This window comes from Staurois parvus, unplaced genomic scaffold (assembly GCF_062004578.1).
Source record: "Staurois parvus isolate SC_StPar_1 unplaced genomic scaffold, SC_StPar_1.0 ptg000230l, whole genome shotgun sequence".
NCBI lineage: Eukaryota > Metazoa > Chordata > Amphibia > Anura > Ranidae > Staurois > Staurois parvus.
The window spans coordinates 5,080,466-5,324,258 of record NW_028318026.1 but is presented as its reverse complement, the minus strand read 5'-3'; the positions used below and the strand labels follow the sequence as shown (position 1 = coordinate 5,324,258).

Here is a 243,793-nt window from a genome sequence, read left to right as displayed (position 1 = left end):
AAATGCCCAGAATGCACTGGAAAACAGTAAAAATTAACTATTTCAAACATTTTGAGAGAAATAGAGAGAGCAGAAGCAGAGAGAGTAGTATGTGTTGAGATTAGCTGCCTTTTTTTTTTTGTGTGTGTTTTTTTTTTTTTTGTTTGGATGTGTTCCAGCTCATTTCTGTGCAGAGATTATTGCAGCAGTGTCTAACATATTTGCTTTCATGCAAAACCTCAAAGTATGGTGTACCAGGTCCATTTGAGTAGCGGGAAAACGCTTTGCATGCTTTGTTCATGATGAAATTAGGCTCTGGACAGCATCTGGAAATGGAAGAGTTAAAAAAATGTTTCCAAATGCTTATAAACGTGGTTAGCTGCATTTACAAGAGTTTGGCGTTTGAAACGCTGATAATATCTGCTCCTGAACACAAGTTTGTTGCGTTCAAAAAAACGACTATAAACTCAACTGCCTGTAAATGAATAAATGACATAGTGTACATGGACACATAGGAAAACATTACGGGGAGCTCAGGGGCTGCTGAAATAAATGCAGAAAAGCTCCTGAATGTCAGTTTATCAGCTACAGAGTACATGAAGCCTAAGTCTTAGCCAAGACTGCATTTGGGGGCTTATTCACTGGGATTCTCATAGATTTATTCTGTACATCTGCTCTGAACTGAAAATGTATGAATTGTTTCCTTTTCTTTAGATCTGCGAAAGATTGCTTGGATAATAGGGCACTCTTGTGTTCAGGGCCCATAAGTGAGTCCAGCAAAGAGTTTATTCTGAAAATCTCTATTTACAGGTGATTAAAATGGAACTAAACTCTCTCAATCATCATTAACTATTCTTAATCCTTATGCTGCTAGCATTAGTAAATTGAAGGAAGGTAAATTGTTTTAAACTTTTTTTTCATTCAGTTTCTTCCTGGTTTCTGGTCTAGACCAAAATGACATCCTACATCCCAGGAGTCTTCATGGCCATTTTCTGCTTACACTCAGAGGAGGGGCTTTCTCAGCTAAGCACATCCTCCTGCCTGCATGCCCGGGCTAAGGGAAGATGGATTTCATGAAGTAAATGCTACATAAATCATCTGGCTTTACTCAAGATGCCTGCAGCTAGAAATGCTAAGGGGGTATTTTTCAAAGTAATTTCTGAACAAATTAAAGCATTGAGACATGGATGGATGGGTGAGTTTTGCGTTGAATATTAAAAATGAATTTATTTGTGTATTCAGTTTATGGCGCTCAGATACAGTTAAGTTCCACTTTAACTTATATTCAACTTTTGCACTCTGTACTTTACTTACTTTACTTACTCCTGACCTCTGCACTTTGTGAGTGTGTGTGATTATGCCTGACATTGGTACTCTGTGAATTTCACACTCCTGACTCCTGCACTCTGTGAGTTACTCACTCCTGACTCCGTCAGAGGGTTCCGACGGAGGGTTTGTGACGTCACTTCCTGTGAGTGAAATGCACACTGGTGCGGCGTTCCGCTGCCATTTTTGTCTTCAGAGGAGAGTTCATCTCCAGAAACTGCTGCTAGTTTATCTTCTCAGATGTTGATGTGATTTGCTTTTTTTCATCCATGAAAGGATTTGTTATCTGCCTAAGAAGTTTTCATGGCAATAAGGCTTGGTTTTAACTTTTAATATGTGAGCGCAATATGTGCATCATTTTATATTATTAAAAGGGTTTATACAGTATCAGACTATTGGTTTTCCTGTCATTTCTATGCATTGCCCTCCATCCATGAGCGAGCACGTGGAGGTTGTCAAGGAAGGTTTTGTGGAGTTGGAATATATTTGGTACCCACCTGAATGACTCTCATGATCATAAAGCTGGTTATATGTTCATCAAATGTGACTGCAATTATGGGCAATACTTCTAATTACTGAAAGGTTTATACAGTATCACATTATTGGTGTTTATCTCTTTTTGCATTTGTATCCATCCATGAGTGATCGTTGCGAAGTTGTCTAAGAAAGATTTCCAGAGTGAGATGCATCTGTGGAAGTTACACCTCACCCATAAGCCTGTTTTACTCTTTAGCCTTAAAGTGGAGCTCCACCCAAAAGGGGAAGTTCCACTTTAAGGACTGCTCCCTGCTCCCCATTAAGGATTGGCAGCTTTGGGGAGCCAGGGGGGGGGGGGAATGGGTACTCAAATATGACAGGTACCCGCTCCCACTGGGACACGTGACAGGTCCCAGAAGACTACAGGACCATTCCCGAAGTGCAGCACTACTCGCGCATGTGCAGTGGGTACCCGGCTGTGAAGCCGCAAGCTATCACAGCCGGGTGCCCATACTGAAGATGCTGGCCTCCTGGAATGCAGGACGGCTGGTGAAACGAGCTGCGGGGAACACACCACGGAACCGAGGGACAGGTAAGTGGCTGTTTTTTAAAAGTCAGCAGCTACAGTTTTTGTAGCTGCTGACTTTTTTTTTTTTTTTGTGATAGGTTGAGTGGAACTCCGCTTTAACAGCTAGGGGTCTACTTCATCTGGTGAGTGCGGGTTTAGTTGGAAATCACAAATGGTTTGGGCACGTTGGAAAATGTATTATATTCAAGCCCTTCTTCTTTGATTGGAGCACAAAAACCTTTTTTTGGGACTTAATTACTTTTCATCAATTATTATTTTTTATTTACATTATATGTTTATTAATTTTTCTTGTGCTGCGGTTCTGCACTCTGTGTGTTGCTTACTTTTGACCCCTGCCTCTGGCTCTGCCCCGCCCCGCCCCCTTTAATAAGTTGACATGGTCTGTAGGTTGCCCTGAGATTTCATTTTCAAAATCTGGTCACCTATGCTTAAAGCAAACAAAAGCCTGCTGGCACAATCCCTAAGGGCACACTGTGTGGTGACAGATGTTTTACAGTGCAGTAAAATGTCTGTCACCGCAAAGACATACAGGGAAAAATTGTTTCCTATGTGTCCCATTCACACTACAATGTAGCCTATGGATGTGCTGCAGCATGCTGTGATAAGATGCAGACATGCTGCATTTTATCTCCGTGCCCTGTGCCAGCATTGCGCTTCTGTATGTTGCCTCGAATGTACAATTTGCACACTTCACATAAAGTTTGCAAAAAACAAAAAAATGACCGGTGTGATGCACTGAATCGTGCAACTCACTGCCCCCTACTGCAGCCAGAAATGGAAAACAGTTCTCTGTTCCCATTTGAATTCAGCTTCATTCTCCTGATCTGTGACACCTATAAAATGGGATTGCACTTTCTCCCTTTTCTGCATTTGGCCTTTTCATTGAGATATAAATAAATACACTTTATAATGTGTCCCATGTGATATAGTGATGAATAATGTTACAAATGGAAACACCTAGACAGAAAATAAAGATCAATCTTACACACACATGTATTTCAAATGACCTTCTGTAAATAGCGACATTATTTTGGCATGGAGCAGTAAGTGTTATTTAACCAAAGAACACTTTAGCTGTTTAATTCTAGATACATTTATTAATAAAAACGTGTCCATTGTAGGAAGGTTGTGTGAGTGACAATGATAATGCAGTAGAATAGATACATGTGTGCAGAATTTAAAAAGAGAATGCTTGGAACTTAGACAAAGACAGCCAGGAATTATGTCTGTGGTCAGAGCTAATTTAAAGGGGATGTCCAACTTATACCAGTTTTCTGACAACTACCAGTTTTAACGCATATAACGCAGGGGGAATCAATGGTGGAGAAGGATCTGGGAGTTCTGGTAGATCACAAGCTTAATAATGGCATGCAATGCCAAGCTGCAGCTTCTAAAGCGAACAAAATCATCTCCTGTATTAAAAGAGGTATAGACTCCAGAGAGAGAGATATCATATTACCCCTGTACAAATCATTAGTAAGACCTCATCTGGAATATGCAGTTCAGTTTTGGGCACCAATTCACAAAAAGAACATTGGGGAACTGGAGAAAGTACAGAGAAGGGCAACCAAACTAATAATAGGCATGGAGGAGCTCAGCTATGAGGAAAGATTAGAGGAACTGAATTAATTCTCTCTTGAGAAGAGGAGATTAAGGTGGGATATGATGAACATGTATAAATACATCAGTGGTTCATATAGTGAACTCGGTGTACAGCTATTTACTCTGAGGTCATCACAGAGGACAAGGGGGCACTCTTTACGTCTGGAGTAAAAGAAATTTAACCAAACATGGAAAAGTTTCTTCACAGTGAGAGCTGTGAGAATCTGGAATAGACTCCCTCAAGAGTTGATTCTGGCCAGCTCAGTGGATTGCTGTAAAAAAGGCCTGGATTCTTTTTTTAGATACACAGAATATAACTGGATACGAACATTTATAGGTAAAGTTGATCCAGGGAATATCCGATTGCCTCTTGGGGGATCAGGAAGGAATTTTTTTCCCTGCAGGAGCAAATTGGATCATGCTTTGCTGGGTTTGTTTGCTTTCCTCTGGATCAACTGTGGGTGTAGGATTATAACTTTTTTTTTTTTTTTTTTAATGGTTGAACTGGATGGACTTTTGTATTTTTTAAGCCAGACTATGTATCTCTCTCTCTCTCTCTCTGTGTATATGTGTATATGTGTGTATATATATATAGAGGTCTTTTATAGCACCATCAGTTTACACAGTGCTTTACATACTATTCATTCACTTCAATCCTTGCCCTTGAAAAGCTTACAGTCTAAGGCAGGGCTCAACATTTCAAGTTCTGAGCTGCTAGCGTTACTAGAGTTACTCATCACCAGTTACCCCACCCAACCCCTAACCTGTCCCGCCCCAACCCCACCCCTAATTAAGCCTCTAAACACTCCCTCGTAAATTATCTCATGAAAACTGTTAATTGTTTTCTGCAGAATTAAGTTACAAAAATAAATATTAACACAACTTTAACAATATTAAGCCCACTGGCCATCCCAATGAGTCGTTCAGTGCACCCATCTTTATTTTAACACTCTTACAACTTAATATATCCTCCATCACATATCCTCTCCTCCCATTTCCTCCATCCCATGTCCTCCTGCATACAATGATGAACATAGAACATACAATGATCTCTGAGACACACACATACACACATATTAATATGTGAGATGCAAGCAATCATACATCAGAAGGAAACATTATATCTGAGCTGTATGCAATGATAAATTGGTGACATATAATGATATCTAAGACACCCCAAATAATGTATGTGACCCTTGCTACAATATCCGAAAAATATGCAGTAATCAGTCAGGACCAAGCAATATTACCTGAGACACGTTCAATCATGTCTGTGATACATGCTATGATATCTGCAATGACCAAAGATCAGGACCTTGTAATAATATCAGAGATCTTGCAGTGATCAATCCGGCATCAGTGTGACACACACAGGCTTACCTCGAACAGGTTGGCAGTGACAGCCATGGTGACACACAGTTATCATTGTCAGGCTTTCCTGTCTGCTCTGGGCCCTATGGGCTGCTCAGGTGGGCATCACAGTGATGCCATTCCCGCTGGAAGTGGACAGGAAGGGACAGGAAGCAGAGCGCATACAGCTGCTGACCTCTGACCTTCCTAAACTGAAGCATCTGCAGAGTTGGAGAGGGCGTGGCAAGAGGCGGCAAGCGGTTTTACATTTCTAAGGGTAATGTATGATAGAATCATTGTTTCTGTAGCAACCAATCCGCAGCCAGCACATAGCGACACCATTGCTGGGAGAGAAGATGCTCTTCTGGAAGCTCTACACACACAGTCTGCATCCTTCTCCTCCTCCAGCTTCCTCTGATGGAGGCCCTGCCTGGGACACACTCGCCCCCACGTTATTTCCACTTGCCAAATGTGACGAGGCAAAAAGGAAATTATAAGGACTGATCTCACATACACTTACTAGGGCGAATTTAGACAGGAGCTAATTAACCTACCAGGGAAGACACTAGAGTGCTCAGAGAAAACCTCTCACACAGGGAGCAAATTCCATGCAGATGGTGTCCTAACCAGGATATGAACTGGCAATCCTACTGCTGTAATGCAGAAGTGCTAACCACTGTGCTGTCCCACCATCCTTTTGCAGATTCAGCAAGGTATACTCGCCAATCCACCATGTGACACCATTGGAACACTGTTACGTGAAAGGGGGTTGCAGTGACCATCATCCAGGGTAGACTCCTGCGGTGGTGAGGAGGAAGGGGAGTGTGGATTGGTTAATATACCTGGTTGGGGGAAAGGCTAATGGGAAGCACTGTTGTTTTGTTGTGAATGGGCAAAGGGACAGTGTTTGTTTTAAACCTTTTTATACTTTCCTACTTACACCTTGTGTTTTTCACCTGCATAAGTTGTGCGTTGATCATGTACTGTATTTTTTGCTCCATAAGACGCACCTACGTTTTAGAGGAGAAAAACAAGAAAAAAAATATTCTGAATCAATGGACTACAGACATAGTACAGGAGATGACCAGAGACTGCGGACACAGTACAGGAGATGACCAGAGACTGCGGACACAGTACAGGAGATGACCAGAGACTGCGGACACAGTACAGGAGATGACTAGAGACTGCGGACACAGTACAGGAGATGACCAGAGACTGCGGACACAGTACAGGAGATGACCAGAGACTGCGGACACAGTACAGGAGATGACCAGAGACTGCGGACACAGTACAGGAGATGACCAGAGACTGCGGACACAGTACAGGAGATGAGCAGAGACTGCGGACACCGTACAGGAGATGACCAGAGACTGTGACAGCCGGATGCCCACTGCGCATGCGCAAGAAGCGCTACGCTTTGTGAACCGAGGATCAGGTAAGGTCCTGCTGCAGAAAAAAGCTGAGTGGCCGGCCCGATATTCTGACATGGGTCTAAGGTTGTTCAGGTTGTGACAGCCGGATGCCCACTGCGCATGCGCAAGAAGCGCTACGCTTTGTGAACCGAGGATCAGGTAAGGTCCTGCTGCAGAAAAAAGCTGAGTGGCCGGCCCGGTATTCTGACATGGTGTCGGCGGCGGAAATACCGGACCGGCTGCTCCATATTCGCTCCATAAGATGCACTGACATTTTCCCCCCTTTTTTGGGGGGAAAAAAAGTGCGTCTTATGGAGCGAAAAATACTGTAGTTTAATGGTGTCATTTGATGTCCTGTACACACAACCCATAAACTTCACATTCTGACACAATTTGTAGGGACATTACCACCACACAAACACCCACCCCACCTAGCATCCCTCACACCATACCTCCCTCAACACTGTCCTCCTTTGACCTCGCTACTACCGAAGAGGTCCTTAAGGTCTTCTTAGAAGCCCGCCTCACCACCTGCCCCCTGGACCCTGTCCTTTCAACTCCTTCGGTCACCCTCCTCTTCCATCCTATGCTCCCTCACTCACATCTTCAATCTCTCCCTCTCTACAGGTGCATTCCACTCCCCTCTAAATCACGCGCACTTCACTCCCATACTTAAGAAACCCTCTCTAGACCCCACCAACCTGAACAACCTTAGACCCATCTCCCTGCTGCCATTTACCTCTAAACTCCTGGAACACTTAATCTACAATCGTCTGAGCTCCCACCTAACTGACAACAACCTTCTCGACCCTTTACAGTCTGGCTTTCACCCCCTACACTCCACTGAAACTGCCCTACTAAAACTCTCTAATGACCTACTGACTGCCAAAACCAACGGCCAATATTCAATACTCCTACTACTCGACCTCTCCGCGGCTTTTGTCACTGTTGACCATCCACTCCTCTTCAAAAAACTAAACTCTCTTGGCCTCAGAGACGCCTCTCTTGTGGTTCTCCTATCTATCGCAGCACTCCTTCAGTGTTACCTATAACGCTGCCACCTCTTCTTTACTCCCTCTTCCTGTAGGGGTCCCTTAAGGTTCTGTCCTTGGACCCCTTCTCTTCTCCATCTACACCTCCTCCCTTGGTCACTTAATAAACTCCCACGGCTTCAACTACCATCTCTATGCTGATGACATGCAAATCTATCTGTCTACCCCTCACCTCACCCCTTCAGTTTCCACCCGCATCGCTAGCCTACTAAGCGACATATTGACTTGGATGTCACTCCACTTCCTCAAACTCAACCTCTCCAAAACTGAGCTCCTAGTATTCCCCCCTGCCCACGCCACCCCCACTGACTTCACCAAAAATATCGCTAACACCATCCTCAGTCCATCCCCTCATGCCAGGGTACTAGGTGTAATCCTAGACTCCCATCTGTCCTTCCAGCCCAGATCCAATCGCTGACAAAATCATGAAGACTTCACCTCTGCAACATCTCCAAGATACGACCATTCCTAACCCCGGAAACCACTAAGCAACTTATTGACTCCCTTGTCATATCACACCTCGACTACTGTAACTCCCTCCTCATTGGCCTACCTCATCATAGACTATCCCCCCTCCAGTCTATCATGAACGCTGCTGCCAGACTCCTCCACCTCACTAACCGTTCCGTATCCGCCTCCCCTCTCTGCCATACTGGCTCCCAGTTGCCCAACGGATAAAATTCAAAACTCTAACTATGACATATAAAGCCATCCACAACACTGCCCCAACTTACATAACCGATCTTATCTCTAAATATCACCCAAACTGTACACTCTGCTCCTCGCAAGACCTCTTACTCTCTAGCTCCCTCATCTCCTCCTCCCATGCTCGTCTCCAAGACTTCTCCAGGGCGTCACCCATCCTCTAGAACTTTGTATCCCAATCTATCAGATTATCACCTACTCTACTTGCCTTTCGTCGATCACTGAAAACCTTTCTCTTCATGGAAGCCTATCCCGCCCTCTGCTAATTCTGGTATCCTCTACTCTTCCAACCACTCCATCCCCCACAGTGACTACCTACTGTACCATTCACCCCGCCCTCCTAGATTGTAAGCTCCAAGGAGCAGAGCCCTCCATTCCCTCTTGTATCGAATTGTATTGTTACTGTATTGTCTCCCACTATAATGTAAAGCGCTGAGCAAACCGTTGGCGCTATATAAATCCTGTATAATATAATAATGGTGTCAGAAGTTTCAGTTTGTATTCAAATATGAGGCATGCCTCATGTCATGGGGAAAGTTAATGCATGATCTCTGTCTGTAATGTGAGAACTCACAGTTCCTGTGAAGAAACTAAGTATCCCACAAGCTCAGGCTAGTGCTTTGCAAATAAGAACTACACAGTAATTGGATCTGACACAAACAAACAAGTAGAGCAATTAACAGAGAGATCATCATGCAGTTTAATAACATCAGCACTCCCACATTTGTGATGTAACACAGAGTAGATGGTGAGTCCTGCATGGGATGCTGTGTGACACGGAAGTTACTGGTCTCTTTAGTAAATAGGGACAAGCTAGCTGCAGCAATAAATGGACATAGGGGAATTGATCAGTGCTGACATAACAAACTGTAGCTGCAACATGTAAACCCATCATTACAAGGTAAGGCAAACAAAAATACATAACTACACTAATACCTAGTGAAAATACTTAAAAGTGCACAATGCCTTTAAAAAATAAAGTGTGAAGATCTAAAAGGTGAATTCCAAACTAGATTCTCATTTGTTATTTGCATGCAATAGGGGACAGAGTGAGCATGTAGGCAGGTGCAGTTTGTTTGCTTCACTGTGAGTGGTACCACAGCCTGGCGAGGAAATCCAAGGGAAACATAGTCTCTCTGTGTTTTCCTGGGTCAATGGAGGTTCTTGATGAGGATGGAAAGGCTAGGGCTTCGTTAACCTGGGAAAAAGTTTCCCCTCTTGGGACTGGACCGGCCAGGCCGTACTTCACCCTCTAAGCAGACGCTGTTGGCATCTCTCCTCAGCCACATCTTTGACTACATTGAACTGTGAGTTATTTTCCTAAGCAGTGCTCTCATGCTAGGGTGTTTGTAACGTTGACATTCTGCTTAAAACAAGTTTACAGTTTTGCTATAACTAGACATTGTGTATGTACTGCCCGCACAATGCTGCACCTCCCCACAGTCACTCAACTCCAACTGTGAGGCACAGCTGTGTCATTCATTCACAGCGATCTTTGAATAAATAAACTATAAGTTCCATCTGCCAACCTGGCAGATAGACTTGTAGTTTTAATGGACTGCAAGAGTGCTGATCAGCATGTAGGGCATGCAGTTGGTACCTCCTCCATGTTTTCGTCCTCGTTGACTGCCAAATGTGGGTCACATAGGAGACCTACCCTGGGGTGGGTTCTCCTGGGCTATGCCTCAAACAGGGTCACTCTATGTCACACATGGGGTACCTTTAATCTGTGCTGTTTCATCATTGCCCTGGGACAAGGCTGAGGTTGCTGTCAGGGAATGATGACCTACGACCGATACACAACTGTTCTCCATATATTCTTGGGTCCCCGTGTGCATGTACATCTTCCCACTGTAGCTTGCCATTAGGTGGGCCATGCAGAACGCTGAACACAGCCACCTGCCTAATGTTTCCCACTACCAGTTCCAGTAGCAGCATGGAACCCCTATAGCGCACATAGTGCTGGCTCCAACGTGCACTTGACTTTAACTCTTGAACTTCCATACTTCTGTAGAGGATGGGGACATCTGCAGTGCAGTTCCGCTCCGGTTGCTATGGGGGACAGAATGCGGCTTAGGGAGTCCTGACAACACTTCCCTCCTAGCTAGAGGCATTTTCGCCTATAACAGGTACATGGTTATGACAGACTGCTTGCTGACTGTACCTTCCATTGCTCATGGCAACCACATGTGTAACTTGTATTAAGTTGACTCCTAATATGTTAACTTTTGAAACCCCATGTGCTAGTGACCCAAGCTGTAGACTAAGTGTGAAATAGTGCTGGTTACTTGCAGTGCACCCTTTTCAAAAAAGGTAGGCAGGCAGAAAGCAAAGTTTAATGCTTCAGTTAAAGTGCAACATTGCAATAGATTCCAAAGCAGACAAGACAATCCAGCAGAACTTCAATAAAAAAATCAATATCCTTAAGTCCCTACTTCTAACCAGAATATGCGCTGCCCTGGCCAGGGGCAGACTGACAACTAATGGGGCCCCCGGGCAATAGGGGATCATGGGGCCCCTGTGTCCTTGCCCACACTCAAAAACAGCCTATAAAAAAGGTACCAGGCGCATTTCATGGGGCCCCCTACTGACCCTGGGCCCTCGGGCAGTGCCCGAGTTCTCGAATGGTCAGTCCGCCCCTGGCCCTGGCCTACCTGCAGATGTAGAGTCCATGTAAAGCATGGTCCAATATTGGCATCCTCCAGTGGCTTGTATCTTCAGGGCAAGCCCTAAGTTGGTCTCCTCATAGGCTGGATCCCTCACAGAACACTATGGATAGAGCAGCTGTAGTTCTCTCAAACACCTATTGGGTGGCACAGGGAAAGAGGCAAGAGAAGGCCCTTGGACTGGGCCCATTGTCCTTGTTTATAGCCACAGGAGAAGTGGGTTGGACCCAAGGATCCCACCAAAAGCCAAAGAAGTGGGAAAGGCATTAACCCCTACCCTCCTGTCTGGAGCAGTATCTATCTAGCTAATTTTAACCTGCTTACAAGCAAACTTGAAGTCCATTCACAAATCCTCTAGCTTTCTAACAGAAAGCCTGTACAGAGGTATGAGTAGGAAGCTCGAAGACTTGTCTGCAGGAGCCTGACATTGCACCCACGATCCACTGATAATGAGCGCAATGCTTTTCAGGCTCCTGGAGGAAAAAAATAATAAATGCACATTTTTATACCTGAAAAAATATGTGCATTTATTATTTTTTCATTAAAGGTGAACTTATCCTTTAATAATGTGAGTCTTTAAGGGTGGATTCAAGAGGCGACTGGAAACACTTATAGGTAATCTATAAAAACAATAAATAAAAGTATTTGATCATTTATATGCTGCCTGAAGTTTTCATGTTCTTCCTGTGCCTGCATGGCTTTCCTCCAGGTACTCTGGTTTCTTCTACCACTCCAAAGACATGCTGGTAGGTTAATTGGCTCCTGTCTAAATTGGCCCTAGTATGTGTATGTATGAATGTGAGTTAGGGACCTGAGATCATAAGCTCCTTGAGGGTTAGGGACTGATCTGAATGTACAATATAAGTACCTATAATAAATAAACATTAAAATGGGGTGTAATTTACTCTAATTTACTTTTTCTTCACAGTGTCTCTGATTTCCACAGTAAGCAGTTCTCCTTCTCCAGCCTTGGCTGAAGGTGACATCTTTATAATGTAGGACTTGTCTTTGGTGTCCACTCTATCTGTCTTTTCCTTATCTTGCTGAACATTTGTTGCTTGCTTGGAAGGAACCTTTTCCTCCTTCTTCTTGTCCTGTTCTCCTTGATCTACAGGCTTCTCACTTGTATTGGTATTTTTTCCTGAACTGTTAAATCCTTGGTTTTCCTGTACAGAACCAGAGAAAATGCATTTATTTGTATTTAAATGGGTAACAAATAATGTGTGTTGTCACTGCTATAGATCTATGTGTTATACCACAGTCACACATCACAAGAAATGGGTCATATTTACTAGCTGTAAGCCGCAGTCTGGGCATAGTCGATCAGGGCAGAGGTGGTAATTGTACCAGTCAATGCTGGAGTAATAAGCCAGTGAAACGCACACCTTCTATTTCTGTTACATCAAAGTCACAATCTGGTTTCTAGCACAAATAAATCAGAGCCATTATGTTGAAATCTGTCATAAATTGAACTGCAAGAAGGCAGAGACTCATGTTGGAAACATTTCAGCACAGAGAAATCTTTGTACAGAATTTGCAGTAACCAGAAATGCAGATAGGCAAATTGTATTTTTTAAGAACATTTTATTTGAACAAAATACGCATTTTTTGGGTTGGTTCTTTGCTAGTGACCCAAGCTGATGAAAAAATCTGATGCAGAAAAACATTGTATGTAAACTTTGCAACAACTTTTTTTGGGTAAATTATTTCTCTGATGCAGCTTTGGTTTAGATGAACAAACTTACTTCAAATGTGGTATAACCTACAATAGTTGGGGGGGGGGGGGGGGCAAAACTTAGAATAGACTTAGAACAAGGGTGTAAAAAGTGACTGTGGCCAGATAGCTACTGTTTAGAACAAATAAAATATAGTTTAACCTATTACCCTCCCCCTTGATTTTATATGAACTATATTCATAGATTTGTTTTATGTTTTATTTACCATTCTCATTGCTTTGTTAGCTGCCTGTTTCTCTGTTTTCTGCAGGCATGCTTCCTCACAAATCAAAAAACCCCTAAAGTGGTTGTAAACTTCAGACATGAAATATGAACAAAGTATATTGCTTTCTAGTAATCAATATAAAAAATTGCAGCGCAACTAAAATTATGTGTGCAACTCAATACAAATATGCAAAAAATATATAAGTCGATATGCAATAAATGTATAACCCGAAGGACTCCAATCGAATCAATGTAAATTATAAAACAAAGTCCTATGGGGAAGTCCCTGATCATGTGCAAAAATGTTTCAGAAGGCAGGGCCACCTGACGTCATCACGCATGGAAGTTTGAGTTCGGCCATCTTAGACATTACTCCAGGGATATTCATCCTTAAGGGGGCAATGTTATTGTTGGACTTTAAACAAGCAGTCTATCAGGTAGCCTGGATGTTACAAGTGCAATGCTGTCAGGGCTCCGGGTATGACCAGAGGTATGTGACTGACGCAGGGAAACGCAGACTTCAGATATGTTATAAACAATATAATTTATTAACAATAACAATACAAACATAAACACAGTGCAATACTAAAACATAACACAGTGCAAACAAACCAAACCACCCACAGATAACAATACATACAATGCAAGCGTCGTCAGGCAGGCCGGGTCAATATCAATCGGGCAGGTAGGTACAGGGGGAGCAAGCGGAGAATGGTCGGGGTCACAGGCCAGGTTCAGCAGGTAGCGGGCAGCGTGGTACAGAGGGTCAGGCAGAGGGATGGTCAGGGTCACAAGCCAGGGATCAGAACAGGAGAAGTCAGCAGAGGTCAGAATCAAGCAGGGTCAGCAACAAGACAGGAACAGGAACAGGAACGCAGGTTTACAAGATACAGGGCCCAGGAAAAACACACACCAAGGCCGAGTCTGCAGGTCTGAATGTCCCTTAAATACACCAGTATAATTAGTTCCAGGTGTTTGACTGGCTGCAAGGTTGAGTCTCTGATTGCTGGGAGCACCCGCTGGCCAGCCCTGGTACTGCAGCTCATAAGGCAGGTGAGTCCCACTATTGCTGGCCAGTCCATTCCTGACAGTACCCCCCCCCTCAAGGAGCGGCCTCAGGACGCTCCAAACAGTCCTAGCTGGGCAAAATGTTCCACCTCCCGGGTCTGGTAACTGGCGGGATATCAAAGACTGGCACACCAGGCAGGACTCCGGGCAGCAGCACACCGGGCAGGACTCCAGGCAGCGGCACACCGGGAAGGGGCACACCGGGCAGAGGCACACCGGGCAGAGGCACATCGGGCTGGACTCCGGGCAGAGGCACATCGGGCTGGACTCCGGGCAGAGGCACATCGGGCTGGACTCCGGGCCGAGGCACATCGGGCTGGACTCCGGGCAGAGGCACATCGGGCTGGACTCCGGGCAGAGGCACTCCGGGCAGCGGCACACCGGGCAGAGGCACTCCGGGCAGAGGCACATCGGGCTGGACTCCGGGCAGAGGCACATCGGGCTGGACTCCGGGCAGAGGCACATCGGGCTGGACTCCGGGCAGAGGCACCGGGCCCCCAGGCGTGGCGACAGGCATCGGGCCCCCAGGCGGGGCGACAGGCACCGGGCCCCCCGGCGGGGCAGCAGGCATCGGGCCCCCAAGCGGAGCGGTGGGCGCCGGGCCCCCAGGAGGGGCGACGGGCATCGGGCCCCCAGGCGGGGCGACAGGCATCGGGCCCCCCGGCGGGGCGACAGGCATCGGGCCCCCAAGCGGAGCGGCAGGCGCCGGGCCCCCAGGAGGGACGACAGGCATCGGGCCCCCAGGAGGGGCGACAGGCATCGGGCCCCCAGGCGGGGCGACAGGCATCGGGCCCCCAGGCGGGGCGACAGGCATCGGGCCCCCAGGCGGAGCGGCGGGCGCCAGACCCCCAGGCGGAGCGACAGGTCTTGGGCCCCCAGGCGGAGCGGCGGGCGTTGGACCCCCAGGCGGAGCGACAGGTCTCGGGCCCCCAGGCGGAGCGGCGGGCGCCGGACCCCCAGGCGGAGCAACAGGTCTCGGGCCCCCAGGCGGAGCGGCGGGCGCCGGACCCCCAGGCGGAGCGGCGGGTGCCGGACCCCCAGGCGGAGCGACAGGTCTCGGGCCCCCAGGCAGAGCGGCGGGCACCGAATCACCAGGCACGACAGTGGGCTCCGAGTCAACTGGCAAGACTGCGGGCACCGAGTCAACTGGCAAGACTGCGGGCACCGAGCCAACTGGCGGAACAGCGGGCTTCGAGTCGTCTGGCAAGACTGCGGGCACAGAGTCGTCTGGCAAGACTGCGGGCACCGAGTCGTCTGGCGGAACAGCGGGCATCGAGTCAACTGGCGGAACAGCGGGCTTCGAGTCGTCTGGCAAGACTGCGGGCACCGAGTCGTCTGGCAAGACTGCGGGCACCGAGTCGTCTGGCAAGACTGCGGGCACCGAGTCGTCTGGTGGAACAGCAGGCATCGAGTCAACTGGCGGAACAGCGGGCACCGAGTCGTCTGGCAAGACTGCGGGCACCGAGTCGTCTGGCAAGACTGCGGGCACCGAGTCATCTGGCAAGACTGCGGGCACCGAGTAGTCTGGCAAGACTGCGGGCACCGAGTCGTCTGGTAAGACTGTGGGCATCGGATCACCAGGTATGACAGCGGGCACTGGGTCACCAGGCATCAGGTCATTTGGCTCGCCAGCGGGCACCGCGTCATCTGGCAAGGCAGTGGGCACCGGGTCACCAGGTACGACAGCGGGCTCTGAGTCAATTGGCAAGACAGCGGGCACCGGATCAGGTACCGGATCATCTGGATCAACAGCGGGCATCGAGTCAACTGGCCTAATAGGATCATCAGGCTGGATCAGTTCATTATGCTGGGTAGAGGCTTCCGGCCGAGTAGAGGCTTCCGGCCGAGTAGAGGCTTCCGGCCGAGTAGAGGCTTCAGGCCGAGTAGAGGCTTCAGGCCGAGTACAGGCTTCAGGCCGAAGAGAGGCATCAGGCTGAAGAGAGGCATCAGGCTGAACCACGGAAGGCAGGTTCTCAGACGGCAGGCTCACCGGTTTGGATACTGGCAGGATGGTACTGGTTGGAAAGAATTTTCACTTTTTTCTGGTTTTAACTACTGGAGCACTGCAAGTAAACGCAGGTTTGTAAACGGATGGAGCAGCTGGAGACAGAGAAGAGCTGGAGGATGGAACAGAGGAGGGAGCAGTTGCTACAGAGGGCTTTTTTACAGGGTTAAAGGCAGGATAGGTGCAGCGAGTGGGAACAGGGTACTGACATGAGGTAGATAGCAGGGCAGGAAGAGCTGTTGGGAATGCAGGAATAGAGCTTTGAGGAAATAGATTAGAAGCAGGACTGGGTTTTTGTAGGCTGACTGAGGCTGGGTGCAACAAATCTGTCCATGTCTGCAGTATGGGTTGAACAAAGCTGAGCTTACACAAAGCCTGTCTGACCAAAGACTGCACTGCGTTTATACAATCTCTTAGTGTCTGTGGTGAACATGCAGCATAATGCTCCAAGAAGCAATCCACATCATCCTCTAATAACCATACCAGGGACTCTACCTGGTCAGCACTAAATGGCGGCAAAAATTCATCCCTGCATTCGGGGGTACCAGATGAAACCAACTCAGCACAAACCTGCATCAATGGCTGCACCTCAGAGAATTCTGTGCCCTGATCTACTAGAACATGAGCGATCCGTATACATTCTAGCAGTTCATCCCGGGGATACTCCTTCAGAGTTTGATAAGCGTATTCTCTGTCATCAAACACTAGCAGATATAAATACACAACCTCATCCAGATCCATCCTTCCCATCAACAAACCAAGATGGCTTCCCTGTGCAGCCACTCCTGGTCAGGATTGGCCTTGGTGTAATGTCAGGGCTCTGGGTATGACCAGAGGTATGTGACTGACGCAGGGAAACGCAGACTTCAGATATGTTATAAACAATATAATTTATTAACACTAACAATACAAACATAAACGCAGTGCAATACTAAAACATAACACAGTGCAAACAAACCAAACCACCCACAGATGACAGTACATACAATGCAAGCGTCGTCAGGCAGGCCGGGTCAATATCAATCGGGCAGGTAGGTACAGGGGGAGCAAGCGGAGAATGGTCGGGGTCACAGGCCAGGTTCAGCAGGTAGCGGGCAGCGTGGTACAGAGGGTCAGGCAGAGGGATGGTCAGGGTCACAAGTCAGGGATCAGAACAGGAGAAGTCAGCAGAGGTCAGAATCAAGCAGGGTCAGCAACAAGACAGGAACAGGAACGCAGGTTTACAAGATACAGGGCCCAGGAAAAACACACACCAAGGCAGAGTCTGCAGGTCTGAATGTCCCTTAAATACACCAGTATAATTAGTTCCAGGTGTTTGACTGGCTGCAAGGTTGAGTCTCTGATTGCTGGAAGCACCCGCTGGCCAGCCCTGGTACTGCAGCTCATAAGGCAGGTGAGTCCCACTATTGCTGGCCAGTCCATTCCTGACAAATGCTTTTGTGAGTGTTCTTAATCTCTTTTAATAAAAGCAAATTAGTTACTCTGATACTGCACCATGAGGTCCTTTTTGCTTTATATTTTACATTGAGTTGAGTCCTGTTGTCTTATCTTGATACTTACCTGTTACAAGTTGATCGGAGGAATATTGCCATTTACTATACCCAGAGTGTTGGGAAAGTGTGTTTAACCTTACGTTTGTGTGGGTCAAACCTTGAGGTAAGTGGCAGCATTGAGAGGTGTTGGTTCATTGTGGTGGAGCACATCAGAAAGTTTGTATGGAGCACGAATGTCACCAAGCACAATTAGTTTTGAGGAACGGAATTTGCACATAAAATTCTGGGACTGTAGCATTTTTTCACATATTTATGAGCCTCCAAGAACTGGTCTCTCCCCTCCCCTTTCCTTAGTGCTTTCCATTGACTAAAACAAAACACCTGAAGCCTGATTCCTGCAGCTGTTTTAGCTACCTCTGAGCAGCTAACTGTGGCCACCGATCCCTGTACACTTCAATGACAGGTCAGCAGTGGCTTCAGCTATGCATGGCTGTCTATCCTGCCATTGATTACCTGCAGTGATTGCTGCTGGAAGCACACAAAGTGTGTCCAGCAGCAATCATCGCAGTTTAAGTTGGGTGGTCAGCCACAGAGAGCTGTGGCCACCTTTTACCTGTCATTAGAGTGTACAGGTACTCACAGGTGCCTGAAACAGATGCAGAAATCAGCAGTTCCTGCCGCTGTCATTCGCACCTGCCCTAGTTGCCCATGTGAACGTAGTCTAAAACACTCACAAAAGAAAGTATGTAAGTAGCTTATCTGTGGACCATGGTAGTGCACCAGTGTCCAGTCCAGAGGGTCCCTCCAACCATAGCTAGCTGTGCGGGTAGGAGCTTAGAACAGAAAAAAAGATGTGCTGCTACAACCTAAATACCATAGAACATATAGAACAGCCACATGTGTGCCCAGACTACAGTCTCTCCAAACTGACAAGGAAACTTCCAAATGCAAAATGCAAAAAGCATTACTGTTTATAAACTCTAAAGTCTTCTTTATTGCGATCCACAGGAGATAAAAATTGAGCCACAGAGATTCATAACTAGTTTACTCATAACTAAAGCCCACCCATGTTGAAATGCATCAACATTCCCGGTGTGTGGTTTTTTTTATCTTTTGTGCATCACAATAAAGAAGATTTTAGAGCTTACACATGATGATGCTGACTTAATTTTGCTTTTAGGAGCCTAAGACAGTCCTAGAAGATGTCATTGACTTGGTGGACCCACCCAACCAAACTGCAGAGTGCAGCATTCAGAGGTAGAAAGAATTCTTCCCAATAGCAGGTCAGCATAGTAATGGTTGGATGACGATGCATTTTGTCAGGTAGACCCCCTTTGTTAAGCCTAGGTCAGTGCATTATGTTTTAAAAATCTCCTCGGCGAATCAACACAAAAACTCACTAAGACTGCACATCTGAAACCTACAGGATTTGCATCAAATCCATGACAGCAGCAAACCCGAACCTCATCCATAACCCCTAAGAAAGACCACTGGGCAAGTGACTTCTGTACAGCCATGCACTATGTGCTTGTAATAGTTTTCCTTTAATTCTTCCCAATAAACACTCCATGCCTCAGAAAAAGCTGTTCCCATTTATTTAGCTTTACATTTTCTAAAGGATCAGTTTAATTGAAACATATCTAACCCCCCTCCCCCCCAACAAAATATGCATTTCAGATTCCAGTCCTTAGATGTGGTGGCTGCATTAGGTTTCCTTTTTCTCTTTATTTTTAACCTGGTGATCTGGCCAGAAACACACTCCCTGTGTTAGGGTGTCTCCACTCTGGATGGAGGAGCAACGAAGACACCTTTGGACAGCAATATTGCCAATCTGTGGAGAGGCTAGCAGATTTAGATTGGTTTGACTGACAAATGAAATATGAACTTCAGCTATCACTTACAGCAACAGCTATTTTGTTTCCTTTTGGAATTAAAGCAGAACTAAAGGAGGAATACTTGTCCAACAGTCCCTCACTGGCACCGTTATCTTCTTCTGTGTGCCGGTCTTCAGGTTCCTTCATTGGCCAGCGGGGGGGTGACATCACTCCATGCAGAGGAGCTAGTCATCTTTGCACTCAGAGACCGGCCTGGCACTGTAAGCTGAGCTGTGCATGCACAGCTCAGTTTGCAGTACCGAAGAGGACAGTGAGCAGGCAGGTAGGGGCATTTTATTGCTAAAGAGATGTGCATATCACTTTAATAAAAGCTTGCCACTATAAGCACCCGTCAGTGGTAAATGATTTGTTTCAACCCTCTAACTGTCAATTTTGCTGGACAGCTTGGTCTGTTAAAGGAAGTTGAAAAATAACAAATTTACTGGCTCGATAACCAGGTGAACATAAAGGAAAAAGGTCTAAAAAGAAAACTAATGCAGCTGTCACACCTAAGTACTGGTAAGCTGCAATAGATTACATTTTTGCTATTAGGTTTAGATACGCTTTAATTTATATGACTGCGTGATGCATAGGTCCATTTTTTGACTCCCTTTTAGTTATTTGGTGTCACATTGTATCTTGCATATCTGTTATGGCTATGATGAATTTGTGTTTGTTTTATATTAATATTCTAGCAGACAGAGTTCTTTGAACCGTCTGTCTTACGGAGGAGTCTGCCTTGGGAAAGTTCTAGATGACTTGTCAGCTGAAGTCTGTGAGGTGATATTAGGCATGCTGTGTGTGTTCGGCCCCCGGCTAAGGATAAGAACTCCAGGAAACTGGCAGCGTTAGCATTAAAAATGTGAAACCAGTCACTGGCCCAGAGGAGTCCAGGAGAAAACAAAATGACAAAGCATTTTCTTTCCCACAAGTGTACTTTTCTGAAGGTTCCAGGCATTTTTGTGTTAAACTGAAGGTAGTGATGCATCTGATTGAATACACACACATTACTTTAACTGTCAGGATCCTTATGGTCCTCCGGGACCCCTTCAGGAAACAGTAATGATGTGAATAAACCATAATTGAAAAGTCCTTTTGAAAAGCAACTAATCACGCATGGGTGGGCTGTCCCCTGTACCGCTATGGCTTTTACAGTTCAAGGCTCACACTAAGGCAAAGTGTGTCATCAAGCATTAAGTGTTATCAAGCAAATAAACTGATATCACTGGCCCATATGAAAACAGTCAAAAGATTCTATTATAGTTTTGCCTCGTGCATGCACGTGAGAGTTCTTCAGTTGCACAGTGTGTTTCTGGTTATCTCATGTGTACTCCCTGAGAAGAAAGAAATGAATACATAAACAGATTCAGCCATACCATTATGATCTCCCACCATAACATTATGACCACCCACCTAATATTGAGTAAGACTCCTTTTTGCTGCCCCCTGACATGTTGAGACATGGACTCCTCTGAAGGTATGCTGTGGTATCTGGCACCAAGCTTTCAGTAGCAGATCCTTTAAGTAATAAGTGCTTGCATGTTGTGATCAAACAGAAGTGTAGTCAAGGAACAAGCCAAAGGTTGGTAACGAGTGGTAGTGAAGATAAGGACAGCTGCAGGTATGCAAAGGAGCAATATATCGGCTGCAGAGAGCACAATGATTTGGCAAACAGTGCAAAGGCATGGCTTAAATAGAGAGTTCATAGATGGAACAAGGAGTTCAAGATTCACAAGAAACATGGTACAAGGCAAGATTATCCAAAGGTTCAGACAGGATGCTATCCTGCATCTCAGGTGGCTCAGCAAGGAGAGCTACTGCCATGCACAGCGGAGGTCATGCCAGGGGTGTATCCTGAAATCAGTGGGCCCGTTTGCAAGATCAAAAGTGAACCCTAGGCATAGAGAAAAAGAGAAATGTGGCAAAAACTGGCCATGGTTTCAATTGCACTAAATATTGGGAATGGCTTAAAGAGGGTGTGGTGCCCCAGGTCAGGTGCATTGCTTTGGCCAATCACAATGCACTGTCAGGGTGCTGTGCATTGTGGGGCACGGCGGGCAAACAACCCGTTGAACGCCTTTACTGCTCGTGTGTTCGCCGAACACACAAACAGCCAATGTTCGACTCGAACATCAGATCCAACTCTACTCTGCACCTATAACACCCCCACAATCCACTGCTCACCCCTCTGCACCTAGAACACCCCCCCCTGATCCACAGCTCACCCCGCTGCACCTAGAACACCCTCCCATCCACAGCTTACCCCTCTGCACCTAAAACACCCCCCCATCCACAGCTCACCCCTCTGCACCTAGAACATCACCCATCCAAAGCTCACCCCTCTGCACCTAGAACACCCTCCCATCTACAGCTCACCCCTCTGCACCTAACCCCCCCCCATCCACAGCTCACCCCTCTGCACATAGAACACTCCCCCATCCACAGCTCACCCCTCTGCACCTAGAACACCCTCCCATTCACAGCTTACCGCTCTGCACCTAAAACACCCCCCCCCCATCCACAGCTCACCCCTCTGCACATAGAACATCACCCATCCACAGCTCACCCCTCTGCACCTAGAACACTCTTCCATCCACAGCTCACCCCTCTGCACCTAAAACACCCCCCCCCCCATCCACAGCTCACCCCTCTGCACCTAAAACACCCCCCCCCATCCACAGCTCACCCCTCTGCACCTAGATTATCACCCATCCACAGCTTACCCCTCTGCACCTAGAACACCCTCCCATCCACAGCTCACCCCTCTGCACCTAGAACATCACACATCCCCCACCACAGATCTCACTGCTCAGCCAATCCGCTCCCCTCACTGCTTTTGCACATAGAATTTCTCCCTCCTCCCATCCACTCCTCTCACCCCTTAGCACCCAGCAGTCTCCTTCCTTCTTCTCCATAGAATCGCCTACAGTGCTGGATGTTCCAAAGCCCTTCTCAGGGACCTGCTTCTCCTCCACACAGAAGCCGATAAGGCTCTATTTGAAGGGTTTTTTTTTTTCTCCAAACAGATAGAAGCAGACTCCCTGCATTGCCTTCTGATAGATACAGGACCCAGATACAGCCTTGGTACCCACAGCAGCTGTCAGGAATGCAGCGCTGCAGGAGGGGGCCAGGTACACGTGGGAGATCAGGGCTCACAGATATCAGCAGAGGGAGATTGGTGCAGACACTGTGGAGGGAGGGGGGAAATGACAGAATGATGCCTTGTGTCTGTGTCTCTCCATTCAGCTAAAAGACGGTGGGGGGGGGGAAAGAAACCGTCTTTATATCGGCTTCAGGGAGAGACACAGATACAGGAGGACCAGTGGTACCCCCTATCAGCCCTGCTGGTAGATCCAACACTGCCCTTGATATGTATCATCCATGGGTGCAGTGTCTGTGGGAGTGCAGTGGGACCCTCCTCCCCGGGGCTTGTGAGCACCCTGTACTCATGGATGATACGCCACTGGGTCGTGGGATCAAATTCCGGCCCTGACAGTACTTCCCTCCTTCCAGGATGTTCCAGGTTCATGGCGAAACCTCGAGTTGAATTCTTTTGTTATTCTATGGCCATTAATGTTCTCAGTTTCCCAAAAATTCTCTTCCGGCCCATATCCTTCCCTTGGAACCAGATACTGTAATTTGTTCCTAAAAATCCTGGACTCTAGAATTTTCCCATACACTAACTCTGCTACATCTTGCACCTCAACAGGTGGAGAGGGTGGGGAAATGCTCCCAGAGAAGGGGTTTCCATGAACTGGTTTGAGGAAAGATACATGAAACATGGGGTGAATCTTCATACTGTCAGGAAGTTTTAAGTGAAAAGTGACTGGGTTAATTTGAGCTGAAATCTGGAAAGGTCTTACAACCTTTTGACCCAGTGTTGCAGATGAAATGTATTCCTTTCCATTTTTAGTTGATAGCTAAACTTTGTCACAAACATTAATGGTAGGAAGTGATCTGCAATGTCATCAGCCTTTTTTTTAACATTCCTGAGCCTCCTTTAAAGCCTCGGCCAGTTTCTCCTGAATGTCCTGCAATGTAGTTAATCTGTTGGTAACAGCAGGAATTGGAGCTGAGATATTGAGATCAGGAATAAAAACTTGTTGATTCCAGGTGTTTAGAAAATAGGACTTTGAGCAGTGGAGCTATGTTTAGAATTGTTATAAGCAAATTCTGAAGTTCACCCAGTCATCCTGACAAAACATTGAAGGTACTGCTCCAGAGTTTGATTTATAAACGATAACTCTGCTGCAAAAAATGTATATACAGAAAGTACTACCAATAATTAAAAAAAACAATTAGAAAAGTGTGTTATAAATACATAAAATTTTCAAACTCATCAACTAAGGTGTCACTGTGTTATATACAAATACATTTTTAAAATAAAGAAAGTCCCCAACAAAGTGAAAAAAATAAGTCCTTTAAATATTGTGCAAAACTGTTTCTCTTCCAAAAAAAGGTGCCAAATGGATCCATAACCAGGGCCGGTGCTCCCACTAGGCAAACTAGTCAGCTGCCTAGGACCCACTGCCTTTTATGTTAAAATTTGAAACACGAAATCATAAATGATAATTTAATAAATAATTATAAAAAATAATATAATAAATTTAATTCAATAATATAATCAAACCAAAAACACTGAAATCTGAAATAGAGCGCCAGTTCGCACATCACTGAGCAAAGTCGCAAAATCGTTTTCAGTGTCTGATGACGAATTTCCCCACGAATCATCACTCAATTCTGCAAGTGGTTCTGATTTACTATCGCTGTTCTCTAGCTGGTCTAAAACCGCTTTTGACCTAAAGGGACGTTTTTTGGACGCCATGGACTTTTCTCAGTTTCAAGGCAGTAAAAATGCAGGCAGGGCGCAGGAGAAAGCACTAGGGACAAAATGTATGTGAAATGTTTTGATACAGTAATGTTTTACTATGTGATTTTAGTGATTGTCACTTTTTAAATTTCCCACCGTTCCTTCCCCCGTACGTCCTGACGTCGCAGGGAACAGAACCCGTAGGACAGATGCCGGCATCGGCCGGAGGACATTGCCGGGGACACTGCAGGGGGGACATCGTGGGAGCGCAGGACATGGTAAGTGAAGAAGAGATCCCGGAGCAACGCTGCAAGGTATTCCCGAGTGTAGCTCAGGGTTACCGCTTGTGGTGCTGAAACTTTACCCCGAGCTACACTCGGGAATACCGCCAGGGAGGTTAATATTGGTGCTGGTGGCAACTTATGGCACTTATGTTTGCAAATTGAAAGGAATGTAGCAGTTTCATGTTTTGTTGAATTAATAGTTTCTACTTTTTTTTTCATTGTTCTTTTTTTTTGGAGGGGGGGGGGTGATGTGTGTGTGTTTGCAAGTAGCTGGTCTTGCCTAGGGCACGAAATAGTCTAGCACCGGTCCTCTCCACAACCTTCACCAAAAGAGAGTGCTAAGATGTAAGCTTACTAAATGTGTATGGCCCCTTAATTAAAGAGAAGTCATAGATAGAATGCCCATTGCCTAATATGGTTAGGTGCCACCGATGTACTTCTTTCTCCTTCACAGGACCGTCTCACCCCACTTACATTTAGGCTGCCACCTCCAGTCTTCAATGATAAAGGCTCAGTGGAAAGAGAGAACAAACAGCGCCCAACATAGTGTAGAAAATCATTTCATAGCCTTTATTGATCAGAATATTGCCCTTATATCTACCATAAAATGACTGCGCATTAAGAAAAACTCTCTAGCTGGCAAACAGTAATTACTTCTGGGTAGATTTTCCAGTGCGATGACATCAGCAAAATGGCTCCTTCCTATGCATGTTATGTTACAAAACATCTTCTGGGGCATGGACCTTTTTTTTTTAAAAAAAGTAACATGGTGAAATTTTATATTTTACATTTTTGTGTGTTATTTCTTATTGTGTTTGCAGCTAATTTCACTTTTTAAGTTACATTTTTCTTTGTATTATATAAAGAATTTTATTGGTCCTCTCAGTCTGACCATTAGACTGGGGATGAAAGGCTGATGACAGATTCATTGCAACATCTAACTCTCCAATTTCCAGAATTTTTAAGTAAACTGCACTTCTCTGTCTGAGAGCACATGATTGGGTTGTGATCTCAGCCCGGGGTACCTGGATCACAAGACTGCTTACCCAGAGTTTAACTTTAAAATTTCTGTAATGGATAGATAATATTTTGTGACGTCAATATAGGGTCAATGCAATCTCTAGTTCTAATAAGATAGGTCTGCTTTTCTCCATACAGCGTCATCTACCCACTTTACATCCAGTCTCAAATTGTAATTCTGCTGTTTACACAATGTGTCTTTACTCCTGCTGGATTTGTGAATGGCTATCCATCATCTTGGCTGAATGATGCATCTATCGACCTTTCTGAAGGAATGTATCACTAACAGCAAAATTATAATTTCCTTTTCATATAAAGCCTGTTTCCATGACCTTCCCCACAAGCCTGGTGACCTTGGGAGCTTACACTTTACAAAGTGTTAGTTACTTTGTGTCTCATGATGATAGCTTTTAAAAGGTGAGAAACAGAAATGTGAGCCGCAGCTTATGGTAGAGCTGTGGGTGGCCAAACACAACCTGTCTTGTTTGTCCTTTACAATACTATCAATTCTATTGAAAATCCTGCTGCTGTTATAAGATAACAATGCATATAATACATCAACGTCCATAAGTCACAAATGACTTTGTAGCTAATATGTAAAAGCAAAAATCTGTCCTGCATGGCCTTGTGCACATCTTTTAAAGTGTAGTGTCAATCACTGACAAGGAAAAAGGGGTCACAGCAGTCCAAACTGTGAAAAGACCCAGTAGAGGCCCAGAACCTATTCCACCCCCTGTCCTCCTACCCACCCACAAACATATTTATTGGCAACTAATGAAACTCAGCTATACAGAGATTAGAGACATGCTGTCTGAAGATGATTCATAATGAAGCTATATAGCATAGTTCCCAAATGCTCCCCATTTGGGGTACTGTATTGCTTTTGGAGCCAAATCTTTCTGTTCTTTTCCACTTGGTTCTCCCTATATTTGGCATAATGTACAGATGTCTTCCAAAAGTGTTAGACAAATGTAGAGTTTGCATGAAATGTATTGTATTGTATTTCTTAAGGAAGTGGAGAGTTAAAAAAGCCCACATCAGTTTACCCAAGCAATTTGTGCATAACAATTCCTCGTGGTCCATGTAATCTGAAGCACTGCAAGCAGCACTACAGGGGGTACACCCTTTTCCTAAATATTTTGTGCTGAAATGTGCTCCTCATTTCCATTTCAGGTGGTTAGGAGGTGTGATATAGGAAAGTACAGGAATGATTCTCCGTGCCTCTTGTAGGTTTAAAACCTTTTTCTTTGTGCAAAATTAAACATTTAGGGTGGATGGGTGCTTTGCCCAGCCATGGTTGAGGGAGTGAGGAATAAAATATGTGTGAATAAACCTATGGGTTTAGTAATAACGAGTTTGGAGAAATATAGTCAGATTACAGCACCAGTACTTTAACCACTCTGTAGGGTGGTTACACCAGAAATTAATATCAACGACAGAGTACCAATAATAACACCAGCAGTACAAACAATTAAGACACGTGTGTGAACTGAAGAATTAAAGTAATATGTAAAATGGATATCTGAGTATTGGCAAATAAAAGTGATCTGGATTGAATATTGATCTGTGCAACTTGGTGTATTCATCCTTAGATGAGAATCTCCCTTATGTTACACTTCCTTTAATACATAATCACTTGTATAATGATGTTCCATAGTTATGACCTTACCAGTCCCTCTCGTTGATTCTTCACTTTCTGTAGAAGACGTAATCCAGGTCTGTTAGCTGCAGCTGACAATATGGTTTTAAACAGTTTAGGTGTGTCTTGTTTTGGGGGTATGAGGAGAGCAAAGCCCCTGTTTACAACGGCTGGTTGTGTTGGTTTTCCCTTCTCCTTCAGCAGTTTCCTGCATATAAAAAAACGGCAAATTAAAATAAAGTAAGCAATTAAGTGATCTATATCCGAAGCAAGTATACAGAATCTAAAAAGTATATTGCACCAATATGATGAGAATTACTAAGTAGGATTAATAGGGTAATGATACAGGGGACACAATTGTTTCATTAGAATAAGCACAGTGGAAAAAAGTCAGCACTGATATATCTATGTAGCTTCTTCCTAAAAACGTACTGTAAGGTTAAGTGGCTTCTACCCAAACTGGCCCAGGAATGTGTATTTGTGTGCTTGTATGACTGCACTATGGAAGTTAGAGTGTAAGCTTCTCTGGTACAGAAATAACTTTCAATGATCTGCTCTATAAATCACTTCATAATAATTATATGAAACAAATGCAGTCCAGGGAGTCCAAGGAGTCTTGAGTTTCCACGAGTTCCAAAATACAGAGCTTCAGATAACTTTAAACTTACTTCTACTCCAATGTTAACTTAAAGGGTACGTGCGGCCTAACAATGAAATTCGATTTTTGTTCCATTTTGGTCTGTTAAATATATAATTCAAAGTATTTTGCTATATCTGTTTTGCATGTACAAAAAATATGTCTTGATCTTGTCAGAATTTCAGAGCTGCCCTGTGCACACTTCCTGTGCTATCTCATAGAGTCTATTTAGGTGTACCAATTGTTATTTTGGGGCTGCAAGTCATTTAGTGACCATGCATCGGAGATGAATACGTTTTGGGATGAATTGAGTAGTTTAGCAAAAGAAAACCGTCCACAGCATTGCTTCTGTGTTGTCAGTCCACAATAGGAAACTAGGAGCTGAATGCACTTATGTTTGACTAAGAGATCTTTAAAGGGTAAAAACATAGAGAAATGTGCATGTATTGCAGCGATGTACTGAGTATGTGTTTTTTTTTTTTTTAACCACCTTTTGACCGCAATACAGTATATTGCCGGCAGGCAACAGGTACAGGTATAGTTGCATACATGTACATGACCGGCCTTCTTCTGGGTTTGCTCACCCCCCTGCCAACCTGTGCTGTGATTGGGCACAGCATGAGTTTGGCAGCAGATTGCAGCCAATGATTTTGGCAGAAACATGCTGATTGTCTGTGTCCAATCATACACAGAACTCTGTGTACATAGGAACAGTGATCTGGCTGTTTCTTCTTGCATGAAAAGCAGGGAGAAAAAACAGCCAGATTAGTATATAAAAGCAGCACACATTACACTTGTTAGGCACACAGTTAACCCCTTGATTGTCCTTAGATGTTAACCCCTTCCCGATCTCTGTATTAATGTCATTAGCAACGTCAGTGCAAGTTAGTGACCCTCCCAGCCAGATTGCCCGCCACCCTATAACAGTCCCACTATAAGTCGCTAATCACCAGTATTACAGTATAGCTGCGTCAGAATATATACCACAGTTTGTAGACACTATAACTTTCATACAAACCAATTAAAATACACTTATTGGGATTTTTTTTATCAAAGACATGTAGCAGAATACATTTTGGCGTTCATTTATGAAGAAAATAGATTTTTAAATTATTTAAAATGATATGTTTTACACCGAAAGTTGAAAATATTGTTTATTTTTTCAAAGTTTTCTGTCATTTTTCATTTATATAATAAAAAACCCAGTTCTGATTAATACCACCACAAGAAAGCCCTATTTGTGTAAAAAAATGATTTAAATTTAATTTGCGTACAGTGTTGCATGACTGAGCAATTGCCAGTTAAAGTAGCACAGTGCTGAATAGCATAAAAAAATCCCTGGTCATGAAGGAGGTAAGTTGTTAAATTTTGCCTTGACATAGATTTATAGCAGGGCAAATCAGTGCAAAGCAACATATGCTGGCCTGAAAAGCTACGTATACTTACCTTTCCTTTGCTCCCTTGACTCAGCAGCCAGGAGAAGAGTGGAAGCTCTAACATTGTTCTTTCACAAGGTAACCTCCAACTCCTGAGTAGAAGGCTCTTTTCCACCCAGATTTGACGACTCTTGGTACATGAGCAATGCCAATTGACAAACACCAGAGGTGGTATGTGATTGAAAGGAGAGAGAGTCACATGTTCCCCCCCATACCTGGAGATTCTAATCATGTTTCTTTGCTCCTGGGGAAGGTGAGAAGGTGCTGCCAGTGGGGCTGGCAATAAAGTAAACCTATCGTTTTGCCCCGGATTGCCACACAGGAATATTTAAACCCAATATTTTATATTCCTGATTTGTGACTGGATGAAAACGTATCCTGTTCTCTTTGTAATGCTTCCTTTGTGTGAAATCCTTGGTGTTCCTGTCAGTCCCAGTTTTGGATCTATACACAAATGTTTTGCTTTTCGTTTCTATTTTAAACTGAATAGGTTGTTTACATAGGTGAGGGTTTACATATATTTTCACCGCTTCCGCCCCACCCTATAGTTATACTGCTATAGGGCAGCACGGGTGCGCAAAATCACATATATATACACGTGATTTAGCAGTTCCGAGTAGAGGGCGCGAACCCTACCTGCACCGTCAATTGCAATTTGTCAATCACCGGGTCCTGGCAGGCGATTTCTCGCCGACACCTGGTGAACTCCGAGTATCTCTGATGGGGAGGAGAGACCTGTGTATAGACAATACAGATCTCTCCTGTTAGCTCCTGCACACTGTTTTGTATGGCTCTGCATAGCCATACAAAGAAGTGTGCTTATAGTGAAACACATACACAGTAAAACAGCACACAGTTAACCCTTTGACCAACCCACATGTTAGCCCCTTCCAGCCCAGTGCCATTAGTACAGTGTCAGTGCTTTTTTATTAGCATTGATCACTGTATTGTCACTCGGAATGTCAGTGACAGAAAATCAGTTCCCCCCGTGTCAGAATGCCTGCCGCAGTCCCGCTATAAGTCACTGATCGCCTCCATTACTAGTAAAAAAAAAAAATTCCAGTATATTTACTGCCATTTGTAAACGCTATAACTTTCACATAAACAATTAATTTACACGTATTGGGATTTTTTTTTAGCAAAGACATGTAGCAGAATACATTTTGGCCTAAATTTATGACAACATATGATTTTTTTTTTTTACTTAACAAAAAGTAAAAGACAGTTTTTTTTCCTCAAAATTGTCAGTCTTTTTTTGTCTATAGCACAAAAAATAAAAAACCCGCACAGGCGATCAAATATCACCAAAATAAAGCTCTGTTTGTGGAAATAAAAAGGACGTAAATTTCATTTGGGTGCAGCGTTGCATGACCGTGCAATTGTCAGTTAAAGTAATGCAGCACCATATCGCAAAAAATGACCTGGTCAGGAAGGGGGGAGGGGAATCTTCTGGAGCTCAAGTGGTTAAAGCTGCGTTAACAGTATTGATGGAATGGAAGAACAAAGGGTAACAAAACTGCATTAGAACCCTTTGAATCTGGCTATATGTTACAATTCATCTGTTATTACCCATGGTATCTGGATTCTCCTGCATAAGTTTCCTTGGTGATTACAGTTCTTTCTCTAGTAGCAATACAACGTAAAACCTTATAATGTAAATGAATGAAACTTCCAATAGGATAGGACTCCCTTGAAATAGGATGTAATTGGGGGAACCTGGGAACTTCAGCAAATGTATTTTTCCATAGAAGAGAAATAAATAGGAACCAATAAGTGTTCAACCCACATTAATGGACTGACATTTTAATTTTTCAGCATGAGCATTAATGTAAGTGGATGTCAAATTTATGCTATGTTTAAATGCCTTTGGCCCTTAAAAGCCTAGGACTAGCATCTTAAGAGTCATGTTTAAATGCATAGCGTAACGTCACTATGTGGGCCTTTGAAACTTTTTCTCTGTCTTTCTGTATTCTTTGTACACAGGATTCCTAATGCCATTGAACTGGCATTCAAGGTGCAGTGAGATTGAAGGTGAGATTACAAATATTGATCTAAGCTTACTGAAGAAGATGGTGTGTGAAAGATTCAATCCATTCCCTTCCAACAAAAGGGAGCAGTTTATGGGAGATCATTGGTACATGTCCACATCAAAATAAAAGACCTGTACTTCCTATGATACAAATACACTATAAATGACAGTAGCATCAATTCACAACGTTGAATGAGCTATTTTACTTGCATTCATTATTTGCATGATATATTTCATATTAAAATAATCAATTCACAAAAATAAATATTGGATTGCTTGGAATTGTTATTTTTAATGAGTATTTTACTCCTGAAAGTGTCTATTTCTCATTAATTTGTATTTTTAAAAACTTTATTTTGCTTCCAATGATAAAGCCTAACTGTGCATTTTTAAAGAAAGGTGCTTCAGCCTGTGTTCCACCACTTTACTGCTGCCATACATCTAAAAGTGATGATTAATGGTTGTTTATCGAGTGTCATTTAAAAATAGCACTGTATTAAGCACGTTTGGACAGCCATTCTGCCAAATAATGCCTGTGAACCGAGCCATCCAAGTATGATTTGGATCATAGACTCTGTGTACAGAGCTGATCCAAAGGGCTCTATACCTTGGGATTGTTGGATTGGTCATAGAAAGACCATGGCAGCAGAAACTGACAAAGTTTAAGCCTTTCATCTTTTTTCTCTCATACACTTTTGATTTCCACCCTTCCTCTATGTGATCTACATCTCCCTTTTCCTGCACATCTGCATATTAACCACTTCATCTCCATCCTGCCACTGTATATGACCTGTACATTAACCCCTTCACCACCGCCTCCTGCTGTATATGACATGTATTCTTCACAAAGGGGGACATTTTGGAGGTGTTCATACTGTCCTGGCATTTTTATTTTACAGAAAATAAGGGAAAGGTTTTTTTCCCAAAATGTTTGGTCCCTTTTGCTTTATATTGTGAAAAATAAAAAAAAAAACTCAGTGATTGCTTAATACTACCAAACCAAAACTCTATCTGTAAAAAAAAAAAATTATGTAAACTTTAGTTTGGTACATTGTTGTCATTTGTCAGTCAAGGTATCACAGCACTGGAAACTGAAAAATGGCCTATTGTATTTTTTTATATTGTGTTAAAAGCTGGTAGAAATATAAAAGCAGCTCTGGCTGCAACACTCACATCCTCTCTGGTGTATTCCAGAGTATCTCTTCTCTGCCACAAGATGCCCTCAGTCTTCTGAGAGGCATCATTCAACCCATTAGATTGAGGACATAATGTGAGTGAAGGGTGTCATGGACCGACCACCCGAGGAAGCATCAGCATAGCACTTTGTGTTAACTGTGTGATGCAGTGATGCTCTTTGAATTATTAAAGCGACACTTATCTCTAGTTTTATCAAAAAATTATATTAAATATAAGTGCATATTCTTAACTCAAAAAATGACCTTTTATTGCTCTCAGACTCCTGCAGATCTCCAATTTCCTTTATCTTTTTGCTGCTGTGATCTGACTTTCTGTTAGACATAAGGGTGTCAAACTGTGGTCCTCCAGCTGTCACGAAACTACAAATCCCATGAGGCATTCCAAGGCTGACAGTTACAAGCATGACTTTCAAAGATAGAATCATGATGGAATTTGTAGTTCCTCAACAGCTGAAGGGCTGCAGTTTGACTCCTGTGTTTTAGAGGGTGGATACGATTTTTCTCCAAGGTCCCACAGTTTGAACGTAGCCACCCTCTTTTTCTTGCTCCCAAAATGAACTAGGGAGTATGGAATATAGACTACGGGAAGGTGCATAGAGCGTACTGAATTCTGCAGAATATGGTAATATAATTTATGATATATGTAGCAAATCTGTGCAATAATACCAAAACATATTTTAATAGTTAACATGCAAATGATGCATGTAACAATTATACCCTCAACTTCACCCTGTGCAGAGATTTTCTAGTTGGCAGGACAATAATCTAAGCACCAAAAGACTGAGAGTAATTGTCACTGGAGCAGGTTAATTGAGCCATTAACCCTTTATGCGCACAGAGGGTAGCTGCCAGCATGTGTGTTACCAAAAACATACATCTTTCACAGCGTCCACTGTTGCAATTCTGACCAATAAAATGTCTCTATCATTCACTGCAATGCCCAGACATGAATATAACAGAGTTGTATACTATAAAAGCTCCTTCAAAGAGGCAAAATTCTTCATTTCTAGACAGAGCATTCAGAGATTCAGCTTAGCATATTTAAATACCGTATGTCAAACAAGGGTGCGGAGCTGCTAATACAACTACTTTTTCCTGTCCCTCAAGAGGGTGTTGAAGATCTAACTTCATCCAATCAAATGGTCCAAAGGGGTGTGTTGGAGAGTATTTTATTACGCTCACCAGACACTTAAAGTTGTTTTAAAGGCTGAGGTTTTTTATCTTCATGCATTCTATGCATGAACGTAAAAAACCTTCTGTGTGCAGTTCCCCTTCCCCAGCCCCTGCTAATGCTTACCTGTGTCTTATTATCCTTCTAAGCATTGTAAATTAGACATTTTTGGTGTCTGACATCTTCTTCTGCATTAGTGTAGACACTTTTTAAGAAGGTAACTCGTTTCAGTAAGAGTTATGGAATATAAATTAGAGATGGCCTCTGAGAAATTTTTTTTTTTTTTTTTAGAAAATGTTTTATTATTGGGCTCTGGAAGTTTAGTTCTAGGTTGAAAACCAGACATACATGCTGTATGTGTACTACAAAAGCTGCTCTCTAAACTGTTTATGACTTGACCTTTTATGACAGGGCCCCATCAGCAGTCCTTGAGCCTGGCTGGTAGTGGTTAATGATACTTCTGCATTCTGTATAGCCTCTTTGCTTTTTGTCAAGAATATCTTAAACTGGCTTAAGCAAGGCCTTTCAAACATAGACATGAGATTCAAATCCAACTCTTTTTGTTACTGACTTTTGAGGAAAATAAAGTTGGCACGCTGTTTAGTACTACTCCCCCACTCTATTCACATTGCCAGATGTCACTATTGTCACAATGCATAATAATGAAAATTCTACTGGATTTGTGGAATAGACTCCAGTGTATAATATGCACCACTCGTGAAAAAATAAAAACACTTTGCACTAATGGTATACTGTACATTCAGGTGTAATGACACTGAATAGATTGTTTGCAATATAAGTTTTCCCCTAGGTTGGAACAGTGCATGGACAATGATTACAGCACCTAGTGTCTCCTGCAGGGGTGCAGGGTTCCTTCTCAATTGTGGCACTGCCAACTTTACTGAATTATTTACATATACATTTATTACAGGAGCCAATGCTTGGTGATTTGCCGGTGTATAGCCCTTTCTATATCATAAAAGCAGTAACAGTCACTTTTTTTTAGGTAATTAATTAGTAGATAAAACATTCAAGATAACTAATTCCATATATGCAATATTTGCAAAAATACTATCAGTTCCTTCTTTTGAGATTAAATGCATGACATTATCTAACTTTTAATGCTCAATTTCAAGTAAAAACCAATGAATATTTGCAGATTTAGATTCACTTTAGAGAAGAACTTGTGGATTTGTGAAAATCTAAACCAAGTCCTTTATGGCTTTTAATTATAGATACAAAATAGTCACTGTGGACTGTATACTGTATGAATAGAAAAAATTAGGGGTACTTTGAAATGCAATGCTCATGTGACAGAAAGGAGCTAAGAATCAGGGGACATCCTTTTATATCTCATTTTTAACAAATTATACATTATTATATTATTATTATACAGGATTTATATGGCGCCAACAGTTTGCTCAGCGCTTTACAATATAAAGGGAGACAATAAAGCAACAATACAGTTCAATACAAAAGGGATAGGAGGGCCCTGCTCCTTGGAGCTTACAATCTAGGACAATAGATGTCATAGAATAAAAATGTGCAGTATCTGAAGATATTTAAAATATAGCAAGGCAAAAGCAAAATACTGAATGGATGCATTAGATATAAAAGGTGAAAAGCAAGCAAGTTCAGCTAAATGGCCTTAAATAGGTTAGAACCTTTGTCAGGTTTTTGTTGCTGTTCCTGTTGTATCACACTTTCTATTTTTTCTGGTACAGTTGCCACCAGAAAAATAGGTAAGGAAAATCTTCCAATTGGATTCTAGTGACAGCTGTCTAAGACGTCCTTTCCATTTGATTTGTAAAATGTCCTCTTACTTTTTGTTGTTTCTGGTAAAGGAAGCTTAGGTAAAATTCCAAAACAGGGCAGAGACAGCATAAAAATGGACAGAAATTCCAATCCTCTACTTCTTCTTGTAGCTCTACAAGGGCCATCATTAAAATCCTGCAGTGCCAGTGACACAGTGCTCTCTTTGTAGATGGCATGTGCTCTATCTCTGATGTAAAATGGTTAATGTCAGTCAGTGACTTGCTACTAATGTATAATGTATATAGTCGATCATTCTGTTTTTATTTAGCATGGCAAAGCTTGGGGAAAGGTTAGAACCTTTGGCAAATTTTTATTGTTTTTATTTTTATTCTGCTAGGGAAATTAACCCTCTTGATTTGTCCTGTAACCATTCTAACTGAGAGTCAAAGTGAAAGAAAATCCAAAATAATTTTTTTTCCCATAACAGAGATAAAGAGGGGAATCTTCTAATGGGGACACTTATTCCAGGCACAAAAGGGAACATTCACAGCGGCTGGTATGCAGTGGGGTGTAGTGGGATGACAGCAGTGCCAATGTGCTAATCATGGTGCACTGTTCATTTTTTTTTTTATAATAAACTTTATTGAAATGTCACACAGTAACATTTCATTAGGTTTTATTGGTTGACACACGATTCAAAGTGGTGGATTTCCTCACACTATACTAATCTGGAAAAAAGTATAGCTTTTTTCAGCACATACTACTGCACAGTGGTGGTGTGAACCGGCCAGGTAGGAGACAAGGCATTCTGCCTTCTCCCGTGGTAGGGCTATGGTGAGACTGTGGTACCAACTGCACCTGGTGTGAATGTACCCTGAAACTAGGTTCAAATTATTGCAGGTTTGTGGACCACATTTGCGTGGGCACGGCAGTCCATTTATTTGGCTCCTGCTGTATTTTTAATATGCAGTGGCTGGGAAATCGCATGGTGCTTTTGTAGTAGACCTATGTTTTCATTATTCAGATGCTGTGAGACTACTGACATGCTACTGAGACATATGGATGATTGATACATATGCTACAGTGTCCTCCTTTTCTCGATCTCAGGGTTGGGTGGTATTGAGTATTGTACATTTGGTGGTCTGGTGGTGTTGCTCTTTCTTTTATAATGATTTTAATATTGATTCATAAATAAAGTATATGATCTTATGTAAATTGCCTCCTGCCGATAACGTCTGCCTTTTTTGGTAACAATTTTTTGTTCTGAATAATTTGTATACATATTCTTAACAAACAGTAAATACACTTTACAATAATCTCTCATTGACTTCTGCAGTAAAAGGCACTGTAGAGCAATTCATCTTCAAATTTCACAATAGAAGCAGTGAAGTCAGGTCCTAGCCCTACTATCTCTCCCCTCTTCCTGTGCACCTGCTCTTTGTTTATCATAGAGATTGAAAGGCTGGCAGGATGCCAGTACACAGAAAAAGTGAAAGCCCTAAAATTGTAGTAATTGGCTGAAAAAAGTTTAATAAAGAAAAATGAGAAAATGAAGGTAGTGGAGAACTCACGTCTACTGAGGTTGTGGATGATCACAGATGTGGTGTGTACGACCTAAGAACAATCACTTGTGGAGGCTACGTTTTTCTCCACACAGGACTTAGGAGGTTGCTCTTGATGCTCTGAGGAGACCCACATCAGGTAGTTCTTGTAGAACTTTGAAATGATCACATAGTGAGAGATGTAAAAAACTGTGGTGGAACAGGGGTGCCTGAATGGTACATAATAATAAATTAGGAAAGACATGGATTTCTTGATAAATTGAATTTTACTGAACACCAAAAAGAGCATTAGTTATGGCTAGTTGTATCCAAATGGTGTGGACACAGACAAGATATGCAGAGGACTTAAATCTTAGGATGAATTACTTCACTTAGAAGCTTTATGATGAATTCCTCCACAGTGGCTGCAGCTACAGAGTTTAATAAGAGCTTAATTTGCAATTTATTTATTGCCTGTTAAAAATATTTGAATATCCACAGCCTAGCCACAATTCTACTTTATGACAATATCAGTGAGCTGTGTGCAGCATTATATCAAGTGAATTGGATCTGTTCACCATCTAATTTTAATAATTGCTGATTTCACAATTACTTTTAATTACTTTAAATTTTTACCTACTGTACATAATGTATTCTCATTGTTTTGCATATACAGCTATACAATGATAAGCTAAAGGTAATAAAATGATACAAGCAAATAATGGATTGCTCTAATTTTCCTGTGATCTGAAATACAAAATCACACGCTGGCTGCCACAGGGGTGCATCCTTTTAATAAACTTGGTAATAGTAGTTTTATTACAGTGTAAAATTTCATTAATTGTATATTAATAGCAGATAAGCAATGAATGGTTTATGTCATCAGCAGACAATTTACTTATACACGTTTCCTATGGATAATGCACAAAAAGCTTTTACAAATAATTATTTAATAATTATATAATTATACATAACTTGATGTTATTGAATCAAAGCTCCCCTGCAGACTGGACTAACATAATTACTACACATCTGAAAATGTAGAGATAAGTAATAATACACATGGATCAGGAATCCTGGAAAACAGTGCTTAGGACATTAGGAGAAGAGGGCTCTATTTGAATAACGTAATGAGGTAACAAGTAATACAACTCAACCACTCAATGAACTGCTAATCAGATCAAGTGAAACAATGCAGCAGTGCTAAAGTCAAAAACTTCACTTAGTTTTCTTTAACCTTAGTTATCTGTAATCCACTGTAGACAGAATTCAGAGCATACCTCACATGTGTAGTGGGAGGGTTTCTTCCTAAAGACACTATTCTACAGTTTCCTTTCTTGTATCACCATTCAGATTTAAGCCCTGGTTCACACTCTGCAGGCTGGTTGCAGGTGTTCCCACACCCGCAGCCAAATTGCACTGCTCTTACGAGATGCATGGGGGCTTCCATTTATTCTTAATGCACCCCAGTGCATCATAACCTGCAGCACATTTGCAGGTGCAGGACCTGCAGGTAAATTGTATGGTCAAAATCAGCATTTTTAAAAAGGTGCATGCACCTTAAATATCACATGTTAGTATCTCAGTATCACATCTGAGCATCACCTAGGGTGTTCTGCAAGCAAATGCACTATGCGTGGGAACTCCCACTCCTCCAGTCTAACAACCACTCATCAAGACATTTTGATATTTGCATAACTACTCCCAAGAGTTAAATATAATAAGTGGAAAAAAGTTATGAATGTATGCGCTACCTAAATAATGGCTTTCACCACATAAACACACACACCATGACTCCGACTGACTTCTAATAATGTTAACAAAATTCCAGGCAACAAGTGAATGCTATCATTGAGCTACTAATGCTGTCCTTGAAGGATAGTTCACTCAAATAGCCTTAACCTGAATTCCCTACAATTTACAATCAACTCTATAATCTCTGACATTGTGCTCACTGTTGCATATACTATGTAACTATCCCTGCCCCATCTTGTAAAGCACCAATTACATTCAAACCTGCAAGGCAGGGTTAAATCTGACAAGCAGCTCTGAGACATGTCTTTGTTCTGGCATTTTTACATTACGTTTTTTGTATAGAAAGATAGCCAAGAGCCTGGTAACGGTGTGTTTGAGAAGTCCTCTCCTGCATTACAAACAGGGTACCTAAAAGCGTTTTCAGATAACCAGATGACCAATGGAATGGAGTGGAGTGAACTGCTATGCAGCGGTAATTGCTGGATGAAATGCTAAAGCTGGCCATATACTAGAAAAATGTTGTTAGAAAATCTTCGTTTTAAGAACGTTCGTTTGATTTTCCAGTCGTTAGTGGGGTAAAATCCATGGTAATTTTTGACTACAGTGAGAAGAAAACTCAAAGGAGCCGGATGAAACATTTTTCCCCGAACAAATTTCTAACAGTAAATGTGGTTTTTGTATGTGAAATTCCATTCACTCCAAAATCAAATGTTAAAAGCAAACAATTTTGTTAAGAAACTTTGAAAGACAATGGTCAAACGATCAAATGTACAGATGAGAATTTTCGTATGAATGTTCGTTCGAAAATCTACTAGCGCTAAAGCTCTGAGCAGATAGGATGTTCTACTCCCTGTATGCATATCAACTTTTTATTTTCACTGGAATATACTTTTTAAGCCAAGCAGACATAAAGCAAGTCAGCGTGTCTGGTTTAGGAGAACAACTAATTTGCACATTATTATTATTATTATACAGGATTTATATCGCGCCAACCGTTTGCTCAGAGCTTTACAATATAAAGGGAGATAATAAAGCAACAATACAGTTCAATACAAGAGGGTTAGGAGGGCCCTGCCTCTGGAGCTTACAATCTAACATCAGCTGCACTTCCAGCATCAGCAAATTTAAGAAACAAGTTATTATGTTATATTTAAAGATTTGAATATCAATACCTTTAGAAATTGCTGCAACATTTAGTTTAGACAGGTATTATTTTAATAAGGACTTCCAGACCTACATCATGATAAAGAACCACTTATTGAGAGCTTGAGGGGTTTCCTATTATTTTTAGAAAACAGTTAAAATCTTACTTGGCTTTCTTTGTCAGCAGTTTGTTCGACTCTGGATAGTGGACCAGAATTTCATTGAGACTTTTCTTATCTAAAATGAAGAGGTTAGCAAACCCATGTGCCGCCACGTTTGCCGTTCGCCTATTTCCTCCTCCAGCAGCCAGCAGGCTGAAATAGATTCAAGTTTATGGTTAACCTCAAATTTGTTTTAAAAAATGTGGGACAGGAGGGTACTGCTAGTCGTTCTAAGTAATACGACTGACAACATGTCCTACCAGAGTTCCCTATTGCCAATGCTTTAAAATTTTTCTCTGACAACAAGAAATGTTGTTCTCACCAGTCACAGGAAGGGACATTTTAGCAAGCATGATAAAAAGTACTCTATTATACTCTATGTATAACACTTCTTACTGCTCTACACCTGAAGAGTCAAAAGTACATGGGGAGAGCAACTGCTCCTGAGACAACAAGGCTTGGTGGTGGCACTACAGTTGATGCTCACCAAGCACCAGTAAATGAATAGGGGGCTTTCACATGATATTTGTGAGTATTAGAAGACTTCAACTTTTGCCACTTCTTAACACTCAAGAATTACAACTGAAGGTCCCACAAATAAAACATTCTAGGCTTAGTGGCATCTAAATTGTTCCATAGATGATTACACGCAAATAATAAAGGCCAGAAAACCACATTCCCAGATCTTTCTCATGGCTGCCTCTGGGAATTGGCTGAAGATGTAATTTGACTAAAAGGCATTGGCAATGGGTAGACAAAATATATATAACATCTTATACTGCCCAATGTTTCACGCTACTAAGATCTCTATTGAGAACCTGAGAATGATCCTAGTAAAGCTGTGCTGTAAAGATGCATCCATGCCTAGCTATTTGAAAGCAACAGACGTATAAACTTTGTCAAGCTGTTGGCAAGTTGAACCATACTGACACCTCAGGGGCTCTGTTGGTAAGATATCTTGTCTCCTGTCTCATCCACTTACTGTGGCCATTAAAAAACAAAATGATAGTCTCACACCCAGTCAAAGCTGAAATATTAGGATCTGTCTTTCAAGGAGTGAGTTGCAATGTATCATACAGAGTAATTATATTTTTAAAGTCTATAAAGTGTTTACTATGAAATTAAACTAAACCTGATTTCTCCAAACACAGCTCCAGCTTTCAGTGTAACCAGAACTTTCTTGTCATCGGGTCCACCTAGAACTTGCACAGCACCTTGCTTGATTATGTACATCTCTCTTCCAATTTCTCCCTGCATTAGAAAAAAAACAGTTCAGATACATTTCTGTATATTAACACAGAAGAATAACAGAAAGACTACTAGCTAGAGACTACTATAGAATTGTAAAATTGTGACTAGCTATGAAACAGTGGCTTGCAACCAGTTAGACTTCAGGATCCTGAAATGTGGTATCTGAAATCAATTGGGTAAGTAGATTTCAATGCTGTAACTCAGCCACCGGAGTTTTTGGAATCAGTGATTTGGCACATTCTCTTCTGTCATTTTATTTAAGAATAGTGTATTTTTGGTCACAATAATTAATATGTGATGGAGTAGGGTTATGGAGGTAGCCTCCCTGACGGTATTCCCGAGTGTAGCTCGGGGTAAAGTTTCAGTACCAAAAGCGGTAACCCCGAGCTACACTCGGGTTTACCATGCAGTGCTGCTCCGGCATCTGTTCTTCACTTACCTTGTCCTGCGCTCCCGCGATGTCCCTCCTGCAGTGTCCAAGGCAATGTAATCTGGTGGATGCCGGCATTTGTCATCTGGGTTCCATCCCCTGCGACGTCGGGGACGGAACTGGCGGGAAATTTGAAAATGACAAAAAGTGACATTCACTAAATACACTAAAATCACATAGTAAAACATTACTGTATTAAACCATTTCACATACATTTTGTCCCTAGTGCTTTGTCCTGTGCCCTGCCTGTATTTTTACTGTTCTTTCTGCCTGGAAACTGAGAAATGTCCATGGCGTCCAAAAAGCGTCCCTTTAGGTCAAAATCGGTTTTAGACCGGCAAGAGAACAGCGATAGTAAATCAGAACCACTTGCAGAATTGAGTGATAATGATTTGTGGGGAAATTCGTCATCAGACACTAAAAACGATTTTGCGACTTTGCTCGGTGATGTGCAAACTTGGTGCTATATTTAAAATTTCTGTGTTTTTGGTTTGATTATATTATTGAATTAAATTTATTATTATTATTATTATTATTATATTATTATTTTTTATGATTATTTATTAAATTATAATTTATGATTTCGTGTTTCAAATTTTATCATACCCGGGATGTTTACTAGACTCTTGTTCGGACAGATTTCAGTGAGTTATTCCTAAAATTACAGGCCTACAATAAAAAAAAAATACATATTTCCATGCAAAAATATGTACAGCTTTGAGCACAGAAATATGGACATAATCAGACCATTAGGGAGGTTAAAGCGGAGTTCCAGTTGATTTAAAAAAAGCATAAAAGTCAGCAGCTACAAAAACTGTAGCTGTTGATTTTTAAACTACAGACATTCACCTGTCCCATGATCCAGTAGTGTCCTCACCATGGCTGGTTTCACCAGCCGTCTTCTTTCCCCGGTGCCGGCATGTTCAGTGTGGGCATCTGGCTGTGACAGCTTGCAGGTTCACATCCGGGTGCCCACTGCGCATGCACGAGTAGTGCTGCGCTTTGTAAATGGTCCCATAGTCTTCTGGGACCTGTCACATATCCCAGAAGACTACGGGGAAGGGGGGGAGGACAACTTCCACTTCCGATCGCCTTAGGTGATTACAGCGGACTTGGGAGCTGGTACCTGTCAAATTCGTGTACCCGCTCCCCAAAGGTGCCAATCCTTAATGGGGAGCGGGGGACAATGCATTAAAGTGGAACTTCCTCTTTTGGGTGCAGCTCAGCTTTAAGTTAAAGTGGTTGTAAACCTCAGGCATTAAATATGAGCAAAGCATATCCCTTTATAGTGTGTACTTGTCTCAATTCAGAGCACTATGTGTCATTTCTGTCTGCTGCTTTCTTCCTCTGCTATCAGCACAAATCACTTCTGACTAGTTTTCCTGACACCAAGAGAAAAATGGTGATGGGGAGGGACCTCCAGCAGACTGATAGCCTCAGCTCTATTTCTGTGAGCCATGTGGAGGGGGTGTGCTTCCTCCCTCCAGTTAGCTCTCAGAGCTGTCCTCACTGAGCTCTGCACAGTGTAATTTCAGCTCTCCGCCTCCTTTCTTCTGAACTCTGACAAGCTTTGTAAATTCTGCACTTTGAACAGATATAGAGAAAAGAAGACTGCAGATAAACTGGTACAGCTTATGTAGGAGGATTTGTTTCATCTCTGTGTATCACCTGAGGCCAGTCACTTCATTTGGTATTTGTGAGGGTTCACAACCACATTAGGTTTTAGAGCTAGATTCAGATTCAGGAAAATGGTTTGTTTCATCCTAAAGATTAATTTTTACCACCCAAAATAACTACTGTATGTGAATGAACAATGAAGCTGAAACAAGGCTTTTCTTGCTCTGGTATCTTTTCAAATGAAACGTGGAAAAACTAATACCTGCCACTGAGGCAGCACAGCCATCCAGGACTGTAAGAACACCTGATATGAGCCTGGTTGTTCTGGGTCAGTAACTCAAAGCAGCAAAACAAAGACAGGGAACAGAATAAAGCCTGAATGATAAAGTCCCAGAACATACATCTGCAAAAACAGATCAGCAATGGCAGGATTTATCTGTAGGCATTACATTATTATTCAGTGCTTGTCACCTTGATGCATACATACTTTATGTTGAAATTTGAATGTCTTTCTCACTTGTACTGTATATTTGCTATTGTTGTAGGTTGTGCATCACCCTTTCATTTCTTTACCTCTTCTTTGTGTTTATTCTTATAATAGTTTTTATAATATGGAAATTAAGGGAGATGTATGGGGTATATAAAAAACAAACATATATACTCACCCCCCAGCAGGCTCTAAGCCCAAGAACTGAATGATCACAAGACCACTGATGATCAGTCATAACGAAGAGCAGTGACTGTTAGTCATCACTCTCTGCTGTGCCCCTCCAGGGCTCACTGGAGTGTGGGGCAGGCACAGCTGGCTTTGTTTCTCACTCGTGCTGAGAGCCTGAGCCAGCTGTTAATTAGGCAGGTGGGTGGATCCTGACAATAAGGTCAGGCTTCCAGAGCCTGGAGCAACTCTGTGACAACAGCCAACAGTAGGCTTTACATAGTTAGTCTGGCTGAAAAAAGACAAAAGTCCATCCAGTTTAACCATTAAAAAAAAAGTTATAATCCTATATCCATAGTTGATGCAGAGTAAGGAAAAAAAAAAACAGCAAAGCATGATCCAATTTGCTCCTGCAGGGAAAAACATTCCTTCCTGATCCCCCGAGAGGCAATCGGATATTCCCTGGATCAACTTTACCTATAAATGTTGGTATCCAGTTATATTCTGTGTATCCAACAAAGAATCCAGGCATTTTTTGAAACAATCCACTGAGCTGGCCAGAACCAACTCTTCAGGGAGTCTATTCCACATTCTCACAGCTCTCACTGTGAAGAAACCTTTCTGTGTTTGGAGACTAAATTTCTTTTTCTCCAGATGTAAAGAGTGCCCCCTTGTCCTCTGTGATGACCTCAGGGTGAATAGCTCTACTTCGAGTTCAGTTTTTTTGTGAATTGGTGCCCAAAATTGAACTGCATATTCCAGATGAGGTCTTAATAATGATGTGTACAGGGGTAATATGATATCTCTCTCTATGGAGTCTATACCTCTTTTAATACAAGAGAGGATTTTGCTCGCTTTAGAAACCGCAGTTTGGCATTACATGCCATTATTAAGCTTGTGATCTACCAGAACTCCCAGATCCTTCTCCACCATTGATTCCCCCAGTTGTACTCCCCCTAGTATGTATGATGCATGCATATTCTTAGCCCCCAAGTGCATAACCTTACATTTATCAACATTAAACCTCATTTGCCACATAGTTGCCCAATTAAACAGTGCATTGAGGTCGGCTTGTAAATTGAAGACATCCAGTAAAGACGTTATTCCACTGCACAGCTTGGTGTCTGCAAAGACTGAAATGGGATTTTTAATCCCAGACCCTATATCGTTTATAAATATAAACAGAGGGCTTTAGCCCACTGTTGGCTAATTCTGGGTCACAGGAGAGCAAAAGCAAAACACGTAGTTTTACTGACAATATATTACTGTTCTTTATTCTCTTATGTACTGGATGTTATTGCAGGTAAAATAGCAAAATGAATCGTAGTGAATACAGTGAAGCTGTGTTCCCTTTGAACACCCAATCATGTTATAGCAAAATTCCAATGCCTAAAAAATTTCCCACATGTGATTGTGCATTTAAACTGAACATACTGTACAATTTTACATTTCTAGCTGAGCAGCCTGTTTTCCATTGAATATTCCACTGACTTCCCATTACTCAAGGGTATGAACAGAAAGATCTCTGCACCTGAAATCTTTGATCTTCTCCGCCCCCTCCCCCACCTGTAAAAATTACAAGGTGGCCACAGTCTTTCTGATAATAATAAACTTTATTTCATATAATGCCTTTAAAGGAACCTTCTCAAAGTGCTTTACAAAGAAAACACAAGAAATACACAGCATGAAACAAAGGAAAAAAGGGCAATTAAGTGAAAGTTTGTGTAAAGAAAGACATTTTTAGATTTGGTTTGATTGAGTTTAGAGAAGATGACTCTGATGTTCCGTGGAAGTGAATTCCACAGTTTTGGAGCATAGCAGGAGAAGGCTCTGTCTACCATCAAGTGTAGGAGAACAGGGGAGACACACAGGAGACCAGAATTTGAGAAAAGGAGGTTACGGGGGGGGGGGGGGGTAGATAAAAGTTAAAAAATGAAAAAGTCCATCAGATAAAAGTTCTGATGGACTTTTTCATTTCACTTTCATTCCAGAGAATTCAACACAGAAATGAGACTACTTTTCCTTAATTAGTTATGGGTGATGCATTCGGTTAAACCGATACATTCAGACAGAAAAAAAAAACTTTTAACAAAAAAAAGATAAATGTTCAGGCAATTTTGTAGTTTAGCTTTGTGGCAAATACAGTAGAAAAAATGGGAAAAGAGTGATGATTAAACAAGGGAGCAGTGTGAAAGGCACATAATCAGTTAGGTCAGGAATGTCATGCCTTCTCTGTGCGGGTCCTCTAGATGTCAGATAACCATTTCATACACTTTTCATTTTTCAAATAATGATGGAATTGCTGCCTCGGTCTTGAGCTGGTAAATTGTGTTTACTTATTGTTAGATAATATATACTGTTAGAATTCCAGAGTGGTTTTCTTCTGTATATCTAAATCATAGCTGCTATGGCTCTTAAATGATTATATCTTGTCTCCTAAATGAAGACATTTGCAGTTGGTATTCATGTTGTTTTGAAGGTTAAAGCTTTCATTTGTTAAATGCACTTTCCAAAGCTGTCAAAGCAGAAAACAGATGTCTGCATAAAAGCCTTTATTTTGGTGTTTCCCATATTTTTGAAGGAGTAATTTTAACAAATTGTTTTAGAGTGCACACCTAATTCATACAGCACAAGGAGTCATTATTCAAAATAGAAAATAAATAAAATGCAATATTTATATAGCAAAAAAGTTACGCTACCATGACTGGATATTTCTTTTATGTAAACCTTGACATAGTTGTCCTATAAACTAAAATGGAGGTGGCATTAATGACCAGTGTGCAAATTTAGCACAACATATCACACATTACCATTTTTTTAAATTTTTTTTACATGAAACAATAATGTGTATGTTCACCTTTTCACAAAAAAGAAATGGTGAAAATATACAGTGTGTGTATGTATATATATGTACACACTATCTATATTATGTGCACACTCTTAAGAATGTGGACATAATGTGCCAATATGGGACAAAAAGACAGAGCCACAGGCCAAAATCCAGTGAGGCACATCCACAATGGGAAAAGACACAAAGCTTGAAAGGATGGATAGCACCAGCAAGTAAAAACTATTATCTATGCAGGTAACCAGGTGTCCCCCCAAAAAAATCTCTAACTGTGTCTGAAAAAAGACCACAGAAGACACATCAGTGTAAAATTGGCCAGCACGTAGGCAGGTTTAATGCTGCAGTGTGTTTGCCAACTTATAGGTGGCACTGTGTTGTATCTTCCGGCTGGCTGGAGCTCATAAGGGACTAAGTAGTCCCCTGTTATGGCCTTCAGGTGTCCATCTTGGGGAAGGAAGTGCCTGTTATCAGCACTGAAATACCTTTAGATTTGGGTGGCCATTTTGGCACGCAATGATATACAAGTGAAACTCGAAAAATTAGAATATCGTACACAAGTTCATTTATTTTAGTAATGCAACTTAAAAGGTAAAACTAATATATGAGATAGACTCATTACATGCAAAGCATAGTTCAATCCGTAATTTGTCATAATTGTGATGATTATGGCTCACAGCTCATGAAAACCCCAAATCCACAATCTCAGAAAATTTGAATATTACATGCAATCAATAAAACAAGGATTGTACATAGAACAATATTGGACCTCTGAAAAGTATAAGCATGCATATGTACTCAGTACTTGGTTAGGGCCCCTTTTGCAGTAATTACTGCCTCAATGTGGTGTGGCATGGAAGCTATCATCATGTGGCACTGCCGAGGTGTTATGGAAGACCAGGATGCTTCAATAGCGGCCTTCAGCTCTTCTGCATTGTTCGGTCTCATGTCTCTCATCTTTCTCTTGGCAATGCCCCATATATTCTCAGGTCAGGCAAGTTTGCTGGCCAATCAAGCACAGTAATCCCACGGTCATTGAACCAGGTTTTAATGCTTTTGGCAGTGTGGGCAGGTGCCAAGTCCTGCTGGAAAATGAAGTCAGCATCCCTATAAAGCTCGTCTGCGGAAGGAAGCATGAAGTGCTCCAAAATCTCCTGGTAGATGGCTGCATTGACCCTGGACTTAATGAACCACAGTGGACCAAAAACAGCAGATGACATGGCTCAATTTTTGGTGCCCAAAATTGAACTGCATATTCCAGATGAGGTCTTAATAATGATGTGTACAGGGGTAATATGATATCTCTCTCTATGGAGTCTATACCTCTTTTAATACAAGAGAGGATTTTGCTCGCTTTAGAAACCGCAGTTTGGCATTACATGCCATTATTAAGCTTGTGATCTACCAGAACTCCCAGATCCTTCTCCACCATTGATTCCCCCAGTTGTACTCCCCCTAGTATGTATGATGCATGCATATTCTTAGCCCCCAAGTGCATAACCTTACATTTATCAACATTAAACCTCATTTGCCACATAGTTGCCCAATTAAACAGTGCATTGAGGTCGGCTTGTAAATTGAAGACATCCAGTAAAGACGTTATTCCACTGCACAGCTTGGTGTCTGCAAAGACTGAAATGGGATTTTTAATCCCAGACCCTATATCGTTTATAAATATAAACAGAGGGCTTTAGCCCACTGTTGGCTAATTCTGGGTCACAGGAGAGCAAAAGCAAAACACGTAGTTCTGGCTCCCCCAAATCAACACAGACTGGAAACTTCACACTGGACTTCAAGCATCTTGCAGTGTGTGCCTCTCCATTCTTCCTCCATACTCTGGGTCCTTGGTTTCCAAATGAGATGCAAAACTTGCTCTCATCAGAAAAGAGGACTTTGGACCACTGAGCAACAGACCAGGTCTGTTTTTCTTTAGCCCATGTAAGATGTTTCTGACGTTGTTTGTTGTTCAGGAGTGGGTTGACAAGAGGAATACATTTGAAGCCCATGTCCAGGATCGGTCTGTGTGTGGTGGCTCTTGATGCACTGACTCCAGCCTCAGTCCACTCCTTGTGAAAGTTCCCAACACTTTTGAATATCCTTTTCCTGACAATCCTCTCCAGGCTGCGGTCATCCCTGCTGCTTGTGCAACCTTTTTCTTCCACACTTTTCCCTTCCACATAACTTTCTATTAATGTGCTTTAATACAGCACTTTGGGAACATCCAACTTCTTTTGCAATTACCTTTTGAGGCTTTCCCTCCTAATGGAGGGTGTCAATGATGGTTTTCTGCACAACTGTCAGGTCAGCAGTCTTTCCCATGATTGTGATTCCTACTGAACCAGACTGAGAGACCATTTAAAGGCTCAGGAACCCTTTGCAGGTGGTATGGCTTAATTAGCTGATTAGAGTGGGACACTTTGAGCCTAGAAAATTGCACCTTTTCACAATATTCTAATTTTCTGAGATTGTGGATTTGGGGTTTTCATGAGCTGTAAGCCATAATCATCACAATTATGACAAATCACGGCTTGAACTATCTTGCTTTGCATGTAATGAGTCTATCTCATATATTAGTTTAACCTTTTAAGTTGCATTACTGAAATAAATGAACTTTTGCACGATATTCTAATTTTTCGAGTTTCACCTGTATGTATCACGAGCCCACCATTTTATAGGGAATCCTGCAACGGAGATGAAGGGGGCAGTAGCCACTATTTATATTGGCAGCTAGTGTCATGTAGTTCCCCCATGTCCTGAGAGTGGTTTTGGTCCCCAGAAGAAGTGAAAATCCAGCATGTAGCACTGTCTGCAAGTTGTCCTTCTCTCTGGCTAGGCATAACATTACAAGGACCTGGAGGAGTCTATGACAGATGTGCAGCAGATGAGATGTACAGCAGCCGAGCAAGTGCCACAGCACCCACTTTGTTGCATATGAACTGTACTACAACATAAGTTACCTACAGTATGTCATAGACTGGATCAATTACCACCAATTATATGTGTAGCGCTACCCTCATAGGAGCCTCTTGTATTTTTGCCCAGGTCTCCCCTAGCTTCGCTGCACATCCAGGCACATGACATTTTCTATAGTCAGGTTAACATACTTTTGCTCACTATCTTCAATGACCATTCTAGGAGATGTTGTTTTGTATTTTTATTGTAGAACTGGGGATAGAGAATTTAGTAGGATACTCCAGAATTAGAAATAATTACATTTGAGGACTCTATCTGTCTTTGGTTGAGCTTTAAGTGAATTTCTGGCTGAAGCAGGTAAAAAGACTTCTTGGCAGTAACAGTAACTTCAGGTTAGAGCAAAGTCCCTTGCAGTAAAGAGTAAATTGGCAGAGCTCTTCAGAACACTATCCACTGTCCCTTTTTCTTAGACCCATGCTGACTATAAAGCACCAGAGGGGTAGCAAAGCACACAGAGTCCCCAAGATCTCTCAGTGTCTGTACTCACAAAGCCCAAGAACAGAATGGTAGCCTCCTTACAATCTTCCAAGCAACACCCTCCAGTGATACTAGACAGATCTTTGGCAGACAGCTACCCTCAGTCACCGTATTGAAGATCCAAGGGTAACCCCCTCTCCAACTTTATGCCCGCATGGCAGCAGTTGTCAGGTGGGGCAAGCCTGCCTCCGGCCTGGCTTGGTGTGATCCTCTCCAGGAAAGACCCCGAGCCCACGTGCTAACAGAACATAGATACCAGCTGCCAACGTGCAATTGCAATGGGGCCACCTTTCCCTGTAATTGGCCAGGGCAGTATCCATATTCATGCTGTTAATTTGCCTACCTCATGCCTATGTTCTGGAAGGCTCCTGTGGCTTCCAGAAGGCTGGGGGAGCTTAATATAAACTCAAACAGCACCAGAACATCATGAGCAGTCCTGACTAATCAATTGCAACACTCTGTTAAGTAGAATGCCAAACTGAATTTACCTGACAGTCTCTCTGTTAAGCGGAGAAACTCAGTTATGCTATCCTAATTGTACAAATCCTAGATCCTATCTAGGAGGATGTGACATATGAAACTGTTATTTCCAATCATACGGACTGTATTGGACACTATATCTTAATGTGTCTGTGGGCCTTTTAAGTACAGTTCAGTAAAGTTCACAAACGCTGCTGCAATGCCTCTTTACTGACTATACACATAGGAATTATGTGCCTTTAGGAGACTGAAGGCACAACTAAGTTAATGAGTAACGAGTAGACATGTCCATTTAGTTTAGTTATTTTTTTAGGACAAAAATTCATTTTCGGAGATTTGGATGTCTCATACTCCCCATTCGTGGACATGAGTAGACACTGGAGGGCTGTATGGGCTTCGGGCAGTTACAGTGTAGAAATGATGGTCTCTGGATCACCCTGTATTTTTGAAGGGTCCAGCCATGTGTTGCAGCTACAGGAGCCTACTAACACCAGGACAATACTAAATAGTAAGGTTAGGCCCAAATTTAGGAGCACATGCGCAGCTTTAAAGAATATGTCAATCCAACATTTCATATTCCAGATACAGTATGTGCTTGCTGTGCCATGTACTTGTATGAAAAAGTATTCTGTTCTCTTTGTATTACTTCTATTGTGTGAAATCCAGAGGCAAAGATTGAAGCTTGTGAGCCCTGATGCAAAAGTTGACCCCCCCCCCCAAATACCACCCGTTGCTTCCACTGCATGCTTGCCCCATCACCCTGTGTAGGTGAAATAGGAAACTCAGAGGTCCCGGGACAGGCCTGGGTTGCCCTTCAGTTTAGTGAAATACCTACATCGGGTGATGCGGCAAGCGCTTTTCCCCAGTGACACAGTGTAAAAGAGGGATATGCAACCTTTGAGAGGTGGAGATCTACAGTAGCTAAACAACATGAAAGAGATCAAAGACCACCGGGGTTCAACGCCACTTTTAAAAGAAAAAAAAAGAAATTAGCAAGCCTAGCAAGGCCTAACTAAATAGTAAGGAAAACTCAGAAACATATAATACAACAAATGTCACTGTAAAAATATAAACTAGCCTATCTTAAAAGTGGACAGTGTCAGTAGGGCAGAGTACACCATCCCTACAGTCAAGCATGGAGATGGAAACATTATACTGTTTCTCTGCTAAAGGTACAGGCTGACTTTGCCGCATTGAGGAGCTAATGGACGGATCCATGTATTGTAAAATCTTGGATGGGAACCTTCTTCCCTTAGTCAGAACACTGGAGATGGCTCGTAGATGGTTTTTCCAGCATGACAGTGACCCAAAACATACCGCCAAGGCAACAAAGGAGTGGCTTAAGAAGAAGCACATTAAGGTCATGGAGTGGCCTAGCCAGTCTCCAGACCTTAATCCTATAGAAAATTTATGAAGGGAGTGAAAACCTTGAGTTGCCAAGCAACAGCCAAAAAATCTTAAGAATTTAGAGGATATCTGTAAAGAAGAGTGGACCAAAGTCCCTCCTGAAATGTTTGCAAACTTAGTAACCAACTTCAAGAAACATCCTACCTCTGTGCTTGCCAACAAGGGTTTCTCCACCAAATACTAAGCCATGTTTTGCTTGGGGATCAAACACTTATTTTACTCACTGAACTTGTATCATGTTTTTTCAGGATTTTTGGTTGATATTCTGTCTTTTAAATACACCTATGATAAAAAATTATAGACCCTTCATTTCTTTGTAAGTGGGCAAACTTACAAAAACCACAGGGAATCAAATAATTATTTCCCCCGCTGTATGAGAGTTTTATGTGCTTGAAAAACAACTCCTACAAACCAGTTTGCAGGAGTGTAAAAAGAAGTTAATTTTTCCCCCTTTTCCTTTCTCTCTCCCTCGGACCTCCTACCAGTGATCAGATAAATCCCTGGGTCAACCTACTGAATTTAAGAATTCATATTGGCCTGTACATTATGCTGACCAAGGAAGATCTAAAAGTTTTTCGAATTTCAATCAACTCTCTTAGCTAATAAAAATTCCTGGAGGAGAAATTTCCACACTTTTACTTCTCTGACAGTAAACGTCTCAGTTTAAAGCTTTGTTTTCTTTTTTTGTTCTTTTTTTGGGATACAGCACCATATACATTAGTTATGTGTAATGGTGTGTATCCCATTACCTGCAGGCTGATGTTTCTGCTAGAAATCCTGCCTTCTTGCGGCCCCCAGATACTATCCTAAGCAGCTGTCTTCTTGAGAGTTAACAGCAGTCACTGCTACAGAATTGGTGACCAAAACATCCCCACATATTCAAGATGAGGTAGAACCAGTATTTTATAAAGGAGCATCATTATGTTTTATCTTTAAATATGTATCCTTTTTAATAGTAGAAAGTATTTTGCTAGTTTGTTACTTGCAGTTTAGCATTGTAAACTGTTGCTTAGGCTGGCCATATACTCTATCTGGTTAAATCGTATGATTGTAAAATCTCTGTACATCTCCATTAAGGTTACCAAAACTGTAAAATGAGGACAAAGGGATGGGGAGACTTTTGACACCATTGATCTAACATGGCCATCTTGGATCAATGACATTGCCCTAACATGGTCATGTGACCATATTTAGTCAATAAAGCCATAAACATCTGCACCCCTTTGTGTATGTGAAGCTGCAGGATGGGGAATCCCCACCCACAGCTCATTGGCCTGGCATTCGGCCATAAATATGTTAAAAATAAATTTAGAGCCAAACCCAAGATCCTCCTATCACTTAACACAGTATTGCACTTTATACATTGAACCTCGCATAGCCAAGGTTATAAGTTATGCCAAAATAATGCAGTGGCACGCTGCAAACAAGAGGCAGCTCCAGGAACAGCTGGTCAGTAACAAGTGATGCTACACTTTGCTCACCCCAAATCTAAAAGTGGTCCAGATAATATGAAAAAAAATTAAACCCTCAAAATACTGTCTCTTAAACAAAAGGAACCAACAGTTAACAATAACTGCTGACATAAATCCAACCACAAAATAAACTAAAGATAACAAAGATTATACCAAAGAGCTGTCATGCTTACCCCTAATGCAGGTGGTCAGGCATTATAGCTTGCTTCTGTGTTCTTCACCAATAGCAGCCCTCTTTCCCTTAAAGCAAATACAGTTGTGTCCAAAATTATTCAACCCCCAATGCTGTAAAGGGGTTTAGGGACTATAGTGTACATTTGGAATTGTATTCAGAATCAAATCCTACAAGGACGTTGTAACTACCCAAATGCAACTAAAATGACATCAATTGTTTATGTAATACAGTAGTAAATGGTTCTTATGTGGTTTCTTCATTGCCACAATTATTCAACCCCTTAAAGACTACCACTCTGAAGAACAGAGGTTCATACAGGTGCTTTCCATCAGGTATTGAAAACACCTGTGGATGTCACCGAGCAGCAATCAAGCATAATAAGCACCAATTAGGCAGCTTTAAAATGACTGTGATACTCAGCTCCTTCTAGACATTTACTGGTGTGGTTACAAACATGGTGAAGGCAAGAGAATGGTCCAGGAAGACAAGAGAAGAGGTGATTTCTCTTCACAGGAAGGGCAATGGCTATAAGAAGATTGCAAAGATGTTAAACATACCAAGAGACACCTTAGGAAGCATCATTCGCAAATTCAAGGCAAAGGGCACTGTTGAAACGCTACCTGGTCGTGGCAGAAAGAAGATGCTGACTTCAACTGCTGTGCGCTACCTGAAGCGTAGAGTGGAGAGAAGTCCCCGTGTGACTGCTGAGGAACTGAGAAAAGATTTGTCAGATGTGGGTACAGAAGTTTCAGCCCAGACAATAAGACGCACACTGCGTAATGAAGGCCTCCGTGCCAGAACTCCCAGGCGTACCCCCTTGCTGTCTCCAAAGAATAAGAAGAGTCGACTGCAGTATGCCAAAAGCCATGTGGACAAACCACAAAAGTTGTGGGATAGTGTTCTGTGGACTGATGAAACAAAATTAGAACTGTTTGGGCCCATGGATCAACGCTATGTTTGGAGGAGGAAGAACAAGGCCTATGATGAAAAGAACACCTTGCCTACTGTGAAGCATGGTGGAGGGTCAATCATGCTTTGGGGCTGTTTTGCTTCTGCAGGTACAGGGAAGCTTCAGCGTGTGCAAGGTACCATGAATTCTCTTCAGTACCAGGAGATATTGGATGGAAACGTGATGCAGTCCGTCACACACCTGAGGCTTGGGAGACGTTGGACCTTTCAACAGGACAATGATCCCAAGCATACCTCCAAGTCCACTAGAGCATGGTTGCAGAGGAAAGGCTGGAACATTTTGGAGTGGCCATCGCAGTCACCAGACTTAAATCCGATTGAGAACCTCTGGTGGGACTTAAAGAAAGCAGTTGCAGTGCGCAAGCCTAAGAATGTGACTGAACTGGAGGCCTTTGCCCATGAAGAATGGGCGAAGATACCCGTAGATCGCTGCAAGACACTTGTGTCAAGCTATGCTTCACGTTTAAAAGCTGTTATAACTGTAAAAGGATGCTGTACTAAGTACTAAGATTGAATGTCACTTGGGGGTTGAATAAAACTGATAATGCTGTGAGCACAGAAAAGACATTTGTGGTTATTTCATTATAACTGTTATGTTATATTTGTCTGACCTACAAGTGCCTCTTTAATGTAAATGTAAGCAAGATGACTGAATGATCAAAAGCAATGTCAAACTGGCCAAAACACTCAATTTCAGTGGGGGTTGAATAATTTTGGACACAACTGTAGGCTTTCCAATACTCGGTTGCCCCAGGACTTATACACAATGCTATAGTGCTTGGCTACCACACCAAACAGGCAAGAACTGAGCATTAAAAATGAGTACTTGCGGTTGGCAGACAGGCAGAGTGGCTCAATGACAGTCAAGGTACAAGGCAGGCAAGGTTCAGGATAGTCAGAGTCACATCTGTAGTCAAAAGGCAGGCAGAGTTCAGAGAATAATCAATATACAATCCGAGGTCATACACAGGGAAATCCAAGCAGCATGGCAGAAAAACAGGGAGCTTGAGCATGTGTTACAAAAATTATCACAAGCATCAGGCTGCAGGCTTGGCTAGCTTAACCACTTGCGGACCACCCACAGTACTTGTACAGGCAAAACAACATACCTTTACATTGCTTTGACAGTACTGACAAGGGGGGGGGGGGCACTGCATGGTACCATTGAACTACTCTGATGAAAGTATTTAAAAAAAATAGTAAGCAGTAAAACATAATGTTACCAAATAAAATTAAATATTGATTAAAAAATATTTTTTTTATTTTTTTATTTTTTAACATGCTGTCACCAGTCCCTGATCACTGCCACAGCAGTCATATCATGATGTTGTACTGTGCTGGTGACGGTAAAACAAATGTGAAAAAATGTACATTGTGGGCGAGTGGCAGCTCTGGGCAAAGCAATGTACCCATACGTCATGATCTATTTCTGGGTGTGAGCATGACCCCCTTCTCATTCGCTGAGCAGTTCATCAGCTGTCCCAGCCAATGATTTTTGGCTGGGACTCTGCTGATCTCCTGCAGCAAATGGAGAAGCTGCTCTTCTCTTCCTGGACCTTTTTTAGTTAAAGTAAAGAAAATAGAACAACATACTGTGAGTAAAAGCAACACATTTTACTCACGTTACATTAGCACATTTAACTTTTTGATCGCCCCTATTAACTCTTCGATCACCACGTCACCCAGGCAGTGCCATTAGTATAGTGTCGGTATATAGAATTTTTCAATGATCACTGTATTACTGCCACTAGCAACGTCAGATAGCATCAGGGTAAGTTAGCCCCCCTCCCAGCCAGGGTCAGCTAGCGTTAGATTGCCCACACACCATCACACTCATGCTATAGGTCGCTGATCACCGCCATTACCAGTATATTGTGTGTACAGATCAATATATTGATCATGAACAGAACTCTACTAGTGCATCCTTAGTATAGTGTCCCCAAAAATGAAGTGTTAGCAGAATCAGCCCCGTTTTCTACCAGCACTAGCATTTAGCACCTCACCCCCCCCAACAAGAAGTGCAGAGTCACTGTCACTTGATACATTGCACACAAAACCACAGCATTAGCAGAATCAGGCCTCATCTCTGCTTGCACTAGCAGGTGCTAAGATCAGGTGTACTCAACCCCATGTAACTTAAGTGCTAGGAATGCATGACTTGTCTCATATGCAACAGGGTCCACGTACTAGTGCCACACTATCTTTTGGTGAACTGGTGAGTACCAGTGGCCTAGTACATCCTGGAATTTTACATACCAGCACTGCAGTATTACTTGGTGACATGGTGAATCCAGGGGCGGACTGACCATTTGGAAACTCGGGCACTGCCTGAGGGCCCGGGGTCAGTAGGGGGCCCCATGAGATGTCCCTGGTACCTTTTTCATAGGCTTTTTTTAGTTTGGGCAAGGACACAGGGGCCCCATGATCCCCTATTGCCCGAGGGCCCCATGAGTTGTCAGTCCGCCCCTGAGCGAATCCCATTAGTGCAGTCCAAGCTGGTGCGGTGGCTAGCACTAGTAGAGTCTCACTGCCACCAAGAATTCAAACACAGGCCCATAGAGCCCTTTGCAGGAATGCCATTCAGCTGTAGCACTGATCTGTTTATTTTGGCAGCAGCAGGGTGTGCTTTCAGAATATATACGTCAGTGCATGCAGTGCTGCTGGAGCAGATTTCTCATCCCCAGTTAAAGAAGAATGTATATATCCAAGCATGAGGGTCTGGGGTGGTCAGTGGGGGAATCAGTCCTATGCTTCAGCATCTCTTTTTTTCAGTTTCTTTGGCAGAGAGTTATTAATCCAGATCAATTAATGTGAATGGAGGAATCTGTTGGATTCGTTTTATTTTGTTCAGCCCACAGGCTGCATGAAAAAAAAAACCATTACATATATGCCCAACAAGGACCAGCGATGTAATGGTACGTAGCTGCATTTGATGCCTTCAAGAAAAAGCAATCCTAACTGCTAATAAGCTGCTGGATTTCTTTTACAGGCAGGGGGAGGGGAGGGGACTCCCCCCCCCCCTCCTGCTTCCCTCCACAGCTTTTTCTGGCTCTCCTGTCCCACCGGGGAACCCGAGAATGCAGCCGGAAGTTCTGCATGCTGACCATAGAGCTGAACAGCTCCAATCATCTATATGGTCTAAGAATCAACAAGAAACAAGCATTTCATCAATTCAGTTTCGCTGAATATAAACAGTCCATTTTTAAATTGGTCAAGCATCTGATCACACTGATCTTGGTGTGATCAGATGCCTAAAGGGCAGAGGAGAGATCTGGAGTCTAATAGACCCCAGAATTCTCAGAAAAGAGTACCTGTCACTGCCTATTGCTATCAGAGGGAATATTTACATTCCCTGTGTGAATACAATAAAAGTGATTAAAAAATTAAAGGGACAGTGTAAAAAATAAAAAAGCAAAATAACTAATAATAAAAAAAATTAAAGCACCTCCACCCTCCCCATGCAAAGGCGAATGCACATGTCGGTCCTGTGGTGGTATGTAAACAGTGAATTCATTTTTTCTTCTCTCTTTTTATTTTTCAAAACCTTGTGACAAAAATTATATCTGCAAAATATTCACCATGCCACTTATCAAATTCCTTGGGGTGTCTACTTTCCAAAAAGGGGTCATTTGGGGGGGGGTTGTTTGGAATATCCTGGCATTTCAGGGTCTCAGAAACTGTGATGGATAGTGAGGAGGTGACATGAGGAAATATACCCTTTGAAAGCCTCCAGGTCATTTGATTTTGGGGGTCTGTATGTGGCTGGGCTGCCAAAAAGTCTTCTACATGTGGAGAAGTATCGGAATGAGTTTTGGGGTTTAATTCCACATATACCCATGGCATGTGTGAGCAATATATAATTTAAGTGACAACTTTGTGTCATTTTCCAAAAATTTAAAAAGAGAAAAAAAAAATCTTCCATTGACTCAACATGCCTCTCAACAAATAGCTTGGGGTGTCTACTTTCTGAAAGGGGTCATTTGGGGGGGGGGGGAGTTGTGCTCTCCTAGCATTTTAGGGCCCCTGAAACTATGATAGATAGTAAGGAAGCCTGAAGGTGGTCATTGCTTTTCGGTCCCCGTACACAGCTAGGCTTTCAAAAAGTCTCACACATGTGGTATCCGCATACTTAGGAGAGGCAGCAGAATGTATTTTGGGGTGTAATTCCACATATACCCATGGAATGTGTGACCAATATATGATTTAAATGACAACGTTGTGTAAAAAATTTTAGCATTTTAGATATTTTGTTTTTAGCAAAGACATGTAGCAAATTACATTTTGCCCTACATTTGTGAAAAAATTTAGTTTATTGGAAAATTTTATAACAGAAAGTAGAAAATATTTTTTTTTTCATAATTTTTGTTCTTTTTTCATTTAAAAGTACTGTGTTCAGGTGGCAAGTGGCTAAAAAAAAATCCCAAGACAATATACTTATAAATTCACCAAGACCATGAATCTTGAACATGCAGGATTTACCTTAAACTTGTGTTAGCAACAAGCCCCTAACGGTAACCTCACATTTTTCTTAAAGGGAAATGCAGAAAACAAATGTCAACCCATTATGACTTACAGTGGTTATGGTAAAAAATCCCACCCCCCTTAAAAATATCATTTTGTTGCTGCTTTGCAGCCTGAAATGAAGACAGGCACAGTTTTTGTTTAATCCAGCTATATTTACTCAGTGCAACTTATAACATCAAAGTGAAAGATATAACACCAACATGTCAGACAAAAAAAAAAAAAAAACAGATTCAGTGAGTTGGAAAAAGGATCACCCCTTTCTGTTAATATTTTGTTGAACCACCTTTTGCTTTAGTTACAGCCTTTAGTCTACTGGGATAAATCTCTACTAGCTTTGCACATCTAGATTTTGCAATATTTGCTCACTCCTCTTTGCAAAACTGCTTGAGTTCAGTTAAATTTGATGATGATCGTTTGTGGACTGCAGTCTTCAAGTCATTCCACAGGTTTTCAATGGGGTTTAAGTCTGGGCTCTGATTAGGCCATGCAAGGACATTCACCTTTTTCTCTTTTAACCACTGTGTGGTAATTTTTGTTGTGTGCTTTGGGTCATAGTTATGTTAGAAGGTAAAGAAGAAGGTTTTTCCCATTGCCAACTTTCTGTCAGAGGGCAGATTTTCCTCAAGAATTTGACAGTATTTTGCCCCATCGATTTTTCGTTTTATCCTGACGCGAGCTCCAATCCCTGCTACAGAGAAACCCCCATAACAGGATATTACTAGCTCCACGCTTTACTGTAGGAATGGTGTTATTTGGATGGTGAGCTGTATTGGATTTCTTCCAGACATATCGATTAGTGTTGAGGCCAAATAATTAAATTTTAGTTTCATCTGGCCATAACAACTTTTTCCATGTGGCCTCAGAATCTTCAAGGTGTGTTTTGGCAAAGCTCAATTGTGACTGCATGTGGCCTTTCTTGAGGAGTGGCTTTTTTCTTAAAAACCCTCCCATACAAGACACATTTGTGGAGTTATTTGTGATATTGTCACATGCACACAATGACCACTCTTTGTCATAAATTCATGCAACTGCTTCAAAGTTGCTGTAGGCCTCTTGGTAGCCTCTTTGACCAGTTTACTCCTGGCTCTTTCATCCAGTTTGGAGGGATGTCCTGATCCAGGGAGGGTCTGTATTGTACCAAATACCTTCCACTTCTTAACAATAGACTTCACTGTGCTTCTAGGCATTGATAAAGTCTTTTATTTTTTTTTGTCTCCATCTCCTGACTTGTGCCTGTCCAAAATTTTATCCCAGAGATCTTTTGACAGTGACTTGCGACCCATAGTTGATTGTTTTCTTCAATTGCACTACCAGGGACTAAATGCTCAAGGAAAGCTCTTTTCATGCTAAGCTATTTAAAATGACCACAGCTGATCACAGTTGAAAGTTAAATGGGTTTGTGTGCCATTGGGAAGGTGATTTGCTACAACTGATTGAGTTTACAAGTCATCTTTAGTAGGGGGTGATCCTTTTTCCAACTCAGTCATTCTGTTTTTGAATTTTTTCTATTTTTGTCTGACATGTTGGTGTTATATCTTTCACTTGGATGTTATAAGTTGTTATATAGTTGAGTAAATACAGCTTTATAAAACAAAAACAGTGTCTGTATTCATTCCAGGCTGCAAAGCAACAAAATGAGAATATTTTAAAGAGGGTGATACTTTTCTATACCCACTGTATAAAAATAGAATTAAACCAGGGTATATACTTCCCTTCAAAATATATATCTATCCAGTTTCTAAACATAGCAAATCTCTCTCGCTTCCAGATGTAACAGATCCAGAACATAAACAAACAGATCCTTTCTGGTCACATACAGTTAGGTCCATATATATTTGGACATAGGCACAATTTTAGTTTTTTCAGGTATTGACCAAAACATATTCAAGCTATAGTTATATAATGGACATAGGCTGAAAGTGCACACTCTCAGGTTTAATTTGAGGGTATGTACAACCAAATTGGAGGAAGGGTTTAGGAATTACAGCCATCCCCACTTTTTCAAGGGACCAAAAGTAAATGGACAATTGAATATAATCATAAATAAAATGTTCATTTGTTGAGAATTCTTTACTAGCAATGACTGCCTGAAGTCTGGAACCCATGGACATTACCAAAGACTGGGTTTCCTCCTCTCTGAATCTTTGCCAGGCTCTAACTGCAGCTGTCTTTAGTTGTTCTTTGTTTGTGGGTCTTTCTGCTTGTAATTTTGCCTTCAGCAAGTGAAATGCATGCTCGGTTGGGTTGAGGTCAGGTGATTGGCTTGGCCATTGCAGAATATTCCACTTCTTTTTCTTCAAAAGCTCCTGGGTTGCTTTTGCAGTGTGTTTTGGATCATTGTCCATCTGTACTGTGAAGCGCCGTCCAATCAACTTTGCTGCATTTGGCTGAATCTGGGCTGACAGTATATCTCTAAACACTGCAGAATTGATCCGACTGCTTCTGTCTTCTGTCACATCATCAATAAACACCAATGACCCAGTGCCACTGAAAGCCATGCGTGCCCATGCCATCACACTGCCTCCACCATGTTTTACAGATGACGTTGTGTGCTTTGGATCATGAACTAGTCCAAGCTTTCGCCACACTTTTTCTTCCCATCATTCTGGTGCAGATTAATCTTAGTTTCATCCATCCAAAGAATGCTTTGCCAGAACTGGTCTGGCTTTTTAAATGTTTTTTGGCAAAGTCTAATCTGGCTTTTGTATTCTTCAGGCTTATGAATGTTTTGCACCTTGTGGTGAACCCTCTGTATTTGCCCTCATGAAGTCTTCTCTTGATTGTAGACTTTGACAATGATACGCCCACCTCCTGGAGAGTGTCCTTCACTTGTCTGGATGTTGTGAATGGGTTTTTATTTACCATAAAGGGGATCCTGCAACCATCCACCACTGTTGTCTTCCATGGACGTCCATGTCTTTTTATGTTGCTGAGCTCACCAGTGCGTTCTTCTTTCCTCAGAATGTACCAAACTGTTGATCTGGCCACTCCTAATGTTGCTGCTATCTCTCTGATGGATTTGTTTCATTTTTGAAACCTTACAATGGCCTGTTTCACTTGCATGGACAGTTCCTTTGAACGCATGATGTAGGTTCACAACAATAGATTCCAAATGCAAATACCACATTTAGAATCAACTCCAGACCTTTTACCTGCTTAAATGATAAAGAAATAATGAAGAAGTAGCCCACACCTGGCCATGAAACAGCTTTTGATTCAATTGTCCAATTACTTTTGGTCCCTTGAAAACGGGGGGATGGCTACTCTTAAGAGCTGTAATTCCTAAACCCTTCCTCAAATTTGGATGTACATACCCTCCAATTATACCTGAGAGTGTGCAATTTCAGGCCATATGCATTATATAACTATAGCTTGAACATGTTTTGGTCAATATCTGAAAAAACTAAAATTTTACCTGTATCCAAATATATATGGACCTAACTGTATGTTCATATAATCTGTTCGTGAATGGTCTGATAGTCTTTACATATTACATATTTCACACCCATTACAGCAAGTTAAAAAAACTCTGTACAGCAATTAACCTAATGATTTAAACTCTTTCCTCTTGTTAATACAATTTAATTTCCTTCTTTGATGTATTTACAATAATCACATTCTTACATTTAGATGTCCCTTTTCTAACACGTGGATCTTTTTGTCTCTAAAATGACTTTTTTTTAACAAAAGTATTTTTCAAAGATTTGGTCCTTGTATATATCACCTTTGGTCTTTCTCCTACCAACCCACAAAGTTTTATGTAACTAAAAAACTTGTGACAATGTTTGTTTAAAACCCTGTTTATTTCATCCCCCTGTTCAATATATGATGTTAGGAATTCAATTACGATTGACTTTGTCCTTCCTCTTTTACCCATCTAATAATTCTGACCTTTCACTCAATTTGGCTTTATAATAAACTCCCTTTAAAACTCCTTTTTCATTTTGGTTAAAATAAAGGAGGACTTTACAGGACTGAGCTTGAGCTCTGCAGTCACTTTTGCAGCAGTTGTTTTCTTATTCTGGCCACAATCCTGCGCAGTGTCCTTTTGTCTCTTTCAGTCAGTTGACCATATTGACTGTGCTTTTATATATATATATATATATATATATATATATATATATATATATATTACCTTAATACAATGGCATTTGAAATTGGGTGGGGTATACTAAGCAGCAAGTGAACATGCTGTCCCTGAAGTTGATAGCAGAAAAAATTGGCAAGTATGCTGATTCCAATAGAAAGGTGTCATAAAAAACAGTGCATCACAATTTGATGTAAATGGGGTAGCGGTCAGGGTACCCATGCTGACCTGGATGCACACTCAAAAGAGCCTACAATGGGTAAGTGAGCTTCAGAACTGGACCACAGAGCAATGGAAGAAGGTGACCTGGTCTGATGAATCATGTGTTCTTTTACATCATGTGGATGGCTGGTTATGTGCGAGTTGCTTACCTGCGGAAGAGATGGCATCAGGAATAAGGTAAGCGAGTGGTGGCAGTGTGACTTACAGGACCTAAAGAATCTACTACTGATGGTTTGGTGCCAGACACCATAGCACACCTTCAGAGATCTACTGGAGTCCATGCCTTCATAGATCAGGGCCGTTTTGACAGCAAAAGAAGGACCTGCTCAATATTAAGTAGGTGGTCATAATGTCATGGCTGAATAGAGTATATATAAAACAGGCTGCCCAAATGACAGGTCCTACCAAAGTAGCTTCCCAAGCGAAAAGAAGGGAATAAGTATCATTAAGTTGTGAGACTGTCCTCCCTTTGAAACAAAGAAGAGTTGCTTTGTGGCAAGAAAAGTCTGCAGAGCCTTTGTGATGTGAAATACCAAGCACATGACATTTTTTTGTTCAGAATAAATATGAGTTTTAGCTCAAGGTAGACAAACAGCTTAGTGATGGAATTAATCTTTAATGATGCAGCATAAAAAATGACCTCTGCTAAACACACAGAGTGGGCTGAATACTTCAGCAAAACCAACATTTTTAAATCATTCAGCTGGAGAAAAAGAGAGTTGTAATCAGGAAGATTAGCCTTTGCGACACCAGTCAGATCTGGGCGAGAAGGACTTTACTGCAAGTGTCATACACTGCTATAGAAAATAAGAGGTAAAATGTTATTTCCCAGGTTGGGAGTGATCTCAACAGCTTTAAGAGCAGCTGCTAATGTGTTTCATTTTCTAACACATCATTTTATCACTGGTAAGTGCTGTTCAGCCATGTCATGTACAAATGTCGATAAAAACTGAGACAAAAACAAACTACTATCTACAGAAAGGCCAACACATTTTGATAGAATTGCAGAAGCCAATGTTAGCTGCACAAAAAATAATTTTGACTGATCATTTTGGATAAAAGCAACCCAAACACATGCTGGTCAATATTTAATGGCATGGTTTATTTCCTTTTGATAAATTGATGTTTAATAAAATGCTTACATCAATGATATAAAATATTCATTTTAAAAATCTACATTTATCACAGGGTGCATCTATACTGTGTTTGAAAAACATGCTGGGCTTTCTCATAGGAAAGCCCAACACTATGTACTCTTCAGCTAATTTTCTAGACTGAGTGAAAAAAATATTTTCATCTTTACTAGGAGAGAAGCAGGAGGGTATTGCAGGCCATAGATGGGGAGAAAACCAGCCGATTTTTCTTTAAAAATTTCAATCGGTCGACGTTACTAGGAACGGTAAAAAAATCGGCCGATTTTCATCCCGTCTACAGCCGGTAAAAAGTGTCTCTGCAGAGAGCTCTGCTGTTTCTTTGACAGTTCTTTGACATTTATAGCGGCTGCAACATTGTATCTATTTGTATCCATTTCGGATACAGATGTTTTTATTCGGAAATAGATACAATGTTGCAGCCGCTATAAATGTCAAAGAACTGTAAGAGAAATAGCGGAGCTCTCTGCAGGAACACTTTTTGCTGGACTGGAATTCTTCTTTTTCATCCTCTTCTTCATCTTCTTCTTCATCATCATAATCTTCTTAATCTTCTTCATCCTCTTCTTCTTCATCCTCTTCTTCTTCTTCTTCATCCTCTTCTTCATCCTCTTCTACTTCTTCATCTACTTCTTCATCCTCTTCTACTTCTTCATCCTCTTCTTCTTCTTCTTCTTCTTCATCCTCTTCTTCATCATCATCTTCATCATCTTCTTCTTCTTCTTCTTCTTCTTCTTCCTCTTCTTCTTCTTCTTCTTCTTCTTCTTCTGCATCCTCTTCTTCTTCTTCTTCATCCTCTTCTTCTTCTTCTTCATCCTCTTCTTCTTCTTCTTCATCCTCTTCTTCTTCTTTTTGTCTTCCTCTTGCAGGTCACTGCTCATGTGCAGATTTTTTATCGGTAAAAAGATTGGCCGATTTGCCCATCATTGCCGTGAAAAGCGGCCGATCGGCAAAATCGGACGATTTTTTTCCAACTTTACCGATAAAAAAAATCTGCCAAAATACAGAAAAACGGCCAACCTATTAACCCACTAACGATCCGAAAATCGGCCGATTTTATTTTCGGCTGAAAAATCGGCCGATTTTCAACCCATCTATGGCCTGCATTAGTCTGCTATTCAGGATTATTTTTAACAGCTGCAGAGATGTGCATAATTAAGTTTCAAAATAAAGCTGCAAGAGGTAAAAATCTAATATTCCCAGGCCCAGACTGTCCATAGGGCACAACGGGCATTTGCAGGATGGGTAGGGGGGAACCCAGAAGTGCTGGGGGGGGGCTGGGGGAGAGCACATATAGAGCAACCAATCTGTCTATTTCCCTCCTGCCACTGCTGAATGCCCGCTTCTCCTCCTCTCCCTCCTGCAGGCATTCAGTGGATGCAGGAGAGAAATAGATGGATCGGTTGCTCTATATGCCACTCCACCACCCTTCCTATTCATCTTCTTTCTGCTGCCCCCAGGCCCCTGTCCTCTCTCCTGGTCCCCTTGTGCTCTTTCTGGGCCACTGTGTGCTCTGCCCCAGCCCCAGCCCCCCCCCCCCCCAGCACTGCTGGGTTCCCCCCTCCCCTCTCCCACCTGGATCTGTCAGGATGAAGAGCGTATGTTATAAATATGTAATATGACAATCAGTGATCGGTACCAATCAGTTGACTTTGTCCATTCATAACTGGGGCATAGTAAACTGTGTTTACTATACATCAGATTATAAATGAATGAGAAGCTCTGTACAGAGCTATTCCTGTCCACTCATTCTGTGCTGCTGAGGCTGCAGAGATGGAGATGACATAACTTACCAAATTCCTGCCAAATCAGTCGAACAGCTCAACAAATCGGGCTTCAAAATTGAAGGAACTTGGTGGAAAATTATCAGTCAAACAGTGACTGCATCCAGTCAGATGTATCATAGAATCAGATGCAGTCACTGTCTGGGTATTTAGACAGCCATGGCTGCCGCTGTCTAAATACAATACCCACCAGAGGAGATTCCCTCATATGTTATGTGTGGATGGGGGTAAGAGGGGACCCCACACTGGCCCCCAATGTAACTGGGACATTTACACTGACCTCAACACAACAGGAGTATTTACACCAACTACCAAAGTAATTGTGACATATACACTGGCCAGCAATGTAACAGGTGTATTCACAATGACCTTCCACATCTCTCTGCTCACCTCTGCATTATTATCTCACTCCCAGTACACCTTTGCATCCCAAATCCCCCTGCTACCTTCAGCACCCCAGCCCTCCACTCTAATAATAACCTCTGCACCCCAACTGCCCCCCCAATCTTGGTTAACCTCTGCACTCCAAACCCCTTTCTGTTCAAATCTGCTCCCAAACTCCTCTACTAACCTATGCCCCCCAAAACCCTCCTCTACTAACCTCTGCACCCCAAATCCCACCTCTTCTATCCTCTGCCCCCCAAACCCCTCCTCTACTAAGCTCTGCCCCCCAAACCCCTCCTCTACTAGGCTCTGCCCCTCAAACCCCTCCTCTACTATCCTCTGCACAACAAATGCCACCTCTACCCCCAAACCCCTCCTCTACTAATCTTTGCACCCCAAATCCCACCTCTTCTAATTTCTGCCCCCCAAACCCTTACTCTACTAACCTCTGCACCCCAAATACCACCTCTGCCCCCCAAACCCCTCCTCTATTAACCTCTGCAACCAAAATCCCACCTCTGCTAACCTTTGCACTCCAACCTTTCCCCCCCCCGCTTATCTCTACATGCGCCATATGCTTACCTTGGCATACTAACCTCTCCTCTGCTTGCCTTTGTACCCTAAATGATGATCCCTTCACTGTATACCTCTGCACCCTACGTGTTCACCTAGGCATCCCAAGCAATAACCCTCTTAACTTTACTCATCTCTGCTGCAGTACTGAAACCACCTATTTACATCCTCTAGGTGGGCAGCATGCAGAGGAGGTGTGTGATTTGCATATGATTCCTGGCAGGTGTTGAAATGCCAACCTAATTTACATACAAATACCCACGTGATTTACATATACGTTACATTTCAATGCCCACCCTGGGATTTAATTCCAGAACTGTGTCCTGTGTTTCTCTGTCTCCAGCAGCTGAAAGCTGGTGGGAAGGGGAAAAGGAGAAACTGGCTTTCAGCTTCTGCAGAGAGCCGCACAGGGCATGGTTCGTCCTGTTATTAACCCCACTCCACCGCATCAATAATCCTCCCTGCCTGGGCACCCTCTGTATGCCAAGCCCCCTACAGGAGGGCCAGAGGTACCCCCCTATCAGTGGCTCTGGGGCCCCCGGGCTACAAGAGAAGGACTACAGGGCTCTGGACTGCCTGTTTTCTTTTTTGTCCCAGTTCGGGCCTGAATATTCCTATTTAATTTATGATTAAAAAAAAAAAGTTTAAGACACCTTTTTTTGTTACTGTACATGACAAACAGCATATACCCACGGGTCCTTAAAGAATTGAGCTCAGTAATTTCAAAGCCATTGTTTCTCATTTTTAAGGACACTTTAGTGACTGGCATCGTACCCCTTGATTGGTGTAAGGCCAATGTGGTGCTAATATTTAAAAAGGGGTCAAAATCGGTACCACGTCATTATAGACCTGTTAGTTTAACTTCCATAGTTGGGAAGATACTGGAGAGTTTAAAAAAAGACCACATAGATGAGTTCTTGCTGGAAAAAAAATATTTTAAGCAACAGACGGCATGGATTCATGAAAGACAGAAGATGTCAAACAAATCTGATTTCTTTTTATGAGGAGGTGAGCAAAACCTTGGACAGAGGGGTGGCGGTGGTTGTGGTATACTTGGATTTTGCAAAAGCGTTTGACACAGTTCCCCACACACGGCTAATGTGTAAGGTAAAGTCTACAGACTTGGAAAAATCCGTATGTAAATGGATAGAAAACTGGCTAAAAGATCGTATTCAGAAAGTAGTGGTTAATGATTCATACTCTGAATGGTCTAGGGCAGCAATGGGCAAACTACGGCCCGGCGGACCTTTTAATCCGGCCCGCGGAGCTAGGCTCCCGCTAGGCTCCTCTCACAGTCCGCCCTGAAGACCGGTGTTGCATGAAAATCTGTCTCCTATGAGGATATGTCCCCCTCGACGTATGTGCGCATGTACCGGAGATCACCGATCGGCTGCTATTGCCTGAAACTGGCACATGCGCAGATACGTCGAGGAGGACAGATCCTCATAGGAGACAGATTTTCATGCTACACCGGAACGGCGCGGGAATACGGCGAGAGGAACGCGCGGAGCAAAGGTAAGTGAATTGACACAGGGGGGACTTAATATGGGGGATGAATTAATATGGGGAATGAATTACTATAGGGGGGATGAATTACTATAGGGGGGATGAATTACTATATGGGGGATGAATTACTATGGGGGATGAATTACTATATGGGGGATTAATTACTATGGGGGATAAATTACTATATGGGGGATGAATTAATATGGGGAATGAATTACTATGGGGGATGAATTACTATGGGGGATGAATTACTATATGGGGGATGAATTACTATATGGGGGATGAATTACTACAGGGGGGATGAATTACTACATGGGGGATGAATTACTACATGGGGGATGAATTACTACATGGGGGATGAATTACTATGGGGGATGAATTACTATATGGGGGATGAATTACTATATGGGGGATGAATTACTATATGGGGGATTAATTACTATGCTTACTATGGGGGAATATTACTATACTTACTATGGATGACACATACACATCGTTCATCTACTCTTGGTCCGGCCCCCGGGTCCAATATATGAACCCATTGCGGCCCTCAAGTCAAAAAGTTTGCCCACCCCTGGTCTAGGGTCATCAGTGGTGTACCCCAAGGTTCAGTGTTGGGACCCTTACTTTTTAATACATTTATAAAAGATATAGGGTCTGGTATTAAGAATCCCATTTCAGTCTTTGCAGATGACACCAAGCTGTGCAGTGGAATAACGTCCTTACAGGATGTCTTCAACTTACAAGCCGACCTCAATGCACTGTGTAATTGGGCAACTATGTGGCAAATGAGGTTTAATGTTGATAAATGTAAGGTTATGCACTTGGAGGCTAAGAATATGCATGCATCATACATACTAGGGGGGGGGTACAACTGGGGGATTCAGTGGTGGAGAAGGATCTGGGAGTTCTGGTAGATCACAAGCTTAATAATGGCATGCAATGCCAAGCTGCGGTTTCTAAAGCAAGCAAAATCATCTTTTGTATTAAAAAAGGTATAGACTTCAGATAGAGAGATATTATATTACCCCTGTACAAATCATTAGTAACACCTCATCTGGAATATGCAGTTCAGTTTTGGGCACCAATTCATAAAAAGAACATTGGGGAACTGGAGAAAGTACAGAGAAGGGCAACAAAACTGATACGAGGCATGGAGGAGCTCAGCTATGAGGAAAGATTAGAGGAACTGAATGTATTCTCTCTTGAGAAGAGGAGATTAAGGAGGGATATGATCAACATGTATAAATACATCAGTGGTTCATATAGGGAACTCGGTGTAGAGTTAGTCACCCTGAGGTCATCACAGAGGACAAGGGGGCACTCTTTATATCTGGAGGAAAAGAGATTTAATCTCCAAACACAGAAAGGTTTCTTCACAGTGAGAGCTGTGAAAATGTGGAATAGACTCCCTCAAGAGTTGGTTCTGGCCAGCTCAGTGGATTGCTTTAAAAAAGGCCTGGATTCTTTCTTAGATACACAGAATATAATTGGATGCTAACATTTATAGGTAAAGTTGATCCAGGGAATATTCAATTACCTCTCGGGGGGATCAGGAAGGAATTTTTTTCCCTGCAGGAGCAAATTGGATCATGCTTTGCTGGGCTTTTTTTGCCTTCCTCTGGATCAACTGTGGGTATAAGATTATAACTATTTTTTTTTTTTAATGGTTGAACTGGATGGATTTTTGTCTTTTTTCAGCCAGACTAACTATGTAACTATGTAACAAAGAAAATGTATATAAAGAGTATATATAGAATATATTATATATAAAGAATATATATATAAACCTAAGAGTCTCTGTACTATTACTGTGGGACCAGCTTATTATTACCATAAAAGAATAAATTGAAAGAATCAGTTACCTTTTTGCATACAAAGTCACCTGGTAAGTAGACAATGGACTTCAACCTCAACAGCAAGTCATGAATCATCTGGGCATCACAACCCTGGAAGATAAATGAGGGAAAAGTCAATACCATCTAGTATACAAATCTCTATGATTGTTAAGTATTGATTAAAACAAATATCATATATATATATATATATATATATATATATATATATATAATGTATGTAAGCCTCTCAATTAGCTGGAAAACAGATTCTTTTAAGTACAGGTAACTGTCTATTATATTCTCATATACCTGACCTTCCGAAACCCATGGAACAAGTGATTCATACTCTCTGTGTTGCAATGCATTGGGTTATCGCCAGCTACTGAAAGTATTCAAAAATCCCAAGTGTTTTTTAGAACAGATGTCAATAATGTTGATGGACCAAATTTTCCATTTTTTACATACTTCTAAAGCAAATTCGATGCAAAGTGGAACCCTTGGTATCTATATCGTTTACCATCTCCAGACTGAAAATTGTGTTACATCTATTTTGAACACAAGTGTCTACAAGATACTTTTGTTCTTTTTCTTTATGACTTTATGTTCGACTTTGACGGAACCCATGAATGTTTTTTTCCTTTTTATATATACGAATTTGTATTTGCTACAGTTTTTTGGACCTTTTCCTAATATGTACTTCCCTATACTTTTCAATTGCTCCCATTTTGTATATTTTGATCATTGGTTAACTACAAGGCCAAAACTCTTTGTATTGTAAACTTAAAAAAAAAAAACCAATCACTAAACAGTAAACAAAAATATATACATTCATGGCCAAAAATATTGGCACCCCTGCATTTCTGTCAGAAAATGCACCACGTCGGCCAGAAAATTGTTGCAATTACAAAATATGTTTAGGCATTCTTATGTTTATTTCTTTTGGTATGACATTAAAAAGTAGAGAAACAAAAAGCCAAATCTGACACATTCCATGCAAAACCTCAAAAATGGACTGGACAAAATTATTGGCACCCACAATTTAATATTTTGTAGCACACCTTTTGGAAAAATTAACTGAAATCAATCGCTTCCTGTAACCATCATTCAGTTTCTTACATCTCTCTGCTGCAATTTCGGACCACTCTTCTTTTGCCAACTGCTCCAGGTCTCTCAGATTGGAAGGTTTCCTTTTCCCAACTGCTGTTTTGAGATCTCTCCATGAATGCTCTATGGGATTGAGATCTGGACTAATTGCTGGCCAGTTCAGTACTCTCCAGTGCTTTGTCTGAAACCATTTCTGGATGCTTTCTGATGTGCTTTTGGTCATTGTCCTGCTGTAAGACCCATGACCTCTGATGGAGACCCAACTTTCTGACATTGGGCCTTACATTGCACCCCAGAATTCTTTGGTAGTCTTCAGATTTCATAATGCCATGCACATGGTCAAGACATCCAGTGCCTGAAGCAGCAAAGCAATCCCAAAACATCAGTGACCCTCTACCATGTTTGACCATAGGTACTGTATTATTTTCTTTAAAGGCCTCATTTCTTTTTCTGAAAACAGTAGAATGATGGGCTTTACCAAAAAGCAGTAATTTTATTTCGTCTGTCCACAGCACATTCTCCCACAAGGATTTTGGTTAACTCAGGTAAGTTTTGGCAAACTCGATTGTTGCAATCTTTGATCAAGTTTTTCTCTTTTGTCCACATCCAGTGAGATTAGCATCCAGGGATGTAAACTTCTTGACAATGTTGCGCACAGTGGACACAGGAACATTAGGATCTGTTAATTTATACAGGTGAGTTTAATTATAAATGACAGGAGCATCACAAACTTGGAATGCAATTATTTCTTACAATTTTGAGAAGGTGCCAATAATTTTGTCCAGTCCATTTTTGGGGTTTTGCGTGGAATGTGTCAGATTTGGCTTTTTGTTTTTCCACTTTTTTGTGTCATACTAATGCAAACAGAAGAAATAAACATGAGAATGCCTAAACATTTTTAATTGCAACAATTTTCTGGGTGAAGTGGTACATCTTCTGACAGAAATGCAGGGGTGCCAATATTTTTGGCCATGACTGTATGTATATGTAGCCAGGTGCTTAGCTGGCAAGAAAAAAACTACTACAGAGACACCATGCTGCAGCTTCTCTATGTGTTCACACAGGACTTCTACGCTGATCTTTTCAGTGCTGTTCCACTTACATCCAGTAGAGGGAGCCTGTGGGACACGATGTGTGGACAGATGTGGGACACAAGACTCTGATGGATTGGATTGTGGGACAGTGAGTTCACTGGAGGCACTTGGCTATTGTAGCAGATGGGGGCGTGACTTCGGTTCCCAAGAGTGGGGATAACAAGGGAGGAGCCAGAAATAGTTTTCCTGGGCAGAGTAAGGAAGGACAGCCCTATTCTGTGGGAGGACTGAGACAGTGCACACTTTAACCTGGTCATGTGCAATAAAAGCAGATGGCCATCATCCTTGAGTCTGAAACTGTGACCTAGACTGCTGGGAGCTTGTTATTCAGAGAGGGGAACTACGCTGAGGAAGAGGAGTTTCTGGTTGCCAAACATCTGGAGCAACATTTGCTGTGCACATAGGACTGTTGAACGACCGCTGGTTGGCTTTACACTACCGCTAGCAGACTGAGATTAACTGCCTCAAGAGTTGGTTCTGGCCAGCTCAGTGGATTGCTTTAAAAAAGTCTTGGATTGTTTCTTAGCAGGGGCAGACTGACCATTTGGAAACTCGGGCACTGCCCAAGGGCCCAGGGTCAGTAGGGGGCCCCATGAGATGCCCCTGGTACCTTTTTCATAGGCTTTTTTGAGTTTGGGCAAGGACACAGGGGCCCCATGATCCCCTATTGCCCGGGGGCCCCATGAGTTGTCAGTCCACCCCTGTTTCTTAGATACACAGAATATAACTGGTTACTAACATTTATAGGTAAAGTTGATCCAGGGAATATCCGATTGCCTCTCGGGAGATCAGGAAGGAATTTCTGCTCCTGCAGGAGCAAATTGGATCATGCTTTGCTGGTTTTTTGCCTTCCTCTGGATCAACTGTGTGTGTAGGATTATAACTTTTCTTTTATGGTTGAACTGGATGGACTTTTGACTAACTATGTAATTTAGGAACATTATTATTATTATACATTATTATATTATTATACATGATTTCTATAGCGCCACTGCATGCAGAATCCTTAAAGGGACAGTATTTCCAACATAAAGTTTGGGCGACACCAAACAGCCGTCAGAAGGTTGAGAGCAAGCAGTCTATTAATTACTGACTGCTGTCTACAGGTCTTTCCCTAGCCAAGGGCACCCTTTATAGGTTAAATAAAAAGGTGTAGCTTTTAAACATTTTCTGATTGCTGCCAAACAGGTCAAATGTTCAGTCATTGTCTTGTCATTTGATGCTGTTTATTGCTACTGTTATTCTTTATCTGATGTACTTGTATGGTATAACTGCCAAATATGAGTTAAGCTGGACACACATTATCAGGTTTTTTTTTTGTAGAATCCAGCAGGCTGAATGAAAAAACTGAAGAGCTCAGGAGGAGCTTGCTGTACTAACTATCCGATGTTAGTACAGCGATCTTCCCACTGAACTGCTGTGTTCTGAAAAAGGGACTGCCCCCTGCCAGAACACACCATTCAGTGCTCGCAGCCAGTGGCTGCCAGCACTGATCAGATGCTGGTTTTCCAGTATACCAGTTCGACAGAAGCCGGCTTCTGTCGGATAGGCTGTTGTACACACGGGTCAAATGTCTTCTGGTTTCTATTGATATTCGGCCTGTGTGTACAGGGCTTTATTATAGCCTGATGCTTTCTAACTGTTAATCAGCTTAGAGCAAAAACGTACCCACTGTTTCATTCATCATTTCTCACCCTTAACCCGTGACAACCAACCAGTTTGGTGTCTTGATGTCAGTTTCTGGTGCCTTTGCATAACTGTGGGGATACTTGTCTTTGTGTGTGCATGGGTGTCTGAAGTTATCTTCTACCCAGCCAGGCGTTAGAGAGTATAGAGCTGTTCACAGGGTCGTGGCACAAGAACAGAGAACCCAATACATTCAGTAGCTCCTCCAGGGTAAGCACTACATATACATATTTCAACAAGGAGTATTGATGCCCACAAATGGTGTGCTGTGTCCCACTGAATTGTCAGGTGGGTATTTAAAAGCGGTAAAAATCCTCCTGCGCTCAAAATGGGGTCCTAACTCCCAAGCTGCTAGCACTAACCTCTTTGACAAAATGAGCGTAGTGACTAAATATATATACAAATTGTGCAGCGCTACAAATCAATAAATAAAACACAAATAAATGCAAAACCCCCCAGTGCACACAGTGAGTACAATATACACAGTACAAAACGTGTAATCAAGTGTACATGTGACCAGTGTCCAATCCAACACTTGTGAGAATCACAGTAATATATATATCCACACAAAATTATGTATAAAAATGTCCAATAGTGGTGCTCATCACAATAATATCCACACAACATTATATAAAAAGTCCAATCTTGGTGCTCAGAAAAAATGCTCATGCAGGTGCTGACGTGATCACTCTTGTGCAAATCCTTAATGGCTGAAGTGCCCCCTCACCTCCTTGTATCGACCCTACCGGGTCAGCTTGCTCAGAGATATAAACTCTCAGGATGGTAACAGGATTATTGGCCAAGTCCACTTCAACGTATTCCAATCTTCCCATATACAGCCCTGTCAATGATGTCCTCTCCAGGCCATATATAAACAAAAAACTTCCACAGTGTAAAACCTTTTCATTGGGGTATAAACAAATAAAAATGCCAACTCACATATTCCTTCGCCTCTGACACTGCAGATCTATAACATGCTGGAATTGTACTGCATGGGTATACAATACAGGATTTTCAAATATGGCTCCCACGCCAGAAGTGACGTCACCGTGCACCCGGAAATGCCTCCTCGCGAGGTATTTCAGCCATTAAGGATTTGCACAAGAGTGATCACATGTCAGCACCTGCATGAGCATTTTTTCTGAGCACCAAGATTGGACTTTTTATTTAATGTTGTGTGGATATTATTGTGATGAGCACCACTATTGGACATTTTTATATATAATTTTGTGTGGATATATATTATTGTGATTCTCACGAGTGTTGGATTGGACACTGGTCACATGTACACTTGATTACACGTTTTGCACTGTGTATATTTTACTCCCTGTGTGCACTGGGGGGTTTTGCATTTATTTGTGTTTTATTTATTGATTTGTAGCGCTGCACTATTTGGGTATTTAAAAGTGTTTTTTCTCATTGATGCAGTTTATTTTCTGTGAAGTGTAACAATTTTTAAACCACTATTTTTCAAATCCTGTAAGAGACTCACTTTAAATAATTCCACATTGTTAACAATAGCCAGGTTGACATCAACTGCAATAGCCAGCTGCATTCTTGTCGGCATTTCCTCCAAAAGCTCTGACTCATCTGTTAGTGTATTATAAATAAATAATAAGGTTAGATAATATTTATATGAAATACAGGTAATACTTCATTAATGCAAATTGGATTCTAGTTTAGATAATAATTGTTAAAGTAATGAATGGGCAGTAGACCGTGGCTAATGTTCAATAAACTATTGTGAGCTGGGGATAGGTAGCAGGTACAAATGTTCCTTGGGGTGAGCCCACTTTTAGGTACAAGAACTAGTCTAGTGAGGTAGTGACAATCAGTGCAGTGTTTCCTCTGTCCAAGCGTTTACATTATCTCTGCCAAGGTCTTAGGGTCAGTTTCTGCAGCAGTCACTAACTTTTCAAACAGCATCTGTGTCTGTTACTGGACAGCCTTGATCTGCTGTTGATTCTCCTGAATCAGCACCCGCATTTGCTCCTGTACTGCACTGACTTGTTGTAGTACAGTATTTGTTTGCTGTTGTGCAGCATTAGACAACATCAACTGTTTTCGGAAATCCTCCATGTTCAGTCACTTCGGGTATTGGCCCTTTAAGTAGTAGCTTCTTGCTAACAAAATAAACTGCCTGCATCCTCCACCATATGTGAGCTGGGAATAGGTAGCAGGTCCAAAATCCCCCTGGGGTGAGCCCACTTTTAGGTACAGGAACCAGTCCAGTGAAGTAGTGACAATCAGTGCAGTGTATATTGGTGCTATTTACAGTCTATTTACAAGTGTTGTACAGTGTTCCACAAAATAAACAAGGCAAAAACAACAATATAGAATCCTATCCTTGAGCCAATACAAATTCTGACTAACAGGTTGATCATGCCTAATGCTTGTCAGTCTCCACTAATGCAGTTTTGCAGCTTACACCAACCTTGCAGTTCTCCCAGACTGGACTTGTCTGTTACACAGGAGTGAGAGCTCTGACTGCAGGTTCCAGGAGAAGAGTGAAACCCGAACTTGGCCGAGGATCAGCGATCCCTAAATGTAAATGAAAGGAGCCTGGGAGATATATAAACCCCCGAACAGGACTTTTCCCAGCTCCCTTAGAGACACTCTGCTACACTATATATCATAAAAATAAAGCAATTGCATATTGGAAAGCTATATCCCATTAACAAACAAAACATGCTATAAGTTCATTACATACCAAGCATTCCTTGTGAATCCCATGTATACTCATACCAGCTCCGCACACGATTCTGAACATGTTTAGGGATTTTGTTTGTGTTCATGTATGAGATGGTTTTGTCAACACAAGAACGGTAATAGCTCTGTCCTGAAGTTGCTGCCCCAATCACATCACGCATCTATAAAAATACATTTGAAGAACATATTGTTAGAAATTAACTTATTTTAGGGGTAAGAAATTGTATAAACAAAGTTTCCTTACCCTTTGGGCAAAAGCTAGATTGACATCAAAGGGATTTTTACAGTGTTAAAAGTAGGTCTGGTGTGGCAGCATGGACACCTCAGCATTACCACTGCTTGTTAGGACCTGGATAATATGCTGCTAGCACTGTTTCCCAGAAAGAAAGGTTGTAGTTCTGGTGTCCACCAGTGCGTGTCTTCCAGCAGACCTCAGTAATCAGTCACCACCTGATGCTGGCTTGTGGGAAGGTATTTAGTTCCTCTATTATTACCTTGTGCTTCAGTGTTTTGCCCTGCTATCCAGACACTGTTTGCTATTGATCCTGAGCTTGATTCCTGCACAAGCTTGCTCTTGCATTGCACCTTTATACTGTGCCCTGCTGCCTTGTACCTGCTACTCTGTTCCTGATCCAATTCTTGGTTCCCCCTTCCTAACTGTTCCTTATATCTTTGGTTTTACCCTGTTTATCCATGTTCCCCATTGTGTATATATTGTATATAGTTAGTTTGTTAGGCTTTCTGTTACATAGGTTGCTTGATAAGCATTTTGTCATTTGGTATATGTTGTAAACTTAAGATACTTGTATCTTTATGTTTGCTGTGTATCCTGCTTGCTGCTGTTTGGATGGGTTATGTTTCACTGTAAATAAATCTTTCTTAAAGCAAACACAGTCTGGTTTTTGAGTTCCCTTAGTGCAGTGATGCAGATTTGGCCATCCCTGTTGCTTGTCCCTGACACTGATGGAAGTTTCTGTAGTCTAGTTCTAAGGGATGCTAAGCCTTGGTTAGCCATATTTGTAACATTTTCCTTCCAATATCCTTCAATCTTTCTTTCTGGTAGCATGTAGAGCCTCCAATCTAAATGATGTATTAGTAAAATCAGAATTTAAGAAACCTTCAATAAATAAGTGGTTAACTGAAAAATCCACAATGACAGGTATGTTCCCAAGTGGGCATTGTCAAATATGCCCCTATGTGGACAAAAACGAAAAGTTTTCAAATACAAATAGAAATAAATCCTATGAAATTCGCAATTTTAACAACTGTTCCACCTCTAAGATTATCTATATGATTGAGTGTCCCTGTAAAAAGTTTTATATAGGGAAAACCAAAAGACAGCTAAGAACTCGTATAGGTGAACACCTTAGAGATATAAGAAATAAACAGAAGATTAAAGAAAATGGTAGAGAAAATCCCTGGGCCCAACACTTTAGGGAAACTCGCAATGGAAGAACAGAAGATCTAAAAGTTAAAGGAATTTTTGCTCTTAATATTTCTCCAAGGAGAGTAGATTTTGATAAATTGTTATTACAGAAAGAACAATTTGGGATATACACTTTAGAAACACTTATTCCAAAAGGTTTAAATATAGAACTTAACTTCAAGGTCTTCTTAGAATAATCAAAACTGATGGCCATGTCTGCACTAGTATTGCTCTATCTACAAAGTGGATAGATCACTACTACTACCACGGTATTAATTTTAACATTTTATATATAGCACTAGGAGGCGCTGTTTTCAGCATTGGTACATGCCTTTAAGAAGGATAAGGTATGGGGAATTCCTAGTACAGTCAGAAGGGGAGAGCCATAATTTACTAGGTGCTATTTTGTTTTTTAGATTGGGTGCTCTCCTGCAAGTTATTTTGGGTTTATTGTTAATGGTGTCCTGCAAATGGGAGTCCTGTAGAAGGATTGCCCAGTTTTCTTAAAAGGTATTCCATTTTTTGGTGTTGGTCTATTCACCTTCCTTTCTGTAGGCACTGAGTGGTTTGCCATTGAGAGACGTGGAATAAGCTGTGTCCACTAACCCATCTGGACACTCCTTATCAGAAAATTAGTTTTTTAGGAGGACACTTTGGGTGATGTAATCTGAATCCCTAGCAGAGTTCTGTCTTAATTAACAAAACTGTCCCTAGGATACCCCTAGGGTGATGACAACTTTTGCAGTATACGAAAGAATTACCAGCAGTTGGTTTGGTGTAATTCCTCACAAAGATGGTATGCCATTCATGGTACATTTCCCAATCTTAAAATGCTAGAGTATTATTTATTTATTTCAGGTACTTATATAGTGCCATCAATTTACTCAGCGCTTTACACATATATAATGTACATTCACATCAGTCCCTAACCCTCAAGGGGTGTACAATCTAAGGTCCCTAACTTACATTCATATATACACATATTAGGGCCAATTTAGACAGGATCCAAGTAACCTACCAGCATGTCTTTGAAGTGTGGAAGGAAACCCACGCAGGCACATGGAGAAATTGCAAACTCCAGGCAGGGGGTGCTGTGGCTGGGATTCGAACCAACGACCCTAGTACTGCCAGGCAGAAGTGCTAACCATTTAGCCACTGTGCTGCCCATCTCTATCTCTGACTGAGGTGAATGAAAGACCAAGTATATTCTTATTACAGCAGGGGACAAATTCATCAACTGAGGCAGGAGACCGCTCCCAGATGATTAGAATAACAGCAATGAAGCATTTATAAAAGATGATATTGGCTGCAAAGGGTTAGTGCAGCAGATGTTTTTATCTTCCCAAAAAACCCATGGTTAAGTTTATATATGAAGGTGCAACATTAGCACCCATAGCAGTACCATGGGTTTGTAGGTAATACTCCCCATCAAAAGTGAAATAATTATGTATCAGGCAAAATAAAGTAGCATCTGTAATGAGGTGGCTTGTTTGCGGTTGTGCCTATATTATGGGGAATAGATGTATATAGAGCAGGGGTATTGAATTAAAATTCAAGAAGGTCCGGTCACTAAAATTTTCTTCCTGCTGAGGTCTGACTCTCAAGTTTGGGCTATGACATCAGAGTGCCCCCTTACATCAGGTGTCTCCATCACATCACTTGTCTCCATCACATCAGGTGTGCCCACCAGAGTGCTCCTTTACATCAGGTGCACCCATCAGAGTGCCCCTTTACATTATTTGTCTCCATCAGAGTGTCCCTTTACATCAGATGTCCCCATAACAGTGCCACCTCACATCAGTTATCTCCACCAGAGTGCATAACAGAGTGCATTACATCAGGTGTCCCCATCACATCAGGTGTGCCCATCAGAGTGCCCCTTTACCTTAGATGTCCCAATCAGAGTGCCCCTTTACATCAGGTGTCCCCATCAGAGTGTCCCTTTACATCAGATGTCCTCATCAAAGTTCCCAATCAAAGTGCCCTTTTTCATCATATTCCCTCATCAGAGAGCTCCTTTCCATCACATGTGCTCACCAGAGTGCCCCTTTTCAACAATATGCGCCCATCAGAGTGCCCCCTTAACATAGAATGTGCTCATCAGAGTGCTCCTTATTTTATGTTAAGGGGAACTCTGATGTGCACATTTTATGTTAAGAGGCATGCTGATGGGCATATTTTATGGTAAAGGGTACTCTGATAGGCGCAACATAAAATGTGCTCATCAGAGTGCCCCCTAACAAAAAATGCACCCAACTGCTGAAATTCTAGACTTGCGGGCTGGATGAAAGCATTGCTTGGTCCGTTTTAGGACAGTGGTCCGCCATTTAATGATGGCTGATATAGAGAGTTAACATCTAATGAAACCCAGAGGTAGTTTTGCTCCAAAGTATAAGGTGCAAGGAATTCTAATGAATGAGTCCCATTTCTGATATATGATTGTAGATTCTGTGCGAGGGGCTGTAAAAATAATCTACATATTCTGAGAAGCTGCTCGAAATACTCTCCGTAGCGATGACTACCAGTCTGCCTGGGGGATTATGCTGGTTTTTATGTATCTTGGGTATATGATAAAAATAGGAATCTTGTAGAACTCCTTACACAAAAAGAGGCCTCAGACTTATATTTTATAACTTCTATTTTAAACTCAGGTAATGGATCCTTAATCAACTTTTTATAAATGTGAGTGTCAGATAATAGTCTGCGGGCTTCAGATGTAAAGTTGGACCTATTTTGAAGGACAATCCCTACCACCTTGTCAGTTGATTTTGTCAGGTTCCTCATTAGAGTTTTCAGAGCAATAGTTTCATAGGGTTTCAAATTACTAGAGATGTGCTTTTTATTTTTATGGGCATTGTGACACAGCTTAATAAATCAGAATAAACTATTCTGTAAAAGGCTTCCAGATAAGTACCCATTACTTGTGAAGGACAAAAAATAGATTTGGGTTTGAGGGATATATGGGTAATTGGTGGAGAGGTACCCATTCAACCTCACTCTCTCTTTTTATGGGGTGTTCTTGTTGGTATTACACCAATAGTAAAGTAAGCACCAACACATAACATATATTAATAATACACATAGTGCTGCATTTTTTTGTTGTATATTGCTGTCACGGTTCATCCACATGCCACTCCCACAGCGACTAGCTAACCGAGGCGCGCACGTGTGGCCCTGACTTGGGGTAAGAGGGAATAAGGGGGACTTAACTTCTAATATATAAAACCGGCCATGATATACTTTCACAGCCCGCACTACCTCTTGGCCACCACTAGAGGGAGACTCCACTCCAATCCAGGCGGCTGACTACACACTGGCACATACAAATCTTACATACAATCTGGTTCACTAATTAGGGTTGAGGAGCGGCCCAGCATTCACACACCCTTCTAGGATTCCTCCAACTATCCTACAAGCTACAACCCCGGTGTTATACACTCTTCCACTGTCCACACACCCCCACACCAGACACACCACAAATGGTAGCTTGCCACCACGAAAACAGTTTATCCGCAGAACGGTCTGTTGGGACACCACACACACACACAGATCTCTGTCTAGCAGATCTGCTACCTTTACAATCTGCATGCAATCCGCCTACACACAGTGCAACTGCATACAGATAGGCAATGAACTTGCCCGAGCATTTATAGACACTAAAATACAATATAAACTAATCTCTCCGAAGATATGAGCACGTGCTTAAATACCCAGAAGTCACTTATTAATTTTATGATTTAATATCCCAAAGTGGACAGCGCATAAAATATGTACAAAGTATAAAAAGTTACAGAAAATACAAAAAATACAAGAAAACACACAATTGACTATTCACTATAAAATAAAACAGAAATACAACTTTTACCAAGATTTATCCTGTAACTGGAGCTGACTGACTTGAGAACGTCCGCGATCCATCAGTCAAATAGAACGGGCTACATGCGAATCACAACATCCATACCTCAGGGTCCTCAATTTATGGGAATATGGACGTGGGTTGGAATGAGTCCTTGGCCAATCAACCCTGGGGGGTGTTCCCGTACCAGCCAACAGGATGTTCTGGGTACTGAAATGCCCAAAGTCGATTGGTCCAGGAACAGTTTGAATCACCAAGTAAGGGATTGAATTTCCGACACCAGCGAATCAGTCCGATCGCGACAGTACCAATCACTGTTCAGCTGTCGCGATCCGGCTCCACATGACCATTTCCTGCATTTTTCTGGCATTCTACATAGGCCACAAATACAGTTTTTATATGCAGATGTAGCCCACAGAGTGCTCAATCAGAAGGAAGTAATTTCATCTCTCTGCAACTAATATTTTAGCTTTTATGAGAGATGAAACATATTCCTTTGATCCACTGATATACTTCAAAGCTCTGGTCTCCCGCTGTGTCATGAAACCAAGCTGTCTCAAGCCGTTTCCTTCCAGGGTTCCCCAAAGGTGACAAATCTTATTGGTACTTAGGTGTCACTTCCAGCCTGAGGAAGCTGCTCTGTCTTTTCAGATGCTAATAAGTGAGCACATGTCCCTGAATACCTATAAATAAATATATGACCGAATACATCTTTAATAACAAGGAATGAAACTATATTTACGATTGTATATTGCTACAGGTCACATCTCAGCTACTCAAATCTGTACATTTATGTCACAATTGCTTGTAATCACTTATTTATTTATGTAACATGATCACACCTTCATATATGGAGAATCATACCACTGGCTTTTGACAGAGGAACTCTCTCATTAAATAGGATCCAATTTTTATTTAATTTTTTTTATTATATTAGCATTATGTAATTTTATTTTCATTTTCAATTTGAATATTTCCATCACTTGATTATTATTCCTTTATCATAATTAATTCAATGCCGATTGTTCCTTTTATGTATGTTTTTTATATTTATTATGAAAATTGTAGATGTTAAGTTGTAGTTCCTACTCATAAAGGTAAAATGGAGAAAATATTAGAATCTTAGAAATTAAAAAGAAAAAAAAAGAGGAGCAAAAGCGCATGTAAGGACAATATTGCTTACATTGTTCAGAGACTTCTCATTTAGACAGTGTTTATATACTCTTTATATTTTCTTGACTACTAGGGCTTGAACCATAATGACAATATTTTATCTGATGCTAATAGAGATGTAAAAATGAATAACACAATAATCAATATATATTGTTAAAAGCCAGTTCTAGGTTTGGCAACCTTAGTCCTCTGACAACTTATCCCACCCCACCACCATTACGTACATATTTTTAAAAATTGTTTCATATACATACCTTTATCAGCTTTTTCTGCTGTCTAGTCATAAGACGTTATGGGATCCTCTTCATATTTTTGGCCTTCTGTGGCTAAGGTTTGTCATGGATGATGCAGAGAATGATGCTTATGTATTAAAGTGTGTTACATTCTTTGCAGCACCAACCCTCTTGTGAGCAGATCCTAGGCTCATGGAAAGTGGGTCACTTGTTAGAGATGTGCAAGACAAAAAAATCGTTTTTTTTTGCAGTTTGGATTATTTAGTTAAGTCAATCATTTTGTTTTGTCATATTCGTTATGTTAAAATGATTCATTTTTGGAATTTATTTTGCATATTCAGATTTGTTTCATATATTCATTGTTCCAAATAGATTCATATTTGCGGAAGTTATTTTGAAAGATTCGGATTCAGTCATTATGTTTATGGTGCAACTTTGCATTGTGACTTGCTTGTGACTTCAATGAGACTTGCTTGCAACTTTGTTGCAACTTGCTTGAGACTTTGATGTGCTTGCATGATAGCTGTGACTTATCATAGCAATACAGAGTGTGACACATATTATTTAACTCACAAAAGCCTCTGAGGCCACAAACCAATGAAACAAATGAATACGCATTCATTTGTTGTTTTCCTTATAATTTATTTTGAATTTGTTGAAATTCTTTACTATTTTGATTAGCAGATTTGGATACAACTGAATCTCGGAATAATGAAAATTTTGTCCGATTTGTAATTAAATGAATTGCACATATCTATTGAATGACTCTGGGTGCAATTTTCCTGGAAAAAGAGAGCTAACTGCAGGACTGAGCCTTGAGCCAGAGGGCCATTGCTGAAGAGTATTGCAGCCAGAGCTGCCTTTGTATTTTAACAACATTTGGACAATTAACTTTTTTTAGAGTTAGGTTTTAAGTTATATCAGTATGAAGACTGGATATTGTCTGCTCAGAAATGTAGATAAATTGACTATTTCATAAAATCCTCAGACTTTTGACTGCTATCAGAACCAATCTCTTTGTACTGCTGACATACAAATAATTCTTATCTTCTTTCTCATTTTTGTTTGTGATTGTCTGGGAAACAAAGACTCACCGCTTATGACAGAAGCCACTGCTTTAGCACACCGCAGCTGACCAATTCAGGCTGCAGTAAAGGGAGAGTTTCTAAATCTTTACAGTTGTTGGGATGTGAGGTTATTCTCTCACCAATGGGGGATGTCATTTTTAAAGCCAGTTTGAGTTCCCTGAACGGGAGACAAATATGAATTTATGCTATGATCATATTAACTACTACTGGTGGTTTAAGCAAATCAGTGTGTACCACTTCCCACAAACGATACCAAAGTTACGAAGTGATGGTTTATGTGTTTGACTCTAAGTAGCACATTGAAAGTCAGAATTTTTTCCCCCTTTTTTTCATAACTTTTTTTATACTATTATCATATGGTGGATGACAGCATATTTTGTTTCCATACAGCTAATATAATTGCTATCCTGTTACACTGTTTAACATCTTGAACTGCTTCAATTACTTTTTAGTACAGACTTTGCCACCAAGTTTCAACTTAATTTATGGATTTACATTGTGTGATCTTCTGAGAGGGGTCTGTAAGACTTCTAAGTCTATGTGAGTTTGCTATGTCTAGTTTTCTAACCTGAATGGGTGGACAGAAAAAAATGGAGGCCAATAAAGGCAAATTAGCCAGCAAACTTGATTTTTTTCCCTGCCATTTGCCTACTGATTTTTTTCTCTTTTCATATTTTAATCTGTCTATAAGATTAGAAATCACCTCTAACTATAGGCGATATTGTGGTCTATAAAGCACAGGAAATACATGGAATCCTCCAAGAGGCAATCTGGTTTTTAAAATATACAATGTACAAGGATAACAACAACCATGTCTACGCAAATCAAACATATTGGGGTTGATTTATTAAAGGTAAATAGAATGAACTTTTCAAAGAGAAGGTGTACTTCGCACAGGAATTTTCCTCAGAGCTTAGTGAATAAGGTGTAGCCCTGCTGACTTCCATCATTCAATCATGTGAAAGAAAAAACACTTTTTTTATTTTCCTTGCACATGATTGTGTATTTTTGTGCAACGTGAAACTTCACAGCATTGACTAAGCTCTGGAGAAAATTCCCTTGCAAAGTGAACAGCCTAAATGTCTTTAGTAAATCAACCCCTAAGTTTCTACCCTCCTGACTCATGACCCCTCCTTCCATATTGTGACCAGCCCTCCTCCAAGGTCATGCTTGGCACATATAGGAAGAGAGTCATGTTCTACAGTACATATGTTTCTCTACCTGGACACAACTTGCTGCAGTCGGAGGGCCATGTTATGTTATTTTTGTATCTATACCATTACGTACCATCAAGGCTTTATGCTGAAGGACAGTGTCATGCTAGTACCAGTACTTTTCTTAACGGACAGTTATTAATTAAAGTAGGTCTTGTGAACAGTACATTACACAGATACAAAAAAAAATATAAGGGATCGGTTTTACTTGCTACAAATTCGTATTTATGTTCATCTAGTCATCATGATTTATACAGCCCTGCCAGGGTTCTTTCTTCACTGAAGTTAAGGAGATTCAGTGGCATCCTCTCCTGACTCCCACTTTGCAAACTGAACAGTAAAAGAGCTGTAGCAGAGTGATGAGGTCATCCTTCTACTCACTCCTCCTATCATTATGTTCTAGGTCAGCACATTTGTATACAACTCAGCTGAGTGAATGTCTGTGTTCCACTTAAATCTGAGGATAAGCTTTAAACGTGCTAAACTAGGGAATAAAAAAAAAAGCACTGCGCTAGAAGAGAAACGTAACAAGTGATTTTTGAGTTGATTTGAATGTAATAAATAGTCTAATCTGATAAGCGGGTTAGATTAAGTTATATACAGTACGGATAAAAGTGTGCTGGAATACAGAAGTCAGTTGAATGTTCAAGATATTAAATTCTTTTTTGAAGGGTGAAAATCATGTTAGCAAAGCTATTACCTTGTATAATATACAACAATAAGCCCATGATTTCTGGGAGGCAATTGACAGTAAGATATAAACTGAGAATGTTAAAAAAATAATAAATATATCTGCTTAATATGATAAATAAAATGTGTGGTTGCATAGACGGTGCTGAGTACTTTATTGTGTTTTAAAACTGAAGTCTGAGAAGGAGCGAGGGGTTTCAGCCCATCTCCCCGATTCAGATGTGCGAGTCAAAGGAATCTTGGATGCTTTTTAAGATCAGCTAAATAAAAATGATTTCAAAGCGAGGGCATATACCAGTTAATAAATAGACTGCTGCAAAATAATATGGTTAAATGGTTGAAGTGACACTAAACGATATCCCTATTCTCAAAAATAACCTATGCACATCCACTACTTAATGACCCTCAAATCTATTTTTCAAGTTGTTTCTTCTTTTTTTTGCCTCTCCCTTTCCCCTTCACTTCCAATCATCTGGAATAAGCAGTGCATGTTAAGGTGTACGTTTAATAAACTGTGTTAATTCTTGCATGCGGTGATATAGTATATGGTCCATAGTCCACATTCCATCTCGGGAACAAGCAAGAGGGAGTGGTTATGGTTTTCTATACAGGGGGACCATGGAGAATAAATGCAGCCACTCTCTCACAAGAAGTCAGATCACAGCCGCAAGAAAAAAAGGTATTTAGAGATTTGAAGCAGGCTGAGAGCAATAGGAGATTTGTTTTTTGTTAAAGTACAACTAAAGGCAAATTGCTTTTAGTTTTTGATAGGGTAAGGTCGGGTTATTACCCCTTCAAGTTTTTTTGCCATCTGTGTCCCATTGGGGAAATTTCCCTTCACTTCCTGTCCCATAGCTAAAACATAGATAATCCATCCAAAGAGGAAATCCCTGGTTGTCACTAGGGTCATCAGAACTAGTGTTCTCATTGGAAAATTTCCTCTCTACAACTGTCATGTGGACAACCCAAAATTGGGGTTTTCTTTTACTTTCAATAATAACAGTAAGCATGAAAAATGGAGAGGGGGAATCTCTAATGGGGGCACAGACAGCAATAAAAACCTGACAGGTATTCTAATCCTTCTCAAGTTCAAGTACTATCTAGGGTCAACATGTACTTCCTGGTTTAAGACACTTGTAGGCAGGTGCTGTCTGTTTTCTCCACTGTAGGTGGCACTCGATCTGAGTGGTACCACAGTCTGGAGAGGAAGTCCAAGGGAAACAGTGTTTTTCTACGGCTTCCAGGGTCAATGGAGCAGCGTTTTGGTTGGCTGCACTGGTAGGGAGAGATTCCGGATGAAGAGGGACAGGCTAGGGACTTGCTATCCTGCAGGGAGCTTTCCGTCTTGGGAACCGGCCAGGCTGCACTTTACCTTCTGAAACAGATGCTGTCGGCACGTCTCCTCAGCCACATCTGACTACATTGAACCATGAGTTATTTCCCTCACGACACTCTACTGCCATGATGTTTGTAACATTGGCATCCTGTTAAATATAAGTTCCAAGTTTTACTGCAACTGAACTGTGTGTATTGCCCGAACCACTCTGCACCTCCCCACATTCAGAGATTAACCACTCATGTGAATCCAAGTGTGTTCAGTTCTTGGCATTGTTCACAAATGTGTAATATAGATTGATCCCAGGATCAGCTTTTTGTCGGGATCCAATTACCAGTTATACAGGAAGCATTTCCTCCTCTATTTATGACAGCTTCATATTGGTTGCTAATAAGCTCATCTTGCTCTGTAGATCTGGAATAGAGGAGGTCACCTTCAATATTATCACCTTATGACATGACAACATTGAGTCCTGGACCTGTCTGCCCCTTAACCCCATATAGGAGTACCCAATAGCTATTTCCTTGTGGAGATGAATGTAGCTTTAGTTTGACATAACCATATGATGCCATAAACCAATTGTGAGCATTATATTGAGATCAATGGAAATGCATGGATACATGGATGTCTTATAACCCTTTCACTGCTACTCTTTATGAAGTGGAACTATTTACAAAACTCATTGACTGCAACCTGCTATCTGTGAAATGAGAAACTCAGCATAGTGCAAGTATACAGTATATGTGGTCTTTGTAGTTGGGAAAAAAAAACATTGTATTGAGCATCATATGTGGGCCTAAAGGTTTTTTATCTTAATGCATTCTATCCATTAAGGTAGAAAAAACCTTTTGTGTAACAAAATCAAATATATATGTTTTGAATTTAAAATCTATCCTAAAACATCTCTATCTTTAAGGTTGTTGTTTTCATGCAGACTTGTAAATTTACTATAATTTAACTTTAATCACTTGACCTCCAGAAGTAGTTTTCCTACAAAAAGAGCTTTCACTTTTAGGCCAAAATGTAGTCTACTACATTTCTTTGGTAAAAATAACCCAAATCAGTGTATATTATTTAATCAGTGAAAATTTTAAAGTCTACAAACTATTATTATTATACAGTGTTTATATAGCGCCAAAGGGTTTGTTCAGCGCTGTACAATAGCAAGGGGGACAGAACATGAGACAAGACAGAAACAATACACTACATGAGGGGTTCGAGGGCCCTGCTCTTTCGAGCTTACAATCTAGGAGTATATGGTATATATTTGAAAATTGATCAATCCTGAGGTGCTGATAGCATTTCTTCAGGCCCTAAAATGCCAGAACAGTGCAAATACCTCTCAAATTACCCTGCTTTGGAAATTCGACAGTCAAAGGTATTTAATAAGAGGTATGGCAAGTTTTTTTAAGCTGTAACTTTTATCACAATTTTTTGGAAAATGAAGAAATTAAATACATTTTGTTTTCATTTTTTATTATTTATTTTTAGATACAGTCACCAATGCAGTACAGTGTCACCCTAAGACTGGTGTGGTGGTGAGCAGCGATACTGATTGGTGACAGTATGTAAAAAAAAATTAATAATTTTTATTCAACTTTTTGAACACGTTTTCTTAATTTTTCTTTTACTTTTTTTTCCATACTATCATTAGAAGAATTTTTTTTATTGCTTTGTTAACATTGAGCTGTCATGAATGGCTTTCATTCATGGCTCAATATTTACTACTGTGATACTGTGATTGGCCACAGCTATCACAAGGTACAGGGTGATGTGATTGACCTAGGTACCTTGTGGGCACTGGTGACTAATCACAGATCCCACACAGTAGAAAACAATAATGTCATGCATGGATTCCATTCATGGTTGTTGGTTACTAGTTTCCATGTGATCGCACAGCAATCACATGGTATCTGAGCCAATCACAGTGGCCCAATACTGATCACCACAATCCGCTATGTCCCCAAGAGGTGCGTGCAGTACGCATGATCAGGGCAACGTAATGGTACATGACAGTGCCTGCTCAAGCTGCTGGCCAGCAGTAAAATATTGTTAGCCATTAGGCAAGTGGATAAAGTATGCCCAAATATGAGTTAGTAAATAAAGTTATTGAAGATTTAACACCAAATCAAACATTTAATGTAAATCAGTTAAATACATTCCAGGTGTGTTCATTCTTCTACTATCAGCAAAGGCTAGCCATACACTATACAATGTTCTGTCCAATTTCTACCCAATTTCCTTTAGATTTACCTTCAACTATGTAGTGCAAGAGTCTGCCTAATTAGATACTATTGAAAGTGTTGTTAGGTTTGACCTCCTATTATATGGTTTTTGGTAAATCTAAACAAAAAATCTCAAGAAAATTGTGTAATGTATAGCCAGCCAAAGTTTATGCTCCCTGCTGTTTGGTGCGTGATAGCTCTGACTTAGCATGAGGTATGTTGGACCTCTGCAGCGAGACCATTGCTTTTACACAGAAAGCCAAGGTAATCCTTGGAAAACACACATCCTTCAGTGATTATCCTCACTCCTTTACTGTATCTTTAGAGGGAGTCATGGTTGTTACGCAGGCTAGACGCTACCTTTGCTCATGACATGGCATGGGTGGAGAGATTAATAGTTTACAGAGGGAAGATAACATTGTTTTATGCTTCCAGCTCAGGCCACAGGAAGTGACAAGGACATTGCATTTCTGGCAACAGATATTTTCTGTACTTGGTAAAAATGTTCTCAGTCTAAAATAATTAGAAATAAATTGCAGCCACTTTGTTCAAGCATGGGTAAGCTCAGCGGCGGACTGACAGCTCATGAAGCCCCCAGGCAATAGGGGATCATGGGGCCCCTGTGCCATTGCCCAAACTCAAAAAAGCCTATGAAAAAGGTACCAGGGGCATCTCATGGGGCCCCCTACTGACCCCGGGCCCTCGGGCAGTGCCCGAGTTTCCAAATGGTCAGTCCGCCCCTGGGTAAGCTGCAATATATTCAAATTTTGTTCTTGGGTTTTGTTATTCTTTGACTTGAGGTTTGATTGTGCTTATTTTTATGCTGTATAGGGATTTTGAAAATTTTCATCTTTTGCAGAATTTAACTATGCATGAGAACAAGGTGTACTTTTGTCAAGCAAAAATGCTGTATTTGTATAGTGTTATCTCACATGACCAGGTACAACTTAGCTCAGTTGGAATACAAACAATGCTACAGGCACTTCTACCAACACTAAATCACTGTTCTGCTATTCTTTTGGTTTAACACTTTACTGTAGACAATGAGGCCCTTCTTAATTGCAATGAATTTAGTTCAGACAATGACCCACCACAATGACCAACCTAATCTATTATTCTGGGATGAAATATTGGAGTCTGAGTTTGGCCAGATTAAATAACTATTTGCTTCTGCACACACACAAATCAATGGAGACATACACAAATCACTGTTCATAAATCTAAATGTTAATGAATCTAACTGAGATTGTACAATCAGATTGTAATATGCATGACCAGTGTGAGAGTAGAAGAATTTCCCCTATCTTCTATAACAGAGCCTGTGGAAAGTTTGAAAAATAGCACCTTCAGTTTGACAGGTTTTCCTACACTTCAGCTGCTGGGATAGATATTTGATCTTTTATTTAACCACTTGCCCTCCAGAGGATTTACCCTCCTTCCTGACCAGGCTTTTTTTGCGATACTGTGCTGCATTACTTTAACTGACAATTGTGCGATCATGCAACACTGCACCCAAATAATAATAATAATTTATGTCCTTTTTTTCCCACAAGTGGAGCTTTCTTTCTGTGATATTTGATCACCTCTGCCTTTTTTATTTTTTTGCGCTATAAACAAAAAAATACCGACAATTTTGAGAAAAAAACAATATTTTTTTACTTTTTGCTATTAAAGTGTTACTAAACCCAGGACCCTGCATCCACTATATCTGATCTCCCACAGTACACACAACATGGAAATGCTAATATTTTAGTAAATATAAACTGCTAAATACCTTTTCTCATCAGCAGTTAGAACAGTCTTGTGACTTCAGCAGGGCACTGGTTAAAGCTTGTAGGAGGAGTTTTCTTTCTGCTCTAGGAGGATACAAAACCACTGACCTCTCTCTGGACAGTGCTGATTGGCCCTGTGCTGATCAGATGCACTCTCCAAAGAAAAAAAAAAACCTCTCTAGTAATACACACTAAACTGAGCATGTGCATGCAACTACGGGTTCAGTCTGTCTTTTCAGGTGGACATTTGAACAAGATGAGGAGCAGAGAAAACAGGACCAAACAGCCTTTTTATACAATGCAGAGGATTAACCCCTTAGTTTCCACAGTGAGTATAACAAGCATACTTTACTGCATACACAGCCTGATTTTACTATTGTGGGTTTAGTAACACTTTAAACATGTCCAGTTAAAAAATTTAAAAAATCAAATTTCATCATAAGTTTAGGCCAAAATGTATTCTGCTACATGTCTTTGCTAAAAAAAATTCCAATATGTGTAAATGAATCAGTTTATGTGAACGTTACAGTGTCTACAAATGGCAATATATACAGTGGAATTTTTTTATACTAGTAATGGCGGCGATCAGCGACATACAGTGGGACTGCGGTGGACATTCTGACACTGGGGGGGAACAGACTAACTGTCACTGACATCCCCAGTGACACTAATACAGTGATCAATGATAATAAAAAGCACTGACACTGTACTAATGGCACTGGGCAGGAAGGGGTTAACATCTGGGGCGATCAAAGAGTTAACTGTGTGCTATTTTACTGTGTGCTGTGTGTGTGTTTTACAGTGTAAGCACACTGCTTTGCCTCTGCTATGCAAAGGATTACAAAGCAGTGTGCTGGAGCTGACGGGAGAGATCTATATTGTTTACATACAGATCTCTCCCCCATCAGTGATGCTTGGTGATCACCAATGGCGGTGCAGGTAGGGCGCAGAAATGCAAAATCACATATATATACGTTATCTTGTACAGCCCTGCCACCCTGTAGCCGTATTTCTGCTATAGGGCGGCGGGCACTTTAACAAGTGGAATTCTGGGATAAACCTATCTAATCTTAAAATTGTTCCCTCTTTGTTTTTGCATTGACTTCACTCTGTGCAAGCCCCCTTATGTTGTTTGTCTACATTTATACCGTGTTATTTCGTTTTTCTTTTTTACATTGAATAAAACTAATAAACATATTGAAATGAAAAATACTTCCTCCTCCCTCATAACATTTATACCGACTAACCAGTGTAAAACAGATGTATATATTTACCTATTTTCAGGCTGCTCTACTCTGATCAACTGATTCGTCTCCCCTGTGTCAGCATGATGGCGCTGCCACCACCATGCTTCACTGTTGTGATGGTATTGGGCAGTTGATGAGCGGTGCCCGGTTTCCTGCGGACATAACGTTTAGAACTGAGGCCAAATAGTTCAATCCTGGTTTTATCAGACCAGAGAGTCTTGTATTGTTACCGTTTGAGAGTCCTTAAGGTGCTTTTTTTTTAGCAAACTCCAAGCGTGATTTCATGTGTTTTGCACTGAGGAGAGGCTTCTGTCTAGCCACTCTGCCATAAAGCCCAGATCCGTGGAGGGCTGAAGTGATGGTTGTCCTTCTGGAACTTTGTCCCATCTCCACACAGGATCTCTGGAGCTCAGTCAGAGTGACCATCGGGTTCTTGGTCACCTCTCTTACTAAGGCTCCTCTCCCTCTACTACTCAGTTTGGCCAGGCAAACAACCCTTGGAAGAGTCCTGTCCGTGCCAAACTTCTTACATTCTACTGTGCTCTTGGGAACCTTCAGTAAGGCAGAAATCTGTCTGTCTTGCAATAATCCTGTCTCTGAGTTCTGTAGGCATTTCTTCTGACCTCATGGATTTTGCTCTGATACAGTATGCATTGTCAGCTGTGAGGCTTTTTCCAAAATCATATCCATCAATTTAATTTACCATTGGTAGACTCCAATCAAAGTGTAGAAACATCTCAGCAATGATCAAGAGAAATGGGAGCTCCTGAGCTAAATTTCAAGTGTTGTTGCAAAGGGTCGGCATACTTATTCGATTGTGATATTTTAGTTTTTCCTTTCTCATACATTTGCATACACTTCTAAATATCTGTTTTCATTTTCACTTAATGGAGTACTGACTGTAGATTAATGAGTAAAAAAATAAATTTAAACAAACATAACAATATTGAAAAAAGTGAAGGGGGACTGATTACTTTATGAATGCACTGCAGGTGTTAGGAAGCAGGAGGGAGCCTTTTTAAGATTAGTCAGGGCTTACCCTGGAAATACACTTAAATATTAAAGATAAGTTCCAGGATGAGCTTAAAGTGGAACTAAGCCCACTAAAATACTCACCTCCACCTTCCAGCGAAGTGTTTATTACATCCCTCGCTGGCCGCAGTAATATTCACCCTAGCTACTTCTGGGTGGCAGGTGTTTGGCCTCTAGATTGGCTGGTGGGTGAATAACATCGTCCCACACATGTGCAACTCAATTTTCTAACTAAACGGTATTTTGACAAATCATTTTGTAAGATATTTCTTGAATGGTAGGAAAAGCCATTTTGGCAACTCTGTTTAGGAAACTTAGGGAAAACATTGGGGTTGATTTACAAAAGACAAAAAACTATTCACTTTCCACGGGAAGCTACACTTTGCCAAAGAACTCTCCCCAGAGCTTAGTGAAAGAGGTGAAATTTAATTTTGCAAAGAATACCCAATTATGTGCAAGGAAAAAAAACTGTACTTTTGCTTCCACATGAATGGGTAATGGAAGTCAACAAAGCTTTGCCTCAGTCACTAAGCTCTGGGGAAAGTTCCCTTTCAAATTGCAACTTGCCCTGATAAGTGAACAGCCCATTTGCCTTTAGTAAATCAACCCAATTGTGTACCTGCTCAACTATTTATAGGAGCCTCTGTTGATAAGCTTTAGTTTGATTCAAGTAGGGTTTGCATTCTCCTGCAAGTCTATGGGAATGCAAAACCCACTTGAAGCAGTTCAAATGCACCTGTCAATGAATTCTGAATGATTTCAGAAGCATCTCAAACTGATGTCAAACTGATGCAATTGACTTGAAGCCCAGAGATCATCAACACAGACCTTTAAAGCCCTACAATATTAGAAATAAAAGGGCAAACTGCAATTGTTAAAGAATCTAATATAAGATGTGTAGAGTATTTATTCCCAGCATCTAGCTGTGAAAGAGATAGAATGTGAAAAAATTGGTCTGACATTTTATATACAGTACACACATACCAATTTTCTCTGGAATTCTTTCTAAACTGTGCTGATTATTTTTAAATAATATTAAACCTAGCCAAGTCATAAGAATGTATTTATAAAATATAACAGCAATGCTTACATATTGGGCAGCTACATGAGTTTAAAGCTGGCAATAGATGGATCTTTTTTTTTTGCCAGCCATCTGATCAAAAAAAAAGATCCCCCCCTGATTAGATGGATGGGAAGATCCTCCAGTTTTGCTATTGTATACTGGCAGTGGGGCTCCTTCGCTGCCAGAATACACTGATCAGCTTTGCAGCTAATTGGCTGCAAGCTCTGATCGGGTGAAAATATGCCAACAGTCCTGTTTGGGAGGAGTTGCTTACTAGATCAAAGATTAGCCTCTTTAGCTCTGTATTAAACTCATCCTCACCTTATTTCCTTTTCCTTCTTTCTTTGCCTGTCAGGATTCTGATTCTTTTCTTCCACTTCCTGTTCTTAAGATACAGCAGGAAATTAGAAGAACTCTACACATAGTAAGAATAAATTCTAATTTTCAACAGCTGCCACCACAACAGATGTCTGTATTGAAATATACCCCTTTCACTACTAAACTTGTGACCACAGTAAGATTTTAGATCCTTCTTTACTTTCTCTCATGGTGACAGTTGACACTAGAACATACACTATATTGCCAAAAGCTTCTACAAACATTTGTGAAAGAATGGGTCGCTCTCAAGAGCTCTGTGAATTCAAGTGTGGTACCTTGATAGGTTACTACCTGTGCAATAAGTCCATCCCTAAACTTTACTTGCTACTAAATATTCCATGCTCAACTGTTAGTGGTATTATAACAAAGTAGAAGCAACTGGGAACAACAGCAACTCAGCCACAAAGTGGTAGGTCACGTAAAATGACAGAGCGGGGTCAGCGCATGCTGAATTGCACAGTGCGCAGAAGTCGCCAACTGTATGCAGAGTCAATAGCTAAAGACCTCCAAATTTCATGTGGCCTTCAGATTAGCACAACAACAGTGCCTATAGAAGTTCATGGAATGGGTTTCCATGGCAGTGCAATTGCATTCAAGCCTTACATCACCAAGAGCAATGCAAAGCGCCGGATGCAATGGTATAAAGCTCGCAGCCACTGGACTCTAAAGCAGTAGAGATGTGTTCTCTGGCATAGCGTATCACGCTTCTCTGGCAGTCTGATGGACATGTCTGGGTTTGCCGGTTGCCAGGAGAGCAGTGCTTGCCTGACTGCATTGTGTCAAGTATAAAGTTTGGTGGAGGGGGGATTATGGTGTGGGGTTTTTTTTTCAAGGGTTGGGCTTGGCCCCTTAGTGCCAGTGAAGGGAACTCTTACGGCATCAGCATACCAAGACATTTTTGACAATTTCATGCTCCCAACTTTAAGGGAACAGTTTGGGGATGGCCCCTTCCTGTTCCAACATGACTGCGCACCAGTGCATAAAGCAAGGTCCATAAAGACATGGATGAGCAAGTTTGGGGTGGAGGAATATGATTGGCCTGCACAGAGTTCTGAGCTTAACCCAATAGAACACTTTTGGGATGAATTAGAGAGGAGACTGAGAGCCAGGCCTACATCAGTGCCTCAGCTCACAAATGCGCTTCTGGAAGAATAGTTGAACATGCTGCTTTAGTGGTGCTTCAAATTATCTTCAAAGCCTCCATAGAAGTCTATGACAAAGTTCACTTACAGCACCTGAAGCTTTTGAGAGGCTTTTATTAAGCTTTAGCTTCGCTTTGTTTTGGAGGTATGAGGTATCAACACACACACAGGGCATCTGCCAAGCTTCATTAAAGCTTCAAAAAAGCACCACCGAAGCACCACTGACACATCATCAAAGCACCACCGAAGCACCACTGACGCATCATCAAAGCACCACCAAAGAACCACTAAAGCATCATAAAAGCATTGCAAAAGCATCAAAACACAGAAAAAAGCATGTTGAAGCAGTAGGTGCTTTAATGTGTGTTGAAGTTGACACAAGTGTAAACGAGCCCTTACATTCTCTTTTAATTTTTCCTAATCGATACAAATGCTGTAACTGTGGGTAGAGGACCCACAAAGTGAAAAAAGAACAGGAAGAAAAGAAGTCAAGATTTACACAAAATTAACTAATCTCTATATTTCCAAGCATCGTAATTCCATAGATAGAAGGATCCATTCAAAAATGACATCCCCTTCTGGCAATATATCAGAAAAAATAAATTTTCTTTCAGTTTAGTCCTGAAATTTGACAACTGCCAAAACAAATTTATTACCTGGAATTTAAATTGTTATATCCACTAAGGTGTTCTAAACAGCTCTCCTTGAATCCTGGGTAACATCTATATACAGGAACATGTATTCAACTGTCAAATGTCAAAACTTCAGTGGTCAATAGAGGCTTTGCAATTTTACAGTTCAATGAGAAAAGTAAAGCTAAACCAAGAAAGGGCAGTTACAGGCCCAAGCTGAACCTAACACCTAATTATGCACCATCTTGTGTATACTTTGTCTTAGTGTAGCATGTTCATCTTCTCTGCTTTGTTGCTATCATCTACTGGAGATTTTTGCACGCTGCAAGCACAAGCTCCAGGAAATGGATGTGTACTTTACAAAAGCTGATATTACTCCAGTTCTCAAGAGAGTTCATTCCTGAACCTGTTTGTTGCAATCTCCTCATACATTTAGCAAGTTTCTACCAGCTCTGCACTTACATAAGTCCATCCTGAATCAACAGTCACCAGTGGAACCCCTACCTGAAGATCATTCTATTATCGTCTGGTGGCATTGTTACACAGCCTTTCCAGGTAAACCAAACACCTCTTCCTGATATTACATATATTCATAGTTGGTAAGGTTGAATAAAGACACCAGTCCATCCAGTTTAACCTGTGTGGGTGTGTTATGTCAATAATAATTCCCATATCGCTGTATATTGTGTTTGCTAAGATGCCCATCTAATAATTTTTTGCAACTATCGATACTCCTTGCTGACACCACTGCTTGTGGCAAGGAGTTTAACATCGTTACCGCTCTGACAGTAAAGAACCCTTACACATTTTAAGGTTAAACCACTTCTCCAATTTGAATGAGTGACTGTGTTTTTTCTTAAGCTCTCTGAAACTGAATAGTTTTTTTCCTGTGCTAGAATCACCATTAAGATATTTGTATATCACTATCATATCTCCTCTCAAGTGTCTCTTCTTCAGGGAGAATAAGTGTAATGCTTATAGCCATTAGTAGTCCTCCAGTCCCCTTATGAGCTTGGTTGCCCTTCGCTGGACTCTCTCCAGTTCCAGCACATCCTTCTTGAGGACTGGTGACCAAAACTGGATGGCATACTCAAAATGCAGCTGGACCAGAATGGCAGAATTATAGTTTTATCCCTTGAGTAAATCCCCTTTTTATGCATGATAATATTCTGCTTTCTGTGCTTGCTGCAGCTTGGCATTGCATGCCATTGCTGAGCCTGTGATCTATTAAGACTATTAAGACTCCCAAGATCTTTTTCCATCCCAGATTCCCCCAGAGGTTCTCTCCATAGCGAGTAACTTGAGTTCATATTTTTAGCCCCCAAATTCACTGCTTTACATTTTTCAAAATTAAACCTCATTTACCATGTAGTTTTCCACCCCTTTATTTTATTGAGGTTCTCCTGTAATGTTTCTATATCCTGTTGTGAAGTTATTACCCTGCTTAGCTTTGTATCATCAGCAAACACTGAGATTGAGCTATTTATGCCAACCTATATATTATTTATGCGTAAACAGTTGGTCCCAGAACAGAACCTTGGGGTACCCCACTTACCACTCCAGACCTGAGTATTTGCTATTTATCACCACCCTTTGGACACGCTCCTGCAGCCCTATGGTCCATGCCAACAGACCTCAATTTCTAAATTAAACCTTTATGGGAGATTGTATTGAATGCTTCTGCAAAATCCAGCTACACCACATCCACAGGCCTTCCTAGATGGCAGCTCACATCCTCGTAGAATGTTTACAGATTGGTCCAGCAAGAATGATCTTTCATAAATCCATGCTGATTACTACTAATGATACTATTTTCATCAGCAAATTCTTGAATATAGTACCCTATCCCCTCTTCTAGTTTACATACTCCCTGAATGTGACAGCAGGACTTTAACAATTTAGAAAATAATAATTTATGTGTATAGAATGAGCATAAAGTACCATAGTGCTTTTAGTGCTTCAGCATATGCTGAAGACTTTTTTTTCCAGGACTGGTAAAAAAAAAAAACCTATAAACTCTCTTCTTCACCTGTCCTGGTACCTTTACAATAAAAAAAATAGCATTTTCTTTTACCTGTCCAATTAAACTTGAAAAGACAAAGACTCCAGTAAAATAATTTAGCAGTTGGAAGAGTATTTCGAAGATTGTCACGGGTTCAGCAAGTCCCCCTATGGTGATTAAAGTTCGAACTGCAAAGTAGTAACATCTCAGATACCTGTGGATAAAAGAACCAAGAACACAGATTAGGAACATGGTTGCCAAGTAATTTGCGGTTGTCAACTGCTGCAAAAAATTATATATAGCTGAAAATCTGAACAGACATAACAAGACTGAAATATATTTTGAACACAGCTCCTGAAAACACCATTGCTTTAGTATGCACTGATATAGAATAAAGAAAATGCTGCACAAGAAAGCCTGAAAAACTTACTTTTAATGCTGTGGCTTCTCTCTAGTGTTGGTCAAATGATTTAATGCCTAGGCTTTTGGTCTTATATCAACACTGGAAGGATCTTGGAAATGTAAGTATTTAAAGGATAGGTTCACCTTTTATAACATGCTACATGTTACACCCAAATTCAGGGTGTAACATGTTATGAATAGACCGGCCTCCGCTCCCCCATTTTGACAGCTAGTAAGGAATCTTCTCCTCCCACTTGCTGTCTAAATGTATAAAAAACCACGACAGTCCTCTGTGAATGAGAAACTAAAAGTCCTAACAGCCTTAGCAGCTGTCAGTTTGTAGTTCTTAATGAACTACCACGGTGCTTTTGAGCGCTGTGGTAGTTCATTGATTCTTCTAGTCGGTATATCTGCTTGCCTATACATCCTGTACGGGAAAGCAGATACAGTGGATATAAACATTCTACACACTCCGGTTAAAATGTCAGGTTTCTGTGATGTAAAAAAATTAGACAAAGATAAATCATTTCAGAACTTTTTCCACCTTCAATGTAACCTATATTATTATTATTATTATTATTATTATACAGTATTTATAAAGCGCCAATAGTTCGCTCAGCGCTGTACATTACAAAGGGGGACAGAACATGTGACAGAACAATACCAATGCAATGCAAAACATGAGGGGATCGAGGGCCCTGCTCTTTCAAGCTTACAATCTAGGAGGGAGGGGGTGGTGGCACAGGAGGAGATAGCTGTGGGGGATGGAGTGGTAGGAAGAGTGGAGGAGGTCGGCAAGTTAGCAGGGGGTGGGGTAGGCTTCCCTGAAGAGATGGGTTTTCAGGGTGCGCCTAAAGGAGAAGAGAGTAGGTGATAATCTGATGGGTTGGGGCAGGGAGTTCCAGAGGATGGGTGACACCCTGGAGAAGTCCTGGAGGCGGGCATGGGAGGAGGAGACCAGGGAACTAGAGAGAAGGAGGTCTTGTGAGGAGCGGAGTGTGCGTGCTGGGCGGTACTTGGATATTAGGTCAGTTATGTAGTTCGGGGCAGTATGGTGGACAGCTTTGTACGTCAGCGTTAGGATTTTGAATTTGATCCGTTGCGCAATCGGAAGCCAGTGGAGGGATTGGCAGAGGGGGGTGGCAGAGACAGAGCGGTTGGATAGGTGAATGAGTCTGGCAGCCGTATTCAGGATCGACTGAAGCGGGGATAGCCAGCGGCGAGGCAGGCCAGTGAGGAGGGAGTTGCAGTAGTCGAGTCGTGATATGATGAGGGAGTGGATGAGCTGTTTAGTGGTTTCTGGGGTTAGGAACGTGCGGATTTTGGCGATGTTGCGGAGGTGGAGTCTGCACTAGTTTGTTAAAGATTGGACTTGGGGCTGGAAGGATTGGTTGGAGTCCAGAATGACACCCAGTACTCTGGCCTGCAGGGCAGGTTTGATGGTAGCGTTGTTGGACGTGACGGAGAAATCAATGGGGGGTGGTGTCCGGGCTGGGGGGAAGACAAGAAACTCGGTTTTGGAGAGGTTCAATTTAAGGAAATGGAGCGACATCCAGTCTGATATGTTGCTCAGTAGGTGTGTGATTCGGGCTGAGACCAAGGGGGTGAGGTGGGGGGTTGAGAGATAGATTTGTGTGTCGTCGGAATGGAGGTGGTAGTTGAAGCCGTGAGAGTGTATGAGTTGGCCAAGGGAGGAGGTATAGATGGAGAAGAGAAGGGGCCCGAGGACAGAGCCTTGAGGGACCCCAACAGAGAGGGGGAGTGAGGAGGAGGTGGTAGCATTGTAGGTAACGCTGAAGGAGCGTTGTGACAGGTAGGATGAGAGCCAGGAGAGAGCAGAATCTCTGAGGCCGAGGGAGTGTAGTTTTTTGAGGAGGAGGGGGTGGTCGACTGTGTCGAAGGCCGCAGAGAGGTCAAGGAGTAGGAGCACTGAATAGTGGCCATTAGCTTTGGCGGTTAGCAGGTCGTTGGAGAGTTTGAGTAAGACAGTTTCGGTGGAGTGTAGGGGACGGAAGCCGGACTTTAGGGGATCGAGGAGGTTGTTGTCATTGAGGTGAGAGCATAGGCGGGTGTAGACTAGGCGCTCGAGGAGTTTAGATGTAAATGGGAGCAGGGAGATGGGTCTGAGGTTGTTCGGGTCATTGGGGTCCAGGGAGGGCTTTTTAAGTATGGGGGTGATGTGTGCATGTTTCAGAGGGGAGGGGAAAGTGCCTGAGGAGAGGGAGAGATTGAAGATGTGGGTGAGGGAGCATAGGATGGAGGAGGAGGAAGGTCGTAGGAGTTGTGTGGGGATAGGGTCGAGGGGGCAGGTGGTGAGGCGGGCATCAGAGAGGATCTTGGAGACTTCCTCGATGGTAGTAAGGTCAAAGGTGCGGAGTGTGGGGGGAGCTTCAGTATGAGGAATGTAGGGTGGGGTGGAAGAGGAGGTCAGAGCAGTGGTGGGGCCGTGGGTGAGGGGTGATGAGGGGGTAGCTGAGTGAGGGTGAAGGGGGTTGGAGAGAGTTTGAGCAGCGACGAAGTCCCTGCGGGTTATGTCGAGGGGGAGGGGGGATAAGGGGGTAGCTGTGTGAGAGGGGACGGGTTGAGAGGGCATGTGAGTTGCGGCAATGTCCTTGCGAATTGTGTCAATCTTGTTTTTGAAGTGATTGGCAATCTCAAGGGCAGTGAGTGAGGTGCTGGGTGGAGGTGGGGGTGGAGAGAGTAGAGAGCTGAAGGCAGAGAAGAGTCGGCGAGGATTGGAGGAGAGGGCCTTGATGAGGGTCAAGAAGTAGGCCTGTTTGGCAGCATGGAGGGAGGAGGTGTAGGTGCGGAAGGCAGATTTATAGCGGGTGAAGGCTTGTTGGGATTTGGTTTTGCGCCATAGTCGCTCCAGGGCACTACTTTGTCGTTTGAGGGTTTTGGTGTGATCAGTCTGCCAGGGCTGGAGCGGTCGGGGCCGGATGTTGCGTGTGGTTAAAGGCGCTAGTGAGTCAAGGGCTGTTGAGAGCGCATTGTTGTAGGCGGTCAAAGCCAAGTCGGGGCAGGACAGGGGGAGGATGCGGTCGTGGAGTTGATCAGCTGCAGAGTGGAGGGAGGCAGGGTTAAGGTTGCGGAGGTTACGGCTGGTAGTAGTGTGACATTTGGAGGGGTAGGCATTGGGGGACGAGGAGATAGAGAAGGTGATCAGGTTGTGGTCAGAGAGAGGGAAGGGGGTGTTAGTAAGGTTGTGGGGAGCGCAGCGGTTGGAGAAGACAAGGTCCAGGATATTTCCGTCGGAGTGGGTGGTGGATTGTATGCACTGTGCAAGTGCAAAGGAGGAGGTTAGGTGGAGGAGACGGGCTGTGTCTGGGTTGTCGAGGTTGACAGGGATGTTGAAATCCCCAAGGATGATGGTGGGTAGCTCAGAGGAGAGGAAGAAGGGTAGCCAGGAGGAGAAGTCATCCAGGAAGCGGGGTATGGATCCAGGAGGCCGGTATATCACAGCAATCTTCAGGGGGGTTGGGGAGAATAGTCGGACGCAGTGGGCCTCGAAGGAGGAGAAGGATAGGGAGGGGGGGTTTGGGAGGACTCGGAAGGTGCTCTGCGGTGACAGGAGCAGACCAACCCCACCACCTTTACGACCGTTAGGCCTGGGTGAGTGGGTCCAGGTGAGACCTCCGTAGGAGAGTGCAGCAGGGGAGGTAGAGTCAGTGGGCTGGATCCAGGTTTCCGTGATCGCTAGGAGGTTGAGGGAGCGGGAAACAAAGAGGTCGTGGATGGCGGTAATTTTGTTGCACACCGAACGGGCGTTCAGGAGTGCACATGAAAATGGGGGGGAGATTTTAGGGAGCAGGGGGACAGATACTAAGTTGTGGGGGTTGCAGTAGGACGTGGAGGTGGGAGGGTGTTGAGCGGGTGAGGGAGGTGGAGGGCCAGGATTCGGGGAGATGTCCCCCACGGTTAGGAGGAGGAGAAGGGTGAGAAAGGTGGCATGGGAGCGGGATGTGCAACCTATAAACTGTACAACTCAGTTGAACAACAAAATGAAATCTTTTAGGTGGAGAGAAGTCAAAATAAAAAACACAAATAATATGGTTGCATAAGTGTGCACACCCTTAAACAAATACTTTGTTGAAACACCTTCTGATTTATTACAGCATTCCGTCTTTTTGGGTACAAGTCTATCAGTATGGCACATCTTGACTTGGCAATATTTGCCCACTCTTCCTTACAAAAACACTCCAAATCTATCAGATTGTGAGGACATCTCCTGTGCACAGCCCTCTTCGGATCACCCCACAGATTTTCGATTGTATTCAGGTCTGGGCTCTGGCTGGGAAATTCCAAAACTTTAATCTTCTTCTGGTGAAGCCATTCTTTTGTTGATTTGGATGTATACTTTGGGTCATTGTTATGCTGAAAGATGAAGTTCCTCTTCATGTTCAGCTTTCTAGCAGAAGTCTGAAGGTTTTGTGCCAATATTGACTGGTATTTGGAACTGTTCATAATTCCCTCTACCTTGACTAAGGCCCCAGTTGCAGCTGAAGAAAAACAGCCCCAAAGCATGATATTGTCACCACCATGCTTCACTGTCGGTATGGTGCTCTTTGGTGGCATGCAGTGTTGTTTTTGCGCCAAACATATCTTTTGGAATTATGGCCAAAAGGTTCAACCTTGGTTTCATCAGACCATAATACATTTTCCACATGCTTTTGGGAGACTTCAGATGTGTTTTTGCAAAATTTAGCCGGGCTTGGATATTTTTCTTCATAAGAAAAGGCTTCCGTCTTGCCACTCCACCCCATAGCCCAGACATATGAAGAATACGGGAGATTGTCACATGTACCACACAGCCAGTACTTGCCAGAGATTCCTGTAGCTCCTTTAATGTTGTTATAGGCCTCTTGGCAGCCTCCCTGACCAGTTTTCTTCTCGTCTTTTCATCAATTTTGGAGGGACGTCCAGTTCTTGGGGGGAGCTGTCTAGGACCTGGCTTTAAAGGTTGTATCAGAATTTGTGTGTGCTATTGAAGAATTGGTGTCTAAATTTTATATTGTTATTATATTCTCGAAAATATTTTGTGTCATCATGTATTATTTATGATGTTTAGGTGATTGTAAAAGTTTCAATTTTTTTAATGTAGCACTACCTCTGCAGAAGCCACTTGTTTGTTGCCCCAGTTTCCCCTTACTTCGCCCGCAGCCAGGCACAGTGTATTTCTTCAGCCAAATACACACACACACTTCTGCTTGTTGTCTTCAATGACCATTCTTGGGGATGTTTGCTTTTGGAGTTTATTGTAGAACTGGGGATAGGACTGGGGAATTGTAGTAGGATACTCCAAAATCAGAACTATTCACACTGAGGACATCTATCTGATCTCTTTGTGATTTCCTGCTTGTCAATAGAAGACTTCCCTTTGTTACATATAGCAGCAAGTAGTTTAGAAGTAAGTAAAGTCCCTTTAGCAGTAGTAGTAGTTACAGGCCTGAGCTCCTCAAGTATAAGCCAGTTACGACAGACTGCGGCAGCCCAAAAGGTAACATAGCTAAGCAAAGTCCTTTGCAGTAGCAGCACTTGGACAATCTCTTTGGAACACTGGCCAGTGTTCCCTTTTTCCAGACCCACACTGATTATCAAACCCCAGGGGTGGTAGCAAGACACAGTGTTTACAAATTCCTCAATATCAGTACTCACAAGTCCGGAGAATAGAATGGTTGTGAACCCCTCTAGTGATACCAGACAGAGCCTTGGCAGACAATTCCACTCAGTCAGCTTCCTGCACTGTCTCTAACTTCAGGCCCTCAGGTCAACCCACCTGAGGCCACAAGGCAAAAAGTGCCAGGCGAGGCAGCCTGTCTCCAGCCTGGCTGGTGAAATCCACTCCCAGGAATAGACTCTGAACCAATGTGCTCTCAGAATACAAATACCACTCCCAGCATGGAATAGGACTGCCTTCCCCTGCATATGGCCAGGGCTGTATCCATATTCATGCTGTGAATTTTAATAGCCCCTATCCATGTTCTGTAAGGCTCTCATAGCTTCCTGGTGATGGGCAGAACTCAGACAAACTTCAACAGTACCAAAGCAGCATGAGCAGACCTAACTCATCAATCACAGCACTCTGTTAAGCAGAATAGCACACTGAATTTACCTGACAGCCTCTCTGGTAAGCATAGAAACACAACTATGCTTACTATGCTTAACCTAACTATACACATCCTATCACCTGTCCAGGAGGCTGCTACATTTAAAATAACAAACATGTTATACTTACTTGCTCTATGCAATGGAATTGTGCAGAGTGGCCCTAATCCTCCACCTCTGGGGTTCTCTGCAGGTGCTCTAGGCTCCTCCCTATTTGGTGCGCCACCATAGGAAACTGCTTCCTATGGGGGAACTCCTGTATGCACATCTATAGATACACTCAACCTGGCTTGGCCTCACCCCCGGTTCCCTTCTCATAGGATTTGATTGACAACAGCAGGAGCTAATGGCTCCTGCTCTTGCCTTTGTGCCTGTGTGGAAAGGGAGAGAATGCAGGCCTGGCTGCAGACTCAGATAAGAAAAAAAGGGAAGTGAGGGTATGATTCACTTGCTGAGACATTTTTCACCTGAATGCAGTTATTTTTGAGCTCCTTCTCAACTTGACCCCACACTGAAAGCTCAAACCCTGCTGACACCACCATACACATCTGGCCAGAGTAAACACTCCCAATATTACCAGAAAATAGACTCACACACACGTTAGAGTGAACTGATATTTTGTTTATATTATAGTTAAATGTGAGCACGGTAAGGCAGCACAAAATAATAGGCGTGCAAATAATAACAGGTATCATTCTTAGTAACTTTAAGCAAAAGTCAACACATACAGCAAACATCTCAGTCAGTTCTGGACGTCCTGCAATTCAGAATTTAACCAAGGGCCTCAATTTTGAGATATTTCTGTCCCCAGTAAGCTAAGGAAAACTACTAAAGAGTAAGGCTAGTTCACTTTGGGCCCTTAGGAGCTGTGGACAAGGTTCATGTCTGAGGTAAAGAAAGAACTCTTTTACAAGGAAGGCTAATGTCCCTTTAACTGCAGTGGAAAATCTTCTGCACGCTCGTTGGGGCCAAGTTGGTGCACTACAAGAATTCAGATCTCCTTGGTTGCAATGGGTGGAAATCCCTCAAAAGGATGTATGCAAGCACAGGCACTACCCCTTTAATACACAAGATGAAAAGTAAGTTTTAAGCAAGAGGTTTAGGAGGCGGGCAAAAGCACTTATTGGTGAAGGGTTAATTCCTCTCTTGGCCACAGTAGCAAATGGCAGCAATGACAAGTGTCTCTTGATGAATGGGAGGCAATTGCAGGAGGAGCAGTGGTGTGGCTTGGCCATCAAAGGGCACACACTGCGGTAGGCTCTGGCGACTGGACTATGCTGGAGATGTCTTCACTAATAGGCCGGGTGAACTAGGCCTCAACTTGTGTAACTTGTGAACAATTGTCAGTAACTAGATAAAGGATGACTGATTCAAAAGAATATCAGTGACAACTTAATTGGCTGGAGAATGGGACTCTCTCACCCAATCTGTGGAATCTTCCCAGTCACTGGTGGTCTCTCTATAGATGGGGTCCCCCAATGGACCTGCGGTTCCTCCTGCAGAGTTCATTCGTGACTGCAGTGCTCTGGGTCACCTGCTGACAGGTTAGTTCTCCAGACTCTTTGGCGATGTCAGCAGTCAGCTACTCCTCCCTTTCTCTCCACTCTGTCACTTTCTGCAGCCTGGTCTAGTCCTCCAGCGTTCCACACAGCTCTCTCCTCACACCTTCCTTCCAGCTCTCTTTCGGCTCACTTCCTGCCTCTGGTTCTGCTCTTCTACCTTTATATGCCTCTGCCCATATGCCAGCTCCTCTGGGAAATGTAGTCCCCTAATTTGCTGCCTTCTAACAGTTCTGCGGTTCAGCCTACAAAATCCATAAAGCTTTTCACCAGAGAATGTGCCACTGAGTTGCAGGATACTACCCTTTTGTGTCTCTTTTAACATCCTGCAGTCTGAATAATAGCATGGTGTTACAGCAGGGAATGTTTTGCTTTGAGAACCACTTATGTTTGGTTCTGATGTTCAATATCAGTCCACCCTCTCAGCTCCACCTGACTTGTGACACTTGACACTATTAAATGGCAAATAAATTGATACATTTTTCATAATGTTCAATTTCAGATATACATTATATGTGTATGATATAATACCTTTTCTTTTTCTCAAAGGGGATACAATAAACAGCATTTTCTCCTTTCAAATATCCAGTTTGTGGTTGCTTTCTCCCACTTGCAGGTCAAGCAATTTTACAGCTCATGTGATAATGGTTAAAGCAATCAGCTATGTCTGCCCTTAGCATTTAAAAAAAGAGCAAGAATAGTTTGTCTATTTAATACATGTATCTCTGAAACAGACATCAGATAGATCCATGGAGGGAAGAGCAGCTCAAATGGTCCAAAAATCTAGAAACATATGTGAAAATTGTGTAAAATGATTGACAAAGCATAACCATTCTGCAGTAATAGACAGGAGCTGTTCAGCAATGACAATACAAAGAGCATGCATTTTATTCTGAAAGTTCCTCTGAAATAACAATGTTTTGGACACAGGGATGCCAGGCTGTTCTGCAACACATCGATACCCATTCCAGAGCCCCTGGCGTTGAATTAAACAAATACTATTATAGACTGGCATGCTATTGTGTAAACAGCTAGAGAAAAATGTAGCAGACCGAGCATAAATAATGACAGAGGCATAGGCTGGATCAGACTTTAATGTGCTGAGGCTCTGCCTCAAGTGCATGCAGCAAATGTTTCAGAAAATATTGGAATTTTTTTATTCTGCACATTTGTCTATCTGGAAAGTGAAAAAAAATGAAACGTAAATTTCTATTGTCATTTAACAGCAAGGTATGCAAATATCAGTATGCTGGATGCATTGAAAGCCATTGAAAACTAAAGTTTTTTTTTTTTGTTTTGGACGATGTGGAAAAAAAATTTACATTTCTCTCAGATTTTAATTTTTTTCCTTTTTTCCTGTGACCCCACTTGGAGGGGGGGGGGGTTGATTCAAATGAAACCTTTCTTATGAGAAATATGGAATTATCTTGAGTTTAATAGAGGCTGCCATTACTGAGCCATTCTTTGAGAATGCCAATTTCCTAGATGTCATTGTGATGTTTGATTTCAATGCTATCTTAGTCGCTGACCCAAAATAAATATAGATATAAGGAATTTCGAAAATGTTTTGATTCATTTACAGAATATGTGTTCCAGAACTTTGACTGTACCATACTAAAGTCAAACACAACTAGACATCTAGTGTTTTAAGGAGAAGGACTGCAATAACAGCCTCCATACCTCTCTCATGGCACGAGTCATGCCAAAAGATTAAGTCACTTCCCAGAAGTACATACTGTAGATAAGAACTTATAAAGCTGGACATAGATGGAGTGATTTAAAATCACTCAATTCCCCTACCAACATATTCAGTGTTGATTGAGGAATCCCTCCCACAGAGCCATTATGTTCCCCCATCCGGGGACGGAGGGAGCCGTGCTTACGGCTAGCTGCTATAATAGCTGCTAGCAATAATAACATGTAAAATCCGGCAGGCTGGTTGTACTCAAGTTGATCGATCCTTCAACTTGGTTTCATTCAGCCTGCCCATACATGGTTCGAATCTCAGCTGGTCCCCGCTGAACTGACCCAGATTTGAACCGTCTTTGGCTAGGTTAAGTTTGTTTTGACTTTCCCCATCTGTAAACTGGTTTCATGTCTGTAACTCACATAATACTGAAGCAAGAGGGTCAGTATAATAGCCACACAGCTAGCATTTTCAGAAGGAGGTCATGAATGGCAGCTTCCTTATCTCTAAAAAGTTTACATACACTAATGCAGGCCATAGACAGGCCGTTTATCGGCCGATAAACAAAAAATCGGTCGGGCCCATTGCCGATGCTGCCACCAATGTCCACAAAAAACGTCCGTTTTTCGTGGATTTTCCAGCATAACCAATAAAAATAAATGAGAAGAAAAACCGGCCGATGGGCTGCCCCCGCTAACGGCGTGAATATCGGGCGATTTTTCGTGCGGACGAAATTCGGCCGATAAATGACCCATCTATGGCCTGCATTAGAGTAGAGAGGTCTGATACAGCAAAAGGTATCACTTTTTGGGAAGAACAAAGAGTCTACTGTTCAAAAAATCTAAACCTGCTGTTAAGTTATCCACACCCATGTGATTTTACAATTGATTTTCATTTTCAATTTTTGTTTGTTTCTTTATACCTGGTAATACTCTGCAAGTGTACTTAGCTTGTTTATTCAATTGCTCTCTTTTTAAAAAAATATCAGATGCAAATGTGACCCTCTATACACTAGTAAATTAACATGAAGTTCATTATGCTTGAGAGTTGAAAACAATTTTGTCAGCACACCAAATGCTTTACATTAAACCAAAAATGCTCTGCCTTATCCAAAGCTATTCAAAGATATGAGCCCTGATCAGACATTCTGAATGCACCTGAAAATACCATATCACTCAGAGCAGCCATTGATCATACAGTACAACTGAATTGTAATTTGTGTGGGTTCCCTTAGCAGATCAATGTAGTGTGGGTGTATGTTGATCAGCCACCTGACCTCAGATGGTTTTATTTATGATTTATGTTCTCTTCTAAATACACCTCATAGAACCTCATTGATACCTCCGGCTAGAAGCTAGGAATATTTTAATGAACAATGACCTGTGTGGCTTTGCAAACTAACCATGTAGGCACTTGCATAAGTTTAAGATGAACTTAATTTAAAATGCTGCTTCCTCCTGCACATACTCATCTTCTGTTCATTCTATTTCTACTCCATTTGGCTGCTTGCTGTGAAGAGAAATACCTAGTTCTTCTGGGCAGGGGTGGACTGACAACTCATGGGGCCCCCGGGCAATAGGGGATCATGGGGCCCCTGTGTCTTTGCCCAAACTCAAAAAAGCCTATGAAAAAGGTACCAGGGGCATCTCATGGGACCCCCTACTGACCCCGGGCCCTCGGGCAGTGCCCGAGTTTCCAAATGGTCAGTCCGCCCCTGCTTCTGGGTATGTTGGGGCATGTGACTCTTTCCCCTTTTTCCAGAACATTCTGTCATCGATATTGCATGTTTCTTGACTCATCTGCTCACCTGTTCCCTTTGTCGTTTAAAGCCTATTTCTGACCATCATTCTTGCCTTCCATCCTGGTGCTTTATTGCACATATATGTTTGACCCACCTGTTCCTGAATGTGACTCTGCTGTAAATTTGGTACTTTTCCTTCTGATTGTTGGTAACCTGAACCTCTTCCTTGACTTGTCTGTGACCTGCAATTCCCTTGCATCTCCAGCTAGCCAGATGACATTGCTCTCCAGCACCAATGAGATTGACACCTCACTACAAATGTTTGGATTGGAGCAGTAAGGGAGGTCACCCTTGTCATCCTGGGGTCAACTACACTAAGAGTTTGCACAGGGCTTCTTTTCCTTACCATGGGCAAATGAAGCAACACTGGAACATAGGGAAGGTAAAGCACAGACCTATTAGGATGCTCAAGTAGACTTGTGTTGATGCTCTTTGTTGAGATTTGATTGGGGCCTGCTGACAGGGCACTTGCTTTTTACATAAGTGATGCTAAACACAGGTTGGTGCAAATGAAAAGAACAAGTGCTAATCACTTCTATGGGCAGTCCAATGAAATCTATAAAGTGCCAGTGTAGCTCCATGTAAGCAGAGTTACATAAAGAGAAATGCTGTCAGGCTTGGGTGTTCTACGGGTTCTTTTATACATTAACCCTAACATACATAGTGCTAATTAGATATATTTCTTCTATAAAGTCTGTCTAACCTTCTATATTTTCTGTCTGTACTCTGTACTCAGCAATCTCCTGGAGTTGTTTCATTACTGATTGACAGACACGGTGAAGTGACACTGGACCTTGTTATCTTTTTGACAATCATTATAGAGTTCACTGGCAGCACAACCAAGGCTTTCTATATTGTACTAAAGTTGAATGCCACTACGTCTGTTAAAAAGAATGAGACATGATTGGGCTTAAGAACATACAGTCCTAAAATATAATAAATGTGCAGGCTTTCCTAGGAAAGGTTTGTGTTTGCCTGCTGATTGAGCTTTACATAGGCTGTGTGAGGATAAACAACTACAGGACATTATACTGTTATGTTCACTGTAGGAGCTGGAAAACACCATGTGCTATCACTATGCATTCAGGCAGTTGATAAGGTAGCAGCTTCTCATCCTTGAAACATAGCATCAAGGGTCATTGCCAGACATACAGGTGCATGGGGTCTGGGGTCTCGAAACTGTGGCTCGAGGGTCGGATGTGGCTTATTGATAGCCTTTATCCAGCCCATGGGGCACTATTCTCCCAATGATATGAGGCACTATTCCTCCCACTGACACCAACAATGGGACACTATTTCTTCTACTGATACCAATGATGGGGTACTATTCCATCCAATGATGGTATTAACTACTCTTCCTCCTATTGACAACAAACCCTGAGGCCATGTATATTTTCATTAATGCTGGGCTCGGGGCATTTTCTACCCTCACTGGCCACAATCCAACCCTCCAAAAGTCTGAAGAACAGTAAACTGGCCCTTTGTTTGAAGGTTTTGGAAACCCCCTGATATAAATCTATTACAGGTAGACATGCAAAATTATAGAAATTTAGGACTAAGGCTGGCTACAGACAGAAGCTTGGCCAGTTAAGCAGGAACTGGCCGAGATTCAAACGGTGTGTGGGCAGTTGATCAACTTGGTTACAGCTAGCCTGCTGGATTTACTTACAATTATCGCTAGTGACTACTATAGCCGCTAGCATTAATCTTTGTATTCTCCCAGTGGAGACAGCTTCCGCCACCTGGAGAAGACAATAGCGTAGCAGGAGGGATTCCCCTGTCAGCACTGTTTGTGTTGATGAGGGAATCATGCAAATTTCTTTCCTGTAACCCATGGTTGCAGGAAAAAAAATTTACACTGTCTATAGTCTGCCTAAGTGTTCAGATTTGTATATAGGCCTAGGTGAAACTGCTAGTAATTAAACAATGTCAAGCAATCCTGTACAATTTCTTATGATTTGAGCAGCATTCAGTGCTATGGACGGCAGCAGAGATAATTATTCAGTCTCCTCTTTACAAGTACATGCTTGGCTGAGAGGGTTTAAGTAGCACTCCCCTGTTCTCCACAGGTGTATGAGGGACCTTCAGTAGCAAAGTGGCCTAGCATTTACCCCAGAGCTTAGAATGCCCATACATGGATAATTTTTTCCTATCAGCTGGAGGGCTGGCCAAAAAAAAAAAAAGCTAATTCCTCCATACACACAAGAGAGGAGCATGGGGGAATCCTTCCGACTGAGCTATTGTATTCTAACAGTGGGGCTGTCTCCACTGGAAGAATGAAATGATCAGAGCTGCAGCAGATTGGCTGCAGGAGTTGATCAAATGAAATGTTTCAACAGTTCAAGAAAAGTCAATCATTGGATCAAATTCTTTTGAGTAGAAATGGTCATATATGGATTGAAATTTGGTCAGTTGAGCATTAGTCCATGGGTAGTGATGGAGGATTGTAAACCACTGGGCGCAAACCAGTTTTTTGACTTTACAAGATCTTATTGCTTCACATTCACAGGAAGAGATGTTTGCTGCTCTAGTTGCCCATAGTAACACTTATAGAATCTAGATCCACTTCCAGCTTATAGAGTGTAAATGTCCTTCAACACAATATCATTTTTTTTTCTATAGAAAACTTTTGATGGTTAGCAGACTTCCATGTGAATTCTCCCAAAAGAGTCACAAGGCCCCTGAAAGGGACCAGCTTCTTCTCAGGACCTCCCTCCAGCAGGGCCTCTCCTCGTGACTCTTCATTTTGGTTCTTTTCAAACTCTGCCAGGCAGGACAGCTTCTGAGGATCACAAATGGTTCCAATCCAAGCCTCAACACCAAGCACATGTTAGACCTATTCAGGCAGTGGGCCTTTTAAGACAATCTGTTGGCAGCACTCCTCCCCAGGCCTAAGCCTGGTGGGAATGGAACTCTTCTCAAAGTTGTCCCAAATATTTATGCCCTTCCCCAGCATACACCACTGGCAACAAAACTCTAAGTGATTGGCCAGAGAAGGACACACATATTCATACTCCAGCCCTATTTCCTCTCCCTTCTCTATTAACAAAGACAATCCCTGAAAACAAGCAGGTACAAACAACTAGGCTGGAATTTAAAAAAAACAAGAGAAACAGCAACATCCATCAATCAAGCATTGGCTGGATAAAGCAAAGCAGGATTAATTTAACAGGCACTTCTGCTTAAGGCAGGGTGGCTACATTTAAATATGTGACACATCACATTAAGTTGTGGAGAAACTGTTATCATAGTTATGTAAAATGGGGTAACTCTCTAAGTAGTATTTCATGACCTAAGGCTAAAAATGTCTCCTGTGCTTTGAAGTCATAGAGCTTCTGCAGCGCTGGCAGTTTCATGGCTGGATGACATATTCAAAACTGAAATATGTACTGTGAAAGAATATCTTCTGGTTATATTTACTACATATCATAGGCTGTCAGAGCTATCCATATATAAAGCACTACAGGAGCTGCTTGTCTCATCCCCATAGATGATTGAAGCAAGAAACTTTTCTGCAGCTGCTAGTAAAGTTTTTCAATGTAATATAAGGATGAATTAGAGCAGATCGAAGTAGAATGTCTTATAAAATGACCTTAGATGATTAAACAGGAACCCTTTAGAAAAAGACACAGAAAAGTCTCATCATGCTTAATTACATGTGAGTTTCCTTTAAGACATTTTAAGCGCAACAAGAGGTTATGTCACTCTTGATCTTCCTGCTGCTGAGATTGGCAACGGTTTGGATGCATAAATAATACCCTTCATTCTGCATCTCTCCATCATTTCTATTGTCTTTGTGTCATTTGTAGAGCAAATGAAATAACAAGCTGTCAGTTTTGTCAAATGACAGATAGTTATACTGGTGGCTGCTGAATTTGACCTTTCATGATAACATATTAGCATTAACTGAGCCTTATGTCAAACACATACCCTAATACTAAAATGATCCTTTGAGCATCTTAAAGGTTATTGCTCAATAACACAGAGTTCAAGTTAATACAATTCTTGCTTACTTTTTAACTATTGCAAGCACCAATCATATCACTTAGTAGCAAGTCTTTAAATACTGTAAGTCACAAAAATGGCACTTACATATTCCCATTTCCATCATAGACCCATTTGGTGCTACCAATGCCTTCGTAGTTGGAGGCCCAATAGTAAATGCATGCATTAATATGAAGAATAAATAGCAGATAGCCTGTTGTTCGGATGACTCTGTGAAAGAAAATGAAGAGTTTTGTAGAATCTACCATATTATTTTTTCCAGGTTAGAAAATGAAAATGCTCTGTGTAGCTATGTGTGAATATAAAGTAGAACTGGAAAGTATAAGAGAGAGTTATAACCCCTTTCAGGTTTTTTTGTGTCCCATTGAGGAGATTTTCCTTCATTTCCTTTCCCTTAGCCACAGCAGGAAGTAAGATGAAATCCCTCTGAAGTTGTGGAAATCCCTGAAAGTCATGAGAGTCACCAAACCTACAGTAGCATCCCAATTTGAAAATATCCCCTTTATTCCTGTTCTAGAGACCACTCAAAATGTGAGATTTTCCTTCACTTTCAATAGTCAGGGTGAATTCACACTAGGACAGAAAGCTGCTGGAGAGATGAGATACAAATATGGAGTTTTAGTTCCTGAGCTTAAACCAGAACCTGTATATGAACACCACAAACTGAAAAAGCTATTTAATCATTTTTAACCACTTTAAGACCAGGCCTCTTCTGGCACTTTTGGGGGGCCCCACTACAAGGGTGGATTTTTAAATTATTCCTGGAGTTGGGCTTTATTGGTCTATTTTGCAAGCAGAATATTGAAGGGAGCGTGTGCATAATGAGTTCATATACAACCATTCTCCGCGTTACGAAAATCTAAAAGAATGACTGGAGTTGGATTTTTAAAGTGCATTTAAACTCATAAACAAAAATGCAATATATTGCAACTTGCTAGTTCTTCAATGTGGTCAGGTTAGTTTATTTTTTTGTTCCTTTATTTTTACCTGGTGATACTGCCAATAACAAATTTCTTGGCCTCGGATGACAATGCTCACCCTATTTTATCAGGACAAGAGAAAGAGAAACTAAATGATTCTGCCCCCTCCTCCATAAGATAGGGAGGTGTAGTTCTCATAGATTTTGCCCATATTCTCTACCCAATAATATAGAGGGGTGTGATTCTCATAGATAGGTGAGGACAATGTAACTGACAACAGACAGAGAGGAAGAGAAGTTATTAGCTCAAGATTTCTAGCAATATCAACAGGTATATATCAAACAGATATTAAAAAAAACTCTTTGAAGGGTATATTTACCAGTCCAAAAGGAACCAAAAAAGAGAAGTTCATTGTTAGAGTTTACATACCCTTTAACCATTTCCACCGGCTGTATGCATATATGCAGCTGATGGGCTTTAGCACCGAATAGCTGCACATATGGGTCCCTACAGTAAACAATTTACTGTGCTGAGTGCACTCCCAGCACAGTAACCGGAAGGTACGGGAAAATTCCCGATGCATACTTGTGGTTGGGAGCTTTCCAATAATATGACCACTGTGATTGCTAATTACAGTTATCACATGATCGGAATGCCCACCACCTGGCATTTAGAACCTGTTAAAGTTGTCGACAGGTGGTGGTGGGAAGGGGTTAAGGGTTATTATAGTTTACAAGTTACTCTTTTTTTGCAAAAATATACACAAACCTTTAGCTGAGTGTGGAATTCTACTTTTTTTCATTCTCCTTGACAAGTTTTCAGTCAATTTTGTACGATAGAATTTCATGCTATTCAGTGTGGTAGATTTCAAATCTCTCCACGTGATAAGGAGTCAAATTAAACAAATTCAACTCGGTTTACACATAGGTGATATTGCAGCTTCTTTTTTTCCATTTCCAAACAAATTATGGTTTTCTAGCAAGTTCTCACAGTTGGGAGCTCACCTGTAAATATAAGCTCTTTTGAGGACTGCTTCCAGTCGATCATTAAATTCAAAGAATGTACCGTACTGAAAAACATTGTTAAAGGAAACAATTAGACCCACACAAGTAATAACAGGGCACTAAGAAAAGTCCTAACCACTTACTGCTGTAAAAGTTAGGTGAAATTAAAAACGTCACTAAAGACAAAATAGATTTTGTTTAGGATTCGTCTTACTTAAACAAATCAAAGTAAAACAATTCAGTCAAAAGACAGCAATGTTTTTTTAAAAGAAGTCTTTTTCTATGAAAGGGTTTGCATATATTGTGCAAAGTGGATTTTCCTGTGGAACTAAAAAAAATCAGCCAGCCAGTAGATATGCCTTTTGTGTGCTCTGCGTTGGAGAGGATTTATTCTTGTACTTTATTCCTGTATGGGTTGTACCTTACTATTATATTTTATATTTATTACACTATCAATTTATTCAGTTCTTTACATATATATATATATATGTAGCACTCTCCTAGATAGTGAAGGAGAGCTAGTGTCCAATTGTTAGACAGAGGCTGAGTAGCAGCCAGTGGTAATAGTCAGAGGAAGGTCAAATTCAGGTTAGAGCTAAAGGGCTCTGCAGACCATCTCTCTGGAACTTCCCCCTGCTCTAGAATTTTGGAGAAGTATCTAGAAGCAGTGGGAGGGAGTGAGGTGTGTCTGGTCTGCACTCTCAAGGGATCCTGGCCAATCCCCAACAGGAGGCTTGGCATGGACCCGGGACAGCCCTTAAGTGTGAGAGAGACTGCTCAGCAGCAGGAGAGTTTGGGTGGAAGATGGAGAAGTAAGAGCCTGGAGAGCAGGAGCCCGGGAGGGAGCCCAGATGGGAAAGGGCTCACCTACAGGCAGGAAAGCTGTAAAGGAGGAAAGCTCAGAACCCCATTGGCCCCCTGAGTGAGGACCACCTATGCAACAGGGAAGGAGTAGCCCAACAGAAGGCCTGAGAGCAGCCACCAACCCATCAGCTCATAGGGGGAGGACTGAGTGAGTAGACGTGCACCCCCCGGGCCAATATGGGAAAAGAGCACTTTAGTGGGAAACTGGATTAGCTGCTATCTGGGACTGTATAATCTCTTAAAGCGACAGGCACTGGATCCTCTGCCCAGGGATTCACCCAAGACAGCTGGGTAGAGGAGTAACTGGGGTTGGGGGTGGTACAACAGGATATGCTGGCTAGCTCTCCAGAAGGGAATTTGTGATGTAAAGAGACTTGTACATAGTTCCAGGAAGTTTGTCCTCAGTTGCCATTTCCCTTAGGCATCCCATACTCCCCCCTTGCCCAATACAAGTTTGAATTCCCCTAATAAAATCCAAAAACAAGCTCAAGGACTGGTTACTGTCTCCTGGATGCAAATCTGAATGGTAAAATGTGTGTTGCCTGGCTGTGTGGGACTATTGGGGGGGGGGGTTCAGCAGCTTCTAACTGGGTAGTGCTACATATATATATATATATATATATATACACAAACACACACACACACACACACACACACACACTATACAGTACATTCACATCAGTCCCAGCCCTCAGGAAGCTTATAGTCTAAATTTCCTAACTCACATTTATACTTACACATACTAAGGCCAATTAACACAGAAGCCAATTAGCCTAACAACATGTCTTTGGAGTGTAGGAGTAAACCCAGAAAGAAAAAAGGTATGACCGCACACTGGAGGTTTGATGAAAAAATATGAAAAATATTTATTGGTCCATAAAAAGACACAAAGCATGTAGCACCAGGCTGTGCTGACTGTTAATGTGTTTCACACGTGCTTAGTCATAACAAGGAGAGAATTACAATGTTACAAAATATAAATGAACATTTTATCAAAGGAAACGCAAAGAAACAAAACAGAGGCAAGAAATAAATCAAATACACAATGAATACATATCGTCTAAATAAAATCATAAAGTCCATGCACATTCAGACAGACTTGGGTCGAATTTCTTCCAATCAAAATAGAATAAAACATCCAATACAGGGAAAAAGAGGTCCTACGAGGGAAAAGAAGCATGTTATGAGGAGAACACATCCTCCAACAGTCAGAAACTTACTGCAAGGAACAGCATATAAGTATGTGTGTGTATACAATATATATAAATATATATATATATATATATATATATATATATATACACAGTTGTGTTCAAAATGTGTTTCAATGCTATAAAGATGTTCATAAAAACGATCCCTCAACCATCTAGTTGTACGTCCCACATACTGGACTTGACAAAGTTTGCAGGTAATCAAATAGATTACATAAGTGCTTTTACAGTTAAAAAATGATTTAATTTTATTTAGACGATATGTATACATTGTGTTCATGTTTATATTTATGTTCACACTTAATGTGTGTAATTTTTGTATATATCTTTTTGGGGTTATGGATATATATGTATTCAATTTTTTTCTTGTCTCTATTTTCTTTCTTTGTTTTTCCTTTGATACAATGTTCATATATATTTTGTAACATTGTAATTGGCATGTTTATCTTTGGAACTCAGGAGTGCTGATTGATGCAGGTGTTTTCTAATAGGTTGATGACTATAAGAGACAGCACTTCTGATTCTTTCCTTGTTATGACTAAGCACGTGACAATGTGAAATATGTTAACAGTCAGTACAGTCCTGGTGCTATATGCTTTGTGTCTTTTTATGGACCAACATTTTTCATATTTTTTTCATCAAACCTCTGGTGTGTGGCCATACCTTTTTTCTTCCTTCATGTCAGTGTTGTGGTGAGCCAGGGTCTGCACCTGTGTGGGGTCTTATACTAATTGTTTTACCTGAGTGGTACTCTCTTTCTTCATAGGAGTAAACCCACACAGATACAGGGAGAACATACAAACGCCATGCAGGTAGTGCTGTGGTTGGAATTTGCTGACAGGCAGACGTACTAACCACTTAGCCACTGTACTGCCCAAATTTATTTTATTTCATTATACAATCTACCTTTAGGATTCTTTGTCTAGATCAGGGGTCTCCAAACTATAGCCCGTGGGTCAAATCCAGCTTGCTGTAATATTCCAGCCCTCTTAAATATATGGAGACCATGATGTAAGGGGGTTCTAATGGGGACTATGATGGGCTTAAATTAATTTGGAATTTCTTTGCATTGTTTTACTGAAGTTTCTTTTCTGTTCTAAATCGTATTTTATACTGTAAATCATATCATATAAAAAAACTCCAAGAACAATGTATTAATTCATTTAAGTTTGATTCATTCATTTTTAAAACTGATTTTTTTTTGATCCCATGAATATTTGTAAAATATATGATGTGGCCCTGTGTTCAAAGGGTTGGAGACCCCTGATCTAGTTGATAGTCTGGGATAAAATAAGGGCGATGTTGTATTTATTCTTGTAAAAAGAATGTAAAGAATCATCGGGGAACACATATGTACTAGAATACCTACCTTCTGTTGTCAGGAAGACCATTAGCACAGTCCCTATGCTATATAGAATGTTGGGAGAGCTCTGTGCACTAACATCCAGAGATTGTAGAAAAACATAGGTCATTCTCTGGAAAGTAACAGCCTCAACAGCTGAGGAACATATTGGCATTCAGTCCTGTTATCTAAATTGGAATTAGGTTACAGTGGCACAGGATCACCAAACCCTGGTGACGAAAGATTAGAAGACCTTCACCTGGTCTGATTTATTTTGATTCTGCTGTAACAGGCAGATGCTAAGATCAGAATTTTGGCTCACACATCATGAATCCATCAAAACTCCACCATCGTTGTAGAGATCATGATTTCAAGTCAGCATAACAAAATCTGTAATGAATATTTATTTTGATTACCTTTTTAAACTCATGCCACAAATAATTCATGCTTTTCTCAGTTCAAAGGGGCCCTACTTGGTATATATGTACCTAATAAAGTAGTCCCTGAATGCAAATACTGAGCTTACTTACTGTAACTATCCCCTTGCAGAAGTGGCTGAAGGAGAGAATCTCAACCGGTCCGTATCCTTGTTGCCTACGGGTCCAGTAGTAGGCTCATGGGCTTGAGAGGCTGCTACGGACATAGTTGTGCCACTGATGCCTAACATTTTATACATTTATAAGCTTATTTAGTGAGTGCAAAGAGCTGTAGTTGCACATAGCAAACAATCTTTTTTTATATTTCAACTACTTAGAATACTTGGAAACATAAAGGGTGTTTTGCAGAATATTTTTAGGTTGAGCGGAGATTGGTTAAAACACTTGTGAGGTTTCTTTTTTAACTGCTGTTTGTGACTTCCTGTTCCATTCCCCCCCCCCCCCCCCCATTCTCTTCATATCCATCATTTGAAGCTTGCAATTTTCTTTCCCTGCAGAAACACCTGTTTAGTGGAATTAGACCATAACTATGTGATTATATAGCCATAAAAACAGAAAACTTCCACTGACCCTCATCAAAACCAGTGTAGCAATAAATAAAATATCCAAGTCTGTAAATCACTTGCATGTGAATGATTTACTGGATAACATCTGAAAGCAACCTGTCAAACCAAGAAGACCCTGCCCAAGGTCATTTTTTACAAGTTACAGATTTCCCTCGCCATCTCCTGTAACTGAACGCATCACCAAGACAATTCCATCTACCTGATACCGATGTAACTTGTCACATCTTATCATTCAAGAGCATTTTGCTTAATAGAGTTTTAAGCACCAATGAACATGACTTATCGGCTTTGATTATTACCAAATGTTTTCGCCTAGATATTGAGAAAAGCATTTACTTTAGCATGCAACACTACGCTCCTTAATTATTTGCATGGTTATATATTCAGTTAAAAGGTCATTTGATATGGGCAGTTTTTTAATAGGTGTATATGACTAAAAAACTTAAAAGAAGAAATTTAGTCTGGTACAATTTACCAGAAAGTTCACATAATTTTAGCTCAATATGTGCTGTTTATTGATGACTGTAAGCTGTAGAAGTACATGTACACTCAAGGTTGCAATTTACAAATCCTTTGCTTACACCAGAGCGAGCAGAGCTGGCATCATGGGGGACACATTAGGCTACTCTGCTTTATAAAAGTAAATCCTGAGTCCCAAAACATATCCTACGCTTTGTACAGAATTTTTAATGTTATTTCTTTGGTAAGGAGTCTGACTCTTTAAAGCAGAACTATAGGAAAAACTTTTTTTTCACTTTGGATAGAGTAAGGGAAGGTTATAACCTGTGTCAATATTTTTTTTCCATCTGTGTCCCACTGGGGAGATTTACCTTCATTTCCTGTCCTGTAGCCAAAACAAGAATTAAGGAAATCTCCAGGGGACCCCCAGGGCACCAGAAATAGTGTCCCTATTAGAACTCTATTACTCTATTACTGTTCTGGGGACAACACAAAGTTTGGGATTTTCTTTTGCTTTCACTTCGGATGATAACTGTAAACAGGACAAATAGAGAGGGTGAATCTCCATAATGGGGATAGAGGTAGCAATAAAAAACCTGACAATGATTCTAATCAATCTCCACTCTTTAAAAAAAAAAAGGTTTTGCCTTTAGTTATTGTCACAGTGGGCGCTCTCCCCCCTTCACGGGCCCGCATTTGAGGTGACCCCCTGCTCTCTCGTCCTGCCATGGCTCTGTGAAGCCGAGCCGTGCAGGACGTGAGGCGCGGCCCCTCTCACCTCTGCCACTATCTTATCCCCATCCGGAGGGGACAAGATAGCGAGGTTCACACCTCTCTGCGGAGAGGTGCGAACCTCCTGCAGAGATGTTCCGGATCGCGGCATCAGGCTGACACCGCACGAGGAGTTCCCACGCTTGCGGATGCCTCCGGACAAAGGCCGCGCTCATGAGAGCGGGGCCCGTGTCCAGGGTGCGTGCCTCATTGCCGGGCAATGAGGCACACCGCCCCCGGTTGCCAGGATGACCAGAGAACGTCCTGCAACAGCTTAAGAAGGCTGATGCCGGGCTTCCCGATCATCCTTTCCGCTGTGCAGCCATCAAGGGATCCCAGCTGCGGCGGGACCCTCGTGGCTAACTCTCCAAGGCTACGGGGGGACACCACATGCCAGCCTACTAAAACCCCCAGCCAAAGGGGGGAGACCGCACACACCTGAGACCCCCAGCTCAAGGGGGGAGACCGTACACGCCAGCAGGCCTGAGACCCCAGCCAAAGGGGGGAGACCGCACACGCCAGTCTGCCTGAAACCCACAGCCAAAGGGGGGAGAGACCGCACACGCCAGCCTGCCTGAGACCCCAGCCAAAGGGGGGAGACCACACATGCCAGCCTGCCTGAGACCCCCAGCTAAAGGAGGGAGACCGCACACGCCAGCCTGCCTGAGACCCCCAGTCAAAGGGGGGGATACCGCACACACCAACCTGCCTGAGACCCCAGCCAAAGGGGGGAGACCGCACATGCCAGCCTGCCTGAGGCCCAGCTAAGGGGGAGACCACACGCCTACTCCGGACCCCAACAGGTACCTGTGTCATACTACCTTACTCCCTGGGAGACCGGGCACCCTGTGAGCGCACGCTTACCCTGTCTTGTCTGAACTGTTCCTGTGCTGCCCCTCTACCCCTCTGTTGGATTACAATCTGCTGCAGAGACTTTACCTTTGCCCCTTTGGGATGGACTACAAGAGGTTTGGTCCTCTCCTTGCTGTTCCCCTATTGGCGAGGTCACTCTCCCTGCAATTCCCCCATTGAGTGACTGTCATTTGTGTCTCAATAAAGCTTTGTGTGTTTGCCATCTGCTCTGTGTGTTCTGTCTTGCCTACCCTCCGTCACAGTTATACTTTACAGTTGCCCATAAACATAACATTGCCCCTCCTATGATTAGTGTTTGATTCTGGGCCTAGGCCTAGGGGGGCAGGGGTAAATTCTGAATGCCATCGCTTGTGTGCAGTGGTTACTTTGCTGTCTATAACAAATGGAAGGAGGATGTTTTCTTCACATGAAAGGCCCCCCTATATGGGACTTTAATGCAGCAACCATAGTAAATATACTAATAAAAACATTTTTAAAAAAGATACATGCTATATTCCATAAACATACAAAAATGTATATTTTTTGGAAAACATTGACTCTGATAATACTACAAAGTATTTCCTTCACAACATGAAAAGAAACTCCCAAAGAAAGGGAGACTACATTGACTCATTTTGATCATTCCATTTATTGATCTTCTTCAGGGCGCATGGATACAAGAGGAATTTAAAAGGATTAAACAGGCATTAATTTCAGCAATTATAAAATAATGGTGTCCAGGATGAGACTGCATATTCCAAGGCCTCAATGGCATGGATCCTCAAGAAGAGCAAGGGTGGTCAGATATCCATCTTATGGCTGACAGCAACTTGGGGAACACCAAATCACCCTCAATATTCCTTGAGGTGTAGAGAAATAGAAATATTCCAAATCTCAGAAGACAAAAGCTGTGTCCAGGTTCTTTGGCAAACCATCAAAATCACACCGGGAACCACCCTTAAGCACAGCAATTTGGACTTTTTTAAAGCTAAAATTTGATAGGGCTACACAGCTATCCTTGCCCCCATGTAACAGAGCTTAAGCCTGGTGACTGGCTTCTTAGGCACAATCTCTGGTTTATGAAAGGTGGGGGATGCAAGTGTTAGGATATTGGGAGAGATGTCAGCAGGTGAACAGGACAGTTAGGTGCATGGCAAGGCTAAAGCAGAATCCTTATAGTGCCTGCTACAAACCCTGCTACTTAAATAATACTCTTGTAAAGGAAAATGACTGAATTACTGTGCACTGTTGTTTTAAATCTGCTGTTGGAGGGAATCTTTTATGAAAATAAATAAAAATTGCTACAGGTAGGAAGTACACATGTCTGCAGCAGCTTTTAAAAGCTTAGTTATGGTCAAATACTTCCAAGCTACCTGCTGCTCCCACAAATGACTCTTGGCGCATTACTGTGATACATTACCTTAGTCACTGGCCAATAGGAACAGGGAGGAGGCAGCAAGGAAACTTTGGCACTATGTGGGAGCTTAACTTGTCAGAACACTCAGTAATTGTCCATAATTGTGGGTTTTTTGTGTTTTACCTGACAGATTCTTTAATTAAATATCACACAGGGCCATTCACAGCATGATTGGTTTATAAAAAAATCTTTCCAGATCTCATTTTCTAAAGAAGCTTAGCATCTGGCCAGCTGTAGTGGGCACTTTTTTTTCAATTAATTTCTATACTTTCTCGGGTTTATTTTTTGCCAAAGCATACATAGAAAAGTATAGATATTCTGAATTCTGAATATGTCTTACCTTTAGAATTCGGTTCACTCTCAGCACTGGTTTGAATCCAAACACGACATACAGAAGATCAAATGGCACCGCAGATGCTGCATCAAGCTGTGGAACAACACCACGCTGTTTAGTGTTCCAATTAAACGAAACAGATGACATTATGTTTATGTACGTCTGATGTTCACACCAGGAGTCAGAGCAGTTTAACCTAAGTCAGTCTACATTAGGTTCAAATGTTTGGCTTGATGGCCCTAGAAGCTCTTTACCAACTCTCTACCAGTAAAAATACTTCCATTCATAAAGTGTCATATCAGTCCATTCTGAGGTTTATGTCTACAGATCAACAAAGTCAAGTTTATTCTATAAATAATGAAATTTTTGATGAAGGTGTGTTACCACTAGGCTTGATTAATAGGACAAATACAGAATAGTGAGGGTGTGAGCAGAAACCGGAGCAGTCATTCAGATCAGACATATTTAGCCTTTATTCAGTTTATAGTAGTCAAAATTATGGAATGATTGCTAATTGTTTGCTATGGGTTTCTTGCTTTATGAAATAAACCTTTGTGACTTGTTCTAGGGTTACTAGACAATTATTCTGTGTTCTACTCTACTGCAAAAATTGTAGCGAGTACTTGAATCCCATAGTGAATATAAAACAGAAACAAAGGAAGCACTGGGCTCTGGAGGTAAAGCTCCAGATGAATCTTTATTTCTTACTCCCCTACAGTGCATCCCCAGTTTCCCCAAAAAGCCTCCCTAGCCCACAGTGTACCCCCTTTTAAATGCCCTTACTCGCACTGCTTACCTTGACCATGCCCACTCAAACCTATATACTGAAACATTCCATGGTTTAAGTTTTTCTCCATGTTCATCCGTTTATTTTCAACAGGCATCTTTAATCAATGGCACCTTTGTCATCTCAATATTGTAGTGAACGTTTGGTGGTGACCTTCAGTGGAAAGATTTCACTAAAATCTGCCATAATTTGAGTAAAGTGTTTTTAAATTTACATGGCAATATTACAGCTGGGAATGCTTGCAGTGAAATAAGTGAACAGCACTGTGAAATTCATTTGTTCCATCAGTCCAATCCACTATATTGTTGAACACCAAAATTGATAGCTACAGATGATGTGACAATTATTCAAGTGGACAACAGGTAATGACAGCTGATTGTGGGAAAGCAAAACTTACAGCTATGTTTCAGTGCAGCCCAGGGTAGTGATAGTAGGTGGGGTGAGTAGGTGAGAGTATAGGCAAGCAAAATGGGAGATATCAGCATGAACATTTAACCAGTGGATATATTCGAAGTTTGAGGGTTTGCATTGTGAATGGGTGATTACTTTGACCTGAAGGCAGTTAAGCTCTAAAAGGGGGTGGAAATGGGATATCAGCTTTGCATCAAAAACCCTTTCCATCAGGCATTTATAATATATATTAACTATTAAATATTATTACTGCTTTTATTTTAGTTTTATATACACATTTTACATTGTATAAATAGTGGGGCCTCAATGCTTGAAATGAAATAAATTACATAACTGTAAATGCAGGAGCATTGTTAGATCCCAGCAACCAAGGCAACTAATGTAGGTCTTCTACTGAATAGCCTAAATCCACTTTGCAATAATTGTTGCCATAATCCCAAATCTTATCCTATTTGCACAGCCCGCACAAAGCCACCAGTCCGCACATCACGCACTGGCATATTTACTAGTAGACATTATTAGGTGGCGATATAGCCACCCAAATCACTTTTGTACTTATAAAGACTGCATGCATGATTAAAATAAAACAAACCAATGGCTGTAATAGCTATTTTATGGCAGTGCAAGGGTTAATCCTATCCTTGATTTGGTCAGTGACCACACACTGTGGTTACCCAATTAAATCATCCATGCCCTCCACAGCAGTCCGCAGCACCTCATGAATCAGAGACATCTCCAAGGGGTGCTGCAGCTGCCAACAATAAAAACGATCAAATGTTCTCCCTGCGCTGGGGACTTGCCAGGAAAACTTTTATATAGATGGTGGGTGGGAAGAGGTTAATCAATATCATACAATTTATGTTCAACAAATTTACGAAATTACAGATTTGATCATGGCAGTATTTTTTTAATATAAGTAAAACAGTGGAAGAAAAACAGCTTCATTCACCTTTTAACATGGTATACAGCAAAGCTAAGTACATGCCATTCTAGGTGCCTGTGGTTGGTCTGTTAGGACCCTAGTCATGCGCCTAAGTTCATGTTTCCAATAATAATTTCTTGTATTAACATCTTTCAACTCAAATACAGTCATATTTTAACACCATTTTGATATGAACGTTACCTTAAACTTTGTGGATTCATAATAGTGTTTACGTGTTTGTTTTTGCTCGACCTAGAAATAAAAGTAAGTTGTTATCAAGCCGCTGCACTTTACATATATAAGCACATTGACATTTCACAGCCAATAAAGTCAGTTTGCAAAATAATGAAGCCTAGTGCAATTACTTGGAGACAGAAAATGTAGCATGACACATCCGCTCTCATGATATCAGCCTTTATTACTGATTGCTTTTGACATTCGTTTAAGCTCGCCCACATATCCAACCTTATTCATTAAGGTTCTGCAGTGTATTAAGGTGGTTTTCTCAGAATAGTGTTCTTTCAATGTTACGCACCATCTGTTTACAAATTCTGGGCTTACTAAAATTTTAGTGTGCAATAGTGATACCCACCTAGCCATGCTGCCACAGCTATAGACACTTGCTAGCACAAGTTAACACTTAGAACATAACATATAGTGGTATAGTAGTATTCACCAAGTCAGTTTTGTAAGATTACACTCACAAGTCACAGGTGGTACTAAAAGCTGTATGCACACACTATGTGCGAAAAGCAGCAGTGGCTGTCAGATTTGCACTCTGTACAAATAAATTGATGGCACTGCTGTTTTTCACATGTAAGCACTCATCTGAGCGATAATATGTGAATAAAGCCTCCAACCCACTCTGGATGTAGACAGAGTGCGTCCAGGGTCACCATTTCTGTTGCGATCCACCCACACGCAACTGCAGTAATTACACCTGTGATCGCTTTAACACATGCTAGTGATTCAAACACAGAGCTCCACTTGACTGAAAGTTTGACAAGAACATAGGCTCATTTTATTGTAACCAGTGCCCCATTTAAAAAGGCACAGTTAAAGTTGTACATATAAATCTGTTAGAAAACATTTAGTAATTTGCAGATTACCACTCCTTGGGTGAGGTGACTACATTAGCTTTTTTTTTTCAGGGTAAGTACATTTTCTGCAAGTACAAACAACAATGTTCTGACCTTGCAAGAATTCTAGTATCTTTGTAACTTCTAGTATATATCTGTCCCCATAACATAGGAAGCATACACCAGTAGAATATTAGAAAATTTTCATTTTTCTGAATGTTTGTTTGATTTTGTAATGGTTAGTGGGGTAAGTTGATGCTTGTTTTCAACCATAGTGACAAGAAGATTTGAAGGATCAGGATGGAAAATATTTTCAGCATGAATTAAATTCTAACTATAAATGCAAAGCACAAAAGAATCCTGTTTAATACATCTGGGATTTAATTCAAGGAGTAAGTCTGGATGAAACTTTAAGGGCTTTCAAATTAAATGAGTTGACTTGATGATGTTAAAATTTAATGTTTTGAAGAATAATTTTTTGTTATTTCCATACAAACATTCAAACAAATTCTACTGGTGTATGGCTTCCTGATACAGCTAGCACATCTAAGGACTTGTAAGCTGCAATATATTATATTTTTGTTTTGGGGTTTAAATATGTAGTACTAGCCCTGCAGGAACCACTTGGTAAATTGGGTTCTCTGTTCTTCTGCCTCCACTCTGAGAACAACCTCAGGCCCGCTGACATGCCAGACTAAGCAAAGGGATACTGCACTGTTACTGGGAGCACAAATATACACTCACCAGCCACTTTATTAAGTATACCTGTTCAATTATGTGGTAATACAAATTGCGAATCAGCCAATCACATGGCAGTAACTCAGTGCATTTAGGCATCTAGATGACTTGCTGAAGTTCAAACTGAGCATCAGTATGGGGAATAAAGGGTATGTAAGTGACTTTGAACATGGCATACAAAATAGGACGGGAGCTGGAGAGACATATAATCTCACCTTTCCTTGTATATTGGTTTTATAGGTGCCACACCCCTATTTAATCAGAAAGATATAAAAACCCTAACAGAGAAAAAACTAATTGGGCTTTTAAAGCACCATACCATATGAAAGTATAAAGATGCACAACATGAAAACACTAAATAAAATAAAACATGTTATATTGTAATTTTATAAAAAAAACACGTGGTAAGAGAGACCAATTGGTCAGCCAAAATAGACACATGCATAATCAAGCAGAAAAAACATAGTATAAATCTATAGGTAACAAAAGGGGGGGAAAGGCTCTGGCCCGGGATGCAAAGGTGTCACGAGCAAGAGTCGAAGAGCCCCAACAATACCATCAGATATATAGATCGTCAATAGGCAAATGTATTTCTATAAAGTTGAATTATTGATCCAGAAATCCGACGTGAGATAAGACCCACTTCCTCAGGGAATTTAGGAAAACAAAATAACAGTACTGATGATAATGCTCTGTACAATACTAACACCTGATGTAGATGAAGATCAATATTGGTAGAAAATACAAAAAAGCCTCACACTACACTGGGGCTCTTGTTTTGGCAGATTTTGCCCTCTTTTTGTCCATTGCCGGAACTTCTGCTCTTTTACCATCTGAATATTGCTAAGCTTGGGTTTCATCATTGAATTTTGATGATTGGTTACTGCAGCGTTGCACAATTGGAACGAACATTGGTTTGGCTTTCTGCTGTTTATCTGACCAGAAGTATCTGACCAGAGGTACTCTTGGACTAATGGTTCCCTAATAGGACCAGAGGTACTCCTGGACTGTTGGTTACCCCCCCCCCCCCCGATTTCTGTTGAATAAGGCCTTTTTGTAATTTTCTACCAATATTGATCTTCATCTACATCAGGTGTTACAATTGTACAGAGCATCATCATCGGCACTGTTTCCTGCACTGATTCCTGCATCCCCACTGGCTGAACAAAAATAAACTGACAGTGTGTACCCAGATTAGGATTCATAGACTGAAATGTTCACATGATTTATGATTACCAGATGCTAAAAATACCTGGAGAAATCACCAGGCAGTCAGACAGTACTGGCCTACATAAATCTGAAGGCACCAGTCCTTATTAATTTAAAGCAACCAACCGGAATTAACTTTATTGAGTGGAGACCAATACAGGATGAATTCTGACTGGTTGCTTTGGGTAAAGTTCCTAGCTGAATAAGGTAGCTGGATTGAGTTAGAAAAAGTGTCTAAAAAATTATAGCAACAGTCAGGTGAAAATAGTGACTCTTGTAGTGCAGTTAAAAAATACCTTTTGCGCCCGTCAAGGCTGCCCTTCATCACCTTTAATTTTTGCACTGGCGATTAAACCTCCTGCTATTGCCATACGCTCTCATTCGGATATCAGGGGGATTCTTTGTGGTCAGCAGGAGCACAAATTTGCTTTTTTGCTGATGTACTTTTATATGTCTCGGCCCCTCATATAATCTTACCGAACCTTTATTATGTAAGTTTTCATGCCTTTTTGGTCTCATCTTAAATTCTCATAAAAGAACAGCCTTTAATATTAATTTAGCCAAATCAAAGTGAGTACTATTCGGGCTAACTTTGACTTCCAATGGGACACTTTACCAGGCAAATTATCTATCACTTTTCAAAAAACCTAAAGAAGATCTTCATAGATGGATCAAGTACCCATTATCTTGGTTTGGAAGAATCAACTCAGTCAAAATAACTTTATTGCCCAGGCTACTTTATTATTTTAGGACCCTACCAGTGGCAGTTCCTAGAAAAGATCTACCTAATTTACAATCTGAGGTTCTATGATTTGTGTGGGGCAACAAACGCAGTTGGATAAATAAACTAACACTGTATTCCCCAACCCCAAGTGGTGGTTTGGGCCTCCCCAACCTTCAGGCCTATTTCAATGCTGCTCAAATACCCAATTGGCTTATACTTCTGCCAAAGGACCCACACCTTTGTGGGTTTCTATTGAAGCCCCTTCCTGCCATCTTATTGTTATTGGATCTCTAATGTGGCTTCCCAATCGACTGCGTCCCCCTATCCTTTGTCCCACTGTATCATATTCTTTGGCCGTCTGGGGCAAACATCAGACCCACAAATCTCTATCTTCACCCCACACTCCCTTAGCTCCTGTCTTATGCCACCCAGAGGTCACCCCTGGACTTTTACCGAAACAGTTCCAGTGGTGAATCATCAAAGGCCTCCTAGGAATAGGGGACTTTCTTAATAGTGATAAACCATACACATTGCAATACTACCGTGAAAAATTGCAATTACCCTCCACTGAAATGTTTAATTGAAACCAAATAATATCTTTTGTGCAAGCCAAACTTAAAGCGATTATGGGACCACTAACTCTTACCACCTTTGAAATATCCTGTCAAACAAGAGATTTGATGAAAGGACGTATATCTACATTATATGCTTCCCACACTGACCCAAGCTGTAAATTCCAATATATGTTTCTTTGGGAAAAAGATATGAATCTCTCCCTTGAATTAGATGAATGGCAGGACACTGCCAATGCTTTATCTAAAATATCTATTAATACTGCATTAATAGAATCCAATTACAAAACGTTACTGAGATGGTACATGGTTCCCACAAGAATTGCAAAAATGCATCCCTCTGCTTCTGGCACTGTGGCCATCTGGATACAATGTACCATATCAGGTGGCAATGTCCTAAAGTATCTAGATTGCGGATCAGAGTGTTTAACCGTATTTGTTCAGTGACAGAAGTGCATGTACATAGGTCCCCTGAGCTAGTTTTATTCAAAAAATGACCTCCAGTAGTCGTAAAGAAATCCGGAAAGCTAATCCTATACAGTATATGGTCTTAGCAGCTAGGATCACCATTGTGAAGCATTGGAAGCAGCATGTGATACCACTTGACTATGTCAAATATACATTGAATTGGATTATGGTAAATGACAGGCTCACCTGTACCCTCCAAAACATCACAAAATTTGAAAAGATGTGGGATCCATGGATTAAATGCCAGTCCATAGACTATTATAGATATTTTTTTCTTTCTTTCTTTCTATTACTTTTACTTACTCTATACTCACACTTGTTCTCTCTCATTCCTTAATGAAGTTATACTCTCAGGTATTTAGAATGGGCCTATTAGGCTGTTATATTTATTGTTTGTGCTTAAGGTAAGTTCGCCTTATGATACAACACTCCCATTATACCCAGTTTTAATTGTCAAATCCATAGGTATATATGTTTTTCACCTGTTCTACTTGAGGTTTGATCTCTACTATATTCACTGTGGAGAATTCATGTATCTCATTCTCTCACGTACCTAAGAAATGTTCCTACCTTTATACTGTTACTTTTGTCTATCTGACAACATTTATTAAAAAACAATTGAATGTAAAAAATTGCTTTTGGAATCAGCTTGACTGCTACAGGTCACATTGAACCTAGCACTACTTTCTTCCAAATATATAAATCTTCAGTCTCTACATATTTGTGCTTTTTAGTTTAAATTAATTAGTAGAGAACACATTGTTCTCTTTTTTTTGTGTCCCATGTATTCTTAAACTGGAAAAGCGTATTCTTAGACCAGAAAAACAGCCTCCATGGCAAACTAATCTAAGTAATATTGAGTTGTATTCAACATCTGTGTCATATTAAAGAGTTATGCTGCCTGATGGTGCCAGGTCAGCAAGTGGCCATACTGCCTGCACAGACTGAGTCTAAGGAGGTATTTCATTATTAGGATCAGCTTTAAAAACAGAGTGCTTGATTGATACTTACCACTATGTCCCCTCCTTTTATATATTGTAGACGTGGCTGAAATACAAGTATATCCAGAAGGTAACACACATCACATGTGTAATCAACAAGCATCCAGTAAAAGATGTTGTCAGAAGTTTGAAGAGGAAACACAATTCGCAATGGAATGAACCAGCAGTTCCAGTTGAAGGCAATAGAAACAACAAGTAGCCAAAACAGATAGAAGGGATCTAAAAGAAAGACGATATATAAAGGTAGTACACGATTTACTATTAAGGTATAACGTCACCCACAAAAGCTTTCTCACCCACCTCTGAGGAGTAAAATGATGGTCTTCCAGCAAAAGTCTCGGTATACATACATTTTTACATTTTGTATTTTATACTAAGCATTTGCAAAACATATACTAACACATACTGTACTTACCTTAAAGTGCTTGTAAACCTCAATACATGAAATAATGAACAAAGCATATCCCTCTATAGTGTGTGCTTGTCTCAATCCAGAGCACTAAGTGTAATTTCTGTCTGCTGTCTCATTTCTCTACTATCAGCATCAGTGGTGTATTTTGTTTTTGTGCTGACCTAGGTAACACAAAAATTGAGGAGAGAGAGAGAGAGAGAGAGAGAGAGAGAGAGAGAGAGAGAAAGAGAGAGATTCCACCAGTACTCACCTTCAGGATAGAAGCAGCCAGCCATCCCCGAAGACATGGTCAGGAAAGCCCAGTGTCTTCCTTGTGTGGGAATGAGAGCCAGCCTCTACCTACACCCTCTAGCAGCCTGCAGCCTCTCTCGGATCCAATCGCAGAGCTCAGGCAGTTCCTCACCTGGTCCCCATTCTCTGTCACCTGCCACATGCGTCCCTCCCTCCGAGGGCAGTGCCTCCCCCCTGAAAAATGCCTTGTTTGCCTCAGGATAAATCAGGGGCCGACTGACAACTCATGGGGCCCCTGGGCAATAGGGGATCATGGGGCCCCTGTGTCTTTGCCCAAACTCCAAAAAGCCTATGAAAAAGGTACCAGGGACATCTCATGGGGCCCCCTACTGACCCTTGGCCCTCGGGAAGTGCCCGAGTTTCCAAATGGTCAGTCTGCCCCTGCGGTAAATACACCCCTGAGTAGCATGAGTCACTTCTGACAAGTTTCCCTGACACCAAGAAGCACCAAGAGAATAATTGTGACAGAGGAGGGAGCTGCAGCAGATTGACAGCTTCAGCTCGGTTCCTGTGTGCTGTGTGAAGGGGGGGTGGTCCCTTCCCTTCCCTCCAATCAGCTTTCAGAGCTCTCCTATCTGATGTAACTTTAGCAACCTGTCCCCTACTTTTCAGAGCTGGGAGATCCTGTGCAAATTTTGCACTTTGAATGGCTGTAGGGGAAATATGGCTTTAGATATACAAGTACAACTTATGTAGGAGGATTTGTTTCATCTCTGCTTTTCACCCAAGGCCAGTCACTTCCCTGGGTATATGTGAGGGTTTACAACCACTTTATTTCAAATCTGTGTTTTTTTTCAAGCAGAACAATGCAACACATTTGTCTTAATTAATCCGTTTCCAGCAGCACATATTCACTTTTCCTTTGCTCCCCCACTGCTCTGACCAGCTGCTGGGAGTGAGGAAAAGTAGTCATGTCTATGCTCTCAGTTGATTTAGTAGGACATTCCACAGCAATGGGCGTTGTCCAGTACCAATGCAATTACCCCCACTCTACAACTTCTCTTTAAGACCCACCAAGAAAATGATTATCAATGCCTTGAACTCATTTTCAATTTTTTTTTTAATTAGCACATGTAAAAAGCATATTTATAATAATCATTTTAAGTAAAATACCAGTTTTGTAGCCTGTGAATATCAGTGTACCTGTATAGCCATCGATGGACTCCGGTATCTTGAACTTATTAAGAATTTTTTTTAATGGCCGCTTCTTGAACTTGCAGCAGAGCATGTCACAATAATGTTCCTCTTCTGTTTCTGGTTTGGGTTCTTTCTCAACATCTTTTTCTTTCTCTCCTTTGTCGTCTTCTTTGGGTGGTGGTGGTGGTGGTGGAGGCGGCGGTGGAGGGGGTTTCTTCTTCTCTGGAGCTATATATAATATAAACATCATGACTGTACATGTCAACAATATAACAGGCAGACATATTTTGGGTTAGGCTTTGCTTGACCACTTATGGTTCAAAGCTGCTTGTACCTTTAAACGTTCACATTTCTTTTATTCTCAGACTTTTACAAACAATATTTATAACTGCTAACATGTTTAAAGATTTCGTTTTTGTAGTAGTTTGAAATAAGGACCAACATTGATTGTATATTTGGAGCTGGCGGTAACAGGCTTTGGAAATACTGGAGTGGTTGTCTTATAAGGTACTCACCAGCCACTTTATTAGGTATACCTAATATACTAAAGGGGGATGGCTACTCTTAAGAGCTGTATTTCCTAAACCCTCCCTCCAATGTGGATGTGTATACCCTCAAATTAAACCTGAGAGTGTGTACTTTCAGCCCATATCCTTTGTATAATTATAGATTTAATATGTTTTGGTAAATACCTGAAAAAAATCTAAAATTGTGCCTGTGTCCAAATACTATATATATCGACCTAAGTGTAAGTACTGGGGACTTTAGCTCCAATTTAAAGGATAAGTTTACCTTTGTGAACATGTTACACCCATATTTAGAGTGTGACATTTAACATGTTCAGCATCTGCCTCTTTTCCCCCTGACCCCCCCCCCCTCCCGATGACAGTGGTCCGGTGATACTTTTCCTGCACCCGCTGTCACAATTCAAATAGAACATGGCCATGCTCCACTCACACAGCCTCATCATTCATTCACAGAGTTTTGTGAATGATCAGACTACAAGTATGTGATCCATTGCGGCTGACTGCTTGCAGATATCAATTAACTACCAGGGCGTTGATAGGCATTTTGGTAGTTTATTGATCTTTGTGTCATTCAGTAACTGTCTGCCCATATCAGAGGTAGGGGCAGACAGCTGCACTGACAGTCTGCAGGAGCCTGACACTGCACCTGTAACAGCAGAAAAATGTGCATTGATGCTTGCAGTGCCGTATTTTCTTAATCTCTTTTCACCAAAGGTATGCGCATATGCAGTCTTTTGGTGGGTGGGCTTTAAGGCCGAGAAAGTGCTCCCTGTGTGCTCCCAGCTCAGTTACTGGTGGGGATCGGAAAGCTCCTGATGCATACTTCTGATTGGGAGCTTTTCGATCATGTGACAGCTGTGACAGCCACTCACAATGGTCACATGACCAGAAGGCCCATCTCCACCACCTGGCATTAAGAAGCTCTTAAAGGGCCATGAGGTGGTGACGGAAAGGAGTCAACGGCACCCCAATGCATCCTACAAACACAGATGCATTGCAGTGCACCACAACACATAGTAATGCACTAATGCAGTGCATGAATATTCAGATAGATACATTTTAATGCACAGCATTACATTCGTTAAAGCACATGTCTTAACATGTCACAAACATGTAAATACAGATTAATGGGTTGTTCATTTCTCAAAATACAAACTATGGTTTATAAATCCAATTCCCAGGGTTCAATACACATTAAGAGTTGGGAAGTGGGATTATCTCAGACACCCATAATCTAATTCCCTAGCAGTAAAATAATCATATGACATTAACTAATCACATAGAAGTGGAATGGATTTGGTTAAATACATTGCACTGTGTAGAAGTGAAACAGGTATTTATTGGGGGTTAGTTACTAAAGCTAGAGAATGCACAGTCTGATGCAACTTCCAGGTTTTATTGCCAAAGCTTAATTGAACATGCTGAAGGTAGAATCTGCACCAGATTAGTTTTGCACCAGCCTTAGTAAATCCCCCCCCACCCCCCAATTACGTACTGTCTGTGGAGTACTCATTAAAGATCTTTTGTACAATACTTTCTATGGAAAATACCATAGATAAGAATGTATTATATATTTTTCTTTGCGTTTTTACCATATACTAGTCTTACAACCACAGTCAAATACAAGATTGAACCATATAGGTCTTTAATATAGATGTTGCATAGGACTGCAGTTGTAGCAGACTGTCCATTTACTCACCATGCTCAGATGTAGAAACAAGCCCCTTAAACTTATTCCTGTTCCAATGACAACTCCAAATTTTCCTCACTGGGACAAATAGGTAATATCTAGTGTGTGTATTATTAAAGTGCAAATAGTTAGTTAATAATAAAATGCAGCACCTCATAGCAACCAATTGTTTCTACAATAAACTGAAATTTGATAGGATGTTATGAACTTTTGCTTTTTGTACTGGTCTATTATCATTAAACTCATAACTGTACGTTCAGACAGTCTAGAACCAAGATCTCTAGACTTACTTGTGGTGGGGCTTCCTTCAGCTGAAGAGATGTCTCCCTCGGCCAGCTTCTCCTTGTAATGACTGGTTCTCTCTCGCATGCGTTTAATGAGCTCATGAATGTGGGCTTCAGCATTTTCATTGTTTATGATGGAGTCCTCTTGTCTCAAACCTCTGTTGAATTAAAATGATAGATACAATGCTGAACAAACTTTTTTAAAATGATGCTTAGAGGGTAACAGTCTTACCGGTACATATGTGCCTTGATATCATAAGGAAAGAGACAACAGTCTGACAAGGGTATACCAGAGGGAAGCTTGGACCAATGTAAGTATGCACAGTATTTTCCATACCATGTGGGATCCCTTCAGAAGTTGGAAATCCCTGTAGTAGGCACAGTTTCTACAGTGATCTCTACTATCGTCTGGGTCCTGTATCACAAATAAACACCATGCAGGTAACATTTTACAGTTTCTCAAATAATGCAAACCATTATATGATTGGAAGAGGTGAAAAGGCAGGGTGATGAGATTACGATCTCCATCCTTTCCAGTCAGAAAACACACTGTGAAAATGCAAAGTGTTACCAGAATGGCACTTGTGCTGAGCGGGCAACCTCCTGTGTTTACTACACAGCAGTGCAGCCACTCAGCACTGGACCCTGAAGCTACTGGAAATCATTGTAGTAGTGGTGCCTACTACAGTGACTTCCAGCTTCTAGAGGGATCCCGCAGATATGGAACATACATACTTACATTGGTCTAAACTGGACCAATGTAACTATTCAAAAATTGCCATACCTGTAATTCAGATTTTTGGAAGAAAGTATATTTTTTAGCAAGCTACAAACTATTGATGTGATGGTTTGTCAGATCTATATAAATGATTTACTATGCATACTTTATGTAGGGTATTTATAATGTTGTATAATAATATTTTAAAGTAATTGCAGGAAGATATAAAATAGACCCATCTAATCCACTTATCCTAAAGGCTGAACAAATACAATACATAAATTTGAGATTTTTGGGAAATGCACTAAAGTCAATAGGTATGGCAACTTAAGGTAGTGTTTGCTAGTTTTTTGGGGCACAATAGACATTATATGGCTTCTGAGGGTTCAGCTGTCAAAGGTTCAACTGTCATTCTGTTCTACCCCTTGGAGAGAAGAGGGACAATATGCAGCACACAGTTGAAAAACTACCAGGGCTAGGGCTTACTTTGCACAGGTTGCAAACATTGCTTCAGCAACAGAGAGAAGGGAAAGTATGCATAGCAAACACAGATTGAGCCAATAAAGTAAGAGCTGAGATGGGACCTCAGAAGCTGTGGCCAATGAAGCAGTGCTCCATCATGGCAACTGTTTGCATTGCACAGGCTTAGCCATAGACCACTATGCACTCTGCACACCGGCAATAGTATTCAGAGAATACAGACATGGGCTACCAGGTAGAAAGCAAAAAAATCTTTTATACAATGTATTTAGAAAGCTGATAACCCATGCATTTAAAATAGCATGACATGTTCTTTGCAAAGGTGAATTTGTCCTTTTATATAATTTATAAATAAATAAACTTTCTATGCTTTGTACCAGAAACATAATTTTGGTGTCATGATAAAGGAGACACATACAAAAGGAATTAGCCCTTTATGTTTTTAGTAACATTTGTTGTTTTAAAATAACTTGAGAAAATAGAAAAAAGATTTACAATTTCTAAATTAACTCTTTTTTTGCCTTTAACATATATAGAGAATTAAATAGCTTTGGAAGACAAGACCACCAAAAAATGAGTCCTGTTTTAACAAAGATGCAGAAAAGACCACTTAGGTTTGCCTTAATTAGAAATGCCTAGAGTTTGCCTGTTTTCGTGGTGAAGCTGTATTTGAGGAGTGCTAACAGATTTTGAGCCCCTTTCCTCCCATCATAATGCCTAACTGAGGTCCATAATTGAGCATAAATCATACTCCAAGTAGGTAAGTAACAATAAGTTGCTGGGAGGAAAATTTGTTCTGTGGAGGCTGTGAAGGAGAGACTGTGAAAGACGTTGAGGCTACCATGTGAGTGTCAGCCCTTCCTGGAGGTGACATAGTCTAACACTTTTGACATCCAGAGAAAGTATTTATTAAAGACTTTGTTAAGAACCAATGCCATATTGCTACACATGATGAAACCAGACACTAGCAACATTGTGACTATTCAAGGTTGGGCTTAGTCCAGTGATCATGGCCCTTTACGCTGCATTGAAAAGTCGTTAGTACAATTTCTACAGAAAGAACATAAAGAAAGGAATCAGATGACTGTGTCATATTACAATAAAATGGTTAATTTCCTACATTGAGAAAAAAGATGATGTTCCTCTCCCCTCGGATGGTGGGGAAGAGAGCGTTATGGCTCAGAACTCAAAGAAGAAGAGAAAGTATGGCTGAGAATTCCAGGAAAAAGATGATGTATGGCTGAGAATTCTAAGAAGAAGATGAGATAGGAGATCTCTGGAACTATGCAGAGGCCAGTAAGTAATGCTACTGATGTCTGCAGAAATTGGGGTATAGTCTCTGACATCCCCATTTCTATAAAACCATACCAAATCCAGTTATAGATAAAACATAATTGTACCATTATCAATGAAGAAAATGTGATTACATTAAATGGATAAAACTGATTTTTCAAACATCTGCTCAAGTACAGTGGATGGAAATATAATGTATTTTTTAATACAGGAGTGACCTCAGTAACAATATACTCTTGTAACAAATAAAGTGTGAATAATGTTCACCATAAATGTCAGCTTGGGATAAAATAATGTAATAATAACCATTTGTACAGATGCACAGATGTTACCACACCAATTTCCGTAAGTGTTGCGTACTGCATTTCTTGCTCCAGCTTGTCATTTTACCAGTTACAAATCATAGTGAACGGCAATTGTTCCCTTTGTGAATATCTGACGAATTGGCTGTGACTAGATGTCTGTCATTGTTATAGCTTTACAATGAGAGTGGGACACACACTGTACTGGAGCTGAAAAGAAATACAGCCACTGTGAAGGACTTTATACATGTAGAATAATAACAGCATTCTAAATGCTCCAAAGGAATAATGTCTGTTCGGGTTGATAGAAATCACAGTCATTTTTGTACGTGCCATAGAAAAGTTGCCTGCTGGCTTCGATTTTTGTGATGTCACAAGCCTATTCCTCTCATAGGCCAAGTTACCAGATTGCTCAAGGGCTTAAAAGACCACCATGACAAAAACTATGCAAAAAATATAATTTACAAATATTAATTTGAGAGTTGCTCACACATGTGAAAAATTTAAGTATTTAACATCTTTTACAGATGTTTAATGTACATCTCTTTAAAAACTTCCCCCATACACCACTCTACTACACCTATTTTGTTTTTTTTATATACAGGTAAAACTCAAAAAATTAGAATATTGTGCAAAAGTTCATTTATTTCAGTAATGCAACTTAAAAGGTGAAACTAATATATGAGATAGACTCATTACATGCAAAGCAAGATAGTTCAAGTCATGATTTGTCATAATTGTGATGATTATGGCTTACAGCTCATGAAAACCCCAAATCCACAATCTCAGAAAATTAGAATATTATATGCAATCAATAAAACAAGGATTGTACATAGAACAATATCGGACCTCTGAAAAGTATAAGCATGCATATGTACTCAGTACTTGGTTTGGGCCCCTTTTGCAGCAATTACTGCCTCAATGCAGCGTGGCATGGAAGCTATCAGCCTGTGGCACTGCTGAGGTGTTATGGAAGACCAGGATGCTTCAATAGCGGCCTTCAGCTCTTCTGCATTGATCGGTCTAATGTCTCTCAACTTTCTCTTGGCAATACCCAATAGATTCTCTTTGGGGTTCAGGTCAGGCAAGTTTTCTGGCCAGTCAAGCACAGTAATCCCACGGTCATTGAACCAGGTTTTGGTGCTTTTGGCGGTATGGGCAGGTGCCAAGTCCTGCTGGAAAATGAAGTCAGCATCCCCATAAAGCTCGTCTGCGGAAGGAAGCATGAAGTGCTCCAAAATCTCCTGGTAGACGGCTGCGTTGACCCTGGACTTAATGAAGCACAGCGGACCAACAGCAGCAGATGACATGGCTCCCCAAATCAGCACAGACTATGGAAACTTCACACTGGACTTCAAGCATCTTGCAGTGTGTGCCACTCCATTCTTCCTCCATACTCTGGGTCCTTGGTTTCCAAATGAGATGCAAAAGTTGCTCTCATCAGAAAAGAGGACTTTGGACCACTGAGCAACAGACCAGGTCTGTTTTTCTTTAGCCCAGGTAAGACGTTTCTGACGTTGTTTGTTTTTCAGGAACTGCTTGACAAGAGGAATACGACATTTGAAGCCCATGTCCAGGATCGGGCTGTGTGTGGTGGCTCTTGATGCACTGACTCCAGCCTCAGTCCACTCCTTGTGAAAGTCCCCAACACTTTTGAATGGCCTTTTCCTGACAATCCTCTCCAGGCTGCGGTCATCCCTGCTGCTTGTGCACCTTTTTCTTCCACACTTTTCCCTTCCACATAACTTTCTATTAATGTGCTTTGATACAGCACTTTGGGAACATCCAACTTCTTTTGCAATTACCTTTTGAGGCTTTCCCTCCTTATGGAGGGTGTCAATGATGGTTTTCTGCACAACTGTCAGGTCAGCAGTCTTTCCCATGATTGTGATTCCTACTGAACCAGACTGAGAGACCATTTGAAGGCTCAGGAATCCTTTGCAGGTGTTATGGCTTAATTAGCTGATTAGAGTGGGACACTTTGAGCCGAGAATATTGCACCTTTTCACAATATTCTAATTTTCTGAGATTGTGGATTTGGGGTTTTTATGAGCTGTAAGCCATAATCATCACAATTATGGCAAATCACAGCTTGAACTATCTTGCTTTGCATGTAATGAGTCTATATCATATATTAGTTTTACATTTTAAGTTGCATTACTGAAATAAATGAACTTTTGCACGATATTCAAATTTTTTGAGTTTCACCTGTATATATATATATATATATATATATATATATATATATATATATATATTCTGCTTATACATATCTTGAATCCAGCAGTCTCCAGGCTGGTTCTGTGCTGTTTTAAGGTCTTTCCTATCCTGTGATAGGCAGTCTTCAAGACTACAGAGAACAACACCGAAGTTATGATGCCAGTGCTGCTTTCTGCAGTATAGTTCTGTGATCCCAGGCCAACATGGTGATAGTTTTCATTAATTTTATGTCTTGAGTAAGGGGAAGTTTCTCCAATGGGTAAAAAGACTGCAAATTAAAACATTTTATTCCTTCTCAACTCCAAGTTCAAAAACAATTTGGCAGGAGCTGCACTTACAACTTTTTTTAAATCTGTGGGGTCCATTTAGAAAGCAGAAACATTTACTACAGGTGAATATTCCCAATGCATGTTTTTAAAATGACAGTGATTTATTCCCCACCAATGAAATTTGAAGAAAATCAAAATGATTTTCAAAAAACATTGTCCATAAATTATAACAAAAAAATGCAGCTTTTATAGAAATACTTATCTTCTCCTTAGCACTGTCCCGTAGCAACTAATTGTGAAAATTTAAAAATTGATCTGGTTCATTTGGAGTAAGTAACTTCAATCTGGTTGCCTTTGTTGTACTTAAAGTGGAACTCCAGGAAAGAGTTATAAACATATAAAAATAGATAGAGACTACACCACTAAGCTAAAAACAAATATTTTTATTGCTGTTTCCCTGTTAGGAAATTGTTAAATTAACAACCACGTCCAATATTTACTAGAGAGAACTTTTCACTTTTCTGCATTTTTCTTCTTTTTATTGATTTATTGATATGCTTAATTTTTGTATGTTTGTTTTTGGTCCTTAACCCAGTGTTTTGCTGGATCTATTATACAGTTTATTATGCTTGCTGGTCACTGAAAGTAGCTTTCCTTTTCCTTGAGTTGAAAACAATACAAGTGAAATCTAGGCAAAACTAAAATGAACACCTAATGCAGAGTTTATATACTGTACATATATGTTTTGTGTTTTTCCTGCCATAGGCTTGCAACTCTGTAGAGCCAACCTTGTGATTTTCACACATCTTGTACATTGGTAGGTTACACACGTTGTCTAATTCAGGCCAGCTTGACATCTACACGTATGTGTTGTAATGCACATTGACATGTGTTGGACACATGCCTCCTTGCACCCTTTATGTGTGTTTGGGGGTGCAACAACTCATTTTTAATGGGTCCAAAATGGACACATAAGCAGTAAACAATGCATCTGACTCTCAATGCACAACAACGTATACATCTGAAGTTATTTGAAAAGTGTTTTATTGCATTAGGAAAAAAAAGTCAGATACATTTTTTTGTGCATGGTCGTTGAGGACCCGATAGGGTCTTTGGGTCTGTATGAGTGAAAAGGCTCTAAACAATTCATTTTCATGTTTCAGTGGATCGATTAGCTTCCTAATCAGCTTCCTATGTAACCGGTCAACCTCCAGCCTCCTCACTGGACATTGAATTAGTATCAGCCTCTTTGACCATTAAAGTGGTTGTAAAGTTACATCTATCATATTATTTTATCCTCTCAGTTTTAGAAACATATTGAATACAGTGTGTGTGTGTGTTGTTTTAATTATAAAGAAAAATACCTTTTTTGCCCAGCTCTGCTGTGTGGTCACATGACCTCCCTCTGATCTCCTTCTCAATCTACGGAGTTCAGCTGCAGGGGCTGAGCTTCCCCTCTGAGGTATGCAAGCTAGCAGAGGGAGGAGATGTGACCACACAGCATCCCTGGGCAATGAAGGTATTTAGCTTTATAATTGAGAAAAAATACATACACTGACAGGAACAGGTAGGATCAATCAGGTATTGTAGAACATAAAAAGGGACAATTGACATGGCAAAAGCACTGTGATCTTACAAACCACATTCCTTGCACTGAAAAGTCCTCCCCAACATGCTAAACTGGCATCCATTGTCAGCAGCTTCCAAGCACGGATAGAAAAGATTTCCCTCTCTGTAACCTTAGGCATGACATCCATCAGTGTAAGGACTGTCGAGTACTGGGATGTAGGGACATTGCAGATCCCCACAACTGATTCCATGTCTCATACCAACAGAACATTCTGTTGTAAGGTCTGGAATAGAACTGAGCAAAATGAGCTGCCTCGAACAAGGCAACCATCTTCACTAACACTCCCTGGCAGAGATTAGTTGAGGGAAACCTTGTGATTCTGAGAGAAGCTACCTGATTCCTCAATGCAAGGCACATCTCCAAAGAAAGTATTACCCTTGCCTATAAAGTGCGTACTGAACATGCTGAATAAATTGCTTCCTGAGCAGCAGATTGTCCAGGTGACCCAGAATAGTCTGTTCCTGGGTTCTCAAAAGATCTTGAATCTGACCCTTTTGGACGTGCACTAGAAATACCAGTCTTCCACTGCAAATTATAACAACTTTCGGTATGGACAAAAACATATTGACATGTAAGCAGCATGGTTTATGCTCACGGATGCCATGAAAACAAAAGCAGTTGGATCACAAAAGTGGCTGGCCAAAATTTCAAATGGTTTGAAAAGGAAGAATAATAAATGCACATGTAATTTAACTAGGTATTTTTATTTTCTTCTGTCCAGCTTGGTTTGTGCATGTGTGGGTGGAGCAAGGACTGCCCTCAAGATGTCATAATACAGTACATGAAAAATTAACATAAAACAACAAATACAATGAGCACAGAAAAAAGGAAGAGTTAAAAAAGAAATAGAATTATAGTGAAGTGAAAAAAAAATGAGACTATGCAATCCATAAAGCAAACTAACGGAATACTTCTTACAATGACTGCAAGTCATTGGTATTTTCTGCCAATCTGTTCATAAATAGCAGCTAATACTGCTGACTTTAGTGGTGGCAGATTAATTTATCATGCACTTAAGTTTACGCCAGGGTGAAAGAACAGCATAAATGCAGTTGTAAGTGCCCTAACGTGATCTGAAGAGCTGGTATAAAAATGAATGAAAACGCCATATGCCTTGTAAAGGAGATTAAATGCCAAATTGCTCTCCATCTAGAACAAGATCTTCCTTTAGGAAAATGTTTGGAGTACATGATAGCATGGGAATAATTTTCTAATAAAACTTGCAGGCACTTGTATGATCAGAAAAGACACTTGTTGTAATCTCATACATAATTCAGCGATCAGTAGAAAATAGAACAATACTCCAAGGTGCACTGGCACATTTTCATAGCTAACCACTTGCTCATTCTTCTACTCCAAAATAAACAGCACAAGAACAGGAAATCTCTAGTGTGAATAACTTTTTTTTTTCTACCGTAACTTATAAATGGGTTCAGCACATCTATCAAACGTGGCATATGTTTCATTATTATTAGGGAAGAGAAAGTGAAGGAACTAAATGAATGGAGCAAAAGATAAACATAAAATAGAAAAGTGCAGGAAGCACTTTTCTAAGCCATATTTTGTAATTTGGCTACAAAACATAACTTCTGTGTAAGGTAAAAGCAGTATATAGAAAAACCACCTTAAAGCACTATTAAATCTAAAACTTAAAATGTATTATTTTGCAGCTTACCAATCATTAGATGTGGTGGCTGCATCCATTTTCTTTTCTTTGGCTTTTTTTCCCTGTGTTGTCACCTGGTGATCTGGCCAGTAACACACCTCCTGTATAAGTGGGACACCACTCTGGATGAACGAGCACAGGAGGCACATCAGACAGCAGCATTGACAGTCTAGAGGAGTGTAGTGTTAGATGTATTAACAGATTGAAATACACTAACAAATTCAAGCCAAACGCCAGCTCACACTTTATAATCAGTTACAGCAAACAGTTTTTTCCTTTTGAAATAAAGGTTTTACATGAATAAATAAAAGCTGATCATTTTGAGCATCCCTGCTAGTGTAAAATGGTTTATCTCATCCATGTAAACTGATACATTCTGCTGGAGAGTTGTGCTTCTGAAAAACAACAGACTTGCTGGCAGGAGCACCAGATGAAAATAGAAGAACGAAAGCCTAAAAAAGAAAATGAATACAGCCATCACATCTAATTGGTAAGCTGCAGTATAATATACAGTATATTTGCTTTTGGGTTTAACACCACTTTAATAAAGGAGAATTGTCTAAGGCAGGCATGCCACATTTAAATGAAACAGAGCTAAATTGAATAGAATACATCTTCATAGGACAATCTTCCTTTCTCTGAAATCTCAAAGAAAATTACAAGATTCTGGTGAAATATCAGCATTTTGCAACTAAGTAAGTGAACAGAGAAGATTAGATTAAGGTGTTTTTTATGGGTGCAATTGGATTTAAATGGCTCCTAAGGGTTACAAAAGCTCTTTTTAGCTATTTGGATCTGTTTTTTTTTTAAATGTCTCTTCCTATTTTACAGGTTTTTTTCACAGAAAAAAAATAAGAAAAAAACAGCAAAAGGTAAAGTAACAATGAAATAAACAAAAATACTAAGAAAACTGGATGAATTAAGCTTTGAGTAGAACTACAGCCATAAAAAAAAATAAAAATAAATAGCCAATTGAAAGATATATTTATTTTTTTAAATAAGCTTGTACTGCAATATTCACATTCAATCCAGAGATTTCCCTGATGTACTTCTTCCTGCCACTAGATGTTTCAGTTTTGATAGCCAGGTTCTCTTGGACCCAGCCCAACCTGTGGCTGCACAATTCAAAGCACAATAGCAATGAGAACGTCTCTCTTTTCATGAGCATGCTTCTTGTCAGCAGATGAACTGATTGGGGGAGAATTACTAAAGCTGGTGCACACGGAATCTATTACAGCTCTGCATAGAAACCAATCAGCTTCCAGGTTTTATTGGCAAAGCTTAATTGAACAAGCTGAAGTTAGAAGCTGATTGGTTACTATGCACAGCTGCATCAGATTCGGCGTGCCCCAGTTTTAGTAAGTCTCCCACACTGACCTATTGTAGTGCTTCTTCTTCTGACACTCCTGTTCTGCTGTACAGGCTGATACCTGATCAAATTCAGGTACTTACACCGTTTGTATTTAAAAAATACATTTGCTGATGTTATTAATGATTATAAAGCTACATTAATATGTGTCTGTTATATTTCTTAGTTTTCAACTTTTACTATTCTTAATACACCAAAGAACAAACCTTTATAAAGAAAAATAGTAGATTGCTTTTCTATTTAAAGTGGTAGTAAACTTGTTAAAAAAAATGCTTCCCCTGCATGATAATATCATAATGTGCTAGTATGCATCGCATGCATACTAGCATATTATGTGAAACCTACCCTAAAATGAAGCCCTTTAGCGGTACGCTGACACCAGTGACAGAACTTCCATCTTCATTCCTGAGCTTCAGCAGGTTGCAAGGCTGAGCCGCTGATATTGTCACTCCTGGGCATGCACGCGGGAGTTTTGGCCATGGCACACAGCTCCTTCAGAGCGCATGTGGCAGTTATTTCATCAGCTGCTGCTCTGTAGAATATCTCCTAAACAGTGCACGTTTAGGAGATATTCATTTTACCTACAGGTAATCTTTATTATAAGCCTACCTGTAGGTAAAAATAGAAATGAGAGTTTACTACCACTTTAAGCAGTATTTTATATGCAGTTCAATAACAAATGTAGGAGTTTCCCCTTTGGCAAAATTATTAATTTTGTGGAAAAATCAAGTTACCTGAAAGCAATTCTTTACAATTATTATCAATACCTAATTAATTCTAGAAAACTATTATAAAACCTTGGTAATTTATATTATAGTAATATTGGCAACTTAGATCATTGTATTACTGTGCAAGGGAAAAAACCCTTAAGTATCCAGTTGCAAAATTATGAAAATAAGTGTAGCATCTATCAATTTCAGAACAGGTAGGGCCTTATTTGATATGAATTCTTAAACCACCGAAGGCCACAATGAAGGAGAAAGAGGGATGCATGTGATTGAGAAACACCAGTTGCTATCTCTAAAGCTATTCTCTTCTGCATCCAAAGCAGTAATATCAAGGCCATGGATAAACCACTTTAATCATGAGGAAAGTAATAGAAAATAATAGGCAGCCTTGGGCTGAATGCTACTCACAGCAATTGGGCTGCCAAGACTGCTGATGTGTGAACCGAGTTGTTTGGTTTGGTGTTCTTGTTTCTTGAAGATTGACAAGGGTCAAAACTTTCTGTAATGCATCCCAGTACAGTGCCACTGTGAACAAATCCTAAAATACTAGTAAAGTGAGAATCTACTCTACTGTGTTCTTTTTTTTAACTTCTTTGTAATTTTAAAAACAATATTTCATATTTTTTTAGAGAGAAGTAAAACCTGTCTCAGACAACATTCTGCTTTTGTGTGTCCTGCACTATGTTAACCATTAGTCAAAATGCACCTTGATTCAACAACTCATCCACTTTACTTGATTGTAGGGAGCTGATGTGATTGGATTTGCATTATTCTAAGCAGGTATTGTTTGTAATTTTCAAAAGAAATATCATGGGAACTTAATCACATACTATGTGACTTTTCTGAATTTTGTAAATATGGTTTTCAGTCTGTGTTTTCTGTGACTTCCTTATTAAATACATAACAAAAAAATCTTCAAAAATGTAAACTGGAAACAAATAATTAATTAGGATCCATGGAGCCTACCTATTTTACTATACCAACTTCAGCAAGAAAGTTGGAGGCTTGACTTTGCAACATCCCACTTTAATTCTCACTCTATAGTTACACTTAAAGTATAACTAAAGGCAAAACTTTATTTTTTTTAGTTTTGGATAGAGTGGAGATGGACTAGAAAACCTGTTAGGTTTTTATTGTGGTCTGTGCCCCTGTTAGGGAGATTCACCATCTCTATTTGTTTTTTTACCATTATCTTTGAAAGTGAAAGTAAACAAAATCCCACATTTTGGGTTGTCCCAAGAAATATAATTGATGTAAAATTTTCCAATGGGGACATTAGCTCTGGCGATTGGGGAGGTCCCCAAGGAATTTCCTTAATTTGCAGGGATTATATCTCACTTCCTGTTTGGCTATGGGACAGAAAGTGAAGGTAAATCATCCCAGTGGGGCACATATGGTAAAAATCGAACTCCCTTACTCTATCCAACATGAAAAAATGTTTTGCCTATAGTTCTTCTTTAATCTAACTATTAAAATGTAATCCTTACCCTCTAATCAATACTTAAGCATAAATATTAAAGTATAGCTTTTTAAACCCTAACCTTAACCCTTTACTCTTAACCCCTGACCTAAACACTAAGCTAAAATCTAGGGGGAGATTTACTAAATATGAAGTGCTCAAATTGTGGTGCATCTGTGCATGGTAGCCAATCAGCTTCTAACTTCAACTTGTTCAATTAAGCCTTGACAATAAAACCTGAAAGCTGATTGGTTTCTCTGCAGAGCTGTACTAGATTTTGCACTCTCCAGTTTTAGTAAAACTGCCCCCTAATGTTATCACTAACGTGCAGCGAACTTCTGCTGCAAAATTATTACTTTATCTTGTGCAGCTTTTCAGCAGCACCAAAAGCTAGTAGTCTGTTACCAAAATAACGTGCCAAATATTGCTGAATTTGTTTTATACAGATCATACTTAATTGGTTTTACCTCTGGCAATATTTACTGCCATGTTACTGGTTACTAACATTTATAGGTAAAGTTGATCCAGGGAATATCCGATTGCCTCTCAGGGGATCAGGAAGGATTTTTTTCCCCTGCAGGAAAAAATTGGGTCATTCTTTGCTGGGTTTTTTGCCTTCCTCTGGATCAACTGTGGGTGTAGGATTATAACTTTGTTTTTTTTATGGTTGAACTTTATGGACTTTTGTCTTTTGTCACATCCCATGATGTGTAAAAGCTGTGCCCAGTTGGTTTATTTTCCCATAACCCCACTGCTAGGTTGATGCCCTCAGAATCAATTTTTCATGAGGATGTGCACCTCTACCACCTACCCAAATTTCCACAGGTCATTGTATGCACACCTGTCGCTAAACATTTTTCACAAAAGAGTTGGCAAACTGACAACTGAGATTATAGGAATGTTTCATTTTGACATTTAAGGCCCTTTTTAAAAAAGAATGTAGTCCCCCCCCCCCCACCATGCTCTAGAACACATTATTAATGTATGCTATGTAGATTATCAGTTTCCTTTCTTCTTTTTTTTATCTATGTAAAGACCTCTATTATATTAAATTGTAAAATATTTAGGATAATGTTAATTATAAGCAATACATACTAGAATTCACTTTAATTTTCAAGCAGTTAATCATGTTTTACATTTGAAAAAAATAAGAAAATTGCAACAGAAAGAGCCGTAGCAATGATTCCTCTGAAGTGCTGAAAGTCAATTCCGCTTATTGAGATGGTCACATTACAAAGGAATCCTTTTCTTTGTATTAAATTCTTTGTGAGGAGTGAAATGGCTGCTTAGTGCAGAGGATCCGTCACTACAGGATGAAGCCTCTAATCTCTTTTCCTTAACTCTCTTAGGGAAAATATAGCTCTATTTTCTGCACATTAAATGCAATCCCAGGTACCAGAATAAATGAGAAAATGATTGAAAAGTTAATTACAAATTTTACACCAGACACATTGAAAGAGAAAAGGGAGCGCAACGAAAGTACCAATTAATTTTTCATTTCAAACACTCTTTCTTCTAATGTCCGATGGACATTATTGATGCAGTATTTCACTGCATCAAGCTTCTGCTTTTTTGATACTCAATGGCTTTTTTCTTCCTAAACAATGGCTGCAACAATTTATCTAACTCATTATAATATTTATCGGTAAGTGATGCAAGCAAGTGACTGTAACTTATGTAATTTTGCTGATGCTTTTTTCATCACTGTGAATGATTAGAACATTTAGAGCAAGAATATCTAAAGGAGGTTCATGTTCATTTACCACTCTCCTATAGATAAGCTAGGGGAGGTCTGCCCACAAAAATGGCATTTGTAAATCTTGAAATTTTTAAAGTGAAAACTACCAGAGAAATTATGCAATAAAAAAAAACAAAAACAAAACAGACATTTAAATAAATGATTATATTTCTTTAGGGCAATATGTGCATGAATACAATATCACCATTATCATTGGATGCAACTAAAATGTACAATTTGTAGAAGAAAGTATTGATTGTTGAAACTATAAATAGGTTGATTTTAGGGACAAGCAGAGTGATCTTAATAGAATTGACTACACCATTTCACACAATGAGTTGCTTAGATAAGATTTTCTTGAAAAATATTGATCTGGTATTTTTTTATTATTATTTTTATGTATTTATGTTGTTTTTTTTTATTTAATGTATTGTTCATTTTGTTGTGCTGTTTCCTATTTTGTGTATATGAAGAATAAAGTGTGCTGTCAATAAACATAAAATAATGAGGCTACTGAGCTGCTGTTTTTTGGTACAATACCATATCCATAATATTTGAAAGGGGCTTTTTTAACCCTAAGTCTATAGCGCCTAAATAAACACAAAAACACCTTATCTTGCTTTCCACCACGACTACATTGCATTTTTGCAAAATGGTGACATTTGGAGGCATGTGCAGAAAGTTATGGACTTCTGCCAGTTCAATATATATCTTGATGATATAATGATAGGCAGGTGCTGAAATGTGAGTTCTGCTACCAGTCAAACCTTCCACCTTAGTGCATAGATTAAAATGCTTCCTGTTGGATTTTAGCCTACACCAGTCCATACTTATAATGTAAGTCATGCCATGTCATCAGCTTTGGGTGTCATTAAAGCTGCAGTTCAAGGATACTGTATAGAATTCGTCAGTCGTTACATAAGAGAATAATTAACTGATGCTTTCCATAATAGGGTCACCTTAAGAACATTTATCCTGCAGTGACACTGAGGTACATGCAAAGACTGAAGAAATCAGTTCCTTTTTCAAAATATATTCAGTCTCACAACAAAAAGTAAAATTAAAAAAATATATATACCTCTTTCTATGGGTGCCACTTATTTTGAGTTTCTTCTGGGCATGTAGAATCCCCTTCATACAGTTGATAACCATTGGGACCCTGAAGAGAACGCTAAGGCTGGCCCTGGGTGCCACCACAGTCCTTAAAAACAGAAATAAAAAGAGTATGTAAGATAACTGTCAAATCTGTATTTCTGTCACTGGAGCGTGGATGTATATCCTTTGTAGACTTGTGGCCCCTGTCTGCAATCAGGTGATACTTTTACAGAAAATACATTAGTGCTTATTGATCATGCCATGATGGAAATAAATGTCCAAAGCATGCTGGAAAAAAGCCTCCCAGTCTGTGATATCACTTGGCACTTGTTCTCTATGCCTACAGTGACATCATTGCCCAACAAAATACATTAGATCAAGGGTTCTTAACTGGAGACATCATAATACACCCAGTGTACTGAACTTAAATTTTATACAATGGTATCAGCTATTCTTGTTATTTTTGTTGAACTGAATTAATGGCTGGCTATTTTGGTAAAACTCCTTGATCAGTTTATTTCAGCCTTGCTTATCCTTACCCACCAAGTACAACTTTTCACCTAAATTCACAAAAATGCATGCAGACTATCATGTACATGAATATAATGCACATTGTTTAATGTTGCACACACATTATGCATCCTTTTGGGGAATGCGCCCATTCATTTAGAATGGACTCCCAAGAAACTTCCAGAAAGCAAACAATGTAATAACTCTTAACACAATGCAAAGCATTTACCAGTAAACACCTGTATTCCATTGCAATGCATGGGGAAAACAAAGGTCATGTATGGTGAACAGGCATGCAATAAGAATCTATTGGTAATGAATGGGCATATGCAAGGACACATGTACTGCAACACATGTTGATGCAAGAGACTTGTTACAGTGCACACACTATGACATATTTGCATAGGTGTGGATAAACCTTTAAGCTTAACACCAGCAAAGAGTATGTTTTAAAGGAAATTTGTAAATTCTGTATAAAATTGTAGTCTATTTTGTCTGCTTTGCCTGTGTATTGTACACTGCACTCAATGTGCACAAGGCACAGAATGTTTTGATTACATTTGTATTCCTTCATGTCCTGATTAGAAATTAACCTGCCTTTGTAACACCCCTTTTTACCATAAAAGTACTACTGTAATATCAATGTGATACCTACATAATTATGTGTGTAAAAAACTTCAAATGCAGAACAAACAGAACAGTTATTTGGAAAGATGCTGAATTTATCTTTTTGTGTCTGTTCCCTACTGTAGTAGTTATTATTAATTTGGACCCACTAATCGATTTGAGGATAGGAGTTGCCTAGTGATAATATTTCCAGAACAATGTGCATAGAATACTGTAAAAAATCAATGCACCCTCATACCTACTTCCTAGCCTCAGATTCCCAGCTGTCTGCGTTCCTGCATATTATAACATATAATATTTCTTTCAGAGAAAGAAACAAATACAGTAGAGGCAGCGTATGGATATAAGGATATATGTTTGTACATATAAGGAAATCAACCCCATTAATGCTGGGAGATGTTCCTGACTCTCATTTGTACTGAACAAGCTGCTTAGATCAGCAGCAAATCATCTTTAACATCTTCCTTATCAACCACAACTGTCCCTCTATTGTGCTTGAGCAACCTATGTCCATAGTCTTGCAGTCTCCTGAGATATGTGACATCATCAGGAGCTTGGGGGTTGTTGGACCTGAGGCAACATCATTCTTGTCTAGAAAAGGAATGAGGAATTAGCACTTGCTATCCTTTTCCGCCAAAAAACTTCCAAATATGTAAAAGGGAGGGGGGAGGTCTAGGATTATGACATGGATAAAAAGAGTGGAAGTGAATAAAAGTGAGTGAAAATCCACTTGAAACTGATATTTCAGCCATTTCCTATATACATGCACTTCTCCAGGATTGGGTGCACATCATTGCTCTGAACCTGCTTCCTGATAGTGGACCATGTTTGCATTGCTTAAAGTGGAACTATACTCACCTTGAATCCAGTTTTATTCCATCCCTGGAAGTCACCACCATTCGACATTTTTGACATCTTCAGGAGGACAGCTTCAGTGTTAAGATCACTGGATGCTGTCATTGCCCAGGTCGAGATAACGTCACTCCTGCAAGCGAGGGAGTTCCATCAGATTCGGCATTGCCAAATTTGGACAGTGAGCTGCGCTTGTGTATCTTACTGTACAGGGGCGGTCAGGCAGGTAAGCGTGTCTCTTCTGCTTTAAAAATCCTGTCTGTTTGCCCATTTTCACTTTGGAGTTTAAAGTTCCACTTTAAGCCCAATCCACTATCAGGAAGCACTATGAGAAGCGTATGTGATGAGGTGAAAATGCAGGAGCACAAATGGGAGACAATTCAGTCAATAACAGGAAGTGCCTGACCTTTATGACAGTTATACTATGTATTATTTTATTGAAAACTGCAGATTCCAAAACATTGGAAACAACTTTTAAAATTACATTTACAAGTTACAGTTTACATAAAAATTTAGTGGTTGGTTTTTCTACTTTAAGTTTTTTAATTTAAACTTGGTATTGAGTGCACATGTGCACAGGCACACACATAGGCAGCTAAATTCTGATGAGATCTACTATTGCTCACTACAGTAATAAAATTATAGTAATAATATTGGGTTATATATTACAACTAAATTAGAATGATTCAATAATGTGATATTTAGTAATGGTGGTGAATGGGGAAAATATGGAAATCAGTTATTACTCTGCAATAACCAGATCTGACGAGCTTGCAATCTTCTACATTTCATACCTATATATTTCAGTATTTGTTAAATCACCGTTGGAGTTATATGTGCTGTGTAATTTCTTTTGCATGGCCTATAACCTGCCAAAGTAGGAAATAAAATATCTGATTGTGTGGAGGAAATGGGAGTGTGAAGCATCACTTTCAGCTCTGCATTCCAGCTAATGTTGCTTAATCAAACTGCAATCAAGAATAGTGTCAGGTACAGCAAAGGAAATCACTTGTGCCCTGACCATTAATATGGAAATGTGTTTACTAGGGAAAGTGAAGGCTTTGAAAGACACAATATTAATCTGTTAGCCGCAAATAGAACAAGAAGATGCCAATTTCCATTCTTATTTTCCTAATAATACTGAATTTGTATTGTATGATGTATGATGATCAGTTACGTTACTAGAAATATTTATATAGTCAAAGCCAAGCTACAAAATATTACAAGTAATTTCAATATGCTGTATAAGGGTCTTCTGAAATGATTCATGCTTATTAATATTTGATGATATTTAATCATATTACTTGGCCCAGCTGAATTTCCTCAAAGCTTCATCTTTGTACGCTGTCTTTATTCTTTTCTTGAAACATTGTTTAAACATAGGATTGCTATTTATCTCTCCTCTCCTGGTTCTTTGCTTATTTAAAGACCAACTCCAGCTTTGGATTTCCCCAAAGTAGGTCTTAGACTGACCATATAGATGGGCAGACACCGCAAATATCAGACATCTACTCATTCAGGTAGGACTCAATCCTATCGGAATTCCAGCAATCATCTTTCCAAATTATCTGGCAGATGGTTGCAGATTGTTTAAAAGCTTTTTTCCCTTATTTCCATGGAAGAAGGAAATACTGACCATCAATTTAAAAAAGATTTCTACGTGTTAAAAAGGTCTTTGCGGAAATGTTACATTATTGTACAGCCCAACTGTTGTAAACCATGGTCAAATTGGTCATATTCCTTGCTTTTGCAGAGTTCAATATATAATCTGTATGGTGGGGTCTTGCAAGATAAGGTTCTAAATCAATTGGCCCCATAGTGTTTGTACATATACTATTTGAAAATGATATAGTCATTACACTGTAAAATCCTAGTTTATATTGACTTAAAGAAAAAGTGCCAACATTAATGGGAAATTGCCTACACAGTTCTTCCTTTACTTTGTGTTTCTAGCTGAAGCTGAGCATACCCTTTGTGGAGGAAGACCAGGTCATATGGTATCAGTCTGGTCATTATTTAAATGTTTACATGCTGAAATAACACAGATATTGCTTCAGACTACAGATACAGGTAAGTATATTTGGAATTTACATCAAATTGCAAAAGTAATGTTCAGACTTAACATATAACAGGGACAGATTTTGTAACAAAGCTACACCTGTCATTTATCCACTCACTTATTGGGCACTTCTACCCCTTTTGTGCCCAGGCCAATTTTGAAATAGGAAATTTTTAAATATTACATTTTATCATTTTTTTCACACAAATAGAGCTTTCTTTTGGTGGTATTTAATCACCACTGGGTGTTTTATTTTTTGCACTATAAACAAAAAAGGGAATAAAAATTTGAAAAAAAAAAAACGTTTTTCTTTGTTTTTATTATAAAATTTTGCAAACAGGTAATTTTTCTCCTTCACTGATGTGCATTGATGAGGCTGCAATGCTCTGGGAGGACAGATAACCGCGCTGTAGCCATCTTTCAGCTATAGCTTGGTCAGCAAGTGGTTAAATAGCTGCCTTTCCTCAGCAGGAGCAGCATATTTTCTGAAAATATGGCAGATTATTTGAAAATATTGACGTTGATGTCCATTTCAGAAAGTTTCTTCCACAGTGTGCTACTTTTCTGACAAATGACTGACAAGCTTATTTTGCACTTATTTAGTTTGCAAACATGGCCTATCATCTATCTAACAAAGCTAGGAGGACTTAAAGTGGAACTAAACCCATCGATTTAATGGTTTCAAAAAACAGTTACATCCCAGCATTCCAGGAAAGCTGTCACATTTGCTTGTGCTCTCACCCAAACTGTCAAACCATCAAATGGTTGGTGTCATAACTGATCACACTTGCAGCACCACGGCTGAAAAGGATAGGAGGGTTTAGTTCTGCTTTAAAGCCCATCTCCAGGCAAGAAAAAAGTTTTCCCATGCAGTGGGGTTGTGCCCACACTGCATGGGTCAACTACTCGTTTTTGTCTACAGGAGAGGAGAAAGGAGATATGTCAGTCCACATCTCAAGACCTCCAGAGCGAAGGGGCGCTAGACCAGTCTTGTGCTGGAAGGATTGGAGGATTAGGTAAGTATATCTCCTTTCTCCTCTCCTGTAGACAAAAACGAGTAGTTGACCCATGCAGTGTGGGCACAACCCCACTGCATGGGAAAACTTTTTTCTTGCCTGGAGATGGGCTTTAAAGCAGAACTAAACCCACCTATCCCTTTTCAGATGATCTTTAAAGCAGATGCTTTACCCAGAATGATGGATGGTGAGACATCTGCTTGTCTTTGAACGAACTGAGTACTGCTGCCATCCTTTATGTAACTTCGATGATTGAGTTGGTGATACTTCACATTTTTCATTGAAACAGGAAGCACTAATGTCTAGAGACTTTTCAGCAATTTGTAGACATGTGTTGAACTAGCAAGAATCAGGCCATGTATAATCTGTCTAAGACATGGACCACACAAAACTCTGCAAAGTACAGCTAGCAATAGTAGGCAATTGGATGATGTCTTGTATATGAACTGGACAAGGTATAGCTGATATCTTGATTCTTGATACTACTTTGCTTGTTAATTTTGCCACTTTTTTCTAAGTACCCTCTTACAGTAAAAAAGATGGGGCAATTCCAAGCAAAATTGATATGATTGGTTCCTTTAAGCAGTTACTTCCAATTGAGATTATGAAGTGCCACTATTTACCTAATACACCGAACTAATTTAATTTCCAGCATCAGGCCATATCTAAAAGCTGGGAAATATGATTATGCGGTTAAGTGACTGAGCATATAGCTAAACTCTTTGTGACAAACATATTAATGCACAGCATCAATTACCTTCCTGTGTCTACTTGTCCATTATTATGCGGCAAATGAGATACTTAACTCAGTTTTCAGTATGTTAAAGAAGGGGTCATTTTACATGTTTCAATCTATTTCATTTTCACACTGTCACTGTACCTGCTTTTTGTTCTGTCCATTACCCTGCTCTGTCATCCTTAGATTGTTTTAAGAGTGCTTTGACAAAAAGATCAACCAAACTAGCAATGCTGGGAGCACGGTGCTACTGTGATACAAGATAAATTATTTAAAAGATAACTATGGTCTGTTTTTAGTGAATACTCATTTTGAAAGTTAATGTTCAGTAAAATAGTTGCTTTTGTTTTACTGCTAAAGCTTGTTTTTTTATTATAAGTGAACTCCAGGCAGACATACTGTAAAAGACAAAAATGAATGCAACTTTGTGATTATGAATACATTGTTAAATGTATTTTTCAAATATAAGCAGTGTAAGCACCTACACTTGACATAGTATCAGCAGTCCCTGTACAGCAGAGCTGGATTGTGAGGAAGAAGCAGCAGCAGAAGGAGCCAGTCGGCTCATGTGCTGACAAAGAGCATACTAAGAGATTATGGCAGTTCCAGGAGAGCCTAGGTTCAGGGAAGTGGTTTGAATTATGATGGCCATCTGACTAAAGGCATCTTGTAATGGAAAAGAAGTAATGTGGGTAACAGCACTGGATTGAAAGTGAATATTGCAACAACGTCTACTTTTCTATTTTTATCTCTAAATGGGCTATTCATTTTAATTTGTCATTCTTATATATATGAAAATGTCAGGTGCAGGTAAAAGGTACAACAGAAACTAGAAAAACTTAATGTAAACACATCACCAGATCCAGAAGGCTTACACCCATGAGTTCTTAGGGAACTTAGCTCAGTGATAGCCAAGCCAATATTTCTAGTTTTTAAAGACACCTTACTGACTGGAATGGTACCAACTGACTGGCATAAGTAAAGGTGGTACCAATGATCTTTTTTTATGTCATTTTTTTTAGGCTGGGTCCATACACCTTGCTTTAGTTGATTCTTGTTTAAAGTATCATTAAAACCAAGTCATTATAGGCTATATTGCATTTTTTTTCTGTATACTGAAACAAACCTAGTTAATTCTACTGTTCATTGTCAGTCAACTTAAACTCCGCCTACACCATGTTATTGCAAAAAAAATAAATAAATAAACATTTGCTTTGAAATATATTTTTTGTACAAAGATTTAAAACATTTTTTTGCTAATAATTATCTATTTTTGATTCTCTATTCAGACAGGCATTTTCTGTTTGTCATGTGTCAGCGCTATGCAGACACAGATTCATACTTCAGACACCCTCTGCTGTTATGAATCACACATAAGCAGAGAACTAGAAACCCCTCCCTCAGATCTTTTTCTGAGGATGGGAAGGACCTGGGAAACATCATGTGAATACTGAACATTGATGATTAAATAAGCAAGTCCGATGCTTTTTTATATTGAATTAAATACAGTTGCAAAATCTTTATACATGAATAAAAGGGATAATGGGAATTAAACATTGTAAGTTTAGTATCTCTAAAGGTAAGAATGGGAGCAATATGCAAAAGCCCGTTTTGCATGGGTATAAGGCATAAGGGTAGCTACAGTATATTCATTGAACATAATGGAACTAGTGCATGCTACACAGGGGAAGAAAACTTGTGCTACAACAGGAAGAAGTGCAATTGTTCTGCTAGGAATATTTATTACAAATCATTAGTTATACCTCATCTGGAATATGCAGTTCAGTTTTGGGCTCCAGTTCACAAAAAGAACATTGGGGAACTGGGAAAGTACAGAGAAGGGCAACCAAACTGATAAGAGGCATGGAGGAGCTCAGCTATGAGGAAAGATTAGAGGAACTGAATTTATTCTCTCTTGAGAAGAGGAGATTAAGGGGGGATATGATCAACATGTATAAATACATCAGTGGTCCATATATTAAACCTGCTGTAGAGTTATTCACTTTCAGGTCATTACAGAGGACGAAGGGGCACTCCTTTCATCTTGATGAAAAGAGATTAACATTCACATGCCAAAAGGCTTATTTTCAGTAAGAGCTGTGAAAATGTGGAATAGACTCCCTCAAAAACTAGTTTTGGCCAGCTCAGTAGACTGCTTTTAAAAAAAGCTAATAACAACGGGGGTAGTTCATCCAGGGTATATCTGATTACCTCTTTGGGGATCAGGAAGGTATTATTTCCCCTGCTCTAGCAAATTTGATCATGCTTTAGTGCTTTTTTTTGCCTTCCTCTGGATCAACTGTGTGGTTGACAATATGGAGGTTTTTTATGTGTTTTTTTCTATTAGATGAAGCACTTTTTTTGTAACTATGTAACTCGTATGTAATTTAAAATGATACTAAATTTAAAACTATTATTTAACAGTGTAAGGTGTACACTTTTTTCTGCTGTGCAAAGATGAATTTTTCAGAAAAGAATTTTACAAAAGGCAAAAAAATCACTTTAGCTCTCTAATTGGCCACAAAATGCATTGCTCAGTGCGACAGAAGCCAGGCTATTTCTGGTTCATTTGAGAGTTCAGAAATATGATTATGATTACTATAGTTAAGCTACATGGTATCATTTTATAAGACCAGGATGATTTATTGAAAGGAAATCCTATATTTTGCACAGGCATGAGCTAATTATCCTCCCTCTAGCATTTTTTTATGAATATATTTGGTAGCATAATGGCCTCATACAAATCTTTAAATGAAGTTTCATTTAAAGTTCTTGGTTGCAATTATTACCTACTGCCCATGGGTAACCCCCAAATGTGTCAATTAGCAATTATTAGCCATTTCCATAATTTCATGCTATCTTTTATTATCCTAATTCTACCTTACTTTTGTCCAACTCCTTAATATTTGACTAGGAACATTATTATATATTCTGCACCCATATTTTATCTGTGGTTTTCTTGATGATAATTTTTTTTAATACAGAAAAAAGATTTGTGAACCTTTAAGAATTTTCTGGATTTATGCATAGAAGGGCTGCTAAAAGTAATCTGAAAATCATAATAATAAATAAAGATGATGGTGCTTAAGGATTTGTGCAGGATTAGCCCTGGTGCATGAGGCTCCGATATTTTGGGGCAGGCGGAAGGCACAGGTGCACCATTCAGCCCCGCTTCTGGCAGCATGCAAAAGAAGCTGACAGCTGCTGGTGCTGGACAGGGCTTGTTGGTGCATCAAGTCGTACATTTAGAGCAGTATGCACCTAGGAATGAATCTCTGGAAAACAAGCAGTCTGTGTTCTGGGTAGAATTTTAGTAGATACTGGATAGTTAAAGTACAACTGTGGGATAAGTAGATATTGGCTAAATACAATAGGTGTGTGAATTCGTACATGAATCTTGGTGTGCTTTGTGTATTTCTTGCAGATCTGTGCAGTAATCCAGCGTGAAACTTTCCTTCTGTGCAAGAGCTTCCCGTAATAAAGACCGGTCACTGTTGCTCTTTCTCCTTGAGCAGCGTGAACAGTCCTAACAGTTTTCTATTGGCAGCCTGTAGTGGGTGTTGCTGCTTGGCCCCTCCCACAGCTCTGCTCTCTGCATAGATTTTGTGCAGCACAGTGATAATATCACTGCTTTACATGGTATTATCTGGATTTTCAAAGGTATTTCTTTCACACAAAGTGGATTTATAACCTTTGTGGCTATTAAGGGATATAATTATAACATTTGTGTGCCTTAAAGAGGAATTATGAAAATGTAAGAGAGCTATTATTGGTAACATGTTTTAAAGGGCAGGTTCTGGCCCTGATCCTAGCGTTAGTGAATAATAAGCCTGGTTCAAGCCTGATGAGTGAGAATTGAAAACCCATCTTCATGATAAAGGTGTCATACATTTAGTCCTCATGCACACTGGACGTTTTAAAAACGGCGGTAGCTTTCGCTGTATAAAGCCACGTTAAAAACACAAGTTTTTCTGCATTTTTTTAGCGTTTTTGCATTAGTATTTAGCCACATTTAGCTGCAGCTTTCTGCGTTTTTCTGCTTTTTTAGCGTTTTTTTCCTAAAAAAATGCCCAAAAACACCGATTTGCTGGGTTACCAGCATTATAGCATTTTTACAGCTAAAAAACTCCTCTAGAAACCCACTAGTTTTGTTTTTTTTTTCCAGCCAAAAAACACTCCTGCCAAATAAAAGCTGATTAAAGCCAATGTCTGCATGGACACATTGGATAACATTCTGGGGAATTTACTGGCTGTAAAAAAACCCGCCAAAAGCCAAAAACTGCAGCTGTAAAAACGTCCAGTGTGTATGAGGACTTAAAGTTGTATTAAATAGAAAAGCAAACATTTATTATGTTTCAGCTTACCATTTCTTAGATGTGATGGCTGCATTCATTTTCTTATTTTAGGCTTGATTTCTTCTATTTTCATCTGGTGATCCAGTCTGTTGTTTTCAAAAGAATAAGCTCTCCAGCAGAGTGATGAGACAAACCATTCAACACTGACAGGGGTGCTTACAATGATCAGCTTTTATGTATTTTAGTATAACCTTTATCCCAAAACGGAAATAAAATATTTGATTTAACTGCTTATACCGTATTAGCTGGAATTTGTTTTCAATTTATTAGTTTATTTAAATCTGCTAGTACATCTAACACTCCCCTCTGACTGACAATGCTGCTGTCCAAAGGTGCCCCCTATACTCATTGATCCAGAGTAGGGGCACTGTAATACAGGAGGTGTGTTACAGGCCTGATCATCCAGCTAAAACAGAAGGAAAAAAGCCTAAAAAAAGAAAACTGGTGCAACCACTACTACTAATGATTGGTAAGCTGCAATGTAATACATTTTAGGTTTTGTGTTTAAAACCACTTTAAAATATGTGTCTGTGTGCTGTCAGATGTCCTCAGTCGAGATGGTTCCCAAAATCCCATATCATGCCATGTTAAAGTATATTGGTGATAGGCATAGGTTCTCAGTCTGCATTTTACAGAATGGACACATATTAGCAAAAAGTATGTAGGCAAAGGTAGCAACCTCTGCCACACCCCTCTTACATAGAGATATGATGAAGATTTCCAGGTATGGATATTTTTATATAGTTACATTGGTCTAGCTTGGATACAATCTTGTTCCTAATTGAGATAGTTTGTTCTTGCAAATGAAGTGTGTACAGAATTAAGGGAAACAAGGACACTTCTCATGGACAATGGGAAAGCCACCTTCACACACAAAGTAAACCCATGGTACACAATTTCTATAGCTGGTCTTACATTGTTTTGAGCAATAAGAAGAAACAACAATCCAAACAAGAAATGTTTGTAAGTCTATTCCATAAATGCTGCATACACAAGTTGCCTTTATCCAAAGCTTGAAGGACATTGTATACTTAACTAAAAAGTCAGTGTGCCAGGTACTCCAAAAACCAGCTAAAACTTTAGAAAAGGAATGACATTTTTCAGAAGTGTATGAAAATAAAATGAGATACTTCTGAAACATTTCAGGAAAAGACTGTAAGAAAATGAAGTATTAAGACACTTATCTGTTCAAGTGCATATGTATGAAATGGAATCTTATAATATTTGAAGGAAGACTGGAAGGAAAGTTGTAATCCCATAATATATTTAGACTGTTGTAATTTATCTTTTGGCAGAAATAGTGTATGTGTGCTGCCCTATCTATAATCAATAAGTAAAGTATGCAAATTATTGGGTTTATATGTTTATATGTATGTATGTATGTATGTATATATATATAGTCTTTCTGTCCTCTATGTGCATAAACAACATTTTAATTGAGATATATATATATATATATATATCTACAACTCTTCACAGTTAAGGCTTTACATTTAACATACTAGTATACCAGAAATCAGCAATAACATATCTACCCTCCAAGACATTTATACAGTTGTCACAAAGTCCAATTTGTTATAGTGAAATATTAATCTTTCCCTATGACAAATTAGTTACTTCAGTTTCCAAGTAAACTCAAAATAGTCAGGACTTGCAGTATCTTAGAGTGGCAAAAGGGTGGTAATACAAAAACAAACATTGGGTGGAGCATTAGACAAATTCAGGAATAGGAAGAAGGTAACGCCTTCTGGGCCACCTTCTGGGTCAGTATATTCAAATATTATGAATGTATTGTGTGCCAGTAGATAAAAGTGAAAGTCAGGTAGACAGGGGGATCCGATCGCAGCCCTCCGTCTGATCAGATCCAAGAACTGCACTCATCTAACTCCATCTGACCATCCAAGAGACTGCCTATCTTATCACACTCAAGAAACACAATTCCAGCCTGTCTAGATGCTAGTTTGTGAGAGCTTAACTCCAACTATCAATTGGCAGCCATCTTTGGTTTACCGGATACAGGGAGGGTAACTATAATATATATTCTAGTGATTCTGCTTGACTAGAATAATAAGCTTGTGGTTATTTTTCTTGTTGTAACCTAATTGTTCTCCTCATGATAACATAACCAATCAAATTATTATATATTAGTTTTAGTGTTAATATTATTATTATTATTTTGTTCTCGTGCCACATTAGCATACAGTTTTACGTAGTTTGACGCTTATTCCTTCTGCAACTGTTGAAATTCCGTAAAACACAGACTATTGTCTGATAGTTATTATTGGTTATTTTGTCTATGGGGAGAGATTAACTATCAAACTTATTCATCCTATATATATATATATATATATATATATATATATATCTACTGTATATGTAATCTTTGATACAGAAAATTTTATGAGAATTATCTGGGTGTCTATGTGCATCACAATCGGGCAATTATATTATGTGTTTGTATGTGACTTATTGTAATTATATATTACTTTATTTAATAATTTCAAGTCTATCGTGCTTTTAAAAAAGAATTTTGGTTGGCTAACCGTTAACTCAGAATTATGAATTAAGTCAGTTAAATTATTTTTTTTAATTATTTAATATTTGGAGGCACCTTTAACTGACTAAATTAATCGTACTGGAGTTTTCTGGCACAACATTTTGCATACAGGTATACACTACATCAGACCAAAATCAGAGGCAAATGAGAAGGAAAGAAGGACAGAGGAACTTTGTTCCAAAAGATAGACAGTCCCTCCAAAGCAGGGGCAGTTGGAAGCTTTGCTGATGAGTAAACAACCAGCTTCTTTCATCAAAGTGGCAAACTTGAAAGCTTTAAAAAAAGATCCTGATTGTTCGCTTGCTGACTCAGAAAGCAAAACATACACATGCTTTATTTCCAACACTGCTCAAAAAATTAAAGGAACACTTTTTAATCAGAGCATAGCATCAAGTCAATTAAACTCCTGGGATATTGATCTGGTCAGGTAAGTAGCAAAGGGGGTTGTTAATCAGTTTCAACTGCTTGTGTGTTAATGAAATTAACAACAGGTGCACTAGATGGGCAACAATGAGATGACTCCCAAAATAGGAATGGTTTTCCAGGTGGAGGCCACTAACATTTTCTCCCTACTCATCTTTTCTGACTGTTCAGTGTCAATACTGGTAGCATGAGGCGATACCTGGACCCTACAGAGGTTGCACAGGCAGTCCAACTCAATATGTGCCATTGCCAGAAGGTTTGCTGTGTCTCCCAGCAAACTCTCAAGAGCATGGAGGAGATTCCAGGAGACAGGGAGTTATTAAGGGAGAGCTGGACAGGGTCGTAGAAGGTCCTTAACCCATCAGCAGGAACGGTATCTACTCCTTTGTGCAAGGAGGAACAGGATGAGCACTGCCAGAGCCCTACAAAATAACCTCCAGCAGGCCACTGGCGTGAATGTCTCTGACCAAACAATCAGAAAAAGGCTTCCTGAGGATGACCTGGGGGCCCGATGTCCTCTAGTGGGCCCTGTGCTCACTGCCTGGCACCATAGAGCTCGATTGGCATTTTCCATTGAACACCAGAATTGGCAGGTCCGCCATTGGCGCCCAGTGCACATGGGACAGACATGAAAGGGTCTGGAAAGCTGTGGAGAATGTTATGTTGCTTGTAACATCATTCAGCATGACCGTTTTGGTGGTGGGTCAGTGATGGTCTGGGGAGGCATATCCATGATGGGATGTACAGACCTCTACAGGCTAGACAATTGTACCCTTACAGGTATTAAATATCGGGATTAAATCCTTGGACCCATTGTCAGACCCTACACTGGTGCAGTGGGTCCTGGGTTCCTACTGGTGCACGACATTGCCCGGCCTCGTGTGGCGATAGTATGCAGGTAGTTCCTGGAGGATGAAGGAATTGATACCATTGAATGGCCCCCACGCTCGCCTGACCTAAATCTAATAGAACATCTCTGGAATATCATGTTTCGGTCCATCTGATGCTGCCAGGTTGCACCTCAGGAGCTCAGTGATGCCCTGGTCCAGATCTGGCAGGAAATACCCCAGGACACCATCCGTCATCTCATTTGGAGCATGCCCCGATGTTTTCAGGCATGCATACAAGCATGTGGGGGCTATACAAACTACTGAATACCATTTTGAGTTGCTGCAATGAAATTTCAGCAAAATGGACTAGCCTGCTGCATAATTTTTTCACTTTGATTTTTGGGGTGTCTTTGAATACAGTCCTCTGTAGATTGATAAATTTAATTTCCATCAAACGATGGGGCATCCTTACGTTCCTAACACATTACACAGTCTGATGTGTTTTCAAAGTGTTCCTTTTATTTTTTTGAGCAGAGTATTTACCTTATCTATTATTTCTTAGTCTTGATCATAACAAATAAAAATAAGTTTTGTAAAACAGAATTGTGCATTCCCTTTAGGTAGTTAGGACCACTGCTTTGTCATTGACACAGGCAGCCAGAACCCTAACAGACATGAAATTGAACAAAATACCCAATGGGGTTGATTTACTAAAACTGGAGAGTGCAAAATCTGCTGCAGCTCTGCATAGTAACCAATCAGCTTCCAGGTTTTTTGTCGAAGCCTAATTCAACAAGCTAAAGTTGGCTACTGTGAACAGCTGCTCCAGATTTTGCACTCTCCATTTTTAGTAAACCAACCCCATTGACTTCAGTCATCCACATTTACTTACTTATTTGAATCCTTTTCCTCAAAAATAGGATTTTCAGTTCCTGCCAAGCCATTCTTGTTTGTACTGGAAATGATTGCTGGATTATTTGTTCCAGTTTTGCTCTGTGTTGTTGATGAGTGAGCTCCCGTGTCATCTAAAAATACAGTTAAAATAATTAAAGATCACCTGTAATAATGTATTGGGAAGCAACTGTTCTCTGAGATTTAAGAACCATGTTTATATGAAGGCACATAGCCTTTAGAAGCCCTAATATCATATCATTACAATGTGCAGTGTGTTATATATTCTGGACTGGTGAGCTCTGGACAACGTGCTGTATTTCACTCTGTAAGTTGTGCTGTATGTTACATTTTATGGGCTGCTGTGCTCTGTTGATTGTGCTGTACATTACATAGTCTCTCCAACTGTACTCTGCATTGAACAATAAATGTTGTGTTACACATTACGTACTCAAATGCCTGCACCCTGTATGCTTAATGTTCACAGAAGTTTTTGTATCACCAGAAATTATTCAGGAATGGGTAATTTCATCACAGGACACTCTATTGTTTGCATAGATAGCCATCTTCCTTCATCACCAGCCTACTCATGTATCCACCACCAGTAACCTAATATATTGTCATATCAACCATCAGCCCCTAATATAGTTTTAACCCTGACCAGAGCACCAAAATAATACTTGCAGAAACTACTACCTTGGAAGCCCCCTTGATGAAGCTAAAAGCATCCTTCCAATACAGCACCTTTTGTCATATTAATGCCCAAATGTTTTCAGTTGCCTTTGTGGTATTGGCAGCAAAAGGACGCTGGCTTCATGGGCACTGTTGTGTAAATTCACAAACTAAGAATTCCTATTAATATATCTAGGACACAACATCATAAATGGTTGATTTGTTTGCCTTTGAGGATCAGGAAGAATTTTTATTCCCCTGTTAAAGCAAATTGAACCATGCTTTCCAAAGTTTTTTTTGCCTTCCTTTGTATTAAACACAGGTTTAGAGCTCTGAGGATGGTAAGTTATTTTTTTTCTGTTTTAATTTTTTTTAAGCCCAGTCAACCATCTAACTCAGGGGACTACTTGTAAAGTTGGAGGTGTGGTAGGGAGCAAGAGCCGCATAAGCTGATGCCTCCACTGTAGTGATGGCTCATGTTCCAGGCAGAGTAATGCCAACTGTACTCCACCTCTTATCCCAGCTAAAGATCTCCAAAGTGGTGCCAGCAGCAGGAAAGAAGAGATATTCAGGTCAGTGTGAAGCAATACACTGGGCATTATAGTATAGGGCTGCTTTCACACTGATGTGCTGCGGTTTACCCACACCATGGGTGCAGTACAATGCACAAGCAGCCTTTTTGCAGGTTTGCTGTACTTATCCATAGATTTCTATTATATCCTGCGGATTTAGTGCACTTTCTGAAAACACACCAAAACTCCTGAATGCGGGAGTTTTGGTGAGCTTTAGGAAAGTGCAACACACCTGCAGGATGTAATAGAAGTCTACAGCAAAGCACAGCTTACCCAAGAAAGTCATAGATGCACTGTGCTGCACCCACAGTGCAGGTAAACCTCAGCACATCAGTGTGAAAGCAGCCTTATAGGGGGCTCAGAACAGTAAGGGCTAATTTAAATTTGCAGTTTGTGGAGCGGAGAAATCCGATAGTTAAAATGTGTTTTTACCACTCCTGCCCCAACCACACCCACTTTGGCTGCAGTGGCCATGGGTGTACACATGTAGCAGCCGCAGCAGGAGTTCTACACCCTGTCATGGTTGGTGTAGCACCTGCCAAGCATGGCCCATTCAAGTGAATGAGGCTGCTCTGCAAGTACCCTGCAACCTTGTGCAGTACAGCAAACAAGGGGTTAAAGAAGGCAGCGTTGTGTTGCTTTCTCACAACCTGCTTTAACCCCTTTGACCCCGCAGTAACATGCAGTTGTGGGGTACGTGCAGGGTGGCCCCAGTTACTTGAATGGGTTGTGATTGGTAGGCAGTAGCACCCACCAAAAGCAACAGGGGGTTTAATCCCTGCTGTGGCATGTGTACACCTTTGGCTGATGTCTCAGCAGCTAAAGGGGATAGGGATTGCGGGTGGAAAAACCGCAACTCAACCTCAAGGTTTTACTCCCCAATATTACGTGTGAATGAGCCACTGTCGAATGCAACTAAAGGCTCATCCACAACTGCAGCAGGCACTGCTGCTCCTCTGAAAAGTGAGAGTGTTTGACAGGTGGTGAGGAAGTGATATGTTGCCTCCTCATCACCCGATTTAAACCCATGATTGCCGTGCAATGCACACGATTGCTACACGGTAGTACGGTTTAAATCAGGTGCGAGGAGGTGACATTGCGTCCTGGGGTCTTTGACTCCCATGTTGTTCAGGTAGATCTCCACCCAGTGGCGTGCCTAGGAGTGTGCGGGCCGCACCGGGTGACACCATCACAGGGGGTGCAGGAGCAGGATGCCGGCACAGTGACAGCTGCCCCTACCCCGGTGTAGCAGTAAAATAAGTATCCCCTGAAGATACTGCGCATGTGCCAGTTTCAGGCCGAAGAAGGCGATCGCCGGCTCTGTGCTAAAGTTGGAGATCGGCTTCTTCAGCCTAAAACCGGCACTTACGCAGTTGCTTCAGGGGATACATATCTTCAAGGGATACTTATTTTGCCGCTACACTGGCACCGCTCCTTCCTCTCTGGAGGGGTGACACCACGTGTTACCGCACCGGGTGACACCAACTCTAGGGACACCTTTGTCTCCACCTCTTTAAGGTTGCCTACCTCTGATCTAACTGAAGTGTAATTAGCGAATTAAATGTTATTTAACCCCTTCACGCCTAAGGGTTTAAACAAATCTAAATGCCTAAGCACTATTTTACAATGTTGACATGTGTTAGTAAAACCGTACATATCATCACAACTACTTTGTACATCCAGGTGAATTATACCTTGGTTTTTTTCAGGACAAATTGGGCTTTCATTTGGTAGTAAATGGTAATTGATATCTCCTGATTTTTTTTTATTATCAAAGGAAAACTGGCCCAAAATAGTAAAAAAAAATTTTTTTTTAATTTAGCTGTGTGTTTCTTGTTATTACCATAACCTTCCACCAAAAAACAACCCAAAATAAATTCTCCAGCTCTTGACGATCACAGAGATACCATATATGTGTATGTTATTTGTTGTTTGTACCCGTAGTACAGCCCAGAAACAATAGTGCGCATTTTGTTTTTGTCTTTTTTTTTTTTACCTAAAACACACTGACACTGACATTGACACTAGCTGACACTGATACCAATTTTTTTTTAATCCTGACCTTTGATCCTGACCTTTTGACCTTGACCCAAATATTAACCCTGGCACTGAACTAGATCAAACCTTGATCTAGGTATTTTTCCTTTATTTTTTCTTTTATTTTTTTAATATTTATTTATTTATCTTTTTTTTTTTTAACAAACTTTTTTTTCTCTATGCCAGGAGTTAGAGAGATACAATGTATCTCTCTTCTCCATTCATAGAGACAGAAAAAAACAAGGGGACCGGGCTGCACAGTGACTGATCACTGTGATAGCCAATCAGAGGCTATCACAGCGATCATGTGACCTGGAATCCTTAGAACAGAACCCCGGGCTCTCAGTGCCACCGCGGTCTTTGTGCTGGGAGTGCGCAGTGCGGTGCGCTCCCAGCACAAAGACAGGTATGCAAATATGCGGCCCCACGGAAAATAAGCCCACTTCCGTGAGGCCACATATTTGTGTGACGTCGGCGTCAAGGGGTTAAAGTGGTTATAAAGACTCAAGGTTTATGCATTCATGCTTCATTCTATGCATGAAGTTAAAAAAAAAACCTTCTCTGTGCAGCATCCCCCAGCCCCTCTAATACTTACCTAAGCCCCCTGTCGATCCAGCGATGTGCACTAGAGTCTCGGCTATCGCTGGACTCCTTCTCCTCACTAGTGGCGGGTGTCACAACCCGCGGCCGCCGCCACCAACAGGCGACAATCGCACAGCCGCGACTAACAGTAATACGTCACGCCCACGGCGTCAGACCCCAGACCTTCTCACCAAACTCGTGACCGAAGGGCCGGCCGATCCAAAACCACGGTGTGATGCGCGTAACAAGGCCCCACCCAGCTGCACCCTACACAGCGATTGCCCAGATAATGGTCTACAATCGGTGCCTACAGCCTGAATGCGCTTGTTACTGGGTCGGGTTAGTTACGCAACTAACCCTCTACTGCCACCACCACTTTTGTTGGAGACTGGGAAACTCCCGTTATCAAATATACACTATAATGATTGAAATATTGATCTATATAGCACGGCCCGCGGACCTACTATACAGAGATATACAAACAGTAGCGTCTCTTCAAAGGCAGGGATTCGTGAATTGCAAGTAAGCGCTTAGAAACAGTTTAACACTTTCAGAAAGAAAGATTTATTTCTAACAGGGTCAAACAGATGCAAATAAATAGTTACAAAGATGTCACAAAAATATATATATATGTATATAAAGACACAGCAAACATAGAATAGAGAGGAATACAGGGTAAGTTACTTGCCTTGCCTGGTTTTAGCAAATTCAAGATGCAGAGCAGAAAGGTTCTTTGATCTCCTCTGTTACGATGTTACCTCGGAGATCTCTGTGTGTGTGTGTGTGTGTGTGTGTGTGTTAAAAAACGTTCACTCTCTCTCTAGGCTTGTCTTTTTTAAAAGTCCCTCACAAAGGGAGGGGGGGCTCTGACTACACCTTTTGGGAGTGGTCATTGGGAGATTTTAAACTGAAACTGCCAGCTCATGTCCCATGATATGAAACATATGTTTGACCTGAGGAATGTTCAGTTCTCGGGTCAGGTTGATAAGGTGTGGGGCTTACATAGCTTTGGGTGACCAAAATGACACGTCCGCAGACAGGCTGGCTCCACTTCTCATGTCTTAGCCTGGTTGTTCCACATCATCTGCCAGGAGATAAAGTCTGCCTCACAGGAACGCAAGGGGGGGGGGGATGTGAGGAATGATTCAAGGAATACCTCAAATACAACAAGGTAAAGGAGAACTCTGCTTCCAGCTGGATGAGCTAGTTTGCTACAGCGGGGCTAACTCCCTTTCCTCAGAGGGGCGGGGCTAATTATGTCACTTCCTGTTTGTCCGAGCCTGTATTTGAAGCACATCTGTGTTCTTGAACACATTGGTTTTAAAGTGCCCACACAAGGTATACCTGTAAGTGCAATTATATGTGTATTTTAACTACAATAAACAGTATAAAGCTATGGAAGCTTCCCTTTGATTATTCCCATTGCATATCTTGGGTGGTGGAGGAGAAAGTGGACTTTCCTTACCATTGAGAGGATCCCATTGCAATGGATGACCTATTAGTGGAAGGCTGAGGAGCAGGAAGGACAAAAGCAGACAAGGGCGCACTCTCATCGTGCATTACCATGGTACACCACGTATTTATTGTGTAAACAAATAGATGTATACTCACAAACCAAAGGAAATTAAAAGCAGAATATGCAGTCCGCAATGACAGTCAATACAATTCTGTGCCCTTAATAGGGATAAGCTGATGCGTTTCGGAAGATGAACCCCCTTCCTCAGAACTAAAAGGAGCAGGAAGACCTCACCTAATCAAGGGGGTGAACATATTGCGGTGACTGCAGTTTTGGAGGGGGAGCACAAGTGGCAGCATGGATCACTTGTCACATTATTATTTGGCACTACGCTTATCACCAATTCAACAACTTTTCTGTAGGATGTGGAAGGTGTTTTGTAGTATGGGGACATTGCCTATCCAATGACAAGGAATGAACTGGTTTAACATCTGGACATTGTTTCTGTATGTATGGGCATTTGTGCACAATTTGAAAGGGGGAGGTGCATTGTAGTACCATGCTACATAATTTTTTTAATATTTAGCTGATGTGTTGTTTTTTTATATTTTTATATATACTCAGTTGATGTGTTGTTTGGCATATAAATTGGTTCACCTAGCATATACATATTCACAGGTGGGGGAGGTGCACTATAGCATGTCCACCATAGTCATACACAATTTGTGGTGTTTTTATTATTATTATACAGGATTTATATAGTGCCAACAGTTTGCTCAGTGCTTTACAATACAACGGGAGACAATACAGCAACAATACAGTTCAATACAAGAGGGTTAGGAGGGCCCTGCTCCTTGGAGCTTACAATCTAAGAGTGACTGTAGTTGCTTGTAGGTAGAGTTGTTCACATATACACTTTCCCAGCAAGAGGGTAGGTGTTTGGCAGCACATTCACATGGACACTTTATTGTGGTTTCTAAGAAGGAGCACGATTGGCAGCGCAGCATTTATTTAATTTCCCTCTCCAAGACAGCAACAGGAGCCATTGGCCCTGCTGCTGTCAATCACAGCCAATGAGCCAATGTGAAGAGAGGGGGGCAAGCTGCAGCTTCGTGTAAAAATGGACACACGGAGAGTGGCTTGGGAGTGCGCTTGGGTGCTCCCATAGCAAGCTGCTTGCTGTGGGGGCACCCGACAGGAGGGAGGGGCCAGGAGTGCCTTAGGGGACACAAGAAGAGGAGGATTTGGGCTGCTCTGTGAAAAACCATTACACAAAGCAGGTAAGTATAGACATGTTTGTTATTTTTTTTAATTTAAGCCTTTAGAATCACTTTAACTTTAGTTAGAAAATGAAAACTCAGCAACAATGTGTTGCATAATATTGCACATTGTTCTTTTGTTCATTATGTAAGCCTTTTGTAGATGATCTCATGTAATTGTTCTGACATCATAATATGTGCAGTCATGCTGGCATCACAGGTATGACTCTGTTATGTTTATTTATATTGCCAATACATGGGGACATTTATTACTAAAGAAACTTTTTTTCAGACCCTGCTAATTGGCCATTGTGTGCTCCCTCCGACTTTTGAGGCCAGCTGATAAATACTAGGATAATGAATAGCCAGGGCCAAAGATTTTCTCTTTCATGGTGGCAGTAGCAAAACTACTGTGTATACAGTATCTTCTGTGCTACAATTTTTTTCTGTCCCTCACACAATATAATCTCCAGATCAGTTGCAATTTTTTTTATAGATTTGGCCACCACAAAGAATGGTCATATATGCTGCATATTAAGCCAACTACAGGCAAAAAAGACAAATGTTTGATTTCCTTATGGATGGCAGATAACATGCACCCAGCAAAAAACTGTATTGGCTTGCATGTTTCTTTGTAGTATTGATTTCAGTTACCATCAAGGGCACTACCTGCACTGAGTGTGTTTGCTCTTCTTGTGCTTCCCACCACCCCAAATCAGGTCCCACCCAAGTCTAGCCTTAAGCTCCGTACGCACGATGAGAATCTCGGATGAATGATCTTCTGTTTTTCTTTCCATGCTAGTGTCATATCAATAATAAAAAGGTTACTAAAGTTACGAAAATTCTTGTATTTGTATTCTTTATTTAGGATAAAAACTGTACTTATTAAACAAAAATTGTGCAACCTGGTATTGTACAAGAACATTTTTTGTGCTTGTCCCTTTGAATAATTTTGGACAAAAGCTGTATACTAACGATCAGATTATAATAAGTTCGCTTTGAAAATTGTATTTTTTTGTACGATTCTCTGATCGTGTGTACTAGGCTTTACAGTATGAGCATACATTCATTGCATAATTGTGTTAGGGGCACTAGACTGTAAGCTCCTTTTGGGCAGCGACTGATATGAACTACTCAATATAGTCTGCACAGCTCAGTGGAAAAAGTGTAGTGCTATATAAAATAAGAAAGATAACAAAAATAAAATAAATACATAAATAAATCTGTCAGGTAAGTTTTCAAACAGCGCAATCCGATTCTCCATTTTATTTTCCCAGGACAGAACAGACCATTAAAATTTGATTGATGTATGGGTAACAGAACTATTTATCCTCTGACCCAAATTTGTAAGTCAGCCCTACAGAGGTTTTGCAAGAGACCATGCGTAACTGTAGCATGAACGAGCTAAGCTACATCCCAGCACACATATCATTCTAATAGAACAACTTGACATTATGTGTTTGTTACTGCAGCTACACAATGGCAATGTTTGTATTTTGATTTACATTTTGCCGTTCATGGTAAAATCTGCATCACTTTAAACTCTTTTGCAGTTTTAACAGCACTTTTGTAATTGTTGTCATGTTTTATCCCCGGCAGCCTGCTTTTCCATTCAAAAATGCATTTGTAACTCAGTAAGTAGTCATAATGACACTATGATCTTTACAATTCAAAAAAGCAAGCCACTAAATATTTTATAAAATGTCTTTAATATTTTATGATGTCCCATATTGTCATGGGAACCAATTAAAAAGTGTTTATCATTTTCTGCCTATGCGTCATTGCTTTATGAACTTTCAATAATGACAAGAAAGAATAAAAAACAAGCTGTGAGAAATATGAAGACAGAAAGATGAAAAGAACAGCAGGAAGCCCAGGAAAGTAATGTTGTGCTAAAAACATTGAAGAAGGGACCCCCAACATGGTTGCAGTCAAGTGTTAGGAGAGTTAAACAAATGTTTCCTAAATCAATAAAGACTTAATTAGGTTTACATTGTTCTATTGAAGCAAAGTATATAAAATTGACCTGAAATATAGCCTACACATAAGATATAACCATTTTGCTGTAAAGGAACTATAACCCCCAACATCTAATGGGGTATTTTTACTGCAATTCACAGGGGCATTCTACACTATAAATTTCAGGCAATATTATGTTTAACAGTCATTAGTCGTTACATTGTTGTGATGCCGGAGCCTGCAGAGAACTCCATTTTATGTATACTGTTGTTATTTTGTTGGTTTTGTTAATAAAAGCATGCATTTAAATCCTCAGATTCACAGTCTTTTCATACCCTGGATAACCAGACTCTGCATACTATAGACATTTAGAAAAAGCCAGAAGAGGTTGATGGAACATAGTGTCATAACTAACAAAATCTTAAATTTTAACTTTCCAGTTCCCTAATATTTACTAGAAAACAGGATCAAAATCAGCCATTTTTATGGACATCTTCAGGAATGCTTTAAGTTAAATTACCATATGAATGTGTAAGGGTGCTGAGCAGAGAGGGTCAAGAGTAGTGATTCTGTAAACTTCCTGTGTGTGATCTTCTGGAATTGGTATCTCTGTGTAGAATGGAGCCAGGTGTAGGCTCCAGTTCAGCTTCAAGGAAGGAATACCTAAGGCATCCCCAATGCTGTATTTGTTAATGCTGCTGTAAACAGTCATGTGATCGGTCAACCTGGGATTGGATGGCCCCTGGAGGAGAGCTTGTTGACCTTCCCATTTGAGATGGAAATTTCTTAGCCTTTATGCAATGTGATGAATACCTCTGAGGGTCACCTTAAGTATCTGTAATGTTATAGATAGTTCCTCATTTGGATTATTTGACAAGGTAGAGCAGGTAAATAATTATTTTTGACTTGTTTGCTTTAGTAAAATGTTAAAAAATGTACCAAACCTATGTGCTACTTCTTATATTAATCATTCTGAGATTTCTTCTTTGGTCTTTAAATACCCCATGGAGAGGTTTTTCCTTTCTAATATTGTGTGAGGACATCTAATTTTGCTAGACTATTTTTAGAAATATTCAGAACTCCTTACACAACCAAATAAATTATCTTATAGTATCATTACCATGCTCACATTTTAGTTGAAGAGCACAGTGTGTTGGATTCTTTCCATTTTAAATATCATACTGTATGCGATAACTAGAGATGAGCGAATCGAACATGACGAAGTGGAATTCGTTCCGAAGATTTGGAAAAATTCTATTCGCGACGAATCCGAAGATTAGCAAACTTCGGATGCACGAATCGAATTTTCAAAATAATGGCGGCGACATGTGTGGCCACGGAGAAAATGGACAGAGAAGATGGGGCGGGGATCTCTGGGAAGGCGCGCAGACAAGGCGCGCTGACCCATAATGCATTCATGACATGTGATCGCATTAGCCAATCAGCAGCCAGCCAGCACTATAAATCGCGGCCATCTTAGAATTCTCCATTAGCCTCCGGTCATTCAAGAGAGACAGACCTGTCTGTATTAAGGGACAGAGTTAGGGCCACAGAGACTTTAGGGCCACAGAATCGTTACTCAGGGACACAGAATCGTTACTCAGGGACACAGAATCATTACTTAGGGCCACAGCTATCAAAGAATCGAAAATTTAAAGTGACATACACCCTTTTTTTTTTTTGGTGGCTGTCGTGCACAGTTGGTGCTGCAGTTTGCCGATTGTGCAAAATAAACTGACTTTCTGCTTCACAACCACTATTGTACGTTCAAAGAGTTAAATCCATTTACACGCCGGCTGGTGGTAATATTTTTTGGGTGATTAGTGCATTCCAGTGACACAAACGTACAGTTTCCAGCCAACGGCAAGCTGCAATTGACCGATTGTGCTAAATAAACTGACTTTCTGCTTCGCAGCCACTATTGTACGTTCAAAGAGTTAGATCCATTTACACGCCGGGTGGCGGTAATATTTTTTGGGTGATTAGTGCATTCCAGTGACATAAACGTACAGTTTCCAGCCAACGGCAAGCTGCAATTGACCGATTGTGCTAAATAAACTGACTTTCTGCTTCACAACCACTATTGTACGTTCAAAGAGTTAAATCCATTTACACGCCGGCTGGCGGTAATATTTTTTGGGTGATTAGTGCATTCCAGTGACAGAAACGTACAGTTTCCAGCCAACGGCAAGCTGCAATTGACCGATTGTGCTAAATAAACTGACTTTCTGCTTCACAACCACTATTGTACGTTCAAAGAGTTAGATCCATTTACACGCCGGGTGGCGGTAATATTTTTGGGTGATTAGTGCATTCCAGTGACATAAACGTACAGTTTCCAGCCAACGGCAAGCTGCAATTGACCGATTGTGCTAAATAAACTGACTTTCTGCTTCACAACCACTATTGTACGTTCAAAGAGTTAGATCCATTTACACGCCGGGTGGCGGTAATATTTTTTGGGTGATTAGTGCATTCCAGTGACATAAATGTACAGTTTCCAGCCAACGGCAAGCTGCAATTGACCGATTGTGCTAAATAAACTGACTTTCTGCTTCACAACCACTATTGTACGTTCAAAGAGTTAAATCCATTTACACGCCGGGTGGCGGTAATATTTTTTGGGTGATTAGTGCATTCCAGTGACATAAACGTACAGTTTCCAGCCAACGGCAAGCTGCAATTGACCGATTGTGCTAAATAAACTGACTTTCTGCTTCACAACCACTATTGTACGTTCAAAGAGTTAGATCCATTTACACGCCGGGTGGCGATAATATTTTTTGGGTGATTAGTGCATTCCAGTGACATAAACGTACAGTTTCCAGCCAACGGCAAGCTGCAATTGACCGATTGTGCTAAATAAACTGACTTTCTGCTTCACAACCACTATTGTACGTTCAAAGAGTTAGATCCATTTACACGCCGGGTGGCGGTAATATTTTTTGGGTGATTAGTGCATTCCAGTGACATAAACGTACAGTTTCCAGCCAACGGCAAGCTGCAATTGACCGATTGTGCTAAATAAACTGACTTTCTGCTTCACAACCACTATTGTACGTTCAAAGAGTTAAATCCATTTACACGCCGGCTGGCGGTAATATTTTTTGGGTGATTAGTGCATTCCAGTGACAGAAACGTACAGTTTCCAGCCAACGGCAAGCTGCAATTGACCGATTGTGTACAATAAACTGACTTTCTGCTTCACAACCACTATTGTACATTCAAAGAGTTAGATCCATTTACACGCCGGGTGGCGGTAATATTTTTTGGGTGATTAGTGCATTCCAGTGACATAAACGTACAGTTTCCAGCCAACGGCAAGCTGCAATTGACCGATTGTGCTAAATAAACTGACTTTCTGCTTCACAACCACTATTGTACGTTCAAAGAGTTAGATCCATTTACACGCCGGGTGGCGGTAATATTTTTTGGGTGATTAGTGCATTCCAGTGACATAAACGTACAGTTTCCAGCCAACGGCAAGCTGCAATTGACCGATTGTGCTAAATAAACTGACTTTCTGCTTCACAACCACTATTGTACGTTCAAAGAGTTAGATCCATTTACACGCCGGGTGGCGGTAATATTTTTTGGGTGATTAGTGCATTCCAGTGACATAAACGTACAGTTTCCAGCCAACGGCAAGCTGCAATTGACCGATTGTGCTAAATAAACTGACTTTCTGCTTCACAACCACTATTGTACGTTCAAAGAGTTAGATCCATTTACACGCCGGGTGGCGGTAATATTTTTTGGGTGATTAGTGCATTCCAGTGACATAAACGTACAGTTTCCAGCCAACGGCAAGCTGCAATTGACCGATTGTGCTAAATAAACTGACTTTCTGCTTCACAACCACTATTGTACGTTCAAAGAGTTAGATCCATTTACACGCCGGGTGGCGGTAATATTTTTTGGGTGATTAGTGCATTCCAGTGACATAAACGTACAGTTTCTAGCCAACGGCAAGCTGCAATTGACCGATTGTGCTAAATAAACTGACTTTCTGCTTCACAACCACTATTGTACGTTCAAAGAGTTAAATCCATTTACACGCCGGGTGGCGGTAATATTTTTTGGGTGATTAGTGCATTCCAGTGACATAAACGTACAGTTTCCAGCCAACGGCAAGCTGCAATTGACCGATTGTGCTAAATAAACTGACTTTCTGCTTCACAACCACTATTGTACGTTCAAAGAGTTAAATCCATTTACACGCCGGCTGGCGGTAATATTTTTTGGGTGATTAGTGCATTCCAGTGACAGAAACGTACAGTTTCCAGCCAACGGCAAGCTGCAATTGACCGATTGTGTACAATAAACTGACTTTCTGCTTCACAACCACTATTGTACGTTCAAAGAGTTAGATCCATTTACACGCCGGGTGGCGGTAATATTTTTTGGGTGATTAGTGCATTCCAGTGACATAAATGTACAGTTTCCAGCCAACGGCAAGCTGCAATTGACCAATTGTGCTAAATAAACTGACTTTCTGCTTCACAACCACTATTGTACGTTCAAAGAGTTAGATCCATTTACACGCCGGGTGGCGGTAATATTTTTTGGGTGATTAGTGCATTCCAGTGACATAAACGTACAGTTTTCAGCCAACGGCAAGCTGCAATTGACCGATTGTGCTAAATAAACTGACTTTCTGCTTCACAACCACTATTGTACGTTCAAAGAGTTAGATCCATTTACACGCCGGGTGGCGGTAATATTTTTTGGGTGATTAGTGCATTCCAGTGACATAAACGTACAGTTTCCAGCCAACGGCAAGCTGCAATTGACCGATTGTGCTAAATAAACTGACTTTCTGCTTCACAACCACTATTGTACGTTCAAAGAGTTAAATCCATTTACACGCCGGCTGGCGGTAATATTTTTTGGGTGATTAGTGCATTCCAGTGACAGAAACGTACAGTTTCCAGCCAACGGCAAGCTGCAATTGACCGATTGTGCTAAATAAACAGACTTTCTGCTTCACAACCACTATTGTACGTTCAAAGAGTTAAATCCATTTACACGCTGGCTGGCGGTAATATTTTTTGGGTGATTAGTGCATTCCAGTGACATAAACGTACAGTTTCCAGCCAACGGCAAGCTGCAATTGACCGATTGTGCTAAATAAACTGACTTTCTGCTTCACAACCACTATTGTACGTTCAAAGAGTTAAATCCATATACACGCCGGGTGGCGGTAATATTTTTTGGGTGATTAGTGCATTCCAGTGACATAAACGTACAGTTTCCAGCCAACGGCAAGCTGCAATTGACCGATTGTGCTAAATAAACTGACTTTCTGCTTCACAACCACTATTGTACGTTCAAAGAGTTAAATCCGTTTTTATTTTTGGGGTGCTTATTGAATTAAAGAGTATGTCAGACAACACGCAGAGGAGTGGCAGAGGAGGCAATGTTTCAGGAGCGAGCAGACGTGGCAGCAGAGGAAGGGGTCGAGGCAGCACTAGTCGCAGCCAGAGGCCAGTGCTCACGGTGTCATCCAGCGGTCGTGTCTCCACCGACAACCCTGCCGTCATTGATTGGTTGACTCGGTCATCTTCCTCTTCCCAGGTCACCTCTGACACCTACAGCCAACGGTCGGTGGGTACATCAGACACAACCGTTAGTTGGCATGGCCCGGGAGCAAGCCCACTGAAATCACGTGTCCTCGACCTGCCCCTGTCCTTTGGTGTTCCCTCACCAAGCGAAGTATCGCATGCTGTGGGCTCAGCCCCACTGTACAGTGAGGAAGAGCTAACAGAGGGCGGTCAGGAACGGGGGGAGACATCCGCCTCTTCAGCAGCCAGACGAAGAAGTACTGGCGAGGAGACTGGCTCGGTAGCCGGTCTAGAGACAGGTCTGTCTCCTGACCCACACACAGCCGAGGGGGCTAGTAGTGACGCGGAGACCCTAATTGATGATGATGAGGCTGATCGCACTTGGCAGTCTCGTCGTCATCAGGCTATTGCTTCCGCATCATCAGGAGAAGATGGTGCCAGCTTGCCAGCAAGCAAAACAGTCGGTGGGTTGCCCAGGAGGCAGCAGGGTCGCAGCAGTGTCAGTGGAGCCAAACGGCCACGGAGTAGAGCACCAGCTCCACTGCAGCCTACCACCACGGCCAGTAGTGGTGCCGGTGTGTACGGAGGAAGTAGCAGTCAGCCAGTGAGGAGTAGCGGGGGCAAAGTTTCCTACTCGGCGGTGTGGCAATTTTTCGTCAAGCCGCCCGAGGAAGTAAACGTAGCCGTATGTCGACTATGTGGCCAGAAAGTCAAGCGTGGCCAGGGGGCCAATGTTGGGACTACAGCGTTGCGTCAGCATATGCAGCGTCGCCATTCGGTGGCCTGGGAAAACCGTGATAAAGATACGGCGGTTCTGCCTGCCCCAGCCCCCGCTCCATCACCCGCTCCGTTACTTGCTCCGTCACCCGACGTCAATCGCCCTCTATCAGCCAGTCAAGGCTCCAACACCTCTGCTGAGGGGAGTTGTCGCTCGTTGGCATCTTCCGCTCGTTCAGATGCTCCTTCTCCTGCTACTCCTCTTCACGGATTCCGTCAGCAGTCTTTCTTGGAATCCGTTTCCAAGAGACAACAGTTTGCGAGCACGCACCCGACGGTGCAGAAGCTGAACGTCCTCCTGTCCAAGTTGCTGGTGCTGCAGTCCCTCCCTTTCCAAGTGGTGGACTCAGCACCTTTCCGAGAAATGATGGCTTGTGCCGAGCCGCGGTGGAGAGTGCCAAGCCGGCATTTCTTCGCCAAAAAGGCAGTGCCAGCCCTGCATTCACATGTAGAAGAGATGGTGGGCCAGTCTTTGAGCATGTCGGTCTCTGCCAAAATGCACGGCAGCGCCGACGTGTGGAGCTGTAACTACGGTCAGGGACAGTACATGTCATTTACGGCCCACTGGGTGAACGTGGTGCCGGCACAGCCGCACCAGCAACTTGGAAAGGTCACGCCGCTTTTGCCTCCGCGTTTGCACGTCCTTGGTCCAGCAAAGATGTCCGCCTCTACCACCTCTTCTTCCGCCGTGTCCTCAGCCGCCACCCCCGTGCCAAGTCCCATTACCGGCATATCACATGTGCAGGGCGCAACGGTGTCACGCTGTGCTGCACCTGGTATGCCTTGGCGAACGTAGTCACACAGGGGAGGAACTTCTGAGTGTAATGAACAGAGAAATCGACAGATGGCTGTCTCCGCGCAAACTGAAAATCGGAACCATGTTGACCGACAACGGAAAGAACATGGTGTCTGCTCTGCGTCAAGGAAGGTTGTGCCATGCGCCATGCATGGCTTACGTGTTCAATCTGGTTGTCAAGCGGTTCCTAAAATCCACCATCCCACTGCAAGACATCCTTAAAATGTCACGTAAACTTTGCATGCATTTCGGCCATTCCTACACCACAAAGCACACCCTCCTTGAGCTGCAGCGGCAGAACGGAATTCCACAGCATCGCCTGATCTGCGACGTTGCAACAAGGTGGAATTCAACCCTACATATGTTAGACCGCCTTTACGAACAGCGAAAGGCCATCACCGATTTCCTGATGTTACAAGCGGATAAAGGTACTCCCCTGTGTAACTTAGATGTCAGCCATTGGCAGCTCATGCGTGACACCTGCCGCTTGCTCAGGCCCTTTGAGGAGGCCACGCTATTCGTGAGTCGGCAGGACTATGGGATGAACGACGTCATTCCTCTATTGCACGTCCTGGAACAAATGCTGTTAACAATGGCTGGTCAGGGTGCGGTAGACATGGCGCACAGATCTCAACGCCACATGACCCCTGTGGGGGCAGGACAGGAAGAAGAGGAGGAGGTAGAGGAGGACATTGGTGCTCAGGAATTATTGAGTGAAATGGGTGGTTTTTCCACTCAGCGGACAGGAGTGGAGGAGCAGGAGCATCTGGTAGAGGAGGAGGAGGAGACAGAGGACCCAGACGCACCGTGGCAGTATGCTGTGGAGATGGAGGCAGGGAGTCCCTCGCATTCCTTGGCACAAATGGCCCATAGCATGCTCGGTTGCTTGCGTAGCGACAGCCGAATAATAACCATCAGACAGAGGGATGACTTTTGGCTGTCCACCTTGTTGGACCCTCGCTACCGTTCAAAAATGGTGGCCTTTTTCACACCTGCTGAGAGGGAGGCCAAAATAAAGTACTATAAAAACCACCTATGTAGTCAGTTGGTCTCTGCCTTTCTGCGCCAACGTCCATCCTCAGACACTGTGGGCCCTGTGCGCTCGAGGGAATTGCTTTGTATATCTGTCGCCTTAGGGGCCGCTGTCTGGCGACATAAATTTTTGTCACTGTGTAGACATCTATTTATAGGCCGATGTTTGGCCACAAAAATATATTTAGTAATAACCTAGCCGTTCAGGCCGCTCCCTGAACACCTCGGGAATTGCTTTGTATATCTGTCACCTTAGAGGCCGCTGTCTGAACAGCTCATGAATTGCTTTCTATATGTGTCGCCTTTGAGGCCGCTGGCTGGATAGCTGATGAATTGATTTGTATATATGTACTTATTGTCCGCTGTTCGGACAGCTCATGAATTACTTTTTGTATATAGCCTTCCAAACCACTCTCAGAATAAGTCATGATATTCATGCTGTGTATAGCCTTAAAGGCCAATGGTCAATCAAGTCATGATTGTTATAGTGTGTATAGCCTTATAGGCCGCTGTCTTTACAACTTTATAATTCCATGCAGTATATAGCCCTATCGGCCACTTTCTGGCATCCAGTTGCTGTAGCCCCCATCACCACACTGTGCCACGGGCCCCTGTACCGCCTTCTCATACTGCTGCCAGATCCATCCTCTGCCATGTGCGTCTTTGTCGTCTGCTCACGCTGCTGGGTTCCAGTTTTAAAACTAGGCCTGTGTATGGCTTCCAAATACTGCTGCCTCCACCACCACCCTGCGCCATGTGCCTCTGTCGTCTGCTCACGCTGCTGACGGCTTCCGCTTTTTAACCTAGGCCTGTGTATGGCTTCCGAATACTGCTGCCTCCACTGCCACCCTGCGCCATGTGCCTCTGTCGTCTGCTCATGCTGCTGACGGCTTCCGCTTTTTAAACTAGTCCTGTGTATGTCTTCCGAATACTGCTGCCTCCACCGCCACCCTGCGCCATGTGCCACTTCCGGGTCTCCTCACACTGCTGCCAGGTCCATACTGATTCATGGCCCCCTGTACCGGCTCCTCATGAACGTGGTTCAGCGGGTTTGCATCACTTAACGGCAAATCGTTGACAAATGCTGGGACGTTCAGTGTTGTGCGCATTAAGCCAGACACCAAAGGGCAGCACAGACCTGTTATTACTCGCTCAAGCATGGCTGAACAAAACCAGTCTCTACCACAAATTGGACCCAGACCTGCCCAGGGTCTCGTAACTAGATTGCACGGAGGAGTAGAGTCCGTTATCGGAATTAAATAGACAAAACGCCACACCAAAAAGAGTGGCCATTTCCAACACTTATTCCAGAAAGAGGAACAACCCGTTTCATATACGGCCCGTAGACGTTTCACGTCTGCCACATTCAGTCGATTTAAGACACAAGCTCCACTTCCTGTGGTCTCTGACCGTCGATATACCTTTAAGTGTCAGCTTTGAAGCTATATTCCCTCCGGAGCACTGACACTGGTGCCCTTCCGTCAACATGCCTTTAAGTTTCAGTTTTCAACCATATTCCCCACAGAAGCCAAACTCTTGGGTATCCCAGAAGCTGCTCAGCGGGTCAGGGCAATAAAGCTCCCGGTTCGCAGGTTGTTCCGTCTTATGGATGGAAGTACGACGGTATATGATCTTCTTCGCACCCACGGCATTACCTCATAAAATTTCTGCATTGCATCTGCAATCACAACGCTGACTTCCCGGATCGCCACTCAGCCATTGGACTCTTGATAGTCGTCTCCCCACACTGCTGCTGGGGGGACTTTTTAACCTAGGCCTGTGTATGGCCTTCAATTGAAGCTGCTTCCGCTCCGCCACTCTGCCATTGGACTCTTGATAGTCGTCTCCCCACGCTGCTGCTGGGGGGACTTTTTAACATAGGCCTCTGTATGGCCTTTAATTGAAGCTGCTTACGCTCCGCCACTCTGCCATGGGCCTCTTGGGTATCCCAGAAGCTGCTCAGCGGGTCAGGGCAATAATGCTCCCGGTTCGCAGGTTGTTCCGTCTTATGGATGGAAGTACGACGGTATATGATCTTCTTCGCACCCACGGCATCACCTCATAGAATCTCTGCATTGCATCTGCAATCACAACGCTGACTTCCCGGATCGCCACTCAGCCATTGGACTCTTGATAGTCGTCTCCCCACACTGCTGCTGGGGGGACTTTTTAACCTAGGCCTGTGTATGGCCTTCAATTGAAGCTGCTTCCGCTCCGCCACTCTGCCATTGGACTCTTGATAGTCATCTCCCCACGCTGCTGCTGGGGGGACTTTTTAACATAGGCCTCTGTATGGCCTTTAATTGAAACTGCTTACGCTCCGCCACTCTGCCATGGGCCTCTTGGGTATCCCAGAAGCTGCTCAGCGGGTCAGGGCAATAAAGCTCCCGGTTCGCAGGTTGTTCCGTCTTATGGATGGAAGTACGACGGAATATGATCTTCTTCGCACCCACGGCATCACCTCATAGAATCTCTGCATTGCATCTGCAATCACAACGCTGACTTCCCGGATCGCCACTCAGCCATTGGACTCTTGATAGTCGTCTCCCCACACTGCTGCTGGGGGAACTTTTTAACCTAGGCCTGTGTATGGCCTTCAATTGAAGCTGCTTCCGCTCCGCCACTCTGCCATTGGACTCTTGATAGTCGTCTCCCCACGCTGCTGCTGGGGGGACTTTTTAACATAGGCCTCTGTATGGCCTTTAATTGAAGCTGCTTACGCTCCGCCACTCTGCCATGGGCCTCTTGGGTATCCCAGAAGCTGCTCAGCGGGTCAGGGCAATAAAGCTCCCGGTTCGCAGGTTGTTCCGTCTTATGGATGGAAGTACGACGGTATATGATCTTCTTCGCACCCACGGCATCACCTCGTAGAATCTCTGCATTGCATCTGCAATCACAACGCTGACTTCCCGAATCGCCACTCAGCCATTGGACTCTTGATAGTCGTCTCCCCACACTGCTGCTGGGGGGACTTTTTAACCTAGGCCTGTGCATGGCCTTCAATTGAAGCTGCTCCCGCTCCGCCACTCTGCCATTGGACTCTTGATAGTCGTCTCCCCACGCTACTGCTGGGGGGACTTTTTAACCTAGGCCTGTGTATGGCCTTCAATTGAAGCTGCTTCTGCTCCGCCACTCTGCCATTGGACTCTTGATAGTCGTCTTCCCACACTGCTGCTGGGGGGACTTTTTAACATAGGCCTCTGTATGGCCTTCAATTTAAGCTGCTTACGCTTCGCCACTCTGCCATGGGCCCCTGTACCGCCTCCTCTTGCTGCTGCCAGGTCCAGAGTGTGTCATGGGTCCCTGTACGGCCTCCCATTGCTGCTGACTTCATCGCCAGACTCTGCCATGTGCCACTTTCAGGTCTCCTTACACTGTTGGTGGGTTCCATTTTGTGATAGGGTGCTGTATGGCCTTCCATTGCTGCTGCCTCCACCGCCACCCTGCGCCATGTGCCTCTGTCGTCTGCTCACGCTGCTGACGGCTTCCGCTTTTTAACCGAGGCCTGTGTTTGGCTTCCAAATACTGCTGCATCCACCGCCACCCTGCGCCATGTGTCTCTGTCGTCTGCTCATGCTGCTGACGGCTTCCGCTTTTTAACCTAGGCCTGTGTATGGCTTCAGAATAATGCTGCCTACACCGCCACCCTGCGCCATGTGCCTCTGTCGTCTGCTCACGCTGCTGCCAGGTCCATACTGATTCATGGCCCCCTGTACCGGCTCCTCATGAACGTGGTTCAGCGGGTTTGCATCACTTAACGGCAAATCGTTGACAAACGCTGGGACGTTCAGTGTTGTGCGCATTAAGCCAGACACCAAAGGGCAGCACAGACCTGTTATTACTCGCTCAAGCATGGCTGAACAAAACCAGTCTCTACCACAAATTGGACCCAGACCTGCCCAGGGTCTCGTAAGTAGATTGCACGGAGGAGTAGAGTTCGTTATTGGAATTAACTGTGAGGGACTTTTAAACCTAGGCCTGTGTATGGCCTTCAATTGAAGCTGCTTCTGCTCCGCCACTCTGCCATTGGACTCTTGATAGTCGTCTCCCCACGCTGCTGCTGGGGGGACTTTTTAACATAGGACTCTGTATGGCCTTCAATTTTAGCTGCTTACGCTCCGCCACTCTGCCATGGGCCCCTGTACCGCCTCCTCATGCTGCTGCCAGGCCCGTAATCTGCCATGGGCCCCCGTACCGACTCCTCATGCTGCTGCCAGGCCCATAATCTGTCATGGGCCACTGTACCGCCTCCTCATGCTGCTGCCAGGTCCAGAGTGTGTCATGGGTCCCTGTACGGCCTCCCATTGCTGCTGTCTCCATCGCCACACTCTGCCATGTGCCCCTTTCAGGTCTCCTCACACTGCTGGTGGGTTCCATTTTGTCATAGGGTGCTGTATGGCCTCCCATTGCTGCTGCCTCCACCGCCACACTGTGGCTCCACACTCTGGTTTTGGCCCCATGACTGCCCAAATGAGTGAAGTGTGCGGTGATTCTAAGATCGACGGCACTCATCTGCATGTCATACTGACTGACAGTATTATTTCTCTTCCCCAGCAGACTCCAAGGGCATTTAAATTAAAGGTACAGTGTTCTGCACTAATATAAAGGCTCTCTGAAGCCTAGAAACACCCTTTTTATAAGTTAAATTCGCAGTGAATATATTCGGCTCGAAGCGAATTTATTCGGCGAATTCGGCGAATCAGCCGAACCGAATTTTTGAATAATTCGCTCATCTCTAGCGATAACATTTGTTTGGTTAATTCTGCTAATTCCTTATAGTCCTAGATACCCTCAACCCAATAGACTAACTGAAAGTATGATTCAGATCATATTATGTATTTTTTAAAATTAATTTAATATAGCGTTGCACAACACTTAGCTTTTTTTCTATCTATATGTCTGTTGCACTACTGAGGGGGGGGGGTGTTAAGAAGAATTCTGAAACAGCACAGACGGACTTTTTTTTGCATTAGAACCACTTCTGTCTCATTACAAGTCAACGGGAATGGAAAGACAACAGCTTAAAGTTTACAGTTTGGACGAAGGTCTAGACAAGGTCAGTTGCAGGCCAAGTGCACCTGCCAATGATCTCTGAATAATTTCGGAGTCTCAAATGCAAGTGGAATGTACCTGAGAGTACATTGCATGTGCCCAACGCCACAAGCCTAAAGCTCCTGGAAAGAGGTTCTAACTGAAGTGTTGAGGGCTGCCAGTAGTGTTTTTCCAATAAATTAGAAAATCTCCCTGTGCAGTAACGATTACCTCCAAATGTCAGAACACTTTCCTTTCACTGTAAAAATGGCCTAATACTTGCATGCAATGTTAGAAAGCAAGAATGGCTTGATTTTATGAAGTCATCCTGTGCCAGCCAAAGTCAGTTATACAATTATATTATGGCACAAGGGATATATTTAATGAGAAACTGCAATTTGAGTCCTGACACATCTATTTCCAGTGATGATGAGGTGGTACATTTATGTTGTACCTGAACCCAGTAAAATCTCAAAGGAAACATCGAAAAGAACTTCTTGATTCTAAGTAAATCTCAATAGCGCAAAAAATTAGTAGAGCAATAGCTCTAGGCAGATTTGTAAATAGCCAAAGCTCTCATAATCCATAATTACCATAATAATTGGTTAAATGTCATTCTGGTCTTACATATATAGGCACTTTTCATATATTTGATTTGGGACACAACATGTGACATTCAAGGCTGAGTAGCTAATTGGACTCAGCAGCCATACAAAAAGCAAAAGCAGTATGGGGTTTGGTTTGACCCTTGAAAAGGTTCTCATTTATCAAAAAGACATGTTTAAATCATAACAGTGAAATGTCTCAGTGGTTAGGGGGATAAGAAAACAATTTCATACCTTCGTTGCGCAAAGTTAGCTCTCTTTGAATCTCTCTTCATATATTTGCCTCACTGTTTACACTTGATGCCAAATAAAAAGTAATATATATGCAGGCACAAAATATTCCTAAATAGTAATTAGCATCAGTTTAAAAATCACTAAAATGCAGACAGCAAAATACTTTTTCACATGTTAAGTTAGATCCTTTTATTTTATTTTTTTCTTATTTTAGATAAAATGCTTTTTGTATGAGCAGTTGAAAGATAAAAGTGAATCACATTTCCCTGGCCAGTATACTATGACAAACATCATCATGGCATTTCATATCTAGGGTGTTCCCTTGGGCAATCCTCTACATTTTGTCTAGACCATATTCTGTTTTCTGCGATGTTGAAATTTTTTTCTTATTTTGAAGTATAACTCCACCTTTCAGTCAAGCATACATCTGCTTAAAACAGGGATATGAAATTGTCTAGGACTGTAAGTGAAGTCTCATATAGTTCAGGTTTGGGACTATTGATTTTTTACCCATTGATATTTTATATGTCCAGCCAACCCCTTTGGGGTTTTTATTGCTCTCCAGAGAGAGAGATTTTCAATCACTTACTGTCATAGAGATAACAGGAAGACAGCAAATAAAATGAAACAAAATTCTGGTTTTGAAAAAGAAAATTCAAGTAGGTGTTCTCAACCTAAAGAGTAACTCCACTTTCGTGGGGAAAAAAAATGAGCAAATAATTAAACAATAATACAGCGTATACAATTGTGACACATGTCATATTGTAATTGAAGGTTATTAATAAATTACCTTTTCTTTTCAATCTGCAGCACTGTCATTTTCTGTAAAATGCAATGCAATATGGCTACCTGAAGGTGTTCTATGCACAGATGGTGTACAGAACACCCCAGAAAATGTCATTTTCTGTTTGAGGGATTGGTTTACCGATTTTCCCAGAAGTCTACACTAGGATACAAATCAGATTTTTGGCATAACTAAAATGTAATTTTTGGTGAGATACTCCCAAAGGGAAATCACATCTAAAGGGATGTTTCCTCATTAGAGCCCTGCAGGTGCAGCAGCTGACTGATAATTATAAAACTACTCCCATACAGATTCACTCAGTACATGGACACAAACAAACAGTTTTTTGGAAAGAATCTGAAACAAAGTTTGTTAAAATTTTTTAAATGTACATAAAACACCGAGTGGAATGATTTTTATCAACAAAAGTGGAGTTACTTTTCAAAGAATCACCTTCTATTGCTCTTGGTCTTTCTTTCCTGCTGTGATCTGACTTCCTGTTAGAGGGTGTCTACATTCGTTCTCCATGGTCCCACTGTATGTAGGAACATAGCCACCCTCTTTTACTCTCTCCCCAGATGAACTATGGGCTATGGGATGTATAGTGTGCAAAGAGCAGTGCACACAACCGTAACTAGCATGCACTGCTCTTTCCAAACAAACAGATGCGAGGGGAAAAAAGGTGAGGTTTGGGAGCTCAGGGATGTTATTAAAGAGTTACATAACGCTTAGAAGGGAGGGAGAAAGACACAGTAAGAGATTTTTTTCATGAAAAAAATAGATTACAGGGCCATTATGTAGTGAATGTATATGGATTATTTTGAAAAATAAAGATATTGGGGATTATTTACTAAAACTGGAGTGTGAAAAATCTGGTGCAGCTCTGTATAGTAACCAATCAGCTTCCAGGTTTTTTTTTTCAAAGCTTAATTGAACTAGCTGCAGTTAGAAACTGATTGGCTACCATGGTCAGTTGCACCAGATTTTGCACTCTCAAATTTTAGTATATCAACCTCATTGTTTAGTGTCACTTTATGGAAAATCTCAAACAGCTATTCAGACAACATTAAAAGCTGACAGAGGCTTAAGCTTTCCCATAATCTAACAATAAACTATTTTTGTTTGTATTGCTTCTGGAGATTTTTCTTCATGTCCCACCTGGTAAAACCATTCATACTCTGACAGTAAATGAGGGGAGAACTCTCTATAAACTAATCAGTCCCTTATTCAAAACTAAAATAAAATAGTTTGGATGAACCTACTGTAAAAGTACTATTTCTGAGGACTGGTTCTTTCAGCAGCTCTTTATCATAAAATCCCTTACTAATATGCTCCACTTACATTCAAAGCAGCATCAAAGACTTTTTCCTTTTTTAAAATCCAAACTCTATAGTTCAGCAAAAACCCTCTTATGTCTTGTGCATTCTACTCACTGACTGGGCAAACCCTCTGGACCAATTGCAAAGAGTGCCTAAACCTTCCAAGAATACAATTTCTTGAATGTATACGTGTAACAGATCATTTACTGACTATGCCCAGCAATCCATGGGCCTCTATAAATGGACCAACCATTTCCCATTTTCCCATTTGCCATGTACAGTATATTCTTCAATAAGGCTTGGAGCACAATAACCGTCCCCATTTACTGGGAAATGATGCTAAGAATGTATCATAAAGCATATGTTTTCCGTCATAGATCCTTGCTTATGGAACCCTAAGTCTGTCTACTAAGTACCTTAAATGTGGCCATGACTCCATAGACATATAATAGGATTTTTTTGGACCTTCCCTAAGCTTTTGGAAAATTGTGGCTCACTATGTTACTAACCACTTAGTAAATGTTTTCCTTTCAACTCCTGCATGGACAATCCTTGGCATTCTGGAATTGCAGGGAGATAAGTAGAAAATTATTGTTCATTATCTCTTTAGTGAAAAAAAAGAATATAATTGGTTTAGCCTGCATTGCGTTCGCTAAGCCTTTTCCTAGATAAAATGATGTTGGTTGGCAAATGGACTGGCCTGAAACAACTTTGTGGAAGAAGACAACGTGGGAATAGTTTATTGTTACTCTACCTACTTTAAGCATTTGCCCCCTTCCTGACCAGGCCATTTATTGCTATGCAGCACTGCTCTACTTTAACTGACAATTGTGCAGTCATGCAATGCTGTACCCAAATGAAATTTAGATCCTTTTTTTCACACAAATAGAGCTCTCTTTTAGTGATATTTGATCACCTCTGTGTTGTTAATTTTTTTGCAATATACATGAAAAGAAAAATCAACAATTTTAAAAAAATTTAGCGATCAGTGACTTATAACAGGACTGCGATAGTGGGATGGGCAATTTGATACTAACTGATGCTGGGGGGGAACTGACTGACACTGACATCACCAGTGACATTATCACAGTGATCAGTGCTAATAATATGTACTGTCACTGTACTAATGGCACTGGGTAGGAAGGGGTTAACATCTAGGGCAATTGGAGTTAAATGTGTGATTAACAAGTGTTAATGTGTGTACTGTGTGCTGATTTTTACTAAGAATTGTGTTGTTTTCATTTCTTGCCAACATGTGCCCCTGTCACTGAACAGAACTCTGTTCAATGAAACAGAGCCAATCAGCGAGTCCAGGCGGTCAATGTTTGGATAGGACCAGATCAAGTACAAGATAAGTGATCTGGCGCTTTGCTGCTGTACATGTATGTGGTGAGGTCAGCAAATGGATATGAAGAGCTTTGCCTTGGTCTTCTGTTATACCATCAAAACTCTTTCTCTGATTTTCTTCTAATGACTCTTCCATCTATCTTTAGCCTCCTCTGCAGTGGTTCTCTATTACCTTTTTTTTTTCCTCCATAGAACTAGTCGGCCGATGCTGAGAGTTTTTCTGTTTTGTTGTTTCATGTGCATGTGCCTCATTGTTACTTACTATTGTATTCTTCTCTTCTTTTTTGTTTTGTTATTTTAACTGGAATGTAACTCATCCAGTTTGTTTCTTATCCTCATTAATAGTATTTTTTTGAAATATAACATTTCTGTGTTTGCAGATGGTGCAAACCTATATAGTAGAATAGTTATACTAACTAATAATAGCAAATAAAGATCAACTATTATTATTATTCAGGATTTATAAAGTGCCAACAGTCACTGTTGGCTCGGGCCCACTGCTCTGGATGGCTGTGCACAGCACAGCCATCCAGGGCAGTGTGCTTACAGTGAAGCACCAATACACCGCCCCCCTAGTAAAACACTCCCTGCACAGTTAACCCTTTGATCGCCCCTCATGTTAACCCCTTCCTGCCCAGTGCCATTAGTACAGTGTCAGTGCTTTTTTTTAGCACTGATCACTGTATTGGTGTCATTGGGGATGCCAGTGATACCAAGTCAGTGTCAGAATGATTGCCACAGTCCTGCTATAAGTCGCTGATCACTGCCATTACTAGAAAAAAACCAAAACATTCCAGTATCTATACCACCATTTGTAAACGCTATAACTTTTACGTAAACCAATTAATTTACACGTATTGGAATTTTTTTTAGCAAAGACACCGTAGCAGAATACATTTTGGCATAAATTTATGACGAAATTTGATTTTTACATTTTTTTACTGGATATGTTTAATAGCAAAAAGTCAAAAATATAGTTTTATTCTCAAAATTTATGGTCTTTTTTTTATAGAGCAAAAAATAAAAAAAAGTGCACAGGCGCTCAAATACCACCAAAATAAAGTTCAATTCGTGTGGAAAAAAAGGACATAAGTTTCATTTGGGTACTGCATTGCATGACCACGCAATTATTAGTTAAAATAATGCAGCTCCGTAACGCAAAAAATGCCCTGGTCAGGAAGGGGGGTAAATCCTCAGGAGGGCAAGTGGTTAATAATAACTGCTGCAGCAAGGGACACAAAAAGATATACTGTGCATGTTTCCAAATAACTGTTGTGTTTATTCGACACATTTGACATTTTTTATACACATGTTTGCATAGGTATCACATTAATATTACAATTATACTATTATGGTAACAAGGGGCTTTACATAGGCAGGCTTATTTCTAAGCAGGATTTGAAAGAATGCAAACATGTAATGAAAATATTGTTAGTGCCGTGTGCATGATGAGTGCCGTGTACTACAAATAGGCAAAGCATACAAAATAGAATACAATTTTATACAGAATTTACAATTTCCTTTACAGAGTAATACACTGTATATCACTGGTCTTATGGCATCATTATAAATTAATCAAGTAACCTACCTTTCTTTTTAGTGTTCGGTTTTTGAGAAGGCTCCATACTGTTATCCTCTGTACTGGTCTTGTTTTTCTTGTTTTTCTGTATACAGTAAATTGTAAAAAGGTTAAGTCAGATTAGGAAATTGATTTATGTATACTTTGACATTCTGTAGTTACAATTAGTTGGCATTTGTGCCAAGTAAATTAAATAGAGCTAATACCCATTTTTCCCATTTTTTTGTACTTCACCATTTAACCACTTGCCGACCGCAGATAGCCGAATGATGGCCAGCCAGTTCTGTCCTATAGACACAGCTGATCATGTGATGTGGTAAAAGGCCAATCACAGCCGCTTTTTACCACGTGATCAGCCGTGTCCAATGACACAGCAGATCTCCGGTAAATGCAGTTGCTGGTTATCAGCTGCATTTTCCTCACACTGTCAAAGCATGAGGAAAGTACTGCCGATAATCGGCAATTGTCAGAGGACGGATTGGCACCGATCATCAGGGCACTGAAGATCAGTGTCCTGATGATCAATGCCAAGCAGTGCCACTCACTAGTGCCACCCACCTGTGCCCATCAGTGCCATCCACCTGTGCCCATCAGTGCCCATCAGTGCCACTCACCAGTGCCACCCATCAGTGCCCAGTAGTGCCACCAGTCAGTGCCCAGCAGTGCTGCCAGTCAGTGCCGTCAGTCATTACCACCCATCAGTGCTGCCCATCAGTGCCACCTATCAGTGCTGCCTATCAGTGCCCATCATTGTTGCATATCAGTGCAGCATCATCAGTGCCAGCTCATCAGTGCCCTTCAGTGCTGTCTATCCATGCCATCTTATCAGTGCCGTCTATCAGTGCCCATCAGTGCCACCTATCAGTGCTGCCTATCAGTGCAGCCTCAATAACGCACATCAGTGAAGGAGAAAAATTACTTGTTTGCTAAATTTTATAATAGAAACAAGAAAAACTTTTTTTTTCAAAAGTTTTGCTCTTTTTTTGTTTATAGCGCAAAAAATAAAACACCCAGCAGTGAGTACATACCACCAAAAGAAAGCTCTATTTCTGTGAAAAAAATGATAAAACTTTCATTTGGGTACAGTGTTGCATGAGTGCGACAATGCTGAAAGCTGAAAATTGGCCTGGGCACGAAGGGGGTAAAAGTGCTTGGTATGCAAGTGGTTAATAAGACTTACAGTGTAACTAAAGTTAACAAGATGACGTATTCTTCAACTTTAAATTTTCAATTGTTTCATCCTGTTTCTTTAAAATTGTGTGTACAATACCCTAGAATTGTTCCATAGATATCCATTAATTTCCTTTCAGGTGCACTGAGACTAAAAGTGTAAATAATAAGTCTGAGTGAAAGAACACGCCCCTGGCATCCCCTTAGATGAATATGTTCCTCCATATTGAACACGGGATATTGCAGACTTTAGCTGTCTTGTACTTATCAGTTTCTTTATTGTTCTAGAAGTGCAAACTGCATAGTTAAAGTATGCACCATCCACTGGCCAGCACCCTCCCTGATATACGTATTCACACCTATAGGGTGCCCAGAGATGTGTTACTTTACTATGACTCAGAAGGAACAGCAGTGCAGTTACTGGGGGCACTGCAAGCAACTATGGGAGATGTAGTTTTGCAATCAGCAGGAAGCTATTGTATCACTTTCCTCTGCTGGCTGTTACAAAGAGCTGGAAATACTGAAAGATGTACAAAGTAAGATGTAAGAAGGATTTTAATAATTCCACTGGTAAAATTCAGTGAAGATTTTTTTCACTTTTACTCTTACTTGAAACTAGTGTTTGAAAATGAAAATTGCAATTGTAAAGGTTGGATGAAAGGTTTATTTATCTTCGATAAGTAGTTATGGACTATATATATCAGACCAAAAAGAAGGCAAACTGAGGAGTAATAGGATAACCAGTCACTTACATAGAGTAATAGTATCGCAAAAGCAATCATAAGCAAAAGCAATTATAAAGACTGCAAATGGTATCCGATTCAAACTGGTAAACACTAAGCTCCAGATATCTAATCTGCTCCAGATTCCTAAAAATAACTAACAAACATGGCAGAAGGAAAACACAATATGTGGGGCAATTAAGCACATGGAGGGGGAGTAACTGTGTAGGAAGAGTGTGTTAACATTTTTTGCCACTTATCGGAACCAGTAATCATCAAGCTGTCATTTGTACAGTCCAGAGTTCAAAATTCAATAAGCATTCTGATTTTACCAGCAACAGAAATATTGTATGCGAAATGAAAATTAAAATCCTTCCTTTATTAAAAGAGCTAGTAGGAACAGGTTCTATCTGACACATTTTGCATTAGGCACAAGGCTGCCTCAGAGTATTATTTGAGAAACCGCTGTGTCCAACACAAAATGTATCAGTTATGAGTTATCCCTGCTGATTATTTTAATAAAGAAAGATCATTATTTTGCATGTTGGTGTACAGTGTTTTTATTGCCAGTACAATTCATTGCTTTGGTGAAGATGAGTTGAGCAGGCACCTGAGATGTAGCTATGGAGTGTGGATCTTAATCTCACCTAGAGTGGCTTGAGGAATGTAAAATATACTGGTTTCAAAGGAAAACAGGAGATGTTCTTGATTACAAACCCTACAGAACTTAACTCTCAGAAAAAAATACATAATTATATAGAGAACTGTACGTTCTGTATAGTATTGCATTATTTTTTATAACAAAAATACAGTTTTCTCCTTACTTTGTATGTTTTCTTCTCCCTGCACTGTGCACATCCTGTGGACTTTTGAACCCCTTTGAGGATGTGTGCATGCTCCAGCAGTAACTGAACATGGCAGTTTTACTGTGGTGACCCATACACTCTGTGTGTGTTGTAAATAACAACTTGCCATCCAACTTGCAAAGAACAATCCAAAATAATATCTCCTGCTCCTGATGATCACAGAGATACGACATATGTGTATGTTAGTTGTTGTTTGTACCCATAGTACGGCCCAGAAACAATAGTGCGCATTTTGCTTTTTTTTTTTTATCCTGCCACTGCCAATACTAATTTAAAAATAAAAAAAAAATCCTGACAAAAAAAATACTGACTCTGATCCTTGACCCTCACCTTTAACCCTGACCTTGAGCCAAACACTAACCCTGGCATTGACCTAGATCAAACCTTGATCTAGGTACATTTATTTATTTTTTTACAATCACTTTTTTTTCTCTCTGAAAGGACAGAGAGAGATACAATGTATCTCTCTCCTCCATTCAAAGAGAAAGCAAGGGGGTGGGCTTCACAGTGGCTGATCACTGTGATATCCAATCAGAGACTTCCCAGCAGAAAGACAGGTACGCAAATTAGCGGCCCCACAGAAAAAAACAAAGTCCAGTGGGGCTGCTAATTTGCGTATGCTCGGCGCCAAGGGATTAAAGAAGTAGGGCTAAAGCTCTTTTTGCCTTACTTCTCCTAAAGGTCTTTGGTCTGCACTCCTGTGACCTGTATTCACTCAGCTGGTCCAGACACTGAAGAGAGTTCAACTTTAATGTTGAGATCCACCCAGATGCCTGACCAGCAGCTGACTCAGCCTCTCAGCATGGCTGCTGAGAGCCTGAGCCAGCCACTCCCACTCCCTCCACAGCCCAGCTCTCCAGTGAGCACTGAGGGGCAGAGCAGAGAGCTGGAGACTGACAGTTATCGCTCTCTGCTCAGAGAAGACTGAAACGTAGTGATCAGCAGTCATTATTCACTCAGTTAGAGGCAGTGGGGAACAGGTGCAGCATCGGATTGATGTTGCAACCACCTGGGTGAGTAAGTACGTTAGTTTTTTTCAAAAGCTTTGGGCACCAATGGAAAGGTACCAGCAAAAAAGTTGTTTTTTTTTGCCTAGCTATCGTGTCATTAACCCTTTTGCTGCTAGGCCCAGTCTCTCTTCAGATGGTCAGCTTCACTTCAGATGACCAAATCATGTTTGCTATTTTTCACCTTTTTTGCTTTTTTCCACTGTTTATTTGTTGAAAGCAAAGGGCCTGTAGAATTACAAGATGGTGCTTCTGATTGTGTATGTTTCATGATAGTTGCAAAAATATTTTCAAAACTTTATTTTCAATTAAAACCTTACAATCATTTTAGCGTACACAACTACAACATAACTTTCTTACGAATCCAAGAGATAAAACTGTATGGATGTTAATACATTACAAATAATTGTAAGCTTTAAATTGTGCTTTTTTTGGGAAAAGGGGAAATAGATGGAATGTAAGCTGTAAATAGGTGATTTACAGCTAAACCGAATTTTGATAACTTCACATTCCTCACCCCACCCGTTAAACTGATGACAATTTTTCAAAAATAATGGCTTATGTTTTGTGTAAATTAAGATTTTAAGCCCCCATGATATCATCGTCTCATAGAAAAATGTGCTGTTTCTTGGCTCTGGTAGAAGAACTTTCATTGTTTCCTCACACCACATTCATTTGATTTACAATCACAGGTTTGAATGGATGTAACAGACAGGGGTCTCCTGGCTTGGCAGCCACACTGTGAAGTCATGATTGGTGGGGCTGACCAGAAACCTCCTGACCTGTCACTCAAATGATGCAAGATGAGTGGACAGGTCAGACCAGGAGTGCGTCGGACCCAAGGAGTCTGAGATACTATTATGTCACTGCTCAGTGAAATGAACTACAGAGGGGAAGCTGCAAGAGCACTGGCTGGGGGAATAACAGGTATAGTGGAAACTGGTCTTGTAATCAGAGCTCTTCTGAACCACTTGCCTACTGGACACTTTTACCCCTTTCTTGATCAGGCCAATTTTCAGCTTTCAGTGCTGTCGCACTTTGAATGACAACTGCGCGGTCATGCAATGCTGTACCAATATGACATTTTTAGCATTGTTTTCACACAAATAGAGCTTTCTTTTGCTAGTTTTTAATCACCATTTTGGGTTGTCCCCAGAAAAGTAATAGAGGGGAAAACTTCCAATTGGAACATTAGTTCTGCTGACCTGGGGGTCCCCAAGGGATTCCTTTCATTTACAGTAATTTCCTCTTACTTCCTGTTTTAGCTATGGGTGGCAAAAAAAAAAAAACCTGACAGGGGCTATAACCCCCTCCCCCTTACTCTATCCAAAATGAAATAAAAAAGTTTTGCATTATAGCACTATTTTAGGCCATAGAATTTCTGAAGGGGCATCATTGTTGGGCCATACTTATGGGATCAGTTGGCCTTTATCCAGTTCTTTTGGAGATAACACACAAATAACAATTATTCCAAGTGAACATAAGCTGTGTATGATTTCTTTTGCAGCTGAAGTTTTGCCTTAGCCTCCCAAAACGTTAAATCATTCATTTCATTTATAATATCCCCCACATGTAATATGATATTTTAAATTGCATATCATGTTCCCAATGGTCTTCTAGTCTTAGCATATTCTTTTACAAGTTGAGATAGGAAGAATAAAGAGATTATCTCTCCTAAGATATTATTGATTGCAGTTTATGTTCTCAACAAGGATAATAACACAAAACAATTTCCTTATATCAACAACAGTTCAATCAGAAGTTATGAAAAATTCAAACACAGAAGTCATCCCATGCGACCTTGCTCAATTGATTGTGATCACATACTATAATAGAGAACACACATAAAATTCTATCCCTTGACTCTGAAGCTTGATAAACTAAAGCTAAAACATTAACAGGATTTACCCAATAAGCCTGAATGAGAAGCAGTGATGATGTGAAAAATGTGTAAGCCAATGGCAAGCATTCAGAAATCATCTTTTAATTGATCAAGCTGATTGAAACTTGGTTGGTTGCTATGTGTAATTGTACATCCTGTGCCCATGAATATCATTTATCAGCCTTGATCTCCATTACATGTTGCTTTTTTATTATGTTGTTTGGATTACTGAAAACCTGTTCTATTGAATCCCATTTAAAATTATGTAGGTCCAGTTCTCTTACAAGGAGATCAATGTAGCAGTCCAAACCCTTCAAAACCCGCCCCACAAGGGACATAATACTCCGTGCCTAAGCTTCTCTCAATGAACACCAACAAAGAATCTGTTTTACTGACAGAAAATTTAAACTCTCTCAATGAATGCATGTAAACACTTTAACCATTAGGGCATTATTAAAGCCTCATAACTGCCCATCAACGTCTGCCATGATTATTACAATGGCACCACACAGTGCTGTTCACACATGATGATTATTATTATTATACAGAATTTATATAGCGCCAACAGTTTGCTCAGCGCTTTACAATATAACGGGAGACAATACAGCAACAACACAGTTCAATACAAGAGGGTTAGTAGGGCCCTGCTCCTTGGAGCTTACAATCTAAGAGAGAGGGGCTAGTGATACAAAAGGTAGTAACTGTGGGGGATGGACTGGTAGGAGGAGTAGAAGATTCCATTATTAGCTGAGGACAGGATAGGCTTCCCTGAAGAGATAGGTTTTCAGAGATCGCCTAAAAGTGAGCAGAGTAGGTGATAGTCTGATAAATTGGGGTAGAGAGTTCCAGAGGATGGAGGAAGCTCTGGAGAAGTCCTGGAGATGAGCATGGGAGGAGGCGACAAGGGAGCCAGGGAGCAGGAGGTCGTGCGAGGAGCAGAGAGTACGTTTTGGGTGATAATTGGAGACAAGATTGGTGATGTAATTTGGGGCAGAGTTATACAGTAAATGGCTTTATATGTTATTGGTAATGTTTTGAATTTTATCTGTTGGGCAATGGGAAGCCAGTGGAGGGATTGGCAGAGAGGGGTGGCAGATACAGAACGGTTAGTAAGGTGGATGAATCTGGCAGCAGCATGCATGATAGAGGAAATAACCTGTGATTTGGTAGGCCAATGAGGAGGGAGTTACAATAGTCAAGGCGAGACATAACAAGGGAATGAATAAGTTGCTTACTAGTTTCCGAGGTTAAGAACGGGTGTATCTTGGAGATATTGTGGAGGTGAAGTCTACAAGATTTGGACAGCGATTGGATTTGGGGCTGAAAGGACAGATAGGAGTCTAGGATTACACCTAGCACCCTGGCGTGAGGGGAGGAACTGATGGTTGTGTTATTGATCTTGATGGAGAAGTCAGGGGAGGGGGCATGGGCTGGAGGGAATATTAAGAGCTAAATTTTGGAAAGATTGAGTTTGTGGAAGTGGAGTGACATCCATGCCGATATATCACTTAGTAAGTTAGTAATGCGAGAGGAGACTAAAGGGGTGAGGTGAGGAGTAGAAAGATACATTTGTGTGTCATCAGCAGAGATGGTACTTAAAGCCATGGGAGTTTCTCAATTTACCAAGGGAGGAGGCGTAGATGGAGAAGAGTAGAGGTCAAAGGACAGAACCTTGAGGGACCCCTACAGAAAGAGGGAGAGGGGAGGAGGAGCCAGAGTTATAGGTAATGCTGAAGGAGCACTGCAATAGGTTAGAGGAGAACCAGGAGAGAGCAGAGTCTCGGAGGCCAAGAGAGTGGAGTTTTTTGAGGAGGAGGGGATGGTCAACAGTATCAAAAGCCGCAGAGAGGTCAAGTAGTAAGAGTATGGAGTAGTGGCCATTGGTTTTAGCAGTTAGTAGATCATTAGTGAGCAGTAGCATTGTGTTGTCACAAAAAAACAATGGATTTCTCAGCACAGTTACCAGCCAGCCTGCAACACAACCAAATTGGCCCTGTCTAACAGTTTGTGTCAAAAACACACATTTGCACATACATGCATTAGCTGCAGTCCCACATCAAGGAGCCTCTATAGATTACGGTGCTAACTGTAAAAATTCCAGAGCCTCCACAGTGGGAGCATATATATCAATGGATAGGTTAAGGGCAGGTGTACCTGGAGGGAGCTCACCCCTCCTTAAAGACACAGGGATGGATGTGATGCCCAGCTATAGCAAAATGACAGCAAAGGTATCCAGTGTGTCCCTGCAGCCAATTCAGCCAACTGTACAAAAAATGGCAACTGTCCCAAACATTGTGTTGTGTTATGTTAAAAATTAAGCAGTGTGTCGCTTTCATGAGGCATCGACGCTTGTTAGCCACCTACAGTGATTTCAACTATAATGCTCTATAACTGCACCTTAACATCAACTAATGCATTTCTGGCATGTTAGTGAAGCATTTATAAAATGTTAGCTGAGCACGGGGGGGAGGCAGTGAAGGTTCCTATATCCCCGAATGCTCTGGGAAATAACAGAGAACTAGGACAGAGCAGTACAGTGCTGCAGTGTGGTAACACCATTCACTCCTATATGTGGGAAAAATCATAAAGCCAGCAATACTGACAGTGCCTGGCAGGAGCAGAGAATTATTGCCAGTGGCAAAGCTTTTTGTTTCAGCAAACGTGAGCTCAACCAAGCCAAATGTCAAAGAGATCAAAGAATACAAATCCATCTTGCAAATAATTCACTAAAATATTTACTATCACACCACAACCTAACCACACCTCAAAGAAGATAATTTTCTCTACATCACTTCCCCTTTGCCTGACTGCATTGTGCCAAGTGTAAAGTTTGGTGGAGGGGGGAATATGGTGTGGGGTTGTTTTTCAGGGGTTGGACTTGGCCCCTTAGTTCCAATGAAGGGAACTCTTAAGGCATCAGCATACCAAGACATTTTGGACAATTTCATACTCTCAACTTTGTGGTAACAGTTTTTGTACGGCCCCTTCCTGTTCCAACATGACTGCACACCAGTGTACAAAGCAAGGTCCATAAAGACATGGATGAGCAAGTTTGGGGTGGAGGAGCTTGACTGGCTTGCACAGAGCCCTGACCTCAACATGATAGAACACCTTTGGGATGAACTAGAGTGAAAACTGTAAGCCAGGCCTTCTCGTCCGACATCAGTGAGCTTCTGGAAGAATGGTCAAACATTCCCATAGGCACACTCCTAAACCTTGTGGACAGCCTTCCCAGAAGAGTTGAAGCTGTTATAGCTGCAAAGGGTGGACCAACTCAGTATTGAATGGTACGGACTAAGACTGGGATGCCATTAAAGTTCATGTGCGTGTAAAGGCAGGTGTCCCAATACTTTTGGCAATATAGTATATATATCTCAATCTGTCAGTGCCCCCATATACATGGACAACTGTGTGACCACAAGGGATGCACATAGTAAAGGTGGTGTAATTCAAAGAATCTTTGCTCCAAACAACTGTACCTGCACCACCTAATATTTCTACAAATCTTAGGTTTGCACTGAAGGTGGACTAATGTAGTAATGTGAAACAGATATGATAATTATTTTTAGCTCTTGTGGACATGAGCACCAAACAAAGATCCCCAAGTTCTCATGTGTTCAACAGTGAAGCTGTTTGGCACCTGGGCATCCTTCAAACCAAGCACAAGGGAGCAAAAAGCAGGTGCAGGGAAAATGCTTAAGATGTCTTGCTTTGGACCCATATGCACAGGCCCAACAGAGCTAACTGTAGAGATGGCTTTGCCTCTTTTTTTTATGTACACGTGTCTAAAAGCTTTACTGTATGTGTTGCTGGGAGCAACTACTTTTAATTTCATTTTAGAGTAAGTCTTTAAATCTAATCTTGAAGTTCATGTATCATCATGAAAAGCATTCCTAAAATCTGTAACGCAAACCAAGAATTACAAGATATAAATAAAAATATTTGCAAAGGATTAATGTGGCTGTCAACAACTACTGATTCTTTGAAAATGTCAGTAACTGGGATTAGCAGATTTCACAATGAACTATCACATTTCACTAAACTTTGGCAACCAACCAACCCCTCTGAGTTTGAGTTGAACAAATGCAGGAGCTTATGCTGTTTGTTGTATTCAGTTAGAAATCATTGTTGATTTGGTTATTTAAGTAAATAGTGAATTACAGCTAAATTTAAAATTTTATTGAATTTCTATGAAAATACTTTAGACATATAAATCTATTATATTAGTAATAAAAAATAATAATTACAATTGGAAAATGTGTACTAATATTATTAATGTACATAATTTAATACAGTTTTGTATTAAATATTTCATTTCTACTGTTAAAAAATGTTAATGGTTTTTAAATAAAATGTAGTATTAACATTATGTAAGCATCTAGGGCTGTCACTAAATGTTGGCTGTTGGCCACAGTTTGATTCTCACTAATCCATGTTAATCCAGGTCTGTCAGGAGTCAAAGGACTGGGAAAATTACATTCCAAGTAGCTCACTCCCAGTAGAACAAGCAACATATGGATGTCTTAATAATACAGTGATAGCAGATTTACCTTTACATATTAATGACTATGTAAATTTAGTTTGAACTAGACAAAATAAAGGCCCAGAGGTCTTGTTACTATGCACTAATATAACAAACCTGTAGTCAAGGTAAACCACAAGATTTAGAGTTAACATTGACAATAAATTACCAGTTCATGTTTTGATTATTCTGCTAATAGTTCTCAGCACCCCACCTGAACCCTATTCTAAGTAAAATGTTTTGTTGGTAGCATGAGAGAAAAGGCACATCACCCTCCACATCCTCAATTGTAGTGTTCTGGGCTTAAATGACCTACTTCTAGGTTGGAATACTGCTCCATGGGAGGAATGAGGTTACCTAAATCCATGAAAAAAATGACAATCCTTCTTATCTTTAGTGCAATGAGTGTGAATAATTTTTCTTTATATGTTTATTTTTTATTTTTACTTATTTGTTTAGTGCCAAGGCTGTGTACAATATGTTTGTTTTAACTGTGAGTTTTTTGAGGGTGAACAAATTTAACTGGCATCTGATGTTATTTCAGCCATGGGGCTGTATCCACTTGTAACACTTACACATGCGGGTTCTAGCACACACGTTTTGGAACTATTTGTAAACTAACTCAATAAAATCTCACGTAAGATTTAGCATGTTAATCTTGTAACTATCCTCCCACCTGAGCAGTGTAGGATAACTCCAGGAAGGCATGGGAGCTAACATTTAACATGGGTGAGTCCTTGGTTTTATATGGAGTAAAATAAACAGTTGGGTACCAATCACTTTAAAATACCCAAAACAAGCAACATATCCCAGGTCTTCTAAAAGCAACATAACTGTTATGGGTCTTTTATAAGCATCCTTCTAATAGCAATTGACCCATTGACCATGTGTAAGCAGTAACAGGTACCTCAAAACATTGATTAAAAGATTAGCCCTCATGCAATGTCTACTGGCAGCAGCTTTTTCCAAGCCCTCAAGGACACTTTAGGATAGCAGACATTTCTGCAGTTGCTCAATACAGGCAGCTATCTTCCTGATTCATCTAAGAGGCCCCATACAGGTATCTTCCTGATTTGTTAAGAAATGCTCCACACAAGTGGTCATCTCTTACCCTAACTTTTTATTGGATGTATCATCCAGAAAGGCAGCTTACATTTCTTAGGCCTCAGCACAAGGCCAAAGAAGAGAAGACCTCTTCACAATATTATCTTCATCAAGTAAAAGCCCAGGAGGGGAGAACATTTCTATAAGGTTGCTCCAAATATTTATCCTGTCCCTTCAGCTCACATCACTGGACTAAAACCTTCAGAGATTGTCCAGGGCAGATAAATATTCATAAATAATACATTGGTACTTCTCACATTAACTACTGGAGACAACTCAACAGTAGTGCGACGAAATAATCACTGTCCAGACCTTGGGAGGAACCTAGTGAACACAGAAAATGTAAACAAAGGTCACTATCTAGTGACACTCCAGTTTAAGACAGGGTCTCTACAATGCCATTAAAGTTATCATACAGTACATTTTTTAAACATTATTTAAATTTTTTAAATCTTTAAATTATATAAAAATAATACCTAGTGGCCCTGCCTTAATCTTCAGACACTTCTAGTTATGCATTTCTCAGTTGTGCTGTTACCCTGTCACATACTGTATGTTCCCAATGGAGACTACAAGTGGATGTTTCTATATATATTACTCAAACATGACCCACTGTTGTTACCATCAGGAAACCCGACCTGAGAAACGCCATGCAGTCAAAGAGTGCATATACACAAGAATTGGCCAAAGAGAGGCTACAGAATATAATGAAGATGAAACAAAGGATGAAAAAAACGCAACTTCGGGAAAAAGAAAAATCATCCTTTGCAGTGGGGTTCCACCTGCACTGCAAAGCTTACATGCTAGTTTTTATGTTTAGAGATAACCAGGGCTTTTTTTCAGCTGGAACTTCGTGGCGTATCACCACCTCTGGCTCAGGTTTTCTGCTTCCTGCTCACAGCTATCACTTGTAAACACAAAAGTCTGGCTTTTGTGTTTACAGGAAACAGCTTGTTTCCCAACGGCTCCTACAGATCTGATCTCTTGAGTGGCTCCCACTGAGTGCAGGATGGGGACAAGGGAGATGCAGGTGATCGGGGTGCAGTGCGGATACTGACACCCCTACTGGATGTGAGAACGTCTGCTAGAGCTGACTGAATGCTTCAAATATGGCAACACATGTAAGACATGTGGAAGATGGTGGAGCTTTTAAGAAGGGGGGAGAAGATGGGGGCGAGGGCTGCATGCAGAGGTCAGAGCTTAAGAGGGGCAACATTGAGAGCTGGATGGGGGATGAAAAGGTAAGCAGCTGTGGAAGAAGGCTGAACTTTGCACTCTGTGTGCACCCCCCCCCCAACTCTGTACATAAAGCACTCCTGGTATTTAATGTCCCATTAAGACCCTCTTACTGTGAAATTTGACCACACCCACTATTTGATGCCATTTGGCAGATAAGTGTGTGGGGAAAGGGGTTTTGGTAGTCATGATTGAGTTCCTGCACCTATTTTCTGAGGAAAAAAAAGCCCCGCCTGTTACATAGACTCTTACTTACCTTATCCCATGCTCAACCAGCAGCCAGTGCTCTTTTCCACCCCCTTGACCCCCTTGACACTCCAGCTTGTGGGCAGTCCCCCTGTGTCCTCATGTAGAATGCAGGGCTAATGTTAGGGCTTATGTTTACTTTACAGGGCTTCATTGGTGCCTAGGGGTGGAACTATATTGAGGAGTTATTCAAACTTTAGATAGGAGGACTCAAATAAGAAAATGGTTACTATACTGGGGCCAGATAAAATGTCTGCAAATCCATAATGACAAATGACAGTGGCCGTACAATCAAAAAAAACACACATACAGTAATTAATGCAGCTCTGTATTTATAATATATCATGGTGGGGGCAAAGAAGTCCTTGCCATTGAATAATTCCTTGGTTTTGTTTTTATGCTGTATGCTGATTTTCCTAAAAAAATATTTATGTACTTCCTTTCAGCTCCCCTCCCCAGTCTCACATGTCCTCTATTTCCCTATATGTGTCTGTGTTGTCAATCATAGTGTTCATATGCTCATTCAATGATGAGAATTCTGCCTGCCAACACACCCTCCCACAAATCCAATCACTGGGAAGATGACTGTAGTGTTGTTTCTCCTCCTCCAGCACTTATGCAGCTGAGAACAGAGGGTATATTTTTAAATCTATATATACATGTTTTGCCTTCTGTTTCTATTTTAGACTGAATGAGTTGTTTTACAAGGTGAGGGTTTGGTATCACATTAAGTTGTAACCCCAAGTGAAACAAGATCTCCAATGAGGATACAAAAAGAAAAAAAAAGGCTTTCCCATACTAAAAAAACTGCGATTTCACTCTTCTCTGTGTCCTCTTTGAAGACTTCAATAACTTCTTATCATAGTGACATGCTGATGAGGCCCTTTGTCTTTATCTGGCCCTTGTGGCACTATTTCTACAACTTACACATGGCACTATTACTCTCGCCAGTGATACCAACAGTGGGGAGTGAATCCTCCTTTTGACACCAATAGTGAGGAACTATTCCTTTCACTGATACCACCAATGTTTCATTATTATTCCCACTGACACCAACAATGAGAAACTATTCCCCCTAATGGTACCAATGATAGGGCACAATTCCTCCTCCTACTGACCACAAGTGATATGTACTTTTTTTTTTACTTCTAATGACCACCAAACCTACATCTTGTTTATTCCCGCCAATGTCAGGACATTTTCTACTCCCACTGGCCACAGTTCAACCCACTGAAGTTTGAAGGACAATAACCTGGCCTTTGTTTAGAAAGTTTGGAGACCCCCGATTTAAAGTAAATTTTTCCTAAAAGTGTGTAGACTGTCATTGCTTCAATATTGCACTCTGCTGGAAGAAGTACGCAGGTCAGGGAAGATAGGGTGAAGTCAAGATCTAGCTGCATACTAGTTGCACAGCGTGGGAAGTCAGCAGTGGCAGCCTCCATATCTCTCTAACTGTTCAAACAGACTCTGACACATGTATACGGACTGATTTATACACTAACAGACAAGCTAAGACAGCACTGACAAATACTATAGGGTTCTAAGCTTTAGCAGTTATTAAAATTATGTTCTTTACAAAAGTTGTGTGTCTACAGGCCCCATTCATGACACTGCAGCTCTGATGTTAAGTTTACGTAACCTGAAATAACAGCCAATACATATAGCCAATACATATATGAAACAGAGTGCTCTATATGCGGTAGGCAATGTATGCAAATTAAATGTTATGGCTATAAATGAATTTATACATTACCGTTTTCTTAGGTTTATCTCTGGAAAGAAGCTCCTGGCTTACATCTTGTCCCTGAGATGTGCTTCTAAGTGACAACCCACATCAGCTACTTATGTCAACTGTTTGACTTCATTCTTATCTCTGACCTGGCAAGCTAATCAGCCATTTAAGTACTGCTCTTAAGATTTAGCTTAATTTAATTCCATAATGCAACGGACTAGATAAAAGAAGCCTGTTTATATTTTGTACAGAAGGCTTGGCTATTTATATATTAAGACAGCATCATTAAAATGACCTACCTTTATTACAGTTATATTATAAAAGTTATCTATAGACATAAAGGGGTTTATTTACTAAAGCTGGAGAGTCCAAAATCAGACTCCCTTCTGCATAGAAACCAATCAGCTTCCAGGTTTCATTGCCAAAGCTTCATTGAACAAGCTGAGGTTAGAAGCTGATTGGTTTCTATGCAGAAGGGAGTCTGATTTTGGACTCTCCAGCTTTAGTAAATAAACTCCAAAAAGTCTATATGCAATAAGGAAGCCATGCAAATAGTTGCTTGCATGTGTGCATTCATGTTTTAATACTCTTAGAGTCCATTTATACTTGTATGTGAACTAAAAGGAATAGGGTGAAGCTGTGTTCACTTTAAATATCCATGTCATGTGAGGGAAACAGGGTTTTTTTGCTAGGTTAACATATATTTTGCTTGGTGAGCAGCCCCTGTTTCCCTGGTAAATTAACCACATTGCCTGTCTGACACCAGCTTTTACTCTCAGCCTTACATTGCCTAGCTACCACCAGCCCTCACTATATTGTGTCTATAGACTAAAATATTAGCAATTTGGTTTATTTCCATGTTGCTGTGCACTTGGCAGTTGTCACCACTGAGAGGTAAGGTAGGTCCCTGCTTAGGAGTCATATATAAAACATCTTAAATCCCTGTGAAGGTGTCTCTAGTGATGAGTAGTCAATACTTAAAAGAGAAGTATGGGGTTGTTTTTTTTTCCCCCATTATACTTACCAGTCCGATGCTTCATCTGTCCCCCACCGGCTCTAATAGTGAGAACTCAGCGATCACATAACCACCGATCGCTGAGTTCTCCTCTCCGGTCTGAGCAGAGAGCAGGACTGTTAGTCACCACTGTCTGCTCAGCCCCCGCATGCTCACTGGAGCGCTGGGCTGTGGAGGGGGAGGGAAGGGCATTTTGCTGAGAGGCTGAGCCAGGTGCTGCTCCAGATTCTATGGTGGATACCAACTGTGAAGTCGGCATCTTTCCCCAGTCTGGACAGGCCGAGTGATGTCATCCGACAGCGGACTTCAGACCGCTGTCAGCTGAGAACGGGTCACAGGTGTACAGAATGAACTGCACTTCTGTGATCTACATGAGAAGTACAGCCAAAAGAGCTTTAAATTCCATGCCTCAGAGTAAATCCCTGCCTACCATTGGTGGCATGAAGGATCCTCACTTAACCACAGTAGATGGAAAATGTAATGAATTAACAACTTTTAATGGAAATAAACAATCTGTAGCACCTCTGTATCTCTGGAAGGAATTCTAACATTCCCTTACTCTATTCAAAGTGATGAAAAAAGTTTTGCCTATAGTTCTACCTTAACCAATATGATCTCACCAGCTTTAAGACCACTGCCAAAGCTCCAACCACTATGGCTACCCATGATTTATTCAGAAAACAAAAATCAGGTCAGAAAGAAAGGACTCCTGGAGAAGAGCTTCATCAGGTCAAAATTTTTGTGTAATACTTGTGAGCGGTGATGTGGGTAACAGAGGCCACGCACATTCGAATTTCTTACCATATATATAAGTTGAAAATATTACTCAGGGGAGGATATACTTACCGAATCTGCCAATCCTTGGAGCGCAACACTGGTCCCTGCTGCTTCTGCCCCCCGGCATGCTAGCGGTCTTGAAAATAGACTGTTCCTGAAATCATCACGCCAATAGACCGGCTCCAAGCACGACCAAATAACCGTTGTTAAAATCCATTTTTCCCCTATGTCTCATATCTTGGAATATGAGAGACTAACATAAAAACCGGACATATCGTCAGATTGGCCACGAGAAGGCGAACAGTTTGGTAGGTCACTTGTGTTGTCTCGAATACATAGGAAAACAGAAAAATAGATCTCGTGAACCGTTCAGTGTATAATTTCATAATTCATATCTAATCAATCCTCAGACATGTCTGCATAATAATCTACCTGCGGGTAGAATGTCACTTATGCAGATGGAAAGTTATAGGCCAAAATATGTTATGGGAGATTTTGGCTCTAGTTGAGGTATCCGCCCATACCTACACGCCCTAAACGGGGTATTGGTTCTTGACTTCAGAGACACCCCTTGCTGGGGAACTACCAAATAGGCTGTCAGGCCTAAGAATTGTGAGTTGAAGACATCTCCCATTGTAACATCAATACCACCTGGGGAGACCTGTGCCCTTTTGCTCTGAAACTTGGATCTGCTAACCCAGGACTTTAGCAAGTACCTTAACCTTTTCACCTCTCTCTGATATCTCTTTGCTGTGCTGTTAGTCTCTCTATATTTATATATATATCTTAGTTACATCTTTTTCTGTAAATATTTTTATTGCACCCGTTTGACCTTTTAGTAATAAATCTTTCCTTCTGAAAGTGTTGAACTGTTTCTATAGCGCTTTATTGCAATTTATGAATTCCTGCCTCTAAAGAGAAAGCTACTGTGTTTGTTTAACCCTCTGCATAACCGTGTTATACAGACGATTACCTCAACCATTATAGTGTTATAACTGATATCGCCGAGTTTCCTCTTTCTCTGTACAAAAAGGAGGTGGTGGCAGTGTGAAGGGTTAATTGCATAATTAACCTGACCCAGTAACAATCACTCAGGCTGCCAGAACATCGATTGTGGTCCAAGTAGCTGGAAAATTGTTGCGCAGAGTGCAGCTCTGTGTGGCATTGTTACGCACGTGACATCGCAGTTTTAGATCGGCTAGTACTTCGGTCACAAGTTTGGTGAGAAGGTCTGGGGTCTGACGCCACGATTGTGACACTGGGTACCAAGAGAACTTTCCACTGTTGACTGGCACAGAAGTGATGTGCATACTCGTCTGCGGAAAAATGGGCCTGGTTTGATCACTAATGGTGTCCTGTTTCTCCAGGACAATGCACAAGCTCATACTGCTCACCACACTATGAGCACATTACAGCAACTCGGCTGGGAGATATTTCAACATCCCCCTTACAGCCCGGACCTCGCTTTGAGTGATTTCCACCTGTTTTGACCCCTAAAAGATTTCCTTGGAGGTCAGCATTTCAGCACTGATTACGAAGTGAAGCAGGCTATCCCAGGATGGTTCAGGCGTAAAGACAAATCTTTCTATGATGAAGCTTTCCATGCAATAGTTGAACGCTGGGATAAGTGTATACATGTAGCAGGGGAGTATGTCAAAAAATACATGCAGTTTCCATTGAAATTTTTTGTTTTATTATATAAACTCAAAAGTCCCAGTTTGACTTGAACTAACTTGTATTAACATCCATTGTAGAAAACAGTCCATAAAAGGTCTCTGTCCATAAGCTTGCACTGTTGACTGACAGAGAGCTTAGATGAGTTATCACAACCAAGAGCTAGGTTTGTATGGAGCCAATGCACCAACCCAGAAATCTGTGTGAGTGGATAACTGGGAGAGTCAGAGAAACTCCAGTTAGTCACGAATGACAGCTTTATTAATCAAAATGTATCCACTTATAAGTAAAAAGCTGTATTTGCCCAGGGAGTGAGCCACAGATGGAAAAACATTAATCCTACTCCTGGCTGGGGAGATAGAAAGGAAAGCCACAAGGGGATCCACTGAGAGATGCACAGCTGAAGGGGAGCCATGCTACAGCTGATAGTAAACAGTAACACTACCACCTAATGTGCAACAAAGGGCAGCAAAAGAGTCAAATATATCTAACCCCCTAAATCTATACTGCCCAAAAAATGCACTGAAGTGGCTATGTTAGGCCCAAGGCTGCCTGAAGGGCACCACCCAGACCTGGCCAGACCAAAACAGATAACAAGATGTCGTGTGAAGGTAGAATTAAGTCAAATGTGGGGGCAGCCTTTGGGTTGTTTCTTCTGCTGGCAGTCATTGGGACCCTTTTGACTTTGGTGCACTTTAAGGATGTGTAAGAGGCCTGCATTCAGCTAAGGTACTTTAGGAATGTTGGTGTAGTCCTTGGTTTGGTTGAAGAATTGTGGAGAAGACAAAAATATAAGGATGGTAGATCAACTGTAAGGACAGTCTAAAAAGAAAACATAGTTTTTTCTTCAATAGGCATTCATGTGCAGTACCACTGCTAGTTACTTAAAGTGAGTCTATGTACGTCTGTAGGACATATGGTGATTATCCAACTTCTGGAGAATTCAGTTCCTGCCAATAGTATAGAAAGTGGGTTAAAAACCCTCTCACCTGTCCTCCAGTGAAGTGTTAGTTGTGGAGGTAGGTGGGATCCCCCATTGATCTCTTTCTAAGTCTAAGGTGAACAGCATTGTGGATCATGATAAGCAGTTTCACTGCCTCAGGTAGTTCAGCAGCAGTAAAGCAGATGGTGTGTTTGTATCCCTGCCCTCCAGTGGCATTAACTGAAGTGCAGGTTTTACCCTTCGCTAAGATCCTGACGGTTGGGCACACTGCCATGGAAGTCCACACTCTGCTTTGCCCCTGTGCCAACTGCTTCAACCCTCTACAGGACTACATTTCCAAACACGTAATTTGCAGCTGTGTCATCCATTTTTCTGCTTGCAAATGACCATCTGTGCTGTGGTTGGCGTTGCTTCTGTTGAGTTTCCCATTTTACTAACACCATGCTCCTAGGATATAATTTGGGTCTTTTGTTCCTTTCAATACAGTTTTCATTTAAAGAAATATATTTTTTAAAATATATTTCTTTAAATATATTCTTCAAATTTTTTTAGCATATAAAAAAGTAATTTTAACATATATTTTTACATATATTTGTAAATGCATTACAAGAATGTAGATTTGTATTTTTAAAGACATACAATATATTTGAAATGTATGTTTAATAATATTTTTCACATAATTTGTAATAAAAACGCATTTCAACATGCAGTATATATATATATATATATATATATATATATATATACAGTTGTGTTCAAAATAATAGCAGTGTGTTGAAAAAAGTGAATAAAGCTCAAAATCCTTCTAATAGCTTTTATTTCCATACACACAAATGCATTGGGAACACTACACATTCTATTCCAAATCAAAACATGAAGAAAAATATATCACATTTGTGTTGTTCCTCTAAAACAACTGAAGAAAAGTGAACATTAGACTGTTCAAAAAAACAGCAGTGTTTGTATTCTTTACAAACTCAAACATTCACTATATAAACTATACACTAAAAAATGTTAGAAGATTTTGCTTTCCTTTGAATCACTTAATTAATATTTAGTTGTATAAGCACTGTTTCTGAGAACTGCTGTACATCTGTGTTGCATGGAGTCAACCAACTTCTGGCACCTGTGAACAGGTATTCCAGCCCAGGATGATTGGGCTACATTCCACAGATCTTCTCTATTTCTTGGTTTTGCCTCAGAAACTGCATTTTTGATGTCACCCCACACGTTTTCTATTGGATTAAGATTCGGGGATTGGGCTGGTCACTCCATAACGTAAATCTTGTTGGTCTGGAACCAAGATGTTGTACGTTTACTGGTGTGTTTGGGGTCGTTGTCTTGTTGGAACACCCATTTCAAGGGCATTTCCTCTTCAGCATAAGGCAGCATGACCTCTTCAAGTATTCTGATGTATTCAAACTGATCCATAATCCCTGGTATGCGATAAATAGGCCCAACACCGTAGTATGAGAAACATCCCCATATCATGATGCTTGCGCAACCATGCTTCACTGTCTTCACAGTGTACTATGGCTTGAATTTAGTGTTTGGGGGTTGTCTGACAAACTGTCTCCGGCCACTAGACCTAAAAAGAACAATCTTACTTTCATCAGTCCACAAAATGTTGCACCATTTCTCTTTAGGCCAGTCAATGTGCTCTTTGGCAAATTGTAACCTCTTCAGCACATGTCTTTTTTTCAACAGTGGGACTTTGCGGGGCTTCTTGCAGATAGCTTGGCTTCACATAGGCGTCTTCTAATTGTAACAGTACTCACAGGGAACTTTACACCTTTTTTGATCTTCCTGGAGCTGATTGTTGGCTGAGTCCTTGCCATTTTGGCTATTCTTCTATCCATTCAAATGGTAGTTTTTCGCTTTCTTCCACGTCTTTCAGGTTTTGGTTGCCATTTTAAAGCATTTGCGATCATTTTAGCTGAGCAGCCTATCATTTTCTGCACTTCTTTATATGTTTTCCCCTCTCCAATCAACTTTTTAATCAAGGTACACTGTCCTTCTGAACAATATCTGGAACGACCTATTTTCCTCAGAATTTCAGAGAGAAATGCACTGTAACCAGCATGTACAACATTTGCTGCCTTCCTTCCTTAAATAAGGGCAATAATTGCCACCTGTTTTTCAAAGAATGAATGACCTCACTAATAGAAGTCCACACTGCTATTATTTTGAACATGCCCCTTTCAATTAGTGATTCAATTACACAGAATCAGTAGCATGCATGTCATGACTGTTGGGTCTGTTGGATTTCTATTACCCTACTACACCTGCTAGTAAATTATTTGACATGTAGAAATATCATTTCTACCAAAAACAGTGATTGGTCAGGTTAGTGATGTCTGACTGCTATTATTTTGAACACAACTGTATATATATAAGAGTACAATGAAAAGAGTGCAAAACAGGAGTCTGAAAACTGATGATGATGACCTTTGCCACAGGTCTGAATATCGAGAAGGAACATTGAGAGTGATAAGAAGTTAGCCATGAAATGTTTGTTGGTATGAGCAATCTACTAAGCACCGTCCTTACCCTAACATAGAGGAATGTGTGTAAATTTGGTGACCTAATAATTTTCTCCCTTCCACTTTGCAAAGAAATTTTTTTTTAAAGTAAAGTAAAGCTTAAAACACTCAGGGTCTTGGGCATGTTTGTGTTCTGTTTATATTTCTCACTTTTTTGCATATTGTTGTTCTTCTGCAGTTTTTATAAATAACATACCATGTTCTGATCCCTTTTTTTGTAATTTTTCTGCATTATATTGAACAATATGAGGTTATTATTTTTCTGTAGTATACTAATATGTAGTGGCGGTTTCAAGCCACTACATCGTGTTTACTATTGTGATATGGTTTCTTCCTCTGTCTTCCCCTTCTATTTAGTGCTAGTCGGAGCAGTCCTAGCTAGACCCTCCCCATTTCTTCCTTGTTCCCTCAGTCAGTGTTAGTTATTCACAGAGACAGGGCTAAATAAAGCATTTGTCTTCTTACACTTCAAAAGACTGGAAATACATTATCTGTGCTGAAATTGGCTTAAGTGTTGGATTACACTTTTGTGTCTTATAGAAGAGTTAAGCTGCCTGTGGATGGCATCAAGTCAGCAGGTGACCATACTGTCTAGACAGACTGGGTCTAAAGAGGTATGTTAATGCATAAAGTGGCATTTGAAACAGAACAGACAAAAAAGTAACTTTTTTTTATTTCACAGCATAACCAATGGGCCAAAGATAATATACATACATTCTACATAGTATGATAGATTTTTTAATAAATGATTTAGAATAGTCTCCCCCTTTTTTTTTTACTTATGTTACTAGTGGAGGACCATGAACTGAGCACCAGGTTTTTGGAGTAGAGTTAGTACGGGTGAGCTGGAGTTTGCTTTTCTGTTTAGAATATACACCCTGTTGCCACTTTCCTGCCCACTTTCAATGTCCCCGTGAGACTTTTAATAGTCTGCTAATTCACAGAGGTGGTGGAATGTAGCCCTGTAAGAAAGAGAGTGGTCCTAAAAATTTTGAAACAGTCCTCTAACTTATCTTTGTTCAGATATAGGTTGGGGGTATGTTAAAAGGGTATATTAAAGTGCATGTTTCTTCCCCAAGTAGATAGTAACGTCTTCAAGAGAACAGTGCTAATTATCTCAGCTGTGAATCTAAGAAAATGAAAAATTGTGAAGGAACAAGGGAGCGGTGCCACAGGAACAGGTGAGTAGTTTTAAGGCTCAACACTGGGTGGTTGCCCAGTTCTTCTGAACGCCTTTTCTCTTAGCAGGTGAAAATCAGCTTACAAATGTGCCTAAAGACACTTTTTGCAAACACATTTAGGCGCCTTTTGGTGTATTTAGGCGCATTAACCCGCCAGCGGAACTCCTGAGTGTAGCAGTATCAGAAGCGGTAACCCCGAGCTACACTCAGGATTACACTGCAGCAGTGCTCAGGGATCCCTGGATCACTTACCTTGTCCCGCGCTGTCCTCCCGCTGCATCCCTGGTCATGTCCTCCGGCCGATGCCGGCATCTTCCGGGTTCCGTTCCCGGTAATGGTACTGTATCAAACCATTTCACATACATTTTGTCCGTAGTGCTTTGTCCTGTGCCCTGCCTGCATTTTTACTGTTCTTTCTGCCTGGAAACTGAGAAATATCCATGGTGTCCAAAAAGCGTCCCTTTAGGTCAAAAGCGGTTTTAGACCAGCTAGAGAACAGCGTTAGTAAATTAGAATCGCTTGCAGAATTGAGTGATGATTCGTGGGGAAATTCATCATCAGACACTGAAAATTATTCTGCGACTAGGCTCAGTGATGTGCGAACTTGGCGCTATATTTCAAATTTCAGTGTTTTTGGTTTGATTACATTATTGAATAAAATGTATTATTATTATATTATTATTTTTTATGATTATTTATTTTATTAGAATTTATGATTTTGTGTTTCAAATTTTCGTATACCTGGGATGTTTACTAGACTCTTGTTCAGACAGATTTCAGTGAGTTATTCCTAAGAATTACAGGCCTACAATAAAAAAACAACAATTTTCCATTGAAAACAATGTACCGCTTTGAGCACAGAAATACTGACATAATCATATCGCTAGGGAGGTTAAGTGTTTGGGCTTTCATTCATTCTATTGGCCAGATTATTGCTTTATTTTTTGAATATTTCTTTAGTCAATGAAAGCTCAAGTGCTAAACGTACCTACTGTTTACATAGTTACATAGTACAACTGTTTAGGCCTGTTTACATGCGTGTAGCAGCCTCCTAGGTAGGTGCTAGGATTAGCAGAGCTTTTTTTTCAGCAGGAACGCAAGAGAACGCAGTTCCGGCACCTCCAGCACTGAATGTATGTAATGACAAGGTGTGCTGGAGGGTACATTGATGCTGGCTCCTGGGGGATCTATTGTCACTTGAGGGGATCTATTGTTAAGGGAGGGGTCTAATGTTGCTAGGGGGTTATAGTTGATGGGAGGCATCTACTGGTGAGGGAGGGATCTCTTGTATCTAGCTGCTAGGTCTAATGACGCTGACTACTAGAAGATCTATTGTTGCTGGTGGGGTCTTTGTTCTTTTGGGTTGATCTGTTGTTTGCTGGGGGTTGTTTTGTTTCAGGGGTCTGTTGTTGCTGTGGAAATCTACTGTTGCTGGTGGAGGATCGATTGTTGCTAGGGAGATCTATTGTTGGTGTGGTTGGGCTTATGTTGCAGACTGCAGGGGATCTATTTTTACTGTTTTTCTTCTTATCATTAACAAATTCCATGCAAATTGCTTAACAGCACAAAATGATACTTGGTTCCGTTTTCTATAAAAGGGGCGGTATTGGGAGGTGGATAGGGGGTAGAAGGAATGGATGGTGCTCAGAGCTGGGTAGGGGCAGAGACAAGGATGACTTGGAAAGGGGAGTACCTGCACCTATTCTCTGAGAAAAAAAGGCCAGAGGATTAGATATATAGGATTAGTTATGTTTTTGATAAATTTAATACATTATATCATAAATGCTTTTAGTAAATTTAGTTGTCATCCTGTGGGCAGAGTGGCTGTAATTATTGCTTGGTAAAAATATAGTTATCTCATTGTACTGAGTGAGTTGTGCTCATTTAGTGAAGTCTTCTCTGCTCTGTGTGCTCAGGTGCTGCTAGTCTGCACCACTGTATCCTGGATACTGCAGAAGCTTCTGGATGATAGATGTGGAGATATGCAGATGGCAGCATGAATATTATTTAATTTATTTTATTTATTTCAGGTACTTATATAGCGCCGTCAATTTACGCAGCACTTTACATATATATATTGTATATTCACATCAGTCCCTAACCCTCAAGGGGCGTACAATCTAAGGTCCCTAACCAACATTCATACATACACATACTCGGGCCAATTTAGACAGGATACAATTAGCCTACCAGCAAGTCTTTGGAGTGTGGGAGGAAACCGAAGTGCCCAGAGGACACTACATATGTAGTGGTGCTGATTGATAAATATAAATCCTCCGCATTGTGTAAAAAGAATGTTTGATCCTGACTTCTTTGAGCCTCCCCTTCTACTGTCCCTAAGCCATCTGCTGATAGTGCAGAGCTCTAGGAGTCACTCTCCAAATGATCGTCTCTTTTCTCCTGTTGGTCTGAGGATCCCAGTCATCTACCATATGCTGAGATTACAGGCTATAGGCACAGCGGGATAGCTTCATGGTCATAAACCCCAATTAGCCTGGGCCCAGTATGTCTGTGAGACTCTTACTTGGAGGTGATCGTAAAGCTATAAACCAGTCCTTCACTGGGCATGAAACACATTCCAGAATAGCCGAAAACAGACATCACATTTAAAACCCACTTTTCCATATAATTTCATATCTTAAGATAGAAAATAATTACAATGAAACAAAGCATATATTCGGATAGCTCAGTTTAATGTGAGTCACTTGATATCTTACACCCCTAGTTAAAGTCTACAGGAGAGCAGAAAGCCATATAGTTCTAGCTGAAATAGTAAGATATGGCATGTTTGATGTCTGGACATTCAGGATATCATTCTGCTTATTAATCTGCTAATGGCTAGGCTGCTACATGTACCTAGGGAAGGTTATTGACTAGAGATGAGCGAATTATTCAAAAATTCGGTTCGGCTGATTCGCCGAATTCGCCGAATAAATTCGCTTCGAGCCGAATATATTCGCTGCGAATTTAACTTATAAAAAGGGTGTTTCTAGGCTTCAGAGAGCCTTTATATTAGTGCAGAACACTGTACCTTTAATTTAAATGCCCTTGGAGTCTGCTGGGGAAGAGAAATAATACTGTCAGTCAGTATGACATGCAGATGAGTGCCGTCGATCTTAGAATCACCGCACACTTCACTCATTTGGGCAGTCATGGGGCCAAAACCAGAGTGTGGAGCCACAGTGTGGCGGTGGAGGCAGCAGCAATGGGAGGCCATACAGCACCCTATGACAAAATGGAACCCACCAGCAGTGTGAGGAGACCTGAAAGTGGCACATGGCAGAGTGTGGCGATGGAGACAGCAGCAATGGGAGGCCGTACAGGGACCCATGACACACTCTGGACCTGGCAGCAGCATGAGGAGGCGGTACAGGGGCCCATGACAAATTACGGGCCTGGCAGCAGCATGAGGAGTCGGTACGGGGGCCCATGGCAGATTACGGGCCTGGCAGCAGCATGAGGAGGCGGTACAGGGGCCCATGGCAGAGTGGCGGAGCGTAAGCAGCTAAAATTGAAGGCCATACAGAGGCCTATGTTAAAAAGTCCCCCCAGCAGCAGCGTGGGGAGACGACTATCAAGAGTCCAATGGCAGAGTGGCGGAGCAGAAGCAGCTTCAATTGAAGGCCATACACAGGCCTAGGTTTAAAAGTCCCTCACAGTTAATTCCAATAACGAACTCTACTCCTCCGTGCAATCTACTTACGAGACCCTGGGCAGGTCTGGGTCCAATTTGTGGTAGAGACTGGTTTTGTTCAGCCATGCTTGAGCGAGTAATAACAGGTCTGTGCTGCCCTTTGGTGTCTGGCTTAATGCGCACAACACTGAACGTCCCAGCGTTTGTCAACGATTTGCCGTTAAGTGATGCAAACCCACTGAACCACGTCCATGAGGAGCCGGTACAGGGGGCCAAAAAATATTACCGCCAGCCGGCGTGTAAATGGATTTAACTCTTTGAACGTACAATAGTGGTTGTGAAGCAGAAAGTCAGTTTATTTAGCACAATCGGTCAATTGCAGCTTGCCGTTGGCTGGAAACTGTACGTTTATGTCACTGGAATGCACTAATCACCCAAAAAATATTACCGCCACCCGGCGTGTAAATGGATCTAACTCTTTGAACGTACAATAGTGGTTGTGAAGCAGAAAGTCAGTTTATTGTACACAATCGGTCAATTGCAGCTTGCCATTGGCTGGAAACTGTACGTTTCTGTCACTGGAATGCACTAATCACCCAAAAACTATTACCGCCAGCCGGCGTGTAAATGGATTTAACTCTTTGAACGTACAATAGTGGTTGTGAAGCAGAAAGTCAGTTTATTTTGCACAATCGGCAAACTGCAGCACCAACTGTGCACGACAGCCACCAAAAAAAAAAAGGGTGTATGTCACTTTAAATTTTCGATTCTTTGATAGCTGTGGCCCTAAGTAACGATTCTGTGTCCCTGAGTAACGATTCTGTGTCCCTGAGTAACGATTCTGTGGCCCTAAAGTCTCTGTGGCTCTAACTCTGTCCCTTAATACACACAGGTCTGTCTCTCTTGAATGACCGTAGGCTAATGGAGAATTCTAAGATGGCCGCGATTTATAGCTCCACCATTACACAGTGCTGGCTGGCTGCTGATTGGCTAATGCAATCACATGTCATGAATGCATTATGGGTCAGCGCGCCTTGTCTGCGCGCCTTCCCAGAGATCCCCGCCCCATCTTCTCTGTCCATTTTCTCCGTCGCCACACATGTCGCCGCCATTTTTGGGAAAGTTTGATTCGTGCATCCGAAGTTTGCTAATCTTCGGATTCGTCGCGAATCGAATTTTTCCAAATCTTCGGAACGAATTCCACTTCGTCATGTTCGATTCGCTCATCTCTATTATTGACCATGGTATAACTTGGGAGGGATTTGGTCATAGCCTGAGTTCCCCATCTAAAACACCCCTCCCCAAATGAGGTGATTGGTTCTCTGCTATAAGGAGACACCCTGCTGAGTTCCTAGAAAAGAAGCTGTTATTCTTGGAGCAGTAAGTTGAAGAGATCTCCCTTTTAACACCAGGAACCAACTTTGGGAGAAAAGGCACCCTTTTGCTCAGGACACCTTAATCTGCTTAAACCAAGGCTGACGGCAAGTATTTTACCTCTCTAAAATTCTTTCTGTTATCTCCCTGTTGTGGTATTGCTCTCTGTATATATATATATATATATATATATATATATTGGCTACATCTTTTACAGTAAATACTTTTATTGCACCATTTTGACCTTTTTAGTAATAAATCTTATTTTCTGAAAAGTGTTGAACTGTTTCTAAAGCTCTTTAATGCAAACTAAGAATCCCTGTCTCTGAAGAGCGCTACTGTGTGTTTAAACCTCTATATACATCTGCCTGTGGTGACAGTGTGTAAACAGACGATTATTCAAACATCATAGTGTTATTGCTAATATTGGCGAGTTTCCTCCTTCTCTGTACAAAAAGGCGGTGGTGGCAGTGTGAAGGGTTAATTGCGTAATTAACCTGACCCAGTAACAATCGCTCTCAGGCTGCAGGTACATAGATTGTGGTCCATTAGCTGTAAAATCTTTGTGCAGGGTGCAGCTGAGCATGGCATTGTTACGCACGTGACAGCGCGGTTTTAGATTGGCTAGTCCTTTAGTCACAAGTTGGTGAGAAGCGCTGGGGGTCTGATGCCGCAATCGTCACACATGACTACCGTACTTTCTCTCCTCTGAGGTGCCTGCCATCATCCTCGATGACTTTAACATCCCAGTCAATGTTCACACCCCTGCCACCTCTCAACTACTAAACCTAACTTTCTCTTTTAACCTAACACAATGGTCACAATCCACCACCCTCTCCAATGGCAACACCCTTGACCTTGTATTCACCCACCAATGCACTCCCTGTAACCTCTTTAACACCCCTTTTCCTCTCTCTGATCACAACTTTATCAGCTTCACACTCTCCCTGCCTCCTATCTCCCATGCTTCCAACCAGCAAACCGTTACCTGTAGAAACCTCCACCACCTCAGCCCTGACCTTCTTCACTCTGCTACTGAGTGCCTCTATGATGAAATTGCACCTGTCGTCAGGGAATGAGAAGATCGCCACGGCGCATGAATCTGCACATGCGCAGGATCCCGACAAGGCATACAGGCAGACAGGCACTAGGACCCAGGCGCGCCTGTCACCAATGATGGCGCAAGCAGGCACTAGGACCCAGACGCCAGGTGGGCTATTTAAACGGGCCACTGCAGGATCCAAATTGCTGTATGGTCTTATTCCTCTGCCTGTGTTTGCTGATCCTGAGTTGTTTCCTGTTGCCGAACCCAGCCTGCTCCTGACTATCGTGACCTTTTCCTGCCCTGACCCCTGGCTTGTCTCTGGATATTCTTCTGCCTGCTCCTGATCATTCTGACCTCCTGTTGCTGAACCTGGCCTGTGACCCGACTATCCCTCTGCCTGCTGCTCTGGTCTGCTCTGCCTTCTCGGATATATCGAACCCGGCCCGCCTGACTCCACTACCTGCCGCACGGATCCATCCGCATCCTGCTCTGGTCTGCTCTGCCTCTTCACGTCAAGCTCACTACTAAAGTACGTGACACTAGTGGTCTCCTCTACCGCAGCTGGGCATTCCTGGGGCCGCGACCTGGTCTCAGCCTGCTCCAAGTCCATCCCCACCATCAGGGGCTCTGGTGAACAAGCAGACTGGGGCCTAGACCCCGCGCCCTGGGGAAACCCCAAACTGTGGACCTATAGAGCTACTGCTAGAGTCGTTGACAGCACCCCTGTTCTGCCCAGAGTTGGCCACATCTGCCTACAACAACTATCTATCATTCTCCCTGGACGCTCTTGCTCCTCTTTCTACACGCAGAACCAGGCCTCACCTGTCACATCCCTGGCAAACAGATGACACCAGAAGTCTCAAGAGACGCAGCTGCATTTTTGAGCGAGCATGGCGTAAAACTAAATCCCTGAAAGACTTTACCCTCTACAAATCTGCTCTTCTCAAATACAACTCCAGCCTCCACGCTGCTATGCAAACCTACTACAACACTCTCATCAAGACCCTCTCATCCAATCCTCGTCAACTCTTCTCTACCCTTAACTCCTTACTCCACCCCCCACTGCCTCCACCCACCAACTTACTTACTGCACAGGAGATTGCCAGTCATTTCAAGAAGATCGAGACAATTCGTGGTGAGATCTCCAGTGTCAAGCTTCCTCTTCTAACCAACATACCAGGCCCAATACCAAACTCAACACTCTCCTCCTTCGACCCTGTTACCACCAAGGAAGTTACCAAACTCTTTTCCAAGGCCCACTTCACTCCACCTGTCCCCTTGATCCTGTACCCTCACAACTGTTGCAGCCTCCTTCCTGCTCTATCCTAAATTCTCTAACCCGTGTCTTCAACCTCTCGATCTCCATGGGCACCTTTCCCTCCCCTCTCAAACATGCACTGGTTACTCCCATTCTCAAAAAACCCTCACTGGACCCCACCTGTTTGAATAACGTAAGACCCATCTCCCTGCTCCCGCTTGCCTCCAAGCTTCTCGAGCGCCTTGTTCACAACCGTGTGAACTGCTACCTCACCGACAACAACCTTCTTGATCCCTGACAGTCTGGCTTCCGCCCACAACATTCCACAGAAACTGCCCTACTAAAACTCACTAATGATCTACTAACTGCTAAAACCAACAGCCATTACTCCATACTCATACTCCTTGACCTTTTCATTGCCTTTGACACAGTCGATCCTTAGTAAACTCCACTCCATCGGCCTCTGTGACACTGCTCTCTCCTTTTTCTCCTCTTACCTTTCCCTTGGTTATATCCCGCCTTGATTACTGCAACTCCCTCCTCACTGGTCTACCATTACACAGGCTATCCCCCCTTCAGTCTATTATGAATGCTGCTGATAGACTCATAGACCTTACCAACCGATCAGCGACTGCTGCCCCTCCCTGCCAATCCCTTCACTGGATTCCACTAACCCAACGTATAAAATTCAAAATACTAACCACAGCTTACAAAGCCATCCACAACACTGCCCCTAGCTACATCGCCAAATTCATCCACAGATACCGCCCAAATCACCCACTCCGCTCCTCCCATGATATCCTCCTGCCTAGCTCCCTCATCACCTCCTCCCACGCTTGCCTCCAGGACTTCTCCAAAGCCTCTCCCATCTTCTGGAACTCCCTACCACAGCATGTCTGGTCAGCCCCCACCCTGTCTGCCCTCAGGCAATCTTTGAAAACTCACTTCTTCAGGGAGCCTACCCCATTACTGTTGCAGCCTACTTCCTGCTCTATCCTATTGCCCGGGGGTCCCATGAGTTGTCAGTCTGCCCCTGCCCGCAGCTATCACCTTTTGTATCACCTCCCCCTTCCTTTAGATTGTAAGCTCCATGAGCAGGGCCCTCACATTCCTTCTGCACTGAAATGTATTGTAATTGTACTGTCTCCCTTATATTGTAAAGCGCTGTGCAAACTGTTGGCGCTATATAAATCCTGTATAATAATAATCAGTTTTGTATGGCTAGAGAGTTTTTTTTTTCTTTGGGAGGGTGCTTCTAATCTGCACAGAGCCAATCAGCACTGTCCATATAGAGGGTCAAGGGTCATGCAGCCTCATAGGTCAATCAGAGCAGAATGAAAATTCCCTCCTCCTACAAGCTTTAACCAGTGCTCAGCTGAACACTGATAGAAGTCACAAGACTGCTATATACTGCTGTTAAGAAAAGGTATTTAACAGTTTATATTTATTAAAATAATTGCATTTCCATGTTCTGTGTACTGTGGGAGGCCAGATATAGTGAATGCAGGGTCCTGGGTTTAGTAACACTTTAAGATAGTAGGTAAATAAATACAATGGCTATAAAATACATGGTATGACTGACAGTTGTAACTCTCTGTTACATACAGTATGTTATACATTTGTACTGTACTCCATTAGAAAATATAACTGTTCATACATTGAACACAAAAATAATATGTGGGAAAAAGCAAGCAGGAATAAGAATTAGCGGAATTTGTAATGCTCTATAGAACTATCTCCAAGCTGTGCCAAGGCACCAGATGTCACTGGCAATAAAGTGATTTCCACAGCTGGGCCTGCTGAGCACTTTGAAAGTATCTTGTAATAAAGAAGTTTTTAATATTAATGAAAAAAATCTCACATATTTAACCCCATCAATATTTATACATAACAGTGCACCCTTAATACATTGTGGTTTTAATTTAATTTGTGTCTGTGCTACAGTGTGGTTGCCCTAAAATCTTATCCCCCTTTAATTAAAGACCAAATATCTGTCTTAAGTGGGTATAATCCCTTCACAACTTGTTTAAAAAGATACAATAAGTTCACCTTTTAGAGCATGTTATATCTTACACCTATATTTAGGGTGTAATATGTAACATGCTCCAGCACATGTTCTCATCACACCTCCACCCCCAGAACCCACTGCCACATTTAGAACTACAAGTCCCATCTGCCACCACGGCAGATGGCTTGTAGTTCTCAATGAGTGCGAGGGTGCTGATGAGCACTCTCATAGTTCATTCACAAGCACTGTAGATTTCAAACTGACAGCCTGTACAAAGGTATGGCCAGAAAGTTGTAGGGCTTGTCTGCAGGAGCTTGACATTGCGATGTGTGGCTCACGGGTGCACTGCTTTTCAGGCTCCTACTTTTTTCTCCCAACTTAGCCTTTAACTCTGGGATTGGTCACCTGATACCCTCAGCAATGTTTCATGTTTTGGTGGACTATCTGTAGTACGCGAAGACTGAGATTGGCTCTGCAGTCACTTTTGCAGCAGTTGTTTTCCTATTCTGGGTCACAATCCTGCGCAATGTCCTTTTGTCTCTTTTGGTCAGTTGACGATGTTGACCGCGCTAATGCTTATTGGCTGATGTTTACCCAGAAACTGTATTTGCCATCATAAACTTTGATACGGTACCTTGTCACACGGCAGATAAACTGGCAACTTCAGTCTTAGAAGCACCAGGTAAGTGGGCACCAACAATTTTCCCTCTTTGAAGCTCAGTAAGCTCTGACATAACTCCATATTAGCAGTGCACGCTGTGAATGACAAAAGTGAGGCTTCCCACTAGTTAGCTAGATGTCTCATTACACAGAGGAAGTAAAGAGAATTTTACATAACTTCCGCTTTCCATTAAAAACATGCTGTCACTTTCACACCTGCAAATCATGCTGTATTTCCAGTTTTTTGTCTAACCCCTGTATCTGGCCATAGCACTGAGTGTTGTTGCCTGTGAATGCAACAAAAATGTCCCCACTGTCTGCTCATTAGAATGTAGACTAAGTTTAGGTTGGGTTACACTTTAACCTATGGACTGTGCTAAAGGTGGTTTATTATAACCATAATGAAAAGTTTTTTTCAGATGCAATAAAAAAGAAGTTCAGGAATAAAAAAAAGGAATCTATACTCACCTAGGTGGATGCACCATAGGTCCATTGCTGTATCTGTTCCCCATCACTTCTGAGACTGAGAATTGATTGATCAAAGTCCGCTGATTGCTCAGTTTTCAGTCTTCACTGAGCAGAGAGCTGGTGTCTGAAAGTTACCGGCTCTCTGCTCTGCCACTCCAGCGCTGACTGGAAGGGGTGGGAGCAGCTGACTCAAGCTCTCAACAGCTCACTGAGAAGCTGAGCCAGCTGCCAATCCAGGCATCTGGGTGGATCTCGACATCAAAGTCAGAATCTCTCCAGAGTCTGTACCTGCTCTCTGGGTTACAGGAGTGCACTCCTGTGACCCACAGGAGAAGTAGGGTCAAAAAAGCTGTGGCCCTACTTTTCCTTTAATATAGGTACTTGATTTTGTTTATTATGTTAGCTCACTCTGTATAGTAGAACTGTAAAGTGGAAAACAGCACTAGAAGTCAATCGGGTTCTGCTACAGTGTACATGTGCTGACAGTTAACGTGCCAACAGGAGGCGTGAAAATACATTACTACAACTCTGCTGCTTTTTTCTCCAATCAGCAGGATAAATTTATGTTGTTAAGTACTGCCATCTTGGGGAGTTTGAGGACCTGACTGCTGTATGTCAGGGGTGCCTGGATCACAGATTTTAAAGAATGATAAATCCTGTGGCAGGTAAAATTAATCTCCTTTGTGAATTTCAACTATATATTTTGCCTGAAGGTCTTAAAAACAAATTATTATTTCAGCCAGGTGTTGGCTTTACATATCTTTCTTTATAGCGAGTTGTAACAAGCTGAAAGTTAAAGGCAAGCTTGAAGTGGTAACACCCTCCTCCCGCAGCTGACAGGGTGGCCACTGGCCAGCACCAGCCATTTATTATATCCAACACAGCAGGCCATAGGTGGGGCATGCCTACAGAAGAGCTTTCTTTGACATTGTACAGCCATACAATACAGGAGACATTGGTGGAACATGAAAGTATTTCCTTTATTTTACACATTATTTGGTATATAAACTGATGTGCTCAGTTGTCTGTAAAGTTACCCTTCAATGATGACAGCAGGCTTTGTTAGCACCTAGTAAACATATACATTCACACTTACTCATTAATTCCTACCCTGAACATTTCTGTGTAAAAATAATATGAACATGTGAAATATTGACCATAGCACATAATTAATGATGGTTTTTGGACTGAATCATGCGATTGTGGTAATGTCATTTAGAATTTGCAAATATCTATTCAATCCTAGTGTATGTAAAATAAAACAAAACAAAGCAAAAAATCTTTCATAATAACATGGTTGAATTAATTTTCTATTTTGTCCATTGATGTTTTTGACCACCTCCGGAATCACTAAAATGAGTACTATAGGGTTTTAGGTCATTTGTTTTCACTGTTTGGTCCCATGACACTTAGTTGGTCTGTTGGACTTTCTAATAAGAAAGCCCATCACTACCTGTTTGCTTTTTAGCAACTGAACATACTGTGAGTGATTGATTGAGGGGTGTGTTGCTACTAGGAGAGAAGGAGAAGTCATGTCCGCTATTCTAATTTAGTAAAAGAGCTACAGAAGATCCCTCGTAGAGCCCTTGCTGGTTCTTAGAGTGCCACCTGTTAGCTACAAATGGGAAATAGTTATCTGCAATATTCTTTATATTTTTTTTAAACATTAAAGCTGAACTCTAGGCAATGCAAATTAATGTTTGATAAGAATAACAAAATATATTATATTTAAATATTTAAAGTATAACTCCAGCTAGATTTTTGTAAGTTTTAGACAAAGCAAGGAAAGGTTAAAGCAGTATTAAACCCAAAAGAAAACATTTATTATGCTGCAGCTTGTCAATTCTTAGATGTCATGGCTGCATTAGTTTTCTAGATTTTCTTTCTTCTATTTGAATCTGGTGATCCAGTCAGTAACTCTATTGTGTTTCTAAAAGCTTAAAATTATCAGCTTTTATTTATTCTATTTATTATTATATATTGGAATCCCTTTATCCTAAAATGAAAAAAAAAAGTTTGCTTTAACTGATTATAATGTATTAGCTTCAATTTGTTAGTTTAGACTTGTTTGTTTAGTCTAAATCTTCTAGTACTTCTAACACTCCCCTCCCCCCAGTCTGACAATCCAAATGTACCCCCTGTGTTTCTTCATCCAGAGTGGTGCCTCTCTAATAGAGGAGGTGTTTTACTGGTCAGATCACTAGGAGAACAGCCTAAAAAAAGAAAACGAATTCAGCTGCCACATCTAACGACTGGTAAGCTGCAATATATTACAGTTTTAATTTTGGGTTTAATACCACTTGAAAACCTCTATCAGGTGTTCTTAGTGGTGAGATCTTCCATCACTTCCTGTTCCTGTGACAACTATCTCTAAAACAGGAAGTGCGATGAGCCTGCCCAGTGAGGAGCCATCCCCCTTTAAAACCTGATAGAGGTTCTAAGCTTTCCCCATTTTATCCAAACCAAAATAAGGCATGAAGTCTTTGGCTGGAGTTTTACATTAACAATGTATCAGAGTATAATACAAAGCGATAGTTTTAACAGTTTTATATTGATTGAAAACAGCACGCCAAAGCTGGAATTCACCTTTAAAAACTTAGGAGAAGGTCAGACAGAGGATTTTAGTGCTGTGACTAACAATTTAGCAACATGCTATTTAAAGCTTTCACTTATTTTTAACAGGCCTCTCTCCTGGTTTGTGACAATATGTCTTTCTTGTCTTTGTTTGACAAGGTCAGGGCGATTTGTATTTAGATAAATTGTACAGTGGTTGACAAGCATGAGAAATGCTGTATTAAGACATTTTCTACTAAGTCTCAATGAACAAGCCACTGATGGACTTGTATGACCATGTCCTAGTTAATATGATTTGTTAATATGTAACGCATACTGTGTACAGTATAATAAAATGTATCCCTTAGTCTGTCCATCAACTGGTCCATCCTGTGAAGCAGAGGTGGATTAAAGTGTATTTCTTCTTTAGCAGCCCCCGTGGGATAACACCTACTTATAGTGGTTGCATGCAGGGGTGTATTTATCACAAGGCAAACAAGGCATTTACCTATGGTGGCATTTTTTCAGGGGGGCAGCAGCATTTTTCAGGGGGGCAGCGCCACCCCCCCGAAAGAAGGGATGGAGGAATGGACACATGCAGCATGGGGACCAGGTGGGATCTAAGAGAGGCTGCAGGCTTCTTGATGGTGTATGCAGAGCCTGACTCTTGTTTCCGGGAATGTCCGGAGCTGTGAAGGTGAGTGTCTATCTCTCGCCAGGGTGGGGGGGGTTGCTGGTATATGGGGGTGGAGGTAGTGGAAGGCTCTCTTCGGTGGGGGGAGGGCTGAGGTGTTATTGGTCAATGTCAGGCTCTCTTCATGGGGTAGGGGAGTGTTGGTCGGTGTCAGGATCTATCCGTGGTTGGTGGTGGGGGGGAGCTGATTTTTGTGTTGCCTAGGGCAGCACGAAACCTAAATACACCACTGGTTGCATGCCCCCATTCACATGGCATAGCTTAAAAAAATATTTAGAAATTTCATCTCACCCTTTTTAGATTATTTATTCTGGACCCTCCTGCAAGTAAAAATGCTACATAGTTCTCTTTGTAAGGGGGAGTGGGCAGCTGTGTTTGCCATAATTATCCCTGTCTGTATTACGCAGGCAGATCTTCATTATCAGTTGTAACTAAAATTGAACATTGTCTATCCTATCAAAGCGCCAATGGTGTAGAGGCTGGGCTTCTTAAATTGAATGTTTATGAGGACAGGCTTGGGATAGACTCACTGTAAAGCAGCCCATAGATTATGAGATTTTCTTTCCTTCCACCACGGGTGGAACGAAAGAACATCACTTGACTCCCCCATCAATACAGTCAGTGTTGATGGGGGAATCCCTCCTGCAGAGCTATTGTGTTCTGCCGGCGGAGAGCCTTCCCAACCAGCAGAACACAATAATTACTGCTAGCAGCTACAACTGCCAGCAGTAATCACATCTAAAAAATCCGATAGGTTGGTTGTACCCAAGTCTATTAATGGTTCAACCAGCCTTCCCAATGGATCGAATTTCAGCTAGTTACTTCTGAACAGGTCAAGGTTCAATCCATCTATGGCCTGCTTAAGGTCCTATCACACGAGGTGGACTTAAATCCCCTGAAAATCAGAGCAGAGAAGGCAGGTGACAGGTCAGTGTCCACTCAGTTTATGAGCTCAGCTCCATGGGTGGCCAGAAGTAAATGGACTCGTTTACACCCAAGTGCCCTCCAGTCCAATCCACCTAGATGGAGGGAGACAGATCCCTTTCTGTTTTTATTTTGTTTTTTTGTTTTTTAATGGACCAGATCTGATTGAAGGTAGCAGATGTAAATGTACACTTGTCCATTTACACTCGTGTGTGCATAGGGGGGAATGAAGGGTCCAATCAGGTGCACCTGAAAAACTGACAGGTGGACCTAATCGAACTCTTCATGTGAAAGGGGCCTAAAGCTGGCCATAGATGGATCGAAATTTGGATGGTTCAACAGAGTCCAGCCAAATTTTATTCAATCTATGGATGTTTTTGTTCAACATAAGACAATCTAACTATTGATTTCTGTCGAATGTTGGGGCTGTTGGAAAGCATTCATTCGATCAGCAGCTGCAACCAATCGACTGCAGCAATGATCAGTGTATTCTGACAGGAGTTTCCACTGTCAGATTACAATAGCACGGCAAAAAGTAATTTCTTTTCTTTTTTTTATCAATCCTCTGGCTGATCAAAAAAGAAAAAAAAACAATCATATATGGCCAGTTTACCATTGTTAAGAAAACCTCATAGTCAGCCATGAAACCTCCTGAGAAATATCTAAAAGATAAGAAATATATATTTTTTTAAATGTGAGGCATGCTATGTGAATGGGAACACCTAACAAACATATAGTGGGGTTTTCTCAATTTTATCTGGAAAAGTGGAAATAAGCTTTAAGGTAGAATAGGGCACTAGTCAAAGTAGAGGCTTTGGCCCTACCATCCTTTTGATTTGGAGAAGCCACTCCATTTCCATTGTATGTACTGGCATCCTCTACATCAGACACCGACTTCTTTAAATAAACTAAATTAACCAAACTCTACTTGTCTTTAAAGGAAACACAATGTATTAGATGTTGAAACATGCAGATTTTCAGCACCTGATGAGAGGCTAATACAACATAGAAAGGAGTTCATAACTACAGTTGCAAGAAAAAGTATGTGAACTCCTTGGGATTACGTGGAGTTTTGCATGAATTGGGTATAAAATGTGCTCTGAACGTCATCTAAGTCACAACAATAGAAGAACACAGTCTGCTGAACATAATACTACACAAACATAAGATGTTGCCATGGTTTATTTGCACATAACATGTAAACATTCACCGTGCAAGGAGGAAAAAGTATTTGAGGCCCTAGAAATCTCTGGCACTTGCTAACATTTTTGTTGACACATCTACAATAAGGAAAACATTAAACAAGAATGGAGTACATGGGAGGACACCACGGAGGAAGCCATTCCTGTCCAAAAAGAATATTGCAGCACATTTGAAGTTTGCAAAAGTGCACCTGGATGTTCCACAGCACTACTAGCAAAATATACTGTGGACAGATGAAACCAAGATTGAGTTGTTTGGGAAGAACACACAACACTATGTGTGGAGAAAAAAAGGCCCAGCACACCAACATCAAAACCTCATCCCCACTGTAAAACATGGCGGAGGGAGCATCATGGTTTGGGGCTGCTTTGCTGCCTCAGGGCCTGGACGGATTGTTGTCATTGATAGGAAAATGAATTCCAGAGTTTATCAAGACATTTTGCAGGAAAACGTACGACCATCTGTCCGCCAACTGAAGCTCCGCAGAGGATGGGTGATGCAACAGGACAATGACCCAAAGCATACAAGTAATTCAACAAAACAATGGCTACAACAGCACAGAATACGCCTTCTGGAGTGGCTCAGAGTCCTGACCTCAACCCGATTGAAATGCTGTGGCATGACCTTAAGAGAGCGATTCACACCAGGCATCCCAAGAATATTGCTACACTGAAACAGTTTTGTGAAGAGGAGTGGTCCAAAATTACTCCAGATCATTGTGCAGGTCTGATCTGCAACTACAGGAAACGTTTGGTTGAGGTTATTGCTGCCAAAGGAGGGTCAACCAGTTATTAGGTCCAAAGGATCACATACTTTTTCCTCCCTGCACTGTGAATGTTTACATGTTATGTGCAATTAAACCATGGCAACATCTAATGTTTGTGTAGTATTATGTTCAGCAGACTGTGTTCTTCTATTGTTGTGACTTAGATGACGTTCAGAGCACATTTTATACCCAATTCATGCAAAACTCCACGTAATCCCAAGGGGTTCACATACTTTTTCTTGCAACTGTACACATAGTTCACCACCAGCTGGTTGTAGACCAAAATTCTAGAGAAGAAAATAATATGTGCCTTTAGGCTCTGACGATAGCTAACCGGCTGTGATGACAATGCTATGTTATTCATGTAGTATCCACACAAGCTGCAGCTGGGGCAATGTTCATTATAATCAGTCTCAATTATCATCATTGCATTGTATGTTGGCCTACTGCACCGCAAACATCCTTACAAGCTGTCATGCTTGCAGTAACATCAGAATCTGGGATGACATGTACACTACCCATTTTACGTATTTTCAAACTGACGTAAAAATCACATTGTGTTATCAAGGATGAGATATGTTGAACATTTTCTTTGATTGCCATCAGAAATGAACCAAGCTTAGGGAAAATAGTTAACGCTTGTATTCATTGTTGCCAATAATATAATAGGCATGTATAGCAAATGTGATGGAAAAATACATATATAATATAATGTCAACCATGTAGTCATTTGCATTTTTACTGATATGCAAAAGAAAATGTTTAATATAAAATATTTTTTTTTTCTCTTTAAAGTGTCAGTACTGCCCCCCCCAAAAAAGCAAAATGTTTCTAATCATTATTATAATGTCTGTGTGCCACTTAAAAAAGAAAAGACTTTCCTTATAAATAAATTACCTTTTGGTACTGGCAAATACTTATCGTTCTTTGTTCTTGGTGGCATTTATCCGCAGGTCCAGGTAGTGCCCTAAAGGTTAGTTAGGTAGCTTTTTTTGGTTAGATAATGGATGAGTAGCAGCCTGTGGATGAGTTAGCCTGGAAGTCAGGAAGTTAGGTCACCTCAGGACAGGCTGGGAGGTCCTAACAGGGCAGGGCTTCTTGAGCCCTCCTACCTTTTGAGAAACCTGAGAATTTTCTGGAGGAGGGGTGGAGCCCCAGATCTGCATGTTTGAGGGACCTTGGCCAATCCCCTGGCAGGAGGCTGAGCATGGTAACCAGGGCAACCCTTAAATATGACACAGCAGCAGCAGTGTCAGGTGTAATATGGATTGCGGAAGGCTGCAGTGAGGAGCCTGGGAGGGGAGCATACTACAGGCCAGTTGCTGGAGAAGAGGATCTCTACTGTACCATCGTCTCCTAGGGAGGACATCCTGAGCAGCATGGAAGGAGCCAGCCCAGAAAAAGGCCTGACGGCAGTCATCGTCAAACCAAGCTGACAGGAGAGGACAATGTGAATACTCTTACACCCCCTGGGCTAGATAAGGGGAGAGGGCAGTCAGGTGCAAGACCCAACCAGCTTCTCATCTGGGACTGTTGTGAATTGACAGCTCTTTTGCCCCCTTGCCTAGTGATAATCTCAGGCAGCTGGGTGAAGAGGAGGAGTCATCCAGGGTCTGAGGAAGTACACTAGGAAGCTTTCAGTGCTCTTCAAGGAGACACTTTTGCTATCTTCATTTTTGTACAGTCGCTAAGGAGTTGCCCTCACGTTCTGCAGTTCCTCGGGCATCCAATATACCCCTTAATAAAAACCACAAAACCAAGCTCAAGGACTGTTTACTGAATCCAGTGTGCAAAGTGTGGAAAATGCATGTTGCCTGGCTGTGCAGAGCATAGGGGGACCCATTCAAATCCAGCAGACCCTTATGGAGAGGGCCTCAAAAGTTGATTTGGGCCATGTTGAGATGAAAAAAAGAAAAAAGTCACATGACACAGAAATGGAATGATAAAAAAGGCATTTATTACTTTTTAAATAGTTTTCTTAATAATTAAATTTCTATTTGTCAGAAGAAAAGACAAGGAAGCCCTGGCAAATGTGCCAATGCTCAATATAGCCATGCCAATTCACGCAAAAATGTGCGCATGAGGAAGGCGGGTGCCACGTAATTGCACATCCCTGTGGTCGAAAGCACACCAGCAAAAGCAGTGTGTGATAATTACTGACACTCAGTGGCCTTTAAAGGACTGCAGCTCTGCTCAGTAATTGCTGGATTATCATCAACCCCCTATTCCTGTGTTTACTGCTGATTACCTGTTACTGACCTGACTTGACCCTGACCTTGCTTTGGTTCTCTTCCTGGCTCTCTATCCCAGCTTGATCCTAGCCTTGCTTCTGTCTGCTGCTCTGTGTATGACTCCGGCTTGATCCTGACCTCGCTCCTGTCTGCTACTCTGTGTATGACCCCGGCTTGATCCTGACCTCGCTCCTGTCTGCTGCTCTGTGTATGACCCCGGCTTGATCCTGACCTCAATCCTGTCTGCTGCTCTGTGTGTGACCCCGGCTTGATCCTGACCTCGCTCCTGTCTGCTGCTCTGTGAATGATCCTGGCTTGATCCTGACCTTGCTCCTGTTTGGTGTTCTGTATTGACCCTGGCTCTGGCTACTGACTACTCTACTCATCCTCTGGGATCCACATGTCCTCTGGAGAAACTCCTCCTGCACCTTGAGCACCCACGGGTTCCGTCTCAGCAGGCATCACCAAGCAGCAACACCTCTGGCAACCCGTGCTTCTTTGGGCACTGCACCTCCTGTTACCACCTCCAGGGGTGCACTGCACTTAGCTGTAAGGGGAGCCCTCTCTCTATTCCAGCCTCCGGTCAGGTACGTGACACTGTTAGTTATAGGAAAACATTATTAGTCAGAGTTTACAATGTTTGTGTGTTAATCAAATGTAGTAATGAGCCAAATGTATCTGGGTTTGGTTTGAGCAGGGTTCACAGATCATCAGATTAGTCTGGATACCAAATTTGAACCCGATTGAAATCAATAGGAGACAAATCTGTAAAATAAATAATTATATTTCTCAATTTGGATAGGCATTGCCAAACAAATGGCATGAGGGACAAGGCATTGACACAGGGGACATGTACAGATGTAAATTAAATAAAAAATAAATGCAATCCATCCAGGGGCAGCAATTTTAATAATGCTTAAAGTGAAACATTAAAAATGCTCAGTTCCTATAAATAACTTGCCTGAGCCGCAGTAAGCCTGCCTGTGAAGTGGTGCATCTGTATGATGTATACAACGGTAGTGCTACCCTCTTATGGGCCGCTGAGTTTTTGGGTCTCCCTAAGCTCTGTAAAGCCAGGCAACATGCATTTTCCACACTTTCATCCACAGTCAGTAAACAGTCCATGAACTTGTTTTTGTTGTTTTATTAGGGGTTAACAACTTGGATGGGGTCTAGGGGTATATGGAATGCCCAATGGAACTGAAACAACATCATCTTAGATACAAAAAGGCAAAAATCCAGCAGAAGCACAAAAGACCAGATCCTAGGCTCTCTACTCCTTCAGGAGTGGCTCTTCCCTTCTGACAAATCAGCACACAGTCTCTGCAAGGAGAAATCCATACCAGAAACTTAATCTGAGCATGCAGCCTGACTGGCCAGGAAAGGAAACGAAAGGGGGGGGACAAGAATGCTGTCTGAACCAAAACAATCCACATGCTCTCAACATGGGGGTTACAAAGCACCTTGTCCCTGTGTTGATGAGGGCAAGTTCCTCTTCCCACAACTCTGGCCCAGTAGTTGTGGAGGTCTGCAGGAAGGGACAGCCCCCTTTAACAATAAGGAGACACCTGGATACCCCTCCCTCCCTCCCATGTGAATGAATCACCACTCCAAATAGTTATTTCGAAAACCGCCTTAAAGAGGACCTAAACTGTGAAAGCTGTGCCCAAAAAGGACTAGTCAGCAAATGTTCTTATAGGATTCTCAGCCAGTGATCTATCCCAATTACTGACTTACTATGACTTGTTGTACACTGTATCTCAGTGGTAGAAGCTAGGCCTCTCCTATTGATAAGCTAACAAACCTGTTGGGCTGCTTTGTGAAGCTCCTTGCAGGAAATGAGGTAGCAGAAAATAGGGGGAATGAAGTTGGACTTTGAACAAGCCATGTGCTCGAGGAACAAAGGAGCGACATCTGTTTTGAGGACTTTGGAGAAGCATGAAGCAGTCTGGAAGATCCTGGATCCTAGAACATGACTCCATCATAAAGAAAGATCCAAGTTAGGTAACTGTTTAGTTTACATCAATCACATACAATGTAAATTTATTTGCTAGGACAATAGTCAGCTTGTGCATGTTGTAGACATATTTTGTTATACTTTGCATCCTATGAATTATTTTCCGTGTAGTTGTATGTGCAGCTTTTCTGTTCAGTTAAGCACATTATTACACTACAGAGTTTTAATTGCTTCCTTGGGTTTACCACAAGACCCTTAAGACACAAGCAAAACATCCCCACCCCCCAGACTGACAATACTGCTGTCCAAAGGTGGCCTTGTGCTCCTTCATCCAGAGTGGAGGCACTCTAATACAGGAGGTGTGTTACTGGCCAGATCACCAGATGAAAACACAGGGAAAAAGATAAAAAAAGAAAACTAATGAAGCCACCACATCTAATAACTAGTTAGCTACAATATATTACTTTTTTGGTTTGAGGTGTCATACTATTTTAACAGTTCTTGATAGAATCCATTTAAACATAAAAAATATTCTCAAAGGGTGGGGGACAACATACATGTCCAGGTAATCAGCTTTTATTCAATGACTGATGTAATGCACCACTGTACTCTACTTCTCCCAGTCTCACTCGGGGTCACAGCTATGTGCTCAATGTTTCTAGGCATACTCCTTCCATCTGTCATTTATGTCTGAAAGGAAGTGGCTGACTTTCATCCAGTGTCTTTTGGCAGACTGGTTTTATCACTGTTCTTTACTACATAAAGCAATAATAATAATAATGCCTGAAAAATTATCAGGTCCATGACACTAAATAAATTTAAAAAACCTTCACCCTTTTTCTTGGTCTTGGTCAACATCCCATAATATGTTTTTTTTTCAGTTTCCTCATCCCTGTGATCCTGCTTCTCTCTTTTCTGCCCGTATGGATCTTGGCGTCTTTCTATCTGACTTTAACCAGCCATTTATTTATAGATGTTTCTAACATACAGAAGAAACTACTTCAAGAGGAAGGTTCTTGCTCTAATATGCGAAGAAGGATCCAACAATCGTGTGATTGAAAACAAACATCCTTCTTGAATCTTCCTTTGAAGTAAGATCAGAGTGACAGTCATAGTGTAGGAAAATGATGATATTGGCCCTGTGCCCAGTGTGCTATCAGAATTAGCTAACTTGGGCTCAAACAATGAGCATGAATCGAAAAAAAAAAAAAAACATCTCTAATTAGCTTGCTGAAGCTCCAGCAGTAATGTACACTACTTTGTCAAAGATATATGTCTGCCAAAAGTTTTTCTTTTTATATATTATACAGAATCTGTGTTTTATATTAAATAAAGAGCTCAAATTGTAACTAGGAAAAAGTTGTGATTTTGGTTTGCAAACAATTATTTTGTTTTAGCACTGCGATATCAGCACTGCAAGGCGTCATGCACACTGGGCATCAAAAAACACCACTTTGAAAGGCGTTTGACTTTTTGCTTCTGCCTCTAAACACCCCTCTATTTGTCCTATGTGTCTATGCAAACATAGGCATTTACCAATATTTACAGGAAAAACCCCCCCAGAGCCAGCTTGTTCAGGAGAGGAGTGTTTTGCCCCTAAAACATGCATGAAGTGCCTAAATACGTGTAAACACTTCTAAATGTGCATTAATACTAGGTATGTCAAGTGCTTGAGCATTCATTCATTTCAATGGCCAGAATAAATGAACCCTTTGGAGCCAGCCCTTTAAGGAGTTTGTGATGCCAGGAGACAGGGCAGGGTTTAGTGTCATGTGACCGCCATGATTGACGGTTACAACGGTCACATGATCGGAAAGCTCCCAATCGCACTCGCAGCACGTTTGTTTATATTAGGTACACAAATGCGGCCAAGGCCCAGCTGCCAAGAGGCCACATATTTGCGTACCGTCGGCACCAAGGCCCTAACATTCTGCCCAATTAAATGAATGAACGCCCAAAAGGTGCTTAGCCACTTGCCTATCGGGCACTTATACCCCCTTCCTGCCCAGGCCAATTTTCAGCTTTCAGCACTATTGCACTTTGAATGACAATTGCGCGGTCATGCAACATGTTTTAAGAAGATCACCAAATAAATAAACTGTTTAATGTGGCGCTAAGTGAATAAATCAATAATAAGTACAAAACCATAAAATAAAAAAATTTTGAATGCCCATAAAACTCAATAATAATAACACAAATATGTGAATAGTCCGTGATTGCTGTAAAAAATTAATTATTACAAACTAAAAAGTGATAGAAAGTCCATGAAAAAAGTGTGGTAAAGTCATCCAAAAGTCCATGAAAGGAAATCTTCTATTTCACCATGTGCAGCAAACTGACAACAAAGTGCTCCACAGGATACCCCACATGGATGTAAACTCACCAAAAATATTTGCCTTCCACTTTCGTGGTTGGCAAACAAGCTTCCTGGGACATATTTCCCTTTTAAAGATGAATAATCACTGAAGATAAAGATTCCAAGCAGGGGCGAACTGACAACTCATGGGGCCCCTGGGCAATAGGGGGTTATGGGGCCCCTGTGTCCTTGCCCAAACTCAAAAAAGCCTATGAAAAAGGTACCAGGGGCATCTCATGGGGGCCCCCTACTGACCCCGGGCCCTCGGGCAGTGCCCGAGTTTCCAAATGGTCAGTCCGTCCCTGATTCCAAGGTAACTATGCAGTTCTTGCGGAGAGCGATGCTCGGAAGCTGTCAGCACCTGGAAAAGTTGGAAGCTAGCAGGCCACGATGCAACAAGCAACAAAAGGCTGAAAGGATCCACATAGAAGAACTGGCAATCAGTTCTGGAATCTTTCTGTATGCTAGGCACACTCTTCCTATCCAGCAGGTTCCTGTCCCTGACCTAACCACACATGAAATGCGCACTTCATGTGTGGTTAGGTCAGGGACAGCTGTGTCATTGGACACAGCTGATCACGTGGTAAAAGGCCGCCGTGATTGGCCAATTACCATACCCCATGATCAGCTGTGTCTGTAGGACACAGCGATCACCTGTGGGGCTGGGTGCATGCCAGTGGGGGAGTGCATTGGGGCGTGTCCTGGAATGATATCCATGGAAGTCGTCCCAGGATTACAGCTGTCCTTTGGCTATAGTGTGGCTGGGAACCGGTTAAACACATCTAAATATGTTTGCAGAAATTTGGCTTTAGGCACGGTTTTGATGCTGCTTTCCTCCTGCCAGGAGAAGAGCATTTAGAAGAGCTAGGCAAACATCCAGTGTGCATGGGGTCTAATATTTTAGCTCAGGGTCTGGAAAATTACTTGCAGTGTGGATAAAATAAATACATACAGTATTTTTAGGCTAAAGTGGAACTTTACTCTTTCAATCAACATTGACTATTTTTAATTTTTTTGCTGCCAGCTTTAGTAAATAGATAGGAAAGCATATGATATTTACTGGTTTTCAATTTTTTCTTTTTACATTTCAGTTACTTCCTGGTTTCCAGGCCTAGGCAAATGATGTCATACATCCCAGGAGTCTTCAAGAGGGAAGGAGGTGTTTTCTCAGGTAAGCACACCTTCCTGTGCCCACAAGCCTGAGCTAAGGGCAGATAGATTCCAGTAAGTAAATGCTATATGAATAATCTGTCCTTATTCAATATGGCCACTGCTAGAAATGCTAGAAGGAGTTTTTCTAAATGATTTCTCAGCAAAATAAAGCATGAAGATCTGAATGGAGAGGTGAGTTTTCTTTGAATATTAAAAATGAATTAAACTGTGTTTTTGGTTTGCGGTGGTCAAATACAGTGTAGATCTGCTTTAAGTTAATGTTAGCCCTATATACTATATACACTGTATATATAAAAAGAAAACGTTTTTTAGTCTTAGACAGAGAAGGGAAGGGCCGTTTCTTAAGATTTTTTGGATTGATTGATTTATCTTGTGGGTGCATATACTTATAAAACTAAGAAAATGAGTTATAGTATTAAGGTTAAGGGGAGAATTGTATTAAGGATTAAAATGATATTAAAGTTGTTTTTTGTTTTTTTTTTTTTTTATAACAAACATGTCATTTTTACCTGCTCTCTGCAATGGTTTTGCACAGAGCAGCTCCGAACCTCCAGTTTTCAGGTCCCCCTCTGGTGCTCCTTGCCCCTCCCTCTTGCCTAATGCCCCCATGGTAAGCAGCTTGCTATGGGGCCACCTGAGCAGGCTCACTCCGTTCACACATGGAGCGTGGCTTGACCCTGCTCTCTTCTCATTGGCTCACTGGCTGTGCTTGACAGTAGCGGTAGCCAATGACTACCGCTGCTGTATCAGCCAATGAGGAGGGAGAGACCCAGCCTTATGCTGCATTGGAATGGGGCTCAGTTAAGTATTAAGGGTGGAGGGGGCTGGGGGCACTGCTGCGCACAGAAGGTTTTTTACCTTCATGCATACAATGTATGAAGGTAAAAAACCTTAAGCCTTTACAACTTCTTTAACATTAAAGTGATTTGTTTAAATATTCTTTTCACCAACAGCACAGAAGACTTAGGCCAGGTTCCTACTGCTGCACTGCAGAATGGCCACACTGCAGGTGTACCCATGGGTTTTGTGCACTTTACCCACTGTTCAAGCCATTTTTCCATTGGGTTATATTAGGTCGCATGTTTTTGCCAAATTTTCTGAAAGTGCACTAAAGATGCAGCATGTATCCATACTAGATTGTAAGCTCCAATGAGTGGGGTCTCTGATTCCTACTGTATTGAATTGTACTGTAACTGTACTGTCTGCCTTCACGTTAGAAAGCACTACATAAATTGTTGGCACTATATAAATCCTGTATAATAATAAAAAAAAATAATAATACAGGACTTTGCATTCTTTCAGAAAGCACAGCAAAAAATGCACACCCTAATCAAAGCCTATGGGACTGTGGCTAAAACTGTGGGCATACCTGAGCTGCAACCAAACTACAGCACAGCAGTGTAAACCTGGTCTTAA

The 243,793-nt window shown here is 41.3% G+C and overlaps 1 protein-coding gene across 1 annotated transcript; it reads right to left on the bottom strand.

Annotated features, from left to right (window-relative positions):
• Window positions 1–9,168: 9,168 nt before the first annotated feature.
• Window positions 9,169–218,385, bottom strand: CNGB3 (cyclic nucleotide gated channel subunit beta 3). Its single transcript, XM_089679736.1, has 19 exons — window positions 218,326–218,385; window positions 195,463–195,538; window positions 167,850–167,982; window positions 152,976–153,098; window positions 138,032–138,183; window positions 135,531–135,752; window positions 133,695–133,903; window positions 128,095–128,145; window positions 125,780–125,866; window positions 117,521–117,585; window positions 115,684–115,806; window positions 100,110–100,251; window positions 77,530–77,689; window positions 76,312–76,409; window positions 70,963–71,046; window positions 41,248–41,366; window positions 40,122–40,268; window positions 27,322–27,499; window positions 9,169–12,324 (listed from the first exon to the last, which is right to left on the bottom strand). The coding sequence occupies exons 1-19, from the start codon at window positions 218,383–218,385 to the stop codon at window positions 12,070–12,072; spliced, it is 2,484 nt and encodes an 827-aa protein (XP_089535862.1). The 3' UTR covers window positions 9,169–12,069.
• Between the last annotated feature and the right edge of the window lie 25,408 nt (window positions 218,386–243,793).

Excerpts from the sequence above, each read along its gene's own strand:
- CNGB3 (XM_089679736.1), bottom strand. The coding sequence starts at position 218,385 with ATGCCGGCATCGGCCGGAGGACATGACCAGGGATGCAGCGGGAGGACA. Across the intron at positions 115,807-117,520 it reads AAAAGAGCTTATATTTACAG|AGTCATCCGAACAACAGGCT; the intron begins GTGAGCTCCCAA and ends TTTCTTTCACAG. Across the intron at positions 27,500-40,121 it reads CTGCTGACAAAGAAAGCCAA|GAAACTGCTGAAGGAGAAGG; the intron begins GTAAGATTTTAA and ends TTTTATATGCAG.